This window comes from Pongo pygmaeus, chromosome 13, assembly GCF_028885625.2.
Source record: "Pongo pygmaeus isolate AG05252 chromosome 13, NHGRI_mPonPyg2-v2.0_pri, whole genome shotgun sequence".
NCBI lineage: Eukaryota > Metazoa > Chordata > Mammalia > Primates > Hominidae > Pongo > Pongo pygmaeus.
Genome location: NC_072386.2, coordinates 44181693 through 44470050, shown reverse-complemented (window position 1 = coordinate 44470050; position 288358 = coordinate 44181693). Strand labels below are relative to the sequence as shown.

The window sequence follows — 288358 nt, the reverse complement described above, 5'->3', positions numbered from 1 at the left end:
CATGATTTAAAAATGTCAAATAATACAGAATTACTAGAACTTATATTCCACCATGACAAATCTATTGTCACCTGTTTTTGTCATCAGTAAGTAATATCTTCCCGCTCCACAAAATCTAATCTAATTTCTCTGCTTAATGCTATTTTAACGCTAATTTGCTAATAAAATTTTTTTAAAACAAGTGGAGAAAAGTATCTATAGAAGTTATATTTTATTTATGTAAGCTAATAACATCTTGCAGGTAAACAGAGATTACTTATAAAGGCCAGGTTAACATATAATGTTATTAAAATACTACCATTTCCTCAAACTGTTCAACTGTACAATCCATGTGACACATTAACATACTGCATAGTTAAAAGGCTGCACTTGCTACATTTTCCCCAGATTTTTGTTTCATTTATAATATTATGTACAAAAAAAGTCACGTTCAAAATACTGCTTATCCACAACACCCCTGAAGTGTTTTGACAGCTATATGACATTTTTTAAGTAACAGAGCCATGTATACATGCATTTGTTCCTCCTTAATAATTTTTTTATCATTTACCAATATTTTCTTTCACTTTTCCTTATGGTTAGCTCTTACGTTGTACATTTTTTCTTTGTGGTAACCAACCTTCCAATGGATGCCACTAACCAGAAGCTACCTTTCTTACCTCTGACTATTTTACATGTGACACCTTCCTGACCAGTAAAATTTCTTTCATTAAAAAAAGAAGAAAAGGAAAGGAAGAAAAAGTAACTCACAGATATTTTTGCTCCAATTTCTCATTTTCTTCAATTCCATGATGTGCAATTCTCAAGAATCTAATGTTCCTTGGGTTGATCACTATTCTCTTTCAGTAAAACCACAGGATGTAGCTGTTGGGCACAGAAACTAAATGTCATGAATTCAGTGCCCTGCTCCTTGGCAGGAAACTATGGCCGCATGCTTTTTATGGAATTTTTTTCACCTCCACTGCCTTATTGTGCTAACAAAAGTTGACAGTAATAACTAGTATATTTTCACACTGCAGTTAATGATTGTAATAGTATAAGGTAAGAGGATAAATACTTACTAACACAAAAAGTACAGTATAACCAATCCTACAATGAATAGAAAAAATTATTTCAGCAGTTAATGAAAACATGGATACATTTGACAGAATTGCTTAGGGGAAGAAAATGGCTTGCAGGCCTCCTGAAGGCAAATTAACTGGATGTGTACATATTTACTCCTTTCAAGACTGTAAGTCTAATTGTTGTAAACTGCCACCCTTCTTGTCTCCTACCCAAGTCTGTGTAGGCACCCGCTGGTTCTACCTTACCTTTTGGTAGCTAATTTGAGTTTCTCTTCCCAAGATGCACCACAATGTCTGCACGATAAAGGAGGCTAATAATGCCTTCCTAGGAAATTCTAGATTCTGTTTCCTGGGGTTAATTGTTGATCTAATAATGGACAGTCAGAGAAGTAGCCATTTGGATGATGAGGGAAGGAGGGAGCAGCTATGGATAAAACAGAAAAAAAAGATACTTTCAGCAGATATTCCACAGATTATCTAAATTCATTTTTTATTCTAAATTAACACTTTCACGTAACGTCTTTTGATGCCACAATGTCATATTAGCTTGCTGGCTAGACTTATTAAATAAATCTATCTATCTGTCTATCTATCTATCTATCTATCTGTATTTTAATGAGATTTCCATGATCATCGTGTTCCTTGCTGATCTAGCCATTGACAGCTTTCCCTGGAATATATGGAATATATTATCACAAGGAGAAGGCACTCATCATATTTAGGGAATGAATCCATCAAACCTCAGAAGAGTAAAATAATCTTAGTTAAATGCATTAGAAGTAATTTAATAAGATTAGTAAATTAGCAGTCTAGGGCTCGAATCTGAAACTATTTTATGAGAAATGTCATGAAAGTGAAGAAATTCTCATGAGACAATTGACTTATGAAGGAGATTAATTTTATAGTTCTTGCAATTTGAGATGAATCGCTTAACCACTCTAGCCCTCAGCTAAATCATAGCATCAATGAAAGAAGCGAACAGGGTTGGCCAAGGCGGCTAAAACTCTAAAATTATTAGATTTAGGTTACATTTAAACTTGTGATTATTATTGAAGAAGGAACAGAATGACTTAAGAAAATGAGAGCATAGATATATCATTGCAGAGTCTGTGATAATATAGACTTTAGCAAAGTAGATTTCAGTAAGTTCAGAGTAGAAATATGCAGGATTCTATGGCCAGAGAATCTAAAAATTTCACAGGAAAGGATGAGAGAAGCTAATATTTCCAAGCAATCACAGAAAGGAAGAAAAAGGAAAGTATTTAAGGAACTATGTCACTTGGAAGCAGACATGAAAACAATATTTGGAGAGCAGGGGGCTTATTGGGGATACGAGGGGTGATGCTGCCTGTGAAAGACAACAGGAGAAGGAAGCAGATTTGAACAAGAAAAACCGTCAGATCACAATGCAGATATGCCCCTTGTGAAAAGAAACCAAAAGGTGCAGGATTGGGCAGGGGACCTCAAAGTTTCTGCCAGCCCAACCGGAGCTGCAAACAGAAGACTGCTGATGGGAGCTGTCTTCCAAAAATGGCCAGGCCCTAGAATTGGCTGGGAATATGGGTTCAGCCATTGGCTGGGGACTTCCCAGAAAGTGGCCTTGGGACTTCCCAGGGTGGGACAATGTACAATGGGAAGAAATTTATGAAGAACACACAACCGCGGTGAATCTACACTGATTGAACTGCTCCATCTTTTTGCCCAATGTATGTTCTGGGTGTTTTCAGGATCCTTCTTGTGTGGATTCTCCCTCAGTCCTGTTGATAAGTCACAAGTGAGTGAGTCGCCAAGCCACATTTTGTCTCCTCTTGGAGGCAGCCCCCATCCCATTCACTAGACAGCTTTCTAGGTCCTTTAGTAGGTTGTATTTTGAGCCCCTCCTGAAGCTATGCAGGAGGTCCTTGCCCAAGTCCTTCCCTTGGTGGGACTTTGCTGGGTTACTCAAATGAAACATCAGTAGGATGGCAGAACATCAAATGAATCAGTGGCATCCATGGTTGGGTCCATGTAGATGAGAGGTTAAGATCCCAAGAGAATGTGAAGTCAGATAAGGACACAGAGTCCAAGGAAATGTGGAATGGATGTAGGAAATAGGTTGCAGAATCTATGTTCTTGGGATAGAAGGGAAAAGGCCAGTGGTGGGCGTGGAAGATGGACCAATGTAGAATCCAGTGTCAAATGGGGCTCTGAGGGAAGAAAGGCACTCAGTGGCAGTGGTGAACAAAAAGAAAGTCAGAGTATGGCTTGGTCAGAGATAGGGTGGAGACCATAAGTAAGAAGGTCAGAGTGAAGGATGCCTCAGTGAAACCCAAATGTGACAGGGAGAGAGCATCAGTCTCCAGCTCCCCACACAACAGAATGTCCTCCTCCATGGTTGCTCCATCACATCTTTCAGAGCAAGGATTTTACTGTAACTGCTCTGGAAAGCAACCCTAGAGATGAGCTTGTGCAAATTCCTCCAGGAGATAAGTACAAAGATTATCCAGAAACAGAACAGGTTCAGGCAAGCCTGCCAGGGGTCACATCCTCTGTATCATGATATCCTTTTCTCCGTTGCCCCAAGGCTTGCTCTCATGTCTCCTTCCCTATGGATTCTCTCTCTCAGATCAATGCCAGGCTGTACTGGGTCCCTAGAGTTATACAGGGCAAGCTTGGAAGAGAAATATAGGAAATAATGTAAAATATTAATCACATTTTTTGTAGAGAAATATTCAGTGCCACCATGGAACCTTTCAAGAGAGCTCTTAAGCAGAGAAAGTGGGAGCATGTATTATACCAGATGAAGGTAGGAGCAATGGATCTTGTAGGATGCAGAGTGAAAATTTACACTGGAAATAGGCTCTTTCAGATGAGACTCTAAAAACCCAAGAAACCAAAATCAAAGAATCAATATCAGCAATAGTGAGGCTCACGTATGTACAGTGTGTTACCATTTACAAAGTGTTTCCACTCCGTATCCCAGGTGGTTCTCAAACAATCTCATGAGATTTTCAGGTGAGGTGCTCTTCCGGAAAAGGATCCGGAGACTCAGGGAAGTTAAATGACTTATCCAACAATAACACACAGAATATCTGCCTCCAAATACTCATTCCATTTGGCTGGTCCACAGTGCCCAGATATTTGGTTAAACATTATTCAGGATGCTTCTATGAGAGATTTTTTTGGATGAGACTGACATTGAAATTGGAGGACTTTGAGTAAAGCAGATTGCCCTTCATAATGGGGATAGCCCTCATTCAATCAGCTGAAGGCCTGAATGTAACAAAAAGCTGACCTTTCCCAAGCAAGGATTTCTCCAGCAAATGGTATTCAGACTCGAACTGCATTAACTTTCCTCTGAGTCTCCAACCTCCCAGCCCACAGGGCAGATTGGGACTTGCCAGGCTTCATAATTGTGTGAGCCAATCTTTTAAATAAACCTCTCTACAAGGACACACACACATCCTATTGGCTTCATTTCTCTGGAGAATCTCACACACACTGCATCTCATGCCACCACCCAGTAAGCAAACTGTATTGTCCAGAACCACCATTCTTTCATTCCTATGGATGGTCAGAACAAGGAATCCAAGAACTCCTTGGGTTCTGCTTTACTTCTTATGGACCCGTCTTCTGATGGGTCTGTTTCTGAGAAGGACTTTCTCTAGAAACTGAAATCATCAGAGATTGTGAACGTGGGTCTTCCTGGAATGGAGATTTTAAGGTTAACCCTTGGAAAGCACAGAGTTGAACAGACAGAACGTTAGCTGTTACTATTTCACCTTTGGTCCTTTTCCTGGCTTGCTGCATTAATGCTGAAAGACAAGAAAAGAATGAAGAATCTTGGACTTAATTCTCACTCCCCTCTCTTTTAGCAAGCTGCAGACATTCATTATTCATGAATAATATGCATTTCTGGATTGCATTAACTAAGATCAATTTTCCTTCCTTGTTATTCATTTTTTAAAGTGCATAAAATAATTTTATATTGTTCCCACTCTGGAAAAACTCAAATAACAAAGATTTCCTGCATGAGGTTCTCACTTGATATTTCTACAAGCAGTCCTTTGCTGATGAGGGGCACAGACTTTCCGGTCTTTAAGAACATCTGTGCTCTATTTAACACAATTCTGCTCCCTGAGCAGAGACAGGGTAGCATCTGATCAAAGGCTCACGATTATTCTCCAGGTCAGCCCTAACACATGGAGGATCATCCGAAAGACACCTAAGATGGGAAGGCAGCTGGTGAATGATATTGAGGGACTGCTTTCAAGTGTCCCAAAATCCATTCATAAGCCAATCTGACACCCCTGAGTAAGATATTTGGGATCTACCCTACAAACTTTGCCCCACTCAGGTAGATGGTCTGTGGATTTTGCATCAAAGTCCTGGTCCCTGCTCTAACTTCATTCCTGCCCAAATTCTTCCCCTAGAATGTATTAAATAGAGCACAGATGTTCTATTTACAGTATTAATACAATTAATACTAATTGTATTAAATAGAGCACAGATGTTCAGAAAGTCTGAAGTATACCCTAATTTTTGACAATTCTCAGGCATTTATACACCTGAAATCTTCTCCATCTTTTATGCCAGCTTCTCCACATAATCTATTTTGGCCCTGCATTAACCCAGACACAGACCTCAACCTCCGCTTCAAGCATCATGAAAGCATGCCACTTGCAAAAAAAAAAAAAAAAAAAAAGAAAGAAAAAAAAGCATTAATCAGCAAAGCCAACTTTATTGAAGATCCTACAGGGGTGATAAATGGAGAGAGGGTGTACAGCCCATCCCCCTACAGTTTAAATTCCTTTCTATGTTATCACTTTCCAACCAAAGTCCTTTTGTACCACTTTGTCCTTCAGGCTCTCAATTCCTCCTCCTCCACTGAAGCAGTGTCTTGCCCCACCAGTCTCCGTCTCCTCTCTCCCAGGTCCTCACACCACCACTACCACAACTACCACAGTATTTCAAACTCTTTTCTCTTTCTTATATCGAGCTTGTCAGCTCTTCAAACTCCCTACTCCAACCTGGATAGTGAGGTTCATACTGATTTGGAGGGTAAGTGAGGCCTAACTTTTTAAGACAGCAGTGGGAACCACATAGAACCATATTCGTGTGTGTGTGTGTGTGTGTGTGTGTGTGTATGTTTTGAATCACATCTGTAGGTTACATCTTCAGATGTAAACTAGGAAAAAACTTCCCTAATTTTTTCCATCTACTTGGTAACTTTGCTACAAAATCCTTTCAATACTTATTAAAAATAATTAACGGACTCATGTATATCCTGGTGTATATATTTATCTGTTTTATCTACCCATGTTAGCCAAACATTTAAGAGATTCATACTATGTACTTTTGGCCTAATTATTAAGATTTTAAGCTGGTGAATTCATGCACTGCATCATTTCTGTACTTTGATTTCTTCAATTCCTCTGCTAATGTATCACCTTGCTCAGAACTGCCAAATCTTTCCCATCCATGGGATGAGGCTTCACCAGAGTTGGCAGCTCCTCTCTTTCACAAATTCCTTTGGCACCAATAGCTTCTCCTGAGTTGCTAACCTCAAAGGGCTTTGTCTTACTTCATTTGGGCTGCCATAACAAAATGATATAAACTGGGGAGCTCCTAGACAACAGAAATATATTTCTCACAGCGCTGGAGGCTGGAAAGTCCAAGATTAAGGTGCCAGCGGATTTGGTGTCTGGTAGGGCCCACTTCCCCATAGATGGCGCCTTTTTGCAACGTCTCACATGCTGGAAGGGACAAGGCTGCTCTTGGGCCTCAACAAGGGCACTAATCCTGTTCATGAGTGTGCTTCCCTCATGACCTGATCCCTCCCAAAGGCCCCACCTCCTAATACTGTCATCTGGGGATGAGAATTTCAATGTACAAATTTGGGGAGACATAAGCATTCGAACCATAGCAAGCTTACACGTCAATCTCTGCCACAGCCTTATCTATCCTCTCTTTAACGAAAGTTGCATTTCTGACAGAAAAGTCCCTGTGCACACCTTAGCATGGCTGGCATTGAATCTAAAGGCCAAAGGACTCTCATATCTAAAAACATACTTTAACGTTTTAGAAAAAATCAACTCCAGAGAAACTATTTCCAGGTGAGAAATAACTCTAAAAATTACTCATCAACTGCATTCTTCAAAAATATCAAAGTCAAGGCTGGGCGCGGTGGCTCACACCTGTAATCCTGCACTTTGGGATGCTGAGGCAGGCGGATCACTTGAGGTCAGGAGTTCGAGACCAGCCTAGCCAACATGGTGAAACCTCGTATTGACAAAAATACAAAAAACAGCTGAGTGCTGTGGTGCGCGCCTGTAATCCCAGCTACTTGGGAAGCTGAGGCAGGAGAATCTCTTGAATTGGAGAGGCAGAGGTTGCAGTGAGCCAAGATTGAACCCCTGCACTCCAGCCTGAGTGACAGAGTGAGACTCCATCTCAAAAAAAAAAAAAAAAAATCAAAGTCATAAAAGACAAAGAAATCTGGAAAACTGCTCCAGATTAAAGGAGATTAATGGGGCATGATAAGTAAATAAGTAATATGTGATCCTTACTGGGTCCTGTACTGAAGAAAAAACATGCTGTAAAGGACATTGCTAGGTAGGCAAATTGACAAAATTAGAATAGAGATGCTACATAAGATAGAAGTCCTGTGTTCATGTTAAATTTACTTAAATTGATAACCGTACTGTGGATATATAAGAGAATGTTCTTTTTCTTAGGAAATACACATTTAAGTATTTAGAGGGAAAGAATCATGATGCATGTAGCTGAATTTCAAAAGTTTGAAACAAAGAATGATGTTTGTATAGATAAAGAAAGCAAGTGGCACAAACCATGAACAATAAATGCATCTGGGCAAAGGGTGTTGGGATGTTCTTTAGTGTTCTTGGAGCTTTTCTATGAGTTTCAAATTGTTTCCAAATAAATGATTCTATGTAATGGCCCATCAGTCAGTCCCACTGAGTTTTTACTCCCTTTGAGATGGACAAAGCTTGGGCCCACAGCTATCACCATCATACCCAACTCTACAAAGTGAGCAATTCCAGCTTTTAGACAGTCATATTAGGTTCTGTCTCAGGCAAAAATACTGGGATCTTCTATTAAAATGGTATTTTTAATATTGTCAACAAAGGTTTTAAAATATATTGGAAAAAAGAAAAAATAGTAAATGAAATAAAAATAAACACTACATATAAAGATATAAAAATAAAAAGAATCACATTTGCATCATAATTTGAGACTCTTGCCTTGTTACATACCAGCTGCATGCCTTGGGAGATGTCATTTTACCTGTTTGTTTTTCAGTTTCTGTATCTGGAATGTGGAGCTAAAAATCCCCAGTCACATGATAAATGGTAATTATAATTAAGAACATAAATAGAATCACTAGAAGCTTACCTGGGCTTGAAATTTCTTTTTGCAGATGATTATAATTATTATGGGGGGATCAGGTACAGCACCTAGCCTAATAATCTGTGGGACACAGTCCTACAAGCCTAGAGATGATAGGCTTGTCATCTTCCTGCCAAGATGTAGCACTTCAGTCTTCTTGTTTTTACACGTTAATAGCACTACCCCACAGAGCTAATCTGCTGAAGACCAACTCCAAGACAGACCCCACCCCATTTCAGCCTTTGCAACATGATCCTTTCAGGCCACACTTTTGTCCACCTCTGAGTCCCCCTTTCTAATGCTGGGTTCACCGATTTCACCTAATTTCTATTTCTCTTCAAAGTTTTTGTATGTTGAGATAAACCTGCCCTTGCCCCATATTTGCTTTACCATGCATTAGAAAACCAGTTTATACTTATTATTTATTTATTGAGATGGAGTCTCGCCTCACTCTCTGTCTGCCACGCTGGAGTGCAGTGGCACGATCTTGGCTCACCACAACCTCGACTCTGCCTCCTGGGTTCAAACGATTCTCCTGCCTCAGCCTCCCGAGTCGCTGGGATGACAGGCACGTGCCACCATGCCCGGCTAATTTTTGTACCTTTTAGTAGAGAAGGAGTTTCACCATGTTAGCCAGGCTGGTCTCAAACTCTTGACCTTGGGTGATCTGCCTGCCTCGGCCTTCCAAAATGCTGGGATTACAGGTGTGAACACCCAGCCACAGCTATCCTTTCTAATAGAAAAATTTCGTTGCCAGCCTCCTTCAAGATAGAAACAAATCCTCAGGTGGAGACATCCAATTCCTCTGTACTTTGTTCATCAGTTTAATTATCTGGAGAGAAGGCTGTACTTGCATGAAGGGTTTGAACTGCATTTGGAAATGGCAACCTGCCATCTCTGAGATGAAGGGTGTGCTTCACCAGAGTCTTGATTGAGGCAATGGAAATTTCCAGTTGGAAAACTTAAGACAATGAAACACGAGGCTCTATCCTACAGTCCAGTGCTAAATAATACAAAATGACTTTATGTTTGAAAAGAAAGAATACAAAGGTTTTGACACATGGCATATGTAGTTGCAAGTACATATCAAAATATACATGTTTTTAGAGAATTATTTTAAGCAATTTTTTTTAGTCTCAAATCCAATTTTTTCCAGGTGTTACTTTTAAGAAATCATTCTTAAAATGATTATTATTCATTTTAGGGGACACTGTTTCAGACCTGGTGTTTTAGGGCTTTTGTATAATAAAATAACATTTGAGGAACAAGAACATTTTTTCAACTCATAACATAACTGAAAAATGATAATCAATATTTCTGCTGTCTAACTCCCTTTTCCCAGAGAAAAAAATTAATCACCTTTATTTCCAGGATATTAGATAAGGGATTTCAAGAATGGAGTACAGGAATTATAAAAATGTGCATCAGGCCCAAGAAACTAAGGAGGAAATGAGTTTAACTCCCTATTTTTTATAATAAGAAACAGAGGTCCACAGAAGATTTATCCAGGACTACTCAGCTCGTGACAGCACATCCAGGTCTTCCTTGGTCTCCGCGCTCTGGATGCTGTCGTATTCCGTGGGTCTGTACATGCCACCAACTCTGCAGCCTTTTCCTCAATATCTCTTCCCCTCTTCAAGGCCTCTTCAAGGCTTTCTAGACAGGCTGCTTCAGATAACATCCTGAAACTGTTCTTATTTCTATTCTAGGTGTCTTCTCACTGCTATATGAAGATTCCTCTCAACTCTAATGGAAAATATCATTCTTGTTCACTGAAATGCAATTTGATAGCATTTGCATCTAGGGGTTCTTCCTTTCTTTCTTTTCTTTTATCTCCATTTATACAACATCTATTGAACATCTCTGGGTGAGAAGAACTATGATAGGTGCTGAGGATATAAAGAAGGGTGAGACAAATCTCCTGCCAGAAAGAACTCAGTCTTCCTTCTGCTGTCATTACAGAGGACATAACCCATCTACCAGCTTGCATTCTTTTGGTTCTTATTCTTTTCTATTGGACATGGACATGATCTAGCTAATATTAGATGATATTTGTTTACATGAGTTCTATTATGTCTGCCCATCCATCCATCAGTCCATGCATCTCTTTATCTCAACAGCTTGAGGATACCATTCTGCTCCCTAGCGTGTCAACTTGCCTCATTTATTAGTTAGCCTAGCATAGGCATGTTTAGTTGTAATACCGTTTCTCACAATGAATGGTTTCTTGTCCATAGGGTAAATCGTTCTGAGTTATGTAAAATGAGAATCTGACAAACAGTGTCCCCTCAGGGATGAGGTACTTCCTCTGTTATTTTGTAAAGCCGTAAAATGACATTTAAAAACAGTACCATACAATCAAATCTTCCCAAAACACCAGAAAAAATTAGTAAATTTCTAAAACTTGAGTCTTCTTGTTCTTAATGGTTAGTCTCTTAATTAACAGCTTAGAGATCCCACCTGCTGTCAAAATAATTGTGCCATCTTCTCACTTAATTTTAATGTGACCGCAAAGGACTCCTAGTTTTTTTCTCTCTCTCTTAGAGATTTGTTTTACTTTCTACCAGTCTTCTCTCAGAGAGTATTTCAATACACATTTTAACTCAAGAGGAGCTGAAATGAAGGCATGTTTTAGTTTTTAAAATACAGGAGCCTCTTTGACAGGGAGAGGATCTGAAACAAAATAAAGGGAGCAGCCTTATTAAAAGTTGGAGCTGTGCTTGAACGCATCCTAAAATGATTAAATTGTGTGTTTTGGTTAAAAATTACAAGTTGGGTAGCTTAAAGCCACTCCCATTGACTAATAAAATGGAAAATATTGGGGTAGCCCAGATACTAGTTTTCTGTGAGCTGCTTCTTTATGAATTGCAATGTGAAATGTTCAGTACAAGTGGCAGTAAACAAAAGTAAGATTAAAAAATGCCTGGAGGATATGTGAGTCACAATAATTATGGAGTCGATTTCTACCTCCTGATAAAGACTACTAATAAATTCTAAGTATATTAACTGTAGCTACTGATACAGTAATAAATATTAATGTAAAACAAAATTCAGAATCTTTTTTTTTCCAGCCTGAATCTTCAGTCTAGCCTGGCAGCTATACATTACTCAGAATTTAATGAAGGGAAATTTCTTTATGTTTTTAGATTAAACAACAACAGAAAACTCTATGTCTATCTAATAATAATATATTACAGTTTACATGAGATGTAAATAAGGCATTGCAGTTACAATGAATTATTAGGGACCCAAGATTTTTTATAATACTAAGTCCTCATAAAGGTCAAACAATCTGTCCATCTAAAAGAATTGCTATATCATAACAACAAAAAAAGAAAATGAGCTTGCTTGACTTCTTGGTGTTTCATGTGAGCCACAGAAATTAAGAATGCGCATCTACTTTTCTTCAAAAAATGATAATAATAATAAAAGCCTTTTATTTCCATCTGTTGGTGTACATCCCTGCTCTTTGCTTTTCTCCCCAAAGTAGCTCCATTTGGAAAACCTTATGAGAAAGCAAACTCTTTATAATTGGCTTTGCTTTTTCCTATATGTCAGAAATCTAGAAAGTGGTATGTAATAAAACGATCCCCAGTATAGAAACTGGACAACCTGACCTCTAGTTAAATTCCTGCCTTGGGTTCACTGTGAGACCCTGGGAAACTCATTTACTGTCTTTGTACTTCTATGTTTTCATTTAAGAAAGGAGAATATTGACCTGGATAACCTGTACGATCTTTGCTGGTACAACCGTATGATGTAAAATATGACTTTGTAAGCTCCAACTTTGCACCTTTGAGAATGTTGCATTTGAATCCATTATATCTTTGAATTTTTTTACATTTGAATTATTTTCTGTGTGACTTCCCTGAAATCACTAGCAATGGAGTAACATGTGCTCTAGCTAAATGAACTAGGTTTTCATTTGATCTTAGTAGTTAACCCAATACAAAAAAGAAAGTTTTTAAGTCCATTTACAGACACCAGTCACTTTTTCTTCCATTCATCCTGAAATATGCCTGGCCATTTTTCTCTAACCTGGTTTTTATTTCAGTACTCTTCTCCATCCTATCTTCCCATTGCCCCTGTTCCTGCCTGGCTGAGGAGCCCCATACTGAGCCATCTTCTACTGATCAGCTCACACACCTTGCTTCACGACATGTTCCCACTACTCTAAGAAATGAGTTGCTTTTCCCTACTGCTGCTCACGTCTTTCCCACCACCATGCCTTCACTTGTATTACTGTCCACTTTTCTCATGTTCATCCATCTACAGTAATACTGTCCAACGGAACTTTCGGCAAAGATGGAAATGTTCTGTGTTTTCCAACATGTCAACCATTAGCCACATGTGACTAGTGAGCACTAGAAATGGGGCTAGGTGGCTGAGAACCTGAATTCTCATTTCATTTAATTTTCACTGATTTAAATTTAAATAGCCACATGTGGCTAGTGGCTAATATATTGGACAGTGCAGCTCTAGATGATATCATCATTAGATGACTAGTTCAAAACCCACTCTTTACAGGATAGGGCTCATTAAAATCACCTCAAGAACTTTAAAAAAAGAGAGAAGCCCCCAGTTTCATTCACAGGTTTTCTAATAGAATTGGTCTGCCGTGAGACCTGGCAATGAATATTTGTAAAATGTTTCCCAAATGATTCTAACGTGTAGCCAGAGTTGATAATGATTGTTCCAGAAAATATGTCAGGCTTCCCATTTCTCAATACTTGCTTGATACTTCTGAACCTCTGCACAATAGTCTGAATCACTTGTATCTAGCATGTCCTTTTACTACTAGCTTCAGTTTTCTTCATCAAATTGTAAACATCTTTTCTTGTTTTGTTCCCTGACATGACACGTCCTGAATAAGTTTTTAGTGGCTGAACTTCTTTCACTTATTGTACATATTCTTGAGTTGAAAATTATTCATGTCTTTTGATTTTATAAATCCTAAATGAGGTCAGGCTTGTGCGGTTTTCTATTCTGTCTTTAAAACATCACTATTCATTGTAATTAGTCTATTAATGAAAGATGTCTATGCTAGGCTGTAAGTTCCAGGAGAGCAAGGGCCATCCCTGTTCACCATTGTATCCCTAGTACCTAATCTGACACATAGAGGCATTGAATAACTTATTGTCTAACAAATACTTTAATGAAAGAAGTACTTGAATAGATGCATTTAAGGTAACACCCGTGTATTGCCTTGTTGATGAAAAGTGAGCACACTTTCAAAAGATCAAAATACAGACCATCTGCATCTTGAGGTTGTATGCATGTTTGTGCATGTGCATGATATGTGTGTGTGCATGCATGAGTGTCTGCGTGTGTGCATGGATGTTTTGTGTGTATGTTTGAGATACATGATTATTATGAGCATCCTTAAGAGGATCCAAAACTTGCTGAGTATTCCAAAGGATCTCTCAGCACCTCTTGGTTCTGCACAGCTGGTAGCTCTGCTCTCCCTAGCTATAGTCCTGGGAAATATGGTATTAATACTGAGTGAACAGATGGTGTAGGGTGTGTTACTTAAGACAGTTTTGCCAGGAGGTAAATTTATGCTTTATAAATGTACTTCAAAACTATGCTATTTGATTTAATCACTTAATGCAAAGACAGCTGCATACTATATTTGCCTTAACTGCAGTTATATGGGTTATCTGCCAATCTGTTAATTATAGTATTTTGAAAGACTTCAGAAAAAAACAGTAATTATACAGATTGGGGGTGGAGGGGAGGAACATTTTTGAAGCCTAAATTCAGACATTCATTCCCAGCTAACACAAACTTATTGAAGACTTAGAAAACCTGTTAAGAAAGTGGGAGTAGATGTGATGGTTTTCCTTTGAAAGGGACTTACGTGTGTGTTCTCACTTTGCATCAGTTATCCCGGATAGTAACTGCCAGAGAGATTGGAGTTGAGTGATATTTCAACAGGACGGAACTCCAATCTACTCACACTAAGGCCTTTCAGCAACTGCTCAAGCCCTTAAAATTAAAAGAAATGAAAGGAGGAGGTTCAAACATGCCCTTGACTTTTTTCTGCTTTCCCATAACCTGCTTGTTCCCTGAGTCCTCTGTACCTAAATTTTCTCTGCAAAACTGTTGCAGCAATGATTAAGCATGTTTAATTAATACAATATCAGAGAAAGGGAATATTTTAAGCTTAGTCTGACAGCTTCCTTTACTTGCCAAGGACTGAATGTCACAAACTTGTAGGAAAAGTCTGGCCCATTTCCCCTATCCCCTGGGAATTCATGTTAAATGAATTTCATTGTCATTTTGAGAACAAGATTTCCTGTCTGTGGGCAGTCCCAGGATTAAAGTGTTGAATGGGATCCAGGTGGTAAATCAAAGAATTCTGGAAAGAACGTTAAAGACTATTTGGTCAAAATCTCTCATTTGACAGGTGAAGAAACTGAGGATGCAAATCCTTAAATGATTTGTCTTCTGAAACCAGTTAAGGAAACAGAGTGACTTTCACAAGGCACCCTTTTCCATCGGTATAGGCATTTTTCACAGGCATCCCACTGCCAACTATGAAGAGATAGAAAATAAACGGAGGGAGCAAAGAGTTTATTTTCTTGTGCTAGTTCAATACATGACTGGCTGGAGCTACATCTAGGCAAAATGAGAAGACAGTCATAATAGTAGTAGCTCTTCTCATTGATTTCCATGGCCTCCACATTCCACAGCAGCCAGGGCCATCCACTTTGAGAACAGTGCCCATGGGGTGGAGCATCGCAGCCTGAGTGGTCATCAGCTGCCTACTGTGTGCTAGCCAATGTATTGTGTACTTTCCCAACATCATCTCAATTACAACATCTAGAAACCTACAATTCAAACATTATTTCATGCATTTCAGAGAGGAAAACTAGCTTTCAGAGTGTGGATGATTTTACACAAAAAAAGGAAGAGAAAGGAATCGAAGATTCTCACTACAGAAAATCACCAAACAGCAAAGGTGGACAACAGGACAGGAAGAAAGGAAAAAAAGATCTCCCTACAGTAACCAGAAAGCAAAAAATTACAGCAGAGGCAGAGGTTGAGCAACTTGCTTCAAGCCACACAGGTAATTTCTAATGGAGTTCCATATTTAGACTTGGACTTACAGATTCAGAGGGTGTTGCCTTCCCAAGAAAATATTTTTTTCTTAATATCTTTTTTCCAAAACTGGCTAAAAATACTTCTTCCAATCCTCTGAGGTCCTGCTACTGAGCCTGTTCAGTACCATCTTGCAGCCTGTTACTCCTAGGTTATCCTCTGCACAGCAGTCCATCTGATGGATATCTCATCTTCATGGATAGGCTCTATGGAATGTTCAACAAACCTCAACTGATAACCTGATATGTGCTTAAACCAGCTCATCAAAGCAGCCACGTAGGTCCCAACTCTTTCTCTGCAGGAAGCACCCATTTTGAGAATATCCTGGTCATGCTGATATGAAGCTGCTTATCTGACCAGAAGAGTAATTAATTTCTTCTTGTGTTAGGCAGAAAGAGAGAATAATGTCAAAGTTAGCAAATGGAGGAAGAATTGGAGGGTCAGGTTTGGCTTTTGGTACCTCTCAAATCATACTTAAGTGACTGCCGTACTTAAGTATGAAGTAGTGTGAAGGGACTTACAAGTGGTCCCTAGGATTTCCATTTCCTTAAGGGCATTTAGATCAAAATTAGGACAATGGTCATCGCTTTGAGCCTTTGGATCTCTGCTTTGGGCCTTTTTTATAGAACAGAGGCAGATGTTTTATTAAATTTCTTAAATTCGTGCCTATGTGTGATTTCAATTTTCATGTTTTGTGGCAGCATTTTTGATCAATATTCCTTGACTGCTATCTATTTTCTCTGTTCCTTTTCTGACTTTTTACAATATCTCTAATTAAATATATATAATATATATATAAACCTTATATATAATATATAATAAACTTTAATTAACTAGTAGAGGATAAACCTGCTTCTGCTTCACTCAAAGATAACTTTATATATATATATATATATATATATATATATATGGTTTATATATTACATAATTTGCATCAGTTATCCTGGGTAATAACTGCCGGAGAGATGGGAGTGTATATGTGTGTGTGTGTATATATATATATATATGTATGTGTGTGTATATATATAGTTATCTTTGAGTGAAGCAGGTTTATCCTCTACTAGTTAATTAAATAAAGTTCATGCATTGGAGACAAGTATTCTAAGGAGAATTTTTTTTCCGTTTTATACTAAAGTTAAAAGCTTTATGGCAGAGATACTTTATGGCACAGGGCTGAGTGTGTGTGTGAGTATGTGTGTGCTTCTTTATGGTATAAAATAACTTTCAGGGAAGATCTGTCACTAGTCCAATTACCCACTTCTGTTGTTCAAAAGAAGACATTGCTCCTAGGAGATATGTCAATTTTGGAGAATTCCAGCTGTTTAGTTTCACAGCCCCACATAGAAAATCTAGGTTTCCCTTGGCATCCTTATCTAACCAGCACTGCATTTGGCAATCCTTTCTTAGATACTATGATTTAAGATTTAAAAACACACACACACACACACACACACAAAAACCTTCCCACTGTCATCAGAGATAAAATCTGTGTCTGTATGCCATTACACTTGTTACTTTTGGGTGATTTCTAAATCAAGGGAGGAAAATAAAATGAACTTTATTCCATCATCTAATACATGGAAGCTCCCTCTTTACAGATAATTTGTATTTTTATTTATATTTCATTTTATTTTAAAAAAATCTTACTTTTTAAAAATAGAAAAAAATCACACCCACTCAAATATAGTCCATTGATCTTTGAAAAAGAAACAAAGAAAATTTAATAGAGAAAGGTTTTTCTTTTCAACAAGTGGGGCTGGAACAGTTGGACATTCATGTGTAAAAATATAGATCTAGACACAGACCTTACACCTTTCACAAAAAATAACTCAAAATGAATTATAATCCTAAATACAAAATGCAAAACAATAAAACTTCTAAGAAATAATATAGGAGAAAATACAGGAGACATTGGGTTTGGCAATAAGCTTTTAGATACAACACCAAAAAAATTTTTAAAAATGCAAGAAAAAATGGTAAGATAGACTTTATCAAAAAAGAACTTCTGCTCTGTCAAAGACACTGTCAAGAAAAACATCTTAAGAAAAATCAAGACACAGACTGGGAGAAACTTGAAAAGAAGCAAAAGATCTGAACAGACATCTCATCAAAGAAGATGTACATACATCAAACAAGCACATGAAAATACTTTCAACATCACATCATTGGGAAAATTGTAAATTAAAACAACAATGAGAGAGCCAGTCATGGTGGCTCATACCTATAATCCCAGCAATTCAGGAATCCAAGGTGGGAGGATCACTTGAGCCCAGGAGTTCAAGATCAGCCTGGGCAGCATGGTGAGACCCCTATCTCTACAAAATTTTAAAAACTAGCCAGGTATGGTAGCTTATAACTGTGGTCCCAGATACTCAGGAGTCTGAGGTGGAAGGATTGCTTGAATCCAGGAGGTCGAGGCTGCAGTAAGCCATGCTAGTACCACCGCAATCCAGCCTGGGAGACAGAGCAAGAGCCTGTTTTTTTAAATAAAAATGAAAAAAACAATGAGATGCCACCACAAACCTATTAGAATAGCTAAAATCTCAAACACTGACAACACTAAATCTTGGCAGGGATGGTGAGTAACACAAACTCTCATCCATTGCTGGTGGGAATGCAAAATGGTAACAGCACTTGGAAGAAAGTTAGGCAGTTAGTTTCTTATAAAACTGAACTTACTCTTGCCACATGATCCAGCATTCACACTTCTAGGTATTTACTCAATTAGTTTGAAAACTTACCCACACACAAAAGCCTACATGTGAGCATTTAGCAGCTTTATTCATAATTGCCAAAAACTGAAAGTAACAAAGACATCCCTCAAAAGATAAACAAATCAACAAACTATGAAACATCTTAACTGAGCTATCATGCCACCGAAAACCTAGAGAAACCTTAAATGCCTATTGTCAAATAAAAGAAGCCAATCTTAAAAAGCCACATGACATGATTCTAATTATATGACATTCTAGAAAAGTCAAAAAGCTACAGAAACAGTGGAAAGATCATGGTTACCAGAAGGGGGAGAGATGAATAGAGAAAGCATGGGATATTTTTAAGGTGATGAAACTGCTATTTATGATGCTATAACGTGGGTAAATGCATTATACATTTGTCAAAACCCATGGAACTGTCCAACATAAAGAGTGAATCTGCATGTAAACTATGGACTTCAGTTAATAATAATGCATCAATAAGATTTATTAATTTTAAAAAAATCACATAATGAACAACATTAATGCGGCCGGGCACGGTGGCTCACGCCTGTAATCCCAGCACTTTGGGAGGCCGAGGTGGGCAGATCACAAGGTCAGGAGATCAAGACCATCCTGGCTAACACGGTGAAAACCCATCTCTACTAAAAATACAAAAAAATTAGCCGGGTGTGGTGGCAGGCGCCTGTAGTCCCAGCTATTTGGGAGGCTGAGGCCAAAGTGAATCTGGGAGGCAGAGCTTGCAGTGAGCCAAGATCGGGCCACTGCACTCCAGCCTGGGTGACAGAGCATGACTCCATCTCAAAAAAAAAAAAAAAAAAAAAATCAGGGACTTTGACAGAGGAGATAAGATGTCAAGGGAAGAAAAATGGGGAATAATAGTGGAAGTAAATAAAAGGGAAGTAATACCTGTTTGTTTATAAGGCGTTTTACATGTGGTAAAATAGCACTATTTCCAGGTTAAATTTAAATTTATAATATGCATGCTAACATTATTTCCTTACAGAATATAAATGATGTTCTGCAACTATAGGAAAATTAATTACATGTATGAAACAATTTTGGGATGATCCACCCCCTGCTTTAGTATGCCCTGAAGGCCAAACTTACATATCCGTCATTCACAAAAACTTCCTTTTTTCATAGATTCTGCTTTCACACAGCCACACCTTCTATACTTTAAGTTGCCCTAGAGTGTCTTTTAAGTCTTCATGAAAAAGACTTCAGACAAATGATTTAGAAATGGATTAATCCAACAAAGGGTGTTACCCAGTGCATGCCTGTGGCTGTATGAAATGCAGGCTAGGACAGAGTTTAGGATGCAGCTTGTGTCTAAGTAACTTACTCTGTCTTTGCTCAGGAATAGTAGACAGAATATCACTGGGAAGAAAAATGCTCTTTATTGAAAAAAAACAAGGCATTCAGCCATGAAGGCCTGTATCATATGTTGTGTTCCTTAGGAACCAGAAAAAGGTCCCTAACAGAGCTGAAACCCACTGGATTCTTGTAGCTGTGATGTATGTCAATAGTTTTGAGTTCTCTGCAAACTACAGAGACCAAGGTACACTATTAACACTTTCACTCATTAGGAATTACCTGCCTTTTTCTTCTGTCTTATTTCCCCAACTAGATAGTGAATTTCTTAAGGTTAGGAAACACTGTGTCTTTTTCTTTTTTTTTTTGGATCATAAAACCATACTGTCTTAAACATCATATATGCTGAAAAAATGTTAATTTTTAATTATTATTTTAAATTTCACTTAGATTTCATTTAAATGTTATGTATTCAAAAGTACATGTAGTACAGGTTATAAATTTGTCGTGTTTCTCCTTTTTCTTCTTGAATGTATTTTTCTTATCTTAAATTCATTTCAAAACTATATCTTATAATAAATGTAATGTTTTCTCTTTTCTATTTTCTCCAAGCATACCACAAATCTTCTCACATTGATGTCATATGTTATGTACTATACACCTTATATATATGCTCAGGTATGTGTGAGATGGCTATTAAAATAGATTATTATCTGGAATTTTTATCTTAGAATTTTCATATACTTTGCCTGAATGAACACTTAGGTGTACTTTTTAAATGTCAGCATTGATTCATATTTTGACTTACGTGTAAATGTATCTAAAAATGAAACACAAAATTTGACAAAGACATACAACAGTCTTTTGACAGAACCATTGCACTTTCACAGCACAACTTATACATACATTTTTAAACATTAAATTCTAGTTGTAGGCTTTTTACTTCTGGCCATGTTGAAGTAACTAACACTGGACTTGCTCTTTTGCTGTTAAAGGAAAAACAAATACTATAAAATTGGATGAAATAAAAGAGACCGCTCTTTTCAGATGGTGGACAACAGCTAGAGCTGGACTGTGATCTCAGAGAAAACAAAAAAGATTGGATTGATTCCTACATTCACCCTGATCTTACCCCGATGACAGTAGCCTTATTTTTTTCTGGACCATAATGCAGTATAGCAGAACCCAAGCAGAGAAAAGAAGACAAAAATCCCAATTTGGGGAGATTGAGACAGCAGGAATTTGCAGGTAGATTACAGGAAAGAGAGAAATTATGCAAAAAATATCTCTGGAAATCTGAAATGGATTCCTTTTCAGTCTGTTCCTGAATATTAAATTTCAAACTGAAGAGTGCCCGGAGCGCATACAGAGCCAGGAGACGATGTTACAATTGCCAGAGTACAGAGTCCTCGTTAAAAACCCAGGGTATTCAGTATTGACCCTAAAAAATTATGTCTTTGTAATAGGGTTAAATCAGCTACAGAGTAAAAGCTACTCTAGAAGAACTTAATAATATTTAAAAGCAAAACTCTAAAAGCTGACGTGTAAGTTACTTAACTACCTGCCAGAACTAAGTTCACCATTTTTAAAGACAACAAAAACGGCCAGGCGTGGTGGCTCATGTCTGTAATCCCAGCATTTTGGGAGGCCGAGGCGGGCAGGTCACCTGAGGTCAGGAAGTCAAGACCAGCTTGGCCAACATGGTGAAAGCCTGTCTCCACTAAAAATACAAAAAATTAGCTGGGCGTGGTGGCGAATGCCTGTACTCCCAGCTACTCGGGGGGCTGAGACAGGAGAATCGCTTGAATCTGGGAGGTGGTGGTTGTAGTGAGCTGAGATCGTGCCATTGCACTCCAGCCTGGGCAAAAAGAGTGAAACTCCATATCAAAAAAATAAATAAATATGTAAATAAAAATAAAGACAACAAAAGTAAATATTTACCATGTGTAAAAAGTATATATTTTGAATTTTTAGAGATAGAAACCACAATGTTGAGATGTTCAGTATGCAATAAAAAATTACTAAGGATTCAATGAAACAAGACATTGCAGCCATTATCTAGGAAGAAAAAAAATCAGTCACTAGAAACAGATCCAGAAATGAAAATGATGGTAGAATTAGCAAAGTCTTTAAGTTATTACATATTCACTCAATATCTTTTAAAAATTAAATGTCACAAAGAAAGAAATGTGAGATATAAAAAATGGTATTTGTAGAGCCAAAAAATATGACATCTGAAATTAAAAAAAATATTAGACATGGTTAATGACAGATAATGCAGAGGAAAAGACCACTAAAATTAAAGACATAGTAACAGAAACTGAACAAACTACAATACAGAGAAAAAAAAGAAAAAAATATATACAGAGAGTCAGTAACCTATGGTCCAATATTAAGCAATCTAATGTGTGTATAGTTGGAGTTCCAGAAAAAGAAAAAAAAACAGTGAGTGTGGGTGATTACAAATATTTCAATAATAATGTTCAATTTTTCCAAATTTGATAAAATCTATAAGCTTAACACATACTGCACAGTTCAAAGAAAACCATAATCTACTTTCTAAAAAAGTCATAAAGAGAAATTCTTAAATGCAGCTAGAGAAAAAAATGGATACACTACATATTGGACAATAAAGAGGGGAATAATTTTAGACTTCTTGACAGAAATTATGCAAAGCAGATGTATTAGTTTGCTAGGGCTGCCATAACCAAGTACCACAGATTGGGTGGCTAAAAAATAGAAATTTATTTCCTCATAGTTCTGGAGGCTAAAAATTATTCAGGAAGTTTTTCTCCCTAGTTTGTAATGACCATTGTATTAGGGTTTTACAGAGAAAGAGAACCAATAGGATATACTACATATGTATGTTATGACACATATTAATTGTATATATAATATATTATGAATGTCATATGTAGTGCGTATTCAATGTATATATCCTTCATTATATATTTTCTTCATTATATAAAAATGAGGAATTGGCTCATGCACGCTGGAGACTCAGGAAAGCCGATGTTGTTATTCAGTCCCAGTGAAAAAGTCTGGGACTCGCGGAGCTGATGACGTAAACACAAGTTCAAGGGCAGGAGAAGATGAGAGGAAATGTCCCAGCTTAAGCAGTGAGGCAGGAAAATGGGGAGAATTTCTCTTCTTCCACCTTTTGTTTTAATCAGGCCTTCAACAGATTAACTAATACCCAACCACATTGGAGAGGGCAATCTACTTTACTGAGTCCACCAATTCAAATGCTAATCTTATCTGGAAGTACACTCAGAGAAACACCCCAAAACAATGTTTAGTCTGGGCATCCCATATCCCACTGAAGTTGACACATACAATTAACCGTCATAGCCATATTCTTCCAGTATCTTCACATAGTCTTCTTTCTGTATCTGTATTCTCTTTTGCTTCCTCTTCTTGTAATGATGTCAGTCATACTGGATTAGGACCCACGCATATGACTTCGTTTTACCTTACTTAGGTAAGGACATATCTCCAAACACAGTTGCATTCTGAGCTATTGGGGGCTAAGACATCAACATATGAATTTTGGGAGGAAACAATTCAACCCATAAGGCCAAATGACAATGAAAAGGCATATTTGAAATGATAAATGAAAACAAAAACCTTTTCATCTCTATTTGTAAAACCAGTAAAAACATCATTAAAAATAAAGGGAAAAAAATGTTTTTATACAAACACAACCTGAGAGAATTCATTACCAGCAGGCCTGTACTACAGGAAGTTCTTCAAGTGTAAAGAAAATAAAACCAGATGGAAATTCAGATCCACAAAATTAAGGACATTTGTTTCTGGCAAAGATGGAGTGACAGACTAGATTTCTTCTCCCACATGAAATAACAAAATGGACAAAATATACAAAACACAGATTTGCAGGACACTGTTCATAAAGTAACAAACGATAATAACCTTGAGATGGGAAACAAAGGAGATGCGCCACACAACTCCTTCAGCTTACTGCTTTCAGAGAGTCTCCAGGCTGCAAGGCAGGGAGGGCAAACTCACATAGAGCACAGCGGACTCCTTGAGATGAGCGGATGGAGGTGAGAGTCTAGAGAGACCAAGGTGGCTAGAATTTGCAGAACAGAGAACCTGAGAAGAGACAATTACACAGGGAGCGAACTCTGGCATCTACAGAGAGTTTCCCTCATGTATTTAGTTCAGTACTAATGAGTGTACATGTGTGAGAAACTACTTGAGATTGTGAAAAAAAATTACACAAAAGAATGAAGGTATTAATGTCTGGTAATCATGGGAAGAGTTTCTATTCCCACAAGCCATATGAAAGCCCTCATGATTCCTGGGGAATTGGGTAAAGTGCACAAAAAGAATAATTAGCTTTACACGAAACACTGTTCCTATACCACTTAGCAAATCTTAAAAACCAAGACCTGAAGGGATTTAACTGTTTCCAAGTCACTTATTGTATCCCAGACAGAACTCAATAGTAATTATAAAAATGTTTCTAAAAATCATCAAGCAGCTGGGCATGGTCGTGGTTGCCTGTAATCCCAGTTTCCTGGGAGGCTGAGGCAGAGAACTGCTTGAACCTGGGTGGCAGAGGTTGCAGTGAGCCAAGATCACACCACTGCCCTCCAGCCTGGGTGACAGAGAGAGACTCCATCCCGCCCCTCCAAAAAAAAAAAATCATCCAGCACCTCACAAGGTAAAATTCAGTGTTTGATATCCAGCTAAAATTAGTAGGCACACAAAAAGGTAGGAGAATGGCCAGGCACGGTGGCTGACACCTGTAATCCCAGCATTTGCCCTTTAGGAGGCCACAGAGGGATCACTTGAGGTCAAGAGTCCAAGACCAACCCAAGCAACATAGCAAGACCCCATCTCTACAAAAAATAAAATAAAACTTAGCCAGGTGTGGTGATGCATGCCTGTAATTCTAGCTATTCAGGGGGCTGAGAGGGGAGGATCACTTGAGAACCCAGGAGTTCAAGGTTATAGTGAGCTATAATCATGCCACTGCACTCTAGCCTAGGCAACAGAGTGAGACCCCTGTCTAAAAAACAGGTGGGGGGTGGGGCAGAAGAACATACGCCATAATGAGGAGATTAATAATCAGTAGAAACAACTCAGAACTGACATAGAAAAGAGAGAATTTTAAAATACTAAAATAACATTAGTAAGGTGAGGGGCATACACTTGTTATCAATAATCTGGGTGAAGCCCAAAGGAGAGGAAAGGGAGGGTAGGGGAGAACAAATACTTGAACAAGAAAGAACCAAAACATTATTAAACTTTGATTAAAACTACAAATTTACAGATCTAGGAACCCCTAGGTAAAGAAACATAAAAAAAAATTTGCTCAATACCAGTGGTAAAGAAAAAATTTTAGAAGCAGGAGGATAAAAAAAAGACACATTATATATACAGGAACAAAAATAAAGATGCTAGCAGATATCTCATCAGAAACCAGGCAAGTGAGAAAATAGTGGAATAACATCTTCAGAGTATTGAAAGAAAAAAATCTGCCAACTTAGAATTCTATACCCGATACACATACCTTTCAAGAATGAAGGCAAAATAAGCATTTTTAAGATTTACAAAAGTTGAAAGAATTAATTATAAGCAAACCCACATTACAAGAAATGTGAAAGGAAGTTATTTAAACAAGAGGTAAATGACAAGAGAAAGAAATACAGATCTACAGAAATAATAAATAGTAATGGAAATTATAACTATATGTGTAAATATGTGAGATTTATTTCTCATTATTTAAGTCCAAACTGACAGCTTAACAAAAATAGTAACAATATACTATTGTGGAGCTTATAGCATATGTGAAAGTATTTGACAATGTTAGCAGAAAGATCAGGAGGAAAAAATTGGAAGTATACTATTGTACAATTTTTATACTGAAAATAGAGAGGTATAATATCATTTCAAAATAGAGTATGATAAGTTAAAGATGAATACTATACATTGCTGAAATAAAAAATAAAGAATTATAATGAATACATAATAAAGTAGCTGCTATGGTCTGAATATTTATACACCACACCCCCAAATTCCTATGTGGGCACCTAATCTCCAATGCAATAGTATTAAGAAGTGAGGCCTTTAGAAGGTGATTAGATCATGTTGACTCTTTGATCTTAGACTTCCCAGCCCCAGAACTCTGAAATATAAATTTCCCTTGTTTATAAATTACTCAGTCTAAGATATTTTGTTATAGCAGCCTGAATGGACTAAGAAATAAAATATAAGAATAAGAAATATTTAACCAATGCAAAGAAGGCATAAGCAAAATAAAAGTGAACAAAGACCAGATGGGACAAATAGAAAAACAAAAATTAAGGCAATAGAAAGCAAGATCATATATTTGAAACAAACCATATAATAACTATATTAAATATAAATGTTCTAAATACCCCAATTAAAAAGAAGGAATTGTCAGATTTGATATAAAACTAAGATCGAATTATATGCTGCCTACAGGAAATTTACCTTAAATAAAAAGGCACAACTGGGTTAAACTTATGAAAAAATGTGCAATGCTAGTACTAATCAAAAAGATATGGAGTGGCTGTATTAATATAGACATAGTAGATTTCAGAGCACAGCTTATTACCAGGGATTAAGAGTTTCATTTAATAATTTTAAAGGCGTTAAATCTTTAGGAGGACCTAGCAATCATAAATGTTCATGTACTAATAATACAACTTCAAAATACATGAAGTAAAAACTGATCGAAATATGGAGAAAAAATAGACAAATCCAAAGGTTCAGAAAGAGATTACATGTTCCTCCTAAAAATTAACAGAATATGTAAACAAAACATCGGTAAAGACACACAATATTTGAACATCAACCAACTTGACCTGACATTTTTAAACCATTTCACCCAACAAGAATGTAATGTACATTAATTTCAAGTGCACTCAAAAAATTTACCAAGATAGATTATACTCTGGGCCATAAAGCAAGCTTACAAAATTTTAAAGGATTTGAGTTATACAAAGTACAGTCACACAACATTTAGCAACAGGGATACATTCTGAGAAATGCATCATTAGGTGATTTCATTATGTAAATATCATAGAGTATACTTAACACAAACCCAGGTAGTATAGCCTACTACATACCTTAGCTATACGGTGGTGTAATTTATTGCTCCTACACTAAAAACCTATACAACATGATACTGTGCGGATTACTGTAAGCAATGCTAATTCAATGGTAAGTATTTGTGTATTTAAATATATCTAAACACAGAAAAGGTACAATAAAAATGTGGTATAAGACAGTGGTCCCCAACATTTTTGGCACTAGGGATCAGTTTCACAAAAGAAAATTTTGCCATGGATCAGGGTTGAGGGGATCGTTTGGGGATGATTCAAGCACATGACATTTATTGTGCACTTTATTTCTATTATTATTACGCTATAATATACAATGAAATGATTATGCAACTCACCATAACGTAGAATCAGTGGGAGCCCTGCAATTGTTTTCCTGCAACTAGAAACTAGATGACTCCATCTGGGGGTGATAGGAGACAGTGATAGATCGTCAGGCATTGGATTCTCATAAGGAGCATGCAACCTAGATTTCTTGCATGCACAGTTTATAATAGGGTTTGTACTCATATGAGAATCTCATGCCACCACTGATTGAACAGGAGGTGGAGCTCAGGTGGTAATTCTCATTCACCTGCCGCTCACCCGCCACTTACCTACTGCTGTGTGGCTCACTTCCTAACAGACCATGGACTGGTACCATGGGGGTTGGGGACACCTGCTATAAAAGATAAAAAATGGTAAACACGTATCAGGCATTTACCATGAATAGAGCTTGCAGGACTGGAAGTTGCTTTGGGTGAGTCAGTGGGTGAGTGATGAGTGAATGTGAAGGCCTGGAACATCACTGTACACTGCTGTAGACTTTATAAACACTGTAAAATTACGGTATACTAAATTTATAAAAAATATTTCTTTCTTCAATAATAAATGAACCTTAGCTTACCATAGCTTTTTTACTTCATAAACTTCTGAACGTTTAGCTTTTTGACTCTTTTGTAACAGCATACAGTTTAAAACACAAACACATTGTATAGCTTTACAAAAGTATTTTTTCTTTCTTTATACCTTTATAAGTGTTGATCTATTTTTAATTATTTTTGTTTTTTACTTTTTAGGCTTTTTGTTAAAAATGAAGACACAAACATACACATTTGCCTAGGCCTACACAGGGTCAAGATCATAAATATCACTGCCTTCCATCTCCACATCTTTTTTGATTAGCATCAAAAAAAGTCAATAGAATAGAAATAACTCTACACATATATGGACAATTGATTTTCCACAAAGGCAAAGGCAATGCAGTGGAGAAAGGATAGTCTTTTCAACAAGCAATGCTAGCATGATTGAATATCCAAATGCCAAAAATGAACTTAGATATAGACCTCAACCTTATATAAAAAGTAACTCAAAATGAATCATAGACCAAAATGTAAGACTTAAAACTATTAAATATTTAGAAAAAAAGATAGAGGAACATATTTGTAACTTTGAAGTAGGTGAAGATTTTTTAGATACACAGCAAATGCATGATCCATAAAATAACAAATTAATATTGTCTTTATCAAAATTAAAACTTCTGCTCTTTGGAAGACTCTGATAGTAGAATGGAGAGAAAACTACAGATTAGGAGGAAAAAATAAAGGACCTGTATCCAGAATGTATATAAATACACACACAACAACAACAACAGAAAAACAACCAAGCCAATTTTTTAAAAAATGGGCAAAAGAGATTTGGACAGATGCTTCATCCAAGAAGATATACAAATTGTAAATAAGAACATGAAAGTTGCCCAACAGCATTATTCATTTGGGAAATGCTAATTAAAATTGTAATGTAAAAACCACTGTACACCTATCAGAATGACTAAAATTAAAAAGACTGGCCATACCAAGTGTTGGTGAGGATATCCACAAACCCAAATTCTCATACTTTGATACACTTTTTTGTAAAATCAAATATATGCTTTCCTTATGACCCAGTAATTCTATGCCTAGGTTTTACCTAAGAGCAATGAAAGTGTTATATCAACACAAAAACTTTTTTTTTTTTTTTGAGACGGAGTCTCGCTCTGTTGCCCAGAGTGGAGTCCAGTGGCGTGATCTCAGCTCACTGCAACTCCTCCTCCTGGGTTCACACCATTCTCCTGCCTCAGCCTCCTGAGTAGCTGGGACTATGGGTGCCCACCACCACGCCCAGCTAATTTTTTGTATTTTTAGTAGAGACAGGGTTTCACCGTGTTAGCCAGGATGGTCTTGATCTCCTGACCTCGTGATTCACCCGCCTCGGCCTCCCAAAGTGCTGGGATTACAGGCGTGAGCCACCGCGCCCGGCCTACACAAAAACTTTTTTATGAGTCTGTTTAGCATCTTTATTTATAATAGCTGAAAATTTGAAATATATGTTCATCTTACAGGTATGAATAAACAAATCGTGAATACAACAACAACGGAATACTACTCGGGAATGAACCGTTAATACATAGAACAACACAGATGACCTCAAAAACACGCTGAGCAGAAGAAGCCATACAAAAAGAATACTTACTGTGATTTTATTAATATGCAATTCTAATAAAGAAAAACTAATCTGTAGTGACAGAAAACAGGTCAGTGGCTGTCTGTGAACAGGAGTGGCGACTGGGAGAGGGGAACTCGACTGAGAAGGACACAATATCCCCAACTTTTGGGGATATTGGAAATGATTGATGTATAGATTTGTCGAAGTATTTTAACATCTACACTTAAATCTGGTACTTTTTATTGAATATCAATTGTGCGTTATTCAAGGTGATGTTTAAAAAAATCATAGCTATAGATGGCTAACTTCACAATACATCCTAGCCATAATACCTATTCAGAGAGATCTACATCATTTTCTATACTTAATGTAGCTCAGATTTGTCTTTTACTTCAAAAACAAGAGATTTAATGCGTATCAAAGGAAGAAAAAAAACTTTCTAAAGATGTGCCAGCTTGCTTTCAAAACAATCATTTATATAACTGAGATGAAAATGTAACCATCCTATTTCAGCATTCAGTCTTTTCAGCTGAAGCAGATAAAGATCTGGGTTGCTGAAACTTGTTTTGCTGCTCTATAAAATAGCTGCAGTATCATTGACACTTAATAGGCATGAATCATGGCACAACCTTTCTGTTTAAAGGCTGTATGCAGCACAATAGTTGCATTCTAAACTCTAACTATGTGGTTGAGGAAACCTTTAATTTGACCTGTCTTTAAAATTCTGATTTAGTCCAGTTTATACCACCTCCCCCCACTCCCTTGGGATGCAACTACAACTACAATTCTGGTAAAAACAAGAGTGACTATCAAGTCAAAAGGCATGGCTTGGATTATCACTCTGTCCCTTTTTATATTGTGCGAATTTGGACCAACTATTTAAATATATTATCTTTATTTTCCTTATCTGTAAAATGGAGATTGTTGTTCCCATCACATGAGCGTTTTGAGTACCCTGTTTCATAATGTGTATGAGAGAATCAAGTCATTCCATGCCCTTAGTAAATAATGATTGAATAGAAAATCAGAGCTTGTGCAAAAAAACTAACATGTTGGAGGCCACCCAGAAATAATGCTACAAGTAAGAGAGGGTGACTGGCATGACACTATGCAAACTAGAAGAGAGTTAATTGGCTGTTATTCTCCAGGGCAGGCTGGCCTTCAAATATGACAGAGGAAATCTTGGCAGAGTAGTGCAAGATGGAACGATAGTTGAACTGGATTAAACATTGGGTTAACCAAGGCCGTCTTCTTTCTAGTTTAACATATTCAAGTATCTCCTTTAAGCATAATCTTATCCATAGAGAAGAAGAAAAGAATCCCCCTCACAGACTTCTCCCCTGCCGACTCAAAAATAACCTTCCTTGGTAAAAGTTGCCAAATGAAAATATATTTTCCAAATTGGGCAATATTCGTGAGATAAGAAGGAGTTCTGACAGGTTTCCACTTTGGGAAAAGACACTTTACAAATGCAGGTCTTCATACCTGAAATGCCAATGACTACTTTGAGGTCTAAAGATTTCTCTTCAGCTCTAAAAAGAAAATGCAACATATTTGAGGTTAACTTTGAACATCAAAGTATTTTTTAAGAAAGAAGTGTCAGAATCCACTATGGCTGTCTCCCAAGAAGTCCTTTTTTTAAAACATTATTACTGGATTGCTTTGGATTGTAGCACACTATCTCCTTAAGAGCATATCCTTGTAGTTCCCTAAGAAAAGTCAATGTATATCGAACCACTGCATGAGTAATAGTAGACTTACTCACCAAGGAGAAAGTTGAACAGAGCCAGAACCATTTTTGTCTGAAAAGTTCCTATTACAAAGCCTTTCAGGAAGTTGCTTGTCAAGCCCCAGGCCACATCTAGAATTAAATCCCTTGCAAATCTAAAAAGTGAGTTTGTGCAAACAGGACAGAGCATCAAAATTACTTGTGGGAGTTACAAAAGGATATGTTGGTGACAGCATTAGAGCTTTTGTAGAAAAGCCAGCACCTAAGCCAGTAATTGTCAACATTGTCTCTGAGACACTGCAGTTTGCTTTCACTAATCTCAGTTTGTTTAAAAATTCCCCAGGGCAATAATTTAGTTCAGTGTACAGACATATTTTGTTTTATTCTTCTTCACTTTATTGAACATTACAGATACTGAATTTTTTACAAATTAAAGTTTTGTGACAACCCTGTGTGTATTAGTGCCATTTTCAAACAGCATGTGCTTACTGGATGTCTCTGTGTCACATTTTGATAATTCTTGCATTATTTCACACTTTAAAAAATTATTATAATATTTGTTTTGGTGTTCTGTAATCAGTGATCTTTGATGTCACAATTGTAATTGTTTTAAGGCACCACAAACTATGCCCATATGAGACAGCGAACTTAATCCATAAATGTTGTATGTGTTCTGACTGCTCCACTGATCAGCTGTTTCTCCATCTCCCTCCCCCTTCTCAGGCTGTTCCATCCCTTGAGATGACACTATTGAAATTAGGCCAAATAGGAACCCTACAACGGCCTCTAAGTGTTCAAGTGAAAAGAAGAGTTGTGTGTCTCTCACTATAAATAAAAAGCTAGACAGGAGAGGTGGCACATCCTGTAGTCCCAGCTACTCAGAAGGCTCAGGCAGGAGGATCACTCGAGACCATGAGTCCAAGGCTGCAGTGTGCTATGATTGCGCCCGTGAACAGCCACTGCATGCCAGCTTGGGAAACATAGTGAGACCTTGTATCTAAAAAAAAATTAAAATAAAAACAAATATAAATTAAAAAATCAAAAGCTAGAAATGATTAGGCTGAGTGAGGAAGGCATGTTGATAGCTAAGACAGGCCAAAAGCTTGGTCTCTTGCACCAGTTAGCCAAGTTGTGAATGCAAAGAAAAAGTTCTTTGTGAATGCGAAGAAAAAGTTCTTGATTTAAATTAAAAAATCAAAAGCTAGAAATGATTAGGCTGAGTGAGGGAGGCATGTTGATAACTAAGACAGGCCACAAGCTTAGTCTCTTGCACCAGTTAGCCAAGTTGTGAATGCAAAGAAAAAGTTCTTGAAGGAAATTAAAATTGTTACTCCAGTGAACATGAATGGTAAGAGAGCTAACCAGCCTTATTGCTGATATGGAGAAAGTTGTAGTGTTTTGGATAGAAGATCAAACCATTCCGTTAAGCCAAAGCCTAATCCGGAGCAAGACCCTAACTCTTCAATTCTGTGAAGGCTGAGACAGGTGAGGAAGCATAAGAAGAAAAATTAGAAGCTAGCAGAAGTTAGTTCGTGAGGTTTAAGGAAAGAATCCATCTCCATAACATAAAAGGGCAAGGTGAAGCAGCAAGTGCTGATGTAGAAGCTGCAGCAAATTATCCAGAAGCTCTAACTGAGATCATTGATGAAGGTGGCTACACTAAACCACAGATTTTTAATGCAGATGAAACAGCTTTATATTGGAAGAAGAGGACTTTCACTAGAGAAAAGTCAATGCCTGGCTTCAAAGCTTCAAAGGACAGGCTGATTTTGTTCATAGGGGCTAATACAGCCAGTGACTTTTAAGTTGAACCCAATGCTCATTTACCATTCCAAGAATCCTACGGCTCTTATGCATTATACTAAATCTATTCTGCCTGTGCTCCATCAATGAAACAACAAAGTCTGAATGACAGCACATCTGTTTATAGCATGGTTTACCGAATATTTTAGGCCCACTGTTGAGACCTGCTCCGAAAAAAAGTTTCTTTTCAAAATATTACTGCTCAGTGACAAGGCACTTGGTCACCCAAGAGCTCTGATGGAGATGTACAAGGAGATGTTGTTTTCATGCCTGCTAACACAATAATCATTCTGTAGCCCATGGATCAAAGGGTGATTTTGACTTTCAAGTCTTATTGAAAAAATACATTTGTAAGGCTATAGTTGCCATAGATAATGATTTCTTTCTTCTTCTTCTTCTTCTTCTTCTTTTTTTTTTTTTTTTTTGAGATGGAGTCTCGCACTGTCGCCAGGGCTGGAGTGCAGTGGCGCGAATTCAGCTCACTGCAACCTCCACCTCCCAGGTTCAAGCGAGTCTCCTGCCTCAGCCTCCCAAGAAGCTGGGATTACAGGCACACACAGATGGTGATTTCTCTGATGGATCTGGGAAAAGTAAATAGAAAATCTTCTGGAAAGGATTCACCATTCTAGATGCCCTTAAGAACATCTGTGCTTCATGGAAGAAAGTCAAAATATGACAATTTGGAGTTTCTTCCAAACTCCAATTTCTTTTGGAAGATGTTGATTTCAATCCTCATGTATGACTTTGAGGAGTTCAAGACTCCAGTGGAGGAAGTCACTGCAGATGTGGTGGGAATAGTGAGAAAACTAGAATTAGAAGTGAAGCCTGAAGATGGGACTGAATTGCTGCAATCTCATGATAAAGCTTGAATGGATGAGGAGCTGCTTCTTATGGATGAGCAAAGAAAGCAGTTTCTTGAGATGGAATCCACTCCTGGTGAAGATACTGTGAACATTGTTAAAATGACAACAAAGTATTTAGAATATTATGTACACTTAGTTGATAAAGCAGTGGCAGAGTTTGAGAAGATTGACTCCAATTCTGAAAGAAGTTCTACTGTGGCTAAAATGCTATCCAACAGTATCACACGCTACAAAGAAGTCTTTCATGAAAGGAATAGTCAATCAACAAGGCAAACTTCATTGTTGTCTTAAGAAATTGACACAGCCATCCCAGGCTTCAGAAATCACCACCCTGATCAGTCAGCAGCCATCAATATTGAAGCAAGACCTTCCACCAGAAAAAGATTAGAACTCACTCAATGCTCAAATGATTGTTAGCATTTTTTAGCAATTGCATATTTTAAAATTAAGGTATATACATGTTTTAGACACAATGCTCTTGCACATTCAGTAGATTACAGTATAATGTAAAGGTAACTTATATGTACTGGGAAACCAAAAAAATTCACGTGATTCACTTTATTGCAATATTCCTTTTATTGTTGTCTAAAACCAAACCTGCAACATCTCTGAGGTATGCCTGTCATTGAAAAAAAATAAGTATGTGTCAGGCAGGACTTTTGTCAGGACAGTGGAGATCTTACAAAAAAATAGCCAAATACCATAAGAGTGTTAAACTTAATTTATCTTAGAGTTAGCAATACTATTTATTAATTTAGAGATTTTTAGCCCCTATCAGGCAGGGATAAGTGTACCTAGCATAGTTTTTGGAATTTGGATATGGTCAATGGATGTTCATGTTGTTCAAAAATTGAGAATCTACTCTATTCACAGCACTGTTCTTGGGAATAGATAGTCTTTCAAAAATATAGGTTAAGGCCTAACAATGTCTAATTGAGTTTTCTAAGGAAATCTCACTATGAGGCCTCGTAGTTCTTCAAGATGTCTCCAGAGCATTCCATTCTTCAGTAAGTAAAAGTAGCATTTCTGTATTTATAGAAAAAATTAATTCTGAGTGTTTCAAGGCCAAAGATACCAGCTAAGGTTACTTTTTATTCTTCAGGGGAAAATTCATGCACAAAATGCTGAAGGCTGCAGTGACAGTCACAGAGTTGGAAACCGAAACTTGAAAACTGATTTTACTTTTTTTTTTTTTTTTTTTGAGAAAGAGTCTCGCTCAGTCACCCAGGCTGGAGTGCAGTGGCTCGATCTCTGCTCACTGCAATCTCCACTGCCTGGGTTCACACCATTCGCCTGCCTCAGCCTCCCGAGTAGCTGGGACTACAGGCACCCGCCACCACGCCCAGCTAATTATTTTGTATTTTTTTAGTAGAGACGGGGTTTCACCGTGTTAGCCAGGATGGTCGCGATCTCCTGACCTCGTGATCCGCCTGCCTCGGCCTCCCAAAGTGCTGGCGTGAGCCACCGTGCCCGGCCTGATTTTACTTTTATCGGTGAAGTATTACAACATAACTTTATTGAATAAAACACAAAATAAGCACTCTCAAAATCCATTTCAACTTACATCAAAAAAAATTCAACGAAATATTTCATTTACCCAGAAATAAAAACTTTATGTTAGAGGACAGAAAGAAAAAGGAAATCGGGGGAAAAATGTATTTAAAAAGGTCATTATTCTCTTCCAAATTCCAGCAATGACGCTAAATAGTAATATCAATGAATAGCCAGACTTCTAAGTGTTGAGTACTTCCTGTAGCTATTATTTTATGTTCTTCATATAGAATTCTTTTTTGTTGTTGTTCTGAATACAAAGAGCCTGGCTTTTTCACTTTTATATTTTCCCACCTTAAGTTGTATTTTTACAAATGGAGGCATTCCTTAAGAATTGACTTAAGAATTCATTGATTTAGTGCTTGATATTAATTTTTTCAATAACCACTAAAGCCTGTGCGATACCCTTCTTTTTGCCCAAAACATGTACTTTAAAAAACAGCTAATTTTCATGGAAGCAAAAAGAATATAACCACATCCTCAAATCTGGAAAAAGTTGTATCTTACTTTCTACTTTTGTACAAGTTTCTGGGAAAATGTAATGCTCCAGTACTTTGGAAGTAAAAGTACTGGAACTTTTACTTTTTCTGAAAAGTTCTTAGAGCCACTCAGAAGAAATGAGAAAGGTGCGGAATCAGGGCGAGGACAGGGTGGGAGCTGGAGGGGCGGGTTGAGCGCGGGGAGGGTAACGGATAAAGGAGAACAAAGCAGAAGTAGCATGGACTCTACTGCCCTCTAGTGTTTGGATTCCAGAAGAAGATTAAGGTCTTTCCTGGCTTTCATGTGTTCTCTTGTGGGTTTATTTTTCCTTGGAGAATTTTAACCAAATGGGAAGGTGTTTAACCAAGTGACAACATTGCCTGAAGTATCAGGAACAGCCACGTTTACTTCATCAGTCATAATGATCATCGGATTTTTTTCTCTATTTACTTAGGTCAATGAGGAAAACACATCAAACACAGAACCAGCACTTTAAAAGTATTGCTGGAAAGATTCTTTTCCCCCCAATAATTTAAAAGCAGAGTTTCAAAATCGTCTGCACATTTTCCCCAATCTCTTGCATTTCTTGTAAGCATCTAGTTCCCTTTTAACACCTTGAAAAGCCCCAGAAGTCTGAGAAAGCTGGCCCAGTGGTGTCACTGTTGCACTGTGTGTGCACAGATGAGCATTGGTTGTTGAAATCTAAATGGCTGATGCTCCTGGGGTGTTCCACATGTTTTAATGTGGGTGTAAGCTATTTCATCTGCTACACTTACTTCTCTAAAACATGTAGGGTAATCTTTAATTTTTTATTACTAAAATTTCCTTATAAATGGAACTTGCGTCTTCTTATAAAAACATTTAAATGATGTTCATCACTAATCTAAATTTATCCATTTGTAATGACTTCCATTTACTGAATGTGCTTTATAACCATATATATGCCAATTGACTATACAATGTACACATGCTTTTCTAAATGCACAAATATTAAATTATCCACAAAATGGCTCTGCCTGGTAACTTGATATTACAATCACTATTATACAAACATAAACATTTAATCAAGCTTGTATGGAGAACTTGCATCAATAGTAAACACAATTGTAATCAAAATATCATTTATGTTTAGTCTTGCTTCTATGTAGTTGTCACAAGATTTAGTAGCTGGCACAATAATAAACTGATACGGTAATTTGCCTGATATTGTTATGGGGAGAACAGATAACTGAGCTCCAAATCACAGATATGATGTAATAATCAGTGAACTTTAATACTTGCTAAGCAAATTGTTCATCCACACTTTCCTACTCTGTTAAGGAAAGAGTTGAAGCTGAAAAATATTTCAGGTAGCTTCTTGCTAGAAATTTGTATACATTAGAATATATATATATTCTAATGGTTTAATGTCTGAACTATATATATTCTAATATATATTCTCTCTATATATATTCTAATGGTTTAATGTCTGAACTTTCAGAGTACAGCTCAATAAATTCATGATAATAATTTGCTACTATTCATTCATCTCCTTTCACCAACTTCAAATGTACAAGATTAATGCTTGCTTAATTTCCTTCAATTAAGCTAACATGATAAGATACTATTATAAATTATTTACGTATTGGATTCTTGAAAAAAACCAACATTTTCAAATACTTGTCTTAAATTAAAAGTCACTTATTATCAGAAAACCTGAGTTTTAGTCCCAGTTTCACCATAGATTATTGGTAACATTAAAGATGGCTCATCTATAAAATTAGGGGGTTGTATTACATTCTTTAGTAATATAAATTTTTAAATTGTATTGAAAATCAAAACTTCTTAAGCCTATTAATGAGTTTGGAATGATAGCATTCTTGGCTCGAAGTATATATAATCAATGTTTTGGTCAAATTTAACAAGCTAGAAAGATAATAGGTAATTGGAATATAAAAAATACACCCATGTACAAGAACTTAATGAGTAAGAACACCCAACTTAGAAACATATTTGACCATGAGAGGACTGGCTTGTACTTTACACTCTAACCTTCCAATATCAACTACATTATTTCGTTGTAACTTGGTGGATTTGCCAAAAGCTGACCCAATATTTCCCTCTCCAGCTCCATGCTTCCTGCATGTTGGACAATACACAGAGGTTTTTCTTTTCACCACTCGAAACTCAGTTAATTCCTCAAAAATAATAAACACATCCTCTTGACCCTTTCTTGCTTTCAACTCCTGTCCAGTTTCCGTAGGAAAAATATACTATACAGCATGCTATCTTAAAAAGAAAAAAAACTATTATAGCCTGCTATGTGACACATCTGTTACACATTATGGAAGTAAAAAGCTGAAGGAGCCCCAGTCCTTCTGGGGCTAAATAATTCTATCAGTTCAAAGTTGGTGTGGTATAGGTGTGTTTCCCAAAAATGTATTCCTTGGAACTTGAATCTCTCTCGATATTTTTGTTCCCCAGTGAAGATTTACGATATATTGCTATATTTGACATTCTGATAAGTCTGTCAAAACAAATTTCTTTAACTGTGTTTAAACCAATGTTCCAACACTTTATTTTTGGAGCGTAGATTTTTGTTTTTTAATAAGTAATATATAACATTTGAAAAATACTGTTCCAGAGATAAAAATTTTTGAGCACAAAAAGAAAGATGAGCTCTGATTAATAATAGCTACTATTTTTATATGTTCATTATATTCTAGGTACTTTCAACAAGATACACTTTAACACATATTAGCTCATTTGACATAAAACTTTCTGAAGGATAAGGAGTCTGAGCTCAGCCTTGAAGAATGAATAAACCAGGAACATGTTGAGGAAAAGGTCATCCCAGAAAAAGGTAAGTTTAAATAAAAACATGAGGCCAGTATATGTCAATCTTGTTTGGAAAATGGCAAAATGAATGAAGGAGCTAGAGCTTCATTAGAACAAAAATGAGGAATTAGACTGGAACATTAGAAGCTAAGTTGTAGGTGCCTCTAGTACTAAGTAAAATGTGGACTTGTTTATCTAAGCAGTGGGGGTGCCTAAGACACATTTGAGCCAGGAGTGGCATGATTAAACAACTGGTCTAAGCGAGTTTTGTCAGTGATACACGGAGCCCAAAGGAAATGAAAACCACACATTTGGAAGTCAAATCAGGATGCATAAAAGACCTGTACTTTTCATTTCTAAAGCATCTGAACATGGCCAACAATTTTCTTCAAAATCTCCACAAGTGTTTTGCTCATCACCCTGCTCTAATGAAGCCTAGCTTTCCTCAAACACTAGCATCTAGCGCGTCACACACACTAGTTTTTCTACATAATTTCATTTTATCAGAATACATTAGTAGTGCTTAATTGTCTCATTCAACTATAAAATTTTAACCCATGTTGGGAGTTAAATATTTGGGAGTAATAGAACCCATCTTATAAAGCACTGGAGAGGTGTAGCCAGTGAAACAGGAGGGGACCCATCAGGGAAAAGGGTCAGCTTGGTCAGTGGAAAGCACAGGGCGCTATGGCAAACTGCCCGCCAAATCCAGACAAAGGCTTGGCAAGCAGGAGGGGAGACTCAGATAAAGCCCAGGTGCATTTCATTCAAAGCGTGGGCAGACGATAACAATGACAAATGCAGGGCAGGCGGACCACACTTGAAAATGTAAAGCATGTAGGCCAGGCATGGTGGCTCACACCTGTAATCCCAGCACTTTGGGATGCAGACGTGGGTGGTCAGGAGTTCCTGACCTTAAGGTCAGGAGTTCGAGACCAGCCTGGCCAACATGGCGAAACCTGGTCTTTACTAAAAATACAAAAATTAGCCGGGCATGGTGGTACATGGTGGTACATTGTGGTACTTGGGAGGCTGAGGCAGGAGAATCACTTGAAGCTGGGAGGCGGAGGTTACAGTGAGCCGAGATTGTGCCACTGAATTCGAACCTGGGCGACAGAGTGAGACTCCATCTCAACAACAACAACAAAAAAAAAAAAAAAAGAAAAAAGAAACTGTAAGGCATGCAGTATGCAGTAATTGGGCACTAGGTGAGAGTTGGTGTTTTGGATATGGAAGGGAGGAAAAATATCTTTTCTTTCTGTCCTTCTATGTTCTCAGCTGGGGTCCCTGTAACAAAAGGCAAATAAACAAAGAAATGCCTACACATTTATTTAATATAAGCTCTATGTGACACAACAACTAGATTTGATTGTAGTAGGTCTGATGAACAAGGGGAGAGTTACGGGAAACTGTGATAGGACAAAAAGGGGGTATGAGCTAAGAGTAGTAAACTGGGGGAAACTGAGCAAGGCCTGTTCATTTAGATTCCTCTTGGCGATGCTCTGTCTTTGGAAATAAGGTTTCTCATTTCCTCCAGATAAAGGGAGAAAACCTTTCACATGAGGGTCCTATATGACCTGCTTCAGAGGAAAGTCAGAAAGTCTTCCCCACATTCGCTGTTTCTCAAATGCTTTCAGCTTAAAATATTCAATATGTCAAGGTGCCATATATGGGGTAGCGTGTCCTGAACACCATCAGACAGATGTGCCAACCCTGAAGAGGGAACCCAAAAAGCATGAAGATGACAATCAAGGCAATCAAGGACAAGGACAAGAAAAAAGATCTAAGTAAAAGAGATATGAAACATGAAAGAGGTGACACTTTGTTTGATTCAAGGTAAGCCTGGTAGCCAAGACAACCATGCTGACCTGCAGATTGCATGGTGAGAGTAAACTCTTTCCCTTCTTGTCCCTGCTCAGGGCACACATTGAGAAACAGGGCTAGCCCTCTGACAGTGACCACATAACACTACCTTGGGGAGGGAGGAGCTACTGAACTCTCTTCACAGTTTAGAGGAGGAAGATTCTTCCCTTAACAAAACAGTCTGGATCTAGAAAGCCTAACCGTTAGCAAAAAACAGTGGTAAAATGTATTCTAAGTTCTCTCCTCAACCACCATACCCTCCAGCCCCAATTACTGCCAAATAAATGTCTCCACTTGGGAGCTGGAGACATCTTCTGTATAAGGATTTAAATACCCATATGTGGGAAACGGAAGCACCATGGTTCTTGCTGCCCTGGCTCTTACAGAACTTTCCAACTGGTAATGAAATGTTGTTCCCCTCACTGCAGCTCCTGCATCAGAAATTTTCCCTTCATATCACCAATGCCATCTAAGTCCTCCAATGCCCCCACTTCCGTTGGGGGACTTACAGGTCACTAGTCCAGTGGGATGGCAGGTTATCCACAGGCAATGGGGTGGGAAAGGGGCAGAGTCGGGGCACTATGGTTCAACTGCAAAGCAGATGGCAACTGGGGATTATCATTCGAGGACAGTTTGGCACTCAGTCCTCTCCCCAAGGCTCCTTGGTCCTGACAATGGAGGACTGATTCTTCTCCTCCTTCCCACTTGAAGGTTCCCATGTTCTCACTCCTTCCATTCCTTCTTTCTCACTAGCCCTATTCTGATATAGTTTTGAGGAGTGAAAACACTCTCTGTAAGGCACCCACATGTTTTTTCCTAACATTTTTGCCAGCAGCTACTTTGAGACTTCGCTTAGGTTTCAGTGTGGTCTGGGGGGAAAAAAGTGTGGTGGGGGAAAAATGGCCCTTTGATAAAGGGAAAGAGAGAGAGAATATACATGGAAAATAAACATATTTGTACTTCAAAAAAGGATATTTTTTGCTTGCTATTATCTACTTATATGCTGAATCCAGGTAATGGGATGACTTGTCAAGAAAAGTGGTCAGAGCTAATGAACTGTATTTCTTAGGGGACAGGTGAGAAGTATATAAAGTTTCTGGGTCATCTGGCGGTCCTGGGTCAGCCTAACATGCCTGGCAGGCAGAAGTGGTCATTCCTGTTTGAAGACAGAGGAAAGGAATGGAGCAGTACAAAATGTGAAAGAAAAAGTATTGAGGAATGAGCCAGAAGGGGAGGGAAGGTAACTTTAAATCCATTTTTTGAATGTGAAAAATTAGGATGAAACAGAAGTAAAAAGATTTTTAAGGTTAATGGACGTAACAACTAACTTTCGTAAATGAAATGAATGTTTAGACTGCTTTTAGTTATATTTTTTGGTTGCCAGACTGTGCTTCTTTGAATATGGTCTACTTATATTTGTGTTACATATAAATTATGGTGTAACCACTGATCATGCCTTTATGAAAACTAGCCTTAGATTTCAACTTTACAATATAAATGGCATACGTATGAAGGATTTGGAAAGGGCCCATAAGAAAGCAGAGGTGATTGAGAAGTTGATGAGTAAGCCATGGGTAGAAAGGGCTTAATTGTCAGGAAAGTCATGTTTAGCTATGGAAGATGAAAGACTACGGCATGGGGAAAACAGACTTCTCAGAACTGTCCAACCACTTACCTCCCCATAGACTTTGGCTTCTTCTTTTGTAAAGGAAGTGTTGAAAACATCAAGTCTAGATAAAATTCGGGAAATTTTGAGAATGCCTGTGGTTCTTCAGCCTCTCTAGTAAAACAACGGGTTGCAATTTAAGGCTTCCCCTGGTTCTTCCATCAAGTTGCCCCTTCCTTCTTACCTTTGCCTTACTTTCTCAGCTTAGCCTCAGGCCATGGACTTTCTGTCTACTCATCTTAACTGAGGTAATTAATGTTATGATCCTTCTTGAGTAAATGCCATCACTGCCACTTCCTACTTATTTTTATCCAATGCAAAGACTACATCCTTTCATTCCCAGGAATTTAGCTTTTATCTATTTCTCCAAGAGATGTAAGGAATCATTCTACAGTCCTGAGCAAGAGTGAAGATAATCACATAGAGAAAAAGAATATGGGAGCTGCAAGGGAACTGCTATGGCAGTGTGAATAACATACAAATACCTTTGGTACAGGGAGAGAGTAGTTTGGCGGAGGGAGAAGGAGAAGTAGGGGAAGATACTACCAAAGATGTCCCTATAGCCATTGGGCTTGTAATCAATTATCTGTTTCTAGAAAACAATCTCTACAGTGTTTATGCAGGATACAGGTAAAAAAAAATTCTCAAACCAAAGAGCACCCTGGTTATCAAATCATAAATACAATTCATTGTTGTCCTATGTGTTGCTTTTGGTTTATACTTATTTTGATTATACTTCAAGTCAAATCTACACTAGAGAAATATTTAGATATTGGGCCAACTTACTTAATAATTTAATTCAGAAAACTCATTTCATCTGGAGTATCTAAAATTTGGCATTACTTCACATCTCCATCTCTAGCCATCTGTTATGATGTCCCTCAAGGGACTTTAAGATGGCTCATAAAGGACAGAGGAAATATTCTTTTTCCTTGCATGACACTAAATGGTACCACTGGACTAAACTATGTTGATTATCACTAATATTACCTAAGGTAAAAGTCAAGTAGATAAACAAGGCCTAAGTACTAATTTCTATGAAGAGTTTTTGTTTGTCCAATAAATGCTGCACCGAGTTTGGAAAGTGGGCTTGATTAAATAAGATATACATCATATAATATTTTCTTTTTTTATAATACAGACTATCTTGAGATCAGTTGTGATTGATGGAGAAGAATTCACATTCTAGAAAGATTAAGATCATATTGCTTGCACTTAGATACCATGCACTCTTATGGATACCAGTCACTGGATACCAGTTTTGGTAATGTCTGCAGGAAGCAACTGCAGTTGCTTCATACACTGGAGACCTTGAACATTTTTTTCCCTGGCTTCCTTAGTTTGTGAAAAATATCCATAACTTACTACCATCTCAGCCCCATTTTCCCAAACCCAAAAATTAAAAAAAAAAAAAAACGAAAAGAAATGAGAGATAGAAGATGCAAACTAGCATTGGCCTGCATTTGCATTTTTCTTGGTTTCTCTTTTTAATTGTCCAAGTCCGTCCCAAAATGATTCTTTCATTTACTTATAATTATTAATTCATATTTGTTTAGCAGACAGTTATGAAGCTTAGTCATTGTATGCAATATGTAAGATTTTACAAATTCTGGCTTTCATCAAAATTAGAATTATAAATTTGCCCCTGCTGTTTTGTTTTCCACTAGACTCTGAAGACATTCACATTTAACTTTCACATCGAATGGCAGAAATCTCATCAGAATAGACTTGAGGCTAACGATCTTCCCCTCTCCTTTCAATGAACTTTTCTGATTTCCCTGCCTTCTTCCTTCCTTCCTTCATCCCTGCTTCCCATTTCTGAGCAAAACTGGTGTTAATATTGTTTCCAGGATAGTAACAGAGTTCATAATGTAAATACAACAATACACTGGAACCATCTGTTACAAAATGGATATGTCCAAGACACAATGATGATAACAATGGCAGAAAATTTACGCTAGGGGTTGGTGAGGGCTTGTTCTTTAATGGTTCTGAAATATATATGATTTTATATATATATATGATTTTATATATATATGATTTTATTTACATATATATGCAAAATTTAAAATTATATGCCACCTCATATTTTTAGGAAGTTGTGGGATATATGTTATTCATTAACAAAGTAACATATCACCAGAAAGGTTTCATTTCCAGGGCTACATAACAGGAAGTAGAATGCATGTTTAGACAGTATCTTGTCAATATGGTAACTTTTAACCTAAATGTGTAGTTAACCTAATATACAATAACAATGATCAATGTTTATATAGCACTTTAAAGACGTTCACATCCTTTATATATTTTGACTTTCAAAACCCTGGAAGATATTATCCTCATGAATAAATAGAGAATAAAGAAACAAAATATCGAACTGGGGACTCCAATCCTATTTCTCCCTTTCAAAACTTTTTTAGCAACCAGAGTTTCTATCTGTCTAGTATTCAGAATTCCTATACATAAAGTTCTATTAACTTTTTCTAGTAACTTTTCTTTTTCATTTGAAAGTTGAAACATAGATAAGCCTCCTAAGTATCATGGGAAGTACATCACATCAAAAAAATATGGTCCATGGTTCATAAAGGAAAAGTTACCAATGATTTTCACACCTCAGAACTTCCCATCACAATTTTGACATGGACACATATATGTTAGCATAGCAAATGATAACTTCCACACAGGTGGCTCCGCACATACATTCTTCTGGATCTCAATTCCTTAATGTTTCAAAGTGATTCTTGGCCCTTCACTGTCTTCCAATATTTGAAATGTATGATTTTTAAAATAAATATTCATAAAACATTTTACTAGCAAGCGGAGAATGAGACTGGTTTAGCAACTTAACTCATCCAATGTGCAAACCTAAAAATTGGGTTTACGTGTACTAATTGTCTGCTGTCCAGTTCAGAGAGGCATCACTCTTGCATGACACCCATAGAAAAGCATGGTACAGAATCCCAAATAGAAGCTCTATTTTCCCAACCCTAACACAAACCTTCAAAGCATGAGCTTTCAGAGCCAGGTCTTTGTAGACCATGAAGCTTATTTTATGGTCAAATGGGATCATCCCTTGGCAGAAGTCCTCTTTAGAAGCAAATTTCCTTTACTTGACTGTTTAAAATAATGTGAAAACTTAACCATTAGAGGTATATACAATTTCCACCTTACATTTCTCTGATTTATTTAGTATCAACCATTTGAGAAATAATAACGAATATGAATGAAAACAAGCATTTTGCCAGCAGTATGATCTCACCAACTTCCTTCTAGAATACTGTTTAGTCTACCAAGCTAAGTTCTTCTTTTTCCCTCCTTTTGAAGAGGGATTGTACATAAAAAGGGAATTAAAGTGAAATCCACTTATCCTAATTAACACAGATGACTGGAGAGGAGGGATTATATGAGTGATGGATATTTTGCAATTTCCCATTATCTTGAAAACTAGATACTTGGCTTATTATACAAGCGCTGGGGTTTTGATTGATAAAATCTCTCACTAGGTTTAAATATCTCCCATCCAAAACATCTCTTATTTAAAATGTTAAGGAGTGGCACATTCACTTCACCAATCAATGAGACCTTGCAGCTCTCAATTCTCCTATAATCCTTTCTGTTTTTAGCTTTCCTTTCTGGCAGAAATTATGAGGAAATCTCTAGAATAAGAAAGTAGGAAGGCACTTTACAAGTTTATTTTGAAAGTCGGGATACAAATTCATAGTAGTGTTAGAACACTCTTTCAGATGACCCCCCACAATTCCACTATATGTATCACCACAGCTCTGAAGTTACACTGACTTTCGCAGTGGTAACAATATTTCTAGCATTTATCAGGTGCTATCATATGCAACCACCTCATCTCATTTGATACTAAGAGTGCTGTGAGGAAAGATGTTATTATTTCCATTTTACCAACAAAGCAGGCAGAGGCTCGGAGAAGTCAGCTGCCTGCTAATCAGGAGCCCAGCCAGGTTATGAACTCAGGGCCCTGAGCTCTGAAGGCCCATGCCCTTCACACTACATTTCAGAGAAATCTAGAGTTCCTTCCTTATACGACATTTATCAGCTATGATTTACATTAAATGCAAGAGCAAGACAGGCAAAGTGAAGGATAAAACATTGATAACTTTGTTATATGAATAACTGTAATGTACAGAAAGGAAAAGCTTTAGAAAAAATTAACTACTGTAAACCAAAAATTGAAATTCTAAGGCCCCCCCAACCATCTGAATGGACTTCTCTCAGCCAAGGGCATTCCAAAGTTAACCTGAATAATGAGTTCAGGCCATGATAAGAAGGGGTAGCCAGACATGCCTTATTATACCCTCCTCCCTTTTGGAATTACTGATAGAACAGACTAGGTCTGATAAGAAACATTTACAATCTATTCTCTCTGAAGCCTGCTACCTAGAAACTTCATCTTTATGAGAAAACCCTGGCCTACACAATCCCTTATCATAAGGCAAACATGCCTTTCTGTTAATAATTCTTTCAACCAGTGGCCAATCACAAAATCTTTGAATTTGCCTATGACTTGGAAGCTCCAGCTTCCACTTGTCCCACCTTTCCAGACCAAACCAACATACATCTTACATGTATTGATTTATATCTCATGTCTCCCTAAAATATATAAAACCAAACTGTACCCTGACCACCTTGGGCACATGTTCTCAGGATCTCCCGAGGGCTGTGTCACAAGCCATGGTCACTCATATTTGGCTCAGAATAAATCACAAATATTTTACAGAGTTTGACTCTTTTGATCAACACCATTGAATAGAAGCAATAATAAGCAGACAGTTACAAATAAATGTGGTTTACAACTATTACAAATGTAAATTTTAAATGTGAAACTTTTCTCACAGTACTTTGGGAGGCAAAGGCAGGTGGATTGCTTGAGGCCAGGAGTTCGAGACCAACCTGGGCAAATGTGAAACCCTGTCTCTACCAAAAAAAAAAAAAAAAAAAAAAGCAAAAGTTAGCCTGGTGTGATGGCTTGCACCTGTAGTCCTAGCTAGCTACTCGGGAGGCTGAGGTGCGAAAATTGCATGGGAGGTGGAGGTTGCAGTGAGCCAAGATCGCACCACTGCACTTCAGCCTGAGTGAGAATGCGAGACCCTGTCTCAAAAACAAAAACAACAAAAACAAATGTACATTTTCTTCATTAATCCTAGGATTAAACAGTAAAAGATGAGGAAACTGTATGTTCTTTAGGCTAAAAATAAACCACTTGTTCTTAAAAATCAACCAGCATCCTTTATTACAAACACCTGACACCCGCTCTCCTATTTTGATGAAAACTCTGAAAAGTAATCATAGTTTACTCATCCTTTATTTTAAAAAATGTAGGTAATAAATACATGTGTAATTATAAGAAATATAATAGGAATGTGCAACAAATATTAGAAATAGGATTTTAAAAATCATTCTGAAGCTAACAGCAGTAGTTGCTGGTTATACTTTTAATTGCATAGGTATCCAAATGCAACAAAATGAAGTTCATGCGAATACATTCCTTAAGTGAAGAGAACTCATAGTAAGGTTTTTAAAGCTCAGTCACGTTTCTGAAATATCTGTAGCAAAATATCTATATTTTTAACTAAAGCAAAATATTTTCTAGAGAAGTTACTTCTTGAAGAATTAAACAAGTTTATAAATATCTCAGCAATGATTAACCAATCCAATTTATACCTAAAGAAAGCAAATCAATTTATTTAGAATTCCACTAGTAAATTATTCTCTTTAATTCATGTGCAGCATGTAAAAATATAAACTTACATTTAAGTACTTCCTTGCTAGTTTGAGAATTCTTCTTCTAATGGGAATGACAGACATATATTTTGATATTCACAGAAAGAACAAATCCAACAGTAGTAATAACTTGTTTTAAAAATAAGTATTCAATTATTTCATTTTAACTTATAGAATTGTATTTCTTTCCACTAAAAAATAAGTATGTTAGGCTTTTTGTGGATTGTGTTGCCTTAACTCAAACTTTTCTGGAGCCAGTGAATGAACATATTTCATACTCAGTTGAGAGATTTTTATCAGTACACTTAAAGGCAGCAGGGTGCATAATTAGGTATGCCTGCCATCTGCATAGCCCTCCAGGTGCAAAAGGCATTAGCTTTATTTAATATTACCACAACATTAATTTTACTCCATTAATTTATGTCATTTGTCCTTTATTTCAAACTCAGATTGCCAAAACTAAAGCACTGGGCACGATGACCCAATTCTGATTTTAGTGAAAGTCTTATAAACAAAATCTTAAGCAACCTCCCTAGCTAAGAATATACTTAAGAACAGGAATTGACTGGCTGGCTTTCACATCTTAAAAAAAGGAATCCTATAAACAAAATGTTCTTGATTTTAGTATTACTATTTTAGAGTTTTTTCCAAAGAGGAAGCACATCATAAGATCATGATTTTAGGTGGCACTGACAAGGCACTAGGAAATATTGAATCACATCATTAGAAAGGTATGAAAATACCATTCAGTTCCTTTAAGCCCAGAAAAGAGTTTCCATGGAGTTTTTAACACCATTTTAACATCTGTGATTCTCCCTTTCTAACAGAGAGCAGGGTGCAGACCTACAGTTTTGACTCTTGGTGGATAATAGTATCTTGGCAGAATTTTGTTCCTTTGCTTTATGAACTTTTGCTCATAGTTATTTTGTATTTATGGCAAATGATACTGTTTTCCATTGAGAGTAATGAGATACTATTTCTTTTGAGCAAATTTAACTTAAAATCAGTCTGCTTTAAAGAAAAATGTTTAGTAATTCATAGTACAGTTATAGAAAAACATGGGAAACATCATGAAGGTTGTACGTAAAACAACTGAAACTTTGGAAAGTTTTGTATAAGTTGATTTGCATCCAACTTCCAAAGAACAAGACATGATTACACAAAAATAAAAATGGAAGGTTATTTAGAGAAAGTACTGAATTTATATGACTCTGTGTCTTATAAGTACAACTGCTGCCATCATTCCTTAAAAGCTTATTCTGTGCACAGTATTAGTACTTGACATGCAGTTATCTCATTTAATTTTCCAAAACAAGATAAATCTTTTAAATTTTGCTGAATGGAATAAAGTACATTTAGGTGAATGAAGTTCAGTGTAGTGGAACCGTGAATGCCAAATATTTTAAGGTAGACTCGGGTCAAAAATCATAATTTCCAGTACATCAATAAGAAAATATGTAAGAAGAAAAATTATGTTTTCCAAGGATAACTGTGTTTGTTTCTGAAAATATGGATACAAAGAGGAGGAGGGTGGGGGGAGAAAGGATCACAAAATACTCACACTTGATACAACCTTCCAAAAAGTGTCTAAAGTTAAGTGAACAAGTTGAAGTTTCCTCCTAGAAGCAGCCTAAGGCAGTGTTTTGATGGTGTTATCCTCTTGGAAATTTCAAATAACAACTCCAGTTAGACAATTCTGAGATCCTTACCATACATTTGCCTCCTGCTTGACATAATGCCTTTTAAGGGCCTATTATTGAATTTTCAGTACTTCTTACACAGATAATACCATTTTTGTTCTAAATTACATTGAAATGAATATGGAATACTTGTATTTTGAGGAAGAGGAAATTTCAATGCCAAGCATATAAAAATCACCTCAAGAACATTTGCTTTCCCCAGTTTTCATGCTCTTAGTTAGAACTTTTCTTGACACCAATTTTTTGCCTCTTAAGGTATTGAAGGCCAATACTGCCTTACAAATAACTCTCTTTAGAAAAGGACAAAGTTAAACATTAATTCCTAGTAGTCAAAGTTGAGAAATATCTTTGCACAAATCAAATGCATTCCAGAATATCTGTCACTGACATGAAACAACACACCAGGGCTGCTGAAAGCAAGTGATGATAGTTTTGACATTCCCACACCTTGACCAAAAAAAAAAAAAAAAGGCCTATTTATTACTTGTCTCCCTGAACACATCTTTTCAACTTCTCTATTCACCCTGGGATCTCAAGAGGGGCACCAAATCATTGTATGGCATTCTCAGATAATAAACTAGCTGAGCAAATCTAAAGCAGTTTAGTATTGTATATCTCAGAGCAGGGAAGAGCTCCCTTTGCTTCTTCACATCTATCAGAATCTGCTTTGTCAAGATTCATAAAATGGAAAAAAAAAAAACCACCCTCTCCTCCTTTATCTCTTTTTTTTTTTTTTGAGACGGAGTCTCACTCTGTCACCCAGGCTGGAGCGCAATGGCGTGATCTTGGCTCACGGCAAGCTCCACCTCCCGGGTTCACACCATTCTCCTGCCTCAGCCTCCCAAGTAGCTGGGACTACAGGCACCCGCTACCATGCCCGGCTAATTTTTTTGTATTTTTAGTAGAGACAGGGTTTCATCATGTTAGCCAGGATGGTCTCGATCTCCTGACCTCATGATCTGCCTGCCTCGGCCTCCCAAAGTGCTGGGATTACAGGTGTGAGCCACCGCGCCCAGCCCCTTTGTCTTATCTTTAATGAATTTTAATTTTTTTATGCTTCTAACTCCATCACTGTTATGATATATGAATTTTACTGATTTGCTACATTACCTTGCTATTCCTGCTGCTAATATATATGTGTGTGTGTGGGGGTGTGTGTGTGTATGTGTATATATATATATATATATATGAAATACTTTATTACTGTTATTATCCTTTTGGAGTGGTATGAAGAATACCAGAAATCTGTGGTATTTCCAGTTTGATTTAATCAAACATAATTATATTTATGGAACCTATTATGGGCAATCCACTGTTTTGGGTAGTACGTTGGCACTAACATTGTAATAGTCAAGTCTTTGTTTAAACTTTGTTCAAGTACTTCTTCTTTCTTCTTTCACCACAGACAACACTATATTTCCAGAAAGAAATAATACAGCAAGCATAAGACTTCATTACTTATCCCCAGTACTTATGAATCTATATTCTTTTCCTCTCAAACTTTACTTTCCTTCCTCCCTTCCTCCCTCCTTTCATTTTCTCTTTAATGTGCTTTGTCTTTGTTAATTAATAGCTACTCACAGAGTTTCTCCTGTTAGCCAGACATAATGACAGCAGCTCAGGACACATCAACTTTTTTTTTTTTGAGACAAGGTTTTACTCCCATTGCCCACTGGAGTGCAATGGTGCGATCTTGGCTCACTGCAATCGCTGCCTCCCAGACTCAAGTGATTCTCCTGACTCAGCCTCCCGAGTAGCTGTCTGGCTAGTTTTTTGTTTTGTTTTGTTTTGTTTTTTGTACTTTCTGTAGCGACGGGGTTTTACCATGTTGCTCAGGCTGGTCTCAAAATCCTGAGCTCAAGAGATCAGCTCACCTCGGCCTCTTGAAGTGCTGGAATTACAGGCATGAGCCACCACATGCAACCAACATTTAAGATACTCTATCAGTTTCCCAGTGCTTAAACCAAGTACCACAAAAAACTGTGGCTGAAAACAACAGAAATTTATTTTCTCACAGTATGGAGGGCAGAAGCCTGAAATCAAGGTGTCAGTAAGGCCCACTTCCTTCTGAAGGCCCTAGGGAAAAAACATTCCTTGTCTCTTCCAGCTTTTGAGGGCCCCCTAGGTATTCCTTGGCTTCTTTGGTTTTGCTTTGCCTCCATCTTCATGGGGCCTTCTTCCCTATGTCTGTGCCTTCACAATGCCTACTTACACAGTCATAGGATAGAGAACACCCTAAACCAGCATGAACTTAACTCATTACATCTGCAAAGACCCCATTTCCAAAGGTCATGTTCTGAGGTTCCAGATGGACATGAATCATGGGAAGACACTATTTAAACTGGGCTGTTCTTGTTGGGAGCACTTAGACATTATGAAACTTGAAGGGGTTGGGTGGCTTTCTCCCATACAGTCTGGTATGGAGCATCCTCTATAAAAATTCTTTGCTAGCTCAAACTCAGATGTGAGGTTAGTTCATCTTCCAGCAGCCTACCATGAAATAATGGCATCTTTCGTTATGGAGAGCCACTAAATGATGGCTAAGAAGGTAGATGTGTCACTGGGATACTAAAATGAGTTCTGTTACATTGAGCACCTAAATTTACAATGATTGGTTAACAACTTTGAGTTGTTACAATATATAGTTTCTTCTATTCGTTTTGTGTAACTAAGAATCACGGAATTCTTATATTTTAGAACTAAATAGAACCTTTGTGATAAAATAATCTATCATTTTACAGATAAGATGAATGAGAGGGAAATGCACGTTTGTTAGCTAATTTGGTACATAACTAGTAGAACAGAGTTCCCCTCATTCCTTGCTCAGTGTTCAAGTTGGACTTGTCGTGTTTATTAATACAAATAATTTTGATTATGATTTTGTCCATCTGAATACACTTGAATAGTTCTTGATCACACTAAAGAGCAACTTACAATATTACTGCATTAACAGCATTTGAGAAAAACATATACAGGCAGGATACTTCTCTTTCTACAATGTCATCTTCCTCTCACCTATGAGGAGTCTATGAATCTTTAGTGCTAGAAAAAATTGTGGAGGTAAAAAATATTAAGCTTTCCATAATGATGTTGTCCAAAGTTCCTTTAGCTGTAACTATGGACACCATATGTGCAGTTAGACATGATAAAAACCAATTTTAAGTTGTAAATCTTGGACAGTATATAACAAAGCTTTCCCACAGTAAAAAGAACAAAAAAATATGCTTGCTGCTTATTTGTGCACCACTGAAAATTCTTATTTATTCACTTTAATTCTGCATTTACACAAAAATGCTGTAATAAAATATCTGTACACTACTTCTGTTACAAATATAGATAATATTTAAAGTGACTTTATATATTCTAATGTAGGAGTTTCACGCTCTAAAATGGGAATGAACACATGATAATTCCTCACCAGTTGTCTCAATAAACAGCTCCATCTGTTTCCCTTAGTCTTAAACTATTGTATTATCAGATGTTAATATAAGGCAATGAAATGAAGTTATGTTAATCCCCTTAATTTTTCTATCAATTTACTAATGGCATACAACCAAAATAATTAGTAACACATTGTTCTCTGTCATTAAGATTAATACGAATTGAAAACCAATTGCACAGCACACTAACAAACACATTTTTAATGTTGCATCGGTTGTTAAAACCAGCACTAAAGATTCTGGAACCCTTCTATGTTCCTCTATGGTTAGCAGCATAGTTGCTTTCTAGAAAAACCATAGTCAACATGGGGTGGCATCATCATTTACTCATAGCAACATGAAAATATTTTATAAAAGGTCAAAAATAAAAATGAAAATTGAAATGTGCATTAAATATAATTTCTTTATAAAATGTAGGGACATTGCTTCATATATTTGCCATTTACTCAATTCTAGAAACCAATTTTAGCAGGAAAAATATGTATGCATATTAGAGGTGGGGAGATGCAATGTTTTTATAATACTGTATTGAAAATTTTAAAATACTGACAGCATTTTTAAAGATTTTCATTAGAAAACTTTTTTTTCTTTTTTTTAGTTTGGGGTGGGGAGAGGAGGTAGATTGCCAAATTGAGGCAATTTTTTTAAACTCCCCGAGATTTTCTTCTTTATTTTATATTTTCATTTTTCATCCTAATTTACTGAAGCCATTTTCTTTGGTTAGCCTTAGAATTTATCTTTCTTTATACTAACCAGCTTAGCATGTAATAATTCTTGCCCATGTGACTACAAAACATTAGATATCTTCACAAATAAAAACGAGATTCACCTACACAAATATTCCTTCTCTCTGACTTTAAGTTCACAAAATGCGAGAAGAAAAGAAAAATGATATTAGGTTGTCAGTAAGGAAAGCATTTGTATATGAGAAAAACAAACTTAAGTGTTATTTCCCCTCTACAGTTTTGAAGACCCGGCTGAACACAGCATAAAAAATGTCAGGACCAGTCCATTCTCTTTACAGTAGGAGGTGAGCTAGGGGTTGGGTTGGTTCAATTCTGGCAGCCAATTCAAGAGAGAACCATCAGTGTGACAGTGCCTTTTGTCCGTTTAAGGATGGCAACAGCTTCTTCATGGGTGACTCCTTCTAGACTCTGCCCATTGACAGCAATGATCTGATCGCCCCTTTTCAGACGTCCGTCTTCAGAGGCTGCTCCCTGCAAATTATAAAGTAGACTTATTTCTCAAAAAATGCTGCCTTGCAACTCACAACAGAAAAAGATCTCAACAGGAATGTAAATTGCTCTGCATGCACACACACACTGCTCCCAGTGCTCCATGGGTGCTCTAAGCCATTAAGCAATGATGAACATAGACAAAGAAGGTCTTTCTCCTAAATGGTTTTAGCATTGAGATACCAATTTGAGAGAGAATTTAGCAGTCAATAGATTAGTTGGATGGGTTTCTGGCTGTTCAGCACAGCAGTTGGTGGGAACACAAATTAATAAAGAATATTTGGGAATTTGCCTAGTAGGAATGATTCAATAGAATCCAGGATTTTCTATCCTGTAAAGAAGACCTACAGAAAGAAGGTAAAGGATTAGGTAGGAACAAAAACAGTTTTACAGGACAAGGGCTTGGGGGATGACAAAATCCAAAGGTCTGCAAAAGCACAAAGCCACCTGAACATTCACTACGGCAGGATAAGGTATAAGTTCTAAATTTAAAACCCACTGCTATTTCTAATTCTTTTTGTGGTTTTGAAAAAGCTATTCAAGCTGTCTTAGTTCTTACTTCCCAAGGGTAGAGAGATTCTTCATATTCCTTATGGACCCTAAACGATTAAGATTAAATACAGACACTGCTGTTAGAAAAAGAACCCCATCTTAAAGCACGCTTATAGAAGACAATTATGCAATTAAATATAAAATTAAAAATATGGAAAAGTTAATGAGGAATCCATAATGATGAAATTCTTAAAATATGTTCTAACTAGCATGCCTTAAATAAATTGTTCCTAGGCTGAGGAAAAGGACTGTATGACTCTTCTATTCACTAGCAAATGCTGTTTGTATTTTTGGACATACCGATAGCTTTTTTAAAAATCTTATAAATTAAGCCTATAGCTAGCTTGTTGTAGGTACAGCACTTTAAATTGGCTAAAAAAAAAATCTTTTCCAAAATAATAAAATAAAATATCCATAAAGAACCATACCACTAATCCAAAGGCCCTGTATCAAATTTTTAAACAGGTTTGACTAAGTTTTGTTTCTTTTTACACTGTAAAATTTTGAGATTCTAAATTTTTCCCTGCAGGAAATCTTGTTGAATTTTGTAGCTCCTGAAAAACGACTTAACGTATTAACAATAATTACATGGGTTTAAAGTATTTTAATAGCTTTACCAGTATTGCAATATCTTTACTCTTATTCTAAACCTTCTTAAGCTAGAATAGGTATTATATAATTATAACTATACAATCTTTTTAATTGAATCCCTTGATTGCAAATCGCTGACTTATTATAGATGATAGGGCTGCTGGATTCTCCCTACATTTTTTTCAGTAGTTATTTTTGTTTTATTCAATGAAATTAAATTTATAAAATAAATGCTTATTAATTTTCATGTGTACTTTATGTACTTCTCTATAACTAGTTTATATTTCACAACAAAAAAATGCAAACAGAAATACCAGTGCTCTACAGCATACATATTTAAAATGTCCCATTTTCAAAAGACAATCATGTGCAATTTGTGTTCAAAGAAAAAAAATAGGCTTTACTAACCAAAGTTCATTAATATTTTTATGTATATTGTTGAGTTTCCATGGAGTTTCAATTTGAGCCTATTTTCCTTTAAATATAATGAAACCTCAAATTGGACAAAAATATTTAATGACCTGTTCCTGTAGGGAGTCTTGAAAAGAAACGATCAACTGTTAACCATTTGGCATTACCTCAGGCCATAAACTAATAAGCCAGCTGCTGACCACTATTAATGAATGTTTAGGGGAAAAGAGGGTGGTTAAAATTTGCAAGCTTACCTTTGCAAACACTGTTTTAACATAAATGGGTAAGTCTCCATGAGGGCTGCCATATCCTCCAACTATACTGAAGCCTAAGCCATCTGGTCCTCGCTCTAGTGTAATAGACTTACATTGAGGAGGTCTACGGTGAAGGAAAGGAAAAAGAGGTTTTAAATTAAAAAAAAAAAAACTATATATATATATATGTTATGAATTATCTGACATCCACCTAGAGCTAGCATAATTCTCTTTGTTACTGACAGGAGAGTATATTACGGGTATTTCTGAGATGCTTAAATTGTCAGTGCACGCTGTGCTCGGTATTTTAAATTTACATAATCTAATGAAATCCTACTTAACACCCTAATTCTATTACTCATCTACGGTTCCCTTAAACTAACATATTCATGGCATGTTCTCATTGTACAGAGAAGCTCATTTGTTTTCCAGTTTATATAAAGTGAGAGGGCTAAAGTTCAGGGGACTATATTAAAATAAGTCATAAACATCAGTACGCCTAAGCTCAGAGAGAAAAATCAATTATAAGCAATGGAAAAGCTGCATCAAATTATTTAAAATTTCCAATGTGCCTCTCTCTTCTCCTCTGTTTTCCAATGCTTTTGTATCCAAGTGTTGTTACTTAATACTGTGAATTTTTTCAGTCCAAAGGATAATATACTAAATGAATAGGCAGTGCTGGAAATTTTAAAATGATCGATTTGACTTGCTCCATATTACATGAAGCGGTAACATCAACACTGAAATGTCCTCCACCCCACAATCAGAGCTGAAACCATGGGAAGGGTAGTGGCACGCGTATCTATCTAGCTAGTTATCTATCTCTCTACTTATCTTTCATCAACTAAATCCATGCCACAATTATTTAAGTTTAGAAGCACCTGATATGTGTAATTCATACTTCATAGATCCTATCATTTTACCTGTACGTAATTCCTAGAAACATGGGACAGAGAATGCAACTGTCAGGAAGACTTGATTCATAAGTGAAAAATGATACACTAATCATCATGTATGAACTCACCCTAAATCATCCTGAAATATACTGCTTGACGTCAGCCCAGTGAAAGAAAGACTGGAACTTGCAGGCTCCTGCTGATGACCTGTGACCACACTCACATCTCCTCCAGCAACCACCTGCGCACAGGAGAAGGATAAACAGAAAAAACACATGTTCCTGTGGCTAGGGAAACTAATTTTTCTTCAGAAAGAGCACTTGGATTAAAATGTATATTTTATTGTTCATTTAATCATTTCTGTTAACATAAAATACAACCAAAGAGAATGAAATTTCACAAGGTCCAGAGGCTCTTAACTGTCCTGACAGTAAACATATTCTTCTAATTCTATTCTACAAAGTTCTTTGACGTTTTTAAAATGTGGTCTCATATGTAATTACTTTTTAAAGATCTTTAGAATACAAGCTACTTGCGAGCACCACTTAAACTTCCAGCAAATAATCATGTACTGCTAAGGCCTGGATTTTTTTCCCCTTACAGTATAAAACAATCAATGCATCAGAGTAAAATGTTACAAAATGTGTCTCATATGCACTTTATTGGAACTCTTAATCATTTATGTTCAAGAGAAATATTAAATAAAATAATCATTTTTACTGCTTAAACATCAAAGCTCATGTGTCTTCAAGCTACCTATATTCTGAATTATGCTTGGGATAAAAATCTTACCTGCATTTCAATGGAGCCAGATGCATTTTTCAGTAGGTTAACTGCTTGGGTGTGAGTCATGCCCTCAGTGGATGTGCCACAGATAGTGACAATCCTATCCCCAACCTGCAAGGGAGAGAAAGAAACGGCCATCTGCTAAAGCAGCCATGGAGAGTGGGTCTTTGAGACCTGAGTATTCATTTCCTTCTCCACCTTCCACATGACATATATACTGCTACCAGCCACTGAAATATAACCAAGGAAACCACTAATTCCAAGAAGTCCAAAAAGCAGCAACCACAGAAAGAAGCAGTGCATAATGGTTGAGTTCCATAGTATCCAGGGGAGAGGGAGGGAGAAGGAGAAAGCCACTCTTCCCTGCTCTTCATTTCTCTTGGGTGAGACATTACTTCCTATTAAAAGAAAAAAAAAATTCACTATCATTTGGAAACTGAAATTTCTCTGGACATTACTATTATAATCATTAGATGTGACTCTAAGTCAGAGGTTGGCAAACTAAGGCCCAGAGGCCAAATTTGGCCCACTGCCTGTTTTGGTTAATAAAGTTTGGTTGGAAGACAGCCATGCTTATTTGGCTGCTTTCACAGGGCAGAGTTGAGTAGTTGCAACAGAGACTCACAGGTCCCACAAAGCCTAAAATATTCAGTATCTGTCCTTCCAGAAGTTTACTGACCCTGTGCTATCTATACAATCAGGTTTTAAGTGTCAGCCATAAATCTGGATATCAAATGAGGCTGAACCATTCCCAGCCTAAAGACTATTTAAACTAAAATGTGGTTATGTTCTGAGACCTATTTGAGGTATGAAACCATAGAGATTTTGCTTTAGAGAGACTGAGTTGCCTAAATGGAATATTCATGTAATTTTAGAGCTGGGCAATTGGCATAAATTCCATTGTAGTGCTCCACAATTTGGATAATCCCTCAGCTTTGAGGAAAGTTGCATATAGTTGTATAACATTGTAAGTCATATTTATATTAAACTTCTGCAAAATTATCAGTGAATGCAAATAAGTAATACTTTTCAATTTAACAGTTAAATCAGCATTTAAACCGATCAAATATATAAGATAAAAATTTCACTTCATACTGGTGTTCTGAAAATACTTTGTTCTCTTTTAGCTTGTTCCACAGAATTTCAACATATAAAAATATGTATTAAGAAACAACTATAAATCTTCCTATTTCATTTAACTGCAAATCTGCATTTTCTCCTTTCTTTTAATATTCTTTATTTTTTATTCCAAGCAAGCCTTGCTGTGATTGGATTAGATGATTTAAAAGTAAATATAGATATTTATAACTGCCTTGCAACACGTAGCCAGGTTCAAAGGTTTATAAAAACACTTCTGCACATTTTGCTAGGGCTTCTAGGGTTGTTAGTATGACTCACTCTGAGTTTTTGGGTCTGTGCTGCAACTCCAGTTGGGTGCATCATTGCAATAAATATAGGCACGTCACCAAGTGGGCTGCCTACTCCTCCAGCGATGCTGATTCCCAGTGAGTCAGTAGGGCCCTGCCACAGAACAGATATAAAATTTTGGTCAAAGTGATATTTTTCATTGACCTTTTGTTTATTCTTTGGCATGATATCTATAGTCAACTCTGATCTTCTAAGTGTGAGGGGGAAAATGAAGAAGTGCAAGAAAACTGCATTACTTTATTTGACACAGGTGCTTAGCGTGGCTTAGGAAAATAAGCATCTGTTCAGGAAGTAAAATAAATCAAGACATGCTAAATGAAAATCATGTTGTGGAACTGATGAAAAGCAGGTAAACTCATGAAGTGAAAAGACCACACTTTTGGAATCAGAGTACTGTGTTCAAAGCCAGGAAGTCATACTTGCAAATGCTGGAACTTGGAATAAAGTCCACTCCACTCAATAAATCATTAGATCTTCATTTACAAAATGGAGACAACAGTGCCTCTCACAGAGGGCTGCAGTGAATATTAAATGACATGATGATGACATGAAGTGTCTACAAGAGTGCTCAGAACAATAGTAAAAGCTCAATAAATCACAGCTGCTTTTGTCTCTTGTGCATGGCTGTCAGGGGAATCTGTTCAGAACTAATAAGTATCTGTTGAAGAGAAAGGTTTACTTACCAGTATAAGAAGTGAGAGGCATGGTACTATTTTGTGTGGGGTCAATTTTACGCTATTTTCAGCAAAACAGAGTATGCAAACAACGATTTTTCAAATGAGGTACTGCGATCAGGAAATTCATTAAGGACTACATTATGTTATTTCACATGTAATATGTAAGAATACATACTTTTTTGAGATGAATACTTTAAAACAGTAAGAAAGTTAACAAGAAAACATAAGAAGATGTCTCTTAAAACACCAGAGTTTATATTGTTTTCTCTCCCCAAGTTACCTTTTTTATTTCAACTGTTCTTAATCCCTGTATTTCAGATGCCACTGTAAAGGCAAAAAAGATAAAATAGGGTTATTTTATGTTCATTCACTTTTTATGTTCATTAAAATATCTAAAGCTGGATGGGACTAAATGATAACCTAGGTTTTTTTTTTTTTAAGGGGGTGCTCAAAGCTGCTAGTACACATGATTAGATCTGTCTCACACAAAACTATTTATTTTTCCAGTTGGAAAAACGTGTATACCATCCCATTCTTCCTTCTCATTTTAAGTGTTGATTATATAACTATGTAATCCACTTTGAATGAATCAAGGGCAGAATGTGTTTTGCATAGAAAGGCACATGTGCACAGCTGAGAGGAATAAAGTCATGGATGCATTAAAAAAATTCACAAATTTAAGTGCCTAAATTTCTAGAATATTAGTCACATTGCAAACAGAGATTGCCATATGGTTAGTTTCTTCAATTTGAACAACTCTCAACCAATGCACCAAGCCAAAAATCCCTCTGCAGCATGATTTCACGTAATTAAAACACAGGAGGATCACATTAATTTTCTCAAATTTTTGCAATCTTCATGGAAAAAGAAGGCTTCACTTAATGGCATCTTCTGATTTACTGGTGTTACAATAAGCACAGAAAAGGAATAAAATCAAAAACACCAATCTGCTTAGTAAGAAAAAAAAATTACAGAATCCTGATTATAATGTTTAGTGTATCTTGTAGGGTAATCATCAAATGGGAAAAGCTGCCATAGGCACAACTTTATGTTGTTCAGACTTTTTGCTAACACATGTTTTTGTACCTATATTAGGATATGGGATGATTTCGGGGAAAAGAAAGCTCAGAGGTAAACAAGACAAAAAAATCAGTGTTGACAGCCAAAATTCAAACCATGTTTAAAATACTGAACCAATCTTACATGCATTCTTCTTTGAGCTACTTTCCAGTGACTCAGATGTACTGGATCCAGAGAGTGGAAAAGTGAAAGATGACAGGCTGCCTTCACTCACCTACAAATATACAACAATTATTTCAGAAGGTTTTGCAAGTAACATACTCCCTAAATACCACTTATTTCAGAATTTAATCTAGAGACAGATACCTGTTAAGCAACAGTGGCTTTTGATAATTTGATGAGCAATTTAAACACAGTTCCTACTGATTTTTTTCCTTTTAAACAGAGAATTTCTCTAGTGACATAAATAAATTGAAGCTAAAAGGGTAGATGAAATTGATTCTAATCTACCTAAAATTTTAGTGGATAGTCATAATCTCATTCAAACTAATCTTCTTTAAACTGATGTTGTAGGAAGACTAGGACTTAAACAAAAACTGCAGAATTAGGGCCAGCTAATAGGAAACTCATGGCAGTAATTTAGAAAGTTAGTATGGGGTCTTTAAGGACAGACTGATGAAAATGGGTTTCCATCATCGGTAGACAAGACTGAGGAGAAAGTCAAGAGGTCTTGTCAAGAGTCTTGAAATATTTAACGTCATATTTTTATACATGGTGCTGAGTATCTATAGTTCACTTATATGGGACTTTTCAGTTGAATATTGATTGATGTTGCTATAAAATATTTTTAAAATATGTTATCTTGGGGCCAGGTGCAGTGGCTCACGCCTGTAATCCCAACACTTTGGGAGGCCGAGGCGGGTAGATCACGAGGTCAGGCGTTTGAGACCAGCCTGGCTGACATGGTGAAACCCCATCTCTAATAAAAATACAAAAATTAGCCGGGCGTGGTGGTGCACGCCTGTAATCCCAGCTATTCAGGAAGCAGAGGCAGGAGAATCACTTCAGCCCGGGAGGCGAAGGTTGCAGTGAGCTGAGATCGTGCCACTGCACTCCAGCCTGGGTGACAGAGCGAGACTCTGTCTCAAAAAAAAAAAAATAAATAAATAAATAAATAAATAAAATAAAAATAATAAAAAATTTGTTATCTTGGTAGGCTTTACAATTAGGTAGTTACCTTTTGAGATTATGGAAAAAGAATCATGTCAAAAAAGAATGCCTGAAATCAATTTCCTTAGAACGACTTACAAACTACTCAACAGCCACACCTTGTTTACCTGGCTATTCTGACTTCTTGTTCTTCTCTGTCTCAAACTCTGCACCTCAGTCACTATCCCACGCTGCCAGGGGACCAGACCTTGTACACAGACCCACAGTCAGGGCCATCTATGTGTCCTCGTGGCCCTGACGAACCGCACAGCTACCCACCTGGCTGCTTTGAGACGGCCTCCTCTCTGAATGGAATGGACCAGCTTTCATTCTTCCAACTTCCAAGGTTACTGTGCCTAGGGAACACTGTGGGTGGGCATGGGGGGTGTTTTATGGAAATGTTTAAATAAAATGCTATAATCATCTTTAGGAATACATTTTACTCTTCAAGACTTTTTTGAAAGGCATCTTCCTTTTGGAATTTCTATAAGCAAGGATACCTCCAATCCCTTGTGGAAAATGGCTTTTTAAAAAAACATTCAAACTAACAAAAATAATAAGCAGCAGCAACACCAAGTGTCTACCTTAATACCTCATGATTTCTATGGAGACTACTTCTACCAAAAAGAAATGGAGAATTGAGCAATTATCTCATGAAACACACTAATTTTGATAGGACAAACAAGCTGAATAACTGAGGGTTTAAAAAACAAAGCGACTGTAATCCCAGCGCTTTGGGAGGCCGAGGCGGGTGGATCATGAGGTCAGGAGATCAAGACCATCCTGGCTAACATGGTGAATCCCTGTCTCTACTAAAAATACAAAAAAATAGCTGGGCGTGGTGGCGGGAGCCTGTAGTCCCAGCTACTCAGGAGGCTGAGGCAGAAGAATGGTGTGAACCCGGGAGGCGGAGCTTGCAGTGAGCCAAGATCATGCCACTGCACTCCGCCTGGGTGACAGAGCGAGACTTGAGACTCCACCTCAAAAAAACAAAACAAAAAAAAAAGCGAACACAATAAAACCACCACTACCATTACCTCAGCAACTTGTTTTGCCCTCAATGGAAGAGGTACTTAGATAATTGGGTAAATTCTCTATCGCTACACTGTGCCTGAATAGACTTATGATATAAAATTTAGATAAATACTGCTATCAACACGAAACATGAATTGAAGACAATCTTTCTTGTACCCCTTTACAAATAAACCATAGGCATGCAAGAAATGCTGCACAATCTAATATGGAAGTACCACAAGAAGGTGTTTGAGACCCTGTTTTGGAGTCACTGGATTAAATCCAGACTATGTGATTTATTAGCGGTGTGACCGTAATGGATGTTTAACCTTAATAAATCTTTTACTCTGAATTTTAAAAATGTACAGCATTATAGGTTGTTGAGATAAATAAACCATGAACAATGCTTATGACAGTATTTAGAATGGAGTAAGATTAATATAAACATTGGGCACTGATATTATTATTCAGTGATGAGAGTACAAAGGGATGTGTTATTCTTGAAGATGTTGATCATGAATCATACTTTGAAAGGTCAAAACTTGACTTGTAATATCCATAAGTTGGTTTTTTTATTTGTTTGGTTTGGGGTTTCTTTGCTGCAAATTTACCAAACTCTTCTTGAAACTATTTATATTTTCAGTTTACATAACTGTACGGTTAACAAGTCCATACATTAATTATTCACTGTGTAATGTTGCGACCCTTTCACCTACCTGTAACGCTTCTCTTTCAAACATCAAGGGTTTTGATTACTTAAAAAATTGTTAATTTTTCCAATACAAAAGCGATTTATGCCCAGTAAAAAGAAAATTTTGGAAATAAAATGAAAAAAGATGGGGGAAGAAAAGGACCCATAAGTCCAACATTACCTCATAATTATTGTTTAAAAAACTTATAAGATTGTATTTTACATAGTTGCATCTATGCAGTAAATACAATCCTCTGTCTTATATTCCCCACTAATTACAGTAGTCCCCCTTTATTATGGGGGGAATATGTTCTAAGACCCCCCGCCAGTGGATGCCTGACACTATGGATAGTGCTGAACTCTATATATACTATGTTTTTTCCTATATATAAGGTTTAATTTATAAACATAAACTAAGGTTTAATTTATAAATTAGACATAACAGGATAATAAAATAGAACAATTATAACAATGTGCTGTAATAAAAGTTATATGAATGTGATCTCTCTTTCCTTCTAAAAATACCTTATTTTACTATACTCTGGGCAACTGAAACCACAGGAAGAGAAACTGCAGATTAGGAGCGACTACTGTATATATTTTATCATGTTAAAATAGTTGTCATGACACTTTGGGAGGCCGAGACGGGTGGATCACGAAGTCAGGAGATTGAGACCATCCTGGGTAACACGGTGAAACCCTGTCTCTACCAAAAATACAAAAAATTAGCTGGGCGTGGTGGCGGGCACTTGTAGTCCCAGCTACTTGGGAGGCTGAGGCAGGAGAATGGCATGAATCCGGGAGGCGGAGCTTGCAGTGAGCCGAGCTCATACCACTGCACTCCAGCCTGGGCAACAGAGCAGGACTCCGTCTCAAAAAAATAGTTGTCATGAACATCCTTTCAAACAGATACATGTTTGCCATGCATCCTTGCTATTTATACCAAAGTTTATATAGTTTTTGTCAATCACATTGCTTCCAATTTTCTCACTATTACAAATAACACTTCAATGAACTCTACGTGCATGAAGAACTTTATGTGCATGAAGTTGTGTATAGAGGATTATTTACATAACAGTTTTAAAAGAAAAATTACTAATAAAACAAAAATAAGCAGCAGCAGCAACAACAAACATGTAAGTTATACAAATATTTATGGTGTTCATTATATACTTCCAGACTAGCTATTTTTTTTTTTTTTTTTTTTTTTGAGATGGAGTTTCACTCTTATTGCTCAGGTTGGACTGCAATGGTGCGATCTCAGCTTACTGCAACCTCTGCCTCCCGGGTTCAGGCGACTCTCCTGCCTCAGCCTCCTGAGTAGCTGGGATTACAGGCATGCGCCACCACACTTGGCTAATTTTGTATTTTTAGTAGAGATGGGGTTTCTCCATGTTGGTCAGGCTGGTCTCGAACTCCCGATGTCAGGTGATCCACCTGCCTCAGCCTCCCAAAGTGTTGGGATTACAGGCATGAGACACCACGCCTGGCCAGACTAGCTTTTTAAATGACTGGTTTAAAAATTATTTACATTGTTTTATGGATGCTTCCATTTTTTCTTTCTTTAGGATATATAATTCTTACAGAGATAACAATTGTTTTTAATGTGTCTCCAAAAAGAATGTATTCCTCCTTAAAGAATTCTAATTAGATTATGTTTTAAAGATTGAGAACCCTAATGAGAAGTGATAAATGTTAACTTTGCTTTAATAACCAAATTTATAAACACATTCATATGCCAGATCTTATGTAAACCAGAGAGGTGAATAACAAGCACCCACTTGAAAATCCCTCCATGAAGCCCAGCCACTCAGAGGCTCCCCTTAGCGTATTAGACCTCCAACAGCTCTACTGCTGCTGAGCACTGTCATGCAGGCTTATGCTAATTGCTACCCATGACATGGGTACTGATGATGACAGTTTTCTAGTCAATGTTGAATTATATTTCTTCAGGTCATAAAACACACTAGGTTAAAAAAACAAAACAAGGAGATAAGCATTGCCTATTTACAGGAATGCAAATCCCCTCTAGAAACTGGAATATTCCCTGACAGAGAATATGCCTAGAGTCCCAGGAATTATATTGTCAAGTGACTTTTCTGTGTTTTATAATTAATTCATTTTTAAAATGAAACTGGTTCTGCCTTTCCAATCAGAAAATGATCCTTCATGGTGAGTTTTCTTTGGAGGAAACCAATTTTATAATGTAAAATGTACTTGAGTTTAGAATGATATCTAGGGATGGAGGCCTTATAATTACGGTAATCCCCAGTGAAGGTACTGCCGAGTGAATCTGCATTAAATTACCTTCATTGCATAAGGATGACGGATCTGCTTCCGATTTTAAATGTCAACTTCAAATAGTTCAACAGTTTTGAGTCAGAATAGTATTTGGACCGAACTTTCCCTTCTATGGAACATAAATGATAAAATCTTTCCATTTTAAAAGATTTGAGATGACTTTCTATTTATTTTTTTGAGACAGGGTTTCTGTCACCTAAGCTGGAATTCAGTGGTGTGACCACAGCTCACTGCAACCTCTGCCTCCCAGACTCATGCCATCCTCCCACCTCAGCCTTCTGAGTAGCTGGGACTATAGGCCCGCACCACCATGCCCAACTAATTTTTATATTTTTTTGTAGAGACGGGATTTTGCCATGTTGCCAAGGCTGGTCTCGAACCCCTAGGCTCAAGTGATCCACCTGCCATGGCCTCCCAAAATGCTGGGATTATAGGCGTGAGCCATTGCACCTGGCCTTGAGGTGACACTTTAAATAAAGAGAAGTCATTACTAATTTGACTATGATAGCCCAATGTTAAAATTATTTTTTTTCTTCTATGCTATTACACAGAATTATTTTTGGCATTTTTTACCTTTAGCAAAGCGGCAACCGCTTCCTGGGTGGCATTACGAACGTCTTCCCCATTCACCATTAATATCTGGTCTCCCTGCATCAGTCTTCCATCGGCATCCGCAATTCCTCCTTTGACAATGTCTGACACAAATACTCCAGTATCGTTTCTGCACACAATTTTGAATTTCAACATTATCTTTTCCTCAACTGCAATGCAATGCTTATTTAATAAAAAGTTACATTTTTACCCAAAATTTTTACTTGTTTTTATGACTTTAAAAGTTTTGTTATTTGGAGCAACACTGGGGCAACATTAGAATTATATTTTTTTGATAAATAACAGCTTATGTCTTATAGTGCTTCATAGATTAAAATGATCTCCAATAAGCATATTTATTCTTCATCAATTACATACTGTGAGTAGAAGTGTGTATTACCATTCTCATTTTATGGGTCACTCGGCTACTAAGTGGCAAAAGTAAGACTTAAGAGTCAGTCCTTGGATGCAAAATCTGCTGTTCTTTCCAAATCAGAATGGAGCTTTGAATAATATTAACTTGTGGTTACATAAATGTTGCTATCACCATCAACATCATTAATATTATTGAAAATCATAACAGATGTGTATCTCAACCTAAACACCATTCATTAACTCAAAATCTAAGTACCATTGCTGTGATGTCTCTTATATGAAATCATTACACATCTTCCACACAAGATAGGTTTATGCAAAATAAACGCAAATCTTATTCCCATCCTTTCTTTCACAAAACTATAAAAAAAAAACCCCAAAACTTCTAAAAATACGAAGATAACCATAAATAGAAATATATAGTAAAAGCTGAACTGTATCACTTGTTCTTGCCAAGGTCATGACATCAGATCATTTCACCATTTGATCCTCCGCTTTCCCATCTTTAGAAACAGGGTATTGGATTAGATGGTCTTCCCAAGGCACAGAGTTTAGGGTTCATTAATGGTGGTTTTCATGATGACCTGGTGACCCCACATCCTATAGTAGCCACGTTACCCATGTCATATTTCATGAGAACTAGACTACTGATACTGTATTCCAAAAAAAGTCTATTTTTTAGACATATTCCCACTGAGACTCAAATAATATGCTAAAATCTTTTTGTGTTTAAAAATAATTAGCCTTTAGCTGTCTCTGAGAAACAAAATGGTGTAAATGTCTTTTTATTTCCATACAGAAAAGTCGCTGCAGAACCAGGTGTCTATGCTGCTGGTTTGGCAATTCTGAAGAATGCCTATTTCTGAAGAAGGATATTCTGAAATAAAGATCACCATTTCACAGATTTCTGACTCACTGGAAAAAATAAGCTGCTTTCAAATGGTGGCTATCTGAGGCCCAAGGAATGACAAGATCAACTTAGAGACACTGCAGACTGCAGGGGCACTTTTTACTGAATGCTGACTTCACAAGTTTAGCTATCTGGTAGATTCTGAGATCAGATCCAGATGGGCTTATAATACTACAAGGAAGAAAGATTTATGAAACTTGCTGGATTATTTATTTGTTAATATCACTTATAAATGAATTTGTTAATATTACTTACATGTAAATACTTTTAAAATGTACTTATATACAAATGAATTAGGTTGTGAATTTTTGTACATTCACTATTCCATTACCACCCGGGCCCCCTGCTTTAGGTCCTGTTGATGGCACGCTCTTGTTCGCTCTGATCCTTCTCCCTACAATATCTTCTACTCTCCTTTAATAAACCAGTTCTCACTTATCACTTTTAGCCTCAGCTCAGACACTTCTTTTCTTGGAAATTTTCCCTAATTCACTTTAATTAAATAGGGTCACTTGGTCTCTTTCTCCTTTGCTACCATGGGTCCCCCACAAAGCATCTTTGTCACTCATCAATAGATTCCTTTGTTGCAAGAATATATTTAATTCGACGTTCACCAGACAATGAGTTTTTGGAGTTCAGGAACCATGTCTTATTTAGCTTTGTTTCTGAAAACTTAATGTATTTCCTAGCACATAGCAGGTGCTCAAAAATATACCAAATGACTTTTTGTTAAGTACCTTCAAAGCCTTCCAATATTCTGATTTTAAAAGTCCAAAACCAATGTCTTTTTATGGTTCCTTAGTGAGGGGGCTAACAACAGCTACCTACTGAACACTCGCCACTGATAAAAGATTCACCTACTGCTATTACTCTTTAAAATGATTTAAGTTCCATCATTTCCAAGGGAGCATTGGGTTTGTCCTCCTCAGTCACACCTTTTACCAACAATACTTAATCCTAGGCCTTTTCCCGGCTTCTTCTGCAGCTCAATAGCGAGGGTGTCACACACTTCCTCCTCTTTGTATGGGGCTTCATCTCTGTAGAGTGTCAGGCGCACTCTCTGTGGCGTCTGTCTCAGGACATTGATTGCTTCATCATGTGTGGCCTTTCTCAAGTCAATTCCATTCACCTGTACAGAAATGGGACACTGACTGTAAGGAACATGAGAAGTAAGGGAGAGTTAGGTGGGGAAGGGGAGAGAGAGAAAGAAGCAAAGAAAGAAACACTCCCCCCAGGAGCCTTTTCTCTGTTAATTTTGAAGGTCAAAAACAGGCATTCTATACCTCTAAGATCTGATCTCCAGCCCAGAGTCTTCCATCTTTACATGCTGCTCCTTCTTCATAAACTTCATGGATAATAATGGCACCCTAAGGGCCCAAACAAAACATACCCATACTTATCCCATTCTCCTAGGAATGGTGAGCAGAAATGGAGTCCAAACACATTATACTTTGATAGACAGCAATAAGGGTTATAAACTCTGGCTCTACAGGTACAAGCTCCATATAATTCAAGGGAAAGTGTAACAACAATTTTTGCTAAAGGGCTCAAAGGAGCTTATACTTTTTTCCTAATGATAGAGAAGATTAAAGAAAAAAACTATAAAATAAAACATGCATACATAGATGAGAGATAACTTTCTTATCCATAAAGGAAATCATTTTCAAGGTATTTTTGACATCTAGAAGACTTTGTCTACAAAGTATCAATTTTTCAAACTCTTTTTTTTTTTTTTGAGATGTAGTCTCACTCTGTCACCCAGGCTGGAGTACAGTGGTGCAATCTCAGCTCACTGTAACCTCTGCCTCCCATGTTCAAGAGATTCTCCTGCCTCAGCCTCCCAAGTAGCTGGGATTACAGACGCTACCACGCCCAGCTAGTTTTTGTATTTTTAGTAGAGATAGGGTTTCGCCATGTTGAACAGGCTGATCTCAAACTCCTGGCCTCAAGTGATCCACCTGCCTCAGCCTCCCAAAGTGCTGGGATTATAGGCATGAGCCACTGCACCTGGCTCAAACTCCTCTTAAAATGGGTTTAACCCAACCTGGATATCAGCAAAAAGGAAATTAAAATGTAGCAAGGACTGGTGAACTGATAGAAGCACTTTGAAATTTCAAGATCAAAATCACCAGTGTAGCAGAATCTTGCTGAGTCAATATTTATTGGCTTACTCAAAGGAAACCTCCCCCGTATCCAATTGAATATTTGCCCTATAAATTAAAATAACAAATAAATACAGTTTTTTTCGGCCTTCACATTTCCTTTACTAGAACTGATAGAAATCTCCCAATAATCGTCTCTGAGGCCTGGCTGAAGGACAGCCTGTGCAGAAGCACCTCTGGGTGGTGCTCACCAGCAGCGTGTCTGAACCCCCAACGATGCTCAGGCCCAGCCCCGTTCGCCCTTTGGAAATCTCGATGGTTGTTTCGCAGCCAGGGATAATGGGGCAGGTTGCAGGATCAGAAGCAAAAATTGCTGGTGTTGATGATCTGCTTGTATCTAAAAATAAGTTAAAAATGAAATACAAATAAAAATTGGTTACAAGGCATATCCATCAAACTCATCACACAGATTGACTCTGAGGGATGAGGCAGGGAAATGGGCCCACGATTGTGGAAAAAAAGAGACTTCGTATTTACCTCAATCTTTTAATTATCTTCTATTTAAAAATAAAACAAATGTGATTAAATCACCATTGTTAATTTAGGGTAGTGGGCCAAAAATTACCTGTTTAATTATTTTCTATGCTATCCTACATGTTTTAAATTGCTAGAGATATAAAGGATAGGATATGAAGAAGAAAGAACAGAATTAAATTGAACCTCAAGTTTCACTTTGATATTCTCCATTTCAATGGAGCCAAACACATTTCTTATGAATTAAAAGATTTATAGAACTCAGAACTGAGACATGTGGCAAAGACCTAGAAGCACATTCAGGGAAGACCACTAAACACATCAATAATTTTGGTTCTGATGCCTGCTTTTTGGGGCTTTTTACATTTTTGTTTTCTTCTTATCCTAGAGCATCTCTTCTTATGTAATCAATTCTGAGCAAAAATGCACCATTTGCAGTTTTCTCCTTGGGTCTCACTTGATGTTTTATACATTCAGATGTCAAATTCTGGTGCATATATGTTCAGAAATGAATAGATAAGAACAGATCATGAGAAAAGGGGAATATAATTTCACACGTTATTTTATGAGAGTCTTCATATCATATGTTTTATGATACAACAAAGAGCATACAGCAAATAGCATGTTTTGGGAAAGCTAGGACACTTGGTATAGTAGCGTATGCTTTAGACAAGATGTTCTCTTTTTAGGAAATCAGAAACAGACTATTTTCTTGCTCCTTAAATGGTAAGAACAGGTGTAAGATATTTTCTTTTATGTTAAGTTTTCATTTAGCATTTCATATTTTTATAGACAACACTATTTAGGGATCAACATAAAATTGAAAAATGAGAAAATTTCCATAAAATCTTTTAACACTTCAGTGAATTATCCAGTCTTTCTAAATAAAGGATTATTTTCGGAGATGTATTACTTTAAGACTTTTTCATCCAACTACATTACAAATGTTTTAAACTAGTGTTTCCTTACAAAACTATTAAAAGAAGAGTTTGGAGGCCAAAAGAAATTTCTCCCCTCCACCCCCCCATCACAGAAAAAGCCAATGCCTTATTTTTTTGTTTGTTTTGTTTTGATGCTGCAGAGCTTGAAACTTACTGTTTTATTACACACCAGTGTATTCTTTCTCAAAAAGTAACTCAAAGGAATAATGTACCTCTATATACTAGACTGGAAGTGTAATGACACATTAAAGTGTCACCCTATGGTTCACTTAACCTAAATCCATTTCTATTATGACAGGACCCACTATTACAACCTAAAGCATAGAACTCAGATCCGTACATCATGGCAATGACTAAAGAGTTTCTTATAGTGGCAGGCAGTACTGATCTCACCTATGAAATAGGATAATTGCATACCCATTCTACAGATAAGAAAGCTGAGGCTTAGAGAAGTTAAATTACTTTCCCAGTTTAAAAAAAGAATCCACAAAATGATATTTCTAATTCATTAGTTAGAGGCCTGGAATCAAGGTGCCCTTAGCAATATATTTTTGGAGAGCAAAGAATACTATTCCCTTGTTTTAGAGATGAAGAAGCTGAGGCTTTGAGTGGGTAGGTTTCCTCAGATGCCACAGCTGCTTAATGTACAGCACATAGATTGCCTGCCTAACAGTCCAGTACTCTGTTTCCAGAAGTCCTCTCTTTATACCCTGCCCTCACCATAGGGCTCCCTGACTACAACCTTCCAAACAGTGAGCCACAGGCAGGCAGCTGGCTTCCAAGCAGAAACCCTCTGCTGAGTTCAGGTGTTCCACAAGTGCAGGACTCTCATGAGCCCAGAGGCCTTACTTCGGATGGACTCCGGTTCCGGGGAGCCAGACTGTGGGACCATCAGAGACTGGGAGCTGTTCTTTTTTTCTCCACTGGCTGTACCAGCTGCTGAAGGAACAGCCTGGGAATCTGGATTCTCAGCATGGATGGTAAGTTTTACTGTCGTCTTTGCTGTCTTCAGAAGGCTAATAAACTGGCAGGGTGTATGTGTGGAAGAGAAACAAAATTCAAAGCTGAATTAGTAGACATACCAATGAGTCACCATTATCAAAGGAATCTAATTCTCTCTATGGTTAAGGGGAGGGATAGATGCAAATTATTTCTTTGTCAGGACTTGGGTAAAGAAAGAAATGGCTCTAGTTTCTCTCTAGCTTTTCCAAATGCCTGATATAGATGAGGGCCATGGTTAATTTCTACTCTAAGTCTAGCTCTGACCACATTTTTTCTTATATGAGACTTTCAACTTTTTACATCTCTAATCTCATCCGTTTTTCTGAATGCCTGCAACCTTAGAAGATATATGGGTTATTTTACCTACTTCCTGATTCTATAGAAGCAGCTTACACAAACAGTTTTAATAAAATAGAAACAAATATGTTAGAAGCAGAATAAGAAAAGTATACAACAAAAAAGTCAAGGTAAATGAAAAGTTAAAACATAGATTTATGGGTTAAAGGATCTGGCCTAAATACTTATTAAAAACTGAATTTTTAAAAAGTAACTTTAAGCTTCTTACTGGACAATGAAGAAATGATAAGTTATATGGTTCTCTCTCACTATAAGAAAGAAAAAGCATACCATATTTCAAGGAAACAAAGCTTTTTTCTGGCACTTATAAATAAAAGGCCTCAAATGAGATACCAAATAAGTATTAAGATCTCTTTTGAGGAGAGGAAACTCAAGTACAAGATATGTTTAACCCTAATAAAAGTTATATATTTAAGGGTTGAGTCTTACAATCTGTTTATAAAGTAGTATACACAATGGATATTTATAACAGCAAACATTCATTAAAAAATATTTTGGTACTAACAGTCACTGTTAAGGAGTTTAAAGTTTTCCTAAGGAAAAAATGGAAATATTTATCAAAAATGCCCAGTGAATATTGAATAATCTGTGTGGCAACGAAAAATCCCTTAACACCAACTGGAAAATAAGAAATAGAAATTGAAGAACTTCTGAACAATCTCTTCTTTTCCTTAAGAACATGTCTAACACAGCTACATAACCCTAATTCCCTGTGATCGCAGACACAAACACTTTAATCATGCCCAAGGATGGGCCTACATTACCATTTACTTTATTTTGGAAAATTACCTTTTCAACAGGGTAACCAACAACAATTTCATCATCTACAGCCAATATCTGATCTCCGACTTTGAGTCGTCCATCCTAAATGGAAACGTAGAAGAATTTGAGTGATATTCCAAAAGTAATTCCCTCCCCAACTACTTAATGACAGCAAGAAAGGTAAACCTCACCGTGGCTGCTACCCCATGCTCTGTTAAGCTCTTTATGATGACTCCACTGAGTGTATCTTCTTCGCTGATAGCAATACCCAAACCCCCCTGATCCTAGAAAAGTAAAAACAAAAATGCTCAGAAGACTTGAAACAGATTAATTTTATTCAAATGGATACCAAGGGTAAGAAAAGCAGTTAAAACTCTTCTGAAGTCCGGAAATCTAAGACCTTAGACCTTAAATCTAAGATCTTAGAAATCTTGTCTTTTCTTAAACAAACTTTCAAATTTTCCTAATGGGAATAAATTTTCCTCCATCAAAAATTCAAGTGTTTTCACTCTTCCCATATGTTGACATCTTTAGTAACTTTAGCAAAATATCTAGACAGCAAAAATACATTCAATAATTCAATCAGAACATTCAGCATTTACAAATTTTGTCTAATGACTGAATAAGTCATTCAAAACCAACCAAAGAATCCCGCTTCTTCTCTGGCCTGTCGCTTGGAAATAACAACAGGGTCTAGCCCCTTCATTCTTTTCTGCCCCTCTTCTTCCTTTAGCAGGCAGTCTGCCATTACTGATGCAGACTCTGTCCTTTTGGGGGCCGAACACTCAGAGTTGTTTCTCCAGAGAACAGCATTTCAATCTGCTGCAGACTGAAAATGCCTCTCAGTCCCAAGACAAGCTCTGAGAACCTGCCAAGGCTGGGGAGCTACACCTACTTTGCTACATTTTCCACATTTCCCTTTATCAAAACCAAATGTTCAGAAATATTGGCTTTTAGCTTTCTTTAATGTTTACTTTAATAAAATTAAAAGAGTTTTTAACATTTTCATTGCCAGAGCTAGCAACCTTCTAATTTTTTCTCCAGAGAAAAGTTACAAAAAGCAAAGAAGAGAAAAGGGAATCTTGACATGGTTTCTCTGAAATATACATACAAGTTAAATGTGCCATCAGAGATGTTTATGGTCATGGCTGTGACATCAAGATAGGTTTCAACATCATTTTAAAGATTATCAACAATGTGGCTCTTCTGAGGTAGATTATTAATGCCTGATAAGTTTGAAACTGTCACTGACCATCTCTGTACTACCTCTCTCTTTCCAGGCAATCGGTCATGTCTATCTGCCAGAGTAAGCTGCACCTTTAGAGTGAGCAGAACTGACTTTACCTTCTACCTAACTATAGAAATTTGGATACGCCACTTAACATCTCTAATTCTCAATTTTCTTACCTACAAAATCTAGATTTTCTTATCTACAAAATGGAATAATAATACTTGTCACATAACAGTCACGAAAGTACTTTATTGGTACAGTGGGTATTTGCTGATTGTTTACCCAATACTGCTTCCCATCTTACCTCTCTATAAAAATTGATTTTTATTAGAATATCTAGCCTTCCCACCCACTCCTCTCCTCCACCTCCATATTCTCTCTCCCACCTTCTTCCCTCACCATGTTTCAGACTGTAGATTTAAAATATGAGCAGAAATTCTTTGATACTTCTTCCTTCAAGAAGGAACCTAAAAGCATGGGCTAGACTTAGTGACTTGATTCTAACAATGAGAATACAGCAGAAGTAATGGTGTATAACTTCACAGCTAGGTCAAAAAAGGCAAAGGGACTTCCTCCTTGCTGTCTCTCTTGGATAACTTGCTCTGCCAGATGCCAGCTGCCATTGTCCTAAGAAAACTCAAGCAGCCCCATTTAGAAGAAATAAGGCCTGTTGCCAACAGCCATTTGGGTAAATCATCTTGGAAGCAATGTCCAGCCCAGTCAAATCTTGAGACGACTGTAGCCGTAGCTGGCAATGTGTCCGCAATTGCACAAGAGATTCTCAGCAGACCCCCCAGCTAAAATGCTCCAAAATTCCTAACCCATAGAAACTGTGAGACCATAAATACCTGCTGTTTAAGTTGTGAAGTTTGGTGGTAATTTGTTACATAGCAAAAGTTAAGGAGCTCCAAGAATGGGGTTTGAACAACCGAAGTCAATTCTACAATTACAGTCCCATGGTCAGAGTCCCTGGCTCAAAAGTAGACACATGATCTGAACTGATTCAATTAGGATGAATCTTGGAACTTTTGCTCAGAAGGCTTGAACAGCCATTCTCTCCCTTCTCCCAAGATACATGTAAAAGAAGTAGCACATGGCCCAACTATGGTTGGCAGCCATTCTAAAACCATGAGAAAGACAAGCCTTGGGATAAAGCTGACACTGAATGGCACAGTGTCACACAGACAGGGAAAAAAACGGGCTCTTGATGACACTATTCAGTCACAGGACCAACTACTCTTGAAGGTTGCTGCCCTCAGTCCATAAATCCTCTTCCTTGATGAAACCTGACGGAATTAGTTCATTTTTTTCTGTTATTTGCAATAAGAGGAGTCCTAAAAGAAACAATAAGCTACAAATCTGCATGTATAATATGCCCAAACTCAACTAGAATACTACAAAAACAACTATATACACATCAACAAACAATTTATTGATATCAGAAAAGCAGGATGAGGCTGGGTGTGGTGGCTCAGACCTGTAATCCCAGCACTTTGGGAGGCTGAGGCAGGTGGATCACCTGTGGTCAGGAGTTCAAGACCAGCCTGGCCAACATGGCGAAACCCCATCTCTAATTAAAGTACAAAAGTTAGCCGGGCATGGTGGTGCACACCTGTAATCCCAGCTACTTGGGAGGCTGATGCAGGAGAATTGCTTGAACCCAGGAGGTGGAGGATGCAGTGAGCTGAGATCACACCACTGCATTCCAGCCTGGGTGACAGTGAGACTCAGTCTCAAAAATAAATAAATAAATAAATAAATAAAAATAAATAAATGAAAAGAAAAAGAAAAACAGGATGACACATAAGAAAGGATAACAGCATATGAATGTGCAATTTTTTATCTAACTGCTCAACTTTCCAACTTACTTTTACCAGAGTGCATATAGTCCTTAGCAAGAAGAGATCTGAGATACTTTGTTTGGGGCTAGTTATTAAAACACTACCATACAGGGAATAGAAAACAAATTAAGGAAATGTATTTTTGTGGGTTTTTTTTCTGTTTTAAAATATTATTTTAAACGTTTTTTAGAGATGGGGTCTTGCTATGTTTCCCAGGCTGGTCTTGAATTCCCACCTCAGCCCCCCAAATAGCTGGGACTACAGGCATGTGCCACTGCGCCTGGCTCCAAGGAAATCTATTTTTGAACAACGAGTTGTATAATTAAACAGCTAGAAAACAGTAAACAAGAATTAAAAGTGGAATTAAGCTAAACAAATTAATATTATTTGGAGAATTATTTTGAAGGTAGAAGCTTCTCTAAAATTCAAAAGAAGAAAAACTCTTCATCATATTTCAAGGCTTTCACCACATAAAATTGTATGGATATGAAACACAGCTTTGACAATCATAGAAGGCTACTACCTGCTTTGATGTATGGGTACTTTCCCGGGCAAACTGTGCCAAAAATAAATCTTTAATCAAAAATGTTTTCTGATCAATTGAATTTGCATTTCAGTCAGCTACTGTGGGTTTCGATTCTATGTATGAGAGCTTTCTGTTTATATTCTATTTTCCCATTTTTAAAAAATATAACAGATTAATAAAAGATAATTCACTTGTCAGGAGTTTCTAAGGAGTCAAAACAGAACTAGAAATGAGCTGTTATTAGAGCTCCCACTTTTAGACAATGCAAAAAATCATTCTCTTCCTGACTCTCCTGATCTCAACATTTTTCCCCTTATGCATGTACGGCACATAACCGTTCATTCACTCTTCCTTCGCAGATACTTACTCAGTCTGAACTATGTCGATGACACTAAGTAATGGAAAAAAAAGTGAGCATTTCTTCTCTCAGCATGTGTATGTTTTAGATGTACAGAAAAGATACCCACATCACAGTTCATCACAGGAGACAAGCTCTAGGGTCAAACATGGTTAAGTGACAAATAAAATGAAGACATTAATAGTAAGCACTATATAAGCCAGAATATTGAAGTAATATTTCAAAACAAACAGAGGTGAGATTTAAGTTGGATCTTTAGTGTATGCAGGATTTATATAAGTTAAAAGAAATCAGAAAGACCAAGTGATATAAACAAGGCAAAGAGGGATAAATTCTCAAAACCTTCTCCATGAGCTCTTGATTCAAATCAGTTTGACTGAAGTACAGGATTCCTAGAAGGAACATACAGGCATTTTAGAAAGGCAGATGGGGCCCAGTAGCAAGTTGAAACAGGTAATGGATGGGAAATGGGACTTGGAGGCAGAAGACCAGAGTTCAATTCCAGCTCTACTATTTGGAGTTATGGGAACAGTTCAAAGTGGAGAAAATAATAGCAAGCTCACAGGGTTGCTAAGAAGTAAATAATATAATGAACAAATGTTACATTACCATTAAATTACTTTGTCATATAACTAACTATAATTTAAAAATATATAGGATAGTAAAAATGACAAAAGATTTCAGCTGATTCATGAGTGTTAGAAGCTGTTTCTTTCTCCCTTCTTTGCTTAATTTTTACTCCAAGAGCCATGTAATAATGGGGTTAGGAGTGCCAGGCTTAGTGTAATATGTCACTCGACATCATTTGTAACAATGGCTTCCTCAAGAGATGTGTTCAAGGATATATTCTATGGGGAACTCACAAATTCATGGTCAGAAGTATTAACAAAAATAATAATAATAACTCACACTGTGGTAAGCACTTTGTATAAATTCTTTCATTTAATCCTTCCAAATAGTATCTCTAATATAAAGGGATTTTCCTCATCTCATGAGGAAAGTGAGACCCAGACAAGTTAAACGGTGTAGAAAAACAGCCTGTTGTATGGCAGGAGTGACACCACCTTGAAGCGAAACCGCCATGGTGACCAATGTTTGACTCCTGCATACCAAGGTGTTCTGTGGCGAGCCCTGTAGCATAGATAATCCTTCATAAAGATGTTTACCTAACCTCTCCACTGATAACAAGTTTCAGCAAGAAACTCTGAGACGTGACCAGTTACATGTCTTTATCCCTGCTATGTAAAGAATACTTTCTAGAGGGTGGATGCTGGGATCCACTGTCTTGTGGCCACCAGCAACATGGCTGCTGTACGTTAAGTCCCTATTAAGTATTTCTTTCTGATAAACTGGATTTGTCAGCCTCTTTCTTCAGGATCCCAGCTCCCTCAGTCTTTGGAGGTTGCTTTGCATATACCTGCTCACCATGGAACAAATGGCTTGCCTATTGCCCAGAGAAGTTAAGTGACTCCAAAGCCCACACTTAAAATCATTAAAATCATGGTTAATTGCCTCTTCTGTCTAGCTACTTTTAAAAGATTCTTGTATGTTCCCCTTACTTACTTTGGCTTTCATCAATAAATACATTCTAGCTACCTGAGCTTTAGATTTGTTTGAAATCTACATATAAATGGAAGCTTTCAGTGGGCAATACACTGAGGTTCTCCAAGGTCTTGCATTCCTCAATAGCATCTAATTTAGAAAGGGAAGTACACATAATAGACATCTGCTGAATAAATAAAAAAGGAGGCGAAAGGCAGAAACCAGCTTTTATATTGCAGTATTGCAGAATGAAGGAACCTTGCTCATTAGCTCATCCAATCCCAACAATAACCCTTAATATAGGCAGCCCCATTTACAGAAGAAGAAAGTGAGGACCAATGGGATTAAGTGATTTATAGGCGATCACTCAGGATGTGAGAAGGGCTTCTGACAGACAGCACAGGCTTCTGTCCACCCTCATTGCTAAATGCCCAGCCAAAGAACTTGAATGTATCTGTTTGGAAATGAACGTCCTTGGGAGGTTCTGAGTAGGGGATTAAGATGCTATGAACATCTGTCAAGCACCTTAATCAGGTAGCCTAATGTGGAAATAGATGTGGAAATAGAAAACATCAGAGAAAATCAGTGACAGGCAGCCATCAGGCAACTCTATACCAGCTTATTCATTCCTAATTATTAAAACAATAATAATAGCAAACACTATTTGTACATGTGTGCCAGGTGCTGGAAACTGAACATATGTATATTTAATTTTCACAATATATACTTAATTCTCACTACAAGTCTATAAGGTAAGTTGGACAATTCTTAAGTCCATTTTCAAAAGGTGAAACTATGTACAGGTTAAGAAACATGCTCAAAGTCACAGTCTCATAGATAGTGAGTGGCAAATCTAGGTCTCTGACCCAGGTGGTCTGGCTTTAAGTCTGTGCTCCCAACCACTATAGTATGCTGCCCTTTATTCATCTAGCATGTTCATTCCACAAACATTTCCTGGGCAGTCATTATATCCTAGAATATACTAAGCCTTAGACGATAAATTAAAATCAATACCATGAAAGGATATTTAAAAATTATCTAATTTTGGACTTTTCTAAAGATCACCATAAACAGATTTTTTTAAAAAAATCATTCATTATAAAGTATTCAACATACATTTAAATGTTTCATAATTAACAAATTATAGGGAAATGACTGCACCATTAAATATTATAAACTCTTACTTCAGGATTTAGGAGGAAAAGAAACTAAGAGCAGAAATCAGAAAGGGAAAGAGGAAGATGTCATCTCTCTTAAATGGCAAATAGAACGAGGGATTCTCAAACTGAAGTGTATGGACTTCTTGATAGAAAGGTAAAAAGACTTTAATAACTTCTTTTCTTTTTAATCACAACAAAAATAGTCCATGATAAAGACTTCTCTTATATGTATAGTAAGATTGCCTTTTTAAGGCAATCATCTGAGCTGAAAGTTCACTTCTAAATACATGAGCTTTCTTATTTTTAAAGGACAAGACTATAACTTCTATTTCTTTATTTTTATTTCCTCCGTAGCAGGACCATAGTAAAGGAATCAATGGACAGATAACTAAATTTCATAACTTGGAATAATTATAAAAGGGCAAGCTGGACCCCTGATAAAGTATCAGTGAGCAGAGTCATTTTCAAACTTAAAATGTGCATCAGGCAGGTCTAATAAAACACAAACTTCTGGACCCAACCCTAGAGTTTCTCATTAAGCAGATAAGTTTGAGTGGGCCCAAGTATTTGCAATTCTAACAAAATCTCAGATGACGCTGATGCTGTTAATCTGGAGAGCACATTTTTGAGAACACAGTGAATTAGAACACTGATGTAAAGGAACTCACATCATTTCATTCCAATTCAAAGCAGATTTACCTTGGGAAGCTCCAGATGTTGCACATTTTTAAATGAACTAAGGTCCACAGCTGCATCAGAAGTAGTAACAGTTGGCTCTGTCTGACAGAGGGAAAGAAATGACAAAAAGGGCAACTGAGTGTTAGGAATTTTGATTTGTTTAAACATAAGGGCCACTTATTCAAAATTATTTTATACATTATATAAAATTATTTTAATACGTTTACTTTAATACACTATTGCTATTTTAATACATTTATTTATTATAATACATTTTTGCTATTTTAACATTCTATGGAATTTATGAACATTACATTCTCTTCAAAATACTTACGAGGTGTAACTGGACAGCAATCAGTTGAGAGCACAGATAGACCAAGTGGCTTGAAGACTGCCTGGGTTTACTGTATAATGAAAACTGATGGCAGCCCAGCTACCAAATGGTGAAACTGAGTGACAGAGCATCAGCAGAAGCACCATTCATTATTCTTTACTGTGTTATTTATCAAGTGAATTGAAAACTTTAATGAACGTTATTAAAATACTCCATTTCCTTAAGAGACATATTTAGTACAACTAATATGAAAACAAAATATATTACTTTATAACCTAATTATCTTAAATAACCACGTGGCTTAGTTGAACATTAGGAGCAGCTGGAATGAGACAATGATTTGTACATCTATCTTATGTATACATAAGCTCTATGTTTATATATTCATTTAGGAAAGAATGTTTCTCTTCCTACAGGTACCCCCATTGATAATCACCAAAATTCCTCTAATTTTAAGCTTTTCATTCTCTACTAACTCCTTTTATTCATCATACACATGTATCCAAAGCTTTCCTAAATCAAAACAAAACCACTCTCCCAATTCTCTGTCACCCTCTAGCCACTGCCTCTCTCTCTCCTTGACTTCCTGTCCATCGTTTGCTTTCTCAAAAACCACTAACAGTCTCCTAGTTACCAAACCCAAGGGACTCTTTCTACTCATCTTCTCACTGGATTCTTGCTACATTGCAGCATGTAGAGCTGTGGAGTGTACCCTTGAAGGACACTCTTCTCCGCTGCTCTGCCACATGCCCTCCTGGTTCTTCATAGTCTCTGATCTCTTTGTTAGCCTTCCTCCTTATTGTTGCTACCTCATGATTCTGCCCTTGGCCCTCTTTCTCTCTAAATGCTCTCTGCAGCAAGCACCTCAGCCTCCATGGCTAAGAAATGCCAAATCTGCATATACAGGAAATCATTTCTAAACTGGAGACCAAATGTCCCAATGTACATTTTTACCAGGCTATCCAACAGGCACTTCATTCTTAACCTGTCCCAAATAGAATGTACCATATTTTTGCAAATATCTTTCTGTATTTTCTATTCAGTAAAAGACAGCCATCCCTCATGTCACTAAGTCAGATATCTGAAAACCTTGTATATCCTATCTGTTTTATTCTCCAGTCCAAAGAACAATATCTGGTATAAGGCAGAGTACTCAGAAAATATTTGTTGGATAAACACATCTTCAACCATTCATTTTTCCTCAGTGAGTACATTTAGTTGGGGATGAAGTATTATCAATTTGGGTCTTAAACATCTGATGTAACCATTCCCTCTTCCAGCTTTAGTTCAGGTCCTTGTTAACTGTATCCTGAATTATTCCAATAATTATCTTATTTCCTCTAACTTAACTTCTCTCCCCTGCTACCTCTGATTTTTCTCTACAGTACTGCCAGATAAATTTTTAACTATACATTTCTCATTCTTTGAGCTCCACACTGCCTCAAAGACAAAGCTGGCACATGTTAGCCTATCAATGTATCCCATGATCTGACCCTGTCCCCTTTAACATTGACCCTTTCCCCACCACCTTCCATTCCCTGCCCCTCATTGCTCAGTGATGTTCTATAATTTAGCTTCCTGCATTGGCCAAAGTCTCCATGCCATTCCTCACTCCATGCCCTCCGCTTGCAACATTTTTGCCCCCCAAATCTTCCAACATACACTTCATATGTAACCTTCCATATAAAGTTTTATCCTCAATTTCTTTTCAGAGGCAGAACTGATAACTCTTTTCCTACCCTCACTATTCCCTAGGCAGACTACAAGTACTCTTCACGTAAGTGGTATGCTTATTTCCGTGAGTGTCTTCTTATACTAGGATGTACACTCCTTGAAGGCCAAGGCTATAACTTATCTACCTCTAATATCCCTAAGTGTTACGTAATTGTTGATTGAATTAATAAGGCTCACATCAATCAAGTCTTCCCAGAGAAACAAACATTAGTTACATATACCTCCTTATTTTGAAGATTTTCTGAATTAGAAGGCAAAGGTTCCACTGCATTTCCAGGACATACGGCCATCTGATTCACTGCATCTTTATTTCTAAAAGCAAAAAAACAACAACCTATTATAACATAATGGTATTATTTTCATTCTCTTACTTCAAGAGTCAGAAGGTTATTAGAGAAAATTATTTCACCCCCACAACCTGGAACTATGACACTTACAAATTTACAAATGTTTTCTTTTCTTTCCTTTTTTTTTTTTTTTTTTTGAGACAGAGTCTCTTTCTGTTGCCCAGGCTGTAGTGGCACAATCTCAGCTCACTGCAACCTCCGCCTCCCAAGTTCAAGTGATTCTCCTGCCTCAGCCTCCCTAGAGGCTGGGCTACAGGCGCGTGCCACCACACCCGGCTAATTTTTTTTTTTTTTTTTTTTAGTAGAGACGGGGTTTCACCATGTAAGCCAGGATGGTTCCGATCTCCTGACCTCGTGATCCACCCGCCTCAGCCTCCCAAAGTGCTGGGATTACAGGCATGAGCCAGCACGCCCGGTTACAAATGTTTTCTTTTCATTCAAAGGAACTCAGAGTAGAAATGCTAACAAAAAGTATTTGGTAAACTAGCAAAAGAAAATGATCACCTGATAAAAATTATTTTCACTTTAGAAGGGGCACATTTAATGATCGATGAGGCATTCTGATGACTTCTTCCATATAAAATCTGACCATTGATCTGTGAGAAATAAATATCATTAGTTGGGCCTGAAATCTTAGTATCATAAAGTTTTATCATCCTTCCTCATTAATGAAAAGCACATTTTTTCTTCCTTTAAAATACATTTTATATTAAATGTTATATATTTTCCTCCCCAGAACGTGAAACTGACTTTTCATGGTGAATAAAGAATAGCTCATGTTTAAAGCCAGCATTAAAATAATGCAAATGAAGTCTGACATCCATGGACTGCTGATAAAGAGGCACCACTTGGACCAACTGCAGGAGAGTAGACAGCAAATTTCCTGGCAGGCACTGGGCTCCCAGCACGCTCTGCACAAAACAAGGGCTCTGTGGAAAAACTTGTGACCTGCAAGACCATCCTGGGAAGTTCCTTACTATCACATTTCCCACTTAGTTTCAAAACTCAAGCCCTGGAAATAGGTCACTGGGAGAAGGAATGCTGGGTAGATTCGGGATTTAGGCAGCAAACTGTGCCTAAACAGCACAGTGCCTAATGCAAATGACTGGCTCAGTCATTTGGTCATTCAGCCACTGCTGACTGAGCCTCCCGTGTCTATACGGAAACATACTTAGCATGGGAAGAGTATAAAGGCAGTATAAAATCATGTGGATCCCAGCCCAGGAGGGGCAAGGACGAACAACACAAGCAAATAAAATTCTAAACCCTATAAAGTATGGTCCACAAATTTATTTTGTTTGACAGGCTGAGTTACTGCTTGTTATTTAGCCTTAACCTTGACCCCACCCCACCTCACCCTCATCACTTCTCCCATTAGTGATTCAAGTTCCAGAATGTCCAGTGGGTCAGCCTCTGGGGAATGACTGGTCACTTGGCTTTTCAAAAACTCCTAATAAAAATGCAGCACACAAAACAAATGCTTTTGAAGTGTGAGCTTTATTACTGTCTTGGGGCAAAAACTGTTTCTGGTGCTACACAGTCATGACCTTTTAATGGAAGTTAATGGGAACATGGACTCTACTTAGTAGAAATTTGGTTTAGAGCCAGATTTGCTGCAATGCATCTATTTTATTAAGTAAGCAATGGCTTTCTCAGTCACTATAAGGTATGGGTGATTTTCTGGAAACTGACAGTTCCACTACACTTATAAAACAAGAATAAATTCAAAGTTTTCCACAAAAACTTACCTCTAGAAGCTCATCTGCAATTTGCAATCGACCATCTTTTCCTGCAGCTCCATTTGGATCAATCCCCACTATGAAGACACTCATCCTGGATCGGTCTTTGTTCCCAGCAAGACTTAGGCCCAAACCACTATGACCTTTCTCCAGTTCAATCATATGCAGCTCGCCTGTTAGGGTTCCATAACGCTCTCTGATATTTTCTACATACAACAACAAAAACAAATACATATTTACAGTTAATTTACAGTCAAATGCTTTACTGTGGAAAGCTATTTAGTTTTACCTCAAAAGGGCAGATTTTATACCAAAATGTAATCTTTGACAGTTAAAAGCTAAATAGACTAGCCACTTGGGCATCAGGACTGGTTTCCTGGAGGACCCAAACTTTGAGGAATTTCTTTGCATCTAGGGTGCAGAGAGCACAATGTCTGATTAATCAGTTCACCTTGGAGTGGTTATACCAAAGAGAAGTAATTCATTTTACAAACTCTCAAAAGACTATGATTAAACCAGAAACTTGATCATTTGCAGAGGAGAACAGAACTAAGGCATCCAGAATATCTGTGTTCACTGATCAGTGGGAGCTTTTCTCCCATAGGAATTTCAACATTGTGTATCACATCATGTTGGGCAGTTGCTTGGTAGATATACGCAAAATGAAGAGAATGAGCTTTCTTATTGCACAGAGCTATTAGGCCAGGACAACTTGATATATGTGTCCCAGCTTTGGGACACACGTCCTAATTAGATGAGACCATTTACATCTCCTACCCCACATCTTCAAGAGGTGCACCCTCTTTAATCTAAGAGGGCTGAGGTCTCACGCAGGTGCTCCAGTGCACAGCCACAGATGAGCGACCAGCCAACAGCCAGTACTACTTGCCAACCATGTGAATGAGCTGTCTTGGAAGTCCAGCCCAGCTGGGCCCAGTCACCCACTGCCCTTTGATAGATTAATAATAAATTATTGTTTTATGCCATTACATTTTGGGGTGGCTTCATAATAGAAAACCGAAACATTTCAGTTCACGTTTTCCTCAAGAGTATATTCTGACCACATTGATTGTTAGCAATATGCTCCAGTGTCACTGAAAACAGACTGAGAAAACTACAAACTTTACCAGTCAGCTTAGAAAACGTTACTATACGGCTAATGGGCTAATGCCATGCATTCTACATTGATTCTTAACTGCATCAATTTCATAAACTATTTCCTGACTCCTTCCACAATACAGCAGCACAACTTTTATGTTCTGTACTTCCTAAAAAGATGTACTACAGTTTTCTTAAAGGAAATAGTTCGATTTTTAAAATAAAACTTTTTAAAACAATGACATTGATAACTTTGGGCTAAATTTTAAATATTTTCCTGCAAAACGGTATTTCCTTAGAAAACAGAGACTCCCTATTGGTCCTAATAACAGCTGCCTATGAAAGACTGCTGGGTGCCAGGTGCTGTGCTTAGCACTCTTTTGGCACTATCTAATTGAATGTTAGCAACCTGAGGGGAGAACTCCATTTTAAAAAGAGAGATAACCACTAGGCTAAAGCTTAGAAACAGTTAAACAGCTTAGTCAATGCCTAAAGTTTTTATCTCCACAATTATACTATGTCACCATTCTGGTACAGAAAATATACCAGAAGTTCAAGGTGTGATACCAACAATCAGAATTTACATGAGGAATCTGAGGCCCAGAAGGGGGTGGTGACTTGTTTGAGACACAGAGTGGCTGATCCAATACTAGCTTCTGAGAGAGTGCCCTGCCCTTATTAATTCTCATACAAAAGGCAGAGTGAGCTTTAACAGCACTTTTAAAGGAAAGGAAGAGCATGATTTCATGCCTCAGGAATGTATGCTGTATTCAAGCAAAACAAACACTATTTCTTTCCACAGAGAATTGCAGTATATATCACAAAGCTGCAACATACCTATTTATCCAGGGCAAAATCCTTTGAGAAACTCAGAGCTATTTTAATACCTCTTATAATTAAATGCATCACAAAAAGACAACTTACTCCAGCTGTAACCAAACTCATCCTCTTTGTCCACATCTTGTGAGATTTTGCTTGCAGATGACTGTGTGTGATCACTACCCATTTCTGCAAAGGCTGAAGGAGGGGGTGGGGGCACACTGCACAATGGAGCCTTCTCTGGCTCTGACTCTGACTGACTGGGTGCCTGTGGGAACAAAAAGAATGCAGTGGGTATGTGCAGTCTAAGGAAGAAAACTTCAAGAAGAAATAAGAGTATACTGTCAAAAACAAAGACTGGCTTTAAAATATCTAACAAATAATGGAAAGCTCATATATGTATATAATATACACATAAAATATCTAACAAATAATGGAAAGCTCATATATATATATATAATACCTAACAAATAATGGAAGGCTCAGATTGTTAAATATTTTATATATTTTATATATATACATATATATATATGAGCTTTCCATTATTTGTTTGATATTTTAAAGCCAGTCTTTGTTTTTGATATGATAGTCTTATTTCCATATATATCTATGTATATATATAGATAGATAGATAGATATGAAATATTAGATAGATTCAGGTAAAGTTTAAATATATTAAACCAAGTAGTATCACAGAATAATTCACTAAACTTTTATTTGCTATTTTAAGCCAATGAATTAATGAATTTGAAGTCTTAAATGACTTGGTAGAAAATTGCACAAACTCCCTTCTAGAAAAAAATGTCATTCAGAAGTTATAACTTTTGGGTCTGGGTAAGATTTGAGGCATCTAGAAAAATCTGCCAAGAAACTGCAGAAAAAAAAAATTAACAAAGAAGTTGCCCTTCAAAGCTTATTAGTGAGACTAAATATAAATAATTATCTATTGCTACCTGAATCCTCTCTCCATATGATTCTCTTAACAAATCCAGGACAGCAAGTATCACACATGCAGGCTTGTCTACCAGGGAGCCAGTTTGTTAGCACAGAGCACACACTCGGATGTGAGAGGCATGGTTTTAAGGACAACACCAGCTTTCCCTTGCCAAGGCAGATCACAAGATAAATGAGGAAACACAGGAGGCTCCTTAATAGAAAGCCAAAGCATGGCATACTGGCTGTCACTTAGGGTCATAGGTCCTATTTCAAAAAAAAAAAAAAAAAGTACTTGGCATCATCAAGTTCTTATATTGCAAAAATAATTGCAGTTTTTGCCATTAAAACTCCAATTACTTTTGCACTAACCTAATGTTATAGATGATCAAACAGAATGTTAGAGTTTGAAAGGTCTTTAAGTCGCTGAGTTCATTTTATTCATTTTGCAAATGAATAAACCTTTTGAACCTGAGGCTACAAGAAATGAAAGTTTTTGTTTCAAATCAAACAGTGGTACTAGACTTCTTTTTGCTTAACTCTTAATCCAGTGCACTTTCCATTATATCATGTTGTCTCCTCCAACTTGCATAAGTAAGACAGTACCTAACTCAAAGGTCAGGAACATCCAGCTAAAGTTCTAACCTCGGTATGAATTTGTCCCTGATACCTTGAACCTATAGTTTTCCTATATATCTTTATTTTAACTTTTTTACTGCATAAGAATTCCTCTGATACAATGTTTTATTATATATGTTTATATCTAGAAAGATATTATGATTTTTTCAAAAAACGTGACTTCTTATAAGGATACATTAAATGATAAACATGCACAAATACTTAGAAATTATTAATTGGTGCCAAGAATTAGAATACCTAAAAATATATGTAACACTAGAACTATTTGAGACTGAATGCGACCTTTCTTTGTTGATTCAGAAAGCACTCAATTTTCTGGCAAAGCAAAGAGCTGACTGATAGAGATTAAAGGGCGTTAAGTGTCAGATTACAGAGTCTGCTATATTGAAATGTTCAGTCTATATGTCATTGGACAAACAGATAAAAGTTACTAATGTAAATGGAACCCTTGTTATCTTCCCAAATGCTTTTCCATAAATGTCTCAAATTAATAATATACCAATAAAAATGAACAAACACACACACACAAAACCCTCATTTGATCCAATCAAGTTTCATTATAGTAAAGAGGAGCAAGATACATACTTTAGCATTTTTCTGGCTAAAAAATTTACTTCTCTGTAAAATGTTATCAAACATTGATTAAGTCCATTCCATTTTTAAAAAGTAGAACAAAATCTAATTTAAACTTCCCATAATTTTAACAAATCTATAGATGACATTTTATAGATCTTGCTCATAATTTTTCCGAGCTGTTATTTTAAGAACAAACAAACAAACAAAACCCACTTATCTGAAAAATTGTCTGGGATCTCAGGCACAACATTTTCATACTGTGAGTAAACCAAAATGGTGCCCTAACCTACCTGACTAATAAAACCAATATAAGCCTCTACTTACTTGAGGGGCAATCAGGTGTTATGTTTTCATATCCCTGACACCCTTATTCTCATCAAGATCATGTATCTGCCTCGTTAGTGACACTTTTTAGAATTTATTTATGAAAATATAGCTCTTTAACAAAGATTGTTTAGCCTTCCTTGTCAAAAATGCAGTGTATACTTGAGATAACTCCATGCCATGTATGTACACATCAAGTACAGCACACATATAAAGCACACTGTAACACACCCACATACGAAAATTCCACACTGACACAAACCTTAAAGGGTGTGGGAGCAAAAGGGTTAGTTGGGGAACAATGGAAGATAATTCTACTTGAATTCAGTAATTCCTATAGCAATAGAAAACATATTCCTTCAGATATAGCATCTTTGGTTACCCATATCAATAACATGGTATTTATTACAATAACATGGAAGTCTGATGAATATTCATAAAGTGTTTCCTGGAAAAAAGTTGTTGATGGCTTTCTTCCTTTTCATGATCAAATTATGGTACATAAATTCTTACAAATTTGTGTTTCGATTTTGGTTTTATAATTTCATCAGAAAATGAGAAGATCCAAGTATAGATTTACGAGCATTGCAACAGTTACGTTTCCTGATTCAGGCAATTACATGGGCATGCTTCATGAATATTCAACAGACTCCTGCATGTACACATACACAATTATTTGTGCAGTGATTAACTCATGGAAGAGCTTTTATGATCACCTTGTAGAAGTCTGAAAAGGATTTAAATCAACACATGGTTTTAAAGAAATTATGTGTGAAAGTATCATACATTTGGCAACTAACAAAAATTTAAATATCAGAAATTTTAAATCACACCAAAATGAAAGAAAGGCATTGAACTCATGATTCTCCCTTACTCTTCAGAAGGGCCATTTAATTTCAGCAATTAAAAATAAATATTCTCTGGCAGGAAAATGTGCTTAAGAAAGGATCTGCATGCTCACTCCAAACAGCTTTGTTTTTTTTTTTTTTTTTTTTTTCCCCTGCCCAAATGTAGTAAATAGTGAACTGGGACAAAGACACAGTAGTAACCAAGAACAAAACATTTGCAAAAGGCAACCAACAGCAAGACAATGGGCATTATCCAACCTTGTCAGCGTTGATTTGTAGAGAGTCAGCAAATGGGTTAGTGCTGCTGAAGTTGTACTTAGGGTAAAGGTTGTGCGGCAAGGAAGGCAAAGGGGATTTCTAAAAGGAAACATAAGAGGCGCTGAACGCAAAGGAAATGTATTGAAAACAACTCAGTTTTAAAAGCAAAGTACATACCGATTTAAAGAACTGCCTGTGTGAAACTAGATCCTATCAGATCCGGTCATTAATAGCAACATCTTAAAACAGTCTGGAACTAAAGATTTGTCTCTAATGATCTGAATCTATACCTGAGTCTAAATCAGGCCACAAACCACGAAGGAAACTAGTTGTCAAACTCATCCCAAATTTCTTTTATTTTTGCTCAATGTCTTCAGTATTACTAACAGAGGCACATATATTTTGCCCATCTCATATGTTAATACATGTTTTATGAATACCAGTAAACATGTTCAAAATTAAAACCACAAGTTTTTTATTTATATCTAAAAGCTAATTATTTTTTTAATAATCTGTCTAGAATGCAAATTATAAACTGGTCTGCTAGTTCATTGGCAACCTTCATTATTCTTTTATTTTGCATCCTAGTAAGGAAACTTTCCATATTTTGACTTGATATTGACAGTGCTTCAGAGCAATTGTATTTTTTAACTTAAAAAAAACAGTAATTTATTAAAAAATGAACTCCTGTAGAGCGGTGTTCTCTATTTCTGCCCAGTTTTTGTGGAGATAGAAACAGGGAGATTCATGTTTTAAATAAATTTCCTATAAAATTGCCCATATTACCAGAGAATTTATGAGGCTTTAGATAATATTTGAAGTCCTGCCTTAGAGTGTTTCTCAGAGGTTTTGTGGCTTGCCAGTAATAAGCCCTGAGCCAGACTGTTAGAGTTGAAAATACATATTAAAGTCAGGATGACTGCCAGATAGAATTTAGCATTTTCATAGTTTAAAAAAAAAAAAGTAATTTCCTTAGCACAATAAATTCTTCTCCTTCTTTTCACACCCGCTATCTTTTTCTTTTATTGACTATATCTTTCAGGGGAAATTGCAGACATTTAAAATTCATTTTGGCTCCAATTAAATGTTTGTGTTACTTCTCTCTATAAAAAAGCCCCACTGGCAGGCATCAAGTATAGGGAGAGGTTGTCATGTGACACCACCCTGTATGGGAGAACACTCTGGAAAGACTCTATCCTCAGTATGCCTGCACTAAAGCTTATGCCACATTACCCTTTCAATCTGCTCTTCTTGCAATGTTTTTCCTACAGAGGGAAGACAGGAAAAAGAAATGGGCACAATGACATTTCTGCTCATCTCAACTTTCTCTCTGCTTTTCAGTTTAAAATGTCAACTCCTGCTTTACAAAAGAGAAGATCACAAATACCAAGGCACATGACCATTTATTAACGTGGAAGAAATGACTAGGCAGAGGTGACAAATATATCCTAGGCAAAATAATTCAATGCTATGGAAGGTGGAGATTATTTCTCATCTCCATACATTGGACTTTTAGGTTTCAAGTGTCCTGTATAATTCTGCAGAACATTAGAAAACAAAACTAGCAACAAATTTAAAGAAAGCTCTAGTTTTTAAATTTTTATTACTTTTGCTTTTTTTTTTAATTTGCAGATCTTAAAGGATTAGAATTTGGCCCTGACAGCAAAGTGTAAAAGTATAGCACAGGCACAGCAGACGAAATGATAGATTACTCTATTATCAGGAAAAGATATTTAGAAACAGACTATTTCTTATTAAAAAATCAATGATGAAACTTCTGTTTATAGTCCCAAGGGCTGAGAAAAGCAGAAATATTAACAACGAAGAAGCACAGGGAAGACAAAAACATTCTCTGGCCCATTTTCAATGGGGCCCCTCTTTCAGTGAGAAAATGTGGTCAGACTGAATTCTGTGAAGGGTCATACTGGTGAAATTACCAGGGCTAGTTCTGGAAATTTCTGATTCTTGAAGAGCTTAAGGGCCAAAGCAACTCACTGGTTTTTCAGCTTATGTTTAAGATTTCCTAGGAGCTTTATCCTATATCTACAGATAACACAATTATCAGTAAGAGACTTTTAAGTATGTGCATTTGTGATTGTTCCTTTTAGATTACTGGAGACCTAATTATTTCCATAAGGAAGTAAATCATTGAAACAAAACATATCTCATTTTAAATGCAAAATTAACTTTAATTTTCTAAAGCAAAATAAGTATGACTTGACTAAACATGTCATTCATAACAAGATTTATCCTGGAAAAACTGCTATAAAATCAGGTATCATTATACCTCAGAGAGCAAAATAAGGGTATTTTCCAGGTGTATGAGACAAGATCTTCCCAGCTCATTGGGAAATGTGCCTGACATTGAAAGGAATATTTGTAGTTTTAAGTTTTTAAAGCAATATTGAGAATCACTATTCAGCAATTTATAGTATTGTCCCAAATGATGTAAAAATTGTAAATTATAAATAAAACAAAAAAAGGACTAAAATCCACCCACACACCAAAAAAATAGCTTTAACTTAAACACCCATTAACATTATTATGCTGTGTCTATGTTTAACACACAAATGGGAATAAATGTAAAAAGATTTATAGTTATTTAAACAAATGGAATAGCTTTGTAAAGAATGCAGCATGATGCAGCCCTACCATTTGGCAAATTTTCTTTCTGTATGGATAATTATTACCTAACAATAAACAAATGAATGATTAAAAATTGCAGATGTTGAAGTGCTTACATTAAAAACTACTAGATTCACTCTTTACAGTAAACCCAGACCAGAGTTACACCTGTCCTCACAACAGAAGGAAGGGCCATTAAAATAAATCTGGTCATTTTACAATCCATGGCATAGAATATTGTTAAGTTACTTTGACAGAGCTCATCTAAAGAGCTGTTCGTTATTTTCATCATTTGAACCTTAACATCTTAAATTCTTAATTTCACAAGTTAAACTGAGCCCTTATATCTTAAATTCTTAACTTTACAAGTTAAAATTAAATATATTTTGCAGATAAAATTAAATATTTTAAGTTTTAGATGATGCCTTCAACTTCTCTCACATATGTTGATATTTTTGTTTTAAAGACAACCAACCCTAAAAACTAGTAAGCAGGAAATTCAAAGAGAATCACTATGATGGGGGTTGTTAACTTAAATCCAAAAAAGGAGTCTGTAAGTGCTTCAGGACATCTAGGAAATGGTATGCAATTTTTGAATGGATGTGTATGTTTCTAAAGAACTTTCAAAGGGGTATGTGAATCCAAAATACTTAATAACTGCTGCATGTGAATTTTTATTTTCATGAGGCATAAAGAAGGAGTTGAAAAAACAGTTTTAAACTCTTGGCATAATTTTCATCTTCAGCATCAAGTCATACCAAATCCAAAGCCTCGCTCTGTATCTTTGGTAACAACATTCATTAAATGTAACTTACATTTTCTAAAATGTTTTTTAACGCTATTTTACCTGTGGTGACTGATGGCAAAATAGGTTGGTAGGTTTCTGTCCACCAATAGCTATACAGTGATGAAGAGCAATACAGTGATTGTGGCTAGAGTATAGCAATTATTAAATCACTTGTAAACAAACCAAATCTACCCTGCGCAAATTTAACGTTCAGTGGGATACACAAATACATGAATGATCATTCACAGATGATTATGGGATTGCATAAGTAGGAGATTCTGTCTAGAGAATAAATTTCAAGAAAATGTCATTTCTTTGGTTTCTAAGGGGCTCCACTAGAGATCACAGATGATTAACCTGAATTATGATGCCACATTTCTTTTAATAACTCGTGTATTTTGTGATTAAAATGAATACTAACAATTAACCATTTAGATACCTAGAGATACTGATAAATCTACTTCTGTGTATATTCAACAGACCTCAAAAGTCTTTATTAAACATGGTGGAAGGGATTTCCAGGATAACTCAATTTCTGAGAAAGCAAAACAAACCTCTAACAAGTCTTCTGAGATTTGAAAAATCCCTATCTTTGCTCATACAGACAACTTGGCCCTTGATACATTAGATTCCAAGTTGAACATTGTTTGGATATGCCTACCTTGCCCTTTGTGTTCGCTTACCCTTGGTCTGTTTATAATGCTCTGTACCATAAAGACTACAGGGTTGCCTGCTTTCCGAATGGCTTCCACAGCTTGTTCATGGCTTGCATCTCTGAGGTCCATTCCATCCACCTGCAATGGAAGGCCTCAGCTTAACATTTCAAGAATCTATAGAACAACAAAAAAAAGTGTGGATATGGAGTTTTAGGGATACTTGGTTAGACTCCTAGAAAATCTGTTTTAATATCAAAAATAATTGAGACTACATGTGAAGCTGCAGAACTTTCTGTCTGTCCAGCAGACTTGTGGTCCCTTGCTTTGGACACATATCTCTGTCTCCAGTAATCAGTTCAAGTCATAATCAATTGAAATGAAGGCTCTGCTTCTGTACTCCTTACATTGCTCAGCTGCTCCTTCAAATTAAAAAATCAGTATCATTAATGAAATTATATGAGGGAACTATCTAGCAGCACTGTCTTCATCATGAAAGTCACTGTACTAATTTTCTTCTAACTGATTATAGGGTGGTTTGGGAAGTAAGGGGTGATGCCTTGTATAATTTTCTCTGTACAGGGAAGCTTGAAGTTCAAAACAAAATTCTGATATCCAGAAAAATCAGATAATGGTAAGGTTAGTTTTGCAAAAGAATCCTTGCAGTAGATATGACAGGAGCTGGAAGCTAAGAAATTGTATTTGTTAGTAATTCTTATATAGTTTGACAATGTAAGTTATTTTGTAAATTTTATTGATCATGGTTTGCCTGAGTATTGATCAACTCAGCTTACACACTTTATGAATAAGAAGGAAAATAGTTTAAAAGGCCAAATGCTAATCCTGTCAGAAAACTATAGGATGTTAGTATCATTTTATCATTTCCAATTACCATGCTATGATATATACAACAAAAGAGTAAACCCAGAGTGGACACAACTCTAAAAAAGAACATTATTAGATCTTTGTGTAGAACATTATCACCTTTAAAAGAATTATACAGATTTAGATAAAAACCTCCCTCAGGTTGATACTTAGATGACAACATTTTTTTCAGTGCATATTAAAATAGCTTCTAACTTTTTTGTAGAACAAAAGTCAGTATTCACATCTACCATATGTCTACTATATATTCCATTCGTGGAAAAATTTAACAGGATGTTAATTATCTTTGCTCAAGACCAAAGTATTCCATTCTCAGAATGGAATAATTTGCAGATCTGCACTCACCTAGTCTATATACATTTTGAGAAACTCTTAGCAGAGACACACTTTAGAATCCTCGGGATTACAGAGGACTGAGGCTTCCTACATACTAGAAAAGCCCTTGCAATATGGCACAAATCATTGCTAAATTGCATACAGTATTTTAAAAGCACAAAAAAGTTTTCTTTTCCATTTCAAAGATGAACTTTAACTTTTTAAATATATTTAAACAACACTTGAGAGCAAATTATGACCATTCTTGTCTACAAAAAAAAAAAAAAAACTCTTGCTATTTAGGTCAAAGGTATTTAATAGTGAGGTATGCATAAAATAAACTTCTTAGTGATAATCCAAAATTTGAAATTTTAGGTAGTGTCCTAAATAAAGGAGTTCATTAAAAGGGGTCTAAGATATCATCTAATGAAAGAATGCAGGAGAGAGAAAAAGCCTATCATTCTTCCTCATAAATGGTCATCAAAAAAAAAGGAAATGGTCCCTGTTTTCTCTCAGGTCCCAATCTTCTTCTATCTAAGGCTCTCAAAGACAGCTAGTCAATGAAGGAATCAATCAATCACCAAAACGTTCATTTAAAGTCATGGTTGATATGTTATAATCTTCTTCTAAACAAAGTCTTCCAATGTGTAAGTTATATGGGTTTAGAAAATGAGAGTCACTTGTATAAAGCAAATATAATGGTCATTAAAGTGGTAATAAAATTGTCTTTATTTGCAAGTTGTCTCTTTTAGTCTACTCTGTAAATCCTGAAAACTCAGAAAATCTGGGTCAGGTACTCCTTTCTCTATCCTTCTAAATAAAATTATGCCTATCCCAATCAAATAATTTATCACACTGTTCTGAAGTGACTTGATTACTTGTCAAGTCTGTCCCACTTGGCAGGCAGGCACAGTGCCTTGTTTACTGTGGGATGCCCAGAGCCTGTTATAGCACCTGGAATGCAACAGCTGTTCCAGGAATATTTGTTGAGTAAATGAGTGAGTGACTTATGAGAGGAGAGTCTATTTAAAATATTGAACTTTGCTTTGAATTAAGAGATTACACACAACTTGACATGCTTCTAACACATAACAAAATGCACATACATGTGCACACACATGCACACAGGCACACATACACAGCCTTCATTGATGAATGAACACAGCACTGAAAAGGAGCGAGATCCTGGCTTCGACTGAGAAGGATTTACATGAAAGGTAACTGAGGTGTCAGCATTAAATATTTTACTAAAAAAGACTCACTTGGAAAAAAAACTCATCCAACAAAGTTTATCTGCAATGAAATGATAATAAAGTACTTATTGAAATAAAATCTCACTAACTTAATTATATCTACATTTTGTGTGTGTACATATACATACATTGTATGTCTATGTAATCTTAATTCAAAATTTTTCCCTAAGAATTGTGCTTTGTTCTTTCAAACAGAACATAATTATTTTACCTTGGAGCCAATTTTTTTTAAATGGTTGGCTTTATCTCCAAACATCAGTCTATATCAAAACATATAATCTGTCATTATATACATAAGAGAAAATTATGTATGAAAATAAACAAATAAGAAAGAAATAATTTAACCACACACATATTTTACTCGAATGCTGGGTTGAGTAACTAGTATGAAGATGACAATTCCCTTGGTACAAAGGATGGAGCAGGTGAAAAATTTTAGCACATGTACCCTCAAACTTAAAGTATAATAATAATAAAATTTAAAAAATAAATAAATAAAACAAAACAAAAAAAAATTTTTAGCACAGAGAGCTCACTAGAGGGTACCTCTACGATTCTATCTCCAGGTTTCAAGGTTCCATTTTTGCCAGCTGGACTATCTTCCAGAACATGTTTGATGAAAATGCCCCTCATCACTTCTCCGTTGCTTAGCCGACTCCCCATCCCTCGTCCACCAACAATGCTGATGCCTAAGGATTTGCTTGGTTCTCTCCAGAGTTCCACCCTAAAAAATAAATAAAATTTTCAACTCTTAGGAAAAATCATAAGGGTAAAGCTTCATGATGCTGGATTTGGCAATGATTTCTTATATATAACACCAAAGGCACAGAGAACAAAAGAAAAAATAGATAAAATGTACTTTATCAAAATTAAAAACTTCTGTTCATCAAATGATACTCTCAGTAGGGTAAAAAGGTAACCAACAGAAAGGAAAAAAGTATCTACTAATAACATATCTGATAAGGGATTCATATACTGAATACAAAGGGAACTTCTAAAACTCAACAACAACAAAAAAACAAGTGGTATAAAACATGGGCAAGTGTCTTGAAGATACATAAATGACCAATAAGCACATGAAAAGATGTGTAACATCACTAAATATTATGGAAATACAAATCAAAAGCACAGTAAGATACCATCTCACATCCAACAGGATGGCTACTACCTACTAAAAACACACACACACGCACACACACAAAAATTAACAAAGATGCAGAGCATTTGAAACCCTTGTGTACTGTTGGTAGAAATGTAAAATGGTGCAGCTGCTATGGAAAAGAGTATATAGGTTCCTCAAAAAATTAAAAATAGAATTATCATATGATTCAGCAATTCCACTTGTGGGTATTATACCCAAAATAATTCAAAGCAGGATCTCAAAGAAATATTTATACACCCATGTTCACAATAGCCAAGAGGTAGAAGCAAACCAATTATCTATCAAGAAATGAGTAGATAAAATACTATATACATTCAATATTATTCATCCTTTAAAAAGAAGGAAATTCTGAAACATACCATAATATGAATAAACCTTGAAGACATTATGCTAAGTGAAGTGAAGTCATCTAAGTAAAATAAAGGACAAATGTCATTTAATTTCACTCATATAAGGTACCTAGAGGTACCAAATTCATAGAGACAGAAAGTAGAATGGTGGTTGTCTGGGATGGGAAGAGAGAAGAAAGGTGAGCTATTGCTTACTGGGTATGGAATTACAGTTTTGCAAGATGAAAAAAGTTCTGTAGCTAGACGGTGGTGGTGACTTCAGAGCAATGTGAATGTACTTAATGCCACTGAACTGTACACTTAAAAATGGTTAAGATGGCTTAAAATAATAATAAAAATATTTTAACACAATGGAATAAAATGTCATATATGTTAATTTTTACAAATATTACTTTGCTCAATTTATTAAGGTTTTACTAGTAGTAAAAGATAGTTTAAAATACCTTCTCAATTATGTGTCTTGTAGAATCTGATATTAATGTATTTCTGAAAATGATTTGTTATAAGTGAAACTGGACTCATACTCCAGGCTATGGCACATACCAGCGTAAAAGGATGATTTTACAGGATCTTAGTATTACATATACTAAGTAATCAAAAAATTCAGCTACTGCTAAACAGATAGTAGCTTCTAAGCTTAGCAACCAAATCAAGGGAAAGAACACTCCTGCACACACTATGTCAGAAACTCACCTCTGTAGAAGGAGAAGTCATTCTTGCCAAGGTAGACCTGGTCACTAACAGTCAGGACATGAAGAGCAGTGACTGCCAAAATCCTACAGGATATGATTCTCTCACTACCTCCCTAACCTCCCCTGCTGATATGGTTTGGCTGTGTCCTCACCCAAATCTCAATTTAAACTGTAGCTCCCACAATTCCCACCTATTGTTGGTGGGACCCGGTGGGAGGTAATTCAGTCATGGGGGCAGGTCTTTCCTGTGCTTTTCTCATGATAGTGAATAAGTCTCATGAGATCTGATGGTTTTATAAAGGGGAGTTTCCCAGTGACAAGCTCTCTTCTCTTGTCTGCCACCATGTGAGATGTGCCTTTCACCTCCCACCATGATTGTGAGGCCTCCCAAGCCATGTGGAACTGTGAGTCCATTAAACCTCTTTCTTTTGTAAAGTCCCCAGTCTCGGGGTACGTCTATATCAGCAGCATGAAAACGGACTAATATACCTGCCATGGGCTCTGTACTTTCCTCTCTCCACTCTAGCTACCACATCATCTCCTTACTATTCCTTAAGTTCATCTGGTATGCTCCTGCTTTGGGGCCCTGGTGCTTGCTAATTCCTCTGTCTTTCCTATACCCACAAAATAAAGACATGAATTCATATGTAAGAACTGCAAATAGCTATAAGAGCTATGAGTATATTTAAAGCACATACATCTTGTGAAAAGGCAGGATGTAAGAAAGAGTAAGGTGATTTGCAGTGAAGTCTTTGGCCGAGATGAGTCAGAGTTCAGGGTGTTGGAGGAAAATCGGCAAAACAGAACTTTAAGGAGATGATGAGACCCTGCAATCTGCTCCATGCTGCACAAAGGAAGACAATGTTGGACATTAAGTAGGGTAAGACAGCATTGTCGAACATGTCTTCAACACTGACATTTAAGGAGTTCCTAGAGAAGAGGAAAGGTTGAAGTAAGGACTCCTGCAAAATGATTGAGGTAAGAAGAGGCTGGGGATGAAAGAGCACCACAGAGAGGAAAGGATGAGAATCAGCTGAAATGAAAGTAGACTCTGAGGCACATCTTCCTTTGGCCAGTAACTCTTTTTCTTGACTGCAAATCTATAACTCTAGAAACTCTGTTTAGTTTGAAAGGACCTTACCATGATCCTTCATCTTAAAAAATTTTGTTAATAAACTAGTTAAAATCCTATTCATTTTTTTCTCTTACTCCAGAAATTCTGTGACAGAAAAGAACCAACATCCACCATCCTTCCCTGTTTTTGTTTGTTTTTGTTTTTGTTTTGAGACAGGGTCTCATTCTGCAGCCCAGTCTGGAGTGCAGCGGCATGATCATAGTCCATTGCAGCCTTGACTTCCAACCTCAATGTCCTGGGCTCAGGAACTCCTAAGCTCAAGTAATCTTCCCATCTCAGCCTCCCTAAGTGCTGAGATTACAGGCATGAGCCACCACAACTGTCCCTTCCCTGTTTTCTTAAAGCAGTTCCTAAGGCAAAGTGGCAAATGAGTTAGTAAGTTTAGCCATTGTACATATAGTACATTTTACATATAGTAAGTTCAGCCACAAGTGTAAATATTTAACAATCCAGAATACATAAGTAGGACTCCTTAACTCTTTTCTTAAGAATAAAATAAATAAAATAAAAAAGAAAGAAGGAAAGAAAATGTCTCCAAGGGCTCTTTATGTTTGGTGCAAATTAGAAAGTGATTCTTATGACTTCTTGAGTAATACAAAAAAACATAAGTAACAGCAAATGTTTATTAAGGGTTTTACCATGTCCTCAGTATTATTCTCTGAGTAAGTTACATATACTTTCATTTAATTTTCACATCATACCTATAAGGTAGACATTCTCACTGGCCCCATTTTACAAAGAAGAGAAGAGACACAGAGAGGTTAAGTAACCTTTGGATAATAGCACCTTTGCTCTCATAGGGTTTGGCACAGATAGCAAAATACCCTCCCTGGAAGTAAAGGTTGTAAATCCTTAAAACAATGAAGAAGATAATCAAAGACAGAACTGCCAAAATGACACAGTAGTGAGAAACCAGACTCATTTATTCACTGAACAGAGAATAGAAACACAGTGAAAGAAAAAGGAAGCCTAGAAAAGAAACAACTACAGAATATGTTCACTTCAGAGATCGTTATGTAGGGAAAAAAAAGGCAGCCTATTTGAGTTTTATACATAGGTTTAAAAAGAATGAAATTCAGGAAGACACAGGTAAAACATAGCTCTGAGGCCAGATTGCCTGAGCTGTGAACTGAGTCTCTGGGTTCCAGTCCTGCTCTTTTGCTACTTAATGATTATGTGACACAGGGCATTTACTTAGTCTCTGTCTTACTTTCCTCAGCTGTGAAATACCGCCAACAAGAGTCTCTACACAGAGTTTCTGTGAGGATTAATTAATACATGTAGAGTCCAAAACAAAAGCTTTGGCACATAATAAGCAATCAATAAATCTTTTATTACTAGTTATGATGGTGGTGGTTGTGGTGGTGATGAAGGTGATGATTACTGCAGTAATGAAAGCAAGATATGAAACTGAAACTCAATCCATACAACAAATGAGCAAATGTTCACCCTACCTGATCAATCCTGTTATACCCACCACACCTTGTTTATTAAGAAAGAGTACCATTTTCCACCCATTAGATTGACAAAAAACTTTTTTAAAAATGATCATATGATGTGGTAACAAGAATGTGGGGAAAAGGGAACATTCATATATTGGAAATAGAAATAAAAATTGGTATAGCGGCCAGGTGCGGTAGCTCACGCCTGTAATCCCAGCACTTTGGGAGGCCAAGACAGGTGGATCATGAGGTCAAGAAATCGAGACCATCCTGGCCAACACAATGAAACCCCATCTCTACTAAAAATACAAAAATTAGCTGGGCATCGTGGTGCGTGCCTGTAGTCCCACCTACTTAGGAGACTGAGGCAGGAGAATTCGCTCGAACCCTGGAGGCAGAGGTTGCAGTGAGCCAGGATCGTGCCACTGCACTCCAGCCTGGCAACAGAGCGAGACTCTGTCTCAAAAAAATAACAATAATAATTGGTATAGCAACCTTAAAAAGCAATTTGACAACTGAAAGTAAAAAATGCATATAAACTTACAGGCCAGCAATTCCAATTCCACTTCTGGATATATTCCCTAGATAAATTTTCATGTGTAAGTATAAAGAAATAAATATATTTACTGAACAGAATTATTATAATAGCAAATAATTATTAACTATCTAATATGAATCTGACAATGAATAAACTATGGTATATTCACATATTGAAATGCAACACAACAACTAAATTGAATGAATTAGATCTTTAAGTATCAAGCTTGATAGATTTACAAAATGTCAAGAATTGAGAGAAAAATTAAGCAAAATGGAGAATAATACATGTAGTAGTATAATATCAATTGTGTAAAATGAAAATCACATGCAAAATAAAATACAACCTATTTTATAATCTTAAAATTTGTATTTTGCTAAAAAAATTCTCTATTTTCATACAAAGTACATTTTTGTTGATTTCATGAATGACTGTCCCATCATGTTTTCAATGCTATGAACCATGTTCACAACACTAACTCCTAATTTATTAAAAGCTCTGGTTACTCCATTAAGCTTTCTTCTTATGTTCTATGAACTTCCCCTAGAAGTAGCTTAGTGAATCTAGAGGAACCACTACACTAGTGAGTACAGAGTACCTTCTTAGAAGGATTTATGGAATCTTTGGAGGTATTCTTCACGTAAGGTTGTTAGCACCTTTAGAGCTATCCTTAGGATTGCATGAAGGTTAAAAGCATAAAAATTTTCCAGTCCAGAAGTTATGTTCTTCTTTCTCATAAGAAAATTTCATGATTTCTGTGTCAAAGGCTTTCTCTTTGTTTAGGTACCAGTGACAAATATTTTATTAATATAGACAAAGCCAACCACTGACTCACTATGTGCCAGGCACTCTGCTAAGGATTTTAGATGACACTGAATTTTCCCCCAAATTCAAAAGATTCTATTATTAACCTCATTTTACAGATAAAGTAGCAGAGACCTAGCAGAGATTAAGAAACTTGTCTTAGAAAGTATCAGAGCCAAAATTCTAATATGGCTCTTACTGACACCAACCATTTTGCATACTGCCTTCTGTATTAATCCTTTTTCATGCTGCTGATAAAGAAATACCTGAGACTGGGCAATTTACAAAAGAAGGAGGTTTATTGTACTTACAGTTCCACATGGCTGGGGAAGCCTCACAATCATGACAGAGGCAAGGAGGAGCAAGTCACATCTTATGTGGATGGCAGCAGGCAAAATAAAGAGCTTGTGCAGGGCAACTCCCGTTTTTAAAACCGTCAGGTCTCCTGAGGCCCATTTACTATCAGGAGAACAGCATGGGAAAGACCCGCCCCCATATTCAATCTCCCACAGGGCCCCTTCCACAACATGTGGGAATCATGGGAGCTACGAGATGGGATTTGGGTGGGGACACAGAGCCAAACTATATCACCTTCTAAAATCTACTTTTCCTCTCATAATATTGTTACTAAAACTGACCAACCCATCTTTTTTTCCTGTGATTACTGTCCTCCTAAAAAATTCAACTTTATCACTATGACTACCTGCTACAAAACAGTTTCATTTAACTTATTTCTACCTCTATCCACAAATAAATAAGACACTTAACACCTCAGAATATATTTTCTGCCACAGATCTAGCACTTATACCCTGTTCTCAATGTAGGCAGCACTATGAAGAGCTTGGGATTTTTTTAAGTGAGTTAAGTGACTTTTGAAGAAATTCAAATAAGAAATTCATGTTAGATGGCTGGAAATACATGCTGCTTCTTTGAAAGCAACATAAAATAATGTTTTTTATATTTTAAAAATATTTAAATGTGATGGCTGCAGGTTATCACTGGTGGGCAGGGGACATCATTAAATTGCACTGGCATTTATGAATATTACAAATTCTTCTCTTGAGCATTTTATTTATTCACTATATAACAAATATTAATGTTTACTGAACACAAAGCACCATTGTGATGGTGACCTTTAGGTCTGTTTGGGGTGGATGTCCACTGATTACCTATGTTTTACTCTTAAGGTGAAATATCTTGTGTTCTTAAATTGTTTCATGTGTCTCTACATCTTGCCCAGCCAAGTACATTAGAGGTTCCTTGAGGCAGGATTTGCATCTTCTATTTATTTCCTTGTTATTCACAAAATCATTGGCATTAAGTCTAGGTCCATAATCAGGACTCAGTAAATTCCTATTAAACTAAAGTTGATTTTACTCAGCATAAACACATCAGTATGTTTTAGTGATGCACGTGATACATCTAAGTATATTTGAGGATGTCATCTTATCTATTATACATGAAACTGGTGCTAGACAGATTATGACTTAGGATAAACTCGGCCTGTGGTAACAAGGCTACAAGGGTACTTTTACACACACACATGTTTTGAATATATATGTTTGCCTATCTAGTTTCTACAAATGCTAGGTAAAATTTAAATGAATACTTTTTGGTATACCTAAGATAAAACTCTACAGAATGTATTATCCATTCCAACTATCTATGCATAATTTTCTTTAATTTAGTCCCTACTATGTGCCAGATATCTCCATATATGTTAGTTTTAACCCTGTGTGTTACACATTATTCTCTCCACTGTATACATGAAAAAATTATGGGTTAGAAGTATTAAACAACTCACCCGATATGACAAGAAGCAAGTTGTAATCCAGTACTTGAAACCACACCTGCTTATCTTTAAACACTATATATCCATTGAATGGACAGAAGACAGAAATAGTCCTTACCGCCTGGGCTGATTCCAATTGCTATATGCAGTGTTTTGAAGTTCGCTTTCTTCACCCTCTCCCTCTTCTCGCTCTGGTAATTCTGGAATGTCTCTGGTTAAAAAATTACACAATGAGTACCCCAAAATCCTAGTAAAAACATGCAAGATTATATGTACTCTACTATTGATTTAGCTAAAAATGCAGGACTGTTTTATATTTTCACCATACACGCCCATAAGTATAAAATATTTTTACATCGGGGGGAAGAAAAACCTAACCAAACAAAATTAAAATCTTGCTTTAGAATCAACCTACCATAGCGTAGAGCTGAACACTAAGACTCTTGTCTAGTCTGTTTTTTCCCTGATGAGACATAGGAGCATAAAGGAAAGGAATGGGGAAAATGGGATAAATACCAGGTTTGTAAAGAAAACCCATTGAACGAGCATGTCTTAAATTCCTATAATGTGCAAGAAGCTAGAAGCACCATGTAGGTTTTAAGCATGTATGCACAGCCCTGAACTCTGTTCTGAATGAATTTCTAATCAAGTTTGCCAAGAGTTTAGTATCTCTGCTTCCTAAGGATGGACCAATGATTTTCTTTCCATTTTTAAAAAATTAAGTGAAAGGCTTTGGTCCAGCTTCACCCCATCCAGAGGAACCTGGCACAGAATACTTCTTAATGGAAGCAGTTTATAACGCGTCTGTGTTCAAGGTCACCTTCCGTTTCTGTAGCAATTTAGATTTTGCCAAATGCCAGGCATGTAACAAAATGTGTCCAGTCTACTCATTGACTGTAAAGAAAACTGTACAATAATAACAACATCAAGAAATATTTTGTTAGTCCAAAGGAATACTTTACATCAATAAATGACGCTGAGAGGACAATAGAGAATGGTTAAACTGATTATGGCCTGTGCCTTGGCTGTTGGTAAAAATTGGATTTCTAAAGAAACATGTCCACATATTCCTCTTAAAGCAGAGAAGGCTATAAAAATTCTGATTCAACAAATGTTTTCAGTTGATATTTACAGAAATTGAAGAATCAAAAGAAAGTATGTAAAATTACAGCCATTCTCCCCTGACAGGAATACTGAACTCTCTCAACTGATACAATATTTTGAATTCAAGATCAGAAGTCATCTAATCCAGTCATCCATCTGAGCTTGAATGCGCTTTGCAACATTTCTGGCAAGCAAACGTCCAGGCTCTCCAAGAACATCTCATTCTTTCTTGGACCTGAATGTTAAGTTTTTGTTTTTAAGCTATTAGAATAAAATCTATTTGCTATAGGTCCTACCCATTGGTTTTGTGTTTGAATTTCCCTCCTGTGCAATTAAAGAATAAAGCTCTGAATGAGGGTAGGGCTCCTAGAGTCTAAGTCTGACACTAGGGTAGGACTGGTGGGAAGAGCTCCAAGAGGGAGATCCTAAAAACGATGTCAAAGAGTTGACAGAGAAATAGTAAAAGTGAAATCTTTGTCCAGAGGATGCAAGGCAGAGAGGCAAAAACTAGCGCTAACCTGGAAATACAACAGGAGAGAGTATGATGAAGAAAGCAGAGTTAGAAGACAGACAAGAATTAGAACTTAGAAACAGTCCTTAAAATATTCAGTGACAGCCAGGGGATGGAGGGAGGTCCTTAGGCCTAAAGCCTAAGCAGTGGGAGCTATTCAGAAACACTGTAGCCACATTGCATCTTGCTTCTTCCTTTTTAGGTACAAGAAGATAAATATCCTGAATAATCCAATACAAGGACCCCAGTCTCTTCAGATGATTCTATAATCTTGAATCCTTTCTCAAACCCCATATATGCTCCTCTATAGGTGCTGATTATTGTTTACTCATCTTAGTGTGTGGTTTCAGGGACTCAAGTGTCATGTCTTCCTGCATGCACTTAGCCAAGAAAGAAGTCAATCAACTGCTTTTCCACTGTGTTAAACCACTGAATACCAACAAAATTGTTATCAACTATAATAAGTAGATCTCTTTATATCTGCAAATATGTACCAGGTAAAGTAACTGGCAGAAAGTCACATGGTGAGAAAGACACATGATGAGAAAGACACTGGCAGACAGCACAGGTGAGATTTGGATTGAGGCCATCTTACCATAAAACCTGAGTTCTTAACTTCCATGCTAAACTGCCACATATTTTTATATGGCACATGCTTCGTAGACTTGTGCAATTCCTTCCTTGCCTCCAATGGTAAGAACATGGAGGATGCTTACGTTCTATACTTGGCTCTGGCACTTATTAGCTGAGGGAAAGTTACTTAACCTTTCTCTGCTGCAGATTGTTCCACCAAAAATGCATATCCGTTTGTTCTATTTTAAGCATTCTGATATCCACAGAAAATATACTTTCTCTGCAGTGAAGCAGCTAGTCACAGCACAGGACAATCCAGGCCATTCTCTTGTCTGTGCTTGGAGGAAGCACAGTGCTCAAAGTGGCTTTCTTTCTAATAACTTTTGAGTATTTTAAGGCCCTAGAACTTAACAGGACTCAGATGTTACCTGGTGTATTCTTTAAGTAAGTCATTTGATACAATATTTCAGAGAGACATTGAAATAATTGATTTTACCAGTTTGACAGGAAGCACCAGGAAACTATAACCAACTCATGCCATTAACCCTACAATGGAAATCCTGGAGTGTGGCTGAGCTTTGTAAGTGTAAAGTAAATATAGGTGTCTCCCCTATCCCTCGTATCCTTGGGTCCAATATCCATGGATTAAACCAACAGCAGACCAAAAATATTTGGGAAAAAATTGATGGTTGCATCTGCAACAAACATGTGCAGACTTTTTTTTCTTGTCATTATTTAAATATATATATATAACAATTACTGACATAGCTTTTACATTGTATTAGGTATTATAAGGAATCCAGAGATGATTTAAACTACATGGGAGAATGTGCATAGGGTATGTGCGAATACTACACCATTTTATATAAGGGATTGCGCATCTGTGGATTTTGGTATCCATGGGGAGTCCTGAAACCAATCCCCAACAGATAATGAGGGACAATTATACTCCTTTTCCCATAATATTCATGAGGCCCCAAGGACCATGCCATTCCTTTCCTTTATTAAACAAATAACATACCTTCCCCTTCCCTGACACTTTCTGTATTCTGTAGTCATCTGTAATGTGCAGAGGAATCAGTAAAGCAAGATCACAATGAATGCAAGGTCACTGGAGACCGTGGTGTTCTGGGATGTTCTGACATCCTCTAAAGAATGGTAGAACTCGGCCAGACATGGTGGCTCACACTTATAATCCCAGCACTTTGGGAGGCCGAGGCCGGTGGATCACCTGAGGTCAGGAGTTCAAGACCAGCCTGGCCAACATGGTGAAACCTCATCTCTACTAAAAATACAAAAAATTAGCTGGTCATGGTGGCGGGCACCTGTAATCCCAGCTACTCAGGAGGCCAAGGCAGAAGAATCACTTGAACCTGGGAGGCAGAGGTCTCAGTGAGCCAAATTTGCACCATTGCACTGCACTGCCTGGGCAACAAGAGTGAAACTCTGTCTCAAAAAAAAAAAAAAAACCCAGAAAAAAGAATGGTAGAACTCTCTCTTCTGAGAAGACCTCAGAGTGCTTGCAAGGCCATTTCTGCTCTACCACATGCTTACAAGAAATTTGGTAGTCACTTGCCAGCACAACTGAAAAACACAGGCCCACAACTGAGAGTGTAAAATGGTACATTCTTCATGGAAAAGCAGTTTGACATTATTTCTCTCCCTGATCTTGACTCAGTCAGAAGCAGCATCAAAACCCAGTTCCTGCCTTTCCCAAGAAAAAAGAAAACGTTCCCTTTATTATTTAGAGGCTCTTAATACTTTGTATATCAAGTGCCTTTAAAAAGCCAAACACTGTTTCCTAACATGCATATATGCTAACAGTTTCAGCTCAACATTCTCCAAAAGAGCAAGAAAATTACAAATAAAAAATGTTTCTGGTCTAGGCATGGTGGTGCATGCCTGTGAATTCCAGCACTTTGGCAGGACGAGGTGGGCAGACTGCTTAAGCTCAGAAGTTTGAGACCAGCCTGAGCAACATGGCAAAAACCCATCCCTACAAAAAATACAGAATTAGCCTGAGGTGGTGGCACACGCCTATAATCCCAGCTACCTGGGAGGTTGAGGTGGGAGGATCGCATGAACCCAGCAGGTAGAGGCTGCAGTTAACTGTAATGGCACCACTGTACTCTAGCCTGAGCAACAGAGTGAGGCTCCGCCTCAAAAAAAAAAAAAAAAAAAAAAATTCTGAATTTGTATGCATGTTAATAAAAGAATAAATAACATTTCTGAAGAAGTTTGCTAATAGTAAAGAGTAAAAAAATCATACAATTTCTTAGGTTCTAAGAAATTAATGGAATAATACTCATTTGGGGCAAATTATCAAAACTCAACATGTTAAAAGTGCTACATTGTGTGGTAGAATTAAATATTAATTTATTAATTTGAATATTTATATATTTCTCAAATTTTCCATACTATATAATAATTACTTATATAATTGAGGGAAAGGGAAGAATATTTTTTAAAATCTTGAAAGAGGAAAAGGATTCAGACCTTTTCTTTGCTCTAGTCCTCCCTGACTCTGAATTCCAAATTCTCTACAACTTGCTGTACCACTCATTGTATTAGATTTAATGTTTCACTTACCTGCCAGTGTATGAAGAAAAAATATCCAATGCCATTACTCTTCCAGATTGTTGTCCCAAGCTTATTTTGAACTCTTCCAAATGTTCCGCAGGCACATAAGTAATTCTGGAACAAACCAGAATCCATGGAAGTGAAGGGAAATAATATTTTGCCTAACTGTTAGGAAAAGCTTCCAAAATAAAGGAAACAAATCATATTGTCCCTTTCTCCCTACTTTTTCATACAACTTATTTAATCAGTATATTCAGCAGAGAATCCAAACTTCAATAGGATAAAGTATTCTATAGGGAAGAATAACAACAGAAACTAAGTTTTTAAATGCTGCTGATTAACTATGTGTTTACCAATCATCATGCAGAGAAGGAAAACAATTATTTATATTGTCAAATGAAAAGGCTAACAACAATTTTTTTAAAATTAGGAAGATCTATAAATCCCTAGAATAATGACTGTCAGTAATAACATTAATTTTGCCCAAAGATTTCCGGGATCTCTAGCAGAAACAAATTAGGTATACTCTATTAAAATGCTGAATATCACAAATTACTTTGCATCTTTCTATAACACATAATTAATTCTAGAGATTAACAAGCATTATCAATAATTATGTTAGCTCTATTAAGTTATGAACTCTCAAGTCTGAAGTATGAGATTAAACCATTTGAGTTTATGGAAAGACTCTTACTAATTTGTAGCAATTTTTTAAAATTCACTTTGGTCTCAAAGAAAAGACTACTATTTACACGTGAATGGCCATTTACTAATTCAACAAGTACTGACTGAATGCCTATTATGTGGAAGACACTGTGCCAGATGCTGACTCCTGCTGTAATGTTTAGAAACTGATAAATGAAAATTCAAGTTTACTGCTGTACTGCTTCTGACATGGTGGACATACTTTTTAAAGTAAGCTGTTTCAAGATCTTCAAATTAATGAATAGTAACATAAGAGAAATACTGTATCTGAACTCAATACGGCATGTTTGTGCAACTAAAAATTAGAAATCACAAAGATTATTAAATCATCTGTCCATAATTTATCTGTTAAAATAATAAGTATACAAAACCTCAGCACTGGAGGGCAAAGATAAAAAGATTGTCTTTTATGTTGTAATAAAATAAAAATTTATACCAATGTCATAATTTACTGAAGGAGGAGTATACATAATTTCAAATATATTGGTTATTCTATAGGAAGCATTCACTCTTTCACTTCAAAGTGTGAGGTCACTTGGGTTTGGAGTCGGAAGACACAGTTCTGCTACCACGCAGAGTGTCATGGGGTAAATCACCACTGCTGAACCTCCATACCCTCTACCACAAAAAGGATGTCACTTTTGGGAAGCTACTGTAAGCTGAGAAGCACAATCCAAATAGAAGTGAGTGCTCTCACAGGTCATCAGCTCTCCTGGTTATACTGATCACTCAGGCAGAATACGTGGAGCCTCTGGGAATCTCTTCGTGACACTCTTACCTCAAAGGTCAAAAAATGAATCAAAGTACAGATCAATGGATTTAAGACTAGGCTAGCTGAAAAAGTTGCATTCTAATTCTGGCCCTATTTAATGTATTCATCTATAAAGACATCTTCTCTAAGGTGCTACAAAAATATATTGAATAGCAAACTTGCTTTTAGCCCTTCAAACAATACATTATGTCAGGAAAGAAGACTGATTATATTTTAAACAATGAAAAAATAAAATAAAGATAAACATAAAACCTAAAATGTGAAAAGCCTATTCAAGAAAACTGGTATTATTCCTGAAGATTCAGTAAAACTTATATAAATAAAACGTAAGTTTAAAAAGCCAGGAAAAGGTCAGGGAAGAAAGGCAGGATAGAATAGCAAAAATAATAGCAATGAGTACAAAGTCTTTAATTTTTTATTGGTTTAAGAAAGAAGGTAAAGATGTTTCCATCCCAAACAATGTTAAAAATGAGTTTTTCTTTATATTTGTTCAAAGTTGTTTTTTATTTTACCGAAAGGTGAGGAGTGGAGGCATTTACAAATATTTTTCTGATACTTTGCGCAGCAGTGAGAAAGAGTAGAGACGGTAGTTTTCCTAACTATTTAGCCACTACAGAGAGTGAGGCCACCAGAACAAGCATCCCACAATGCAACAGAACATGCAGAGCCAGGCTAGCACAAGCCTGGTCACAGGATCATACAAAACCTCCAAATCTCCAGCAAAAATGCCAAAGCTAAATTATGAGCTGCAAAAACACACTGAAAATGCTTATTTGAGAGTTGAATTAAAAATTCAAACTAACTTTTGGATACACACTGACTAACTTTTGGTTACACATGGACTAGAAGAAAAAAGAATACCATTAGAGATGCTGAAATGTGATATGGCTATTAATGCAGAGACTATTCCTGCACGTGCAGACAGGATCGTTCCCTTACAAAGGAGCTTGAAAGCTTCATAATTGGAAAATATGATTTTCAAATGAGTTCACAATCATCAGTACAATGTGAAAACGTAACAATCTCATAGCTCTGTTGGATTTTATGTTCTTATTTAAACAAAGAAAACAATCTAAAATGTACATACAAAATCTATATCTGGATCTATCCTTGCATTGGGACATTACAAAAGCACAAAATTGTTTTCACAGACAAGTTGTAACACACAGCCATAATGAGCTTTCGAATCACTGATACTCACACATAAAAGGGGGCTCGATCGTCAGCACGTGCTGCAGAAAATCTAGAATGTGAAGCATACGCCGCGGCATCTTTTTACAATGGTGTTAACAAATGTCAATGTCTTGTGCTGAATGTGAGATGCATACATATGTAGTTAAAAGTGGGGGCTCCTGCTTGTTTTTTTTCCCCCTTTCCACCTCCCTCCCATCTACACCTCCCCCAGAAAAGCATCTGCTCTTTACTAGTGTCTATAGCAGTGATTATTAACAAGCATGAAAAAATGTAACTGCAATCAGTCTTTTATTCCTTGATCAGGAATTCATCCCACACTTTAGGTTAAGGCAGGTGAATTCTGATTCAGCTCAGTAATTATCTGGCAGATGTTATAAGCAGCTGCTGCTAAGCACAAAACCCTGGCTATTATTACAGAAATATAAGAGCTCCTGGCAAGGTGGAGGGAGAAGTGAAACAGAATGCATTCTGGTGAGGCTTCGCATCTGGTTTTCCATAGAAAATAACGAAACCTGGATCTTAAACTGGCTGTTCTTGAACTCTTGAAACTCAAATTATCTACCCATGCATGCATGAACACACACACACAAAAGTTCCTAGCTATCTATCGTAAATGGCGAAAAAGAAATCCAGTGCATTGTCTCAATAAGCAATGCTTTCCCTAAAACCAATCAGTTATGTAACTGAACCACAGTCTCCTTTTTTAAAGTTCCTACAATACACCCCTCCACCACCACCCAGATTAAGCTAGGTTCATAAAGAAAAATAATGAGAAAGAGATGTGGATGGAGCCTAGATCCAGGTAATGAGCACAAAGCTTAATGGGCCCGAGGCAATGTTATGGTTCTATTCAGAGTAATGGAAGGACTAAATGTTCCTTTTGGGAAGATTATTCACATAGCTTTCAAGGTAATTCTAAATCTTTTGCTTCACAAAACAAGTGGTAAGGGCCAAAAATACTTCATGCAAAATGCACAGAACATGCTGCTCAGCCCTGGTCAACCTAAATGGCTCTTTGTGTTTTAAAATCTAACATATTTTTTTTTTCTGAAAAAGCATTATGTAAGGATGATTTTAGTTTATTTTTATCATTACTCAATGAGTTAAGCTATAACCATTTGAATCAGAGCATCTTTAAGGCATGTGAGAAGAAATCAACGTTTTTTGAATGTCTGCATGTGTGTTTACGTACACCAGAGAGAGACTGACTGACTGAACGAATGGATGATTGATTTCCAGAGGAGGGAAGGTTGTATGATTTTTCTTCTTTTTAAAATAATTTAAGATTCTATAGTACATTTTGCCTCCTGAGATCCTAAAGCAAGTACTTATGAAGCTAGCTCTCTAGATACCCTTCATAGTCATAATAAAGCTTCTGCCCACATGACAGGGTAAATTCTGCCGAATCAGTGGGAGAGGGGAAACGGAAATACACAACAAAAAAATGAGGAAAGGGGAAAAAACACTTTGAGCCTGAAAATGTACTTCAAAAGTTTTCTAGAGCTGACCAGATGCATGACTTATGCCAAACTGGTGTCACAATGGTCTTATTTTTTAACCACTCTTAAAGTTCTGCAGTACATTAGAACTGAGGGGTAGGGCTAGTACCAAGTACTAATTCTGGTGATCAGAATGCCAAAAAGTGGGCAGCAGACTGGTATCAGCACACACAGCATAAATGTACATCACGGCACAACAAATCAGATGAACAGTTACTAGGCCATCTTCATTTTATACTACATCTAATCCACATAAACTAAAACCCTGCAATAAATACATAGTCTCCACATGATCTGGTCATGGAACGCTGGCCATAAGTGGTAAGGAAAACACTTGAAGTTTCTCTTTTCTTATGATAAAAGGACTGACATTTTTAATGATGTTTACTTGTACTCCAATTATTATAAGGCAATTAAGGAACAGTAACATGATCTGATGATCTGTTCAACTGTAAATAAAAGTCAAAAAAGCATACAAAAATACGAAAGCTCACTAGTGAAGATTTTGCCTAAAAATAATACTTCTTTTATATAAGACAGCAGAATCTGCTCCAAATGGTATATACTTTTCTTCTTTTTATTGACCACAGAATGAAAAACAGTCTGTATAGCTTTTGTTACCTAAGCCCTAGCAATACATACTTTGCAAAAGGACTAGTAATAGAAAATGTAGTCGGTAAAATAACATTAATACAAAAAAGTCCCCCATACTAGTAATCATTACATCGACTTTAGGTAAACAATCTTTCCCTGAGCTCTTATTTTATGATGTTATCCCTCATACATTAAAAACAAATATTCAATGATTAATACTAGAGGAAAACGCCACATTGATGAAGTGTCACAATAAAGTAATCGGCTGATTTTTATGTTGGCTCAAGGAATGTTTAGTGACTTAAAAAACAAACCACATATATGATGTGCTTTTAGTACATTATGGGGTTATCAGAAATTTTAAGCACTTCCTGACAAAATATCCTCCATGACCTACAAACAGACCATATCAACATATTGGTCTATCCCCTGGGGTCATGAGATAGCTCAAGAAAGGGTAAGTTTTGGGTCAGATGGACACTGTTTTATGTTGTCTTTTGCATGCCTGGCCCTTAAAGAACTGTCTTAGTTCTAGGATTCACACAGGTCAATTAGGTACGGTACAATTCCTTATATCGAAGCCAATCCAAACATCTTTCCAAGATCCTAAAAGTGGGCCCTCTTGCTCTGTGAGAATCATTGCACCCCTCACTTCTATGGTTGTTGTAGAAATCACTGGAGAAGTATAATTAAAAATACAAAGCAACATTTCCAAATTTTTAATATTGTTATAGTCTCAAAGAAACTAAACTTACAGTCGAGAACTACTCAAAAATAGTCAATTTCTTGAGTGATTTATGTTAAAAAAAATGTGATAACGTTTGTATCTCAAACAGAAGTGAATACTGAAAAAGAATTCTGATTAATTGAAATTCCTGAATTTCCCAAGTTAAACTGGGCTCCAAATGATACTTACTTTATGTCAGGGCCAACGAGAGAATGTCTTCTCAACATAGCTCGTGCCTGGGCATTGGTTACACTGATGGTAGACTCTTCATTAATGGACAAGATGCAGTCCCCAATGGCAATCCGGCCATCTCGACTAATGGCACCTCCATGAATAATGCTTCGAACGATCATCCCCAAGCCATCTTTATTAGCACTAACTGTCATTCCTATAGGAAAAGAGAAATGCAAATATAATTAAATACATGATTTTCCAATTCATTTTAATTTGAATTTAATAATTTCTATGATTTATAAATTAAAAAATACAAGTAACATTTTAGTCAATAAAAAGCATAGCAAAAACAGGAAAAAGTGTTTCTAACAAAAAATATTTTTAAGTAAATTGTAAATGTTTGTGAAATTGTATATAGTCAATACATTATAAACAAAACAGATCTACATTGTGGAATGAATGTAATTTAGACCATGTGATGCACTGACCCCTTGAATAGAAAGGTCTCTCAGGGAGAGTACTATGATAGTATCAAATCAGTTTTACAATTTAGTTCATCTTTTACACATAAAAGAGAATAAAAGGACTAAAAAAGGAACATTCATCATATAAATTAAGCAATTATCTGCTATTACCTTAATTCTTTATCACTTGTTCATTCAGGATCTATTTACTATATGGCTAATATGTGCCAAGTACTATGTTGGTTGCTTAGGATAACAGCATAGCACAGAATTCCTAACATCAAGAAGCCTGTATTGAAGTCTTCATACCTGGAGCCTATCACAGTGGTGTGGGAAAGTATAACAATTTGTTGAAATGAATTTATATGAACTTAATCTTAATCTATTTCCATTTTATCTCTGAACTTCTTTAAGCTTCTAATTTGGATATTAAATTGCCCTCTTTTCACATCCCCTGGATGTCTCACAGGAAATGCAATCTTAGCACGTATAAAATTGAACCTGCAATTTTTCACCTCACTTTATTTCTCCATTTTTCTTCCCTTTTTTGGTAAATTGCACTACCACACTACCCTCCATTATTCAAAGTAGAAATACTGGGGTCTTTCTTGATGCATACGTCTCTCTTATCCCCTATATTTAATCCAACACCAAATCCTGTCATTTCTATCTTCAAAATTTATCTTGAATCCATTTACCTTTTTCCATTTAGACACTAACTCCAGACTAAGTCAACACCTTCTCTTGCCTGACTTTTTGCAAAAGCCTTCTTCCTAACTGGTCACCTGCCTTCCATGATTGTCTCCTTCAATGCATACTTCCCTCAGAAGACACAGAGGCCATTACAAAAAAAAAGACAAGTAATATCCTATCAGTCCCTTGGCTGCAACTCTTCAATAGTTTCCTGTTATAGTAATACACAACACACTTGCTCAGCACAGTCTGTAGGACGGGTACACTGGCCTTTGCAGTGTGCATCCTTGCTTTGTGTTATGTCCTAAGTTCTAGCCACAAATGCATCTCGTCTCTGTCCATTTTGAAGTCTTTGCCTGACACCTTCTTTCTGCAGCTCTTGCACAGCTAACTCCCTCTCACTCTTCAATATCACTTCCTCAGAAAGTCCTTCTCAACAGACTCTATCTGAATTAATGTTCCCTTTGCATCCTATCCTCATTCTATTCATTGAAAAATATAAAATCTTAAAAATTGTATTTGAAACTTTGCAAAAATAATGTAAGTTCACTTAAAACGAAGTGTTGAAAGTTTCTTCCAAAACAAAATTATATAATTAAACAAGCTATGGAGAGATATAAAGCTACCAGGGTATTTATAAAAACTTTTCTTTGACAGATGTCACAAATTCCTTTTTAGGTTTTTATATATTTAAAAAATGATGTCTTTCCAAATATTAATTCGACTCATACCAAATTAGATATGATATTTCAAACATTTTAAAAAATGATTCTGATTATGTTTCTAGCCTAATATTTCATATGTGGATGTGGGCAATTCAGGCTCCTACTTACTGTTTTCTGATAGAAATAAAACATTTTTAAACATACTTAAAATATTCTGTTAAGACTCATACTGACGATTTTTAAGTGTATTGTTAAGAAGACACCTCTGCTTACCATAAAACAATAAGATACCATTTCGGGTGAGAAAAAAGACTGAATCTGAAATTTTTCAAAAGGTACTCCATTTTGTACTGTTAAAGCCAGCCTTCCCACCAATACCCACAATATAACTGTACTTTGGTAAAATAAAAATGTGTCAGCACAAAGTAAAATTTAACTCAGTGGATCACACTGGGAATCTAACTTACCATCTTGTTCTTATTAGCACCATGCAGACTACAATAAGGCAAGACACAGACATGGAACCTATCATGAGCTATGGCTGACATGATCTCTGAATTCACTTCTAATAGCATATTTAACTCATGACTCTCAGCTATTAAGGCTGTCAGGTCACATCAACCATGTAAACCAAGAAGTCAACATCAGTTAGCTGAGCTTATACTTTCCTTTCACCAAATGACAATTTTCAAGGTGCAATAACTTGGAGGTAATCTCCACTAACTAGATTTTGGTTGTAACTTGTAAGATCTCTCAATTTTTTTCCTGGAAGAAGTATGAAAGAATATCCCAAATCTCAAATCATGTGCTTTGGAAATAGAGAACTGGTTACAAATCTGAATTCCACCACTTCCAATCAGCACAAGCTTGGGCAACTGACTTAACCTCACACAGAGCCTCAGTTTACTTATCTCTAAAAAGGGATGACATCTACTCTTAGGGTTGTTTAAAGAATTAAGTGAGAAACACATATGTAATAGTACTTTGAAAATACCTGACACAAAGTGTACAACAAAATTTAGTCACAAAACTAAAAGCAAAACAAAACTCATAAAATATGTTTAAAATGCATCTCTCCCCCAAACCAAGGTTACATTGCTCCCTAAAGACTAAATGCAAATCTTAATTCAGCTTCAAAATGAAGCCTGTTAGTACAACAATCATAATGTGCCCTTGGGTAACTCAAGTACTGAATGTATTGTACGGTGTATGTGAAAATCAGAGACAGACAGGTTTGAGTTCTGACTCTACCTCTTTAAGGTTTGAGTAATTTCAGAGAAATTCCTGAGTCTGTCTATGTTTCTGTATCTAATCAGTGAAGGGAAGATAAGACTTCCTTTCTTTTCCACTGAAGAACCTCGTTTTTTACCTTCAAGTCCAAACACCATATCATTAACCAAGGGACTACAGACTTATCAAAAAGCATCAAGATTAGAATTTTTTAAAGGTCACTATATGCACGTGTATATTTATTAATGTATCTGTATTTCTGTATATATTTTCACTCTAAATTTAACAAAATTCAAAAACCCAAATGATTCATGAAATCAAAACAATGGATTATGACAGTTTTTACAGAAACCTGTCATTTATTAATAACTTCTTCTGGTCATCATTAGACAAAGAAACAAATTAGCCACAAAGCTAAAACTGCAAACAACCGTATATAGCTGATTAAGGGGAGACTATGAATCTAAGAAAATGAGCTCATTCACAGACCTCTTCATAATATACTTTTCCACCAGCACAAACCCAGCCTCTATTTAGACTTCCTAACATACTATTTATCACACTTTTTGTTACTTTAAGTTATACAGCCAAAACCTTCCTACACTAAAGCTTAATTTAATGCTTTAGTATTTACATAGATTTTTCAAGATTCCTTTACATTTAGTTATTCGAAGTGCTACAGAAATCTGAACATTGAGCATCTCCTGTCAAATGAGGTAACAGAGTAATGTAATGTTCTTGCCTTGGCATGCAGTAAATTTTAACTCCAAAATGCCAGAGGAACCTCACTGGGTCCCAGGAAATCAAAAAGCCAGGGAGAAAGCCCTATAAACACATTGGGCATATCAATAATGGAAATGAAGCAGAAAAGTTAAACTAATTGTGATTTACACTTTTATATTACAGTGTGAATGGTAAACTAATGGTGCTGTGATTTCACAATTAAATGTCTTACTTTTTTTTTTTTTTTTGAGATGAAGTTTTGCTCTTGTCACCTAGGCTGGAGTGTAGTGGCACGATCTCGGCTCACTGCAACCTCCACCTCCCGAGTTCAAGGGATTCTCCTGCCTCAGCCTCCTGAGTAGCTGGGATTACAGGTGCCCACCACCACGCCCAGCTAATTTTTTGTATTTTCAGTAGAGACAGAGTTTCGCCATGTTGGGCAGGCTGGTCTTGAACTCCTGACCTCAGGTGATCCACTCGCCTTAGCCTCCCAAAGTGCTGGGATTACAGATGTGAGCCACCGCGCCCAGCCAAATGTTTTACTTTCACTAAAAAAATGACAGGGCTCTTTTATACTTTAATTTTAAAGTCAGGCTGTTGAGGGAGGTTTAAATGGGTTTCTAGATGTGATGGGAAGGAAGGACACTTCTACCTTTCACTGTTTTCTTCCAATAACTTAATTAACCTAGTATATTTTATATCAAAACTTAAAAACTAAGGTGGAAGCAACTCAAGTGTCCATCAATAGATGAATAAATAAAGTATAGTGTATGCATACAATGGAATATTATTCAGCCTTAAAAAGGAAATTCTGACACATGCCACAACATGGATGAACCTAAAAGACATTATACCCAGTCAAATATGGACAAATATTGTATGATTTCACCTACATGAAGCATTTCATCAAATTCATAGAGACAGAAAAATGAATGGTAGTTGACAGGGGACTGGTAGAGAGAGCAATGGGGAATGATTGTTTAATGGATACAGCGTTTCAATTGGGGAACCCAAAAAACGTTCTGGAGATGGATGGTGATGATGGCTACACCAACAATGTGAGTGCACTTATGCCACAGAAATGTACTCGTAAAAATGATGAAAATGGTCAATTTTATGCTATTTTACAATTAAAAAAAAATCAATGTATCTTGACATATTAGCAGAATAAATAAGAAAATCCATATAATCTCCCCAATAGATGAAGAAATGCTTTGACAAAATTCAGCATTCTCACAATTAATTAAAAATTGGTAAGCAGGCCGGGCAGGGTGGCTCGTGCCTGTAATCCTAGCACTTTGGGAGGCCGAGATGGGCGGACTGCCTGAGCTCAGGAGTCCAAGACCAAGCTGGGCAACATGGTGAAATCCCATCTCTACTAAAACACAAAAAATCAGCTGGGCATGGTGGCAGAGGCCTGTAATCCCAGCTACTCAGGAGGCTGAGAGGGATGAGAATTGCTTGAACTCGGGAGATGGAAGTTGCAGTTAGCCGAGATCATGCCACTGCACTGCAGCCTGGGCAATAAAGCGAAACTCTCTCTCAAAAAAAAAAAAAAAAAAATTGGTAAGCAATCCAAATAGCCAGATTGCAAAATCTGATGTACCCAAACCATGGCTCTTACAAGAGCCTCCTAACTGCTTCACCAACCTAAGCTGAATGCTCTTCTTAAAACACAAATCTGCTCAGGTCACTCTTCTACCCTTAGCTCCTGCTGCCTACATGAAGCATAAGGCAGTAGATGGCTGCAGCAGCAGTTCTGTGTCCTACACACAAACCCATCCAGCAGTTGTCTCCCATTTATCATTCCTTTAGTTCCAACTCTGACTTTGCCGGTCATCATACCACACTTCATCCATACCGAACCAGTTTCAGTAACATTTCATGTCTCTCTGCCTTACTTCTAAGCAGCTTTCATCTTTTTCAAATTTCTCAACTATGTGGTAAAAATCTCCTCTTTTTAGACATAAATCATACATCTCCTCTTTTCTGAAACCATTCTAAAGTTCTCCACACTTGGAGAGTAGGGATTAGTTATTCCCTCTTTTAAGCCTTTAATGTTCTCTGTAAGTATCTATCATAGCATGTACAATATTTTAATGCCTTTAGGATTTTAAATGTCAATTAGCCTACTCTTTTAAACTTGTGTTAAGAACAGTGATATTACGGTGTCTATGCATAGTGGATATAGTATTAAAATAAATGTTTGCTAGTTGAGTAAATACACTAGAATAATAGTTCTCAAATAGGCTTTGCAAAATCTCTGCCTTATCAATTATTAAAGAAAAATGGGTTCTATGGCCAATTAAATGTGAAAAATGCTACATTTGATAATCTCTTAGTGATTCACAATGCACACTGGAGTATAAAAGATATTGAGATGTAAAAAGAAACCCATCTTCTTAAATTTATCTCATCCCAAACTTTTAAACTTGGAACTCATTTATAATTCCTATTAACATCCTACAGAACTAATATTTTGAGTAACATGGCATCAGAAATACTAAATTAGCCAATGAAATAATTCTGGCATGGCTTAGATATCTGTCTTATAATGAGTTATGGAAAGTTCTGCAGTTCAAACTTTGTATCATCCTATTAAACATAATGTATATAAGAAATATTACAACAACACAAATACTATCTGCTACAATTCTCTGTTAACTGCTGTTGGTAGTACCCCGCCACCATCAAATGGAAAAAAATCTTGGAGACCAAGGCTGAAATCCCACTCATCAAGTAAGCACTGCTGGATTCCTCTGCCAAATCTCAAAACTTAACAAGGAAACAAGACCCTGCCATAAGATGTCAGTGTAACGGGTAGTGGTTGGTTACTTCACAGAAGGAAAAGGATCTCTGATACTGAATTAACCAGAGAGTCCTGGGCTGCATTTGGACACTCAGAGCAACTCATCTACCATCCTATTTATCAAGAAAGACAGGGCTGAGTCACATGACTGTATAACTCAATGAGAGAACAAATGTGCTCTGCCTCAACACAGTTTTAGCTATTGTAATTAGGATATTTCTACAGAAAGTCTTCTTTGCCCAATTCAGAGAGTTCTGTGGTTAAAATAGGACACAAAAATCCTGCCACCTGGGAAGTCCTACTGAATAACTCACATTTACATTTTGGTGGTGGCACACCTGGTTGTCTTTTTAGTCTTTCTTTCAGTGAGTGAAAGAAATTAAATACAAACTGACTTATACATCACTGGTACATTCAAAGAAACTAATAATTTACTTTTCCAAAGAATTTAGAATTCCAAATTGCTGAGTTTTCATTTTCTAAGAATTCCTTTTCTGATTTGCTGTTTCATACACAAACAATTCATATATCTTTTACTGAATGTAAATGAGGCTTGTGAATACTCTGAAGTAATTAAGAGAATGAGGGATTTCTGCTCATATGAAGTAAACAAACCTGTAAACCATTTCAAAAAAATAATGAGGACATAGAAATAAAAACCATGAAAACTACAGGAAAATTTCTACCATCTGTTCTCTTATCTACAGCAAAAAAATATTGAAATTTACCATGTTCAATATTTCCCCTTGTCAAGGGGGTTGAGGAGCAGGTATATGAGGAAAATGAGAAACTTACCTAGGCTAGAATTGCCTTTTGCTATATTAATAGTCCTTTCAAAAGATTCTTTAGATACATTTTGAAGCATCACACACTCAGCATTAGAGGCCAGGGAGCTCTGTTCAAGCAGGTACTCAGAGCCCTTTAAGAAAGAAAAAGAAGTCACAAGTCACATGGAAAAGGAAACTAGACTTTGGAGTGTGATTTCAACATCACGCATGTTCTCTAATTGATTGTGCTTTATTTTGCAAGAACCTGCAACCAAAACAAGTTCATAGGTTGCTTTCTGAAAATCTTAGTGTCAAGAAGCACTCATTCCAAATGAAGAGATTAGCCAGAATAATCCTTCACTATTCCCTACCTCATCATAAAACACAAACCGTATCTTTAAAATATTACCTTTCCAGCTGAATCGGGTAGCACAGAAGGAAGTTCTGCACTTGATATAACTTCACTTGGTAAATGAGATTCAGTCCACACTATTGTGTTTTCACATTCATATTGTTGTTCAATAGCATTTGCAGGTGTGTAGTCATTTATAGTAAAGCCAGAAGCAGGCCCCATACTTATGTCCACCGAAGGTGTATTCTCATCCTGTCTTTGCAGGAGGTTCTGGGTATATAGTTCCTCCAGAGACATATGCAGATCAAGTACGGGATCACAAGAATTTTCAATAATATCCTGGTAGTTAAAAAACAACAACAACAAAACATGAAAAATGTGACCAGAATTATATCAATATATAACATCACTTCTTAATGAACAACTATTTAGTGAAATGTAAAACATAACAATTATTTATTACTCAAAAAGCGTTAACACAATTCTTCACTTAGCAGATTTTCTGCATATCTTTATTTTCATAAATGCTTTTAAATACATTTCCTGAAAGTCATACATCTCACGTTCTACTGAGTTATACTTGTACAAGATACTGTACATAAGATCATTTAGATATACTATGTTCTATTTACAAATAAAATTATTCAGAGTTCAAATTACATAGAAGAGCAAATAGCATACTTCCAAATCTCACTTAAAGTGTAGTTTGTTTCCCATGAGTCTGAAGTTCCTATTTATTATGAGCTCAAGGACATAAAAAGTATGACATTAATTGATTCGGACTCACAAGGGCCTCCAAGAGAAAATTATTTTGATAGGCATTTATAAGTATTTATGGAGAAGAATAGAAAGTTTTACAATTCAAATTATCGTAGGAAAAATTTGCATAAATATTCTGTAAGATATAACAGAAGGAATAATAAGATGGGTTGTCATAAAATGTAGGCTCTAAATCCAGGCTCTGTTATTAACAACTTGTATATCACAGAACCTCTCTTTATATAATTTCTACAATCCTCTGAAACTCTAAATGTAGAGTTCTATATAAATATGTGTATCTACTTACAACAGATATATTGTATCACTTGAGTGCTTTGGGAAAGCAGTTGCTTCATAAACTGCTGTTGAATAAACATGTCAGTTTTCCCTTCAATTCTTTCATCGATAGTTTCAATGTATAAAAGTAGCATATGAACATACTATTGCATAAAGGATTCAAGATACAGACATATACTGTGTATGCATATAGAATACAATATGAAGAGTCTTTGCTACGGCTTCTACTTCCATTCCCTTCCCCAGTAAAAATGGCTGGCAGCAGTTAGGTGTTTATCCATCAAATTTTTAATGCATTTGCATAATATATACATATAAGAACACATGCACACACACATACAAGCAGATATACATATATATTTTTAAAAACTAAACACAGCCATACAATAAATAGCACTTTTACTTTTTTTGCAGTATCTTTTCATCTTGATGTGAGAAATTTCCATGTCAGTTTAAAAACAAGTCAACTTCGATCTTCTTATGGCTGTAAGTTATTCCTAAGTATGAAAGACAGTGGTGTGTAGACTGTGAACCAGGATGCCTGAGTTCAAATCCTGGCTCAACACTAATTAAATGTTAGAGCTTTGACAAGTTACCTAAACACTATGCCTAATTGGGGAAATTAATAGAAACTAATACAGGACTGTTGGGAGGACAGAGAGTATTCATATCCACAAAGTACTAAAAACAGGCCTGACTTAATAGAAAATGACCAATAATTGTTAGCTACTGCTGTTATTTATATTCTACATCTTTGTCCATATGTGTGAAGATATATTCACTATGAACCACTAGAATTTCAATGGCTGGTCAAATGATATGCACACTTAAAATGTTGGTACGTATTTTTAGTAGAGACGGGGTCTCACCGTGATGGTCTTCATCTCCTGACCTCGTGATCTGCCTGCCTCGGCCTCCCAAAGTGTTGGGATTACAGGCTTGAGCCACTAAAAATACAAAAAAATTAGCCAGGTGTGGTGGCTGGCACCTGTAGTCCCAGCTACTCAGGAGGCTGAGGCAGGAGAATGGCGTGAACCCAGGAGGTAGAGCTTGCAGTTAGCCCAGATCGCGCCACTGCACTCCAGCCTGGGTGACAGAGTGAGACTGCATCTCAAAAAAAAAAAAAAAAAAAAAAATTGGTACATACTGCTAACTTGTCTTCCAATTTTCTCTTACAGAAGGAAAATATGGGAATACCTGTTAATGAATCTTGCCAGCCCTAGATTAGTTTGGCAATCTGATTTGTAAGAAATACATTCATTAGTGTATTACTATGTGTGTTCCTGACAATTATCAAGGATAAGCCATTTGTATTTCTTCTGTTAACACTCTCTTCATATTCTTTATCCAATTTTTCTCTAAGTTCAAATTACATATAGAAGCAAATAACTCATAGTTTCAAATTTCACTTAAAATGCAATTCAGTTCTAATCACTTTAAAGTTCCTATTTATGAAGAGATCAAGAGCATAAAACGTATGACATTAATTGATCTGGATTCACAGGAGCCCCAAGAGAAAACTATTTTAATAGGCATTTACAGGTATTTATGGTGAAGAACAGACATTCTTCTTGTCATTGGCACAGTCTGAATATAAAGTCTTTGTGATATACACTGCAAATATTCTCCCAGTCTGTCACTTGTCCTTTAGTTTGTACAGGTAATATTTTGTCGTGCAGAAGTTAAATTATTTCTGCAACCAAACGTGTCTTTTTTTGTGCTTTTGCGTTTTATATATTACTTAATAAGTCCTTCCACACAAAGTAAATGAAATGCTTTCTAGTACTTTTCCTCTTTTATAAATGCTTTCTTTTAGATTTTAACCATCTAGATTTATTTCAGGGTATGATGTGAGATATGGGTCTGTCACTTTTTTTTAAATGGGTAATTAATTGCTCCAACACAATTTATTACACTCCTTTCCTTGAATGCGACTTATTATCTCTCTAGAATTATCAGATATTCCTAGTACAAAGAATTGAGGCAAGTGGAAATATCACATAAACAATTAACATCTGTAGTATCTTCAGAAACAAATGACAGGAAGGTATCATCCTCCACACTCCCAGGATCTAAACAATAACCTATTGGCTCCCTCACCCAACTTTGATAATTTTATTCTTAGGAAAAATAATAACGTACTTACTACAGAACTGGTTAGCTTCCATATTACTAAATTGATTATAATAATTAGTAAATCATCTCCCCCATGCCTCAAAGATAACAATCAAAATTGCTTTTCATTAGCAAAAGAGGTCAAGTCGCCCTTGTTAGCTGGGGTGTACTGTAAATGGTATAACAGTCCCATGCATTATTCATGAAGGAGTTAACACAGACACACAGAAAAGAAAGAGCTAATCAACACAGTAGACAACATACGCCCACTTCAGAAACGTTTCTGGTTGCTCAACAACCAACTCAGTTTTATTTTTAAAAGTCTTATGGATCTAAAAGAAAAACAGTTCTTCCCTCATAAGATGTACAAAAATAACCACAATTTCCCAGTGCAACTTGATATCTAAAGTGAAGTCTTTCAAAAGTCTATATTAATATGTGACTTCACTTGATATATTCTTGTCCTCAGCAAAAAATTAGAAAAAGGTTAAATTAAAATGTCAAACGTACTTTTTAAAAGTTCTATTTCTTAAGAACAATGCATAAATTAAGGTTAGACTTGGGCATATTATTTACCCAGATAATATATTTACAAAAACTAACTAAATACACGAGCATTTAATAGCCATAACCTGCTTTTCTTCAATAAGCAGTCTACCAGAGAATCCTTATTATACTTTTAAAAAATATACTGCAACCACAGCTGCTCCAACTGTCCTTCTCCCACTCTTTCTGAGATGAGGTACACTTCCTTTATTGTTTTGACACTGATCCTACTAAGGAAAAAGGCAACATCTTTTATACCTTTGAGAGCCTGCAATGTTGTCACTAAGACTCTCACAGTCACTCTCATCATTTTGATTAGAGTAATTTAGTTTTTTATTCTAACCCCATCTGCAAAAAAACAATAAGAAATAGTATCAACATCTAAACATGGATGTGAAGGCAATAATATTTTATGCTAGACAATGACACTAAGTAATAATTTGTAAGAATGTTCAGACTACTAAAAAATATCATTAAATCCATTAGTTGAGTTGACGTACAAGGTGCAAAAGGGTTCCTATCTTGATAGACATCAAGTTCAACCTGCATTAGAATAAAAAGTAATTCCTGGCAGAACTGATATTCAAGAACGAAGGATAGACACTACATTGGTAACAATATCATCACTGGAGAGAATAAGAGTATGAGTGCACATGGGAGGGCAGGGTGTAAAGGTGTGAATAAGGAGTAGAAGGGGAAACTTGAATAGATATTAAATCTTTATCCATTGTATTTTTAAATCAAAATAGGAAAAAAAATGTTCTAAAAACCATGTTACAATTTTAAACAAAAGTCTGCAAATTTAAAAACCAATTATTTCTGCATTTTGTCATATCTTTGGAGGTAACAAGGGAAAAGGAGTAAAATGATTAACCAAAGAAATCAAACTTAAAATAATAAGAAGGGAAAAACACGGCTAGAGCCATGTTGCTCTTAAAATCTATATTTCAATGACCTGCCTCTATTAAGCCAAATGCCATAGAGGCAGGTATATTTTTCAGGTTCTTGAGTAATGGTTATTTCCCGTAAATCTTTACATGGTAACTAACCAAATTAAGCAAACACATACTCTTTTAAAAAAGTAAAGCAGAATGGACCCCCAAATTAGATAATTTTGTGAGGAAGAGCCCCAACGTATGGCTACAGTCCTTTGGTGTTTAGGCTGCCCTGAAGAGCGAGGCCTCCCTCTATGAAGAGTCTGTGCTGTAGGTGATTAGCACTGATCACTTCTGGTAGTATACCTGACGAAGGCCAAAAGACCATCAAGGGGAAGAGACAGGTAAAATTATTTGTTCATACCCCGTTGCTATTTAAGGCTACAAGATGATCACATATTTAGCAAAGTCAAAAATCCATCCTCACATTCTGAGATCCTCACATTCTATTTTAATCCTTCTTTCAAATCAGGACAGGGGCATCTTTGTTTTTCTTAAAAATCATATACTATACAGTATTACTTTATGAATTAAAAAGCCTTTAAGTACGCTCACTTTTAAGAAAAATTGTCAATTGTAAATTCCATAACAAATCACCATCGTGTCTTTTTAATATAAATTTGTTGCAAAGAAACAGGAAGAGCACATTATATATTTATTTTATTTACATAAAAATTTTTAGTAAAAGTCTAGGTATTAGAAAGTTGTCACCAAAAATATAAAATGTTGCAGAGATTTTACCACAATGCAGGAACAGTCCTACTTTCTAAGAAAACTAAGAGCACACAGGAGTTTCACAATGTGTTTTAAAACACCCTCATTAATGTCTTCGTTGTTGTTTTGTAGTTTAAGTATTTCAGTTGATAAACGAGCTTGCCAAAATTTGCTTCAACAAAAGAGTAAACTGCTTGGGGAAAAAAAAATAAATAAATAAAAAAGGAGGCAAACAGACTTCAGTAAGCCAATATGTTGTGCTGCATACAGCCAGCATTTGCCCTGTAAAATATACGCTTCTCAGTATGCAGATTGTGTAATCCCTTTAAGTAACAATTACTAAGTTAAACAATGCAATCTGTCCACTGGCAAGAAGACGTGTGCTATGCTGTGGATTAGGAGATTCCATCAGGAGATGAACTCAGCTTCCAGCCCTGAGGCCAGTAAAGACTGAACACATTCCAGAACACATTCCAGACAGGACACAGCCAGACAGACAGTCTCAGGTGTGGTGAGAGAGGAGCAGCTGCTCCACTCAAGATTATACCTTGCAAATCAATTCAAGGAGATTGCCCAGCATCATTTGCAAGGATAACAGGTGCACCTTGAACATAAAAGAAAATGCTTTGAAAACGTTCTGGCCAAAAAACCTGTTAATCAGGAAAGGAGGAAAACGTGCTAGACCTATGGAAATTCTACTTTCCAACTTATTCATAAATACCCCTTCACACTGAATTCAATTTATGCAGAAAATACATATTTCATACATTAAAAAAAAATTGTCCAGTCTTTTCAACTTAATTTTAAATGTATGTTTATGGTATATTTCCAATATAGAAAAATAAAGAAAATATATTCATATATGAACTCTTTGCCATGATTTAATAGATACAAACATTCTGCCATATTTTCATCAATCTCTCTTTCTTCATAATATGTTATAATGTATTAGACACATAGCTAAATTCCCACACTTCCTTTTTTCTCCAAGGATAACTTCTTTTTTGAAGTTGAGAAGTATCCTGCCAACACATTTTTAGATTTTACTACACACATGTACACAGATATTCATAAAAAATATATGTTGAATTGCTTTGCATATCAATTTCCAAAAAACAACTGCAAAGAATCAAAAGAAAAATGAGCAATCCAATACAAAATGGCCAAAAGATATGAAGAGATCTTTGATGAAAAGTGAAAAACAAATGGCCAATATTATGAAAAAAACATTCATTCTCACTAGTAATCAGGAAATCCAAATTAAAATAGTAAGACACCATTTCACACCCAAAACATTGGATACATTTTAAAGTACTACTTATTGAACATTATAGAGTATGTCACCAAGAAAATGAATAGAGTTGGGGCATTTATGCCAATAATCTATTTCTAAAATATAAATGGCACAGATATGTCAAATAGTGACTAAATTCTTCATTCACATCCAGTGACATAAACATAATTTACCATTCACTGTGATTTTTTATGTAAAGTATTCTTTGGCATCATTTTGTATAAAAACATATGACAGCATTAAGTTTAACTTAGCTAGTAAATGTTAAATTAATGCAAGAAATATTTTACTATCCAACTCTGCATAGAAGTCAGTTTTAAAACCATTAAGAAAATAAAGTTATTCTTGTAATTTTTCCAAAGTAGACACGGCTAAAAACACAACTTGAGAAATATATGATGTTAAATTTTTCTTTCTGACATGCAAACCCTAATCAAAGTTTGAGCCTCTGTGTCTATCATTCTCAGACACTAAATTTAAATAGTTTCTAGTAATCTGAAAGCTATCCAACCAACATTAACTAAATGAAATTGTACTTTAATTCAATAATGAATCCACAACTGGAGAAACATAATGTCTCCAAAATATTATTCCCACAACTCCCCATAAGGACTGACCTCTGGAAAATTACACACAAGACTTTCCTATAAAAGAAAAATTGGCTTTTCCTTTGTACCTTAGGAGGAGATGATGGAAGGGAAGAACCATAGTTCAGGCCATCACCACAAGAACTGCCATGAAGAGATAAAATAGAGGCTTGAGTAGAGTAGATGCTGTCATTTTCAGGAGAGTATTGAGACTCAAATGTGGATTCATCTAAGTCAGCATCATTTGTGCCCACCTAGAAACAAAACAATAATATCAGTTGGGAATTGTGTTCTATTACATATATGACAAACAACCTCCACTTGAGACTAAAAGGCAAACTGGTATCATTCTTTTATCTATTATATTTTCTATATGCCCTCTTCACCGTCATCAGACACTGCTAATGCAGCAGAACAAGGATAAATAGCCCACCTACAGCAGAAAGTGCTGGCATACAAGGTTATTTTATTTCATCAATAAAAGGGCTAAAGGCAACAATTAACAAAGGGCCTGGATCAAGTCTAAGTTTAAACAGTTCCATAGTTAAGAAAAATATTTACTTTCTTCCAGTTCCCATGCCCAACTCTTACAATTTTATAATAAAATTGTGTCATAATTTTTCCTAGTCAACTAAAATAAACTGTTATTCAACGAGGCAGCTAGGCAATTATATATTTGTAAGCCACACTAAAACTATATATTTTGTTTAAATTATCTTGAACTAGATTTTAAAACCATTCAAGTAGCAGAAACCAAAAAGAAAATCTGTGATTTCATGCTAAAATTATACTAACAAACAAGGGGCCTAATTATGATCTGGTTATGGTGAAGCTTTAAGTTATAAAATTGTTAGAAAACTCATAAAGAGTGAGATAGAGAATTTCACTACATGTTCTCTAATAATCCTATTGCTGTCTTCTGTCACAGAACCAAGATTAATATTTAAATTATGATGAGCTTGAAGTTCTTTTTGCAATTCACTCCAAGTCATACCTGAGAATAGGCAGAACTGACATATATACTACCTTTCACTGATATTACCAGCATTTTCTGTCTATCTTGGCAAAATTCCATATGTTCTATTTTTTTTGTAATTTCAACTTACTGCTTACCCAGGAGAAGTCAGAAGAATTATAACATTATATCAGGTCACATTCTTACAAAAAACTACTAAAATTACCTGTGGGCCATTTTGAAGTGATTTTCTCTTCAAATATATTTCATAGGCCTGACAACATATTTTAAATACATGTTCAAATTCACTAGTGAGTCACTATGTGGAGGTTTACCCTTACAAATATACATAACATACAACAATCTAGATAGTATTAACTAAGCCTTGTGTCATAGATTACAATACATATTTAAGTAACATTAATGAAAGAATACCTCAATATAATTTGTATGTATATTGCTGATATCTTAGGATCTTAGTAGAGATATTAACAATCAATTCATTTATTTACTGTAGAGATAAAACACTGAGACTCAAAGAAACTGAGTGGCCAGTCCAAGACTACTTAGCTGGCTAAGGAGAAGACCCAGGATGCATATTACCATTATAAGATGCCAAGCTCACATAAAAGTGGAACTAATCTTCCTTTTGATTGGTATCCATTTAAGGAGGTTCAAGGAAGCCATGTAAACGCTAGAGAGAATACTATTTTGTCGGGTAGTCTAGAAATAATCATATATAGTATTTGTATCCTGCGACATTTCAAAAAGTATTTGCTATGGCTGAGTACTATTTACACCACAGTACTGTATGTAATTCGTTGTATATACTAAGCTATCTAGCTTTGAAGTGCTAACATAATACCCACGGAGAGCAGGGCCATAAGTTACCTGGTATGTTAAGTATTACAGTGTGAAATTATTGCATTTATTGTAACATATACCAAAACTTTTCAAATGGCTATTTCAAGAGCTTGCAATTTAAAAATATTAGCAAAAGGAATTGTCTCCCTCAAAATTAGAATCAGCAAAATGTATATATAGTCAAAGAAATAATTCACTCTGTTTTAAAGTAAGATGTGCACAGTTATAAACAGATAATGAAGAATTTAACAGGTTTTAAACCTTTCTCCAGTCTAATGAAACTAAAACAAGTATTTAAAAAGCAAGTATATTCCTTTTTAGCAACAGTGCACAATGTTTGCCCCACAAAAAACGTTGAGTAAGGAACGTAGCTCTAATAGTAGGGGTAACGTGAACAGGATGTACAATTTGTTGTATTTATATTGAGTAAATGTCATATGTATATTTATGCCTGGTATTTAGTTTTATCCTTTAGTTATTGATATAGCATTGTACCCTCTACCAGAAAAAAGTTTCTTAAGGGCAGAGTGGCTCCAAATACTTTTATTCCAATGGATACTATTTTAAACATCAAACAGAAATAAAATTTTAATTTATAATTTTTCTGGTAAATCAGTATATTTACATATATGTATTTATAGAAAACATGGGGTTTACCTTTCCTTAAAACTGTGGTGTTCTTAATAACTGAACAAATTTATATGATTTTCACACTATTAATACCTAATGGAAAAAAGATACCTATTACCTCATTAAATATAGCCAAAACAGTGATTTATGACTGAATATTGAGCACAGTTAAAGAATGCCTAGAGATATTTAAGCATGAAATTGGAGCAAACAAATGCTCCACCAACTTTAGATATGGCACAAAGATTAATTCTACATACTGCTACAATGCAATGTTAATTAAGTTTTCCTCACAAATGTTTTCCATATTTATTATGGTTTTTCTTCCCATTTTCAATTGTGAGAATTAAGTTGGAGAAAACACGTTTATCTTTCCAAATATAATAATGAACAAAGAATATGATAGACTTCTTCAGAATATTTTGAAAGGCAAAGTAAGACACATCAGGTTTCTGAAAGAAAGCTTGATAAGTCATAGCCACTAACCAGAGCCAAGTCAGCCCTGAAGAGGGGTTTGTCAGCCAGCCCTTCTTCCTCACAGGAGTGTGGTGGGTAAAGAAAGGAATCCTCCTTAGCAGAAACATAACCTTCTTCTGGTGAAAGCTGCAGGGAAAAATGGTATTCATGGAAAAGAGAGAGAACAGCAAAGAAGAAAGAAAATGGAAAAGAAGAGTAAAGGTAGGAAAAGTGAGGGGGGCGGGAAGAGAAAGAAATTGTAAAGTTTTCAAACGATATGACTTCAACATAGAATGGTAAGTATGCAATCTGATATTCATATTTGACATTCATTTGACAAGACACAATGAGGATTATTTACTCTAATATAAAAATCACCTGTTGGATGAGAATCCCTTTCTACTAATTTTTCATTCTTCTTACAAGATTTTTTTTAAAATGAATGATTTTTTTAATATTCTAATAATCTTCCGGTTATTTTTATCTGCAAAATATTCTGGTCAAACAATGACTTCCTAATATAGAAATGAAGCAACTTTTAGGTATTAAGAAATAAAAGAAGTTGCAGAAAAACAAAATATTAAAAAGAAATATCAACTTCTGTCATCCCTTACAAGAATATTATTTTAAAGAATCCAATTTACTTGAAAAGAAATGTTAGTGAACTCTATGGGAATTCAATTTAGCATGGCTTATAAAACAAAACAAAAATCAAATCTCTACATGTCCACAGTCTGCTTAATTTGCAGTTTAGAGATATTATATCACAAACTTGGTCACACTGACAGAAAAGCTAACATATTTATTCCACTCTCAGATGAAATGGGCTAAAATATTTAGATAATCAGCCTGCCTACATCACCTGGCATCAGCAAAACATACAGAAGAAGCATTATAGGGGGTAAAAAACTGTTTTTCTTCTTTGCCCATACATGTGAGTTTAATATTTATTAAGCCTCACTTTGGGAAGTAGAGGTATTTATCATATGTTGCAATGCATACTGAATTTAAAATATCAAATACCGTCATAAAAGAAATTTATTTTGGAACTATACAGAAAAAAAAAAAAAAAGACTGCTTCTGAATAACTGGTACGGTTTCATCTTAAGGACAGTAAAAGTAAAAGGTATGTTGAGTCATGTTTGCCATTTCTCTCTGTCCAACAGAAAGACCAGAACCAAATGTATAATCCAATCTTAATAAATAGGTAGAGTCCCTGATAGCCTATCTTTATTATTACATTCCCATCCATAGTGCTCTTTTGTCATAATTTTTACAAGCCGGGTTCGATTTCAGATTGGATTAACATATTCTTCAATCATCCTGCCCTCCTCTTTCTCTTTTTTCATAAATATATTTTAATAGGCTACTGAAATTCTTTGTGGACTAAAAGGTGGTGCATAAAACTTTGGCACTTAAAATACATTAACAAAGCTTACCGTTTTAACAAATTCTTTCACAAAAATCAACAAAACCCATATTGCTACTTATGAAACTATATGTGTTTGCATTTTCTTAAGAAAACGTGTATCTGCCTTTTCACTTCAAACTATATATTCATGTACTGGAAAAAAACCCACAAATATTGAGAACATCTCTAATATTTAACTGCAATACAATGATAAGTGCCATGTTGCAATCACTACATTTAATATAACATACTGCTTTATGTAGCACGGATTCATAAAGTTGTTTCTATTATTACAGTAATTTATGATTTGGGAGCTATTCCCTGCCAGGAGAGCCACAAACTGATGAACCCATTTTGGAAAGTTTAATTTCCTGCTCTGCAGTAATTAGACAGCAAATGTGTTGAAGTCAACTGAATTTAGCAACTTGAAGCCACTCTGACAGAGATTCTACTTTATCCCACTGTGATTAAAGATTTTATTGTTAGTTAATGCTATTAATTTTTTTAATACCCCACTACATTGGTATAGATATTGTAAGCCATATTCATTTGAAAATATTTGATTTTGCATTAATCGTGACCTTATTATCAAATATAAAATGTCAAGGCTGGGCGTGGTGGCTCACACCTGTATTCCTAGCACTTTGGAAGGCTGAGGTGGGGGGATCACTTGTGGTAAGGAGTTCGAGACCAGCCTGGCCAACATGGTGAAACTCCGTCTCCACTAAAAATACAAAAATTAGCCAGGCATGGTCATGGCTGTAGTCCCAGCAACTCAGGAGGTCTCAGGAGGCAGGAGAATCGCTTGAACCTAGGAGGTGGAGATTGCAGTGAACCGAGATTTTGCCACTGCACTCCAGCCTGAGCAACAGAGCAAGGCTCCATCAATCAATCAATCAATCAATCAATCAATGTCAAAAGTGAACGAAAGACCAGTAAGTTAGAAGTTTATTTATAAACTTCCTGGCTATTTTCTTTCCTTTATTTTTTTTAAATATTACTCAAAACTAAATCTTTATACGAATGGAGCTAGTAATCACATTGATGAAAAGTACTGAAAGTCACGATTCAATCATGAGAACACCTAAAGCGAAAAGTAGACCTATGAACCATTTTGCTTGTAAATATAAAGGGAAGCAATAAAATCTGAATTCTTACGGGTAAAGGCTTAGCAACTCCTATTCTCACAGTTCCTGATGGTGCTCCCTTCAGTGCTTCTACAGCTTCCTCAAGACTGCTGTTTTCCAAGTTAACATCATTTACAAACATGAGTCGGTCACCAGGAAGAAGTCGTCCATCCTTTTCAGCAATGCCGCCAGGCACCAAAGAACGAATTATAATCACAGTGCTTGCTGGATCAATTGGATCCTGACAGAAGGCAAAAGGAAAGAGGAGTCAGCTCATTTTACAAAGAAAATTCTTCCACAGGTCGTCCACCCTAAATTGTAACAAATGAGTAATTGTCTCAAGTGCCTTTAAAAATTTTCATGCCAAAAAAAATCCATATAAAATTTCTAATTATTTAGACAAAAGCTATCTCCATTTTAGAGGGTTTAGGAAGAAGTCACCTTAAACAATGGCACCCTCACTTCCTAATGTTCCTGAGTAGACCTCTTAAATTGTACAGATGACTTTAAAATTATAATTTTAACTTTGATAAGTTATCAAATTTTATAACTATTATTGGAGGCCAGATGTTGGGTATATTAATTATTAACAAAAGCATTTGTTAAATAGGGTGTTACTGTATGGAACATCAACTCACTACTAGATATAAGTGCACTGAAGGTAGGACCCATCCTTTTGAAATGAAAGAACAGAGAGCGAGGCCATAAAGTATGTGGTAGTGAAGTATTTTCAGACACACAGCAACCTTAATGTTTTAACAAGGCTCCAGAGTCAGGCCCTATGAACACAACTTCCTGGAGTCATCCAAGGTGGCTTTCTGATTTAGTGTAAGTAAGGAACAACAGCAGCACTCTATCAGACAGGCTTTACCATCTCCTCCCTTAGCAAAGAATGCAATGCAAGCAGGGACACAAGGCCAACTTGACCAATTTAAGTATATTCATAAATTTAGTCAAATGATTGGAACAACAGAAATATTAATTGGAATATCAGATTATAAATTAGCATTCTTGTTATAGACAAAAGAAATACCTACTTCTTTATGACTTACCATTAAAATATGAGTCAACAAATAAGCACATGGAAATAAAAATAACATAAACACTTCCCAAATAATGAAAAAACACCCACTATGATATTCCTAAAATGTATCTTCCAATTCCAAGAGATGAAATAAAAATAGCTCAATGAACTCAATGTTAAAAGAAATCCTTTATGATAATCAATGAATCCTATAAATCACTATTTTGAAAGACTGACTAGAAAAAAGAAAACGTCTTTGATGGTTATAAACTATCATAATCTGCTTTTTCTTTGATAGCAACGATATGCCTTTAAAAATTGTTAAAAGTAGTATATACTTACCTGATAATCTAAAATGCTAAAACCAAGTCCTTTGCTCCCTTTCTCCAGCTCTATGTGCTGAATGCCAGCCTCCCACATGGCCAAAGGTGCTTGAACCTCTTCTGTACTCTGACCCACATCAGTCATCGCCAGCACTGGATCCTCTGTCTCTGATGACCCGATGAACTCACCTAGATCTACATGAGGCTGGATAATATCAGACAGCTCTTATTTCAGAGGCATTGCATTAGCTGACACACATACCAACGCTACAAGAAAAGGGGTATTCCCAGCATCTGTCCAAACAAAACATCCTCAAACAAGAGTAGCAACAGCTTTTCATGAAATCTTTAGGAATTAAGGTAGTAATTATTGAAAGATGTTAAAAAGGAAGAAATACCTAAGTTTTAACAAACATCAAAAATATATGATTCAAAGGTCTATGAAAATATGCAATGGTTATATCTTGACAGCAGGATTGTGCGTGACTATCACTTTTTTCATCAGTATTCCAATCATCTCTAGTCAGAAAAAAATGTAAAGCTATTTTGATATTAAATAAAAGGAATTCTTATGATAAATAAAAACAAGAGAAAATGGATGTATGCAAAAGTTCTATACTCTATACAAATAAGAGTTCTAAAATGCTGTGACTTGTGCATATGGTTATTTCATTAACAAATTAACATACACAGTGGCAAAACATAAGATTTGAAATCAGATTTGCCCCCAGCTTGAAGCAGCTTGAATATTTAAAATCTGAATTACATTGAGCAATACTCATAACCTGGGCCCCAGAGTTACCCATCTCATAGAATTTTCTGAGGACTAAATGAAGTAACACTTATAAGGCATCTGACAGAAATAGGCATTCAAAATATTAGGTTAATATAGGTTAATTCAACTTGGTTCATCTGTATGAACATAACTTAAAGAAAGATGTGTTTATGAGGATGAAATTCTAGTTTGTACAATATCTTTGCTTCTAATCAATTATTGCATAGCCTAGGACCACAGATGCAAATGACACCCATTTGCTTTATTGTAATAATCCCATTATACACATAAAAACATGTATGGATACATATAGGGTGCTAGACTTTGAGTGCTATAAAATTTGTAATTATGTTTCTTGTTCTACCCTATTCTAATCACCCATATGAAAATTAAACTATGCATTTTATTCTTCAAAATTTTCAAAATTATTCCATTGTACTGATTCATTCAATATAATATAAATCAAATCCTAACATCATCTCTCAACATACCTTAAATGAGATTTGACTAGACCACATATTATGCAAAGTCATAATCCTAACTTTAGGTATGTATTGTGTATCCTCAGAAAAGCTGATTAGCTCCATTTCTTGACATCATGATATGAATGAATGAAAAATAATAAACAAACAGGAAAATGTGAGTTCCTGAATGTCACAGAGAATTATCTGACATGTATCATTATGGGCCAAATTTATTGTATTTTAAAAGGATAGTATGTAAACAAGTAAGACCTATCCACACAGAAATGCTGTGTCCATCCATATTTTAGCCATTCACTAAGTGGTAACTGTGTGCCAGGCAGAGTTGGGTAGGTTATTTAAAAATATTTTTTACCACATATGTACTATGTACACACTATATACTTCAGTTTTCTCTTCTGCAAATGGAGACGAATATGAGCATCTACTTCATAGAAATACTGCAAGTAAATTAAACAAGTATGTAGTGTGCATTAACATCTAACATGATTACGTAACCTTATTTAACCTTCAGGGCAACTTTTTGAGACAGGCATCATGACTTACATTTTACCAAGGAGAAAACTGAGTTTCAGAAAGATGAAGTGATTTGCCCAATTTCCCACAGCTAGTGTCAAGTCTGATTCAAACCCAGATTTGTCTGACTTTAAATTCTATCCTCCAAGCCATGGGCGATGTGAGTAAATCAAATACCAAATTGAAAAATGCTTAAAAATGTTTAAGCCATTTAGCCTTTCCATTATATACGTAAGTTAGCCTCATGTATGCAAATCTGATACCTTTTCTGTTAGCTCAATATCACATAAGTCCAGGCTATCCAATTCTGATTGGGTGGTGGGTGGCACAGTTCGACGACAGCACACCATTGTCACTTCTATAGGCAGTTCTTTTAAGATATTCACCACATCTTGGTGATTTTCCCCAAGTAAAGTTATGCCATTTACCTGTGAAAAAAGATACACTGTCCAAGAAACAACACTTCATAATATGAACATTCTTTTGAACACAATTTTTTTATTAAATATAAATTTTACTATAGTCATTACCATAGTTTACTGTGCTCAGAACTATAGTGAGACCTGTGGAAATACCATCTAAATTTATGTGCAAGTTTAGAGTATTGTTGGAATTGGAGCTTCTAAAGCACTCAAAGAAAAACCACTAGCTTTCATCTATGTTTGATCTGCCAGTGTAGTGGTCTGGAAAAAAGAGAAAATAAAAATATTTCCAAACAATGAAAGGGACAAGGAGAAGAATATTATAAAACTTTGACATTTTGTATAATTATAAAGTAAAAAAAAAACTGGACAATGACATATATTGTATGCTAGTGTATTTTAAAAAGTGAGGGAAAATAATATATTCAAACTTTCTTATTTATGCATTAAAAATACTGGCAGATTACAAAGAAGCAAATATATTAGTAGTTACCTAATGAAGGGTGATGAGAACTGGATGACTTGGGACAGGAAGGAGACCCTTTTCCATTCTTTATCTTTGTATTCTCTGTGATTTTAAACATGTGAATGCGTTACTTATTCTAAAAATTAAATAAATGTTAAAAAAAATTTCAAAGACTCTTTTTAAAGTTTTCTGAACCTAAATAAAAAATGGCATGAATTAGTTCTAAAGCTAAATGTACACACAGATACAAAATTTCTGCTTTGGGTTGTTTTTATCTGTAGATTTCTCTCAAGTCCCCTTTGGAGGGGAAATTTAAAATGAGAATTTATTCACTACATTAAGCCTCCTGCAAGCTTTTCCATGTCTTATTTAAGGAGGAGAAGGAATAGCATAGCTCCTTACTTCCAAAAGCTCATCTCCACTAAAAAGCTTTCCGCTGTGTCCAACAGGACCCTCTGGTAGAACAGATCGGATAAAATGATGTCCCACTGTTGCTTCCAGGCTTATCCCCAATCCACTGTTCTCACTAAACTTGCTCACATGGGCCACCTGAAAAGAAAAAAAAAAAAAGATCACCACAATTTTTATATTCTTTCTTTTTATTTCTACTCATGCACACATTTTATGTTTTATGTTTACCCAAAAGTGGTCATCTTTCTCACAAAGCTTCAAAAACCATATGTAAAACTGCAAAGCTTTGGGGCTTTTCCTTTGAAAGAGTACTGGTGTCTTTTGATTTCATGAACTTACAAACTGAAAGGAAGCAGTGAGCCGCAAGCTCCCATTACATAGATCTCATCTGTTTCTCATAAATAGGTACAATTTCTCTCGTTTCCCAAGTAGAAAAACGAGGTTCAGAAAAGTTACCATGACCACAGTTGCACAGGCAGAAAAGGGTTTGAATCTAAACAAAGAACCTAGAACCACATTCCTGGTTTTATGCTGTATCCAGAGACAATGGTCTTTAAAAACGATCAAACCTTAAAACAAAAGAATGAACTTCCAATTTCCTACTGTTACATTAAATAATGAAGAATGTTAGAAAGCTGTTCATTTTCACACAGAATCCAATAAATATAATATTAAAATCAGAAGGTATGCCAAAGACAATCTACTTTATCCCTTTTATTTTATAGTTAAGGAAACTGAGGGATAAAAGAACTAAAAAAAAGTTTGATTAAAAAGAGCTCTTTCAAATTTTAATGATAACATGCAGAAGTCAGTTTCAGAAATGATATCATCTGACTTTGAAATCTAATACTGGATGAAATCCTTCTCACCCCTGAAAACCCAATTTAGACATCACTTCCCCTGAGAATGTCCCATCCAATAATGTCCATTAGTCAGTCCTGTTACACTACTTCCCTTATGATTTCATTTATGCTGTATTGCTACATAGCAAACAATTTGAAGTCAGATCTATGTCTTACTACCTTTATCTTGCCAAGGCCCATAAACATCTTAGTCCTTTTTCATTTATCATACACTTCTGCACTTGACAGATTACTAGGAATGCCACCAAGAAAGCATGAGCACAAAGGCAGTTAAAAGTTCAGCCTTAGGATAAAGAAAATATATATACACCATGGAATACTACATAGCCATAAAAAAGTATTAGTTCATGTCCTCTGCAGGGACATGGATGAAGCTAGATGCCATCACTCTCAGCAAACTAACACAGGAACAGAAAACCAAACACCATATGTTCTCACTCATAAGTGGGAGTTGAACAATGAGAACACAAGGACAAAGGGAGGGAAACATCACACACTAGGGCCTGTAGTGGGGTGGGGGCAAGGGGAGGGAGAGCATCAGGATAAATACCTAATGCATGCGGGCCTTAAAACCTGGATGATGGGTTGATAGGTGCAGCAAACCACCATGGCACATGTATACCTATGTAACAAACCTGCACATTCTGCACATGTATCCTAGAACTTAAAGTAAAATTAAAAAAAAAAAAAAGTTCAGTCTGAGCTCTGATGCCTACAACAAAATGGCTAGTCAAAAGGTCTCTTTCATTATTCAATTACCACCCAAAGGACTGCAGTCTCAGGTATGCACACCTGCCACATTAACCCTATCCCTCCATGAAAATAATTTCTGAAGTTTCATGTTAACCACTGTTAAGATGGACCTTAATGTATTTTTCCTTAAGTCGATTTAAAATGGTAGTAACAGCTATACTTACTCAATTCATATTTGACTGTTAATCATTTTGAATGTTTAAAAAAAAAAGATTATAGCAAGGTGCAGTGGTGCATGCCTGTAATCCCAGCAATTTGGGAGGCTGAGGCAGGCAGACTGCTGGAGTCCAGAAGTCCAAGACCAGCCTGGGCAACATGGCAAAACCCAGTCTCTACAAAAAATACAAAAATCAGTTGGACGTGGTGCTGCATGCCTGTAGTCCAAGCTACTCGGAAGGCTGAGGCAGGAGAACAGTTTGAGCCCTGGTGGTCAAGGCTGCAGTGAGCCATGACTGCACCACTGCACTCCAGCCTGGGTGACAGAGCGAGACCTTGTCTCAAAAAAACAAATAAACAAACAAAAAAAAGATGATTATGGTCATGAGGACTAAATGAAATACTAAGAACACTGCTGCTTGGCACAAAGTATGCTATAAACGCTAGTTATTAACATATGTCATCTGCTGTATCTTCTCCCTTCTAGTCCAGAGGTATATAAATATTACAAGAAATATGAAAAATTCTACCTAACATAGTATTTTATTTTTTCTTTTGAAATCCGTGAAATTTGCTGGTATGGTATGTATCTTAAGATTGATAATTTATATCAATTTTGTTAGACCTCCTTTTGGGATCGTAGGTCACAATGGCTATGCTAGATATACAGGCTATTAATAAACATAAAACATTCACCACAGCATAAGTGGTATGAAAAAAAGTATGCAGAATTAACCTCCTCAGGAAGGTAAATACATAGGAGGGGAAAAGAAAGAGTAGAAGAGTCCTTTTACATTTCTGCTCATAAGTCATGATAAATTTTGTTTTATTTTTAAACAAACTCATTCTATTTTGATTCTTTCTATAAATCATAGGTTTAAAAATCAGAAAAACCCTTCCTTGTGTCTATATTATTCATACTATTACTGGAAACATTAAAATACTGATAAAATACAAGTTTCAAAACTTTCATCCCATTTATTTCAGTTCCTTTGTTACTATATACCTTTCTCCAACCTAAATTTTTTTCATTACCTGGATCACCACATTTAGGTTGTCTAAAAAAGACCTGTACATTTGATTCTTCTCTGGAACTCTAATGATTGCCTCTATTATTCCCTCGAACTGCCTGCTCAAATACAGTTACAAGTTAGAAAATTAAAGAAGGTCAGCTAACCTACCACTATTTCATAGTTAATTCCCATAATCCTTTGCCATTTTGTCAGCAGGGCGGCTTCTTGTTTTTGTGCATCTTCTATTTCTTCTATCTCAGCTGACAGTAATGGATACCCTGAAACAATCAAGGCAATTAAGTTAGCAGCAAACTACAGAAATCTCCACATCTTAACATCCTGTACCAAGGATTCTCTGATCAGAACCAGCTGTATCAAGTCAGACTCTTCACCCAATATATGGGCTATTCTCATCTCCATAATTATTTTAATACTTCAATTAAGAACCCTATCATTTGTATGTTTGAAACTACGCACTTTTAACAGATGCATTTTAAATCTTTACCTCCATTAAAGTGCCCACGTATTATTTAATTTTTATTTAAAAGAGTAAGGACTCTGAGTAGTTCCAGAATTCACTTCATAGTCCTCCGGTAATGCTACAGTAAAAAGGGATGTCCCATTTTGTAGGTTGCCTATTCATTCTGATGGTAGTTTCTTTTGCTATGGAGAAGCTCTTTAGTTTAATTAGATCCCATTTGTCAATTTTGGCTTTTGTTGCCATTGCTTTTAGACATTCATGTTTTAGACATGAAGTCCTTGCCCATGCCTAAGACGATGTGGAGAAATAGGAACACTTTTACACTGTTGGTGGGACTGTAAACTAGTTCAACCACTGTGGGAGTCAGTGTGGCGATTCCTCAGGGATCTAGAACTAGAAATACCATTTAACCCAGCAATCCCATTACTGGGGATATACCCAAAGGACTATAAATCATGCTGCTATAAAGACACATGCACACGTATGTCTATTGTGGCACTATCCACAATAGCAAAGACTTGGAACCAACTCAAATGTCCAGCAATGATAGACTGGATTAAGAAAATGTGGCACATATACACCATGGAATACTATGCAGCCATAAAAAATGATGAGTTCATGTCCTTTGTAGGGACATGGATGAAATTGGAAATCATCATTCTCAGTAAACTATTTCAAGAACAAAAAACCAAACACCGCATATTCTCACACATAGGTGGGAATTGAACAATGAGAACACATGGACACAGGAAGGGGAATATCACACTCTGGGGACTGTTGTGGGGTAGGGGGAGGGGGGAGAGATAGCATTGGGAGATATACCGAATGCTAGATGACGAGTTAATGGGTGCAGCACACCAGCATGGCACATGTATACATATGTAACTAATCTGCACATTGTGCACATGTACCCTAAAACTTACAGTATAATAATAATAAAAAAGAAAAAAAAGAAAAAAAAATAAAATAAAATAAAGAAAAAAAAAGAGATGTCATCTTCAATGTTGTCTGTTTTATTTTCATTTAGTTCATCAGGGGAAAAAAGGACTATGCTATTATTTCACAAAATCAAACAAATGAAATCAACAAATAATATATATAACTCCATGTACGAGAAAATATAAAGAAATAATAAAAAACTAAGGCTATACATTAAAATAAAGGCCTATAATTGGTATCTCAATAATTTTTTTTTTCTTTTTTTTTTTTCTTTTATTATTATTATTATTATACTTTAGGTTTTATGGTACGTGTGCCCAATGTGCAGGTAAGTTACATATGTATACATGTGCCATGCTGGTGCGCTGCACCCACCAACTCGTCATCTAGCATTAGGTATATCTCCCAATGCTATCCCTCCCCCCTCCCCCCAACCAACAACAGTCCCCGAAGTGTGATGTTCCCCTTCCTGTGTCCATGTGTTCTCATTGTTCAATTCCCACCTATGAGTGAGAATATGCGGTGTTTGGTTTTTTGTTCTTGCGATAGTTTGCTGAGAATGATGATTTCCAATTTCATCCATGTCCCTACAAAGGATATGAACTCATCATTTTTTATGGCTGCATAGTATTCCATGGTGTATATGTGCCACATTTTCTTAATCCAGTCTATCATTGTTGGATATTTGGGTTGGTTCCAAGACTTTGCTATTGTGAATAATGCGGCAATAAACATACGTGTGCATGTGTCTTTATAGCAGCATGATTTATAGTCCTTTGGGTATATACCCAGTAATGGGATGGCTGGGTCGAGTGGAATTTCTAGTTCTAGATCCCGGAGGAATCGCCACACTGACTTCCACAAGGGTTGAACTAGTTTACAGTCCCACCAACAGTGTAAAAGTGTTCCTATTTCTCCACATCCTCTCCAGCACCTGTTGTTTCCTGACTTTTTAATGATTGCCATTCTAACTGGTGTGAGATGGTATCTCATTGTGGTTTTGATTTGCATTTCTCTGATGGCCAGTGATGGTGAGCATTTTTTCATGTGTTTTTTGGCTGCATAAATGTCTTCTTTTGAGAAGTGTCTGTTCATGTCCTTCGCCCACTTTTTGATGGGGTTGTTTGTTTTTTTCTTGTAAATTTGTTGGAGTTCATTGTAGATTCTGGATATTAGCCCTTTGTCAGATGAGTAGGTTGCGAAAATTTTCTCCCATTTTGTAGGTTGCCTGTTCACTCTGATGGTAGTTTCCTTTGCTGTGCAGAAGCTCTTGAGTTTAATTAGATCCCATTTGTCAATTTTGGCTTTTGTTGCCATTGCTTTTGGTGTTTTAGACATGAAGTCCTTGCCCATGCCTATGTCCTGAATGGTATTGCCTAGGTTTTCTTCTAGGGTTTTTAAGGTTTTAGGTCTAACATTTAAGTCTTTAATCCATCTTGAATTGATTTTTGTATAAGGTGTAAGGAAGGGATCCAGTTTCAGCTTTCTACATACGGCTAGCCAGTTTTCCCAGCACCATTTATTAAATAGGGAATCCTTTCCCCATTTCTTGTTTTTCTCAGGTTTGTCAAAGATCAGATGGTTGTAGATATGTGGCATTATTTCTGATGGCTCTGTTCTGTTCCATTGATCTATATCTCTGTTTTGGTACCAGTACCATGCTGTTTTGGTTACTGTAGCCTTGCAGTATAGTTTGAAGTCAGGTAGCGTGATGCCTCCAGCTTTGTTCTTTTGGCTTAGGATTGACTTGGCGATGCGGGCTCTCTTTTGGTTCCATATGAACTTTAAAGTAGTTTTTTCCAATTCTGTGAAGAAAGTCATTGGTAGCTTGATGGGGATGGCATTGAATCTGTAAATTACCTTGGGAAGGATGGCCATTTTCACGATATTGATTCTTCCTACCCATGAGCATGGAATGTTCTTCCATTTGTTTGTATCCTCTTTTATTTCCTTGAGCAGTGGTTTGTAGTTCTCCTTGAAGAGGTCTTTCACATCCCTTGTAAGTTGGATTCCTAGGTATTTTATTCTCTTTGAAGCAATTGTGAATGGGAGTTCACTCATGATTTGGCTCTCTGTTTGTCTGTTATTGATGTATAAGAATGCTTGTGATTTTTGTACATTGATTTTGTATCCTGAGACTTTGCTGAAGTTGCTTATCAGCTTAAGGAGATTTTGGGCTGAGACAATGGGGTTTTCTAGATATACTATCATGTCATCTGCAAACAGGGACAATTTGACTTCCTCTTTTCCTAATTGAATACCCTTGATTTCCTTCTCCTGCCTAATTGCCCTGGCCAGAACTTCCAACACTATGTTGAATAGAAGTGGCGAGAGAGGGCATCCCTGTCTTGTGCCAGTTTTCAAAGGGAATGCTTCCAGTTTTTGCCCATTCAGTATGATATTGGCTGTGGGGTTGTCATAAATAGCTCTTATTATTTTGAGATACGTCCCATCAATTCCTAATTTATTGAGAGTTTTTAGCATGAAGGGTTGTTGAATTTTGTCAAAGGCCTTTTCTGCATCTATTGAGATAATCATGTGGTTTTTGTCTTTGGTTCTGTTTATATGCTGGATTACATTTATTGATTTGCGTATATTGAACCAGCCTTGCATCCCAGGGATGAAGCCCACTTGATCATGGTGGATAAGCTTTTTGATGTGCTGCTGGATTCTGTTTGCCAGTATTTTATTGAGGATTTTTGCATCAATGTTCATCAAGGATATTGGTCTAAAATTCTCTTTTTTTGTTGTGTCTCTGCCAGGCTTTGGTATCAGGATGATGCTGGCCTCATAAAATGAGTTAGGGAGGATTCCCTCTTTTTCTATTGATTGGAATAGTTTCAGAAGGAATGGTACCAGCTCCTCCTTGTACCTCTGGTAGAATTCGGCTGTGAACCCATCTGGTCCTGGACTTTTTTTGGTTGGTAAGCTATTGATTATTGCCACAATTTCAGCTCCTGTTATTGGTCTATTCAGAGATTCAACTTCTTCTTGGTTTAGTCTTGGGAGGGTGTATGTGTTGAGGAATTTATCCATTTCTTCTAGATTTTCTAGTTTATTTGCATAGAGGTGTTTGTAATATTCTCTGATGGTAGTTTGTATTTCTGTGGGATCGGTGGTGATATCCCCTTTATCATTTTTTATTGCATCTATTTGATTCTTCTCTCTTTTTTTCTTTATTAATCTTGCTAGCGGTCTATCAATTTTGTTGATCCTTTCAAAAAACCAGCTCCTGGATTCATTTATTTTTTGAAGGGTTTTTTGTGTCTCTATTTCCTTCAGTTCTGCTCTGATTTTAGTTATTTCTTGCCTTCTGCTAGCTTTTGAATGTGTTTGCTCTTGCTTTTCTAGTTCTTTTAATTGTGATGTTAGGGTGTCAATTTTGGATCTTTCCTGCTTTCTCTTGTGGGCATTTAGTGCTATAAATTTCCCTCTACACACTGCTTTGAATGCATCCCAGAGATTCTGGTATGTTGTGTCTTGGTTCTCGTTGGTTTCAAAGAACATCTTTATTTCTGCCTTCATTTCGTTATGTACCCAGTAGTCATTCAGGAGCAGGTTGTTCAGTTTCCACGTAGTTGAGCGGTTTTGAGTGAGATTCTTAAGCCTGAGTTCTAGCTTGATTGCACTGTGATCTGAGAGACAGTTTGTTACAATTTCTGTTCTTTTACATTTATTGAGGAGAGCTTTACTTCCAAGTATATGGTCAATTTTGGAATAGGTGTGGTGTGGTGCTGAAAAAAATGTATATTCTGTTGATTTGGGGTGGAGAGTTCTGTAGATGTCTATTAGGTCCGCTTGGTGCAGAGCTGAGTTCAATTCCTGGGTATCCTTGTTGACTTTCTGTCTCGTTGATCTGTCTAATGTTGACAGTGGGGTGTTAAAGTCTCCCATTATTAATGTGTGGGAGTCTAAGTCTCTTTGTAGGTCACTCAGGACTTGCTTTATGAATCTGGGTGCTCCTGTATTGGGTGCATATATATTTAGGATAGTTAGCTCTTCTTGTTGAATTAATCCCTTTACCATTATGTAATGGCCTTCTTTGTCTCTTTTGATCTTTGTTGGTTTAAAGTCTGTTTTATCAGAGACTAGGATTGCAACCCCTGCCTTTTTTTGTTTTCCATTTGCTTGGTAGATCTTCCTCCATCCTTTTATTTTGAGCCTATGTGTGTCTCTGCACGTGAGATGGGTTTCCTGAATACAGCACACTGATGGGTCTTGAGTCTTTATCCAATTTGCCAGTCTGTGTCTTTTAATTGGAGCATTTAGTCCATTTACATTTAAAGTTAATATTGTTATGTGTGAATTTGATCCTGTCATTATGATGTTAGCTGGATATTTTGCTCGTTAGTTGATGCAGTCTCTTCCTAGTCTCAATGGTCTTTACATTTCGGTATGATTTTGCAGTGGCTGGTACCGGTTGTGCCTTTCCATGTTTAGTGCTTCCTTCAAGAGCTCTTTTAGGGCAGGCCTGGTGGTGACAAAATCTCTCAGCATTTGCTTGTCTGTAAAGTATTTTATTTCTCCTTCACTTATGAAGCTTAGTTTGGCAGGATATGAAATTCTGGGTTGAAAATTCTTTTCTTTAAGAATGTTGAATATTGGCCCCCACTCTCTTCTGGCTTGTAGGGTTTCTGCCGAGAGATCCGCTGTTAGTCTGATGGGCTTCCCTTTGATGGTAACCCATCCTTTCTCTCTGGCTGCCCTTAACATTTTTTCCTTCATTTCAACTTTGGTGAATCTGACAATTATGTGTCTTGGAGTTGCTCTTCTCGAGGAGTATCTTTGTGGCGTTCTCTGTATTTCCTGAATCTGAATGTTGGCCTGCCTTGCTAGATTGGGGAAGTTCTCCTGGATAATATCCTGCAGAGTGTTTTCCAACTTGTTTCCATTCTCCCCATCACTTTCAGGTACACCAATCAGACGTAGATTTGGTCTTTTCACATAGTCCCACATTTCTTGGAGGCTTTGCTCGTTTCTTTTTATTCTTTTTTCTCTAAACTTCCCTTCTCGCTTCATTTCATTCATTTCATTCATTTCATCTTCCAGGGCTGATACCCTTTCTTCCATTTGATCGCATCGGCTCCTGAGGCTTCTGCATTCTTCACGTAGTTCTCGAGCCTTGGTTTTCAGCTCCATCAGCTCCTTTAAGCACTTCTCTGTATTGGTTATTCTAGTTATACATTCTTCTAAATTTTTTTCAAAGTTTTCAACTTCTTTGCCTTTGGTTTGAATATCCTCCCGTAGCTCGGAGTAATTTGATCGTCTGAAGCCTTCTTCTCTCAGCTCGTCAAAGTCATTCTCCGTCCAGCTTTGTTCCGTTGCTGGTGAGGAACTGTGTTCCTTTGGAGGAGGAGAGGTACTCTGGTTTTTAGAGTTTCCAGTTTTTCTGCTCTGTTTTTTCCCCATCTTTGTGGTTTTATCTACTTTTGGTCTTTGATGATGGTGATGTACAGATGGGTTTTTGGTGTGGATGTCCTTTCTGTTAGTTTTCCTTCTAACAGACAGGACCCTCAGCTGCAGGTCTGTTGGAGTACCTGGCCGGCCGTGTGAGGTGTCAGTCTGCCCCTGCTGGTGGGTGCCTCCCAGTTAGGCTGCTCGGGGGTCAGGGGTCAGGGACCCACTTGGGTATCTCAATAATTTACAAAAAGAGAAATTTTTAAAAGGAAAGAAAAACACTAAACAAATTATGTAAACAATACTGAATTTAAAATGCTTACCTAAAACAAGAAACTGGTTGAGAAATTTAAAGTCATAGTCAAAGATTTCCATATTTCATAACAGTTCTTACTCATAAGATTTGTCTTTTTAAAATCTCTATTAGGCACTATTCTCTAAATTAAACTTCAATATCCTTTTTAGCATTCAAATTTCAAATTTAAAAAGTGCTAAAAAATTCAGATTTCTTATTAGTTCCCTCCTCTTTTAGTGGGAATATCCAGGAGCTTTCATTCCAGGCATATTTTGTAGGTCTGTTATGCTTTAAGCTAATAAGATGATTGTTTTCTCCTTAAAAGACTGTAAACAATAAACTATATATATTTTTTTTTAGTTTGAAGACTAGCCTCCCCAAGTAAGTGTTACTTCCTCAAAATTAAATTCAGTCCAGAGGTTAACAGATACAAAAGTACAGCTAGATAGAAGAACTATGTTCCAGTGTTTTTGTTTGTTTATTTGTTTGTTTTTAAGTTAGATGGGGGGGTCTTGCTATGTTGCTCAGGCTGGTCTCAAACTTCTGGTCTCAGTAACACTCCCGAGTAGCTGGGATTACACCAATAAGCCACCATGCTGAGCAATTCTAACACTATCGGGTGACTATGATTAACTATATTCTCTTTTTAAAATATTTTATTGATACATAATTGTACATATATGGTATATGTGATATTTTGATACACGCATACAATGTGTAATGATCAAATACAGATAATTAGGATATCCATTCCCTCAAATATTTATTGTATTTTTTGTGTGTGTTGGGAACATTCCAAATCTTCTTCCTATTTTGATATACACAATAAGTTATTAATTATTGTCACCCTACTGTGCTGTTGAACACTAGAACTTATTCCTTCTAGTTAATTGTATTTTTGTACCCAGTAACCAATACCTCTTCACCTTACCCCTCCTCAAACTCTTCCAAGCCTCTGGTCATTCTACTCTCTATGTCCAGAAATCAACTTTTTAAGCTCCCACTTATAAGTGAGATCATGCAGTATCTGTCTTTCTGTGCTTGGTTTATTTCACTTAACACAATGTCCTCCAGTTTCATCCATGTTGTTACAAAAGACAAAATTTCATTCTTTTTGTGGCTGAATGATATTCCATTGTGTATATATACCATACTTTCTTCATCCATTCTCCTGTTGATTGGCACTTAGGTTGCTTCCATATCTTAGCCATAGTGAACAGAACAGCAATAAACATAGGGGTACAGATATCTCTTTGCTATACTGATTTCCTTTCTTTTGAATATATACCCACGAGTAGGATTCCTGGATCATATGGTAGTTTAACTGTTCTTTTTTTTTTTTTTTTTTTTTTATTATACTTTAGGTTTTATGGTACATGTGCGCAATGTGCAGGTAAGTTAAACTGTTCGTTTTTTGAGGAACCTCCATAATGCTCTCCCTAGTGGCTGTACTAATTTACATTACCATCAACAGCATTATGAGGGTTCCCCTTTCTCCACATCCTTGTCAGCATTCATTATTGCTTGTCTTTTGGATAAAAGCCATTTTAATTAGGGTGAGATGATATCTCATTGTAGTTTTGACTTGCATTTCTCTGATGATCAGTGACGAACATTTTTTCATATACCTATTGGCCATTTGTATGTCTTCCTTTGAGGAATGTCTATTCAGATCTTTTGTGCATTTTTAATCAGATTATTTGATTTTTTTTCTATTGAGTTTTTTGAGCTCTTTATATATTCTGGTTATTAATTAGATGGGTAGCTTGAAAATATTTTCTCCCATTCTTTGGGTTGTCTGTTTATATTGTTGATTGTTACCTTTGCTGTGCAGAAAAGCTTTTTAGCTTGATGTGATCCCATTTGTCCATTTTGGCTTTGGTTGCCTGTGCTTTTGTGGTACTACATAAAAAATCTTTGCCCAGACAAATCCAATGTCCTGAAGCATTTTCCTAACATTTCCTTCAGGTCTTATATTTAGGTCTTTAATCTGCATGTGTGTGTGTGTTTTAGGACAGGCCTTTGTAACATATTTTGAAGTCTGTTGGTGTGATGCCTCTATCTTTGTTCTTTTTGCTCTAGACTGCTTTGGCTATTAGGAGTCATTCGTGGGTACATGTGAATTTTAGGGTTGTTTTCTCTATTTCGGTGAAGAATGTCATTGGTATATTCACAGGTACGGCACTGAATATATATAGATATCTTCTGGTAGTATGGATATTTTAACAATATTAATTCTTCTAGTCCATGACCATTCTCTACTTCTGTGAAGAATGTCATTGGTGTATTCATAGGTATGGCATTGAACATATAGACATCTTTTGGTAGTATGGATATTTTAACAATATTAAATCTTCTGGTCCATGACCATTCTCTACTTCTGTGAAGAATGCCATTGGTATATTCATAGGTATAGCAATGAATATATAGATATCTTTTGGTAGTATTGATATTTTAACAATATTAATTCTTCTAGTCCATGATCATAGAATATCTTTCCATATTTTTGTGTCCTTTTCAATTTCTCTCATCAGTGTTCTGTAGGTTTCACGGCAGAAATCTTTTACTTCTTTGTTTACATTTATTCCTAGGTATTTTATTTTTCTTGTAGCTGTTGTAAATGGGATCACTTTCTTGATTTCTTTTTCGGATTATTTGCTGTGGTGTATGCTACTTATTTTTTATGTTGAGTATGTATCCTGCAACTTCACTAAATTCATATATCAGTTCTAACTATTTCTGGTGAATTTTTTAGGTTTCTAAATATAGGATCATTTTATCTGCAAATAAGGACAATTTGACTTATCTCTTTCCAATCTGGATGCCCGTTATTTCTTTATCTTGCTTAATTGCTCTGGCAAGGACTTGCAGTACTTATGTTGAAAAAAAGGTGGTAAAAGTGAGCATCCTTGTCTTGTTCCAGATCTTAGAGAAAAGTCTTTGGACTTTTCTCTGTTCAGTATATTAGCTGTGGATTTTTCATATATGGCCTTGATTATTCTGAGGCATGTTCTTTCTATTGCTAGTTTGTTGAAAGATTTTATCATGAAGGGATGCTGAATTTTATTGAATGCTTCTTCAGCATCTATTTGATGTATCCCATTTACTGATTGGCATATGTTGAAACATCCTTGCATCCTTGGGATGAATCATACTTGATTATGATTAATGATCTTTTTAATGTGTTGTTGAATCTGGTTTGCTAGTATTTTGTTGAGGATTTTTGCAACTATGTTCATGAAGGGTTTGTAGTTTTCTTTTCGTTGTGTGTCCTTCTCTGGTTTTAGAATCAGGGCAAGGCTGGCCCCAAATAATGAGTTTGTGAGTATTTCCTCCTCTTCAATTTTTTGGAATAGTTTAGTAGAACTGGATTAGTTATTCAAATGTTTGGTAGAATTCTGCAGTGAAGTGTTAAGTCCTGGGATTTTCTTTAATTAGAGACTTTTTATTACCAACTCAATCTTGTTACTGGTCCGTTCAAGTTTTCTATTTCTTCATGGTTTAATCTTATAATCTCGGTAGACTGTGTCCAGGAATTTATCCATCTCTTCTAGGTTTTCTAATTTACTGGTGTGTAGTTGTTCATAATAGTCTCTAACAATCCTATGTATTTCAATAGTATCATTTATAATGTCTCCTATTTGTCTCTGATTTTATCTATTTTAGGTCGTCTTTTTGGCTTAGTTACTATGGCGAAAGACTTGATGATTTCGTTTACCTTTACAAAACCAACTTTCTGTTTTCTTACTCTTTTGTATTTTCGTCTCAATTCCATTTATTTCTGCTACAATTATTCTTCTTTCTTTCTGCTCCTTTGGGTTTGGTTTGTTCTTGCTTTTCTAAGGTTCATAATTGGTTTGTTTATTTGAAGTCTGTCTTCTTTTTTGATGTAGGTATTTGTTGTTATAAACTCCCCCCCTCAGAACTGCTTTTGCTGTAGGCCATAGGTTTGGTATGCTGTGTTCCCATTTTCATTTGTCTCAAGAAATTTTTAAATTTCCTTTTTAATTTATTGACTCATTCACTGTTCAGAAGCATAGTATTAAATTTCAATGAATTTGTAGAGTTTTCAATTGTTTGTTCTGTTATTGATATCTAGTTTTATTCCATTATGGTCAGAAAAGATACTTGATATGATTTTGATATTTTAATATTTATAAAAATTTGTTTTGTGACCTAATATATGGTCTAGCCTGGAGTATGTTCCATATGTTGTTGAGAAAAATGTGTATTCTGCAGCTGTTGGACGGAATGTTCTGTAAATGTCTATTGGGTCAATTTGGTCTACAATGAAGTCTAACTGATGTTTTACTGTTGATTTTCTGTCTGGATAATCTGTCTACTGCTGAAAGTAGGGTGCAGAAGTCCCCTGCAATTATCATATTACAGTAAATCTCTCCCTTCAGGTTTATTTTTTTAATATATTTGGGTGCTCTGATGTTGGGTGTATATATATTTACAATTGTTATATCTGCTTGCTGTATTGACCTACTGATGCTTTTCTCATTAAATAATGACCTTGTCTTTTCATTTTTTTACTGTTCTTCACTTAGCCTATTTTATCTGACATAAGTATAGCTACTCCTGCTCTTCATTTTTGTTCCCATTTGCATGAAATATCTTTCTCCATTACTTCGCTAGAAAGCAATATAGCAATATTGGGGCTCCTTTGAATGTGGTGTTTCTTTTCTCTTGATGCTTTCGGTATTTTTTTTTTATTTTGCTAGTCTGATTATGATGTGACTTGGGGATTTCCTCTTTGTACTGAATATAGTTGGTTACCTCTAAGTCTGTAGCCGGATGGTGTTGTCTTTCTCCAGATTTGAGAAATTTTCAGCTACTATTTCCTTAAATGTGCTTTCTAGGCCTTTTTCTCTCTGGTCTCCTTCAGGAATTCCTATTACACAGAAGTTTAGTTCACTTGATGGTATCCCACAATTCTCGTAAGTCTCCTTCACTCTTTTAAATTCTTTTTTCTTTCTGCTCCTCTGATAGGGTTATTTCATATGGTCTGTCTCCAAGCTCACTAAGTTTCTCTGTTTGATCAAATTTGCTTCAATCAAAACTTTCTAATGAGATTTTGGCTTACTGTATTATTTATTTCTAAGGTTTGTATCTTTTATTTATAAAAGATAAAAATAAAAGATACAAAGATAAAAATAAAAGATACAGTGAAACAAATTTCTCATTGTGATCCTGGATTATTTTTTAAATTTCATTTTGTTTTCTATCCGTATTTTCCTGTGATTCCCTGAACCTCTTTAACAGGATTATTCTGAATTTTCTGTACAACATTTCATAGATCTTCAATTCTTCTGCGTCCATTGCTGGAGCTTTGTTGGTTTCTTTTGGTGGTATCCTATTTCCCCATGTTCTCACAATCCTTGTATTTTTACATTGATGATGGTTCATTTGAGGAGTTGGCTACCTCTTCCAGTTTTCGCAAGTGCTCTTTGGTGGTGTTAGAGATTTACTACTTAGTATCAGAACTTAAATGCTGGGCTGTTGTTTTTTCCCATTCTGGGGAGGATTTACATGAGTACTGGAACTAAAACACTTCCCTGGAACTAACTCCTTGACTTGCTATTATTTCCTCTAGGGGAGGCTTACAGTGAGCACTGAAAATTAAACACTGCCCTAGAATTTTATTGTTGTCCTGCTATGGGTCCCCAGTCTGGGGAAGATTTAAGCTGGCATCAAAACTTAATCCCAACCTTTCAATTGTTTCTAGGCCAGGTGATGGCTCCATGAGAGCACCAGGATTTTGTGGAAAATCCAACTAAGGACAGGATCTTCCCACAGATTGTACCCCAGCAGCACCATGGAACCAGCCAGCATCTTCAACATGGTGTACCCACTTATCAGAGCGCAGAATACCTGCCAAGATACATGCCAGTCACTGTGATCAGTGCCTCTGTCTTTGCTCCCAATTCACCCCAAGTGCTTTAGCCCTCCTGGAACTCCCAGTGGTTCACGGGAATGGGACCTAGGTGTATTTCCAGTGAAAGATTACCAGATCAGTGGAGAGACTGAATGTCTACCTCCAATTTCCTCCTCTCATCTTGGGAGCTGTGGGTCTAAGGAAATTCTCTTTGAATGGCATTATGCCAGTTTGAGGAAGGTTGCAGCTCAGCCTAAAATACTATTTATTCTATCAGTCATGGCTCATCTCAATTCTGTAGGCCCAGGAAGTTTCTCTGCTTCTCCCTCTAGTTCTGGTGAACTTAGGGTGGTATTTTTGTCTTTGATAGTTTCTAGTTGTATGTATATAGGAAGAAGGATGTGGGAGGAACTTCTAATCTGCCATCTTGTTGATGTCACTCTTCAATTTACTGCATATTTTCAAATAGCCAGAGGAGCAAGATGTTGTGTTGAATGTTCCCAACACAAAGAAAAAATAAATCTATGAGGTGATGGATAGGATAATTACTCTGATCTGATCATTATACACTGTATACACGTATGGAAATACCAGACTGTACCCCAAACATATGTACAATTATTATAAGTCAATTAAAAATAATAAAAGCAAATAAACAAATTCAGTACAGAGAGAAATAACTATGCAAGGATGAACACAGACTACAGGGAAGCTTTGAACTGATTCTGCAAGAGAAATAGGAGGGTCAGTTCAGAGTCCTATCTCTTTCCACACTCCCTTTTTCTAAGTCTGCTGTGTTTACACAGCTAGACAGTGATTTAAGCGGGTGAGATTATGAATGGAGAAAGTGGGGAATCGTGCTGCTGATAAAAACAGTCTGCAATTCATATTCAACCAACCTTCAGCAGAAAAACTCTCCATTCTCACCTTCTCACAATTGCCCCAAGACTGGATTTCAGGCATATATTTAAAAATCATAAAGTCTAAACCTCTGATCTTGCTGGAAAGTCAAATGACTTGTCCAGGCTGGCACGATGTGTAAAATATCTGTGGAAGAGGCAATAATATCTTACCCCTTGTCTGAGGACTAGTACTAGGGCAGATGCATGAAAATCACTTAGAAGCTTCTGCTTTGTTTAAAAAAGATTCTGGGACTCCTGATTCTAGGTCTATAGTCACCCCCATGTATCCTGCCACACACACACACACACACACACACACACACACAGAGAGAGAGAGAGAGAGAGAGAGAGAGAGAGAGAGAGAGAGAGAGGGATTTCTCATTAGCTACCTTCACCAAAGCAAAATAGATGGTTCTGTGCCTTGGAGACAACTCCCACACCCATGCCCACTTAATATCACAAGTATCATGCTCTAAACAATTTTATCCTTTCCTACAATTCTTGATATTCACTTTAGCCTAAATAATTTCTTTACTTACTAGTGTAAAAATGGCAGAATGTTATTAGTACATGTGAACTCTATAGATCTAACTTCTGGAGTATCTCTGCAAACATAAATATCCCTTTAAAATTGTAAAGCTCATTCAAAATTTTCAGCAGAAAATCCAATAATGAAGGAACAGATATGTTAAAAAAACAACAAAGCTTTGGTATAATTATATTCACATGAATGGAGGGAGATCAGTCTTGTATTCTGTTCAGTGAGTTTAAGTTACCAAGTACCTAAAGCAATCTGAAAGGTAAAGGAAGCACACAGCACAACAGAATAAAAAGAGTGCAGCAACATTCTGACAAAACTATGTATTAAAATAATGCTACTGGCCAGGTGTGGTGGCTCACGCCTGTAATCCCAGCACTTTGGGAGGCCAAGGTGGGCAGATCATTTGAGGTCAGGAGTTTGAGATCAGCCTGGCCAACATGGCGAAATCTGTCTCTAATACAAATAATAATAATAATGCTACTCTAAATTTTTAAAAATAGTTTAATGGATCCTAAGTTTATAGCGAGAGAATTCCCAGAAGGTATGATAATTTCTCTCCAACTACCTTCCAAACCACTTCCCAATATTAAATCTTGGAACCCCTGAAAAATTAAGAAGTGATAAAAAGCCTCCGAAAATTGAATAGTCTCATTCCCAAGAGCTTATGTGTTAACGATTCTCCTGTGTTTATTTTTAAATACTTTATAATTTTATTACTGTTAGTTTATGTTGCCTGTATAGAAACAAAGAGATTAAATTAGAACCACATATACAACCAGTTAATTCCTAAGGAGTTCTGGTCAAAAAAAATATGGAAGTAAGAATAGATTGACTCAGCAAGAAAGTGTAAGTGAACGATAAACAAAAGTATAATTTCGCTATAAATGGAATGTTTTAATCCATAAGACCACTTAGTCACATTTATAAATAGGGATTTACAAACATCACTTTTTGAATTTTTTTTCAGTAACTTACAATATATCCATAGAGGCTTAATCACATTTGTAAAAATCATTTCTAAAAAAGATAAATAATGAAGTACATAATAAGCTGGCTCCAGGTGTTTACCTTCTTCTTCAATTGGTAATATGTTGGTGTTTCTCCTCGAAGATAGAGAATCTTCATCTTTTTCATAATTTTCTTAAAGATAAAAATATTTTAGTAATTTTATCTTTAGTATAATCAAGTACTTGAATTTTTCTAAACCCAGTATATTTATTTGAACTCCTACATGAGAGTCTGTTTTTTAGAGATAAACTTCTCAATATGTACTTAAAGGCAAGTTCTGTTAGTGGAAAAGAATGCATTTCTCCTGTGATTTGCCCCTCTGTCTCTTAACAGTGCAATATGTATAAATGGCATAAATATCATAATGGTCAACAATTTTAGAAATGCAACAGCACTTTTCAGCCAAAAGCCTGATTTCTACCAATAAACCCCTGAGCTACACAGGGGTTTCAGTAATTTGCAGACATATTCATGTACCAACAGCTTAAGAATGACATTTCTAAATGTGGAATTAAAGTCGATTCCTTCAAGGAAAGGCTGGGCATTTAGAATTTTTATGAAGGTCACATAAATAATCCAGGCAGAAAAGCATCCCCCTAAAGTGAGAACATTGCAATGACATCCAGAAGTAAGGCAGAAACATAAAGGTAAATGACTGCCTGTTTCCAACTGAGAAATGGTGACAATGAATAGGATAGAAAGAAATCTGCTCTATTCAGAAGCCTACTCTATAGTTTATAAACACATTGCTGGTTCCAGTCAATCCTGACTTTATTAAACTTCTTTTCTCGCCTTGGTTTATAATGAATAGTTGAGGGTAAAAAGCATTCTGAATAATTAAGAACCATTCTGAAATAGTAAGTTACTTTGGAATTTAAAAAAAATCGGAGACAATATAAAGGTCTAACTAAAAATCAGATTAACCTAGGATTACCTTTGATTATGCTGCCATAAACAGGAGACAAATCTGCATCTTTTGTGACGTCTTCCCTTGACATGAGCTCGGCTTCCTGCTTCATTCCTCTCCTCATTAGTGTCAGGAGCACAGTTTGTCCTGTGTGTCGCAATACCTCTACTGCTTGCTGATTAGTAAAACCCTGAAGGTTTGTGCCATCTACCTGTGATTTAAAAAAAAAAGCATGTTACATGTTAAATAAATGGATATTTGTATTACCAGTTCACAAAATGTGTATGTATAGTTTGTTAGTGTGAAAAGAATAGAGAATAAGTATTCACCTTATTAGGGAATGGACAGTAAGACCCTAATATCTCTTTGGGAACCAGTATTAACAGGGATGCACTAGAATCATTTGAGAGGGTTCTGTTTATTTTAATATAGATTCTGGGGTACCATATCCAGAAACTGAGTCACTAGTTCTAGGGTAGGACACGGGCTTCTATGCCTTTTTTTCCCCTTTTTGTTGAGACAGGGTCTCACTCTATTGCCCAGCCTGGAGTGCAGTGGCACAATCATGGCTTCCTTCAATTTTAACCTCCTAGGTTCAAGCGATCCTCTCACCGCATCTTCCCAAGTAGCTGGGACCACATGCACACACCATCACACCTGGCTAATTTTTTTTTTTTTTTCTTTCTCACTCTGTCACCAGGAGGGAATGCAGTGGTGCGATCTCGGCTCATTGCAACCTCCACCTCCCAGGTGCAAGTGATTCTCCTGCCTCAGCCTCCCGAATAGCTGCAACTACAGGTGCGTGCCACCATGCCCAGCTAATTTTTGTATTTTTAGTAGAGACGGGGTTTGACCATGTTGGCCAGGATGGTCTCGATCTCTTGACCTCGTGATCTGCCTGCCTCGGCCTCCCAAAGTGCTGAGATTACAGGCGTGAGCCACCGCACCTGGCCTACTTTTTAAAAAAATTTGTAGAAATGGGGTCTCCCTATGTTGCTGAGGCTAGTCTTGAACTCCAGGGCTCAAGGGATCCTCCCACCTCAGCCTTCCAAAATGGTGGGTTTACAGATACGGGCCACTGTGCCCCACTTCTACTCCTTTCTAAATATGCTTTTATATTCCTCAGGTGATCTCAATGCACAGTTAAGTTTGGAAACCAGAACTATGCAGGACTAAAAGGTATAGAAGACAGTGATGAATGTGCTCACTGAGTGCACTGATGTATCGCAAGGTCATATTTATATTGCCTTTCAAAAAAGAAAGAAAAAAAGTGTCCTATTTGCCTTTTCAAAAAAATACATTTGATTTTCCCCTTTTCACAAATGACAAAACATTCAAAAATGTCCCAGTGATCTTTCCAAAATATAGATATGATCATATCTCCCCAACCCTCTCTTCTACAGAAAACTCCTTAGGACAAGGCTCCAAATTCTCAGCGTGGCTTAGAATGGCCTGTGCCAACTGCTCCCACCTCCCACCAGCCCCAACCTCATCTCTCATGATGCTGTCCATTACTCTCTGCCCCTCAGCCACAGAGGGCTCACTTCCATTCCTCTGACTTGCAGTTCTCTCTTCAGCCATGGAGTCTCTGCAAGTCCTGTTACCTCAGCCTGGACTCTCTGGATAGCCCACTCTAGACCATGCCCTTTCTCAATAGCTTACTTAGAAAACACGTATAATTGCTTTATATCTCAGTTCAATAGTTGTTTTCATAATAAACTACCTTGATGTCTTTGACTGTGGTCAAAGCCCCCTTTTACCCATTCTTCCTCATAGCATTTTTCAGAATTTTAATTTTACATTTTCTGCTATTATGCGGTTTATGACTATATGCTCCAAGGACAGGCTCTGTATCATTTTTCCTTATAGTAGTGTCATCAAAACATGGCGCTGTCCATACTATAGATATTAAAATATAGAGCCATTGGCTCATAGGTCAAAAACTTATTTGTAAAGCAAATTATATTCTGAGGCAGATAAATATAAATTTTAACAACATGTTGTTTAATTCATAAAATCACAGTAAAAACAATTTGAAAAAGCAGAGCAATAAATTTAATGCTGAAATTCAAAGTCATTAATATTCCTTAGAATTGCAAAATGACTATAAAATGACTGTAGGTGTAATGCTCTTCCAAGCATAGTGGGGCCATATTAGGCACTCAAATGTTCACTAAGTTAGAAAAGATCTGGATTTTATAATCTAAATCTTGTAATTCAGACGTTTACTAACTTAGTAAATATGTGAAAATTATAAGATCTAGATCAAGGCTGGGCGCAGTGGCTAATGCCTAGTAATCCCAGCACTTTAGGAGGCTGAGGCAGAAGGAATGCTTGAGCCCAACAGTTTGAGGCCAGCCTGGGCAACATGCTGAAACCCTGTCTCAATAAAAAACAGAAAAATTACCCAGGCGTACTGGCACATGATTGTAATCCCATCTACTCAGGAGGCTGAGTTGAGAGGATCACTTGAGCCCAGAAGGTTCAAAAGGCTGCAGTGAGCCATGATCATGCCAGTGCATTCCAGCCCGGGCATCAGAGTGAGACCCTGTCTTACATAAATAAATATTTTTTTAAAAAAAGACCTAGATCAGGTGTCTCCAAGATGGAGTACCCTTACTGCAAAGGTTTCCAAAAGAATATAATAAAACCTCTAAATAAACATTTTAAAAACTCATTTGCTTTGTAAATATGTGTATACGTGGGTGTGTATATATGTAATTATGTATATGTACACATATGTAAACAGCATATAATGTCTGTTAAGTTTATATAGGATATATATATAAAATATATATAACAACAATATATATGAATGTATAGTGAGGAAGAAAGAGGGAAAATGAGTAGTTATTTTTACTAGAGGGAATATTCAATGAAAAATCCAGAAACCTCTGATGTAGATGAAAATCTCATACTCTGTCAGCTCCTTAAACCTTCTATGATACTTCTGAGCTGGATGGTGACTTGAACGTAAGTATCTGGCTCTGTTCTTTCTCCCTATCTCCACCCTGCTGATTCCCTGTTAGAAAAACTAACAAAATAGAACAGAGAAAATACTGCAACAAAACTGGAAACCAAAGAAGCACCAAGGTCCTTAGACCAGCAACTTGGAGGAACTTCTACTAGAAATGGTCTGCGCATGGCCGGATCAAAGGCAGGCCAACTGAATCTCTGTATGTGTGGGAACAGCCTGTCTGGTCTGTAAGAAGAAACTTCAGCAAAAAACAAAAAACACCCTCTCATTAAATAAGGCAGTCAGATGGTATATGTGGATCTTAACCAGTAACTCCAAGAAACACACCAAGTACTAAAGGCCATACTAAGCTGGGTTGCATGTAATAGCACAGAATTACTTTATTTGTAATAAAAATTACCTTAATCACACATGTGTGCACACAAGCACACACACAACTCCAAATAACTCCTGGCTATCAGAGCAAACACAGAAAACAAAAACAGAGGCAAAATCCCCCAGTGTGATCCTCTACCACTGGTTTCCTCTTCATTTTGTTAATCTACAAATGAATCAAGTGAAGCTACAGTAAATTTAAACTTTCCCCTTCCCTGTCACTTTGTCAGTTTCTAAATCATCTGGAAAAAAACCATACAATCTGCAGCAGAACCCATCTCAACTTCTATCTGTACAAGCCCAGTTATTTTTGAGAATGACCAAGGGTCATGGAATGTGAAACAAGATATCACGGTCCAAAAGCAGGTTGCACACTGAAGATCGGTGCATGTATCTTCCTATGAAGTTGTTATTGCAGTGAACAGGAAAAAAGATATTTCCTGAAACTTACTATCAAAATAGTTCACATTTCCTTGTATTTATGGAAGCAGGAATTACAGTTACAAAGAAGAAACAAGTATCTACCCCCCAAAAAAAAGAAAAAGAAAACTTACAATGAAGGCAGTCAACAAGATTTTAAGTACTGCAAAAACAAAGTCCAGGTCATGCATGCAATTTTCCTATATCTCAGAGGAAAGGAATAAACAGATAAAAAATGATCAGAAACAAGGCTGGAGACTCATAGGCTGATCTAGGAAATCCAACACACTAATAAAAGAAATTATAAGGAGAAGATGATAAATGAGGGGGGAAAAATCAAAGAAATATAGGGAGAAGGGAAACTTACCAAACTCTACAAATCAAAAAGGCACATGAAAAAATAGAAAATGATGAGAAATTAAAAAAAGAAAAACCTCACACCTGAATGTATCCTGGTAAAATTCTCATATTTCAAAGATAAAAAGAAAAAAGATCTACCAGCCTCTAGGCAGCAAAGAGAGAGACTAGGTTATCTGTACAATTGTGGTAAAGAAATTACAAACCAAGAATCTTATACTTAGTGTGATGTATGAGAAAACAGAAATTGTGCCTGAGATGCTATGATTATTAATATCCTATACCAAAGCAAGTTGTAAAAAGGGCGACCAAGCAGAAATTTAAACTAGGTGGTAAAGAACTACAATTCACACACATTCAGGGCATAAAAGAGCTAAGTGTTGTTAAATGTTAAGAAAAATTTAAGAGGAAGATTTTTTTTTAAGAGGAAAGAATGCTATACCCTACCCACCCAGGTATTTCCCCCTTGACTTCAAGTCCAAAGTCACCTGCAGAAGAGGCAATGCAGCAGATTGTGTCTAATGTCATCAGGAGGGTAAGGAAGAGGTTGTTTAGCTGCTTTGACAGTGGAGCCAGAGGAAACTTCTGTTATGTAGGGAGCTGCTCACCTCCCTGACTTTGTCTGGGCATAGATCACACAGGAGTGAGCCAGGCTCAAGTCATTTTGAAACCTACCACAGGACTCCAAGGGAATGATGAGACTCAAAAGAGACAATCTATGAAACAGACTGCTGAGAAATCAGGGGCCAGTGGGAAGAAGAGTCAGCTACATTGAAAATCCATCATCTGTTATTCATGGAAAGTTAAGCCAAATATATCTCCACTGGAATCTTCCAAGAGCCCAAGAAGAAACCCTCAGAGATAGTCAGTTCTGAACATCTGCCAGGCTCACTTAGCACAAAGCCATCTTTCAGCAGTCAAAGACAAAATGCCCCTTCCTTCTTCCTTCTCTTCTCTCAACTTTTACACCATAAAAGCCAAAATAAGGTGTGGGTATAAAAGAAAAATTAGGTGGGGAGAGACAGACTGAGTGATATACCCTCTATCTCTAGGTAAGCCATCAGTTCATAGCTGGCTTCTAATATGCCAGGGGGTTCATTTGAAATTAGACTATTATTTAGTATGGAAAAAATTTAATTACTAATTTGCAACTGTGTCTGATTATTTTGATTGGCCGCAGGATAACTTACTCTACAAGAATACCCTAAGACATGAAGACTTGCCTAAGATTTCTTCTAGGGGAAAGGGAAGAACCTTCCCCACTAAAAATTAAAAGGGGCAGTTGATGACAAAATTTTTTAAGTTAAGATTATACCTAATAAATCCTGTTTGTCCAACATATTTGTTATCACCAACTAGTCAAAATATAAGAAGTCAACACAAGAGGTTCTCAGAGACAAAAAGTTTAGAAAGTCCACTAAAACATTCTCTTCCTGTAAAGTTTACTCAAAACACTCTAGCCAAATGAGAGTTTAATTGGATTTAAATTCAAAGTAAGAAATCTATAGTATACAAGATACAGTGCTGAGCAACAAAACAAGTAAAATTCAAATCTAAATAATAGTATTACAGCAACAAAATAGAATTTAAATGTTTCATGTCCTTAAAAGAAATATAAGGTAGTATGTAATAATCTGTCTGTAACAACAAACTGTAAACAACATAATGATCCATGATTAAGCCTGCTTCAATATATCACAACAGACCTACATGTGCTTACATAACTACCTCTCCCAGGTAAATTTTTAAGTAAAATAAAAAGGAATAGGCAAATATAATATGATGCTATTTAAACATAAATACATAGAATTTTTCTAAATTTTAAACCATAAACTATTATTAGTGGCTATTATGAGTGGTTTCTATGAGAAGGCTTTTTAACCTTGTTCAAATTTTATATTCTTTAAACCTTAAAGACAAAAATTAATGTAAAATAAATGAACATGTTATTTACTCTCACAGTAATAAATGAAAAAAATGGCAAAAATCTCCACGTTGGGGCTCCATGAAAATTCATAAAATGCATAGAACTTTAGGCTGTTTTTCATCTGCAAAACATTTTTATTGTTCAATTCTATTTAAAAGTGAAGTTTTATTTAGAAAAATCTAATGTGTATGATTTTGTTTATCTAATAACAACTTAAAATATGTTTAAAAATGCATTTTTTTCCTTTATCTTCTGAACTTGATGACTTGGATTTTAAAATGTATTCCTTACTCAAATGACAGAGAATACTACTAGCACAGAAGAAACTGCTATAATGGAACAGTCATGAACTTTTAAACCTAGACTTCTGTTCAAATGTCTTAGTTACCTTCACCTGTATTACGGAAATAAGAAGTTCTATTTTCCAAGAATTATACCACATGGCACTTTCTACTGGGAAGATACTCAGAAGCTGGTTACTAAAAGAGTAAAGAAGTGAGTAATAAACATAAAAATCTCCAAGGCTTTCGTGGGAGAGGTTTCTGTTCAATATAATCACACCCATACTACATATGAGCCAAAGTCACTGAAGCCTAAGAGGTCCTGGTTAGCTCTGGTTCCCCTTTATCACAAGAAAGTCAAGAAGTCAGTTCAGAACCCATGGTACCACAGAGAAGAGTGCAGTAGAACTAGGTAGTATAATGGCAGCAAATTGCCTATGCGCTATCTCATGAAAAGAAGAGATCCAGGCCAGGTGCAGTGGCTCACACCTGTAATCACAGCACTTTGGTAGGCAGAGGCGAGAGGATCTGTCAAGCCCAGGAGTTCAAGACCACCTGGCCAAGGTTTAAAAAAAAAAAAAAAAGAAGAGAGCCAACATCCTCATAGTGTGCACTGCAGACACCACAATTAACAGGAACAATTACAGGGGAGAAATACTAGTTGGAACAACTTACAAAATCTGGCCCCTGAGCGTACTCAACCTAGGTTGCCAGGGCCTCCTCCAACATATCCTATACATATAAAGAGAGAACTTCAATCTATGAACACAGTCACAGAAAACCAAAGGCAACATTTGACACTTTTCCTTATTTATATGCTTATTTAATAATTTTTTTATCAATTATAATTTCCTACTGCTTTTAGCATAGATATTGAATATCAAACTAAAAAGAATGAGTGTATGTTTTTATCTAATGACAAGTTTGTTCAACTTTTTGAAAAAACAACAGAGTCCTTTTGTCAAATAGTCAAATTATTTAAAGAATACCAACATATGAAATGGGAAAAATGGAGACATTCAGTCTATTCCTTGTCACTGTAATGCCTACAGTGAAACCCTGTTGACCCAGGGGTCCACAGAACACAATGTGTAAAACAAGAAGCTTATAACAAAATATTTTTAAGTTACAAAATAACTCTTCAAAATAGTAAGAAATAATTTCTTAATCTCATCACTTCAACAACTACAAAATAAAAAGATTATACTCCTAATAGCTGCTGTCAAAACAAAAATCGAACAAATAATAGACAAAGACTGCAGTTGTGAAAATGCAACTGGATGTGAAGAACATTACTGCAAATATCTCAGAAGTCCACAAGATGGTGATATTTAGTAAAAAATTAATACATGTTCAAAAGCATTGCATGATGTTCTCCAGGAATTTAAAATGCTTATATCTTTGTAGTAAAAGAATGTTTGCTAAAAATTAAAAATCAGAATATTGATGAGTGAAGTCAAGTGATTTTATTGAAAGCAAGAAAACAATTCAGAGAAAAGATTCTTCCACCTTTGCATCAACAATTTCCTTCATCACTGACCTTGCCTAAGAGCAATTATATTTGAGATTCCACTTATATAAGAATGAAGATAATGACAAATTTAGGGGGAAGTTATCATGAGACTCTTTCAATGATAGGCCCTCAATAAATAATATCTGCTTAATTATTAAACTGCTATCAGATATCTGCTATCAGATATTGTCAATAAAATACTCATTTGGCTTTCCTGAATATCACACAAGAGGAGTTTCCTTATCCCAACTTTGTAAGTGAAGAAACTGAATCAGGACGTTTGGTAACTGGTAAAACACAGAATTATCATAAGATTCAGCAATTCCACTCCTAAGCATACACCCAAGAAAAATGAAAACATATATGTACATAAAAGCTTGTACATGAATGTTCACAGCAGCATTATTCATAACAGCTGAAAAGTAGAAACAACCCAAATGTCCATCAATTGATGAATGGGTAAATAAAATATGGTATATCCATATAAAGGAATATTATTCAGCAATAAAGGGAAATGAAGACTGAAACATGTTACAATACAGATGAAACTTGAAAGCATTATGATAAGTGAAAGGAGTCAGTCACAAAGAACCACATCTTGTATGATTCCATTTACAGGAAATATCCAGAATAGGCAAATCCATAGAGACAGAAAGTAGATTGGTGGTTGCCTAGGATTGGGAGAATGGGGGAGAAAGTGACTGCTAAGGGGTACTGAAAATGTTTTTAGGGTACTGAAAAATGTTCTAAAATTCATCATGGTAATGAATGCACAACTCTGTGAATATACTAAAAGCTATTGTATTGTACATTTTAAATGCGTGAATTGAATGGTATATGAATTACATTTCAATCAAGCTTATTTTTTTAAAAGTTTTCTAATTGATTAATATAGATAACTTAGGAGAAAAAAGAGTAAATTAGCTATGCTTTCAATCTGTAATTCAGCGTCAGATACGGATTTAGACTCCATATCTATTCCTTCTGTCTTTCACTTTCCCTCAAAACAAAAAAATGTACAGTAATTCATTTACATTGTATGGTAAAATGGAGATACACAGAGAAAGCTCATTTTAGGCATATAGCCAGATGAGGTGACAAGCACAACTTGATCTTTAGCGTAGATCTGAAGAGGTGAACAGGTGTAGGTAGGAGTTTCACAGAACAAAACCCAAGAAGATTCAGAGTTATAATGTGGACTTAAAGGGAGAGATAAAGAACTCCTCTATTTTTTAAAATCGTGGTAGAAAAACACAATATTTACCATCTTACCCATTTTGAATAGTACAATTCAATAGTGCTAAGTAAATTCACATTATTGTGCAACAGGTATCCGGAATTTTTTCATCTTGCAGAACTGCAGAAATATACCCATTGAATAACTCCTCATTTCCCCTCTCCCCAGTCCCTAGGAGCCACTATTCTACTTTATGTTTCTATAAGTCTATTTTAGATACTTCATATCAGTGAAATCATACAGTATTTGTCTTTTTGTGACTTATTTCACTTAGTATAATGTCCTCAAGGTTTTTCAGTGCTGAAGCAAGTGATAAGATTTCCTTCTTTTTAAAGACTGAATAACATTCTACTGGAGATATATATATCACATTTTGATATATATATATATCAATATGTGTGTATATATATCAATATGTGTGTATATATATCAATATGTGTGTATATGATATGATATGTGTGTGTGTATATACATATATATATATATATATATCACATTTGGTTTATCCATTTGTAGATATTTGGGTTGCTTCCATGTCGTGGCGAGTGTGAATAACATTGCTATGAATAAGGACTCCTCTACCTTAATATCCTACTTTCTCACTATTATTAAGATTCTAAGGGAACAACAGAAACTTAAGCATAAACAAATACCTATTAAGATAAATCAGCATTCTCTCAAGATGTCTTTCAAAGAATATGAATATATGTTTGGAAAAACAAAGACCTCACAATTACAAAAGTTTAGTAAACACTAAGGTAAAACAGATAAAAAGGTTTCTCTATTGCAGGTTTTTTTTTTTTTTTTTTTTGTCTTTTTTTAGAGGCAAGATCTCATTCTGTTGCCCAGGCTGGAGTGCAGTGGTGCAATCATAGCTCACTATAGCCTTGAACTCCCAGACTCAAGGAATCCTCCCACCTTGGCCTCCCAAGTAGCTAGGACTACAGGCAGACAACATCATGCCCAGCAATTTGTTTTTTTTTTTTTTTTTTTTTTTTTTTTTAGAGAGAGGATCTGCCTGTGTTGGGATTACAGGCATGAGCCACCAGCTCAGTGAAGACGCCCAGCTGTCTTCAATTTTTCTATGTGCACTGTGAATTCATGCGAGACTATGTTGTAGGCAGTTTTCCTTTAAACTTATTCGATAAGGAAGTTTTGGTGCAGGGTCTCTTGAATTTCTGTTTCAGGCTGCAGTCTGGGGAGTCCGGTATCAACTGAACACTGAAATTAAAGTTGGGCTCTTCTGTACAGTGCCTTGAATAGCCATGTTTAAAACACATTGATGTTACAATGATAACAATGATAGCTTGAACTAATTACAAGAAGCTAGTTTTTGTTTTTTTTGGTTTCTTTCATTCTTATATATCCTCAGGGCTGAAAGCAGCCTTGGCCATAAAGCCAACAATAACAGTATCATTCTGCTGATTAAAAAAAAAAAAAACAATGCAGGCATCCCTAATTCATATTCCAATACCCTAAAGGTACTGGACATCTGGTCTCTACCTTTGGAGTATCTTCAAGGAAAGTATAAGTGTAATATTAATGTAATAAATTCATTACAACCAGAAATTAGATATATCAGGAATTATTCAAGAAGGAAGTCTCCCGTTTGGAACTGAGATGAGTAAAGCTTATATCCAATGCCCTTATTTTACTTCCACAAAATAATAGAAAGGGTAATTGTAATAATAGCCTCAAGTCACCAAAAAAGCTTAAATTAGTACAGAGTTAACTCTAGCTCTCAAAACTAAGTAAACTAGGAGAATACAATTCTCAACCATGAAAATTAACAAAGCTATTGTTAAATGTGTAACTTACTGCTATAATTTGGTCTCCAATTTGGATTCTTCCATCATGCTCAACGGCACTGCTTTTTGTAATGCTCTTTACAAAGATTCCTGAAGGTTCTAAGATTAGAAATAGTTTATTTTTCACAATTTTCAAAGCACATTCAAAGAATATCCATCTTCGATTCTCCAACTATAAAGCTCTAATTCAGAATAAATACGTATCATCTAGTAGAAACACAGGCTAAAGAATAATTGTTTTGTCTGTCTTAAATACAATATGAGTCACCTACACTAAATTATTCCTAAGGAAGTTTTCAACCAGTTTATCCAACAATCTGAAACATGTAATATCAACTCAGTATTTTATAAGAGATAGATATCAGAGGTAATTATCAAGTTTAAAAGAATATTTAATGTTTAAAATTACCCAATTTTTTATCTCCAATGTAGCCAGCAATGGTAATTCCTAATCCTTGGACATTTTTAGTGAGTTCTACATCAAATGTCTCACTTTCTTCACCTTTCTGAGTAGAAGCATCAACCTAAAATAAAATCAATAAATATACAGTGAAATAATATGAAAAAAATAAAAAACAAAAAACAAACAAACAAACAAAAAAACCACAATAAAATAAAGCCACAGGCCTACTTTAATTGTCTAGCAGAGAATTATAGTAGAGACGATTCCTTTAATCCTGAAAACAGGGATAGGCATCATCATATTTTTGCTCAGAAAGGGATTTCAGGAATAAGGTTGAACCTTCCCTTATCAGAGAATACATTATTGTTTGCATACAATAAATTTTAAATCAAACAGGTTTTTTCTTTAGCAAATTCTATTTTCAGAGATGGCTCATCTTAATTTCTGGAGACGTCAGGATGCAGTATATCTGAAAGAGCTAATGTTATGAATTCAGATCAACAAGTTAAATCTAGCTTTGCCACTTCATCTAGAAAGAAAATATCACTTTGGTCAACTGTCTATCAGGAAAAGAATAACAACAACTAGACCAGCTACCATTTATTGAGCAGTTTGTGTGTAACTCAGAATTAAGACTCTACATGTCTTAATTCCTTATTCCTCATAATTCCTCATAATTCAGCATCCTGAGATAACTGAAAGTGGGTTTCTCAGATGCCACCTTCTCTAATGTGTAGAGTTGTTACAAATTCTATGTTGGACTGAAGAGCAAGTCTCCCTAAAATTAAGCATTAGTTGATTGGTACAATATATCATCAATAAGCTATTGGTACTATGTATTAGCATGGTGTCAGCAGATCCTACAGAGAACCTTAAGAAGGGCACAAAAAAATCAAAGCTATAGATTCTAATGGACAGTCAGGTTGGGGCTAGCTGATGTTTTCTAATTTCTTTAAACAAACTCTGACAGTCCACTTAAATGAGATATAATTTTACAGTAAAGTTTGATTTTTTTTTTCATTGCACATAATTATCTGTGCAAACTTAGCAAAAGTTTAAAGTTTAGATAATTACAAGAAAATGACAGGATGAAATCTGCTTCAATTGAAACAAATGTGTTTTCTATTTTTAATAAGACTTATGCGAGTGCTATTTTAGAGAGTGGCAATTTGACTATCGAATGGTTTTAAAAGGGGCACAAGCTTCAGAAATGATGATATGCACAGAACAGATATTTTTCTAAGCTTTCAATTACATCAAGTGGTTTTCGGTATTGCATTCATTTATATATTGCTGAATAAAATGTTTTGTTTACCATAAAAGAATGCCATTTAAACACTTTCATAAACAAGCATTCTTTACTTCTTTCTCTTTGCAAAAAATAGCAACCAAATTCAATCCTAAAAACAACAGAATCATGGAAATTACAAGTGTTCTAATTAAGTTTTAAAGGGCTTGTGGAGGAGGTTAGGATATTAAAAAAGAATTTGTAGCAATTGCTTAGAAAAAACTTTAATAGAACAAAACATAGATTTTTTACATCTATGGGAAAAGAATATAGGACTTGTATTTACTATAAGGCTTATCTAGAAACTGGGTGTAATTCTCTTCTTAAATATTTAAGAGATTTCTGGATAAATTATTTTGTAGATATTTATCCTCTGTAGTCTTGTGACCTGTAAATCTGCTGAGATACCCACTACTTGCCAATAATTTTGAAATTCTCTAGCTTTTTTCATATCGAGTTGACAAGGATGGAATGCTATGCATATGAATAAAGCTTTTGTTATAACACCAAAAGAATAACTTTTGTTTAAAAAATTATATAACTGGGTCAGAATAATGACTACTTATTACAAATCTGAAAACAGTTACATACTTTAAAACAATAACACTAAAAGGTTTTAGTAAGCCTTATTCATACTCACCAAGCCTGCCCCCACTCCTCAACCTCCACACATTCAAAACAAAAACAAAAATACTAATGGGAAAGTTGATGAAAGAGAATGATAAGAACTATGACCCACCTTACAGAGAGTCTTCTAACTGAGAAAAACAGAATTAAACATTTTAGGTATCAGTACCAAACAATTTTTAAACTTTTATCCATACTTTAAAACATTCTCCTCATAAATATGCTGCTTAAATAAAAATGTAAAATAATCCAGCATGTTTAAGCAACCTATTTTTCATTTGTTTTACACATTATTCCTGATTAATAAATATTATTAGTGCTAAAGCATCCCTACATTTGAATTTCGTTCCATTCTTTAGCACTAATATAGGAACATTAGTAAGTCTAGTTTCTAAGTAAACATCACTGTCGTCATCTAAGTGCTATTTCTCTGACTTTCACATTAACTACTCTTAACTACTTACCCGCAACTCTGGCGTTGAAGTTGGGGATGAGGAGAGGGTGATGCCCAAAGCAGTGGGTGCTGTATGTTCTTCTATGGCACCTCTTGCAATCATCAACTTAACTCTATTTCCACATTGCCTAAGGACTTGTGCTACTTGCTCACTGCTCATTCCTGCTAGATCTGTGTCACCAATCTTTAGAATGTGGTCTCCACTGCATAAACGCCCATGCTGAGTAAAACAATATTGAATAATTAGACTATTATTATTTTAACTGCAACAGATAAATTCTAAATGAAGAGAAGGGATTAATTTTAAAAAAGCAATAATATGAGTTACCAATCAGGACATAAAACACATGGTTATAATATTAACTGTCTTTTCAAACATCCTAGCATCATTCAGTGTGATGCAATAAATGAAATTCACATATAGTTCTTTAAATCAATAGTTCATATGAACTTTTCATTTTGACTTCTACCTACCAAGAGTTCATATGAACTTTTCACTTTGATTTCTACCCAAATGCCTTTTTGTGAATTTTTTGGAGGGAAAGAAGAAAATGCCCTTAAGCAAAGTTGTATATAAATCACCATGCAAATATATATTACCTAAAATGTGGTATAAACCACAAGAAAGCATTAGATTAATATCACAACTTTCTGCCTGGCTATTTCTATTATAAATGTCCCAAAAGAACTCATGTGCAGGTGAAATACTTGTGAAGTGAAAATTCAGAAAGATGTGAGGAGTGCAAAGCAGTCTTACGAGCCTCCATACACATGCAGTCCATTAACTTTCTGCAATGATGGAACTCTTCTGCACTACTCAATACAACAGCTACGGAGCTCTTGAAATGTGGCTAGTCCAACTGAGAAGCTGAACTTGTAATTTCATTTAATTTTAATTAACTTAAATTTTAATTTTAAAGGTGATATGCAGACAGCTACAGTATTGAAGAGTGCAGCTCCATACTGAAGATAAAGCATGTAAATATCACATGCTAGTCAACGAGAGACATTTCATTTGATGCTGCTAGATGCTAGCTAATGTTTAAAAGGAAGAAAAATTTGCATACTATTATATTACTGTTAATACCCCTACTGACAAGTTTGCCATTAAACAGGAATTTCATTTATGAATACAGGAAATATTTGATGAACTGGACTTCCTACTTTAGGTTCAAACACACGTGTACAAACAACCACTTTATTTTTTAAAAAGTTATAATCAAGGCAAAACTTACTTAAACCAGTAAGCCTTATCAAATTAAGATATAAATCATAACAAATGTGTTAAATCTTTTCTCACATATATTGCAACAATGTCACATATCATAAATGGTAATGCCTCAATAAACTACTCAAGTGATAAAAAACAGGTTGTGTTTCATATACAAAGATGATACCAGTGACCCATCACTAAAGGAACAAGTTGAATGTTGTTTTTTTGCCTGAATAAAAAAGTATATTTTTCCACAATACCTTGTGACTATAAAACAGCTGACTAGGTATATAAATATGAATTATGACTATAAAACAAATAGTAGCTACCTCCACAATTATCAAATCCATAACCTTGGCTTTAGTCTGAGGTTCAAAAGTGTTAAACTCATTGTCTAAAACTATAACTTAAGATTACTGCCCCTTTTCAAAGGTATTCCTCCCCTAGGTCTAAGACAACATTTCAGGGACACTCAATAAAACGAAAGATTCTAACTCAATTTCTTTGGCATCATCTAAGGCCAAAGTTTCTTCTTTCCAACAAAAAAATGTAAAAGATGTACCCATATTATTTGATAAAATAGCATAAAAGATCTATTGATGTAGCCTACCTGATCAGCTACTCCTCCAGGCAGAATGGTTTTTACTATCACACCAGTTGCTTTTCCTCCTATGATGCCAAATCCCAAACCAGATCCATCATTCACCAATTCAATAGTTTCCACGTGTTGCCAGTGAACCTACAAACAAAGCTCATATATGAATTTGTAGAAATTTACAAAGCACTAACATTTTATATTACAGTAGAAATTTTTGCAATTATTATTTTGTTAATATTAAATAATTAAATTCAGACATAATAATGAGTCCTAACAATGTCCCTTTCATTTGGTATACTTCCCTTTCAACAGAATGTAAGTGCTATTGACAGAATCATTCTTGAAATTATCAATACATCATCATAATGATTTCACTTCAACAGTTAAAGACAGGCATTGATTTGCAAGATCTTTTGTACAACTTCTTAAAAAAAAGGAAAAGTTCAAGGAAAAAAAAAGGTCACATGTTAAGAATGTCTTCTGCATAATCCTGCCTTGAGGCAGGATTCCAAATTAGATGACTTCTTAAAAGTTACTGACAGCTAACTGTAACAATATAATTGTATAATTTTTAAAGCAAAATCAAGATTGTATCTGTCTACAGATAAAGTCAATTTTGTTAAATGACTACATTTTTCATTTTTAAGGAATGCTGTCAAAGGACAAAACTACACAAAGAAAAGTAATTGTTGTTTTAGAACTTAGAAGCTTTATCATGCTTAAAGAACAAATATTCCAGGCTAGGGAAAGATAAAAGGATAGTCAGACAAAAACACAAGAAGTGCAAAGACCATACACAAATTAGAAACTTGGAGATAACCAAAACCAACTTGAAAAATACGTTCTGTTCCTTTTGAAAATTTTAGGTACTCACCGGATTAGAGTGAGCTGAAATTGTGCTGGCTGCAGATGGAGAACGCGAAACTATGGGGCTGACAAGCTGAGGCAATGAGCCTCTGGCAATAACTAGCTGGACAGTATCTTTGGCTTTCTGCAGGATGCTGATAGCCTGCTGATGTGTAATTGTCTGATCAAGAGCCTGTCCATTGATAGCAAGAATTTGATCAGTTTCTTTCAATCTTCCATCTCTATCAAGGATGCAAAAGGGGATAAAAGACAATCTGAGAGTTCTCAAGGAAATGACAGCTTCTTTGGCATGTATGTTCAAGTCATTTTTAATCCTATTTTTAATTCCCATACTCTAAGCTTTTTCCTGCAGGTCTACTTTAAAAAAAATATACACCTTGGCTGCAAGTCATCAACTCTCGTAAGGTTATTCCACTGCTACTCCTACTCAACCCCTCCCATATAAAAGTACTCTTTATTTCAGCTACCTATTCAGCCTACATTACATCTTGGATATTCTCATCTTCTAAAAATGAAAGTGGATATACCTATACAGTTGGCCTTCTGTATCCATGGGTTCCACATCCATAGATCCATGGGGATCACATCCATAGATTAGATCCCCAACTGGGGATCACATCCATAGATTAGATTAGATCCCCAACTGGGGATCACATCCATAGATTAGATCCCCAACTGGGGATCAAATATACTCAAAAAAAATAATGCCACAACAATAAAAAAACACACAAATTTAAAAAATACAATATGACTACTAATGTTTACATAGGATTTGCACTGTGTTAGACATTATAAGTTAAAGATGATTTAAAATATATGGGAGAATGTGCACAGGCTATATACAAATATTATACCACTTTATATAAGGGACTTGAGCATCTGCAGATTTTAGTACCTGCAGGAGTCCTGGAACCAATTCCCCATGGATACTGAGGGACAACTATATTAAATTATTGCTTTGGGTATATAAATAAAATGCAGCTCAAATTATTATGGGCGATTTCTAGCATGGTAATTTTAAAAATCTAATCAAAAACAGCCCATTTAATTAACAATGAAAATAATGTTATCCTCAAATTTTTCCTTCCTTACCAAAACTTAAGTAAGTTATGACTATATCTAAAAGCTACTCTCATTTCAAAGGACCTGCTATTTTATCACAACAATGTTAATGACTTCTAAAAACTGGTTAATAACAGATTATGTTCAATTTTTTGTTTCCATTCATTATTATTTTTCTAAATTCCCGCATAGTAACAAAAACCTTCAGAATGTGGGATCAAAAACAAAGAAGACACCGTGACCATCTCACCTATGGGCCACACTGCCCTCTTGTATCTCTTGTACAAATATTCCCAGCTCTCCTCTGTTTTCACTTCTTAGTCCCACAACACTAAACCCAAGGCCTCCAGATGGAGGTTTGAGGAGCTCAAAAACTTCTACATGGCGACCCTGTTTAGGAAACAAAGCAAGAAATAAAATTAAAAGCCAGGCCATGCATGGTGGTTCACGCCTGTAATTCCAGCACTTTGGGAGGCCAAGGTGGGAGGATCACTTGAAGCCAGGAGTTAGGGACCAGACTGGGCTATATAATGTGACCCCATCTCTATAAAAAATAAAATAAAACTTAGTGAGTGTGGTGGCACACATCTATAGTCCTAGATACTCAGGAGACTGAGGCAGGAGAATCCCTTGAGCCCAGGAATAAGGGACTGTAGTGAGCTATGATCACAACACTGCACTCCAGTGTGGGTGACAGAGCAAGTCATGTCTCAAAAAAAACTTAAAAGCCAATTACTGCAGTAACAGTCATCTTATTAGAATCATTTCTTTGTTTAAAAAAAAAGAAATTGAAAAAAATTTTTCCAAGGTAATTGTTAGCACTTTATCCTGAAGAATATTTCTATAATACAACATATAATACTCAAATTTAAATGATAAAACTGTAATAGAAAACCCCTGAACCATCTAAACTCCCACAAAACTGACTTTTTGTTCCAATTTTTTCAGATGTTATAAATGTCACTATAGTCTTCAAATTATCCATAACTTGATCACATTCTTAAATTATTACAGGTATTACAATAACTAACAGAAAGAAATGTTCTTACCTGGCCCATATTTTTGATAAGCTGATCAAATTCATCACAAGCAGGTTTCCCATTAATGTGTGGAATACCAGATCCTGTAAGTGCTTCCAGATTCCCATTGTTTGGGGATAATAAAAACGATTCATTTTGCAGAGTAGGAATCACAGCTGGGCTGAGATGAGGAACGTGGGCATATTCAACATTTGAAGTTGCTGAAGTTGCAATATTTACCTAAGAGTAATGCAGGGATTATTAAGAATTTTGACATTCCATAAACTATTTCATAGAAAATATCCCAAGGGTACAAGGACATACAAATGAAATTTCAAAATGTCCAAATCCTTTAATCCAGCAATTCTATTTTGGGCAATTTATTTCAAGGACAAACATTAGGATAATACACAAAGATGTGTGTGCATCACTAAATGTTCAATGCAGCACCATTTTTTAGATGAGAAATTTAAAAAACTAATTACCTCCAGGGTTCAACTTCAGGGTACTCATTAAAACACATCCATAAATATATACATCCACACATACATTTTTTTGTCCCCAGATCCTATGAAGTAACCTCTAAACTCTCAGAATGTCCCCTCTCAGAATTTCCTGAGTGATGAGGTATCTTTCTTCTTCATGGTGGGCCCCAAGGCCCCATGATATAAGCCCAAACTCGGAGCTGAATTTTAATCATATGGGTAGGGCAATCAATCACACCTATGAAATAACACCCCAATAAAAAATTCTGAACACCAAGATCAGGTAATCTTCCTGGGTTTGCAACACAGTCAAACACAGCTATACATGTGTTTGTGCTTTAAGCTAAGTGCTATTACGAGAGTCAAAAGTTTAAAAAAAAATTAAAACTTTATAAAGGAAAAAAAGTTACAGTAAGCTAAGGTTCATTTATTATTGAAGAAAGTTTTTGTAAATTTACTATAGCCTAGGTGTACAGTATTTATAACTTATGTATAAACTCTATGCATAAGAGTTTTTTACCTGTCCTTAAAAACAAAACAGAAAACTCATTAAGTCACCAAAGTTACCAATAACTCAATCATTATATTGGCTATCTAGTAGCATACAGTATATTGACTATCTAGTAGTGTACAGTAATGTCCTAGGCCTTCACATTTACTCACCACTCACTCACTGACTCACCTACAGTAACTTCCGGTCCTGCAGGCTCCATTCATGGTACGTGTGTCCTATACAGGTGTACCATTTTTTATCTTTTAACCACATTTTTACTGTACCTTTTCTATATTTAGAAACAGATAATTACCATTGTGCTACAACTGTATACAGTACTCCATAGAGTAACATGCTGTACAGGTTGATACTAAATAGCCTAGCTGTGTGGTAGGCTATACCATCTAGGTTTGGGTAAGTATACCCTACGATGTTTGCACAAGGATGAAATCACCTAATGACACACGGCTGTACTCTATACATATTGTCACACATCGATTCTGGGAGAATTATACTTTCCAGGAAAATGGAAGCTTCCAGTTTGGAATCCTCCCATAATCTGCACTACGCATCTCTTCCTTTGGCTGACTCTTGACTGCATCCTTTCCCTACCATAGATCATAACCATGAGTTTAACAGATTTCCGAGATTCTCTAAGACCTTCTAGTGAATTATGAAACCTCAAGGTGGCTGGGGAACCTCGCAAATTTGCAGCTGACATCATAAGTGAGGGTGGTTTTGTGTATCCTTACACCTTTAACTTTGTAGCTGGACCCTAACTCGCCACAGTTGGTATCAGAAGTGTGGGGCAGCACTGGCAGTCTGGAGGACTGTGCCCTCAAATCATGCTGTCTGGCTAACTCCAAGTACAATAACACACATAACAACAACGGAAAGATCATCCCACTTTGGGAAATGATTCTATAATTATTTGTGTGTCCCTTTTAAAAGAGTTTGAAGTTAAATCTAAATAATAATAAAGCAATGCAGTCAATCCTAATTTCATATTTATGTTGGGTGTCTGGATTGTGACTTTTTATCTATAACTACTTATCAGAAAGCTCACTTCGTTGATGAGGTCACTCTCTGACCTCATCTCCTAGCAGTCTGTCTCTCACCCACTTAGCCCTAGCTGTGCTCCCCTCCTCACTGTGCCTCAAAGTGCCAAGCTGTTCACTCTACCAGACAGGTATATTCTTCCCCAAATATCCACATGCTCCCTTATTTCATTCAGGTGTGCCTAATCCCACCACAGAAAAGTCCTCCTTCACATCCCTACCTAAGACAGCACCATTATACTCCACGAACTTACTCTGCCCTGTTTTAATTCACGGCACTCATTACCACCTGATCCACACCCTGCTGTCATGAAGCTTTCATCCCAGTCAGTGGAGACAGACTAGAATGCAAAAACTCTCCAGGGGAAATTTTTGACTATTTTATTTTTACTATGCCCTCATTCTCTAGAAGAATGCCTTATACAGAGTTGTTCAACATACATTGGCAGAAAAAAAAAAGTTTATCTATTTTTTAAGGATCTAACTCTGATCCAATCTCCTGAACAACCTTTCAAGTATCATCTCAATTCTAAGGATGATGAAATTACGTAAAGTCACACAGCTAAGTTGTTTGTGACCTAGATTTTTTTCATCACGGTGTTCCTATCATCCTTGTATTACACAGAAAACATACAGTCCTTGTATTATATACAAAACATTTGAGATATCATTTAAAATAAAACATTAGGTAAAGAACATCCACTGACAGAAGCTATCAAAATATTTCACAATATGTCACCAAAATCTATACATAAGAGTTTGTTACCTATCCTTAAAAATAAAACAGAAAACTCATTAAGTTACCAAAGTTACCAATAACTTAACCATTATATTGGCTTTCTACAATCACAGATGAAAAAGAGACCAATGTGTTGAAAAGAGACTTTTGGGAATCCTTTTAAATGTTTATTTTAAAATCTATAGCAGGCATGATCAATTATTATTTTTTCAAAAGTAAGCTTCTTATGCCAAGATTGATTTTTTTTTATCCTGAGCCATGGCAACTTCAATAAAGTCTGCCAGCAGAAGACACACAGCTCAGGTTGAAGCAGATGGCATAATGAAATTTGTGACAGGCTGAGGATCCCACACACCAAGACCTAATGGCTATGGTATGTATGCACAGGAAAAAATATTTGGACTTATGCTATGGTAAGCCAGAATGAACAAATCGCATTCCGAGAATAGAGAGTCTGTCTGTAAGAGATTCATGGTAAAAGAGAAGCTCTGATATTATGAAAGATTAGGTATACAGGCATTCTAAGAGTAAACTGAGTGGGAGCAGAACAAGTAAAATATTACAAAATGAGAACTGCACAAAAGTATTTAATATCAATTGTCATTTCCTAATTTGTTAAAGGTTTGAGGAATGTCAATGACTCCTCCTGCTTCATCCCTGACCTTGAGGTCTACATAAACGTAAAAGCAGAGGTTACAGAGATCACATGTTTAAAAACTATTATTTAACTATACCACCATACAAAACTCTTATTTATAAATTGGCAAATTTATACTCATAAGAAAAAGAAGAAAGGCACCTTTGATTATGCTGTAATTGTTTATTAAAATGGCTTTCTGAACTACAATCTCTTTGAGGAATAGGAGTGTATCTTATTTGCCTTGATAGGTCTGTTCATAGCAGTCATGCCACAAATGTTTAATGAAAAGATCTTGATTCTCATCCTTGGCTTATAGAATATAAAATAAACAAAAGAAAACATAAATATCTGGCAAGTTTTATATACAGATAAACATTCTGTATAATTTATGGAAGTTGTTAGTAAATGAGCAAGAGTCACCAAATAATTATGTTTTCTGTTTAAGTTCTGGCTGAACATTTCAGTCTAAAAGGGGCTTTTATGTATTTAGTAAATAAACACATATTAATTTATGGATTTTAATTAGTGCTATTACCTAAAACATAACCTAAATATTATACAAATTATTCGATTTAAAAGTTTGCAAATTCTATGTGAAAGGGCAAGCTAAAACACCTTCTAAGTATTTAAAAGTATAGGAAAAGTCCTCTTATAAGATGCAGTCAGAACCAGTATTGGTTCACATACTACAAAAGGTCAAATAAAGCAGAAAAAAAAACAAAGAAAAAATATGTACCTTATTTTAACTTAAAACACATGTATATTCATTTGTATATAGGATTTGTTCATACATGCAATTTGTTCAATCTGGCTTACCATAGCATAAGTCCAAATACTTTTTACTATGCAAACATACCATAGCCATTAGATCTTGGTGTGCGGGATCCTCAGCCTGTAACAAATTTCATAATCATAAATATCTTTTATCATAAATATGTTTTACAGTTTGATCTAACATAACTAACAATTTCACCAATAATTGTTTTATCAATTCACCTATATAGTTTTTCAAAATAATTTAAATATTTTCATAGAAAAACTTGTCATAAATTTGTATATTATATAATAAAGTTGTGCAATTATAAAATAAATACAACTGATACAAATAGCTTTAAAAATGACTTTTTGAGAAATGCACATTTAGCTGGTACAAGCTAGCGAAGGACACAAACTAAAGCATGTCTGAATAGACAAGGGTTTAGTGCCCTGGGTATCATTCAATATGCCTTCCAGAAGAAATGGACAGTATCTTCTTAGCAAGTTCCTCATTTGCAGGTGTGCTAGGAGAGCTGCTTCTAGAGTAGCATCCAAGAAAACATAATTTATCTTTAGTTCTATATACAATGAAGGTCACTCTGTGTGAATAACTGTATCAGAGTAACCTTTCCACTGAGAACAATTAAAAATGTGTATAAGAGCTGTTAAAAATAAATAAATAAACCACTTTAGAGGTATCAAAAAGAAACCAACTCTTCTGCCATACTCTGTTGATACAAAGAAGGCAGTATCCGGCCCACATCAAACAGGGGAATATACAGAAGCATGAATATCAGAAGACAAGAAATACTGGCCATCTTAGAGGCTGACTAGAATGGCATATCATAGCAAAACAGCTAAAAGCCAAGACAGAAAGGAAATCTTAAAAACCACTAGAGCAAAAAGGTATCTAATCTTCAAAGAACAATAAGACCAACAGCTGACTTCTCAAGAAAAACAATAAAGGCCAGATGTTAACAAGATGATTTAAAAAAAAAAAAGATAAAAATACCTGACAACCTAGATTTTTCATGCCACACACCACACTTACACACACACAAACACAAACACACACACACCCCACACACAATTACCTTAGATTTGTATAAAAGAAATACCAAAGTAAAATCTTGGGCAGAAAAAAAATTAAATCTCAGAAGATCCCTATGCAGAAAGTGTTACAGTACAAAAAGGAGTTTAAAAATGTAAATCAGTAGGAATTCCTTAAACCAGTAAATAATTAAAACTTGTAGAGCTTTAAATATATATGTAATTAAAGTACATACAGTTGCACTAAAGGTAGGAGTAGGGTAAATAAAGTTGAAGTGTTTTAAGTTCCTTGCATTTTTTGGAAAGTGGTAAAAGTACTAATTAAAGTAGAATCAAATAAGTCAAGGATACATATATCTGAAATATGACTCATATCTAGAATATATAAAGAAAACTCAAAATTCAATAGTAAAAAAAATCCAACTAGAAAATGGGCAAAAAAACCAGAGAGACATTTCATGAAAGAGGATATATGGCTGGCAAATAAGTACATAAAAGAAATTTAGCATCATTAGCCATTAAAGAAATGCAAACTAAAATCACAAAGAAATATCACTGTGTACGTATCAGAATGGTGAGGATGTAGAGAAGCTGGATTGCTCAGACATTGCTGGTGGAAATGTAAAATGGTACACCCCACTGAAAAATAGTTTGGCAGTTTCTAAAAACAACTAGATATGCATTTACCATACAACCTAGCAATTGCACTCCTGGATATTTACTGTACAGAAATAAAAGCCTAGGTCCACACAAAATCCATACACAATTGCTCACAGCAGCTTATATATAATAGTGAAAAACTGGAAACAAAATATCCCTCAATAGGTACATCCAATAAGAAATACTACTGAAAAATAAAAGAAGAAAAATATTAATATACGCAACTTCAAGATATCAAGGGCATTATGCTGCATGAAGACAAGCCAATCTCTAAAGGTCACATACATTATGATTTTATTTTTATAACATTCTTGAAATGACAAAATTATAGAGTTGGAAAATGAATTAAAGGTTGCCAGGGGTTACAAATGTAAGAAAGCGGTTAAGTATGACTATAAAAGAATAGAATAAGGGAGATCTTTGTGGTGATAAAATAGATCTGATCTTGATTGTGGAGATAGCTAGGTTAATCTATATAAGTAAAAAAACAAACAAACAAAACAGAGTGAGAGGAGTGAGGGAAGGGGGGAGGGAGGAATTTAAAACAAATTTTGAACTGAATGATAATGAAGATACGACATACTGCATATACTGCAAACTACATCCAGAATTGCTGGATATGCAGCTAAATAAATGCTTAGAAACTTAGACTTAGATGTAAGAGGGAAAAAAAGGAAAGACGAAATGTCAATGAGGTGAGCATCCGAATCAAAAAGCTAAAATAAAACAGAAAACCAAATCAGAAAAGGAAGAAAATAACATATATTGCAGCAAAAATCAACAAAACAGGAAAAGATACAATAAAGAAATTCAAAAAAGTCAAAAGTTGATCTTTGAAACAAAGATGAGAGTAATGAAACTGATAAACCTCTAACAATACTGATTAAGAAAATATAGCAAACATAAATTTCCAGCATTGGGAATTAAAAAAAGGAACATAATTAGACTCTACAGGCATGCAATAATCTTATGCAAAAAAATGGGGAAAAAAATACATGAAATGAACAAATTCCTTGGTAACACATTTATCAAAATATCAATAGTTTGGCCAGGTGCAGTGACTCACACCTGTAATCCCAGCACTTTGGGAGGCCGAGGTGGGTGGACTACTTGAGGCCAGGAGTTCGAGACCAGCCTGGCCAACATGGGAAAAACTCATCTCTAATAAAAATACAAAAAATTAGCTGGGCATGGTTGTACGCACCCATAATCTCAGCTACTTGGGAGGTTGAGGCAGGAGAATCGCTTGAACCTGGGAGGTGGAGGTTGCAGTGAGCCACTGCACTCCAGCCTGGGTGACAAAGAGCAACTCTATTTAAAATAATAATAATAATTTTATATCTATCAATGAAATTGCATGCACTATTAAAAATCCCTCCTCCCCGCAAAAATGAAACAAGAACAGGTTTAGAGAGTTTCACTGGTAAATTCTTCCCATTTTTTTTTCTGAATTAACATCAATTTTTTGTGACAAGAAAAAGACGGAATTGTTCTCTACTTTTTGTTTGAAGTCAACATAACCTCAATTGCCAACTCTAACAAGGATTATACTAGATAGAAAAGCTATAGATCATAAACATAAATAGAAAAATACTAAATGAGAATGTTAACTCAATTCAAAGATACTTAAAGAGGAAAATGATTTTGACCAAGTTGGGCATTCCAGAAATGTAAGGTTGAATTAACATTTGAAAATTGTTTAGTCTAATTCACAAAATGAACAGAATACAGGAGAAAAACAGGATCAGCTCAAAAGATGGGAGAAAAAAATAATGGATAAAATCCATGCTATTACCACTTCTATTCAATATTAGACCCAAGGTTTTAGGTAATACAATAAGGCAAGGAAAATAAATTAAAAGTATAAAGACTAGAATTGAAGAAACAAAAACTGTAATTATTTGCAGACCACATAATTGTGTGTACTGAATACCCAAATGAATCCACAAATAAACCATTAGCTTTAATAAGTGAACTTAGTAAGTTGGTGGATGTAAAATCAATACCAAAAAATAAACTGTATTTCCCAGCAAAACAATTAGAAACTAAAATGTTTTCTAAAAATATGTTTAAAATATGATTAAATTTTTTTAATTGGAACACAACATAGGGTTTAGAAACAGACCCACACATATATGACCCCGTGATTTACAACAATAGTGACAATTTAAGGGAGAAAGGATGATCTCTTTAATAAATGGTTCTGGGTCAAATGGATATTCAAATGGAAAATTATTTATAAACATACATATGCACATAAATACTTTATTTCTACCTCACACCACATCCAAAATTTAAAAGGTAAAACTTTAATAAAGGTTCTGAGAGAAAATCTCTGTATTTTAGGAGTAGCCAAAGGTTTCTTAAATTGGGCAAAAAAGAAAAAAAAAGCAATACCCACAAAGAAAAAAATTTATTTTTAAAATTTAAAATTTGTTTTTAAAATAAAAACAACTTCTGGTTATTAAAAGATACAATTAAAGGAGTGAAAAGGCAAAATACAAAGGAGAAAATGGTTACAATACAAATATCCAGCAAAGAAGTTGTATTCAGGAAATATAAAGAACTCTTGTAAATCAGTAAGAAAAAGACTGAAAAATCAATAGAAAAATGGGTGAAAAAAAAAAAAAAACAGGAACTTCCCAAAAGAAGATATCCAAATGACCAATCCCATATGGAAAGGTGCTCAGCATCATTACTCATCAGGAAAATGCAAATTAAAACAATAAAATGATACTATAACATATCCCCCAGAGTCACTACAATTGGAGAAAATAAATTTAAAGTGGGTAGTACTAAGTGTGAGCATTAATGTGGAGCCACAAGAACTTTCACACACTAAATATTGTGAGAGAGCTGGACTTATAATCGCTTTGGAAAACAGTTTGGCAGAATCCACGAAAGCTGAATATATACCTTAGGACCCAGAAATATCACTCTTAAGTGAACATCCAAGAGAAATACACACTTATGAATATTAAAACATAGGTAGTAGGAAGTTTATAGCAGATTCATTTATAACAGCCAAAAACTGCAATCAACAGAAGAGTGGACAAGTATATTCTAGAATATTCAAACAGAAAATGAAAAAGAACTACTGCTACACACAATACAAATGAATCTCACAGACACAAAGACAAGACAAAGAAGTCACAAAGCATATATGCTCAGGCTGTATTTACATAAAATTCAAATAGTAATACTTATCTCCGAGATAAAGTCAAAATAGTGATTCCTAAAGGGGAGGATTAGGACTGACTGAAAGGTGAAACAAATTATGAGTGCTGATCATTTTCCACATCTTGATTTCAGTGAGAGTTACATGTATATTTAATCCGTTAAAAAAATCCTTGGGCACACTTTTTCCCTTTAATGTATGTTATTTCTCAATTTTTCAAAGTTTGCAAAATAAGACATATAATCAAAGCAAAAACTCTGGGGCATTCCAGTGAATGATGTAAAAACACGTCTCTTAAAGAAGGCAAGTAATAGCGACAGCCTGTATACATAAAGCTACACCTTGTCTATCCGCAACTATGAATTTAAAGTTCATTCACCAGACATTCACCTTAAAATGAAGAGCACAGGAACTAAATAACTGAAGACAAAGTTGGTCTACCACTGTGACGTGTGGCCCTCCACAGGGGTGATGTGGATTCAACTGGCTAATTCCCATTCCCAGAAGGAGTCCTTTAACAAAGTGCTCAGGTAAAGATGAATCCTCAACAAACATATTTTAACCTCTGTAATACATTTAGATTTGTCTTCCTCAAACATTATACATTTTTAAAACTTTTAATCATTTTATTGCATACCAAATTCTTTTTTGGAAATAATAATTATGCCATACTTTCACACTATTTTGATATATGCTGGTACAAGGCTAATGTAATTATGAGATTTCAAAATTATAAATTACTTATACTTCTTTTCAATAATAACATTTATAATATTTTGACCATATAACGATAATGCACTCAATTTTAACCCAATAGAATATTTTCAAATACATATATTCATTTAACTAAATGTGCTATAAAGCATTAAAATATCACTTCTTATATTTCATCTATTCCTTCTGAGTTGTTAAATGAAAAGGAAGGTAATATTATTAGCTTTGTTTTAGTGGTTACCACCAATTTTTGCATAAGTATTTCTGTAATTATCTACAAAAATGACTGCTTAGGATCAAACTTTATTTCATAAAGCATTTTTTGGTAGATTATCAAAATCTGTTTTATGATTCTGTTATTTTGACTTATTCTCAATACATAGTATAGCAGTAAGAATAAAATGACCAAAATACTTATGTATGTTTGATGGATATTATATTCTATCATTTAAAAGCTAAAATATATGTTATCTTAAATTAGGTTAGTAAGAAAAAATGACTACTGCTTTTGCAACCCTAGTTTTAGTAAACTGTTTAAACAGACATACATTGCTAGTTCAATTTCCCATATTTTTTGTTTATTTGCTACACCTTATTGTAATGAGAAACAAGAAATAAGCCATTCTTCAGGGAATTTGCTGTAACAGACGCACCTCTTAGAAATGCAGAATTTTTTTTTAATCATGCACCTTGTATTTTCTTCTTGCAGAACAAAAAAATGTGCTTTTTTTCTTGTGAATTTACCAAAATGCTGTAAAACACTCTCTGGAAATGATCCCAACTATGAAATGCAAAGATAGGATGCTGAGAGCATTCAATGAAATACAGCACCAAAAATGATAGCAATCACAAGAAAAATTTTTTATACATGATAGGACTCCATTTCAAGTTTGGAACCTTGAGAGGCCTTCTTTTCCATAAATCTTTCAGTGAAATACTGATTAAAGCACAGCTCTGATGCATTATTGAATAGGCGAACCCTTGCACAGTAATTGATGGTGGCACTCTGATTTAATGACCCTTATTTTTAAAGCTAATTAAAGAAATTGAACTGCATGTTCAAAGGGGATTAGCTTAATGTGACGAAACTATTTTGGACATAAGGTAGCTCCTAGCTCCTGAACTAAATGAGACACAAAACGGAGCAATAAGTTATAAGAAGGGAAAACAATATTTTCAAATAGAACAAGCACAATTTTACATTTTCTATGAGACCTTCCTTTCATTCATTCAAGTATTTATTGAGCATCTAAAATGTCTTAAACATCACTAGGTGATAGGGATAGTAATTAAAGTGACAAAATGCTTTCCATAATCACTAATGTGTTAAATAGCCTATAAAATTATTCTACTAGGCTTAGTTCACTCAGATACTGAGATAAGATACCTTTCTGTTCACAGCCATGAATTCTCAAATACCAAAACATAGTGATTGAGAACACACATTATACTTTGCAGATATTTTTAAGTAGCCTTTGACTATCATTTGCTGATAAATTTAAAAGATAAGGGTATTCAATTTAGAAAATAAGTCCTTAACCCAAGAATGTTGATTGAGTCATTTTAAGTAATCAAAATGTAAATTTTCTGCACCTGCCCCTATATAGGTACAAATGCATATTTGTCTTAAAATTCCCTTTGTGCTAAAAAAGTTAAACTGTGAACTATAAAATTGAAGACAGAAAGCAAAGAACACTTAAAAACTAAACAAGGAAATAAAGAATATGTAAGACTCTGACTTTTCCCTTTTTATATTTGGGAAGGTGTACCTGGATGATCAATAATCTACCCAGTGTAACACTGATTGTTATAACCTGCTAAATGACAAAATCAAATACAAAGCTATAGACTTTAGCTTTTATACAATGCTGTCAATTTAAGTGGATGAATGAGGAGTTAACAGATTTTAATATTTTAGTTTTTATTCAAACCTGCAAAGATCTTATTCATTCTTAAAACTACATAATAAGAGATTTTTATTAAAATCAATCCACAAGGCATACTGCACTAAATGCTGGGCTCTGTGTGTGTGTGTTTGTGTATATATGTGTGTGTACATATATATATATATATATATATATATTTTTTTTTTTTTTTTTTTTTTTTTTGAGACAGAGTTTCACTCTTGTTGCCCAGGCTGGAGTGCAATGGTGCAATCTCAGCTCACTGCAACCTCTGCCTCCCGGGTTCAAACGGTTCTCCTGCCTCAGCCTTCCAAGTAGCTGAGCTGGGATTACAGGCATGTACCACCACACCCGGCTAATTTTGTATTTTTAGTGGAGACTGGGTTTCTCCATGTTGGTCAGGCTGGTCTCGAACTCCCTACCTCAGGTGACCCGCCCACCTCAGCCTCCCAAAGTGGTGGGATTACAGGCATGAGCCACTGTGCCCAACCCTCCATGTGTATTTTATAAACTCGTTTTCTTCCTCTTTAAGAAGGCCTAAATGACACTAAAACCTCTGGGAATATACTTAGGTAAAAAAATTAAGACTCCCACTTCCCCAAATTTCATAAAATATTTATGAACACTTGAATAAAGATTGGAAAATAACTTGAAGTTAAAACATAGTTTTGTTTTATAGTCTTTTCATTATTGTTATCAAAAAATTGTTTACCTTCTTTTTTAAAAACTTCGCTTCTACAATGAAGTAAAACATACCAGGATGTTTTACCTCTCCCCGGAGTTTCCACCGAGATCCTAATTTCAAAAATAATGGGTTATTTTTTCAAATACATTTGACCTTTTTTGATAGTATCTTTATTTCTTATTATTGTTACTGGGTGGATAGAGGTGTCCAAGGTACGCTGAAAAAAAGACTACAAATTCCTTTCAGCGCCTCTCATAAAGAGCAATATTCTATTTCTCCATCGTTTAAATTACAAATTCTTGATACAGTAAAACTTGTTAATTTTATTAAATCTTGACCCTCAAGAACATGTGTTTTTCATATTCCATGTTTCAAAATGGTAAGCAGGCCAGGAGCGGTGGTTCACGCCTGTAATCCCAGCACTTTGGGAGGCTGAGGTGGGCAGATTGCTTGAGTCCAGGAGTTCGAGACCAGCCTGAGCAGCATGGCAAAAGCCCGTCTCTACTAAAAAAAAAAAAAAAAAAAAAAAAAAATTGCCTGGCTAGTGGCACACACCTGTGGTCCCAGCTTCTTAGAAGGCTGAGGTTGGAGGGTCACCAGAGCCCAAGACGTCGAGGCTGCAGTGAGCCATAAGCATGCCACTGCACTCCAGCCCAGTCTACGTGACAGAGCAAGACACTGTCTCGAAAAAAAAAAAATGGTAAAATGGTAAGTATAAAGTGTTTATGCTGCATAATAAATTCAATGATTGTCTCACAGAAAAGCACTAATTTGAGTTGCAAGCTGAACTGGCCTAGCCGCTTTTTTTGTATCATATTTGAAAAAAAAAATGACTGAAAATCAAACTATTATTATATAGACGGGTATAGAAAAGACATTTTCTCAAAAATAAACAAAGTAAGCCTGTCACTTCAAGGAAGACAACAGACAGTATTTGCCGCCCATAATAAAATTTGAGCTTTCAAGTGAAAATTAGAATTTTAGAACATCTGTATCTGCCACCTTGAGCTTGACACCTTTCCATAACTTGCATTTGTTGATAGGACTGCAACTGATATCAGCAAGTATAACTTTTGTATATTACATAATGAAATGAGAAATGTGATTTTTCCATTTTTCAAATGTTCCAAATGACCAATGTAATATAAATTAAGCTTTAGTTAAAAAAAATTGAAAGAGCAAGACAGACAAATAGATTTTCCTGTAGTACAGAGTGAAATATTTATTGATTTGGTTTCAGATTTCACAGTGATATAGGAGTTAAGAAGAAATTACTTAGGCAGATAGTGAGGGTATAGTCCTTGGTAAGGTTTTCCAGAAAAGCAGCCCCAAAATCATTTTCTTCTCTAACGAAGAGCAGCCTGTGAAACTGAGCTGCAGACATAAACAACCAAGCCGTAAGCTTGCACAGTTGAATGCCAGCAGTTGTGCCCACTGGACTATACTACCTGGGACTAGGGCATGTTCAAAATGGTGGCTACGTCTTCTCTTTTTGCCAGCCATGTGTACAGTAAGGAGCAGACAAGATGACAAGAACCAAGTGGAAAGTCCGCTTACATAATAAGATTACAGTGGGGCAACCAGCCTTCCCCTCAAACCGTGTAAACAACGTCACACCTGGTCAAATCAACCTGAGAGCCCTACGTAAATCAGACACACCCTTCTCAAGCCTGCCTATAAAATCTGCTGCAGTCGGCTGCCTTGCCCCTTCTTTCGGATGCCTCTCTCTGGCAAGGAGCTGTTCTCCTCTCTCCTTTCTTCTGCCTATTAAACTTTTCACTCCTCAACCCACCCACATGTGTCCGTGTCCTTAATTTTCTTGGTGCAAGACGACGAACCTCGTGTATTTACCCCAGACAACGATGCTACTTCAACAGTGCAACTAAACTTTAAGAAACCTCCACAAATTTTCATGCACTACCAAAGAAGGATACCACAATTATCTGAAAAGCTGTAACCCTCCCTTTCCCAGATTACATATCTGTGTGAGGCAAGATTTTCTTCAAAAACATCAACTAAAACAGCAAATCCAAACATTGAATGCAGAAGCCAATGAAAATCTTGTATTCTATTAAGCCGCACACTAAATATATGTGCAAAAATATAAAATAGTGCCACTCTCCTCAATTTTTAAACATGTAATGGGTTTACTACTGTGATTTTTAAATAAATAAATATTTAAAACATTTCTGAATTTTGATTTTTAACATGGCATATATTGATAGATAAAACCATATGAACAAAAGATTTTTGCAGACTTTAATAATAATTTATCACTACAAACTGATCAGGAGACCAAAATGTTTTACAGGATATATGTCTTGAGAATGAATTCTTACTTAATATCACCTACTAATAAATATCATTACCAGAATACAAATCTGGATCAGGTTTGTCTCCAACTACTACTAGACCACGCTGCCACAATCTGAGATCAGATAATCATAAGAAGCCCTCAAATCACCCAGAAATCCTTAAACTATATTCACTATGCTGTTTAAGAAGAAAATAAAAGAAAAAATATGGAGTTCTATAATTCAGAACTAGGCTCTGGAGTCCAGTCTGCCTGGCTCTACCACTTAACCTCTCTGTAACCCCATTTCCCTATCTATAAAATGAGGAAAATCATATTACCTACTTTATAGTATTGTTGTAATGATGAAACCATTAACTATAATAGAACTAGAACAGTTCTGGGCACACAGTAAGACTTTATGCTATGATAGTTGCTATGATATGATAAATGATGTACCTTTTCAATGTCATTGCTAAGAGAAAAGGTAGGGTCCCCAAAATAACTTCAGTTATTTGGTTAATTTACTTAAGTTAAAAACTAGTTGGCAAGGAAAGATAAATAATGAATGACAGTTTTGAATATTTAAGAATACTCATGCATTCATTTATTAAGCAATCAGTTTTAGAGCTTAAGTATCATATAAGGTACAAAGTATTTAAAGATGAATATGGCATGGACTTTAGGCCAAAAGTAGTAAATGGATGTCAAGCAAACCTGAAATACAATTAATTCTAAAGCTCCTTTTTATGCTTGTTAAGAACAAACAGCAAGTGGAATGCAGCATATACCACAGTCTAGGCATGTGTGTTTATGCATATTTACAGAATGTCTTTTCTTTATTTAAATCTCAACAATTCTGTGTTTTCTTAGCTAAATTTCCAACAGAAAAAACTTTAAAAAGTGTAGCTTGAGCAAAAATTATATTCTTATCAAGGTATGCTGAAATTTTCTACATCAAAGTGGGGAAGGTATCAAAATTAAGTAAATTAATCTATTTGAAAATGCAAGGCAAATAAGTAATTTAGAAACTGAAAATTTAAACAAACAACATGTTAGAATTTTTGCAGTGTTTTTCCTATCAGTCCCACATTTCTAGGAGACAAACTGACTCACTCTTCACAATCTGCTTAGAGGAAAATAAAAATAAAATAAAGCCTTACAGAGAAGTATAATTATATAGGAATGGACACATGAAGATTGATTATATTTTGCCACATTCTCTCTCTATTCCACTATTATCTTTAACCAGATCATTCACTTCACCTTTAAAATCTAGCAAAATTGTTAATATAACCAGAATGAAGTACTGGTTTACGTTAAAAAGAATCTATGATTAAAATCTGGGAGAAGAATTTACAGGACATGGCATATTTTAACTTAATGAATTTGAGTTTAGATGATGTTTAGCTGAAGTGCATTTCTCTTTAGGGATGCTATTAACTGTTTTTCCATCTTATTTGTTCATTAACACAGAGAACTAAGGATTCAGAAACAGTGTAACTTATAATAAAAGTTAAAAAAAAAAAAAAAAAAAAAAGACTGGTGTCAGGGTTAGACAGACCTCAAATTCTCCTAAGTCTATCAATGAATAATTGTGTGGGTCAGATTATGTTATATAAGCTAACCCCCAATTTCCTCACTGGATAAAATGAGGACAAAACCTACCTCCTGGAACTGATGGACTAGTTAAATGAGGCAAAGTCTATAGCACATAAGGGCTTCTTGAAAGGTAATTGTTGTAGCTTCCAATGGAAAATAAGGCCTGTTATTCTTAAATTTGGAGGTTAAAAAAACTCATTTAGGTTATAACCAGTAAATTTCACATTTTTTTCCTTCTTCTGTAAAGACCATTTAACATTGTCACAAAAATACCATACAATTATCACCATTTGCTGTTTTAGACACACATGCATAGCCAATAGCAAGATGGTGTTGCATTTTAATCCAGCACTGTATAAAAAGCTTGAACAGTGCCTTCTTGCCCACGGTAAAACAAAAATTTTAGTCCCTTCAATGGCTCTATATTTACAAACTTTTAGCTAAAGGAACAAACATTTAAAAGCTGTTATTGTACCAAAAATAAAGTATTTGAAATTCCTACAGTAAATAAACTTTACGGTAAATGTAAAAACATAAGAACCACTCATTCTCTTTTAACTTCCCCTAGATAATGCACACTAGAGTCTCAAGAAATAGATACTTTGCTGTCAGGTGGCTACAAAGCTCTATCATAAAAGTAAAACTATTTCAGGTGTAAGAAAGATAATTTTCATTTTCACAAGTAACAACAGCTGGGAAGAGTTCCATTCCATTTTTAGATAATTCTTGTTAATGAAATCAAAGCATATTTCTTTCGTTCTGTCCTCCTTCCCCTACCAACACCAAGTCATAACTTAACCTAGACATTCTTGGAAAGACAGTAGTCATCTCCCCCTTACTGATAGCAAGCATATAGGTGAATCATCCTCCTTTCGGTCTCAAATTAGAAACTATAGGGAAAGGATCATTTTTTTTGTTATTTATATAAGTAATAAAGAGAGGGAAATACAGGCACTTCTGCTCTTTAAGATATGAATCAAACAAAACAGTATCTTTCTGATTGTCAAAGTCAAAATAGGGCAAGAAAATGCTCAGTTCACAAAATTTCTCATTTTCCCATCACTCTAAAATGATAAATGTAAGAAATTATTTGAGCTGCTGCTGTTGCTACTTAAAAGCAACATACCTCAACACTTTGGCCATGAACTCTTCGCAGTCGTATAAATCTGTATCTACAGAATAAAGACTCCTCAGACATGTCCTGGTATAGTATGTGTTCCACTAACAAACTCTGCTTCCCTCACATATTTGAAGTTGAACCTCTGAAGTACACATTGACTACCTGACTATCTACATCTCTAGGTTTTCTAGAATTTGCTCCTGTTTTGAGCATCAGAAAAAAAAAATTCACACAAAGTGCACATTACTTGTGTGGCCTTGGGCAGAAAAACCATTAGTAAATTAGGATGTGATGCTGTATTCTTAGAATTAGTAAGATGAAAGAAGCATTATTTTAAAGAACAATTACTATATTTCACAATTATAACTGAAGATCTTACTTATCAAAATGTCATTAAAACCACTACCTTAATTTTAGGTTAGGATGCTTTTTTTTTTTTTTTTTGAGACAGTGTCTGGCTCTGTCGCCCAGGCTAGAGTGCAGTGGCGCAATCTGGGCTCACCACAACCTCCACTTCCCGGGCTCAAGCGATTCTCGTGCCTCAGCCTCCCGAGTAGCTGGGATTACAGGCGTGCACAAGCACGCTCGGCTAATTTTTGTATTTTTAGTAGAGACAATGGGGTTTCACCACGTTGACCATGCTGGTCTCGACCTCCTGGCCTCAAGTGATCCGCCCGCCTTGGCCACTGCATCCAGCCTGTTAGGACGATTTTATCATGTTAAAAAAATGTGAAGAAATAAAAAACAAAATGATTGCTAAAATAATGTATATACTAGAACGGTTAGAAGACAAAGTTAGTACAATATCCAAAAAAAAAAAAAAATGCAAAAGAACAAAGGTGATTAACCAACCAACAAATAAAACTTCTTACTTAAAATGGTTCTTCACAGTCTGGCTCCATAGTTTCCTCTCCTGCCAATACCCCTCATATAATCTACTGCTCTGATAATACAGGTCTGCATGGGGCTCCATACCAGGGTTTCTCAACCTCAGCAATGCAGACATTATAAACCCAGTCATTTTTTGCTGTAGGGGGCTATGCTGTACATTGAAGGATGTTTAACAGCATCCCTGAACTCTACCCGTTACCTGTCAGTAGCAGCTCCCGTATCTTCCAGTCATGACAGTAAGAACTAACTCCAGACAGTGCGAAGTTTCCCTTGGGAATGGAGAGCATAAAATAATTCTGTTGTGAACTGCTCTGTATCCCTGTAAACACTGCTCTCTCTACCTGAAATCATTTCCCCCACCTCTGCAGAACTCATTTTTCAAGACCCATTTTCCATGCTGTTGCCTCCACTGTGAGGTTTTCTTCTAGTCAAAGTTACTCATTCCTTCTTTACTATTCACCTTCTTTGTTTTTTTTCTGTTCTATTTTCCCCTCTAGACAGTGAGAACCTCCATCTTATTATTCTTTGTATTTTTATTAATTTTAGATGTTCAACAAAGCTTGATTATTAAATGAATATAAGAATATGAACCTCCATGAGATAACCCACCCATTGCCAAGGGAAAACTGGTTCACTGAATCCCACATTGAACAATACATAGTCTTTCAGTTCTGTCTCTCTTTTTTTTGCTTTGCTTCTAGGAAACAAATTAAATGACATACTCAATTTTAGTAACCCAAGGTCCTTGGTATATCTAGTTATGTGATTTTTTTTTTATCTTTGTTTAGGTTTACATTTGAATCATTCATTATTTAACAAGTTTTGCCATTAGAAGTTGCTTCAAATCCTTTTTGAAATGTAATTAGCAAAAACTTACATAGAAATATAAAACCAAAATTTTACATCATGAAGATCTCGTTTCATGAAAAAATTTCAAAAAAAGATCTAATTACTCTAATCAACATTTAAGAGTAATTTTCAACCCTGATCCCATGTTAACACAGCATCTCTATAGTTGAAATTTCAAGAGTTGTCATAAAATTTCCAAAGAAAAGTCTGCCTTAATTGCGTGTGCATACACATTATGCATCTAGATGATATGTGTGTAAGCCTACACTTTTTGGGAGGAAAGTAAATGAACTAGAAACCTGGAAATATTAAACAAACACCAACAACAAAACAATGGAATGCCACACTCCAAAAAGTCTGAAGGTCATTGACAAGAAGAGACCTCCTGAATATTCTGTGCTGAGGTTTATTTGCTATCTAAGCAGCTTTTGCAGCCTGAGTTATCTACATTATTTCTCCAATCTTGGAATTGGTCTCTGTTGCCACAGCTTTAAAAATAATCTTAGCAATGTCGATTTTTCAGTATTGGTCCTAAATTTCTATTGAAATTAATCATTTTAATTCTCAGTTTTCCTACAGATAATTCAGGGTAAAAAGATTAATTTAGTGCCACTGGTCAATTCTTAAGGCAACACAATTAATTAATCAAGAGAGTAGCATCTACCTATACTGGACTGGAGAAACTTCATAGAATAAATATGCAAATCCTCAAGGCTGACAAGTTTCTATTATTAAACTGCTAACGTGTTTATTTCCCCCACAATAGCTGGATTTTTGTCATGAATACGCATTAAGCCCTGCAGTGATTAGCAGTGATGACTAGGTGACAGTGAGGACACTACTTGAGAATTTGCATTTGACAGATCATTGACATACAGTCACAGTTCTTTTTTTTTTCTCTTCACTTAAACAGGAATCATGCAATAGGAAATGAACCAGAGCTATTAGAGATTATTCAGGTTTAATAGCATGCATCCTTTTAGCTGGCGTTAGAACAATACACAATGTGGCAGAGTTAAACAGAGACATCAATTATATTCTCAGACCTGCTAATATTTTTGACAATATTTAAATAGCACATTCCTTCAGGGCACGGCTTTTTTGCCCTCTCTGTTACACACCTGTCAAGTGTTTAATTTGCCAAAGGGAAACAGTTTGATTTCTAAGGGCAGTCTCAATACTGAAGAAGCAAATTGAAAAAATTAAACATTATTGAATAGAAGTAATGAGAAGGATCTGAGGGGAAAAAATTGTAGGCTTAATTCAACATGGTATGTCAGCATCTGTCATTAATGCAACAATATGATCATGTTCTCCAATATGCTGCATACACCTCAAGTTTTTCAATTATTCAGTCCCTTTACTTCTAAAAAAAAAACAGGAGACTGATGGAGAGGGAGAATCAGAGGGTCGTATTTTCTAGTAATAGTAAAAAAGATGGAGATAGTAAATTGCAGCGGTCATGCATATAAAATTATACATTTGAAAACAGGTAAGGTATGAGGTAATAAATATAAGCTAGCCATTGGTCAGATTTGTGTAGCCACTGGTTTAAAAGAATAAATTTAATTCCTCAAATTCACTAATTATTAAATTATAAATATTAATAAATCAGCAGTTGGTAAACTACATAGAAAATTTAAATCTGACATGACAAAACTCTAGAGTACTTATATTTAAATTTTAGAATAGAAAATAATATAAGTTTTTAAATTTTTACTCTAGTCATATAAAAAAGAATCTGGTAAACAAATGGAATTGAATTAGTAAAGAATGGAGACAAAAAAAAGAATCACAGACACTGTAAAAAGTTATTAATGATTTTAAACAAAAGAAAATTCTTTGCATCTAGGGATCAACTTTCTACCTTTGAAAACAAAAAAAAAAAAAGAAGAAGAAGAAGAAGATGTGAGACAGGCTCCAAAGAAAACTGAGTTCTAGTTCTGCTCTACTCTTATAATCAAGTCATTTAACCTAAGCCACTGTAATCTACAGGGTATAAACTAGGTGTTTTCCTTGGTCCCTTTCAGTATTAGTTTTCCCCTGTATATGAACATGTGATCAAGAAGCCCAAAGTCCAAAAACATGTAAGACATGCCCCATAGAATTCACAGACCTCACAATTTATGTAGTCTTAAAATATATCAGTGTCTATCATTAACAAAATAATAAGATCATGCTGTAGTTGGTCTCAGTCTCAACAAATTTCCAAGTAGGTTTCATCTGAATCACGTGGGACCCAAATAGTCTTAGAGCCCATATTCTACTTCCATATGGAAATGGTAAAACAAGCTTAAAAGGCAGGCCTATTTGTACCCTCCTTTCATGAGACACTGTATGCACAAATAACTATTCCTTTTACATAAGACTGTCTACAAGGGAAATTTCAAGTTATCTCACTGGGCCAGTGGTATATCCCAACACACTTGCTAGCACTCTTTTTGTTTCAACTTTTCTTCTCATTCTAATCATGTTTTCACATAACATATTAAGAATAGAAGATATCTGTTCAACTTCTTTACACTCTCTGAAAAAGCAGATAATTTCCACAACATAATTATGCTTTTATTTGGGATATTGGTTTCTCCAAAAGCTTGCCAATCCATTCTGAAAACCAGTACCGAAAATCAATCTTGCCAGGCGTGATGGCTCACTCCTGTAATCCCAGCACTTCGGGAGGCCAAGGCGGGTAGATCATTTGAGGTCAGGAGATCAGCCTGGCCAACACGGTGAAACCCCATCTCTACTAAAAATACAAAAATTAGCTGGGCGAGGTGGCAGGCACCTATAATTCCAGCTAGTCAGGAGGCTGAGGCAGGAGAATCTCTTGAACCCAGGAGACAGAGGCTGCAGTGAGCCGAGATGGTGCCACCGCACTGCAGCCTGGGTGGCAGAATGAGACTGTCTCAAAAAAATAAAAATAAATAAAATCAATCTTTTCAATAACTTGTAAAGGAGACAAACACAGCTACATATAACAAAAACACCTTAAATTCATGATTACGACTTTTAAAACCATTAAATAGAAATTTATTATAGAAAAGTATTTGTGAAGATTCTTCTTGATATACTTTTTTTGCTACAAAATATTTAGATTAAGAAGTTATATGACATTGAACAAATTCATTCTCTCTTACTACTATTTGTTCTTTTGCATTAGCCACACTTTGGGTTTTTTTTAACTGGAGCTGTTCTTTCACTCAATTATGAAACTAATCTTCAAGTTTCATTTTTAACCTTATAAGGCAGAATATTTGCTAGCAAGTCATCTATAACCATTAAATTAATGCTAAAGACATTAGAATGAAAACTAACTTGGATTGAAGGCATAACTAGATTGACTTCAAACCTTGAAGTTAACATTTTAAAAATATTTTTAAAGCATAGAAATGGTGATTAAGTAAGTTCAAAGAACATCTGACTTCAGTTTTCATTCTTTGTGAAATGTTTCAATTTTAATATAAATGCTAGGACTTTTTAATGCTCATAATTTTTACAGAACAAAAAAGCACTGTGTTACATTTAGAAGTTCTAATGTTTATCACCATCTGAGCTGTCATGGAAGCAATTGCTACTTACACTCTTTAAAGAAGTGAGAATTGCAATTCCTCTAACTGATGACAATGTAATTATTCCTTTTACTGTCAAAATAGAGGTGATTTCCCTTCCTCATACACATGATTACACATGCAAATCCAGGCTTATCTGAAATCTTGGAAGTATACTGAATGTCCGAATCTGAATGAGCAAGATCACATGAACAATGAGCCTCAGTGATGATGGAAACTAAGTCTACAGCCAACCATCCTAAACATATTTTTATCATCCGTTCTTCCTGTAGAAACTCATTCTTCAGCATCCACACAGCTTTCAACACAATGTCATATCATCTACAATATACAGCAACAACCATTACAAAAATAACCAGGAGGAAAAAAGCCACAGTGAATCTGAATGTCTCATTTGGAGGTTTAAATGACTTCATTAACTATTCATTAACACATAGAAAAATCAGCCTTTCAGAAAAACACAAGCCTTTCACAAGATCTATGCCATGTCGTGAATGCCTGCTTGGGTGAATGATGTCCTACCTGGTCTTTCAGCTGCTGTACAGAAGTCTGAAGGCTCAGAATCTGACTGAAGAGAGGGCTCTGCAGGACTGATTTCAGAAGGCTCAGTTTGTCTTCATTTGCTACATCCCCACGTTCTCGCAGCTTGGTTTGCAAGCGCTCTGCTGCATGCAGGGCCCGATTTTTGTCTATACCAAAGAGCAGCATTTGTCAATAACAGGATTCAAAGGACACATGTCCAGCCTAAGAGGACTCCATCTTGTAGAAATTCTAAAACTATTTCTATTGAGTGCATAAAATTGTCTCTTTCAAATTGAATAAAATAACAGTAGGCCAGACGCAGTGGCTCATGCCTGTAATCCCAGCACTTTGGGAGACTGAGGCGGGCTGATCACTTGAGCTCAGGAGTTCGAGACCAGCCTGGCCAAAATGATGAAACCCCGTTTCTACTAAAAATACAAAAAATTAGCCAGGCGTGGTGGTGCGCTCCTGTAACCCCAGCTACTCAGGAGGCTGAGGCAGGAGAATCACTTGAATCTAGGAGGCAGAGGTTACAGTGAGCCAAGATTGGGCCACTGCACTCCAGCCTGGGTGACAGAGTGAGACGCCATCTCAAAAAAAAAAAAAAAAAAAAACTGTAGAGAAAGTACACATTTTTTATGGAGTACAAAAATACAAAACTGAGTACTTTTTAATATTTTAAATATCTTTCTCCAAAATTAAATAGCAAACAAAATAGCATATTTATATCTGCTTCAAACCAAATCAATTCAAATAATTATTGAACACTGTACAAATCAGACACAAAGTTGCTAAAGTAAATATATTGAGTAATTATGTCCTACTAGGCCTAGCGTCTTACAAGCATACTTACGCCAGACAGTTTCCACCACAAATAATAGTTAAAAACCTTTCCCTGAAACACAAACATATACACTTACACGCTCTTATATGTGAAGCCAAAATTTTTTTTTAATGAAGATTGTTGAAATGTATTATTTAGATTCATGATGGTAACAAGTATATCTATTTAAATGTATTTGCCATATCCCAGTAATGTTAAAAAGTGGGAATCGGCGGGGCGCGGTGGCTCATGTCTGTAATCCCAGCAGTTTGGGAGGCTGAGGCGGGTGGATTACTTGAGCTCAGGAATTTGAGAGCAGCCTGGCCAACATGGTAAAACCTCACCTCTACTAAAAAAAAAATTAAAAAAATCAGATGGGGGTAGTGGCATACGCCTGTAATCTCAGCTACTCAGGAGGCTGAGGCAAGAAAATCCCTTGAACTCAAGAGGTGGAAGTTGCAGTGAGCAGAGATCATACCACTACACTCCAGCCTGGACGACAGAGTGAGTGAGACTCCATGTCAAAAAAAAAAAATTGGAATCATCACCAGAGATACTTTCTATAGCACCAAATCTGAAATTGCACAGAAAGAGGGTAATTAAAATATGAATTGATGTTGATCATGAGTTCACACACACACACACAAACTTAAACAAACAATATTTACTCATATGCAGAATTTTTAAAATAAATAATGATAAAGATACACATGAGCATCTTATTCTGTGTTATACGTCCCATGTTATCTCAGGATACAAATCTAATATTAATTTCCACATCAATTTTTAGAAAGTGTGCAACTCAGCACAAAACAGAATGAAGACTAGAAAACAACAGTTTAAATAATTCTGTATTTGCCCTTTCCTTTCCACTTTCCTATTAAGAAGTTTCCTATGTGGACTAGTAGTCTTTACAGCATGTGGGTTTAGTATAAAATGGGAAGTGAAGGAAATGTACCTACATACATTTTCATTACCAGCACAGTACCAGGAACAAAAGTCATCATAGTGATCCCATGACCACAAAAACAAGTCCTTCTCCCGTTACTGCCACTGACTCTCACTCTATCCCTCAAAACCCACTCACATCAAGGTATCTGCCATAATGATTAAGGTGCCAGAGTGAAATCCAAACACTTTCCATTTAGTCATACCCAAAGAGTTATCTGGAATAGGGTAAGGAACTAGAGTGTCAGATAATTGCATGTATTGTACCATACCTGATATATCTATCTTTAAAATGGTTCTAGAAACTAGTTTCTTTAAAACTAAAGAGCAGTGGAAAACAGATTATTAACACATGAGTCTGGGAAATCTAGATATTTCAACCTAAATTATCTCATGTAGAAATTAAACTGCCTTAAAGCATAAGACTAAGCAACATTTTTCTCTTTATCAATTAATAGCAAGAGCTCAGTAGAACTTCACCTGCCACAAGTAAAAGTAATATCTTCTTTCAGTATTAAAAATACTGCTAAACTTCCAGATGCTTTCCAGAAATAGATATTAACCAAAATTAGGCTCATAAATCAGAATTGGGCTTACATTAAGCTTTATTAAAACCCATAATTGGAAAATATCTCATATGTTTTTAATTTTTGCTTATAAGTAACATATTTTTACAACACTTTAGATGAAATTGTCCGAATACAGAAACATATTACCTTAACACAATGCTAGTAGGCAAAAACTTTCTAAATCTAGATACTATAGACAGAATCCTGCTATGTTAAACACACCATATGTCAAAAATCCCAATGGGAGGAGTTACAATTCTTATAAAAGTAGGCAGAAAAGAATAAGTCTTACCAATGGCTTCCAACATTTTTTTCAAAGTTCAGTGTTCTTCTCTGAAATGATTAACAGCAATTAAAATGGAACTCTGTGCAAAAAAGAAATAGAATGGTTATGTTTTATCAGAACTTAATATTCTAAAGCTCTAAAGAACACTTGATAGAGTAGTTATACTCTAAAGAACACTTGACACAACTCCAATTCCTTTGACCATTAAAATCTTGTTGATACAACTTAAGATAGTTCTCTTTACAGACAATAAAGTAACCATTTTAGGACTTATTCAAAATTATCTTCTATGTATATATTTACCCATAATACTTGCATAAGGTAAAAGACATAAATTCTATTTTAAATAAGGTAGCAGAAGTTTCAAACATATTTCCATAAAAAGTTCTCAGTACAGACCACTATAATCTTGTATTCACTTACAGATCTTTAAGCACAGAATAAGGAGCTTACTTAACTCCACATAAGAAATTCTGTGGCAAAATCATAAAAAGTAGGAAACGTGATCCTGCCTTCAAAGGCTCACACTCCTAACTGAGGAGACAATACATGCATACCTATTAGAAATGAACTGTGGGCCGGGCGTGGTGGCTCACACCTGTAATCCCAGCACTTTGGGAAGCCAAGGTGAGTGCGTCACTTGAGGTCAGGAGTTCGAGACCAGCCTGGCCAACATGGTGAAACCCCGTCTCTGCTACAAATACAAAAATTAGCTGGGTGTGGTAGTGCACACCCGTAATCCCAGCTACTCAGGATGCGGAGGGAGGGGAATCACTTGAACCCAGGAAGCGGTGGTTGCGGTGAGCCGAGATCATGCCACTGCACTCCAGCCTGGGCGACAGAACAAGACTCCATCTCAAAAAAAAAAAAAAAAAAAAAGAAAAGAAAAGAAAAAAAGAAATGAATGTGACACTCAAGCAGTACCTGAACCACTGGAAGATAATACTTTAAATCACGGATGAAAAACTGAACATAAGGGAGCATGTTAAATTTTTCAAAAGTTCTCAAAATACTCTCCTGACTATAATGTTCTCCTCTTTCCCATTCAAAGAAATCTTCTCAACTCCTTCAATCCACACATCTCATCTTTCTCTAACAATACTTAACTAGATTCTTTGAAGTACTGGATACAGATCTGCATTGCTAACATCCACGTCACTAACCCATCTTGAGCCTTTGCTGCCGAACAAATTTGCACAACTATCCCCATAGTTCTCTCTTTTGCCTCACAGAAAATCCTGAATCATGAGGAAGACAGTCAGTCAGTCATTCCTTCAATAGAGAAAAGAAATCTACCACCACACGTTCTCATTTTTCATCTGGAAGACAAAATGGAATTTCTCTTAGAAAGAACAAGTCGCCTCCTGTTACCTCTTTAAGACAAAATTCATTTGGCAAAAAGGGAAGTATGTGATGTAGATGAGCAGATCTACAGAACATCAATGCCTGCAATTAGCTCTGTGTGATAATAGAGAACAGTACGTATTGACTTGCCTTATCCCAATTTAGAATATACTATTTGAAACATCAACTCCATTTCAAATGTTAAATTGTTTAACTACTGGCACTTGTTTTAAAAAGTGCCTTTGTGTCAAGAAAAGAGGACACTGGTTCTGACCTGGAATTGAAACCTAAACAGAAGTGTGGCCTTGAGGAAGGGACCTATCATCTCAACCTCAGTTTCTTTTAAAACACACTTACTCATTGGGTATATTTTGAAAAATGAGATAAAGTATGCCAATTTCCAGCTCATAGCATAACTTGTAACTATGATATATTTATTCAAGATTAATGCCGAGTCCGTATATTCCATATAGATAGGCATTCCAATGCCAAGCATTGTATTATTTCATGAGGCCTAATATAGGGAAATATTAACAAATAAATTGATGATTTTTTTACTCTTATTTACAAGGAGAATATGATACTCCTTCACAAAAAAGCCTACTATTAGCCAACCCCCCTCAAAAACAATTAACTTCTGGCAATTAAAACACATAAATAGGCCGGGCACGGTGGCTCATGCCTGTAATCCCAGCACTTTGGGAGGCCAAGGTTGGCGGATCACGAGGTCAGGAGACCGAGACCATCCTGGCCAACATGGTGAAACCCTGTCTCTACTAAAAATACAAAAATTAGCTGGGTGTGGTGGAACATGCCTATAATCCCAGCTACTCAGGAGTCTGAGACAGGAGAATCACTTGAACCAGGGAGGCGGAGGTTGCAGTGAGCCAAGATCGCGCCACAGCATTCCAGCCTGGCAACAGAGTGAGACTCCGCCCCCTGCAAAAAAAAAAAAATAGGGCTGGGCATGGTGGCTCATGCCTGTAATCCCAGCAAATAACTTGAGCTCAGGAGTTCGAGACCAGCCTGGCCAACATGGTGAAACCCCGTCTCTATCAAAAATACAAAAATTAGCTGGGCGTAGTGCATGTGCATGTAGTCCCAGCTGCTCCAAGAGGCTGAGGCAGGAGAATTGCCTGAATAAAGATGCACCAATATAAGGAAGCCCAGGGCTATAAAAATATGTTTAATCACCCAGGAGGAAGCATGATAGCAATAAAAAAAAGCATGGACTAGAGAGTCTGATAACCTGAATTTAAATTTCAACCAGCTATACACCCTTGTTAAGTCACTTATCTTTTCTGAATCTGAATCTCTATTTATAAATGGATGATGTTTATAACGTTTTGAAAGGATAAAATTATACATGTGTTTGGTATGCACATGAAAAATTAATTCTAAAGATAGACAGTGTTCCTGACATACATGGGAGGTAGACCTCAGATTTAGAAGCTCACTGATTTATGAGAAGTCTGCAGAGAAAGTACAGCGTAGGCAGTTCCTAATTGAGAAAAACACTGTTGTCCAAAAGTTCACCTACAAGTCAGTTACGTTAAAACAGAATTACTTTTTCTTCCCCCAAAAAATACACAAAGGTTTAAAAAAAAAAAAAAAGAAGCTCCCAGATGAGAGAGCTCTACTCTTTTGTATTTCAATGACTTTAAAATTACAGTTTCAGAGTTTCTTTTCTATGCTTGGATGTCCCTAAAATAAATGTATAGCTTTTTTTGAGATTTTTCAGGGGATTTCACCATTAGCCACCCTGACAAAAAGATAAGAATTTTTAAAAATTGTTCCTTTCTGTGCCTGATACTCCTGTACTGAGGATTCAGTTCTAATTATAAACAAATTCATCTGTAATCACAAAATTTTTGAGATAGATTGAGTCCATTCCCTTCAAATTGCAGCCACGAATTCCTCTTGTCACCTTTTCACCACACTACCACTTCCTTTCCCTTTTTGCCCATCTAAACACCATATGGAAACTTAAGGATACCTGAGTGATAACAGTGGGTCATGGCCAACTGGCATGACTTAAAGAAGATCCAACATGTCAGAAGAATGGCAAGTTCTGAGGAATTTTCTTTCTTTTTTTCTGGGCAATTCATGCTAAGCAGTGACAATAATGAATCAGAGAGGCAGAAAAGAGATGAGCTATGGATATGGTACGAAGGAGTTCAGCACTAATGCTGAAGCAGAAGCAGCAATGATAACAGCAAACACACAGCACCTATCACATGCTAGGTACTATTCGAATCATGCTTCCAATTAAGTCCTTTAATACTTACACAATCCACTCACTTTATAACAAGGAAAATGAGGTACAGACAGATTAAGTAACTTGTCTAAGGCCACATTGCTAGTTAAGTGATGGAGTCAGGATCTTAACACAATCCATCTAGCTCCAGAGTCCACAATTTAATTTCTACAATATGCTGCCTCTAGAAAGCAGGAAGATTTAACTTCCCTGTTTCCAAGTTCAAATAGACCATGCTCTACATAAAGTGAAACCAAAGGAAGAAATAGAGACCCAAAATGAATAAAGTCTGAAATGGAATAGACTGTTATAGATAGTCAAATTAGCCAACTGTTCAGACAAGGTATGAAGAAGTCAGAATTATGTATATTAGAAACCACCGGTGGGTCTACACCATTTATGTAATGTTAATGTCCATACATCTTTAAACAAATCACTTTTAAAATTCAAGATTTTAAGAAAAACCCTTAAGAAGCCTCTTTAAATCGTTATTCAAAGTACATTCAAAAACATTGCTTTTACATTTCAAGGTACTAAATCCCTCAACACAAAGAAAATTAAGAATACACAGTATATTGTTGCAACTGTTCAATTTTATTATTAGTTGTTGTTAATCTCTTATTGAACTTAATTTGTAAATTAAACTTTATCATAGGTATGTATTTATAAAAATAAAAAATGAAAAAAAACATGGTACAAGCATAGCTCAGAGATATTGCAGGATCAGTTCCAGGCCACTGCAATAAAGTTAATCTCTCAACAAAAGGGGTCACATGAATTTTTTGGTTTCCCAGTGCGTACAAAAGTCATGTTTACACTACACTGTAGTCTATTAAATGTGCAGTAGCATTATGTCTAGGAAAACAATCTACACACCTTTATTTAAAAAGTTTACTGTCAAAAAATGCTAGTGATCATCTGAGCCTTCAGTGAGTCATAGTCTTCGTGCTGGTGGAGGGTCTTGCCTTTGTGTTGATGGCTGCTGACTGACGGGTGGTGGTTGCTGAAGGCTGGGGTCACTGTAACAATTTCTGAAAATAAGACAACAATGAGCTTTGCCACTTTGATTGATTCTTCCTTTCATGAAAGATTTCTCTGAAGCATGTGATGCTGTTTGATAGCATTTTACCCACAATAGAACCTCTCAAATCCTGCTCCTACTTTATCAACTAAGGTTATGTAATAGCCTCAGCCCTTTGTTTTCATTTCAGTGATGTTCACATCTTCACCAGGCATACATTTCATCTCAAGAAACCACTTTCTTTACTCATCCATAAAAAGCAACTCCTCATTCATTCAAACTTTATCATGAAAGTGCAGCAATTCAGTCACATCTTCAGACTCCATTTGAAATTCTAGTTCTCTTGCTATTTGTACCACATCTTCAGTGACTTCTTCCACTGAAGTCTTGAACCCTCAGCGTTATTCATAAGAGTTTCAGAATCAACTTCTTCCAAACTCCTGCTAATGTTGATATTTTGCCTTCCTCCCATGAATTACAAATATCTTAATGGCATCTAAAGTAGTGAATCCTTTCCAAAAGGTTTTCCATTTACTTTGCCCTAATGTAGCAAAGGAATCATTAAGTACAGAAGCTATAACTTTACAAAATGTACTTTTTCAATAATAAGACTTGAAAGTCAAAATTACTCTGTGGTCCAGGGGCTGCAGAATGGATGTTGTGTTAGCGACATGAAAACAACATTCATCTCTTTATAAAACCCTATCAGAGCTCTTGGATAACCAGATGCCTTGTCAATGAGCAGTAATATATTTTATAAGAACCTTTTTCTGAGCAGTAGGTCTCAACAGCAGGCTTAAAACATTCAGTAAACCATGCTATAAACAGATGTGCTGTTATCCAGTCTTTCTTTTTCCATTTACAGAGAATACAGGCATAGCAGATTTAGCATAATTCTTGAGGGCCCTAAAAATTTTTGAAATGGTAAATAAGCACTGGCTTCAATTTGACATCACCAGCTGCATTAGCTCCTAATGAGAGAGTCAGCCTCTTTAAAGCTTTGAAGCCAGACATTGACTTCTCCTAATTATTTAAGTCCCTGATAGCCTCTTCTTTCAATATAAAGCTGTTTTATCTACATTAAAAATCTGTTGTTTAGTGCAGCCACCTTCATTAATGATCTTAGCTAGATCTTCTGGATAGCTTTCTGAAGCCTCTACATTAGCACTTGCTGTTTCACCTTGCACTTTTATGTCATACAGATGGCTTCTTTCATTAAACCTCATGAACCAACCTCTGCTAGCTTCCAATATTTTTTCTGCAGCTCCCTCACCTCTCTCAGCCTTCACAGAATTGAAGAGAGTTAGGGTTTTGCTCTGTATTAGGCTTTGGCTTAAGGGAATGTTGTGGCTGATTTGATCTTCTATACAGACCAATAAAACTTTCTCCACATCAACACTAAGGCTGTTTTGCTTTACATGCAGTCACTGGAGAAGCTATTTTAATTCTTCAAGACCTTTTCCTTTGCATTCACAACTCGGCTGTTTGGCACAACACACTTAGCTTTCAGCCTATCTCTACTTTCAACATGCCTTCTTCACTAAACTTAATTACTTCTAGCTTTTGGTTTAAAGTGAGAGGCATGCAACTCTTCCCTTCACTTGAACACTTAGAGGCCATTGCAGGGTTATTAAATAGCCTAATTTCAATACTGTTCTGTGTCAGGGAATAGAGATGCCTCAGAAGAGGGAAAAAGAATGCGAACGGCCAGTTGATGGAAAAGTTGGAACATGTGCAACATTTATTAGGTTCACCATCTTAAATGTGCAGGGCTGTAGCACCCCAAAATAATTAAAATGGTAACATCAAAGATTACTGATCACAGATCACTGTAACACACATAAGAATAATAAAGGGCATGAAATATTATAAGAATTAACAAAACGTGACACAGACACAAAGTAAGCACATGCTGTTGGAAAAAAATGGCACCAACAGACTTGCTTGACACAGAGTTGCCATAAACCATCAATTTGTTTAAAAAAAATGCAATATCTGCAAAGCACAATAAGACAAAACTCAATAAAACAACATAGACCTGTATATATGGGGTAAGGTACTATGTTTGGTTTCAGGCATCTACTGGGGGTCTCGGAATGTATCCCCCATGTTCCAAGGTGTGGGACAACTGTATTCAAATCTGGTACAGAAAAAATACCAGTTTCCCTCTAGCTGCTGTTCATGTATCCTGCTAGTGGCCATATCAGTATTTGGTTATAACTGAACCTAAAATCTGTTCCAATAGGCTTAGCTCTCAGAACCACAAGACATACCAATAACAGCTCAATGAATTCAGTATCTGTTAGGCACCAGAGTGCTAGGCAAGTGCAGTTTATAAACGTTCCATCATGCATGTGGGGACTTTGACCATCTTGCTCCCCACAATATCCTCCCGTGCCTGACACATTATTCCAGATAACACAACAGAGAAAAGGAGAGGTCAAGGTCTTACTCAAGGTCAAACAGCTAGTAAATGGGAGAACTTGGAATTGAACCCTACTGTCCCTTATTTTAAAGCCCAAACTCTATCACACTACCCATATTTTCCAAACTGTCTCACAAAAATCACATGGTGAAAATATATTGTCAAATTTATAAAAAAGAAGATACAGAACAAGGTATTAAGTTGCTACACTTTGTACAGAAGAAGAGGAGGGTAATTGCTTAGGTAAGTAAAAATTGATTGGTGTATGTTTATAGAAGCATAGACTATTCTGCAACTTTTTCAAAGACACTGATAGTGGGATATGGCAGGGCTGAAGGACACTGAGATAATCTTACTTTGCACTGCATTACTTTTGTGTTTATCAAATTTTATATCTTAATAGAGGGTTGCCAGATTTATCAACTAAAAATACAGGATGCTAGTTAAATTTGAATTTCAGGTAAATGAATAATTTTTTAGTGTATGTCCCATGCCACACTTGGGACATATTTATACTAAAATCCAATTTTATCTGAAATTCAAACTTAACTTGGACATCTGTTATTTTATCTAACAATCCTACTATGTACATGCTAGCTTAGAAATAAAAACATATAAAATCATTTTAGCTTTCAAGCTTCCTGTAAAACTTTAATATAATGAGAGAGCTGCCTAATCCTTAACAAATCTCAAAGATTTTACCTGTGACCATATGATTCTCCAACAACTTGTTGGTAACACTAGTGTCAGCAGGGGATAAAAATGAAACAGAATATTTGGTATTATTTAGAAATACGAACTGATTAACTGAGTAATCATTTTACATTTCAACAAGTTGTAATGGTAACATGTAGGCACAGCTTTTACGAAGCAGAGAATCAGCGTTTGAAACATAACACAAATCATTCTGCTCAATGCAGATTATACGGCAACTAACAAGTGAAAATATGTTTTATGCTAAAAATAACTCTATGAAGAGAAACTGCCCCAAATGCATACCATTTTCTACTTATCTTAAACAATTCTGACTGAAAAAGGAATACAACATTAAAAGGGCTTGTTTCAATGGCTTGCAGCTTGTCAAAGTTGCTCAGCATCTGTTATTGCATTTAAATTTACCATTTCTATCATTCATAGTTGCCTCAGCAGTACCTGAAGTAAGCAGACAAAGGCACAGTTGTAGTCAACTGCAAGTAGTTTTTCATAAATTCAATTGTCCATAACAGCAATACTTACACTTTCAGTCATAATTCCTACTTTTGGGTAACATTACTGAACTATAGCTCTAAAAGTATAGAAATGTCACAGTACCCACCAAATCATGTAGCCATCCAACAGAAATCACTCAGTCTTTTCTTAGCATCTGTTCTTCTGAACTTCTCCCTCATTTTTATAGGCTTTGATCAAAAAAGCATTCATGAACACAATTTTTATTTTCAAGTAGACATTTATAAATCTTCCTAAATTTATTCAATGAAAATAAGATGTATTAATTCAATTTTGCCCACCAAAATGAAAGAAAATCAAGTTATTAAAGAACCTTAACTTCACAACACACTTCAAATACTGATTAATATTCTTGTTCTTTCTTTATGAAACTGCCAGATAAATTACCTGAAATGAAAATGCTGTCGTCCCAGCTACTGGGGAGACTAAGGCAGAAGAATCGCTTGAACCCACGAGGCGGAGGCTGTATTGAGTTCAATACAGGCGGAGGCCTCCTGGGTTCAAGCGATTCTCCTGCCTCAGTCTCCCCAGTAGCCTGAGATCAAGCCACCACACTCCAGCCTGGGCAACAGAGCAAGAATCTGTCTCAGAAAAGAAAAAGAAAAGAAAAGAAAATGCAGGGAAGGTCAAGGGAGTAGAAAAGGACTCAAATTCTGTCATTCACTGATTCTGCAAATACACATGGGGCACTTACATGACTGGCATGTTGTCTAGTAGCAGAATTGGAGAAATGATGATACAATCTGGGAACTCACGTACAAGTGAATGAAAGGAAAAGAAATGAACAATTAAAATACAAGAACACAAAGGAGGGACACCCAAGCTTAACTGAGAAGCCAGGGAAACTTCCTGGAGTCACAGACCCCTGCACAGAGTCTTAAAGAATAGGTGGGGGAGAAGGTCTGATGAAACAGCTCCCCACATAAATGCAAGAGTGCATGGTACCTTCTGAGCACTGCATGTAGTTTCTTATATAGTACCTGGATTGAGGCTGAGGAAAAAGGAGAGACAGAGAAGATGAGCCTGGAGATGTGAGTAAAGGCTGAATTATTGAGGGCCCTCCATACTACTCTTAAAGTTTAGATTTGTTTTTTGTTTTGTTTGAGATGGAGTCTCACTTTGTCACCCAGGCTGGAGTACAGTGGCACAATCTCGGCTCACTGCAACCTCCGCCTCCCAGGTTCAAGCTATCCTCGTGCCTCAGCCTCCCGAGTAGCTGAGATTACAGCCACCTGCCACCACGCCCGGCTAATTTTTTTTTTTTTTTTTTTGTAATTTTAGTAGAGACACAGTTTTGCCATGTTGGTCAGGCTGGTCTTGAACTCCTGACCTCAAGTGATCCACCCACCTAGGCCTCCCAAAGGGCTGGGATTATAGGTGTGGCCACTGCACCCAGCCATTAAAGAGTTTAGATTTAATTAGAAGTTTATTTTGGCAAAGTGATCGTTAGAAAGATCACTCTGGCAATGGCATAGAGGACACACAAAAATCAAGAGAGGCTACGGATAAAGAAGCCAGGTAAGAGTCATTTTCAAAACTAGAGAAGAAAAGGAAAATAAAGGAAAATGGGAGCTAGACTAAGATTAATTAAGAGATGTAAGTACTGTGACATGGTAATATGGAGGTAAGGAAGATGGGTTTAGGATAAGTCCCACCTTTCCCGCTTTGGTTATTGATGGATGGTAATACTACAAGGAACATGTCAGTGTTGTGACTATTCTAGAAATGTCTGCCCTAATAGAGTTTGAATAGCTGAGTATAGTACCTTACGATGTTGCTATGGAATGAACTGTGTTGCCCAAAATTCCTATGTTGAAGCCCTAACTCCAATGTGACTGATTTTGGAAACAGATCTTTTAGGAAACAGGTAACGTTAAATGAGGATATAAGGGTGGAGTTCTGATCCAATAGAATTGGTGGTCTTCTAGAAAGAGGAAGAGAGGAAAACCTGTCTCACTGTCTACGTGCAAGCACTGAGGAAAGGCCACATGAGGACGCAAGAAGGTAGCCACTTGCGAGCCACAGACAAAACCCTCATCAGAAGCTGAACCCTACCAGACCTTGATCTTAGACCTTTCAACCTCCAACACCATGAAAATAAATTTCTGTGGCTTACACCTTTCTAAACAATTTGTTATGGCAGCCCAAGCTGACTAATACAGAATTCAACCATTCCACAGGCCCTCCTCCAAGGACTATGCTATCATGTACTATGCTTCGCCCCTTTCTTCCAACCATAACCGAGGGAACCAGGGCTGGGCTCCTTAATTCAAGGGAAGCCAATCTAAGTGCTGACATGAAAAGCATGAATGGACTACAGTGTATCTTAAGAAATATTGAGAGAATAAGTCAATTAATGGTAGAACAAGAGTTGAGAAGACAGAAGGTGGCTGAGTAAGGGATGAAGAAGCTAAAATGGGGTACACACAAGCCAGAGTTATGAGACAGCAAAAACAAGTCAGTTGATAGAGACAGAATACAGCTGACATTAAGAGAGGCAGGCATTCCTTGGGAGATGCAACACAGCCAAAAAGAGGAAAATAGAGTAACTGGTCCCTACAGATGCACAATCACTGATCTCCATTTTTACAGTGAACTCCATTTTGCCAGAGGTATGTTGTATGAAGCTCTGTTTGCTCCATTTAAACACATCTATTCATTCAAACGCAGTCTGCTTTGGTATGGTACCATATCATTACATCCAAAAAAAAAAAAAAAAACCCTCTCAAATACCCTTGCTTACGAAATACCCTTGTTCCTTTACTTCATTTGCACACTGTACTTCTAATAAAGATTTGAGGGAGCAAAGACAATTTTAGTAGGACCACTAAATAATTAATAATCCTACAGGAGAGATAGTTACATCAGAAAAACAATGGGCAGGGAAGCTCCTACACTTGATGGGTGAATATAACACTATAAAGTTCTGTTTTGCTCAGAGCCTGAGAAAAGCCATAAGCTGCCACCAAATAAAACATAAATCCACTGTTAAAACAAAGGTAGCTGACAGAGTATGGTGGCTCATACCTGTAAGCCCAGCATTTTCAGAAGCCAAGGTGAGAGGATCACTTTTAGCCTGGAGCTCAAGACCAGCCTGGCCAACAAAGTGAGACCTGTCTCTACAAAAAAAAAAAAAAAAAATTCTTAAAATTAGCCATGCGTGGAGGCACATGCATATAGTCCCAGCTACTTGGGAGGCTAAGGTGAGAAGATTATTTGAGCCCAGGAGATTGAGGCTACAGTGAGCTATCATCACGCCACTGAACTCCAGCCTGGGCACCAGAACAAGACCCTGTCCCTAGAAAATGAAAATTAAAAATTAAAAAAAAAAAGGAATGTGAGCTCTGACAAATTTTCATTATATAAATGAAATCTTAGTAACTGTGAACAAGATTTATAAATAGTAAAAATATTTCTGACCAAAAATCTCCATTCAGGCCAGCCATGGTGGCTGATGCCTGTAATCCCAGCACTTTGGGAGGGCAAGACTGGTGGATCACTTGAGCCCAGTAGTTTGAGACCAGCCTGGGCAACATAACAAAACCCCATCTCTGCAAAAAATAACAAAAAAAATTAGCCAAGAGTGGTGGTACACACCTGTAGTCCCTGCTATTCAGGAGGCTGAAGTGGCAGGATCACCTGAGCTCAGGTGGTAGAGGCTGCAGTGACATGTAATCGCACCACTGCACTCCAGTCTGGGCCGACAGACAAAGACCCTGTCTCAAAAAAATAATAATAAAAATTAAAAACAGTTCTCTTCATAGGAGGATAGAAATGTTCTTTCTTCAAACTCTACCAGAAAAATGCAGCCAAGTATACATGTTAAAACTTTAAGGTATCACTAAAAAAACAGAAATAGAGTCTATATAATATATACACCAAGATGGAAAAAAGATGAACAAAAAATACTCGAGCAATCTAAAAGAGGTTAGGAATGAGAAAAAAGGAAAAAGGAGAAACCATAGTAAACAAAAAACACAAAACAAGGGCAATGAAATAAATCCAGATATCCATATTCACAATAAACACAAGTGGGTTAGACTCATTTTTTAAAGAACAGACTCGGAGTCCAAATCTTAATAATGAAATGGAGATTTACAGAATAAGTAGTTTATTTATATTTTTAAAATATAAAAAATAGTATATGGGCCACATAAAAATATGTATATACATACTTTCATCGTATTCAACAATGGATTAAAAGGACACATTCTAAAATGACAGCAGTTAGGAGTGGACAGATGGAAGGAGTAGCCTCATATGGGGGGACTCAATGGGGGAATTTAGCTTTCTCTGTTTTTTTTTGTTTAAGGAAACTGTATTTTTATAATGGTTTTAAATTATGCATGTAAAAAGCAGCTGGGTTGAAATATCTACGCATAAAATAATATAATGTCCACAATTTGCTTCAAAAACTTCCAGGGAAGGGACAAGGGAAATGTCTGAGACAAGAGAAGAAACAAGACTGACCATGAAGTAGTAGTTGTTAAAACAGAATGATGGATATATGAGGATTCACTGCATTTATGTACATTTGAAATTTTTCATAATAACTATTACAAAAATAAGGCAGCCGATATGTGAAAATGTTAACAATATCTAGTTTTAGAGGCTAGGACTAGAGATGACTCGTGCAATATTTTTCAAATTCTCCTTATCCTTGTTTGGCAAAAAAAAAGAAAGATTTCACCTAAAACTATAATACTAACTTATTTGGGAAAAAATAATGTTACCATTGGTAAATTCTCCCAGAACAATAATTTATTCAGCTAGACTACTTAATTCCAGCAAAACTAAAGGAAACATTACAAAAACATTTCTTCAAAATATAATATCTCATAAAGAATCATTTTCTGTTTTACTATTAAAAACAAAGCTTTATTCTCATTTTCTGATCCTACTCTGCTTCTAATTTTACCAAGCTGTTTGAGATACAGGCCTTAGAAGCAGATACTTATGGCCCTGGATTAGTCAACTTCTCATCAGAGAGCAGGAGGGCAGGAAGTGATGAACAACTATTGCTGTTTTACTTTTGAACATACGTTCAAAAACCCCACCTTTGTGAATTATGGGGGATCCCAAGACAGTATAAATATAAACCTGTTTCAGTTTAAATAAAACTTATTTATCTTCTATGAATATTCAAATGACAATATAATGAACAGTTAGTCACACAATATATATAAGCTAATACTAAATTATGGAAAAGAGCCATGTTAATCTACAATTATATAAACATACACAGATCAAAATCACTACATTGACCAAGAATCCACATACTTTAAGAAAGTTTGGTGAAAATAGTATAGTATCATACCTTTTCCTATTAATTTTCTAATGGAGGGAGTGAAGCCTACTGAAAATGAAAATATATATAATATGGAAATTGAAGTATTTTATTACTTACAAGTATTCTTATATAACAAATGTGTTTATACCAAAAAACATGTTCATTACATTTGCTTTGGCTTTTGAAAGTTATTTTTATTTTTAAGATTGTTGGTCTGAGGCAAAATGCTCTTTCAAACAGTATATATGTTCTTACTTTATCTGCAGATTTCCTAAAACATATAGGTACACAACTTTTATAAAGAATATTAGCAGATTCATATCCACTTCCAGAATTATATATATTTTATGATACTTTGAGTTAAATACCCTTATTTACTGCTTACACTCAACTATAAAGTTAATTTTAAAGTTGAAAGGAGCCTCAAAAAACATATAGGTCACAGAGAAGCTAAAGCTCACTGAGGTTTGATTACATAAAAAATCAGTGGTGTGTCTGGGATCAGAACCCTGGACCGCTGGACTAACTCAACCGACCCTCTGAAAGGCTGACTTTCCTTTTCTAAAAATATTTAAACCAATCAATTGTTTATAGCCCATTGCATTATATTTATTTCCTTCCCCATTAACCCTCACCCATAATTTAAAAAAAAAAAAAAAAAGAGTCCAAAACACACATTAGAGAACTATGGATTCTAACACCTTCTCTCTGAACATCCATTTTACATACTTTTTATTCATAATGTTCCTTAATGTATCTCTATTGGACAGGGGACCCTCCCCTCAAACTGTTAACTCACACCAAACACGGTGACTGAGGGGAAAGATTTAAGTTCTTCTGAGAATTAAGATTTGGCCTCTTCTGTTCTCTCACTCCTTAGTTAAACCCAAAGGAATATAGGTTGTTGGGCAGATTGCCCCTATTTGTACCACATTTTCAGTGTTAAGGGCCAAGACACAACATGCCAGGCATATTTCTTGCATAGAACCAGGCAGGGGGATTCTCCCAAGAGCTGCCCTTGCAGGTGAACACAACAATGTGTCAATGCCAAACTCCAGAGGCTGCCCATAAAGCACTCACTGTAACCACATTATTTTCTTGGGGGAAACCTAAAACATGCAGAAGACTTAACTTTGTGCCACAGAATTCTTCAGTGCAATTCCTACACTGGCAACAAATTCTCCAGGGAAATTACTTCAGGCTCTTACCTCCTGCCCTTTTGCCCGCCTGGAATGAGGCAATTCCATGAGCCCAGGTCGATTGTGTCCTGGTGCTTATAAAAAGCATTTGGGCTCTCGCCTGTCATCCCAGCACTTTGGGACGCTGAAGTGGGCAGATCACCTGAGGTCGAGAGTTCAAGAAAAGCCTGAGCAATATGGAGAAACCCAGTCTCTACTAACAATACAAAATTAGCCAGGCGTGGTGGCGCATGCCTGTAATCCCAACTACCGGGGAGGCTGAGGCAGGAGAATCACTTGAACCTGGAAGACAGAGGTTGCGGTGAGCTGAGATTGCCCCATTGCACTCCAGCCCAGGCAACAAGAGTGAAACTCCATCTCAAAAACAAAAAAAGAAAGCATTTGGTACTCAAAAGCGTACCCATGGGACCCAGAAATATAGTTGGCAGCTGGTCTCTGTTAGAACCTATCAACTGCTGTCGGAGGTGATAGTACAAAACATGTCTGCCATTTCTCAGCTGCCCTCTCAGGGACAGGATTTTCATTGACTTTGTGAGATCTCGATGACACTGGGGCAGAACAATAGGTGGCTTGTCAGTTGTGACTGAGTGGCTCCTCAGAGCAAAGTGTTAAAGGATGGAGACAATATTTCCAATACAGACAAAACTGTGGAACTAGAAGGTAGGAGAGACCATAGTATTACAACCATGCTGCTTCAACACACCTCCCCATCCAACTTCAGGTTTATACTATTCTCCCAAGATCATTTTCTAGGACTTTCCCCACTCTTAAAATAACTCTACTTCCACAATTTCTCTATTACCATTTCAAATGGCTTCTCCCGTCCTGGAATCTTTTCTACAAAAATTATGAAGAGTGTTGTATATTGCATAAACTCCTTAGGTATCACTGAGCTATAAGTACTATACATAATTAGATATTTTTATCCTTCCCCAACCATCAGCACCTCCTAAATTCAGTCAGTGGCTTTCATGATTTCCCTTTGCTGAATGTGGACAGGAACAAAGTTTACAAACTTTACTCAGGAAAGGGCAGTCTCAAATTTCTCATTGGAAGTCCTCTGGGAAGAAAACAGCATTTTGGAATAATATTTAATGTGGCCGTTTTTCTCTCCTGTACTGTGCTTGTGGTGACTAGTGGTTTGACTCCTGTTGGTTTAGTTCCAACTCTGCACAGAGAAGTACCACAGATGCATGTACTGAGAAGGGCTTGTGAACAATCACATTCTCTTTCTCCCTCTCTTGGCCCATTCTTTGCAATACTTTTTGTGGAGTATTTAGCAATTCAGAACCCTTAAATTCAGCAGACAGAAGAAATCAACATTTTTTTTTCAATTATCAATCTTATTTGAAGATGTAAGAAAATTTTATAAGCTTTTACTCTTTCCAAACACATAACTTGTTAAGACCACATTTTATAGATTCAGTAGAGAGTCAAAGAAAATACTATAACTTTTCCAAGGTTCCCTAACTCAGACCTTTTATTAAGCAATCATATTTCTTCAGCCATTATTATGTGGGGTATTGAAAAGTCTATATAATGAAATGTCAATAACTATCTGAATAGTTTCATGCAAAAGTAATCTCATTCAGCTACTCGAGGATTTGGGGGCAAAGAAAGAGAAGAAGGAGGAAGGAATTAAGAAGGACAAAGGCTTAAAAGCCTTAGTCAGAGGGATGTCTACCCTGACTAGAGTCCCTAAGTAACAAACTAACTTTCCATATCATTTCGCTGATGTAAAAAGGCAACTTCATTCCTCAGGAATATACCCACCACCAAATACTCCAAGACGCAAAACTTTCCAAATATATATTCATCACTGGAATGTCTAAAATGTAGGCTTGGTTGCAATACACAATTTAAAGCAACAATCTATTATTTGGGGTTCTTAAAAATGCTATTCAATAACAACTAATAATAAAATTGCATTTAAGAATTGATTGCTATCGCATGTTATAATAATGACTTTCCCAGAAAATAAAATAGGCTACATAAGTAAATTTTTTAGGTAATGAAATTGGCATCAGTTTTACTGTTTGAAATGAAACCATTTGTTTATAATAGCTTCCAAATATCCCTGTTTTCTTAAACAAAACCTATGCCCTTTACAAATATGCATTTCCTTTAATCCTACCAAGAGTTCCATACTTTATACCCTCATTTTCAGATAAGAAAATTGAGGTTCAGAAAGATAGTGTTTTCTCCTTCATGAAACTTTTAATAGAGCTGTCTTACCTATGCTGTAAAGTACACAGCTTTATGATATCTTCTTTTCCGTTGCTGAAAATTATGTGTACTTTTTACACTACTGAGGATCCCAAGACACATCCCACAGTACTTCAAAGAAGTAGAAATGAATTTGAAAATTGCAAACTACAAAATTCAGCTTATTCAAAGTAATGACACTTAAAAGTATCAATTTATCTGAGAAAAGACATGGAGAAGAATGTGTTTGATGTATGGCAAGACAAGTAACGGGAGGAAAGGAAGAAGAAATAATAGAGGAAGCTGAAAGGGGGAAGGGATGGAAAGATGGAATGGCACTGAGATGATGTGGAAAACTCTCAGAAAATTCCTTAGCATTCACCAGGCTAACAGAATATAGAGCAAAGTGGTGTTGACTGAGGTTACAGACGCACAGGAAGAACTGTCATTTCTCCCACCAAAGTGAAATCTGATCTCAAAGGAAGAACTTCAGCTCCCTTTTCCTTCACAAACAAAGTAGCAAAACACAGAGTCATTAAGTCTGAGTCACTTTCCTTGTGACTCAGTTGTCAAAATCCTGTAAGATAAGGTATTCAAAAGTGTTTGGAAATGGGAAGAAGTATGGAAGCATTAGACATTTATTATTAGCAACAGTATTAGCATCAGAATGGCTAATTAATCATGTTTCCTAATTTTAAAAAATGAACAGCAAAAGGAAAATTACATATATACATAGAGAGAGATCTAGATATACAGATGGTACTTATAATACATCCCAAAAAACCACACCAATTCATCAAGTATTAAGTGAGCACTTACATATTCCTAGCCATGTGTATAGGAAGATTTAGCATGTGTATAGAAAGATTTAGCATGAAGGTACTTGCATAGGATCCTTCAATTCTTATTCAAATAAATTTTTATATCTAATTTTGTATTTATAATTTTCTATTATTTTTAAGAGAACCACCCCAAATTCCATATACTTCAGGCCCCCAAGTCTTTATCCACCTCTGTCACTGAAGCATATGACAAAAGAAGAATGAGGATAAGTATCTAACTTCTGAGCTCCCAATTTAGTGGAAAACGGTAAGTAATTACACGGCAACATGATAGGTAAAGTTCTGAGTACAGAGGAATTCAATACTGCCAACATGAGTCAGAAAGAATTTGTAAGAGATATGACACATGAATCATCTTGAAGTATGAGCCGATTAGGAGAGTGTGGAGGAGAGCAGTAAAGGGAAAGGCATTTCTCACTAAGGGAAGGACATCTGCTAAGGCAACAAAACCATGAAGAACCCAGATGATTTGATGACAGTGAGGCTGCAGTACTTGGGTCCAGAATGACAGGAGCTAGGAAGGTAATGTTTCCATGGCCTCATTAGGGCTTTGCCCTGCAGGCATGCTGGACCATGCAGGGACACTGGGGAGGGAGTTTGGAGGGTACAGGGATTACAGGGATACAGAAAATTTATTTTCTGATAAAACAATTCTGATAATAGTGTAAATATTTCACCAAAGAGGGAAAAGAACTAATGATAATACAACCAGATGTTAGGTTGTTAAAAAAACCTCATCGAAAAAGATGAGAGCCTAGATGAAGGTAATGGCAAGAAAAAAAAGAAAAGATACAGACTCATTCATCAGAGGCAATCAAAAGGACTCAGTGACCACTTGGTGACTGTTAAGGCCAGGAGGAGTGAATGAGTGAGAGAAACAGAGGTCAACTCTCCCAATAATTTTAATCTGGGAAACTAGAACTATCAGGACATCATTTAGCCAAAAGAACAGCAGAAAGATAAATATATGGTTTTAGAGGAAACAGAAATATGGTTATATTCCTTTTGGACATACTGAGTTTGAAATGCCTCTAGAAAACAGGAAATAATTGAATTTTAATTTCATGAAGGTAGGAAGTTTTGCGTTGCTCTTGTTTCCTTTTTCTCTCAGGGCTATATCCCCAGCACCAGAAATAATGGCTGTGAGATAAATTAAAAATCCTAGTGGAATCAATAACATTCCTGCAAGCTCCAAGATGAAATAGTGTACACATAGAGATGAGCATATTATCTAAAAAAATAAAATTCGCCATGATCCTTTCTTATTCAGCTCCATACTAAACCAAAACAAATGTACCTTTGGTGCTTCTGTTAATTGAACATGCATACACACAAGAAAAAAATAAAATTTGTTCACAATAAAAGAAGTATTTTTCATAATCTGTACCAAAGAATTCCTAGAGAGAACCCTGTAGTCCTCTGCCAGCAAAGAGATGTTACTGTCTAAATCTGCTGATAAGCTTGTCAGTCATTGGTAGTCTACACTGCTGAGAATATACTAAGAAAATTCAGCAAGAAATGACAATTTACATCTTGCTGGCAAGATTCCAGGTAGTTCATGTAAGGGAAAATTGCATGAAGAAATCCAAATTATTATGAACCTATCTGAACATGTACCTTAGCCATATAAGATAAATAAGCATGCGGCAATTCGATCCCCTAATTACTAATTCACAGATAATGTAACAAGCTGCACTATTTAGTTACCATATGTAATTCTATAGGATTCATTGGGGTTATCTTGACAAGTGATATTTTCTCCGTGAAAGCATTTTAAAAGGGCTTATTCTTTCAATGAAGGTGACTATTTGCTTCTTAATTAACTCATCTACTATTTAACTGCCTCCATTAACTGCTTTTTACTCTGGCACTCAAAGGACTAAACGTTAATATTAAGAGCACAAACCAACTTTTACTTTCGTAATAATCCAGAGAAGACATCTGCTTTAAATGCTGTTTTATTTATTCTGTTTGTCACTTCAATTAAGTGATCAGAAGGTACAGACAATATATAAACATTACAAATGACCCAAAAAAGGCTGAGTGGTTCCAGCCAACATAACAGGTTTTCATAACAGAATGAAGTCATCTTATTTCTTGATTTCATCTGACCTTATAGCTTAGCTGCATGAGCTAAAGCTGTGTTGACCAACATAGTAGCCAGGAGCCACACTGAAACACACTACTGGGCACTTACACCTTGGCTAGTTCTAAAGGCAATACGATGTAAGGGTAAAAGACATGGCATATTTTGGAGAGCTTTTTTGTTTTTTTTTAAGAAAGTAAAATGTCTCAATAATGTTTACACTGATTATATTTTGAAAGAATAATTTGAAGAAACTGGGTTAAACAAAATATATTATTAAAATTAATTTCACCTACTTCTGCTTTTTTCTTTACTGTGGCTACAGACAACTTAAAATTACATATGTGGCTCACATGATATTTCCATTGGCCAGAGCTGATCTAGAATGATGCAGATCTTCCCCTCTCCAGCTCTTGGTGTGTTTGATGATCTGAATTGTAACATATACAGAATGGCAATTATTTGAATAATTTCAGCACCAAATTACTCCTTTGTTATCCAATTCACTATATGACTATCATATAAATTTGTCACAGGAGTGACAGATAATTCTATCAAACATGATAAGAATTACAGAAAATATGCAAGTGGGTGAGGAATATTTAGCAAGCAGTCAAAATAAAGCATTGGGTTCAATACTGAAACTACTGTGCTGTGCTTAAACTCTTCATACGGTAGGATACAAAAGTTTATGGAAAGCCTCAATAATCTCCTGACTTTTTACTTAATCATCTCTTATCTTTCAAAATTAAATATTTTTAAATCTTTTTTACAATTACCGGTAGTATTTTTTAAACTATTGACTTACATATTTTGAAGCTCCAACATTTAAATAAGGGCATTTAAATTTTCTATGTTATGTTTATCAAAATGGGGCATGAATTTAAGAAGACTGAGAAACACTGTCAAATACAAAAGTCGGATGCACACAGTTGAATCCAAAGGGGATCAGAATATGCCACTCCAAAATATGCTACTTTGGCATCAGTATTATTTTGAACCGAAGGCAAATAGGAAATGGAAGACAGGAGCACTCTCTCCCCTGGCCCTTTCTGTGTAAAAGTAGAACACAAAATTCCCTTTGTAAATGTGACAGAAATGTCCATTTGTAAAGATGATCATCTCTCCCTTACCAGTGAGAACAACTTTTATCATGAAAATGATACAAAAACCCCAAATCTATCCTCTTCTTTGGGTCTCTTCTTTTCTGTGTAGCCCCCATGCATATGAAATTAAAAACATCAATTAAATGTTAATCTGTGTTCTGTTAGTTTTAATTCACAGGCCTCACTTATAGAACCTCAAAGAGTAAAATTTTTCCTCCCTCACAAAAGCAAGAATAAATATGCACCATAAGACAATGGACAAAGTGCAGGAGAGTTCTAAATGACTTGAAAACTCTTTAATGGTATATCCATGCAATGACTACTACTCAGCAACGACCAGTACTAAACTATGAATACAGGCAACATGGATGAATCCCAAAATAATTACATAGTGAAAGAAGTCAGACAAAAGAGAACATACTGTATGATTCCATTTATCTAAAGCTCTAGAGAATGCAAACTAACCTATACTGACATAAAGCAAATGAGTAATTTACTTGGAGATGGGAGGGGTGGGTAGAGGAAAGGATTACCAAGGTGCATGAGGAAACTTTCGGGGGTGATGGATACGTTCACTATCTTGATTGTGGGGGATAGCATCACAACAGCCAAAATTTAACAAATTGTACACTCTCAATATGTGTAGTTTATTGTCAATTATAACTTACACCACAATAAAAGTTAAACAATTATAACTTATACCACAATAAAACAGTTAAACACTCCCTCCCACCTCCTTGAGAAAAGGATAGGTGCTGAATAGCTTGACTTCAGCATCCAACAGATGTTCACTGAACATCTTAATGAAGCTTGCTAGGGAGCAATAACCCAGGCCCCAGGGCTATTTCTTCTGGTTTTCCTACCTCAGCCACAAAACAGAGCTAAAAATACTTTGTGACTTAGTCTAACCCAATATATATTCAATAGATTATATCAGAATGAAGAGCCATTCCAATGCTATAGTTTTGTAAAACAGCATAGGATAACTGCATCTCCTAGCCCAGAAAACTGTGAATGTGATGGGAAAGGGTTGGAAGGGTCAGACAACACTCCACTGAATCTTATCAATGAGGCCCCTGTAATCCCAAATTAGAAAATGAGGCCGGGCGCGGTGGCTCACGCCTGTAATCCCAACACTTTTGGAGGCTGAGGCGGGGAGATCACCTGACCTGAGGTCAGGAGTTCAAGACCAGCCAGGCTAACATGGTGAAACCCTGTTTCTACTAAAAGAAAAAAAAAAAAAAAAGAAGAACAAAATAAAATGAATGCTGTCCAGAAGTGGATTCAGGCCTGACTTATTAAAATGCAATACCCTGGGAGACTTGTGGGGAGTGAGAAACAGAGGAGGAAATACATAAGCTTTATGAAATTTACCTAGCAATGCCTTAGACAAAGCAAGACCTATTAAGGGGGCTGCTATGGTCTGAATGTTTATGTTCCCCCCAAATTCATATGTTGACATCCTAACCCCCAAAGTAATGGTATTAGGGGGTGGGGCCTTTGGGAGGCAATTAGATCACAAGGGCAGAGTTCTAATGAATGGGACTAGTGTCCTTATAAAATAGGTACCAGAGAGCAGCCTTGCCCCTTCCACACCACATGAAGACACAGCAAGATGGCATCATCTATGAGGCCCTCACCATTTACAGAATCTGCCAGTGCCTTGATCTGGTACTTCCCAGCCTCCAGAACTATGAGAAATAAATGTATGTTTATAAGGGACCCAGTGTTTGATATTTTGTTATAGCACCCGAAATGAACTAAAACAGGGGCCTAGCAAGGTATAAGAGAAACTGGACATATCTTAAATATATCAGACAGGAGTTTTTAAATTGTAGAATAATCATTAACCTTTATGACTCTATCATCATGGTTTTGTTAGGTTAGTGATATCTTATGAACACGGAAGGATAGCTTCTCATGACCATTTTCTATGACAGTTCCCTGAAGCAAGGTATCCTATGGAGCCACCTGAGTACACAATATAAAGTTATTGTGAAATTAACAATATAGTGAATTGGTTAACAAAGGAGTAATTTGGTGCTGAAATTATTCAAATAATTGCCATTTTGTATATGTTACAATTCAGATTATCAAACACACCAAGAGTTGGAGAGGGGAAGATCTGCATCATTCTAGATCAGCTCTGGCCAATGGAAATATCATGTGAGCCACATATGTAATTTTAAGTTGTCTGTAGCCACAGTAAAGAAAAAAGCAGAAGTAGGTGAAATTAATTTTAATAATATATTTTATTTAACCCACTTTCTTCAAATTATTATTTCAACATATAATCAGTATAAACATTGACTATTAACACTTAATTTTAAGCAGAAATCAAAATTTTTAAAAATACATTCTCCACTGGTGTCCTACATGCCACATGGTAGTGAACTGTATCATGCCTCTTCAAAAGACCTGAGACATTAGTTCAAACAAATGCTATTAGTATCAACTCAAATTATATAACATTTAATAATCTCAGATCAGATTATGCTCACTTAGAAAGGCAGCAATTGGTGAAATCTCTTGATCAACAGCTGCTCTATCTATTCATTTGTTATATCAAAATCACTTAAATATCTTCATTTTCAAAATATGTGTCTTGGGGATTTTCTTGTGGGAATGGTATCTGGGTGATCAAATTACAGGCAAGTTTTCCGTCTTCTTTTCACTTGTATCTTCCATACCTTTTTAAATGTGCTGTTTACTAAAATAAATAATTACCTTACGTATTTTATTATCAAAATAATTTTAAAACATAAGCAACAACATTAAGTTTTTTCTTAATTTTTTTTTTGGTAGTTGATGTTACTGGGTTTTTCTTCTTCTTTTTTAATAAATGTTTCATTTTTCACTTTCCCCTCATGCACTTATTTATAGCACCTTGGATCTGGAGGCAGAGTGGTTTACAAGAAAATAACAATGAATGTTGCTTTTGCAGACACAAATAAAACTAAAAGGTGGATAAAGATAAGAATTCCCTAAACAAAACAAATTTAACCACCACAGGCAGACAGGCCAGAGGAAAAAAAGCAAGAGTTTGTCTCCTTTTATTTTTTGTTTTTTTTTTTAACTTAGCTGGCCAGATCTGGAAGAATGGCTCTAATGGTTTCATTAACTCAACAAATACAATTTCAACACCTAAAAAACAAACAAAAAAAAAGTTTTTATTTTATGTAACATAAATTCCCTTTTATTAATCATATTTTCCCAAAAGAGGGAAACATTTCTGAAGGAAAAAGATTATGCCATACATTACCCCACAAAATAAATATAAGACAGACAGTTTTTAGATCAATGGAATTTAAAGAATAAATTCTGTTGTTTTAATCAGACTCAAAAACCACTGAGATATATACAACACAATGTTTCAGCTTTGCCAAATTTAACACTTTACTATTTTTAAGAACCATTAAAAGAAATATTTTAAGAAAACGAATGCTTTTATAAAACACTTAAAAAGAAAATTAATGCTCTGTCCTCAAAAAGGAAGGCCACAGAGGCACAATTTCCCAATGAACATCCAAAGAAAGAAAATAAGTGGCCTCAGGCCAAAGATAAAATACCTTTGTCCTCAAATAGCAGTTTCCCTTTCTTGCCAAACATCAAATTACCCCAGTAATGCTCAGACTATGCACTAGCCTCCAATATGAGCTCACTGCCTCAGGGTCTCACTAGTTTACAGACCAGGTCTCTTTGAGAACCTTGTTATGGGCTAAACTGTGTCTCCTAAAAATTCACAGGAAATCCTAATCCCTGTACCTCAGAATATAACTGTATTTTGAGATAAAGGTTAAATGAGGTCACTAGGGGTGGGTTCTAACACAATACGACTGGTTCCCTTATAAAAAGAAATTAGGCTATAGACATACATAGACGGAGGGCATGTGAAGAAACAGGGAGAACTCAGCCATCTACAAGCCAAAGAGAGAGGCTCGGTAGAAACCAATCCCACCAACACTTTGATTTTAGACTTCCAGCATCCAGAACTGTGAGGAAATAAATTCCGGTGGTTTCAGCCACCCACACTGTGGTATTTTGTCAAGGCAGCCCTATCAAACTAACACAGATTTTGGTACCAGGAAATGGGGTGCTGCTGTAACAAACACCAAAAATGTGGAAGTGGCTTTGGAACTGGGTAATAGGTGATGGCTACAAACGTTTTAGGGTGCATGTTAGAAAAAGCTCAGATTGCACTGACGAGGTTAACTCTCAGAAAGAAATGTGACACGGGTTATTGGAAAGTGGAAACTTCAAGAGATAAAATTCAGCCTATACTTCACTGCTCTCCATTAAATGCTCTTCCCTATCCAAACTTTTCCCCTGGGCACAAATCCTCTATTCCACTCCAGAAATATACAAATTGAATATGCTCTCCAGTACCCACTGCCCACTCACATCCCAGCCTCTTCCATACACCATGTCCATTTTCAAGGCAAAACCACTGACTTAAGCTCTACTTCATATCAAAAAAACTTTCATTTCCACCCTCTCATCTCAAGACCAAAGCCCTTTCTGTGTCTTATTTATTAACCTCAATGATAAGAGCAACTAATCCCTATACTTAACTACTTTGCTAGAATCCCTGTAACATTTCTTATGTGTTAAAACCTTTCTGTTATTTCTCCCATTAGGTTCCTCCAACTAAGACTCTATATTTCTGGAGCAGAATCATATTTATTCTGTATTCTCCCCAATGCCTAACCCAATACAACATTCTTCCTAATCCATCTATTACTACCTACTACATGAATACCTCGGATCTTCTCTGGAAACATATCACAGGAAGGCAATGGATTCCTCACCACTGGTTTCCTTTATTGAGAAGTAGTTATTTACCTCCTTAGTCTTATTCTCCCACATGGAATCCCACTAAAATTATTTAATCACAATATATCAATTTTACCATGCTAAATATTTCCAAACTGCACTTATATAAATGCTCTCCTATGCATGACACTAATTTACAAGAAAAAAATGAAACCTTTATTGTTATAAATATGGGGTTGATAATGTATGTAACAATATCAAATGAAATCCTACTTTAGGCCAAATATCTATTTTCAAAAGTACATATAACTGTTTCGGACATATATCATCACTCATACGCACCATCAAGCAGTCCTAAATTCACCAGGAAGTTGTCTGCTTCTTCTCTTTATAAAGTGTAGGATCTTTCTCTGGCAGATGTGCTATTTGCTCTACCATATTTGGGGACATTCCGGTCCAACTTTGCCTCAAAATATTTCATGAAATTCAGAGCACTTTGTACGTTTCCAAACATACAAAATGTAGCCAACCTGCAACTCAACCTGAGAGAGACAAGACTATGTCAGATCTGGAATGTAATCTGGAGAAAATAATCTGCCTCTAACTGAGGATAGTTACCTTCCAGGCAATTCATTGTTCCTCTCCAGCTTTTAAATCCCTTAATCTCAATTCTAGACAATGGATTCACTTCATCATTTGTCAAGCAAAATCTCTCCACCCTAGCAGTTAAAAACTAAAGGTGGCCAACTAGGCCTAAATCCATGTAAAGTTACATATCAAGGATTTCCAAGAGTCTCTCTGAATAGCTTCAACTTGTACAAATATACTAAACTCTGAGACCAGCCTCTATTCCTCACAGTTAGGTACATTTAAATGCATCTGAAAAGGAAAGGTGTCTTTAAGGGCCAACCAGAACAATGTCTAGGTGATAGGACTTTGAAGCACACTAAAAACTGACTAAAGATCCCTCCCTTTCCAAGCCACAACCATCAGGCCTAGTCAATAAAAAGGAGTGTGGTAAAGGGACAAAGAAAACCAGAACTAGAGAAGGTAAGTGAAAAGAATAAACATAGAAAGGATCAAAGGAAAAAAAAGGAACATATGTAAGAAATAAGGTACACCATAATCTATTAGTAATATGTTGAGAATAATCTTCATTAGTTTGTTTGTTTTGGCAAATGAGATACGGAAGAAGAATGGAGAGTCAAGGGGTACCCAAAACTAGTTTTGCCTACATTGCACACAAGGGTACAGGTGCATCCATCCAAAGCTTGGTATTGTATTAGAAGATCAAGTCAAGGAACTTCAAGTTTTGCTAGACTTTTATTTTTATTTATTTACTAATTTATTGAGTCAGAGTCTCGCTCTGTCACCCAGGCTGGGGCGCAGAGGCGCGATCTCGGCTCAACGCAACCGCTGCCTCCCGGGTTCAAGCGATTTTCCTGCCCCAGCCTCCCTAGTATCTGAGACTACAGGTGCGAGCTATCACACTCCGCTAATGTTTATATTTTTAGTAGAGACAAGATTTCACCATGTTGGCCAGGCTGGTCTTGAACTCCTGACCTCAAGTGATCCACCCACCTCGGTCTCCCAAAGTGCTGGGATTACAAGCGTGAGCCACTGCGCCTGGCCAAGTTTTGCCAGGTTTTTTAAACACTATTGTTTGCCAAAATTCCATCAGGTGCTAAGGCATACATTATACAAATTTAAATGGTTCCAACATTACAAGATGTTCATTGTAATCACTCATACCCAAATTCAACACGTAAAACTCCCAAGCCTGAAACCATCACCTCCTCCTCGTTAGTTTTCAGATAAGGTGTTATTTATTCTATAAAGAGTAACCTAAACCAAGAATTTCTAGGGAAACACGAAGGGGATGTTTACATAAAACTATCTACAAGGCAGGACGAGACAGTCTGATCACTTATCAGATTCCTTCTCTATGACATCAAGGAACATGGAGAAGTTTTCCTTCTACGCTGGCGAAGTCATGTTGCTCTTATCTATCTGATGATACCTAGGAAACACTAGCCTCCAACCGGAGCCCCTACTGCAAAAAGGCAATCAGTGCCCATTGCCGGGGTCTTCCCAAGCGAAGCACCTCAAAAGCCGCACCGCGGAGTAGAGGTCTCCAGGGGCCCCCACTCGCCCCCAGTGACTGCGCAGCGGCCTCCACCTCCCGCCGGCGCCTGGCCACTTCTCCTCCCCCGCAGTCTCCGCTTGATTTCCATGTGACTGCAGGGAAGAATAGCCCAGCCTTTGTGCCTCTGCAAAGAATGCAAACAAAAATGTACACCATCACCACCCAACAAACGCTCAACTCCGCAAGACACAAAGCGTCTCCCAAATATCGCTTCCCTAGGAACATCCGGCATCCTGGGGCTGCCAAATCGCAGACAAAGGCGCCCATCAGCGCGGGGGGTGAGGGGATTAAGGGAGAGACAAGACCAACATGCTCCCACCAACGGGAGCGGCGGTTAAAAGGGCACCGGTGCCAGGGGTGAGGGACGGGGCACCGGTACCAATTAGCGGCTCGCCTCGGGGTCCCCGCAGCTAAGGCGAGAACGCAAGACCAGGAGCATTGCTGCCCACTCTCTACCGCAACCCGCACAGCCCGGGAGCGCGTAACGGCGGATGCGGCGTCCGGGAGCCGCCCCGGCAGCGGAGAGCAACAGGCTCCCGCGCCCCGGAGGCCTGGTCTGCGCTCCGGGCCCCCAGGCTAACACCCCACCCCCAGCCCCCCGACACCAAGACTGTGCCCCTCTGGGTCAAGGAAAAGGAAAAACTTTTAAACCTCTTAGAGTCAGCGAGAGCAAAAGAAAGGGGTGGGGGGGGAGCTGAAAGGTCCAGGATTATCCATCGCGGGGCTGGGGGGAGTGGAGACTTGCGAGTAGCAAAGGAAACTTCTAGACCCCATCCTTTTAAAAAGCCAGAGCAGCGGCTTCCGCGAAGCGCCGGGCCGCGCGAGGTGGGGCAAGCGCACCGCCCCACCGCCCGCCACCACCCCCACCCCCACCCCCACCCCTACACCCGCGCGCCGAGCCCCGGGCGCCCGCGCACCTTCCCCCCCGGCGCGCGCGCAGGGCGCGGGGGCGCGCCTCGGCCTCCGGGCCGGGGCTCAAGCGCCGCTTACCCGGCTCGCGGCGCCCGCCCAGGGCCGGGACGTGAGGGGGCGGAGGACTAGAGAGCAGGGGTCGCCGGGGCCTCTGGATGCCTCGCCTCGCCCACGCTCGCTGTCTTCTCTTCTGAAGTAACGGCCTGGCGAGGAGCTTCGGGATCAAAACGCACGGACACTCACGCGTGACTGAGAAACTTAATCCCGCGGCGGCCCGACGCCAGCCTCGCGCTCCGCCGCGCCCCCTCCCCCAGCGCGCGCCGCACTTGCGCCGACCGGGGCTGCCGCGGAGGCGGCGGCGGGGCCCAGGCTGCTGGGGCTGCCGTGACGCCTGCGACCGGCGGGGCGGCGGGCGCGCCTTGGCCAATCAGGGGACGCGGCCGAGCAGGCCGGTGCGGGGTTTTAAACTCGCTCCTGGGCCGCTCGACCTGGGGTGTGGGTAGTGGACTTATGAGGTGGTCAGATAAAATATAGGCTGCTCTGTTAAATGGGAATTTCAAATTTAAAGAAAAGGAATAATTTTAGTACAAGTATATCCCATGCAATATTTGGGACGTACTTATACTAAAAAGTTATTGGTTGTTTATCGGAAATTCAAATTTAATGGCAGTCTTGTATTTTTATCTGCCGATTTTGTCAACCTGCGGAAACTGATAGCCTGTTTCTAGTTCCTCAGATTTTCCTTATGTGCACTGCCCTGTGGATGCTTTCTGCGTGGGTAGCTTACTGAATGGCATAGGATGCTTATGAGAAGCGCTTTAATCAGAAGGGTGGGGGCAGTCGTCTTACTTTCTAAGTAACTTTTTGCACATCAGGGTGCATTCTTAGTCTGATGATCCAATTAAAAAGCAAAAACAGTAAACATGGAAAAGTTATTAGAGTTGCATGGCCCCAGGAAGAACAGATATTCATTTCTATTTTGTGCCACTTAAGATTTTCTTTCTGTTATCCTCAATTTGGAAGTCCCACGAATTTTTTTCTGCGTAAGAAACTCTTTTTCAAAATATCCTTCTGATATTAGAGTACCAAAGGATACTCAGAAGTCCAATTTAGAACATTTAAAAGAATTTCTTCTAATATTCTGAATAAAAATACTCTTTTCTCATATTCCTTGGACTTTCAAACACATTGACAGCTGTTGACCTCTCTCTTCCTAGAGTCCTCCCCACCCCACCCCTCCTGTAATTCCATGCAATCACTCTCTTGGTTTTGCTTCTTCCTCTTAGTCAAGGGCGGATGTATGGGCTCTGAAGCTTGTACAATTGGGGACTCTGCTTTAACAACAACAACAAAAAAATCTTTCTTTTGAAAAATTCAAAAAATAAATGCCCATGTAAACACATTCTAGGGTTGCTCCCAGGCAAGAGAAGGACCTGGAATGTTAAGCTACATCAGTTTCCAGGTAGATCTGCCTCTGTCCCCAGGCCACTCTTCAGCTTCTTTGCCTCCTCTCCCCCAATCTTTAGATGCTGGAATTCCTTAAAAATCAGTTACGGGCCCTCTTTTCCTTTTAACTCTTATCTCTAAATACATTTTCACTTCTAGCTTATGATCTAGTAGCTACAGAATCTTACATTTATACCTTCAGATTTATCCATATATTCAAGTGTTTATTTGACTTCCCTGTTTGCTTGTCTCAAACCTAGATTGCAAAAAAAAATGCAACCATGATACTTCTGCTCAAGCCTGGTCATCTTGTTCAGTGTCCCAGTGAATGGAACTGCCATAGATGCTACATGATTCTCACAAACTAGGATAAACCCATTGTGATGCATTCTTATTGTACCCCATGCTTTTGCTTCATAATATTTATCCTACTTTGTAAATATGCATTTAATTTTGTAATTATGCAATGTCTCTTCCCACTTCAACCATAAACTCCATGAAAACAGGGGCTAAGTCACCATTTTATCCTCAGAGCCTAGTAAAAACTTCACACTTGGTTGGCACTTATATGAAATAGGATGAATATACGACTGCGAGAATGAATAATTTGTCCATATAACTTTTGTGTTCTTGTCATAGAGTCATCTCAAGGCATCCCACCTGGAAAGGATTTTCTTATTGCTTAGAAATTCCGAAGGGCTCCTCCTCTTTGAATAGCACTTCTACTTGTCAGTTTTCAAATCTGGTCATTCTCAAATACAAAGGAAGTACGTGCATGAAATGTTAGCTGCTGGGGTAGTGTAGGAGGAAAAGAATTTCATAACTAGCTACTGAAGGAATTCTTTGAGTCCTAAAATTTTAAATGGCATTTTTTATATTGAACCATAGGGAAAGAGCCCATAAAAGTGAATTAGAGGAAAGTTTTAGAAATTTAATTCCCTGGTTTATTGTGGATAAATGAGATTAAAACAAATAATTTTACCTTGGTTTAAAAGGTGCTATTGTTCTAGTCTCCTTCAGCGAAGCAAAGCCCACATGCCCTCTTTAAACAGCAGTATATCAGAGGTTAAAAAGGCATCTTGTTTAGATTAGTCCTTGCATAAAATTATCCAGAGTTTGGGGATAATTCCACCCTGAAGCTTCTCCTTTTGAAGTTAACCCATATAGCTATTGCTCTATTCTCTTTAACTTGTTCTAATCCAGAAAACCTAAGATTTTCTAGAAATCCACCAGGGATATTGCACTAGTTGAAAAAAAAAAAATACCTAAAATAAAAGTTAAAAACATTAAGTTGAAATAAAATCTTGCAGAGAAAGACAAAGTGTAAAGCAGATAGAGTAGAGGTGCTCTACTCTATGGGATGGGTTGAAACCCCATACGTAAGTAGATTAATAATGCTTTCTATTTCATGTTAATACAGGCTCTGGGGTCATTCCACCTATATCCTCAGTGAGGCATTCTCCACGATAATTTGTTTTTCTCAAATTTGAGTCATATTCAGAGGACTTTTATAAGGGAAAAAGTCCTGGAAACTTCTGAGATTGGTTTAAATTATTATTGTTGGTTTATTATTTATTGTTCATCATAATTGAACAAGTACAAATATAAACTATGTATATGATATTATTTTACATTTGTGGCTCCTCTACAACTCTAAAACTAGTGAAAGGCCCAGGTTGTCTACTCAAAACCTTTAACGGCTGCTGAAAAGACAGATCCTGGAAATTAAACTTTTCATCCACCAAAATAACAGGATTCTTTTAGTTGCCTGCTGAGCACACAGTCTTCATTCTGCTTTTTAACAGCAGATAGCCAAGACGTAGGTGAGACCCCCATGCTGGGAGATGTTACTACAGAACTGCAGGGTTAGAACTCTGTATGAACCAAATCCTTTCCCAAGGACGAAGTGATTTGGGGTAATCCTAATAGTGGGATGATGGGCTATTTTTATCACCTTTAGCCAGCAGTGACTCTTATTAATAATGCAGCATTTAAATGCAAACTAGATGGCATGCTTGCCAGTCCCTCTACCTAAGGGATATCTAATATATAACAACTGTGCAGTTTTAGTTTATTATAGTTTGTAGATTTTTTATGTTGTCTACTGGCTGACTGACTTTATGGTTTCGATTTGCCTCAAATGTCTCAATTAAAAGAACAGTTCAGATAAATTTTTTTTTCAGTTTGTTCAATGTTAAAAAGCATTTTAAATAATCCTTAATTTTTTCTCTCCATTGAAAACAAGTCAAGGTTGAAAAAAGAAGATAAAGAAGAAAGAGAAGAACGTTAGGATAATGGATATATATGTGTCTAGGAGAAAGCCATTAGGGGGAGAAAATGACTAAGAGAGAATCCCAGGAATGAGAAAAATGTAAAAAATATTTCTCTTTTGAGAACATACAGAGTAATCTGTCTCTCTTCATATAACAAACTGTTTATAGAGAGATAAAGGCTCTGAAATCTCCAGTGTGTCCGATTAGGCCTCATCTCTCTAAGCATGAAAGAAAGGGCATTGGGAGGTCATGACCTTCTGACCTTGAATTCATTTGCATTTGTACCCACAAAATTCTAACTCTATAAGGAAATTCCAGGAGAAAGCATTGGGGCCAGGTTAATTTTAGGGAGAAACACATCCAAACTGTTCCAGAATCTGTGCCTCAAATTTATGCCGGCTAGAATGACATTTTGAAATATCTTACAAAATATCTTCCCTGTTATGCATACTCTGAGGGCATAAGTGAGTTATCCAAAAAAAAATCAAGAAAAACAATGACAATAGTGAAAAGAATTTGTTCAAGTTGCATAGTATCTTTTAGATAATACCCCCCCTTCGTGATGGCAGAAAGAACAGAGGGGAAAAAATTGAGCTGTTGAAAACACCACTGAGTCACTGGATTACATCTTACCTGAAGCCCACTCCATCTCTTGTCTTTCCACTTGTATGAGCCAATAAATTTTCTTTAGTTCTTAAACTAGTTTGAATTGAGTTTTCTGTTGTTTGTAACTAAAAGCATTCAAACTGATAAAATACACATATTAAGCCATTCACAGTGAGCTAGACAGGTACTTCTAAGTTTCAAGGAACACACTGAGATTACCTCAGTTAGTCGGAGCTTATTAAAGGATAGCTAGGAATATAAGGAAAACATGAGTTTCCACTGGTGAACAGCCAGGTCTCACAGAAAATGTGACATCTTTCTGGTCACAACACAAATGCACAGAAACGAAAGGTCATTTCAGAGGATGCAGCTCCAGAGATGAGATTTTCTTACAGTCTGTGTGATTCTACCATAATTATCATCCAGTATACCTCTGTCCCTATGTATCTAGCTTTTCTTCTTCCTCTAATGTTTGTTTATATTGGGTCCTTGAAAGTCTGGTAATCGTGGATGGTCTGTTTATATGTAATAATGAGGCAGTGAGCAGTGTGGGGCTCTGCACACCGCAAGGCTTTGTTGACTTGTACTTCACTTCCGAGAAAGCATTACACTCAGGGGCTCCTCCATTCCAGAATAAAGAAGTCTTTACTCCATATCCATTTTATGTCTTTTGAGAGGACATTTCTGGATGTTTGCCTGAGAAATAGATGCCTGGCTGCCAGAAGTTACATATGGAAGCTATGTGTGCATGCGTGTGTCTAGAGTGTGCATGTGGGTGTTTATGTGTGTGTATCTGTGCATGCGTGTGGTGGTGGTGATAATGTCGGTTGTTCCAATACCCAGATTTTGCTCCTGACATTTTACTTCCACTCTCCATTGTACCTAGGATTTCAATGTTACCAAGCTTCTCTGCAGTTTTAGTGGATAGAATAGCTCCCTCCTCTGCTGTAGTATCATAGACCTAGGACACTGCTTCTCAAACTAACTGCAAAGGGTCAGGTGATTTGTTTTTTAATTTCCAATGTGTCACTGAGCAATGCACTAAAAATAAATTACTGGAAAAATGACATGCTTGGATGTTGTGTCGGTGTTCAATTGCTATAAAGATTTGTAAAGGTTAAGTTTTAATTTTTGTGTGTGTGGACCAGGCTGCAGACCACACTGTGGGGAGCATTACTCCAGGTGTAATGCATACAGAAACAATGCATCACGCGGATGCTTGTTAAAAATGCAGAATTTCAGCATCACCTCGACCTACTGAATCAGAATCTACAGTTTAACCAGACCCCCAGGTGATTTATATGCACTTTAAAGTTTTTAGGGAGTTTCCATTCCATCTGTTTTTTGTCTTCCAGGAGCGTGCTGCTGTATCTCTACCTAGAAAGCCTTTGCTTCAGAGCTTCAGACAGCTAGCATCTTCTCCTCATTCAAGTCACTGGTCAGATGACACCTCTGTAGAGAAGACGTCTTTGGCTCACCAGTAAGTTAGTAGCCGCTTCTCACCTCACATTGCACTGTATTATTATCTCTGCAGCATTTATCACTATTTAAAATTGTTGCAGTCTCCCTCCTGTCTTCTACCACCATCCAGCTAGAATGTAAGCTCAATGAGAGCAGAGATTTTATCTGTCTAATGTCCTGTCCTTTCCCCAGTGCCAGCACAGTGCCTGGCAGGTAATAGGCACTCCATGCTGCCTACACTCTTCTTCTTCGTTCCTCAGGAATTCTGCTCACTCTGAGCTTCTGTGTATAGCTTTCTCTGTATGTCTCTGAGTCTGTAATAGGAAGCCCAACTCAAACTGGCTTATAAAATTAAAAAGATGTTGGCATATGTAACAGGGAAGGTACAGAGTAAATTCAGTGATTAGGTATAGTTTAGTGAGGGTGCAGGCCCCAGCTCTCTCTGATTCTTCTGCAATAATCAGAAAGAACTTCTGATTCTTCATGTGTCAGCTTATGGCCAAGCTGATCACTAGATAACCATCTCAGTTCCAGCTCTCAAATGCACAGAGAGTGATGTCCAGAGACCATCCATTGCAATCTCTCTCTTTTTAAAGAGTAACTCGGCCAAAAACCTCCAGCAGTATTCCTCCAGCATTCCTTAGGCTGAATTGGATCATAGGCCTGTTCTAAACATATATGCACATGGTATAATTACAAGCAATAAAATGCACAGATCTGAAGTGTACAATTCAATAAGTTTTGACAATTATATACGCCCCCCATAGACGGTAACCAAACCATGATGTAGAATAGCCCCATCACCCCAGAAAGTGTCCTTGTGTCCTTTCCAATCAACCAGGAGTAGTAACAGTGCCTTGCCAAGCCATATTGAAATCTGAAACAAAAGGAACAACAGCAATAGTGATCCTGTCTTTATTTAAGATGTTGATGTTTTATTCATTGTGCATTTTTTACATTTTTAAAAAAATATTACATTAAAATATGATTCCTCTTGATTACTGGGGTTGTTTGGTATTCCCTCCTTTAATTTTGTGCCCAGGAAGACGCCTCATTCATCTTACTTGCCTCTCCCTAGTTCCAGCCCCACAGCTCTTAATTCTCTCCGTATGATCTCTTTGTGTGGTCTTCTCCATATGGTGGCCTTCTTCATGAAAGCCAGACTTCTTTGATGGCAGCTGAAGGCTCCCAGAGCAAATGGCCAAGAGAAGCCACCAGGCCAGCTGCATGCCTTGTCTAATCTGGCCTTGGATGTCACACAGTGTCACTTCTGCCATAGTTCATTTATTGAGGCAGTCACAAAGGCCCACCAGACACACACAAAAAAGGACATAGACCCTATCTCTTGATAGAGAAGTGTCAAGGAACTTGCATGAACCCTATTGCTTTTATAGCCATTTTGAGGGTTTAGTGAATAGCCCTTATTTTTTAATGTTAAATATCCCTGTACAAATTTTTGAAAAAAAATGTATCTTGCATTCAATTTAAAGCATCTCGTCTTTGCCCTCAGGTTTAGTTGATCGTTGGTTTAATTCACCCTGACTTCTCTCAATTTACTCACTGCTGTTTCTAACTCTTCTAAGTTTAGGTTAAGGAGCTGGGGATGAGATGAAAACGAACAAAAATATCTTTTTACTTGGCTGAGTGTTGAAAACTGTCTTCTATTGCAGATCTCCAAAGGCTGGCACTTTCTCTTATGGGGCGGTTTAGTGAATTGTTTGGAGACCTTCTCCACTCTGGCTTCTTCGATCTCTACCTTTTATGCGGATGATGTAACGTTCCTGATGACCTCATAAGATTCCCCTTCAAATCCTGCTTTCCTGGTACACCCCATACAGACTCTTCCTGATAGAGTCCTCTCATCCAAGCAGGCAGTTTTTCTGGGAATTCCTTTCAAAATGGTGCTAGTCTAGACACACTACCTTCCAAGTTGCCTGTAGGTGTCACAGAAAAACTCAGCAACTCAGCCTAACCCAAATCTACAGATTTTTCTTGGACCTGCCATCTTAGGCAATTCTTGGCAGCCTCCCCCATTCAGACCTTTCTAGGATAGAGTCAGGTGATAAACTCTGTGCTCTCCAAACTCTAGGGGATCCAGATCAACTTTCCCTGAAGACTTTCTGCCATGCTGTGTTTCAGTAGCTGCACTCGAAATTTCCTTTATCCACAGTGAAAACAGAAAAAAACTAGTGAAATTGGCTATAGTTTCTGTAGTGCCTTTCTCCTCCAACTTCATTTGCTTCTGACTTACTTTTCTGCATATCTTTTTGTATCTTGCATTTAGTGCTTTTCTTCTAGGTCCAACATTTCTGTGAGTAGTGTGTGAACTTAGCAACCCACTAACCTTGACCCAACCACCAAAAACACATGTTTTCAACTGCTCTAAGGCCATCTTTACCCAAATAACTTTTGCACTAGTTTTCCTGACTTGATATAGTTTGGATCCAACAAATATTTTCTCACATAGTTTCTTCTTCCTGATGTTTTCTCTTCTCTTGGATTCCAAGTAATTCTTCTCTCCTGCTTGTTTCCTCCCAGTCTTCTTTCTGCATATAAAATTTGTTTTAAAATGTTTTATTTTTCTCCATGTTGGTGTTACTTTTATTTTTAGAGCCTTCTGAGAAAGAAAAATTATTCTTATCAAAATGGTTGTACCTTGAAATCTTGGCATTTTGATTATAGCCACTTTATCAAGCAAAATTTTTAATTTATACATTTTGTCATTGCTGAGACTCCCTAGGAAACATGAAGTTTACTGGAGAATAGCCTTGGAGTCAACAACTGGGTGAGGGGATTGTGAAAGTAGAATTGGGCAAAGAGAGGCATCAAATGTTATAGTATGAGGCAAAGGCTTCAGTAGATCCTATATGGTACTCTGGAACTAACAGGGCCCTTTAGAGTTGTCCCACCTTGATGAAAAGGGTTGGCCTTTGGTAGGCCTACAGAAATTGCCTAATTTATTAAAAATTATTCCCAAAGATTGTTTCAACATTATCATCCTTATCTACACCTTTGTGGACTTTGCTTAAACTGCTTTTCCTAATTCTGTAGTTGGTTTTCAAGAGTTTTTCAATTAAAATGTAATTATGTTGAGTGGATTTATTACAGGTAGTTAGACAGGCATGAGCAGGGCAGGAGAGGCCTCTTCCTCCATCCACTAGGAGTGTTGGGTGATGGTTCAGCAATTATTTCATTGCCTCTGTAAGTGTGATACATTGGCAGCCAGCACAAGGGAGAGGCTATTTCCTCATGGTCCACACCTGTTACACTAGAGTGTTCATTGATTGCAGACGCCAGGTGGACACAACTTCCCAGGTGTACACATTAAGAGACAAAATGGCAGAATAATGACTTTCTGGGAATACTCCAGCAGAAAAGGGAAGAAAGCCTCAGAAAGGCATGCGTACAACTTCCTAAACACACTGTGCATGCTCACTTCCCAAGGGTAAGGAGGGCACTGCACATGTAGGCAGTCCACCCTATGGGAAGAATCATGTGAAAGGAGCCAGCCTATAAAGTCCTAGGATCAAGGTTAAACATCACACTTAATCTTCAGGTGCCCGCCTGGGTCTCTTCCAAGCATACTTTCCTTTCTTTCCTGTTTTAAGCCTTTTCAAATACTCTTCCACATACCTGCTCTGAAATTTGCCTTGGTCTCTTTTTCTGCTGTATGCCCCTCAGTTTAATTCTTTCTTCTCAGGACGCAAGAATTTGTTGCTGCAGACCTGTACAAATTCACCACTGGTAACTCAGATAGCTTCCACCAGTAACAGGTCCTGCCAACTTCCCTCCTTTCTATGCACAATGGGCTAGGGCAAATCCAGTCAGAATATTGGTTAAATGGTGCAATCCTGAGTACAGCAAGATTAGGGTACAGTCAACCCATAAAAGTGTTTTCAAGTGGAAGGAGACAAAAGGATGACTGATTCAACCCTAGGAAAACAAAAATAAAGATCAAGTCCAAAAGTAGAAGGAGGGTAATCAACAGGAAAGGTAGTTGGATATCAGGAGCAGGACAGAAACTGGAGTGGGGAAGAAACTAGGGCAGAGGAAGAGTAGGACACAAACAATGCAATTGCTACAAATAGCACCCAGTAACCACAGTTTGCCTGTATTGGTCATTTAGCCTTGAATATTTGGTGAATGAACTTGTTAGCATGGCTTAAAAGTATATAAAAAAGAGGAAACATTTTCATACTTGGGGTTATTTCAAGAGAAAAAGTATAAGCCAAATAGGAAATCAGACCAATATTCATTCTATGTAAAACAGGCCACAATTATAGAATCTAAGAAAGCAAGCCCTGGACTCAAAAAGCTTTAGTTTGACTCTGGAGCCAGGACTTATTTTATTGGGCAAATTTCTTATCTTTCCTAAACTCGTTTCCCATCTGCAATGACAATGACACTATCTGACAGAATTGTGAAGAGTCAGAGAACTAACCCTTGTAAACTGCAAACACAATGCCTGGTATGTAATAATTGCCCATCAGTAGCTAGATATGATGATGGTAATGCTAATGGTGATAATGGTAATGGTGATGATGATGAAGAAGATAAAGTGATTATTATTATTTGAGACAGGATCTTGCTCTGTCACCCCAGCTGGAGTGGAGTGATAGAATTATGGCTCATTACAACCTAGACCTCCCAAGCTCAAGTGATCCCCACAGAGTAGCCGCCAGGGGCTCAGCCTCCAGAGTAGCTGGGGCTACCTGCATGCACCACCACACCTGGCTAATGTTTTGTTTTTTTTTTTTGTAGAGACAGGGTCTCACTATGTTGCCTAGGCTGGTCTCAAACTCCTGGACTCAAGCAGTCCTCCTGCCTCAGACTCCCAAAGTACCAGGATTACAGGCATGAGCCACCACACTGGGCCTAGAGTAATTTGAATGGCACCTGTAACATACTCCTGTCCCCAAATATCTACCTCATTGTCCTGTAAATGCTAATCATTTTCTTCTGGATTTAGGTTGTAAAAATGTTAATGGACCTTGTAATGCAGAATTCTCATAAGCAAAACATTTTTATTATAACAGAAAATTTGCTTCCAGGTCCTTTCCTATATGGTAACTTTGAAAATGATACAGATAAAAATCCGGGCAAAATGCCTGAGTACCTACAGCCTAAGAAGTTTAATTAACTGAACCAAAATCTCAGAGCTACAAAGTATTAAGGTAGGAGTTTGAACTCCTCCAGTCTGACCTTAGAGCAGTGGTTTGAAGTCCTCATTGTGAATCAGAATGCCATGAATGATTTTTTAAATCATTCATCTAAATCCAGATTCCCAATTCCACCTCAGATCTCTCTTTCTGTTTTGTTTAAGTAATTTCCCCCAAATGATTCTAATGTGTAGCAGTGCTGAGACGTACTGGAGGAACCCAGAAAGAAAAATAAAAGGTGAGTTATAGCCAATTTTAATTTGAAATAAAAAAAAATGTATTTCAACACCTGTCTTACTTAGGAAACCTAGCATGGCTGCTACACTCTGGCAAGAATCCGTTCTAGAAACAATAGGAAAACATGGATTTGGAAGTCAATAACAATGGTCGAGGGGCAGTGGTCCCTGCTACTCCAGAGGCTGAGGCAAGAGGATTGCTTGAGCCCAAGAGGTTGAGGCTAGCCTGAACAATATAAGGAGACCTCATCTCAAAACAAACAAACAAAAAACAGCAGCAAAGACATGAGATACCATTGGTAGGTGGGAATCGAATTGCAGAAGCCTCGAGTAAATTAGCTACAGACCAATGTGGAAGGTTTTTTGTTTGTTTGTAAATCTGCAAAGGAGAAGAAAAAACATCATAATAAATACTCACGTACCTATCATCCTGATTTATCAACTGTTTGTACCTTGCCACACCCATTCCATCCCCCTCAATATGGGCACACACACTTTCCTTCTGCCAAATCATCTACAAGTAAGCTACAGACGTCATGAAACTATATTCTTAAATACCTGTGTAAGAACAGTCTCTTACACAACAACATCCTCATTGCCACACCTAAAAAAATCAGCTCTCAGCCGGGCGCAGTGGCTCACGCCTGTAATCCCAGCACCTTGGGAGGCCAAGGCAGGTGGATCACGGGGTCAGGAGATCGAGACCATCCTGGCTAACACGGTGAAACCCCGTCTTTACTAAAAATACAAAAAATTAGCCAGGCGTGGTGGTGGGTGCCTGTAGTCCCAGCTACTTGGGAGGCTGAGGCAGGAGAATGGCGTGAACCCAGGAAGCACAGCTTGCAGTGAGCTGAGATCGCACCACTGCACTCCAGCCCCTGGGCAACAGAGCGAGACTCTGTCTCAAAAAAAAAAAAAAAAAAAAAAAAAAAATCAGCTCTCAGACTCCTGGGCTCAAGCAGTTCTCCTGCCTTGGCCTTAAGCATTAATTTGATATCAGTATCCAAAAGATAGTCACAATCAAATATTGTAACCATATTTAAAGTGTCATTTTTAGCTGTGTTTTAAAATCCCAGCATCCAAACAGGGTTTGCATTGCATTTGGTTGTTTTGTCTTTGTAGTGTATACACATGACCACTGCCACCAATCCTACTCCCTGATTTCTCTCAGCTTTTCATTAAATTGAATCCTTTGAGAAACCCAGGCCAATTGTCTATAGAATATCCCATATTCCAGATTTATCAGATTTTTTTTCTCATGATTAGACTAAAGTCAATGTCTTTCGTAGGAATATTATAAATGATGTATACTTTCAACTACATTATATTAGGAGGGAATACTATCAGGCTATCCCATTATTGACAATTCCACGCTTGACCACTTGGGTAATGGAGTGACCCCAAATATCTCCATTGCAAATGCATATTCTCCTCTTGGTAATGAATGATAAATCTATGATGTGATAAACTGGAGCCATGTGAACAACCTATTTCCCAACAAACTTCAATCCATTAGTTTAGTCATTCTTGGCTGAATAAACTATTAAATTGTAGGTACCCCATTAAATTAAAAATTGTGATTTTTGTAATAATGTTATGCTTTGTGTGCTAGCTAGTGGTTTTTTTTTGTAAAGATGAGTTTTTCCTTTTTCTCCTTGTGCATTCTCTCTTACATTTTTATATGTATATATATAGTGCTATAATATCAATTATTTATTCTATAGAATTATATGTTAATATGCATTATATAATATTTTATTTATTTACAACTAAATGTTGGTATCCATTACTGTCGTTATTCTTTTTTTGGTTGTCAAGTTGTCTCAAATTTGTCCAATGATAATCCCTTGAAGATGTTGACTGCATCTTTTTGAGATGATACCATTAATCTTGAGCACTTTTTATTTCCTGAAATAAGATATTCCAGGCTGATCTTTTACTTTCTTTTTCTTTCTTTCTTTTCTTTTTTTAAAGACAGGGTCTTGCCCTTTTGTTCAGGCTGGAGTCCAGTGGTGTGATATCGGCTTACTGCAACCTCCACCCCCCGGGCTCGACGATTTCTCCCACGTCAGCCTCCCAAGTAGCTGAAGCTTCAGGTGTATGCCACCACACCCAGCTAATTTTTCTAATTTTTGTAGAGATGGAATTTTGCCATGTTGCCCAGGTTGGTCTCGAAATCTTGGATTCAAGCAATATGCCTGCCTTCTCCCAAAGTGCTGGAATTACAGGCATGAGCCATCATGCCTGGGCTTATCTTTTACTTTCTTTGTCCTAGTCTTGGAATTGGCCATTTCTCCAAAGGGGCCTGTTTTCTTTCATGGGGGGATAATATCTAGAAACAATCTAGATATTACGGGTGCAGGAAAATTCTGTCTCTCAACAATGTGTCTTAGGGATAATCACTGTCTGCTTGCCACTTCACTGCAGAAATTGGCAGCAAAGCTCAGCCTGCCAAGGACTACTTGTAATATTTCAGCAGCACAAAGAGTTGATGAAAGCAGATAAGAATGGTCCAGGCTCCCTCAAGCATTCATGTCTAATCCTTTTTCCTCTCCAAAGCCTCCGGGAACTGGTGGATTATAACCTAGCAAGACTGTTTCTGTCAATGTTGTTTATCCCTAAGGGGTTAAGTGTTGAAGGTTGATGAGCATTTTGGCTGGTGAAGGGATAGCAAAGCCAATTGAGAAACAGAGATTCTGTGGTGCCTAGGGCACTCTGCCTTGGGGCTCATGCCCTTCCCTCTTTTAAAATTTACTGACAATGATTAGAATATGGTCTTCTCCTTTATTTTTATCAGCAGAGATATCAGTCAGTTGATGCATCAAGGGAATGTAAACTCACAGGGCAAAATAACTAGACAAAGGAGAAAGAAATAGCTATTAAAACAACAACATTAAAAAGACAACAAATGATTTCTGAATGTATTTAAGAAGATAAAGGAACATATTTGTAATATGTGACAAAGATAAGAAATTAGAAGAAAATGTAAATATTAGGTATAAAATATACATTGATATAAAAAGAATGGATGGAATAAATTTTAGGATGGATATAGTTGGGGAACAAATTAGTGAGATGAAAGATCAAATTGATGAACTGTCTTAGAAACTCGCAGGAAGGAATAAAGCAATAGAAGTTGAGAGACAGTGTGTGAGATAGGTAAAGCATTAAGGTATGTGAAGGATAGAGGCAGAAGTACCAATATCTTAATAGGTTTAGATAGTGACCAGAAATAGAAAGAAAAACAAGGGAAGAATATTTGAGGAAATAATAGATATATTTTCCCAAATTTAAAGTTAAATGAAATACTTCATCCTGAAAGGATCTATAGAGCACAAATGGGGGAGAGAAAATAAAAACCCCACATAGAGAAAATTATAATGAATTTAGGAGTAATATAAACAAAAGATAATTCTAGAAGCTTCCTGAGAAAACAGATCATTGACCAAAAATCTGAATTATACTGAAATTAGACTTAATAGCAGCACTGGAGGCAATGTGATAAACTGTCCAAAGCATTTCAAGTAGAGAACTTTGGGGCTAACATTTTGTAACCTGACAAACTGTGGTTCAAAATGAGAGCATAATAAAAATAATTTCAATCCCACAATCTTGAAAGTTTTTCTCCTTAAACTCACACGTAGAATACAGAAGGAAGTTACCAGATATGAAGAACAACAAAACCAGAACACACTACAAAATGAGAAAATATGGAAAATAAGGTTAATCAAATTGCAAGTAATGATAGTTTATTGCTGCCAAAACAAAAACAAACAAAAAAATCCAACAATTACGGATTAAAATGAAAAGGAAAAAAATTGTATCCACAACTTCCGTGATGTGAACATACACAAAAATATTTCTTATTTTATTATGGGGAAGATAAAGATATTATAGTTTTAATAAATCAATAGAGGCTGATGCGGTGGCTCATGCCTGTAATCTCAGTACTTTGGGAGGCCGAGGTGGGCAGATCACTTGAAGTCAGGAGTTTGAGACTAGCTTAGCTGACATGACGAAACCCCATCTCTGCTAAAAAATAATAAAAATTAGCAGGGTGTGGTGGTACATGCCTCTGATCCCAGCTACTTGGGAGGGTGAGGCATGAAAGTTGCTTGAACCCAGGAGGCAGAGGTCGCAGTGAGCCAAGATTGCACCACTGCACTCCAGCCTGGATGACAAAGTGAAACTCTGTCTCAAAAAAAAAAAAAAATTAAAAATTAAAAAATTAAAATTTTTTTTTTTTTAATTAGCTCGGTGTCATGGTGCATGCCTGTAGTTCCAGCTACTTGGGAGGCTGAGGCAGGAGAATGGTTTGAGATGAGTTTGAGGCTACAGTGTGCTATGACTGTATCACTGCACTCCAGCTTGGGTAATAGAGTGAGACCCTGTCTCAAAAAACAAACAAACAAAAAAACAAAAACAAAAAAAAAATATGGCTTTTAAGACAGAGACAATTACATACACAGAAAGCTGGAAAATCATCCTTAACAGTTAACAAAATAAAATTTAAGGCAAAAAAAAGTCACCAGGACAAAGAAAGCTTTTTTTTATACTGGCAAAAAAGAATACCAGATGAAGAAAATGTAATTGTTATAAATATATAGGCACCTAATAATACAGACTCAAAATATATAAAGTTATAGTTGTTAGAATTCCCTTTTCAGTAATTTTAGTTAGAAATTTTTAACACATTCCTCGCCAAAATTCATATATCAGAGATAAAATGCAGAAATATCAAATAACTGAGCACTATAAGTTTGAATAATCAGATATACAGAAAATGGTATCCCAAATAAAAATTGTATATTATTTTTGAGCACACATAAAAATTTACAAAAATAGGTATGTATTAGGCAAAGGAGAAGCCTAAATAACTTCCAAAGAATCAATATTATGCATAACATATTCTTTGACGGTAATACACACAAGGAAATAAAATTACAAATTAATAATGAAATTCTAGCTTTTTTAAAAAAATCAAATCACACAGTGTTAAATATCACTTAGGTTAAAAATGAAAGCATAAAATAATTTAAGAAATATTTAGAACTCAGTAATAATCGACTGAATTATTTACTAAACCACCCCTAAATCAGGCAGTTTAAAGCAATAAGCATGTATTATTGTTTACATGTCAGCTGAGTGGTTCTGCTAATCCTAATCAGGCTTGGTTAATCATGGCTGAGTTCAATCATGCATCTGTAGTCAGCTGACAGGTTGGTCTGAGGCTGACTGATTTAGGATGGCTGTAGCTAGGCCAGCAGGGGTGACTGACCATGTGCCTTTCACTTTCTTGCAGACTAGATCAGGCTTGTTCCCATGGCAGCAGTACAGTTTAAAGAGTGTGAATACAAGCATTCTTAAGGTCTAGGCTCACAAATGGCTCATTGTCACTTCTGCTATATTCTGTTAACCAAATCAAGTCATGAGACTAGCTCAGATTAAAGAAGTGGGGAAAGACCCATTAATGATGGGAGGGGCCGCAAAGTAACATTACAAGGGGTTTTGGTATAGAGCGGGGAATAAATGGAGGCATTTTGCAATCAATGTATGGCATAATGAAAATAATGTTTGTTGGCCGGGCGTGGTGGCTCACGCCTGTAATCCCTGCACTTTGGGAGGCCGAGGTGGGCGGATCACGAGGTCAGGAGATCGAGACCATCCTGGCTAACATGGTGAAACCCCGTCTCTACTAAAAATACAAAAAATTAGCCGGGCGTGGTGGCGGGTGCCTATAGTCCCAGCTACTCGGGAGGCTGAGGCAGGAGAATGGCGTGAACCCGGGAGGCAGAGCTTGCAGTGAGCCGAGATCACGCCACTGCACTCCAGCCTGGGCAACAGAGCAGGACTCCATCTGAAAAAAAAAAAAAAAAAAGTTTGTCAAATTTGGGGGCCTTTAAGTCATACAGGAAAATTATTAGGTTTAAATAATTTGGGAACAAAAATATTTTGAATAAATGAGCTAAGCATTCAACAAAACAACTTGAAAAAGAACTAGTAAGCAAACAAAAAAATAATATAGATAAGGGAAGAAATCAATAACATGAAGAACAAAGAGATAAAGAGACATAAAGGAACAGAGGGAGAGAGAGAGATGAAATGACAGAATGAACAAAGCCAAAAACAGTATCTTCATAAAGATTAATAAGATCCATCAGTCACTGGTGAAATTAATCAAAAACAAGAAACCAATTCAAACAAAATACAAAATGAAAAATAGAGTATAATTTCAGACACAACAGAAATTTTAAAATAATAAGAGTATTATGAACAAGTATATGCTAAAACAATTGAAAATGTGAATGAAATATATACATTTCTAGGGATAATATAAAAACAGATTGATTCAAGGAAACTGAAAACTTGAATCTACCATTCAGTATTAAAGAAAGGTAGTGATTAAAAATTGTTCCTTTCCAAAAATCTCACATCCAGATGGTTTTATAACCTTTAAATAAAGAGCTATGTATTATCTTATAGCAAGTGATTTCAGAAAATAATAATGATTTTAAAAATCATCCAGCTTCATTTTTTGGGTAGATGTATTACAATTTCAAAACCAGAAAGCAGCAATAGAAGAAAATAGAACCCATTTTGTTACCATCCAGGGGTTTGGTCTAGGTCCTGCTTCTGGGTGCACAGAAAGCCAATAACTGAGATAATGTGTATTGCCAAGGAAGAAGGCTTTAAACGGGTGCTGCTGCAGTGGGGGAGACCAGAGTTCAGTGTCAAATCTATCTCCCTGACCAACTAAAACTAGGGGTTTATATAGCAGGGAAGAAATGTAACAACGTGTAAGAAAACAGGGATTGGAGAGGAGCCAGGAAGCAATCTGATGAATGAGGGGTCCTGCATGTCATTGTCTGGATGTGGTGATCTGTTGAGTTTCTGTTCTTTGATACTTTTTTTTGAGAGGCCTGAAAGAAGTCCTCAGGAAGAAACTCAGATAAAACAAATATGTTTCAGACTTTAAGACCAGAAGAGTTTATTTCTATATTCATCAAAAATAATTGTCTATGGAACAATTGGGTCAGTTTCAATATCACTTAGACTATAGAGATAAAATTTGTAAATAATGTATTAAATATTTAATCTAGCAGTATATTAAAAATATCTGATGATCAGTAAGAGTTTAATCTCAGGAATGCAAGAATGGGTCAATATTAGAAAATCTATTAATCAGATTCACTACATTATCAGACTAAAGGAGAATAATCATTTATTTCAGTCATTGCTCAAAAGCGTATTAACAAAAAAACAGCACCTGCTTGTAATAAGAACTCTTTAAAAGACAGAAATAGAGGAAATGATTTTAACTGCAATAAATGTTTTATATTATAAATATAGAGCAAAATTTTATTTTTAACATGTAATCTTGAGATGTATTATCTTCAGGATTAAGAACAAGACTAGGTTTCTTATCACAGCTCTTTGTTTAGCATTATCCTGGAGGTCATGGACAATGAGAAAAGGAAATAAAAAGAAATGAATTGGAAAGATGGAAAGAAAGAGATGATATTGTTCCTATTTGAAATAGAAATGATCATCTACTTAGGATAAAAAAAGTGATGCCAAGGTTTGATTTTCAAAAACTTGAAAACATGACTGTCATACAAATGTAAAATATGTATGTGGTAAAAATTGATTTAACTTATTAATAAGAGAACCAGCAGAATATTAAGTGGGTTTCAAAGGAGTCACAGTTAGGGTATGAGGGATGAGGAGGGGAATGCTGAAATATACTGAAGGGAAATATGCTAGAATAAGATTGCTTCATTACATTTTAAACTGACAAATATTCTACAGAGCAATAAACCTGTAATCTTAAAATGCAATTCTTTCTACTGGACAGAAATAATTTGCATCATACTGGACATAATTCATTTGCATTGCTTTTGGACAAGACTCCTTTGCTGGTTTTTTGTTTGTTTTTACAAATTAACATTTTCCTTTATAAAAATAATAAAACATCTCGATCAATAGCAAATAATAAATCAAACAAAGGTACATGCCCTTAGAGAATGAGATAATCCTTGGGTGGATCTACAAGAAACACCTCAGAATGTTTTGAAATGATAAACAGTCATTTCTTTCATGTACTTCCAAGCTTCAGATATTTTTTCTTAATGGTATTAACAAATAAACCACTAGAACTTGGAAGTAATTTAAAAATTTGCCAAAGTTGCTAGAAACAAGATAAACAGAAAAATCATTAGCATTTTTCTACATCAGTAATAATCAACTAGAAAATACACTAAAAAATAAGATATTCTTGGGCCAGGCACAGTAGCTCACACCTGTCCTTCCAACACTTTGGGAGGCTGAAGCTGAAGGATCATTTGATCCTAGGAGTTTGAGACCAGCCTGGACAACATAGAGAGACCCTGTCTCTGCAAAATAAAAAAAAATCAGTCAGGGATGGTGATGCACACCTGTGGTTCCATCTACTCAGTGCGGGGTTGAAGGGGGTGCTGAGGTGAGAAGATTGCTTGAACCCACAAGGTCGTGGCTGCAGTTAGCCGTGATCACTCCACTGCACTCCAGCCTGGGTGACAGAGGCAGATGCTGTCTCAGAAACAAACAAACAAAAAAAACCAGACCAAACCAAACAAACAAAAGAGACTCTTCACAATAGGAAGAAAAATTGTAGAATATATAGGATTTAACTAAAAATATTCAAACCTCTATGGAGAAACATAAAACTCTAAAAGGAAATACTACTTAGTAGCCCTTGTTGGTGAAGCATATAGGATCAATTTCATAGGTACTTAGAATTGTGGGAGTTACACATGTAGGCACCAGAGAGTTTGTGATTAAAGGAATCTCGAAAGTAAAAATCTTACCAGAGATGGAGGATGAATTCCTGGCATTAAAAACCATAGGAATACAGATACAGATTTCAGAAACAGCTGTGTGCATGTATAAAACCTCTATTGACTTAGTGTATCTGTGACCCAGATAACCTGTGGAACCTTGCAGAGAGAGGACACTAGAGAGGGAGGCTGACCTCAAAAGTTTGGAGGAGCCTTCCCATATAAAGAAGCTTAGACTTTATCTTATAGGATAAGCAAAATCAGTAAGTTATTTCTTGCATTTAAATAGCTTGATAAGATTGGCTTTATCATTATTATTATTGAGAAAGGGTCTCACTCTGTTGCCCAGGATGGAGTTCAGTGGTGTGATCATAGCCCACCGCAGCCTGGAATTTCTGGCCTCAGGTGATCCTCCCACTTTCATCTCCAGAATAGCTGCAACTACAGGTATGCACTTCCTTGCCAGGCTAATTTTTTTTTTGTAATAACAGGTCTCGCTATGTTGCCTGTGCTGATCTGAAACTTCTGGCCTCTAGTGGTCCTCCCACCTGAGCCTCCCAAAGCACTCAGATTACAGGCATGAGCCACTGTGCTAGGCAAGATTGGTATTTTCAGAGATCACTTTGGCTCAGCATAAAGGGTGTATTAAGGCAGAGTGTGGTGACTCCTGCCTGTAATCCCGAAGATTTGGGAGGCCAAGGTGGGAGGACTGCTGCAGGCTGGGAGTTCCAGATCAGCCTGGGTGAGACACTGTCTCTACAAAAAAAAATTTTTAATTTGAAAAAAAAAAAAGTGGATTAAAGGGATAAAAGACTTACACAGGAAAGGCATTATAAATAGGTAATTGTAATTAACATTTATTGAGTTTACACTAAATACAAGGCACTGTGCTAAACTCTGCATAGGTTTACCTGATGCAGTAACCTGAGATTCAGGTTACTGAATTTCAATTAAGAGGCTGTTGTAGTAAATCAAGTGAGACATGATGGGAACCTGAAGTTTGAAGGTAAAGAGAAGGGAATTTATCTGAGACACATTGGAAATGTGACATTTGTAGAACTTGTGTTATTGATGTTTGGGAATGTGGGCAAGGGTAATAGTGGAAGGGAGAGTTAAGGGGAAATGAAAAGAGGATAATGTGTATGTTTCTGGTTTGGGGGATTAAGATGATGTTACAGACATTCAGGCAAAGGTTGAAGGAGAGAGATTTGGTAGAAATTAATGAATTAAATTTTGAATATGGTCCAGGTGTGGTGGCTCACACCTGTAATCCCAGCACTTTGAGAGGCCAAGGTGGGTGGATCACTTGAGGTCAGGAGTTCGAGATCAGCCTGACCAACATGGTGAAACCCTGTTTCTACTAAAAATACATTTAAATTAGCCAGGCGTCATGGTGTGCACCTGTAATCCCAGCTACTCAGGAGGCTGAGACACAAGAATCACTTGAACCTGGGATGCAGAGTTTGCAGTGAGCTGAGATCACGCCATTGCACTCCAGCCCGGGTGTCAGAGAGAGGCTCCGTCTCAAAAAAAAAAAAAATATATATATATATATATATACATATATATATATTTGTATATATATAAGTTTGAGGTTTCTGTGAGACATTCAAATAAAGTTGTCTTGTAGCTGGCAAAGTCATATGATAGAGAGTGTTGACAAGCTAAGGGCAGGAAAGATGTACTGATCTTAGAAAACATATTTTGGCCTCAGTGGAAGTTTTATGAATCAGTCTGAAACTCCATTGTAATAAAAAGACTTTCCTATTGCTATAGTGTGTCCATCTTCCTATCATTTCATCACTATAGAAACTGGAGAAATAGTCATGTTGGAAAAGGAGGGTGATGTGTTAAATGGCTCATATTATGTATAGACTTAGTGCCCTGGTTGAAAAATTCTATGTGCTGTAATCACACTGGTGAAATACATTAGAAAGTTATGGGGTAGGTATTACATAAATTAACTTTCCTATACAGTAGTGATAATAACTAGCATTTAACAATACCCAAACTACTTCTCATTTTAGTTTACAAAACAAACCCAAAAAGTTGTTAAATCAAAATTGCTATTTGATTTAAAGATTGGCAACAGATTTTATGTAGAGAGCTGAAGTTTAAATATCTTTTTTACTAAATAACTCTTTGGTTTGGGGAAGTTCTTTGTTTGCTTGTTTTTAGTTTTTCTTTCAGATGGATGAGAGTAGAGGCTAGTTTGTTTTCAGCCAGAGTTTAGAGAATATAATGGCCTTAATAATCTAGACATTATTATTGATCCATATGGCTCCAATTATTTTTTTATTTTTTATTTTTTAATATACTTTAAGTTTTAGGGTACATGGGCATAACGTGCAGGTTAGTTACATATGTATACATGTGCCATGTTGGTGTGCTGCACCCATTAACTCGTCATTTAACATTAGGTATATCTCCTAATGCTATCCCTCCCCCCTCCCCCCACCCCACAACAGGCCCTGGTGTGTGATGTTCCCCTTCCTGTGTCCATGTGTTCTCATTGTTCAATTGCCACCTATGAGTGAGAACATGCGGTGTTTGGTTTTTTGTCCTTGCAATAGTTTGCTGAGAATGATGGTTTCCAGCTTCATCCATGTCCCTACAAAGTACATGAACTCATCCTTTTTTAAGGCTGCATAGTATTCCATGGTGTATATGTGCCACATTTTCTTAATCCAGTCTATCATTGTTGGACATTAGGGTTGGTTCCAAGTCTTTGCTATTGTGAATAGTGCCACAATAGACATACGTGTGCATGTGTCTTTATAGCAGCATGATTTATAATCCTTTGGGTATATACCCAGTAATAGGATTGCTGGGTCAAATGGTATTTCTAGTTCTAGATCCCTGAGGAATTGCCACACTGACTTCCACAATGGATGAACTAGTTTACAGTCCCACCAACAGTGTAAAAGTGTTCCTATTTCTCCATATCCTCTCCAGCACCTGTTGTTTCCTGACTTTTTAATGATCACCATTCTAACTGGTGTGAGATGGTATCTCATTGTGGTTTTGATTTGCATTTCTCTGATGGCCAATGATGATGAGCATTTTTTCATGTGTCTTTTGGCTGCATAAATGTCTTCTTTTGAGAAGTGTCTGTTCGTATCCTTCGCCCACTTTTTGATGGGGTTGTTTTTTTTCTTGTAAATTTGTTTGAGTTCATTGTAGATTCTAGATATTAGCCCTTTGTCAGATGAATAGATTGCAAAAATTTTCTCCCATTCTGTAGGTTGCCTGTTCACTCTGATGGTAGTTTCTTTTGCTGTGCAGAAGCTCTTTAGTTTAATTAGATCCCATTTGTCAATTTTGGCTTTTGTTGCCATTGTTTTTATTGTTTTAGACATGAAGTCCTTTCCCATGCCTACGTCCTGAATGGTATTGCCTAGGTTTTCTTCTAGGGTTTTTATGGTTTTAGGTCTAGCATTTAAGTCTTTAATCCACCTTGAATTAATTTTTGTATAAGGTATAAGGAAGGGATCCAGTTTCAGCTTTCTACATATGGCTAGCCAGTTTTCCCAGCACCATTTATTAAATAGGGAATCCTTTCCCCATCACTTGTTTTTGTCAGGTTTGTCAAAGATCAGATAGTTGTAGATATGCAGCATTATTTCTGAGGGCTCTGTTCTGTTCCATTGGTCTATATCTCTGTTTTGATACCAGTACCATGCTGTTTCGGTTACTGTAGCCTTGTAGTATAGTTTGAAGTCAGGTAGTGTGATGCCTCCAGCTTTGTTCTTTTGGCTTAGGATTGACTTGACAATGCAGGCTCTTTTTTGGTTCCGAAGGAACTTTAAAGTAGTTTTTTCCAATTCTGTGAAGAAAGTCATTGGTAGCTTGATGGGGATGGCATTGAATCTATAAATTACCTTGGGCAGTATGGCCATTTTCACGATATTGATTCTTCCTACCCATGAGCATGGAATGTTCTTCCATTGTTCGTATCCTCTTTTATTTCATTGAGCAGTGGTTTGTAGTTCTTCTTGAAGAGGTCCTTCATGTCCCTTGTAAGTTGGATTCCTAGGTATTTGATTCTCTTTGAAGCAATTGTGAATGGGAGTTCACTCATGATTTGGCTCTCTGTTTGTCTGTTATTGGTGTATAAGAATGCTTGTGATTTTTGCACATTGATTTTGTATCCTGAGAGTTTGCTGAAGTTGCCTATCAGCTTAAGGAGATTTTGGACTGAGACGATGGGGTTTTCTAGGTATACAATCATGTCATCTGCAAACAGGGACAATATGACTTCCTCTTTTCCTAATTGAATACCTTTTATTTCCTTCTCCTGCGTGATTGCCCTGGCCAGGACTTCCAACACCATGTTGAATAGGAGTGGTGAGAGAAGTCATCCCTGTCTTATGCCAGTTTTCAAAGGGAATGCTTCCAGTTTTTGCCCATTCAGTATGATATTGGCTGTGGGTTTGTCATGGATGGCTCTTATTATTTTGAGATACGTCCCATCAATACCTAATTTATTGAGAGTTTTTAGCATGAAGCGTTGTTGAATTTTGTCAAAGACCTTTTCTGCATCTATTGAAATAATCATATGGTTTTTGTCATTGGTTCTGTTTATATGCTGGATTACATTTGTTGATTTGCGTATGTGGAACCAGCCTTGCATCCCAGGGGTGAAGCCAAGCTTTCTGATGTGCTGCTGGATTTGGATTGCCAGTATTTTATTTAGGATTTTTGCATCGATGTTCATCAGGGATATTGATCTAAAATTCTCTTTTTTCGTTGTGTCTCTGCCAGGCTTTGGTATCAGGATGATGCTGGCCTCATGAAATGAGTTAGGGAGGATTCCCTCTTTTTCTATTGATTGGAATAGTTTCAGAGGAATGGTACCAGCTCCTCCTTGTACCTCTGGTAGAATTCGGCCGTGAATCCATCTGGTCCTGGACTTTTTTTGGTTGGTAAGCTATTAATTATTGTCTCAATTTCAGAGCCTGTTATTGGTCTGTTCAGAGATTCAACTTCTTCCTGGTTTAGTCTTGGGAGGGTGTATGTGTCAAGGAATTTATCCATTTCTTCTAGATTTTCTAGTTTATTTGCGTAGAGGTGTTTATAGTATTCTCTGATGGTAGTTTGTATTTCTGTGGGATCGTTGGTGATATTCCCTTTATCATTTCTTATTGTGTCTATTTGATTCTTCTCTCTTTTCTTCTTTATTAGTCTTGCTAGCAGTCTATCAATTTTGTTGATCTTTTCAAAAAACCAGCTCCTGGATTCATTGATTTTTTTGAAGGGATTTTTGTGTCTGTATGTCCTTCAGTTCTGCTCTGATCTTAGTTATTTCTTGCCTTCTGCTAGCTTTTGAATGTGTTTGCTCTTGCTTCTCTAGTTCTTTTAATTGTGATGTTTGGGTGTCAATATTAGATCTTTCCTGCTTTCTCTTGTGGGCATTTAGTGCTATAAATTTCCCTCTACACACTGCTTTGAATGTGTCCCAGAGATTCTGGTATGTTGTGTCTTTGTTCTCATTGGTTTCAAAGAACATCTTTATTTCTGCCTTCATTTCGTTATGTACCCAGTAGTCATTCAGGAGCAGGTTGTTCAGTTTCCATGTAGTTGAGCAGTTTTGAGTGAGTTTCTTAATCCTGAGTTCTAGTTTGATTGCACTGTGGTCTGAGAGACAGTTTGTTATAATTTCTGTTCTTTTATATTTGCTGAGGAGTGCCTTACTTCCAACTATGTGGTCAATTTTGGAATAAGTGCGGTGTGTTGCTGAGAAGAATGTATATTCTGTTCATTTGGGGTGGAAAGTTCTGTAGATGTCTATTAGGTTCGCTTGATGCAGAGCTGAGTTCAATTCCTGGATATCCTTGTTAACTTTCTGTCTCGTTGATCTGTCTAATGTTGACAGTGGGGTGTTAAAGTCTCCCATTATTATTGTGTGGGAGTCTAAGTCTCTTTGTAGATCTCTAAGGACTTGCTTTATGAATCTGGGTGCTCCTGATTTATCCTAAATATATTGGGTGCATATATATTTAGGATAGTTAGCTCTTCTTGTTGAATTGATCCCTTTATCTTTATGTAATGGCCTTCTTTGTCTCTTTTGATCTTTGTTGGTTTAAAGTCTGTTTTATCAGAGACTAGGATTGCAACCCCTGCTTTTTTTGGTTTTCCATTTTCTTGGTAGATCTTCCTCCATCCCTTTATTTTGAGCCTATGTGTGTCTCTGCACGTGAGATGGGTTTCCTGAATACAGCACACTGATGGGTCTTGAGTCTTTATCCAATTTGCCAGTCTGTGTCTTTTAACTGGAGCATTTAGCCCATTTACATTTAAGGTTAATATTGTTATGTGTGAATTTGATCCTGTCATTATGATGTTAGCTGCTTATTTTGCTCGTTAGTTGATGCAGTTTCTTCCTAGCCTTGATGGTCTTTACAGTTTGGCATGTTTTTGCAGTGGCTGGTAGCAGTTGTTCCTTTCCATGTTTAGTGCTTCCTTCAGGAGCTCTTTTAGGGCAGGCCTGGTGGTGACAAAATCTCTCAGCATTAGCTTGTCTGTAAAGGATTTTATTTCTCCTTCACTTATGAAGCTTAGTTTGGCTGGATATGAAATTCTGGGTTGAAAATTCTTTTCATGAAGAATGTTGAATATTGGCCCCCACTCTCTTCTGGCTTATAGAGTTTCTGCCGAGAGATCAGCTGTTAGTCTGATGGGCTTCCCTTTGTGGGTAACCTGACCTTTCTCTCTGGCTGCCCTTAACATTTTTTGCCTTCATTTCAACTTTGGTGAATGTGACAATTATGTGTCTTGGAGTTGCTCTTCTCGAGGAGTATCTTTGTGGCGTTCCCTGTATTTCCTAAATCTGAATGTTGGCCTGCCTTGCTAGATTGGGGAAGTTCTCCTGGATAATATCCTGCAGAGTGTTTTCCAACTTGGTTCCATTCTCCCCGTCACTTTCAGGTCCACCAATCAGACATAGATTTGGTCTTTTCACATAGTCCCATATTTCTTGGAGGCTTTGTTCATTTCTTTTTATTCTTTTTTCTCTAAACTTCTCTTCTCGCTTCATTTCATTCATTTCATCTTCCATCACAGATACCCTTTCTTCCAGTTGATCGAATCAGCTACTGAGGCTTGTGCATTCATCACATAGTTCTCATGCCTTGGTTTTCAGCTCCATCAGGTCCTTTAAGGACTTCTCTGCATTGGTTATTCTAGTTAGCTATTCGTCTAATTGTTTTTCAAGGTTTTTAACTTCTTTGCCATGGGTTCGAACTTCCTCCTGTAGCTCAGAGTAGTTTGATTGTCTGAAGCCTTCTTCTCTCAACTCGTCAAAGTCATTCTCCATCCAGCTTTGTTCCATTGCTGGTAAGGAGCTGCGTTCCTCAGTTGGAAATGCAGAAATCACCCGTCTTTTACGTCACTCACGCTGGGAGCTCTAGACTGGCGCTGTTCCTATTTGGCCATCTTGGCTCCACCCCCATCCATATTGCTCCAATTACAACCACAATTTTTAATTTTACTAGTTAATTATATAGAGAGAAACATACCAGTTTGTTTTTCCATTTGCCTGTGTTCTCTGGGATGCATTTCTTATCTATCTCTGCAAATACCATTTTTTTTTTTTTTTTGAGATGGAGTCTTGCTCTCTTGTCCAGGCTGGAGTGCAGTGGTGTGACCTCTGCTCACTGCAAGCTCCGCCTCCCGGGTTCACGCCATTCTCCTGCCTCAGCCTCCTGAGTAGCTGGGACTACAGGCGCCCGCCACCACGCCCGGCTAATTTTTGTATTTTTTAGTAGAGACGGGGTTTCACCGTGTTAGCCAGGATGGTCTCGATCTCCTGACCACATGATCCACCTGCCTCGGCCTCCCAAAGTGCAGGGATTAGAGGCGTGAGCCACCGCGCCCGGCCGCAAATACCATTTTTTAGGTTCCTTTGCCAACTGGCTTTCAGTGGAGTTCCATCAATGTATGGGCAGAAAAAAAGAGTGAAACCAGGTTTTGCCCTCTTTCTTTTAACTTTGGGCAGCCTTTGCAGTATCTTGTCTCCTTTATGACTCTTGCTCCTGCTAAATAGACCTCCTTGACCCTGCTTTTGAGCTCTGGTAAACCTACTTTACCCTTTGTCACTTCCTCCCTAGGAGCACTGGCGGCTTCCTGCAGTAGCTGTATTTAGGAGGTCTCACCCTCCTCTCTTTGATTTCCCCGTTTTTCTGATACCTTAGTAGCCAGTTCCTCATACTAAACTCCTTCTGTTAAACTAGCTGACACAGGCTCTGTTTTTCTGCCCAGATCCCTATATACCCAGTCACTTGTGTCCCCTTGCACACAATGAGAATCGTATGGAATTCTAAGGTTCATTTCAGCTCTTATATTGTAGACTACTTCCCACCACTTTCCCTATGATCTTATATCTATTCATTCATTCGTTCAACATGCATTTACTGCACTGCTTCCAAGGGCTAGCCAATATATAAAGTGAAAAAACCAGTCTTGCTCTCATAGAGCTTGTATCCTACTGTATGGTAGGAAAAGCAACTGTCTCGGTTTGACTAGGACTGAGAGGACTCTCTGGACACAGGACTTTCAGTGCTAAAACCAGGAAAGTCCCAGGCAAATTGGGGTGAGTTGGTCATTTGTGTGTTGGAAGATAGATAAAGAGCAACAATTATAAGAAGATGTCAGGTGGTAATAAGTGCAATGAAGAAAAGTAAAGCAGGATAAGAAGAAAAGGAGGTTCTGCACATGGTGAGGTTTCTTTTTTGATAGTGTGGTCTGGAAGACCTTTTGGATGAAATAACGTTTAGCAGAGGCCTGAATGAAGAAACAAAATCAATATTGCAGATATCCCAACTGGGAGGCCAAAGCTCTGAAGCAAAAATATATTTGACATGTGTATCAGTCACAGTTCCAGTGAAACAAATGACATCGTAAAAAGTAGGCAGGGACCTCGTGATCCACCTGCCTTGGTCTCTGAAAGTGCTGGGATTACAGGCATGAGCCACCATGCTCAGCAATCATGGTGAAACCCCACCTCTACTAAAAATACAAAAATTAGCTGGGCATGATGGCGCATGCTGTCGCCTGTAGTCCCAGCTACTCGGGAGGCTGAGACAAGAGAATCGCTTGAATCTGGGAGGCGGAGGTTGCAGTGAGCCAAGATTGCATCACTGCACTCCATCCTGGTGACAGAGCTAGACTCCATCTTAAAAAAAAAAAGTAGGCAATGAGTAGGGATACTTTGAAGATAGTATTGTACATTTGAGTTAGTAACTGTGGGGCTTTTTTGCAACCCTTAGTTCTGAAGGGGCAGGAGAAGGGAGAAGTTTCCAGAACTTGCAGACAGAGAGACATGTGGAATGAGATTCCTGACAGCAGCCGAGGACTTCGGTGGAGGCACATGAACTCAGACCTCAGGTACCTTCTCTCAGTGTTTCTGTCCATCCTTCCTATTACTTAGCAGGGAGGGAGGTGAAGAGAAGAAAGCAGAATAGAGAAACAGCAGATGAAAATAAGCAATAAGATAGTGTTATTGAGGAAAAACACAAGGCAAAAAGTAGGAGAAATTTCCTTATTGTGGATGTTTCAAGGAACATCTGTTCTGTGGAATAGATGTATTAGTCCATTCTCACACTGCTATAAAGAACTACCTGAGACTGGGTAACTTATGAAGAAAAGAGGTTTAATTGACTCACAGTTCCACAGGCTGTACAGAAAGCATATCTAGGAAGGCCTTGGGAAACTTACAACAATGGAAGGGCGAAGGGGAAGCAAGCGTGTCTTCACATATTGACAGCAGAGAGAGCAAAGGGGGAAGTGCCACACACTTTTAAGCCATCAGATCTTGTGAGAACTCAATATCATGAGACTGAAAAGTGGGAAATCCACCCTTATGACCAATTACCTCCCACCAGGTCCCTCTCCAAACACTGGGAATTACAATTTTGATATGACATTTGAGTGGGGACACAGAGCCAAACCATATCAGTTGGCTAATGGTTATTTTGAATTACTTGCCTTATCGTGATGTAGTCTTTTTCTCCATCCTCTCCCCAGCAACAAATCTCTAGTGCACCTATAGTCACAAATGTTGTGTGTATGTGCACATATGCACACTGTGAATGGGGATGGTTTTTACAGATGGACCATCATGATGTGGAAGCGCATGCAAAATAAGCAGAGATTTCAAGACAGGGGTGACCAAGATCAAATGCCACCCAGAAATTGCAGACATCCTAAGGAGGGCTTTGGACATTGACATGCTATGAAATTGAGGATTTGACCTAATCTTATATAAATCATAAAGAATCAGCAGATCCCAGTGAACATCCTTAATCTTTTAACAACTCTAGTAGTAGTCATTATTACCTACATTCATGGATAAAGAAACTGTTTTGAAGAAATGAAACTGCTTGTCTTAGTTCACATAGATTTAAACTGAGTAATGGATTTCTTACTTTGTTGAGTAGCTGGTTTTCTTTTTTTCCTCCTAGCTTTATTGTACCGAGCAAATGATTTTCAAACAGTGAGAATAATCTAGATAGGTTTCTTTAAGAGAATGTACAATTATAAAGTGGGAAAGGAAAGCTTTATGGTTTCTCAGAGGATACTTTCTAATTTTTGACCTCTAACATTGACTATTTCTTGGGTTAATATGTTATCCTGTTTGGAAAACTCAGTATTCTGCAAATTAGAGATATTTATTTGAGTTATTTCACTGAATTGAATAATTATATTTGGTACTTAATGGTTAATTTAATATTATTCGTCCTGAAGTGACATCTACAAAATCTACGAAGCACATACTCTTTCTTTCTTTCCCTTCCTTTCCTTCCTTTCCTTTCCTTTCCTTTCCTTTCCTTTCCCTTCCCTTCCCTTCCCTTCCCTTCCCTTCCCTTCCTTCCTTTCCTTTCCTTTCCTTTCCTTTCCTTTCCTTTCCTTTCCTTTCCTTTCCTTTCCTTTCCTTTCCTTTCCTTTCCTTTCCTTTCCTTTCCTTTCCTTTCCTTCCCTCCCTCCCTCTTCCTTCCTTCCTTCTCTCTTTCTCTTTTTCTCCTTCTGCTCCCTCCTTCCCTCCTTCCCTCCCTCCCTCCCTCCCTCCCTCCTTCCTTCCTTCCTTCCTTCCTTCCTTCCTTCTCTCTCTGTCTCACTCTCTCTCGATGGAGTTTCACTCTTATCGCCCAGGCTGGAGTGCAATGGTACGATCTTGGCTCACTGCAACCACGGCCTTCCAGGTTCAAGCAATTCTCCTGCCTCAGCCTCCCAAGTAGCTGGGATTACAGGTGCCCACCACCACACCCAGCTAATTTTTGTATTTTTAGTAGACATGTGGTTTCTCCATGTTGGCCAGGCTGGTCTTGAACTCCTGACCTCAAGTGATGTGCCTGCCTTAGCCTCCCAAAGTGCCAGGATTAAAGGCGTGAGTCACCATAGCTGGCCCACTTTTTATTTTTCAATGCCCTAATCTATTTCACATCAAATAGTTCTACAGAAATTTTGGGTGAAAGGCAAATTGAATTTGCATCCATGGTTCTTCCAAGTTAAGCTTCTTAAGGTTGTAGTAGACTATCAAGAGACTTTATTCCTCATTTTAGAGAGGCCTACAAAGATGCCTAAATATGAGCTAGGTTTAAAGTCAAAAATACTTTCTCCTAGATCTTCTATATATGTCTGTTAATGCACATCAGTAGAACTGTCACAAATATACTAAAACCGTCTAACCACATGTGAGTCCCAACATATAGTGCAAATATTAATCCAACCCTTTTGCTGTGACACCGCTGATATAGGAACTGTGATAGAATAGGCTATCTGATACTTCACCAGCATGTGAGTACATGCTGACACACAAACAATATGATCAAATTGCAATGGCCCTTAGAACTCACCTATTTATGTAAGACCACAGCCTTTCCCACTATTTTGAGTTGTCCCCAGCCTAGTTGTGAGCCATTTGTGTTCAGGTATGTAATCATGTGCGATCTGCTTTCAGAACTTCTTGTCAATAGTCATGGGTACCTCCAGCTGATGGTGCTCTATGTGAGAATGCTACTCTGGTGGACGTAGATATTCTCTGCTGTGGCCACCTGAACCCTTAGGGCACCTTGAGTAGTTGCACTATGTAAGTAGAAAGAATGACCTTCTTCCTAATCTTCCTGCCAGTACTACTTATTGCGCTCGATCTAAAAGGGATCTTCCCAATGGAAGATACACCACATATAATGATAAATTTATTCCCTCATTGCTTTGAGTTCTGGGCAGGACCTGGGGGCAGCGAGAGCCCCTAAGATAGTTTGCATAGTCATTAATAGTTTCATCTATTTCCCCTAGAGCATTCAATTTTTTTTTTTTTTTTTTTTTGAGACAGAGTTTTGCTCTGTTGCCAAGAGTGGAGTACAGTGGCGTGATCTCAGCTCACTGCAACCTCCGCCTCCCAGGTTTAAGTGATTCTTCTCAGCCTCCTGAGTAGCTGGGACTATAGATGCAAACTACCACACCTGGCTAATTTTTGTATTTTGTTAAACATGGGGTTTCACCATGTTGGCCAGGCTGGTCTTGAACTCCTGACCTCAAGTGATGTGCCTGCCTCGACCTCCCAAAGTGCTGGGATTACAGGTATGATCCATCATGCCCTGTCTCCCCAGAACATTCAAATGTTGTTCCTTTCTGTGTGGCAATTGTGTGAAGTATACTGGGGACTGCTGGATAAGAAAATCTTTGAAGAACATAGATCCTTGAGGTTCTTCTAATTTGTTTTATGGAGACATTAATTAGTGAGACTGCATATGTGAGGAGATGCCATCCCAGTTTTTCCATGATACTCCTCTCTTATCTTTTCATCTCAAAGACATCATTAAAACAATCCCTTCCTACAAAATAAAGGAAAAATGAAGACAAAAATTACTTCTTCTTGCACCAAATCAAAGACCTCATGTATCAAAGGTTCTTTAGGAAATAAGTATCTTTCCCATACTTACTATAAATATCCAAGTTCTAAATGCAACCTAGCTAGAATGCTAGATTACATTAAAGTATATTATTGTAATACTTTAAAATACATTGGATTATTTAAAGGTTCATTAAAATAAAAATTATTATGTAACATAGAAATACCAGAAAATTCAGTAAGCTGATGTGATATAGGCTATGACATTTATATTCAATTTCATTCTTTTCTTCTTTCTTAGTGACAGAACCCTGAATTTGTTCAGGGTGGTAATGTGCATTGGCAGAGGCATTACACCAAGAGCCTTGAACATACCTTCAGAATCTTGCTAGGTATGTCAAGAATGCAAGGTCCTGACTGCTCTTGATCCAGGCCATGTTTCATGGTTGTTTTTGCAGCATGCAACCTTGAGGGATGAAGTATTACTTTCAGAACCAAAAGCATGCTTGCTTTCTGCTTGCTATAAAATGTTGGGTTTCCCCAAACTCAGTGCTCTTCTCCTGTAACACACCTCATTGCATGTGTAGGCTTTCATCTGGGCCCATGATATCATTCCTGTGGGATGTGGGGGCCAAGGCAACCTACACAAACATGCTAGAGCTCATTTGGCTTACTGTGCCATGATTGGTAAAGATCCAAGTGTCTCTTGTCTTCAGTCAGCATCCATGTAAGAGTAACTTAGTAGCTTGTAAGTTAGGTAAAATCAAACTCCAGACTGAGCTTGTGGGAAATCACATTATAGCTATATGTGATCAGGTATGAAAGTTCTGGCCAAGGACGGTAAGAAGTTACTGGATGGAACCCGTGTGAAGGTTTCTTAAAAGAGAAGGGGTAGCTGGGCTGTTCTTTCTCTTTTGTCCCTTTTATTCTCCTTTTTTATGTTGTTGGAATAAAAGTAAGATTGACTTATCTCTAGTAGCCATTATGGGCCATGTGATGATTTGAAGATGAAATCCTACATCAAGATGGCAGAACAGAAATACAGAAGAAGCTTAAGTCCCTGCTGAACTTTGTGGAGTTTTAATACCATTTTGGCCTACTTCTTGCCTGCCTCTATGTAATTATTTTTGGTGAGAGACTAAACTGTTACGTGTTTATTTCTTTAATTTTTTTAATTTTTTATTTTTAGACAGAATCTTGCTCTGTCACTCAGGTGGAGTGCAGTGGTAAGAACACGGCTCACTGTAGCCTCAACCTCCTGAGTTCAAGTGATCTTCCCACCTCAGCCTTCTTAGTATCTGGAACCACAGTCGTGTGCCACTATGCCTGGCTAATTTTACTTTTTATTTTTTGCAGGGTTAGGGTCTTGCCATGTTGCCCAGGCTGGTCTTGACTTCCTGGGCTCAAGCAATCCTCCCAAGTCAGCCTCCCAAAGTGCTGGGAATAGAGGCATGAGCCACCATTCCTGGCCTACTGTTATGTCTTGGTTATAATCCTTATGGCTCCCCTACTTTCAAAATTATTAAAGAATTTTTTTTAAGACAGGATCTTGCTCTATTGCTCAGGCTGGAGTGTGGTAGTAGTATGACAGCTCACCACAGCATTGACTTCCGGGGCTCAAGTGATCCTCTCACCTCAGCCTCCCAAATAGATGGGACTACAGGTGCAAGCCACCATGCCTGGCCAATTTTTGTATTTTTTGTAGAGACAGGTTTTTCTATGCTCCCCAGACTGGTCAAATAATTTTTATATAGTATGACTACCTATTAAATATAATATCACTAGATTTATTTATTTATTTTAGAGACGGAGTCTTACTCTTTTGCCCAGGCTGGAGTACAGTGGTGGGCTCATAGCTTATTGCAGCCTTGACCTCCTGGGCTCAGGTAATCCTCCCACCTCAGCCTCTTGAATAGCTAGGACTACAGGTGTGCATCACCATGCCTGGCTATTTTTAAAAATTTTCTGTAGAGACAGGGTCTTGCTATGTTGCCCAGTCTGTTTTTTAATTCCTGGGCTCAAGTGATCCTCCAACCTATGTCTCCCAAAGTGCTGAGATTACAGGCATAAGCCACTGTGCCTGGCCTGATATTAGTAGTTTTAAATGTTTCCAAAGCATTAGTAATTTATCAGAAGTACTCTATGGACCCCTCTGAAAAACTGACTGATATAATTGGGGTTCAGAGGATCTGTTGGTCAGGCCTCTGTACCCTTCTCCCACCAACCTTCACTAGAGAAGGCTTATTTTTTTTAATCTGTTTTGTATTAATTGGTCTTCTGATTAAGATTTCATTTGAGGAAGGGCCCTACCTCTATAGGAAAGTTTGAAAACTACTGTGTTAGAGAAATAGTTTATGAAACACCATCTACGTTATTATGTGAACTTGAAATTAGGAAACTTTATCTTAAGTTTATTACTTGGAATTCATTTGCTATCTTTGTAATTGTGTTTGCAAGAATGGAAAATTAGTTTTAGTTGTGATGAAATGCATTTTGGCAGTACTAGAACAGACTTTTCTGTTTGTAAGTAATTTTAAAGGGTTATATTCTTCCCTGAGTACCCGTTTGTGAGTACCTATTATTACTATTCTACTTTATGTATTAGTATCTTGGGAAGAATATGCCCCTTAATGTAGAACCAGGGATTACAATATTATTTTTTAAGATTTTTAAAACAACTACTAAAAGGATGCTGTAATTACAACACATTAAAATGCTTTTACTGTTGTGCAAAAATTATAACAACTGCTTTAGCTTTTACCATAGTAAACACAGAAAAACTGATAAAATACATAGAGTGAAAAAACATGATTTTTTAGATGCTAATTATCTGAAGTAAAATCTGATTTGGTTCTATTTTATTCTTAAGTAGTCATATATGTATATTTCCTTTGAATTCAGATCTAATAACATGTATTCTAATAATGAGAGTTGTGAAGTAGTACACATACTAATTAGTCTTGAGTTTAAACTCCAAGTTTAAACACCAAGGTGTTTTTCTGGGTAATAGATATTTTTCAAAATTATAATAATGTAAAGGTTGGTCTACTAAAATCCTTCAGTAGCAATAATGCTATTTCTTATGTAGATAGCTACCAGAAAAAAAATGCTTTAATGAACCATTCACTATGGTTTCATTTCCTTCCAGTAAAGGAAGATTATGTAGCACAGGGATCCAGAATCAGCAACCTATTGAGGCTGAATAGCAGTTTGAGTAGGGATCTATTCGAAATGTTTAACAATTAGTGAGGCATAGGCACTAAGGAGAGGAGGGAGATGAGATTCGTCTTTATGGAAGGAGTGGCAAAGTCACATGGCATTAAGTCATGTGATACGGGAGGAAAGTCTGTGACTATCTTTGGAAACAATCTACTACATTCCCTTTTTGTCTGTTTGTCCCGATTGGCTTACATCTCAGAATTAGAACTCATGGGTGGGCTAGGAGGAGGAGGCAAATCATTTTGTTTTCTTTTAGAAATATTAAGCACTCCTAAGATTCCACATGGCTGCATTAAGATGCCCTAGAAAGATCCAAGAAAACTCAAGCCACAGTCCTTAGAGTCATTAAAAATCAAGAGGCCACAGTGTAAACTTGTGACTATGTTCTAATAACTTAAATAAGGTGTTAGAAAGAGTGGGGTGCTGGAAAACTCCTAATGTGGCTCCTGTGACTTTTATGTCATTTCTCAAATATCACCTATATTGTACCCAAGATAAAAGGTCCTCCCACTTCTCTAGTGAAGACATTCCAATTACTGAACAAATTGTTATCAGTAAGATGTCCAATTGCAAAACGAATATTCCAAACTCTCTTCTTTATTTATAAGCAAACATATTTAGTAAATATGAAGAAAGAAAAGATCCCATTGGTAAAATCAATAGAAAGTGTAAAAACAAAACTAGAAATAAAATTTGTTAGAACATATATTTATAAGATTATTACTCAATTAATGTACAAAAAGAAAACTTGAGTAAATGGAAAGCTATGCTTTGTTGTTAAATAAGACTTGGCATCATATCAGTTCCCTTACATTAATTTAGAATTTAGATGTAGGCCAGGTGCCATGGTTCACGCCTGTAATGCTAGCACTTTGGGAGGCCGAGGTGGGTAGATCACGAGGTCATGTTCAAGACCAGCCTGACCAGCATGGTGAAACCCTGTCTCTACTAAAAATACAAAAATTAGCCAGGCGTGATGGCACACGCCTGTAATCCCAGCTACTCAAGAGGCTGAGGCAGGAGAATCGCTTGAACCCAGGAGGCAGAGTTTGCAGTGAGCCAGGATCATGCCATTGCACTTCAGTCTGGGCAACAGAGCAAGACTCTGTCTTAAAAAAAAAATGTATTTCTAATAAAGATTTAAAGATTTCCATAGGAATATTTAAAGGAGAATTTGAGTCACTAACTATAATGCATATGTAGAAGGATAACTATTTAGTGCTTCTAATTAAAGATAGTTCAATAAAGCGTGCATATCTCCCTTTACTCCTTACTTCACTCCTTGCTAAAATGAGAGTAAATGAATATGGTTATATTTTCAAAAGGTGTAAATAAGGGTAAAAATATTAGGAAAGGAGACTACAATAACAACATTCTGAAAATTAGAGATGGAAAGCTGCAAAACCACTTGATTTGTGTTGCAGGCTTGGAAATTGGTAACACCAGGAACTTCTAGAAATGGGAGTAGGAGTAATACAAAAAGAGTAGAATTGACTGCAAGTGTGTGTGTGTGTATGTGTGTGTGTGTGTATTTTTTTTTTTGACAGAGTCTTGCTCTGTCGCCCAGGCTGAAGTTCAGTGGCACCATCTTGGCTCACTGCAACCTCTGCCTCCTGGGTTCAAGCGATTCTCCTGCCTCAGCCTCCCAAGTAGCTTGGATTACAGGCTCATGCCACCATGCCTCAGCCTCCCAAAGGGCTGGGATTACAGGCATTAGCCACTGCGCCCAGCCTGAATGCAAGTATATTTAAGCAGAAGTAGGCTCCAAGACCCCGTAACCCATTCCACAAAGCTAGATTCTGAACTCTTTCCTAACATGGCAGAACACTGGGGGGTTATTCTTTGTGATACCAAATATCTGGCCTGGAGAATATTGGGCACAATTGAGGGCCAGGATACTGTACTGCAAAAACAGCAACATTAAAGTGGAGACTGGATAATTAGTTGTTAATATCCAACTGTCGTCTCCTTAATTCAGTTCCCAGAGTGTGACCTATCCTCTTAAGCATTGTAAGACCTATTTTTATCTTAAACCTGATCTATTCTCTGACCTGTTTTCTTAAGCATAATATTAGAGAATTATTTATTGAAGAATCCAGTCAATCCAAGGTAAAATTCCTAAAGAGATTGCTATTAGATGTTCCCCCAAACCAAAACCAAAACCAACAAAAAAAGAAGAAAAAGAGATCACAGGTGAGGTTCCTCAGGAAATAAACTCTGAAACAGAGACTAGCTTGCAGGAAGTTAGAGAGCACTCATGGGAACCACACTCATGGAAGGAACGAAAGGAAAGGAAGCAGGATTGAGGAGAGGTATATGGGCTGCGGTCGCACCTCAAGCTGATCCCATGGGAAGTTCTGAAGTAATAATGGTTTTTCAAAGTTGTCCTGCAATATGACAAGCATGGTGGGCTTTTATACCTTCATGTTGACCAGTCACTGGATGCAGGTTGCCCCCAAGAAAAGAGTGTGACTTTGGTGAGGAAGTTTTCTTTAGTTGAGAGCAATTTCCAGAGCTGCCGAACAGCTAAGGACTGTCAGTGGCAGCACTCCTAGCAGCTGGTGAAATAAGTTCTTCAGTTCTGAAGGGGGAGCTGGATAGCACCTGCCAGATCACCCCACATGTGAATCCCACACTTGTCCATGTGCGTAAGTTTCCCATTGGCTATTTAGTGTCTGTATCAGGCAGGAAAGGTTATGCTGCTGTGAAAAATGCAATGTTCTGGCTCAGTCAGTTTCAGTTTGAGACTAAGGCTTCTTGGCAATAGCCTCTATATGGAACATTGCTGGCTTTTTGCAAGTAAGAAGAGCACATGTTATACCATGTACTGATTGTTAAAGCATTTGCTCAAACGTGACAAGTATCATTTCTGTTAACATTTCATTGATTAAAGCATGTCACATAGCTAAGCCTAAGGTCCTGAAGTGAGGATATATCATACCCCCTACATCAGTTAATCTATTACCCCAGAGCTTAGTGAGTCAATACAATATGTATTGATGTGTTGTTTTTCATATTTTTAAAGGTTAGCTGGGCTCAGCATGGTGATTCTTCTGCTCCTGTGGCATCAGCCAGAGTCAGTGAGGTGGCTGTATTCAACTGAGAGCTCAGCCAAGGCTAAAATATCCAAGATATGACCTTTTTCTATATATGACAGCTGGTAGCAGTTGTCGTTTAGTTAAATATTAAGTTGAAATATTTCAGGAAATAAAGCACAAGAGGAAAAATAATGGAGAAAAGAAAATAAGAGGATCAGTCTGGGAAGTCCAAATTTTCAATAATCAGAGATGCAAAGATAGAGGATGAAGAAAACAAAGAAAGATAAATTACTGTGTAAATAATGTTAGGAAATTTCCCAGTAATAAAGGTCATGAGTTTTCAGATTACAAAGTCACCCTGATAGCAAAATGGGTGAAAATGGATCTAAACCAAGTCACATAATTATGAAATTTCAAACATTTGGGATAAAAGATAAGAGCCTATATGCTACTAAAGAGAAAACAGTTTCATTTAAAAGATCAAGAATCACAATTTCACTGGACTTAGCAATAGAAATACGGGGAGTTAGAAGACAAAGGAGATTGTTTTCAAATTCCAAGGGAATAAGATTTCCAATTTATAACTCTAAACTCAATTAGCTACCTATCACAACTAAGGGTATGTAACAATATTTTTCAGGTGTGCAGAGTCTCAAAATATTATCTTTTATTTACCAAAATAAGGGAGTAAATCAAGAAAGCACAAAGCATGCAAGCCAGGAAGCAAGAGATTGATTAGAAAAGACAGAAAAAGGAATATCACAAGATAATAACTGCCTTCGAGGGCAAACAGTACAGATGAAAAAAGATGAAATTCATTGAAGACTTAATATATTTGAACAAACTGGAGAAAATTAACACTTCTAAGAGAGTTTACGTTTGAGTTAAAATGAGTAATTTTATGGTTCATATTTAAATGACATTTACATAGCTGTAAAAATATGACCCTGAATATTGAACTATATTGAAAAGTATGGGTGAGGAAATGTGGAAGGGGAGCAGTTTAGAAAGGGATGCATGGAATAAGAATTGGTGAAAAACTAAACCCTCATCTCCTCTAGTGGGAGGTAAATAGATAAGTCCTGTAACTGAAATATTAAGAATTGAAACTATTCATTTTATTTAGAAATAGAAAGTATCTCTGTATTAGTTCATTCTCATGCTGCTAATAAAGACATACTCGAGACTGGATAATTTATAAAGGAAAAAAGTTTAATGGGCTCACAGTTCCATATGGCTGGGGAGGCCTCACAATCATGACAGAAGGCAAAGGAAGAGCAAGGCACCTCTTACATGGTGGCAGGCAAGAGGGCATGTGTAGGGGAACTGCCGTTTATAAAATCGTCAGATCTCATGAGACTTATTCACTATCACGAGAACAGCATGGGTAAAACCTGCCCCCTTGATTCAGTTACCTCCCACTGGGTCCTTCCCACAACATGGGATTATGGGAGCTACAATTCAAGATGAGATTTGGGTGGGGACACAGCCAAACCATACCAATATCCCAATAGAAACATCTAAAAGAATAGACTCTTCAATTCTGTGAATTAATAAATTCTCTTTTTTGCTAAAGTCAATTTGAGTTGATTTTTCTGGGTTTTTTTTTGTTTGTTTTGTTTTGATTTTTGTTTTTACACTAAAAGAATCTTGTCCAATACATATACACATATTCTCAGATCCCACAACAGAATTTGCAGAAATATTATGAAAAACTTCCCATGTGATTTTGATGCATAGTTTGGTTCGGGCATCACTACTCAAAAGGACTATGATCTTAGCAATAAGCTGTATTCCTTCAGTAAGGAGTCTAATGAACTCATCTTTCAAATTCTGATAGAGATGATAGCTCATGTTCCAGCACACCTCTTCACTTTTCTTCTTATCTTCAGCTTAGGAGGCAAGATTTTATCTCACATATTCAAGTATGAAATAGTGATGATAGGAGGAGAAAGAAATACATTGCTTTCTTAGGCGGAAAAAAGAACCCAAAACAAAAAACAAAGGACTTGAAGAAATCAGGAATTTTGTTATCTGATAAACCCATAAATTTCCTCATGTGCTTTGAACTTCCTGACTCCCTCTGCGCCTTTGCCTCTGTGCCCCAAACCTGGAAAAATGTTGTAGTACTTTATTCTTTATAAATAAAGCTGAGCAAGGGTAGTGCCTTCATTCTATGAAGAATCTATTTCTTCTGCCAGGAGATATTTTACCAGTTGAACTGAATCTGTAAATTCACTTAATAAAATGGCCAACTGGACATTCTTTATTACTATTTCACCTGATGAACAAATATCTCTCCATTCCAATTCATTCTGTAGAAAGCAGAATTCTCTTAATATCTACTATATCAGTGTTACTGACATAAAATTGGGATTGAAATGCTTAAATAATAAAACCACCAAGTAGTTGCGGACAGGGAAGAAAGTCCCAGTTATCGATTGCTGCATAACAAACCATTCACATTTTAAATGGCTTAAACAATGGCCACTTTTTAATATCTCATGATTTTGTAGGTCAGAAATTTGTACTGGTCTGGGTGATTATTTTGTTTCACGTGGCATGAACATAAGTCACTCTGAGGAACTGAGCTAATGAGTAGACCAGTCTGGATGGTCCAAGGTGGCTTTGCTTGCATGTCTGTTGCTTGTCAGAGGATAGCTGGAAGGCTGAGCTCAGCTAGGACTGCTGACCACAGCCTCTATACATGGCATCTCTAGGATGATGGTCTCAGGGTAGTTGGAGGTATATGACTGGCCAGGGCCTCTGGAGGAAATGTTCCAAGAGATCTGGGCTGAAAATTCAAGGCTCTGACCTAGGCACAGAAGATCCAGAATATCTCTTTTGTTATATTGTATTGGCCAAGGAAGTAATTAAGGCCAGCCAGATTCAAGGGGAGGGGAATTAGACTCATTGCTTCTTAATGAAAAGATTAGCAAAAAATTTGTGGCCTCTTTTAACCTACCACAGAAAGTATCACTACACTTACATTTCTGGGAATTGGAAAATCCCTTACTACCTACCATCAATCTAGAAGTTTTTCTTCCTACAAAAAAGTAGAAGAGTTCAGGCAGTGGCTCATGCCTGTGATCCCAACACTTTGTGAGGCCGAAGGGGTTGGATCACTTGAGCCCAGGCATTTGGGACCAGCCTGGGCAACATGGCAAGACCTGAGCTCTACAAAAAAAAAAAAAAAAAAATTACCCAAGTGTGGTAGTGCACAACTGTCATCCCAGCTACTCAGAAGGCTGAGGTAGCCTGAGAGCTTGAGGCTGCAGTGAGCCATGATAGTGCCAATGCACTCCAGCCTGGGCAGCAGAGTAACACCCCCCAAAAAATAGACAAATAGTATGCCACTCAGATCCTTAGAAGACAGAACAACAAAGAAGACATGAGCAAGATACAGAGACCCGTAATTGAGGCAACTTCAATGATTAGAAAACAAAGCCTTTATTGATAATAAGAATGTGATTTAGTGATTCAGCAGAGCATATCAGAAGAGGCAAAACCTCTGTACCAATATAATTGAAAAATACTTTACATTTAAAATAAGTAATTTGCAGATGTAATAATCAGTAGTAAGAATTTTCTGGTAAACAATAGTGAAAATTTTCTGAAAATAGTGTTACATTTTACATGTGAAAAACTTCCCCGTTCAGGTGCTGAAATACAAGAGTAACAAGAAAGTCACAAAAGTAGAACCTGGACAATGAAAAAAGAAGAGAATTATGGATATGGCAAGAATTAAGTCCATCCTTTTAGCCAAAGATGACTATGTGATTTGGGTGGTTTCTTAGTATGGAGGATTAAGTTTTTACTGTAAAAATCTTATTATATTTGTTTTTATAGTCTGCTTTCACTATCTAGCTGAAAATATTTTTATTTGACTCAGTAATGTTTGTTATTATTTCTGACTCAGTAAATATTTGTTGATTGGCTAATTAAATACATGATGCAGGTATAAATAAAAGAATAATAAGGAATGCATAATTGAGAGTAACAACACCATCCCCTATGATGACACAAGATTATTAATAATCTGTGTGATAGTTGAAAACAATATAACGAATTAGAATAGAAAAAGCTAGAACCTCTGTTTCTGCAAACCTAATAAACAACTTTAAAGATGCCCAGTATTTTAAGATAATGGATTTTGACCTGAAGTTATTTCAAGTGACAGCAAATTTCTTTAAAATGGTCTGCTTATATTTTGTTTCTAATTTAGAGATAATTACTCCAAGGGTGATGTAAAATGTGTATAGAAGTATACAGGAATAGTACAGATTTCCTTTTTTTTAAGTGTTTAATTCAAGCCTATATTTGTAGTTTCTAAACTGTTGATCCATCCAGCATTTGCTTGTCACACATGTGCACCAATGAAAAAATCAAAAGTCAAAGAGAATCACTGTCATCCCTATCAAAGGAATGGCTCCTTTCCTAAAATTCTTTGAAAATATGTATTTTACAATCCTTACACCTCAACAAAAGTGGCAATGGAGTAAATACCCTGGTTTATGTTGTTCTCACAATTAAATGGATATCCACAAACTACCTGTCATAAAAGCCCTCTCTTTTTTTCCCAGTGCTGTTTCATTGTTTTCTCGTTTTCCCTGGGACATTTGGGACAGTACCACTTGCCCTTTGGTTTATGACTGAGTCCCACGCTCAGTGGACTCAGTCATAAACCAAACGGAAGTGGAGGCCACTCCCTGGGGCACTCGTGGTTGTCACAGCCACTCCTTTCTCCATAGACCTGACCAGCACGCTGTCTGTCTCCTTGGGGTCCATGGCAAGGTCTGCGGGGGCCTCTGCTTTAGCACTGGAGTGGTTCTTTTTCTTCAAGGTCTTTGCTTTCTTGCCTTGGCCGTTCCTATGGTGATCTCGTCGTGGTCGTGATCATTGGATGCATCCTCTCGATTCTCATCGTTGCACTGTCGCGGAGAACACTTTGTTATCCGGCGTTTCTCCCTGCGTGATTATCATTCGTCCCCGCATTGTGGCGGGCTCTGCAGCTAGCAGGAAACCTGATCTCTGGCTGCTGCCCAAGGAGCTCGGCGAGACCGCCCACCTGTCTGGTCGTGCTCTCCACCAGCTCCTTCGTCTGACTCAGTCTGGATCTTCTCAACGCCCAGCTCCTGGCTCCGAGTCAGAGCTCTCTGGATGCACGGTAACACTCTCCTCTTCTGGGTACCCTCCCTCCGTCTCACGTTATTATGAGAGGTTTACGTGATAAGTAATGTAGCCATCCAACTCCTTCAGGATTTTCTGCAGGGCCAGCCCAGGCTTGTCTGGTTCGCCCTGTCCCGGGGACATCAACTTCCAAAAAAGTCTCCAAGCCTGGGGCCGTGAGTGTGGGCACAACCCCCACGGTCACTCACATTTCCCTGGCCATCTTTTTTATTCTAAAAGAAAAAAATTATAGTCTTGCCGTTGACACTGAACCCTTTGATGGTAAAGATAGGCATGTTAGAAAAGTTGGTCTTCCAGACTGGCAGGCGCCTCTTGAAGGAATTATATTTCAGGAATAAGAAGAAAAAGATTACAGCTTCTAATAGTCAGTGGAAGAGCAGAGCAAGTTATCAAGTGTGATATAAAGAATTCAGGACAACTAGATTTTAAAAAAGACTTTCCTGAGAAATGATGGATAACTTTATATAACTTGAAATCGGAAAATAATACTCATAGTTTATCTTCATGAAATGTATTATAAATTTGCTCTGCCCTGTTAAAAATATTAGTTGTATGGCCTGGGATATGATACAAACTGGAGCCAGGCCAGGCATAATCACTATGAATGCTTTTTATTTGTGTAGGATTGTAATTATGCAAATTAAAATTTAGCTATAGTTACTCTTGCCTCAGTGCTGAATGGATTGTAAGCATAGCTCTCATGGAAATTGGAATTATGCTTTCAGTTTACCTACATCATGAAAGGGCATGGAGTAAAGGCTGTAGACATAAAATGTGGTTTTGGTGAGTCTGTACTTTATTGAATTGATAGTGTGGCTTCATGTAAAGATGGAAATCTCTTTGTTCCATAGAAGATTCCTCTGAATTTCCTTCTTAAATATAAATATATATTTATAAATATAAAGTATATTATACATATATATTTATGAATATAAAATTAATTTTTGCATACTACAGGAAATCTGGAAACTGCACAACAGTAATATAAGACACCTGTCATTTCACTACTTAGAGATAGCTGCCATTTACATCTACTTGCTTTACTTTCCAATGTCTTTTTATGTATTTGTGTATATATAATCAATATTTCAGAAGTCTGTATAGTGTACTGGTTGAAAGTGCAGTTGGCTCTCCATATCTGTGGGTTCCACATTTGTAGATTCAATCAACTGCAGATCAAAAATATTTTTTAAAAAGCACAATAGAAATAATACAATAAAAAATAATACAAAGCCCCAACACAGTATAACAACTATTTACCTAGTATTTATATTGTATCAAGTATTATAAGTAATCTTGAAATGACTTTAAGTATACAAGGGGAAAGGCATAGGTTTTATGCAAATATTCTGCCATTTTATGTAAGAGACTGGAGCATCCATGGATTTTGGTATCAGTGAGGATCCTAGAACCAATCCCCCATGGATACTGAGGGATGACTTTACATACTTTGGAGCCAAAGTGCTTGGATTAAATTTTGGCTTCATCAGCTCTTATCTATATGATTTCTCAGTTTCCTCATTTGTAACATAGTGATCATAATTATGTAGGGTTCTTTTGGATATTCAATGATGTAATTCTCATTAGAGCACCCAAGGAAGGGTTCCTTCTCCTCCACTCGTCCAAAGCTTCTTGAAGAGGGCCTGACTGTGGCTGATTCAATGGAAAAGAACTTGCTGTGATGACACATTGGCAGAACTTGCCAGAAATCTGCCCTGTAGAGTGCCAGCGAAATCTTTCATAAGGAAGTGTTTCATAGGAGGCTCTGCTACAAAACTGCTTGTTAGGGAAGGACAGATGCCAAGGGAAGCTGCTGTTGGCACTGTATTGCAGAACTATTGTATTGTATTGTATTGTATTGTATTGTATTGTATTGTATTGTATTGTATTGTATTGTATTGTATTGTATCCAGGAGAAGCCCCAGAAACAGGAAGTAAAACCCTTTCCTTCCAGTGCCTCTCCAGCATCCTCCACTGACAAAGCTTAGCACTGAATCAGATGGTAAAGGAAAAATATCTAAAGAGCCTAGTTCAATTTTCACAGAACAGGCAAAAAGGATGAATTTGGAACTGAGAGAAAATAGATAATTGGTAGTTATTTTAAAACACTTAGAACAATGCCTGACATAAAGTCAGTGCTCAAGAAATATTAGCTTGGACTATTTCAGTCACATACGCACACAGATGTGCAAAAATTGGATTGCCTCTACTGAATACACATTTTGTACTCTGAATTTTAGCTTAACATCATATTATGATTGTTTACATTAAAATTTCTTGGAATCCTAATTTTATGTCTATACAATTATCTATAATGAAGAAATATAATTTAGTTGTTACACTATTGTATATATTATGGATTATTTCTAATTTTCAGTCTGATAAGTAAAGTTGGGTGAATATTCATGTTTTCAATGCATTTAAAGGAAATTTTTTTATTTTATAAAAATAATTTTAGAGATGGGTTCTCACCATGTTGCTCAGGCTGGTCTTGAACTCCTGGGCTCAGGCAATCCTCCCTCCTCACCCTTCCAGTGTGCTGAGATTACAGGCATGAGCCACAAGCCCAGCCTCAATGCATATTAAATAATTTCTTTATGATTAGCTTCCTAAGGAGAGATTCAAAGAATGAACATTCTTAAAATGTTTATGTCTTGTGAAATTTCTTTTCAGAAATATATTTCCAATTCATATTTTCTCTTAAAATTTGCATCTGACACAATAGATTTAATATTACATAATTTTAAACTTTGACTCTTTGACATGAGACAAATTGTCTTATGTTTGTCTTAATTTGCAGTGTGACTACTAACAAGGTTTCACATGTCATTTTTTACTATTTACTCATATTTCTATCATAGTATTAGAGGTTTCTTTTACTATTTTGAAAACTTCTTAGTATATGAAGCATAACAATCACTTGGTTACTAGATTTTTTATAAAAAGACTTTCCCCCCTAACTTAGCATTTGACATTTATTTGACAATTTAGCATCTGACAATTTTTTTTAAGTACAGGCTTTACATTTATAACTCAAAAATATAATTCTCATGATTTTTCATATCTTTTGTGGTAAGATACTTCCACTCCCTTAAGACTGTTTACACATTTACTTATAATTTTTTTCTAGTTTATGATTTTATTTGTTAGAGATTTAATTCTAAGCATGTGAAATTAAGTTTGGTGATTATCTAACACTGTATTTTTTTCAAAATAGATTAATTAGGTCACAAAACATGTATTAACCAATTTAAGACGATTGAAATTATATCAAGTATCTTTTCTGACTACAATGGTATCAAAATAAAAATGAATAACAGAAGGAATTTTAAAACATTCACAAATACATGGAAATTAAACAACATACTCTTGAATGGCCAATAGGTCAAAGAAGAACTTAAAAGATAAATTTAAAAATAAGTCGGGACAAACAAAACTGGACACACAACAGATCAAAACTTATGGTGTGCAGCCAAAGCAATTCTGAAAGAGAAGTTTGTAGCAATAAACATCTATATCAAAAAAGAAGAAAGACCTCAAATAAAGAAGCTAATGTTATACCTCAAGGAGCCAGAAAAAGAAAAACAAACTAAGTCCATACTTAATAGGAGGAAGGAAATAATTAAGATCAGAGCGGAAATAAAAGAGACTAGAAAAACAATAGGAAAGATTAATAAGGTGTTTTTTTGTGAATATAAAATTGAAAAAAATTAGCTACACTAAGGAAAAAAAGAGAAGTCTCCAATAAATAAAATCAGAAATGAAAAAAGAAACATGACAACTAATACTGCAGGCTGGGTGTGGTGACTCATGCCTGTAATCCCAGCACTTTGGGAGGCCGAGGTGGGCAGATGGCTTGAGTCCAGGAGTTCAAGACAAGCCTGGGCAACATGAAACCCTGTCTCTACAAAAAAATACAAAAGTTAGTCAGGTGTGGTGGTGTGTGTCATTAGTCCCAGCTACTTGGGAGTCTGAGGCAGGAGGATTGCTTGAGCCTGGGGAGGTTGAGGCTGCAGTGAGCCATCATAGTGCTACTAAACTCTAGCCTGGGCAGCAGAGCAAGACTCTGTCTCGATTAAATAGATAGATAAAACTAATACTACAGAAATACAAAGGAAATTAAGAAACTGTTATGAATAACTATATGCCTACAAATTGGGTAACCTAGAAGTGGTGGATAAATACCTAGAAACATAAAACCTACCAAGAGTGAATCATGAAGAAACAGAAAATCTAAACAGAGCGATGATAAGTAAGCAGATCAAATCAATATTTTAAAATCTCCAATCAAAGACAAGACCACGGTTTGATGCTTTCACTCTGAATTCTACCAAACATTTAAAGAAATATTATTGCCAATCCTTCTCAAACTCTTTCAACAAATCGAGGAAGAGGGAACACTTCCTAAGTTACTTTATAAGGATAGCATCATGCTGATATTGAAGCCAGACAAGCACACTACAAGAAAAGAAAATCCAGGCCAATATCCCTGATGAACATAGATGCAAAAACACTCAACAAAATACTAGCAAACTGAACTCAACAGTACATTAAAAGGATTATTCACCATAATCAAGTGAAATTTATCCCTGGGATGAAAGGAGGGTTCAGTACACACAAATCAATAATTGTGAAACAAGATATTAACAGAATGAAGGAAAAAAATATGGTTATCTCAAGAGATGCAGAAAAAGCTCTTGACAAAATTAAACATCCTCCCATGATAAAAGCTCTTACCAAATTAGATATACAAGGAATGTTCTTCAACAGAATAAAGGCCATATGTGGCAAGCTTAGAACTAATATCACACTCAATAGTGAAAATTGAAAGCCTTTCTTATAAGATTAGGAACAAGACAAGGATGCCCGCTCTCACCATTTCTATTCTACAATATACTACTGGAAGTCCTAGCCAGAGCAGTTAGGCAAGAGAAAGAAATAAAAGGCATCCAAACTGAAAAGGAAGAAGTTAAATTGTCTCTATATGCTGATGATATGATCTTATACATAGAAAAATTTAAAGACTACCTAAACTTAGAACTAATAAACAAATTCAGTAAAGTTGCAGGACACAAAACCAACATACAAAAAATCAGTAAGGTTTCTATATACTATCAATGAATTATTTGAAAAGCCAAGAAAATGGTCCCATTTACAATAGCCACAAAAACATGCTTAAAGTAAATTTAACCAAGGAAGTGTAAGATCTGTAATGCTGAAAACTATAAAACATTGATGAAGGAAATTGAAGAAGACACAAATAAATGGAAAAATATCCTGTGTTCGAGGATTAGAATAAGTAATATTGTTAAAATGTCCATGCTACTCAAAGTGATCTACGGATTCGATGCAATCCATATCAAAATCTCAATGACATTTTTTACAAAAATGGAGAAAAAAATGTAAAATTAGCTCTTGGCATTTTTGTGGAAAATCAATGGATCATGAATACGTGGATTTATTTCTGAGCTCTCTACTCTGTTACATTGGTCCATGTGTCTGTTATTAGGCCAGTGGCATGTTGTTTTCATTAAAGCTTTGTAGTACATTTTGAAATCAAGTAGTGTGAATCCTCCGGCTTTGTTCTTTTTGCTCAAGGTTGCTTTGGCAATTAGTAATTCTTGATTGTAGGAAATCCGAGAAATACAGAGAAACATAAAGAAAAAAATTTAACATCATTCAAAACTGACGATAAGAGAAAGCGTGTTAACATTTGGTGTATCTCCTCCTATTTCCCTGTGCATGCTTAAGAAAAGAAACAATTTTTGGAAATAAATCTTACATAGTTTGGCATTTTTTCTGTTAAATACATACGCATATGGAGTATTTTTATACTATATAATATTTTAAAACATATTGTCCTTAGAGTTTTTGTGGCATTTTAGCATATGACTTCTCCATAATTTTTTCTACATATTGAACATTTATATGTTTTTAAAAATATTTATTTATCTAATTTTATTTTGAGATGGATTCTCACTCTGTCGCCCAGGTTGGAGTGCAGTGGCACAATCTCAGCTCACTGCAACCTCCACCTCCCGGGTTCAAGCAATTCTCCTGCTTCAGCCTCCTGAATAGTTGGGATTACGGGCATGTGCCACCATGCCTGGCTAATTGTTGTAATTTTAGTAGAGACAGGGTTTCACCATGTTACCCAGGCTGATCTTGAATTACTGATCTCAGGTGATCCACCTGCCTCAGCCTTCCAAAGTGCTAAGATTACAGAGGTGAGCCACCGTGCCTGGCCAATATTGTTTACTTTAAAAAGCTATTATGATGGTATGAATACTTGTCTAGATCATTATGCAGTCTAATTAACTTCTAAAGGTAAATTACTAAAAATCGAATTACTAGGCCAAAGGGTATGACTATATTTAAGGTTCTTATCCGTAATGCCAGATTGTATCACATGAAGTTTGCATCAGTTAATGCCCCCATCAACAATGTTAATGTCTTTTTCACTATATCTTGCTCTGCACTGGATGTTTAAAACAAAACACAGGCTGGGGGGAATCCTTCCAATTTCACTGGTAAAAAATATGTTTGACAATTAAAATATTGTTTTGCCTGAATTGAATAGGCATGTACAACCTCAATAATCTTTAGGGGAAAAAAAATCTTAGCTTTTTGGTTTTTTGCCAGCTTTCTTTTAAAATAGCTTTAAAAAATTTCTATTATTTAAAAAATAGTATGAAGAACTTAATTGAGCTTAGGTTAAACCTAAAATTGATTTGGGAAGAAATGACATCTTGATGATATTTCATCTTTTCACAAAGGAGCATGTTACCCTTTGCCGTTTATTGAAATATTTTATATTACTTAGTAAATGTTTTCTTTACCTAGCCCCTGTATATTTTTAAGGGTTATTCCTATGTCTTTTATGATTTTGGTATTTTAATGTATTGGGACATTTTATGATTTTTTCTGCCACTGAGACTAACATCCTTTTTCCCTTTGAATCATCTAAATTGTAATTTCAAGATTAGGGAGAAACAGTATAATGTAATTAAAAGCTCGGATCCTGTAGCCAGGCTTTCCCACCTGTATCTGAATTCACCTCTTACCACCTGACTTGGGCAAACTGGCCATGCTGGATATTTTCCTTTCTCCCTCCCAGAGTCCTCTCCCTGTTCTTCATCCTGCTCTGTGTCCCTAAGGTTCCCCTCAGTGGGGCTTCCTTGCCTTCTGGCTTCCAGTTAGGTTCAGCCAATGAGGGCATTGGCAGGAAATCAGAGTGGGAGGAAAGTGAGGGAAAAGTATTTGTTTCCAAGATTTCCTCCCTGCTTAATTGGTGCCAGGGGCTGTGTCCTGCCAAAGGCTACAGCTCTTATCAGAAGGCCTCTCCACATAGCTACCCTTCCGGCCACATTTCCCTGCTGTTGCTAACCTAGGGTGCTGCAAGATCCTCTGGGACTTTTCTAACACATGGCCCATGCCTGGGTAATGTCCCCATTAACCAGCTTGAGTGTGTCATCTGCTTCCCACCAGGATCTTGACGAAAAGCAAATAGCACACAGGAATAGTACATATCCTTGTCATTTTTCTCATATCATTGGGAATGACTCTTGGCTGCCATTGTGATTATAATTTTGGCAATCAATGTTAAGATAGGAATTCTACAGTATGTTCAGGAAGTATCATTCTTGTTGTGATTTTCCGAGTTTTATCAGGAAAGATTGTTGAATTTTATCCTCTGAATTTTCATATATATATAGTTTGAATTTAAATTGGACTTATTAATGTGTTATTTTAGATTTTGAAGTTTTCTATCAATAAACCATTCTTTCATTCATCCCTGGAATAATCCAAATGAAATTTACTTTGCTAATATTTTATTTCAGATTTTTAAAAATAATCTCAACTGAATGCTAGATATGTTGAGGCCCTCTAAAACAACAGACTTAGGAAAATTAATACCCTTAAACTGACCTTTATTTAAACATGCATCACTTTGAATAACTGGAAATTTTAATAGCCTTTTATCACCCCAAATTCCTTTTTGTGCTGTTTCCTATAGTTTGTAGTCCAGAAGCAATTGGCTTATGCAAGCGTTAAGAAGGCATATTTGAGGAGGGTGGTGTGGGAGTGGAGGAGACAGACCACAGCATAATGTCTAGGAATTATGACTAGAGTGAAGAGAGTATAAAATAATTGTTTTCCTCCTTCCTTTTTTTCCATATTAAAAAAAAAACACTCTGTTTTTTCTATCATGTTTTCTATTTGATTTAGAACTTAGGACTTAAGTTTATAGCACTTGGTAATTTCAATATTTTATACATGTTATACTATGCAATACCATTTTATTTCAATCATGGAATTTTAATTTTTGTTCCCATGAGTCAATCCCATCACAGCAGGATCCTGAGCACAATATCCCCTAGAGATAAAAATAATCGTATTTAATATTTTTGAGTGATTACACATTTGGTGTCAAGCACTTGAAACATTGGAATCAAAACATCTAATTGCTGAACCATTGGCATAAAGAAACTGACACTATTTTGACTGTCCCCAAAGAGTCTGGCATTGAAACAGAAGTAAGACTACAAAGATTGTATTGGAACATTTAAATGAGATTCTACTTGATTTCATGTGACTTAATCTAAGGACAGAATCTGCAAATATGAAACTTTACAGGCTGGGCATGGTGGCTCATGCCTGTAATACCAGTACTTCGGGAGGCTGAGGTGGGTGGATCACTTGAGGCCAGAAGTTTTGAGGCCAGCCTGGCCAACATGGTGAAGTACATGTTGTCTACTAAAAATACAAAAAAATTAGCCAGGTGTGGTGGAACATGCCTGTAGTCAGCTACTCAGGAGGCTGAGGTAGGAGAATCACTTGAACCCAGGAGGCGGAGATTGCAGTGAGCTGAGATTCCGCCACTGCACTTCAGCTTCAGTGACAGAGTGAGGCTCTGTCAAAGAAGAAAGAAAGAAAGAAACTTTATATTTTCATTCAAAATTTTGTCAGACAGTACCTAGTAATGACAAAATGTTTTGATTTGTAATCAAAGAGTTACAAGTAACAAAGAAGAATTAGAATTTGTTTGGAGAAGAGACAAGTTGTTAAATTGCATAGTGGAGAGTTTACTTTTTGATGTGTTTTCTTATTTATCATCCTTTGTCACTTCCTACTCCCTAGCTAAGGATATTCCCTTACTCTGAACCCGCTGGCATGTGAGAATTCCATTCCCACAATAAACTTGCTTTATGGGCTCTCTTTTCTAGTATTCTTTTGTGATTTAGAACTGCAAAATCAAGTGTGAGAACATACAATATCTAGTAAAAGCCAGCACTACTGAATGAACTCATTAAAGCCAAGGGGGAATTGCAAACTCCAAAAATTAAAACATCTGAACATCTGTTAAAACTCAATCTGTGTTTCTTCTTTGAGAAAAATAATAAATCTGATCAACTCTCGGTATAACATCTGAAAAGAATAAACAAAGGAGCTAGATAAGTAAAATTAATTTGGCAGATGGTTCAATAAGTTAGGAACTGAGACAACTCTTGAAAAGTTTCTGTAATTTCTTTTGAAAACTAAATGTAAAACAGGAAAATTCCCAAGTAACAATAAAATGAAACTGAGGAATTACATTTACCAATAGTATAAGAGATAGAAAATGAATAAAAACAACTGAATTATGTGTGAAGAAAGGAAAGTCAACTGGCATGGATTTTATCAGCACATATTTTATCAGAAAAGTTAAAAGTTGTTTTAAATTTTATTTAAAGTTGTCTACATAAGCTTTATTTTTTACGAAGTACTTTTTCCTGCTCTAAGGAAAGGCCTTACCCTGACTTGATCATTACACATTGTATGCATCTAACACAATTTCACATGTATGCCATAAATATGTAGAACTATAATGTATCAAAAAATAGGCCTTATGAAGTTGTTTTTCATTCTTCCCTCTTTTCTTTTTCTTGTATGTTTTCGCAATTGGCTTTGTCTCACAATGGCAAAATAAAATGTTTGTAGTATTTGTGAAAAAGTCAGGTTTCTATAGAATATATGTCATACACGTGCAAAAGGCATCACATATTTCAGTGTTGCTGTAAGTATTACAGTTAGGCCAGGCACGGTGGCTCACGCTCATAATACTAGCACTTCAGGAGGCCAAGCCAGGAGGATTGCTTGAGCTCAGGAGATCGAGACCGTCCTGGGCAACATAGTGAGACCTATCTCTTTAAAAAATTACCAGGCATCGTGGCACATGCCTGTAGTCCTAGCTACTTGGGTGGCTGAGGTGGGAGGATCACTTAAATTCAGCAGGTGGGGGATTCAGTGAGCCATTATCATGTCACTGCATGCCAGCCTGGGTGACAGAGAAAGACCTTGTCTCAAAAAGAAAAAAATAGTTCTCTTATTGTCTAAGAATAGACAAATTCTCAACTCTCCTATTATAATTATTTATCCTTGTTCTCTCTATAGCCTCCAAATTAAGGTGTGATTTCTGTCCTTTACCCTAGAAATTCTTAATTTCTTCATGTGGTAGCAAATATAAAAAATAATAAGAAAAAAATTCATTATCAGTTTACATGCTTTATGTTAGGGAATATAATTTTATTAATGAAGCCATTGTTTCCTTAAGTTACCCCAGTGTAGGTGTCAAATGGTATCAAATACACCTACGTGGCTGGGCCCCACAAACTGGGATCCTGAAACGTCAGCTCCACACCCACCCCATCCTCATCACTATACTTTCACCTCAAGCAGAACACTCAAGGTAGGAGAGATGCTCACAAAATTCTCCTTGACCTTTGATTTTGTTCTCTATATCAGATGTTGCAAATAATACTGTTTCAAGCCATCTGGTTTTTGAGCTCCCAGGTATAGATTTGTCAAGTATGTCTAGTATTTTTGTGGAAACCATCTGGAAACATAAATACAAAGGCCTGCTTCAAGGTATGAGAGACAGCTTTCCGTGTGGACACCTCCACCCCATTCACTTTTACACAAATGCTATTTCCATGTCTGCTGCCATTTCAGTTGCAAGTTCCAATGTTGTCTTCTACGCTGCTGTCTTTTAGGCGTCGAGACTCTGAGCTGGGATTGAGATGGAACTCCTAGGATTATTTCCGTGTTCCCCCATTCATATCTTCTCTTCCACAGGTCCCCTTTTGCCTTCTTTGTCTCTTTTTGCTCCTCCCTCCCCTGTCATCCCAGCTCCAGCCGCCCCCAGCCTCCTAGACAATTTCACTTCCTTGTCAAGGTTTTCCCTGACCTTGTTTTAGTTTGGGAAAGCAAATAATAGAGATGATGTTGTCTTTAGACATATGGTATTTCCATGTAGCATTTTAAAAGGTGATATTCTATGTAATCATTTTTTTTTTTTTTTTTTTTGAGACGGAGTCTTGCTTGTCACCCAGGCTGGAGCGCAGTGGTGCGATTTCAGCTCACTGCAAGCTCCGCCTCCCAGGTTCACGCCATTCTCCTGCCTCAGCCTTCCCAGCAGCTGGACTACAGGCGCCCGCCACCACGCCCAGCTAATTTTTTTGTATTTTTAGTAGAGACGGGGTTTCACGGTGTTAGCCAGGATGGTCTCGATCTCCTGACCTCGTGATCCGCACACCTCGGCCTCCCAAAGTGCTGGGATTACAGGCATGAGCCACCGTGCCCAATCATTTATTTAAAAATTTAACTTTTTAAAGTCAAAAGTTTGTTTACATGAACATGGTAAAAACCAAAGTAGTGCAAAAAGAT

General features: G+C 36.6%; 1 protein-coding gene across 22 annotated transcripts; it reads right to left on the bottom strand.

The window, feature by feature from the left end:
* Nucleotides 1-52621: 52621 nt before the first annotated feature.
* On the bottom strand, nt 52622-232748 carry MPDZ (multiple PDZ domain crumbs cell polarity complex component). 22 transcript variants are annotated; one of them, XM_063649512.1, is made up of 50 exons: nt 232437-232747; nt 231405-231570; nt 229643-229842; nt 208003-208157; nt 203532-203604; nt 200900-201066; nt 177722-177931; nt 176923-177062; nt 175618-175831; nt 174756-174884; nt 172943-173152; nt 170570-170684; nt 170171-170259; nt 159293-159476; nt 158419-158490; nt 143083-143192; nt 140121-140267; nt 139094-139258; nt 137077-137262; nt 135742-135951; nt 133203-133319; nt 130357-130521; nt 123078-123359; nt 122697-122820; nt 115333-115531; nt 109662-109766; nt 105003-105095; nt 97515-97692; nt 94546-94656; nt 90451-90549; nt 86978-87140; nt 84965-85161; nt 83721-83812; nt 83091-83181; nt 80823-80903; nt 73657-73749; nt 73493-73567; nt 72194-72368; nt 70121-70266; nt 69051-69134; nt 68703-68896; nt 66465-66612; nt 62165-62251; nt 60860-60950; nt 59937-59980; nt 58950-59072; nt 57558-57662; nt 56894-57006; nt 55870-55993; nt 52622-54043 (listed from the first exon to the last, which is right to left on the bottom strand). In XM_063649512.1, exons 5-50 carry the CDS (start codon nt 203545-203547, stop codon nt 53897-53899), a joined length of 6210 nt encoding a protein of 2069 aa, XP_063505582.1. In that variant the 5' UTR covers nt 203548-203604; nt 208003-208157; nt 229643-229842; nt 231405-231570; nt 232437-232747; the 3' UTR covers nt 52622-53896. The 22 variants fall into 22 exon arrangements, with proteins under 22 accessions (XP_063505582.1, XP_063505588.1, XP_063505583.1 ...); XM_063649518.1 differs by lacking the exon at nt 208003-208157; XM_063649513.1 differs by lacking the exon at nt 231405-231570.
* Between the last annotated feature and the right edge of the window lie 55610 nt (nt 232749-288358).

What these genes read in the sequence shown, in the direction of transcription:
- MPDZ (XM_063649516.1), bottom strand. An exon ending in TTCCATCATCTCCTCCTAAG is followed by an intron (nt 123,360 to 130,356) that starts GTACAAAGGAAA and finishes TTTAACTACCAG; the next exon opens with GATATTATTGAAAATTCTTG. An exon ending in GTGAAAATAATTTTTATCAG is followed by an intron (nt 83,182 to 83,720) that starts GTGATCATTTTC and finishes TTTTGCTTTTAG; the next exon opens with AAATAAAGATGCAGTGAATC.